The 282634-nt window shown below is 42.6% G+C and overlaps 6 protein-coding genes across 6 annotated transcripts; 3 read left to right on the top strand and 3 right to left on the bottom strand.

Moving 5' to 3' along the window:
- Positions 1–48913: 48913 nt before the first annotated feature.
- Positions 48914–197400, top strand: SLO2 (slowpoke 2). The gene is made up of 26 exons (XM_089594490.1): positions 48914–49288; positions 146610–146689; positions 149066–149165; positions 150252–150450; positions 161421–161495; positions 163894–163977; positions 164230–164324; positions 170885–171068; positions 173279–173443; positions 173527–173747; positions 174229–174426; positions 174541–174767; positions 174844–175500; positions 178313–178480; positions 178918–179071; positions 181729–181737; positions 184377–184482; positions 184691–184818; positions 184929–185180; positions 185551–185722; positions 190111–190296; positions 190843–190974; positions 192014–192135; positions 192421–192475; positions 195420–195946; positions 196019–197400. The coding sequence occupies exons 1-26, from the start codon at positions 48921–48923 to the stop codon at positions 196419–196421; spliced, it is 5067 nt and encodes a 1688-aa protein (XP_089450616.1). The 5' UTR covers positions 48914–48920; the 3' UTR covers positions 196422–197400.
- Positions 181928–183524, bottom strand: LOC149375997 (solute carrier family 2, facilitated glucose transporter member 7-like). The gene is made up of 5 exons (XM_089598551.1): positions 183378–183524; positions 182971–183252; positions 182463–182903; positions 182050–182391; positions 181928–181933 (listed from the first exon to the last, which is right to left on the bottom strand). Exons 1-5 carry the CDS (start codon positions 183519–183521, stop codon positions 181928–181930), a joined length of 1215 nt encoding a protein of 404 aa, XP_089454677.1. The 5' UTR covers positions 183522–183524.
- Positions 197401–200134: 2734 nt separating the features above from the next.
- Positions 200135–226281, bottom strand: LOC106644405 (uncharacterized). The gene is made up of 9 exons (XM_089596087.1): positions 226028–226281; positions 209035–209295; positions 208214–208279; positions 204709–204886; positions 202868–203005; positions 202626–202777; positions 202157–202550; positions 201817–202006; positions 200135–201576 (listed from the first exon to the last, which is right to left on the bottom strand). Exons 1-9 carry the CDS (start codon positions 226033–226035, stop codon positions 201398–201400), a joined length of 1566 nt encoding a protein of 521 aa, XP_089452213.1. The 5' UTR covers positions 226036–226281; the 3' UTR covers positions 200135–201397.
- Positions 226282–233649: 7368 nt separating this feature from the next.
- On the top strand, positions 233650–235960 carry LOC106644378 (venom carboxylesterase-6-like). The gene is made up of 6 exons (XM_014359834.2): positions 233650–233863; positions 233928–234596; positions 234673–234838; positions 234927–235262; positions 235353–235479; positions 235552–235960. Exons 1-6 carry the CDS (start codon positions 233669–233671, stop codon positions 235718–235720), a joined length of 1662 nt encoding a protein of 553 aa, XP_014215320.2. The 5' UTR covers positions 233650–233668; the 3' UTR covers positions 235721–235960.
- Positions 235961–242276: 6316 nt separating this feature from the next.
- On the top strand, positions 242277–243286 carry LOC106644381 (protein LLP homolog). Its single transcript, XM_014359838.2, has 3 exons — positions 242277–242409; positions 242579–242750; positions 242846–243286. Exons 2-3 carry the CDS (start codon positions 242591–242593, stop codon positions 243124–243126), a joined length of 441 nt encoding a protein of 146 aa, XP_014215324.2. The 5' UTR covers positions 242277–242409; positions 242579–242590; the 3' UTR covers positions 243127–243286.
- Position 243287: 1 nt separating this feature from the next.
- Positions 243288–263879, bottom strand: slow (epidermal growth factor-like protein slowdown). The gene is made up of 11 exons (XM_089589119.1): positions 263855–263879; positions 262804–263160; positions 262274–262716; positions 249058–249114; positions 248010–248095; positions 247536–247631; positions 244423–244548; positions 244215–244307; positions 243834–243913; positions 243663–243770; positions 243288–243581 (listed from the first exon to the last, which is right to left on the bottom strand). Exons 2-11 carry the CDS (start codon positions 262954–262956, stop codon positions 243420–243422), a joined length of 1404 nt encoding a protein of 467 aa, XP_089445245.1. The 5' UTR covers positions 262957–263160; positions 263855–263879; the 3' UTR covers positions 243288–243419.
- Positions 263880–282634: the final 18755 nt, after the last annotated feature.

Below are 282634 nucleotides of genomic sequence, written 5' to 3'. Positions count from 1 at the left end.
AACATATTGGCAAAGTCGCGGAACGAGTCCCTTATTGGCAAGTGCACGAGTGTGTGCTTTATACAGAGAGGAAACAGACAGCTGCAACTTTATGTTGGAGGGCGGAAGCCGGAGCTTGACAGCGGCAGAGCTTTTACAGAGTAGGAGGTGGCTTCGGGCGAGTTGACGGGCGTGGTTGCAAAAAGTAAGTGGGTTGCATCGCGGCAGAAGAGATGACTCGCGCCCTAATAGATATGCACCCAAGGCGCCTTACCTAAACCAGGGAATGGGCATTTGGGTGCCATTCGCGATAGTTGGCTCCGATATGTACCTGCTGCCTTTTGTAAAATCATCGTTGGTTTATTTTTTATTTTTTGCAAGCTCTACGAAAGCTCGCGAGGGTTATCGGCTATTTTAATACCAACTAGTCGGACGCGAAGGCTGCCCGAATAATTGTCGTCGGATCAAATGAGGAACCGGTATATTTTTGAGAGTTAAGGTAAGCCGGAGTTGATTGGTCCTCGAAATAGTTGGACCTCCTGTGGCCCTGGATGACCGAAAAGCCAGGGGCATTTTGAAACTAGAGAAAAGTCACGCAAAGTCCGACAGCTCCTTTCACGTAACATGTCCATGGAAAAATACCTCCTCCGGCAGCTTCGAATTCTCCGAGGTGAATATCGTCCGATAGGCGTAGGCTGTCGAAATTCGCTCTCCTAAGTATCCACCCGCCGTGCAAGCGCCTCTCTCGGTTCGCTTACGTAAGCAGGCAGGTGGTGTGTCTGCACAACCTTTACCCACGAAAATTCGTGAAAATCAGACGACACGAGCCACCCACGACAGCGCCTCGACCATCAGCTGTTCGGGGATTACACGGGCGATGGGGCTGTGCAAGCGCTGACTAAAAATAAAAGCGCGCGTGCGCCTCTACGCGGTAAACAGCGCGGGATGGAAATGCACGCGTAGCTTCATCTTCATATGTGACTGTGCAGTCGAACGAGCAGCCAACTTTTTTTGTTTCCCTGAAAATTTTATGCATCGATATATACGATATATATATACACATACGCATGGTATAAACTACTTTCATTTTTTTGTTTTATTGGTCCATAAAAACAAAAAAAAAAAAAAAACGTTTTTCTTTGAAACGATCAAAGATGGAGGTGCTAGCCGAGGACTCTTTTTAATATTTGTTACTCCGCGTTACACAATGGCTCGCGCGTAGCGCTAAGCGTCCAATGACTTACGCAACGCCGCGAAACTTTTAAGTACAGGATGTATAAAAAGCTCGCGTTGGGCGCTTGGTATTTTTTTCCCTCCCCCCTCCTGGAAAGCTGATTAATTCGGGGCTCTCTTACGTGGGCTCGACGTGCCCTAGTCGAAATTTTCATGACGGTTTGTGTAATAGTCCAACTTGCGCGTCATTTTTCCGAGTGGAAATATTCGTCTTGGAGAATCTATATCTACCGCAGGAAGGTTTCCTCGGTTGAAGATCGCATTGGTATGCAAAGAGCAATCGCACAGCAATGATAGCCAGGCACCTCGGTGTATTTCAGATGCAAAACGCAAGAGGCGCGACACAATGAGAAACGCATCTGCCATTCACGACCACGTGTTGCGCACACATTCCAATCGAAGGGGAAGAGGATGCGCTAAACGAAGAGGGGAAAATCAATCCACGAGTTTTATGCGCGTGTTCTATTGTGCTGCACCGGGGACTGTTTCGAAATAATTGTTTTTATATGCGCATACTTTGTGCGGATGCGTCACGTGAGCGCGTGAGAAATAAATCTTTTTGTCGCTGCACGTAATGTGCGTATACACGGCTGCGCCTTGGTTTCGTTTTATTATATTTTAATTTAATTCTGCAGCCGGCAAGTACTTTCTGGCATTGGCATTATTGCTCATCTTTTGTCTTTATTGTTCATTGAGAGATACGACCTTTTTTCATTTATTCCCAAGGTGAGGGAATGAGACACATTTTTCATGCAACACCAAAATGTATCGTGAATCGGCGTCTATACATTAGTACTTAGAGGGTAAAAACAAAGCAAAAACGACTCGTTCGTGGTCGCATGAAAAACGTCGAGTCCCAACAAACGAACTCCACCTAATTGAAAAATTAATCAAGACATTACGCCAGACGGACCAAAACGTCACGAGAGACAACGAGGTACGAGGATATATGTAACGACTAGCAGCCCCCCGTCTCGGCTTCGCCCGAGACTTACTAAATAAAACACCGTAGTGTGTTGACACGTAATGTGAAACATTTTTAGTTAGAAAATTTTACACATATTCCCGATACATCTCAGAACAAAAATCTTCTTATTAAAAACATATTTTTTCGGAATCCATATAGTTTATTTGGTCAAATAATAAGGTGTACAAATTCAAAAAAATAATTATGCTGAAAAGTACCGTGCGTTCTTTATGTCATAAAATAATCGATGGCTATAAGAAGTTGTTGATTTGGTTTCTTCTGTGTAATTCACGAAAAGGGCTATTTTTTAAAGCTGTTAAGATTTAAAACCCCCAAAAAATTTATATTAAAAAAAAATTGTTTTTTCTCATATCTCACAATTTTATTACCAGAGCAACAAAGTCCTGGACCTTAAACCCAACATCTTTATTGCCACAAAAACACAAATACATTTTCTACTCATTAAAAAATCTGAAGTAGGATCTTTAAAGATTTCAGAGATTGCTGTGAGGGTACAATGAAAAGCTGATCTCTCACGTAATGGACTCTTAAGTTGACGATTTTGACGCTGCTGTTTCAATCTCGATAAATTTTCTGCGTCAGTTTCTTGACGCCTCAAATTGTATTCATTAGATACATTTGAAGTTTTCTTTCCAATATACCCTTTTGCGACTATTGGTATGCTTACGACTTTTATGGCCCCTAAAGGCTATTTTCAGTCAACTTTGTTAATTTTAATACATTTGTTGGCAAGGTAGTTCGACGTCCGATGGCCCTAAAAAAAAACGGTGAGCTTCTTAAGTTAACTCTTTTTTGACTGCAGTTAACAGCAATTGTGACTGCCTGGATACCTCAGGGTGATCTTCTCTGGCTTACTGTTAAAGACCCAGACTGATTGGGAGAAAAATTACAAAGTCCGAAGCTTTGGGGCTAGTTGTAGTGCTCTTTCCCAACGTCTCCCGGTATAACGTCAAAGACGTTGGTGTCTAAAGCACCTTTTTTATTTTGCAGATTTAGTTGTTTTGGTGATCTTAGATGGGGAGATTGGTTAGTGATACTTGTCCAGTGGAGGCTGTCCCGTTGGCTCAAGTTTTTTTTTCCTTTATAGCTGTTATAGGTTTGCCCAGCGCAGACCTTGGAGAGGATCAGTGATTCCTGGTTGAATGCTTAGAGTCGAGAGGGTAATATAGAGTCGTCGGTCACCGGGTTTCCCAGCCTTGCGAAGAACAACTCCGCAGGTGACGTCTGCCAGTAAATAGCTGACTTGGTTTAATAGTGCCCGTCTTTAGTTAATATAGTCTTTTAGTTGACGAATCGCTTCCGGAAATGGTTATAAAAACGTATTTGTTGGCAAGGTAGTTTACACTTAGGTGGCCCCTAAAAAGAACCGATGAAATTGATGGTTAAGTAGGGAACGTAAATACTTATAATGGCCCTAAAAAGCGCCAGTGGTGAAACTTCCAGGCTATTCTTTATTATTATTCCTGATGATGAAGAGCTGGCTACGGGTTGCTTGATTCTTACCCTGGGAGTCTCGATGTACGGAGACTGTGATGGAGGGAGGTACGCCGCTGACCAAAGAATATCTCGTCTCGGGTCGTTCCCCGGATAACCAACTGCTCAATTGCTCATCTTTAGACGGGAACATGTGGGTAAGCGCGTTGGGGACGCGACTACCAAGAAGGTAGCCGTTGTGGCTTCCCGTGCCCATCAGAGCTGTTTTTCCTTGCTTACATTTGTAGCCACAAATTCTTTAACTACACGAGGTGGGATGGTGGGACTGCCACCCAACTCTGAAGAGTTGGTGCAGATTGTGCTCTGGCTAGATATGTCTCCTGGTATTCTGGCAGAGACGGCATCGGTTGGAATTAATTTATTTTTCTTTGATCGCACTCGTCGAGATTCAGGGTGAAGGGACACTTGGGTTCCTTCCCCCTGAGAGAAGAGTGTCGTCCGTAACCGGGATACCCAGCTGCAGGACTATCACCAGCATTCTCTGAACAGCTTGATGAGCTGCCGAAGTTCGACTATACAGCTTACGACACGCTCCGGCCTATTATAACCACACTTATTTAATTATGTTGCAGGTAGCTTCGATTTTATGTCGACGCCACCTAGCGGATTTTACTGAACTAAAGTGAAAAGCTGGCGTATTTTTGCAAAACTTTGAGCTCATTTATTGCTATTGTTATTAAATTTTTTAAGATAAAAACTATACTAAAACCATCTAGGAAGTATCATGAATCAGTGTGCAAAATTTCAACAAAATCGGTTCAGTAGTTTTCGCGGTTAGCGATTACAACGGTTTTAGCGACTTTGCTTTATATATTAGTAAGAAGAGAGGGTTGGGCTTTATCGTCGCTAATTCAACGAGCCACTGTTCAGTAGTCTCTGGGCAAAAAAACCTCACGCACACGAGCAGAGCCAGAAGCCAAGATCTCAAGTCGACCCTTACGCGCAATTAGAGGGGCTCACATTGTACTCCAATGTACTATCGGAGCATCACCGAATCCCACGGGCGTTCCTTCCTCCTCTTCTTCTTCGCCTATAAGTATAAGTGTATATATTATGTATACATATATGTATGCTGGGCTAGAATAATATACTTACACTTTGCGTGCCAAAGACGCGCGTCTCAACCGAGCGCCAAAAATGCTCTAGATCTCGCGCACAATGCGCGTGTGGCCCATGAAATTGTGTATCACTTGTCCTCTCTCGATTCCGTCTGGCGCTTACGTAAACCCTCCCGGCGCGTTTGACGGCCGCGTTTTCGTCGACGCCTCGATTGGACCTCGCGTTACTTTGTTTGAATTCGTTTGCTCGGACCTTTTTCTCGATCCTTCGTGTGAGTGGGTGGGGTTTTTTTTTTTTTTTATTCTTGAAAGCGCGGTCCAAATGATTCTGGATCAAGATCTTCTTTCATTTTTTACTGCTGCGCTTCTTTGTCCAAGTACGATTATTCGATTCTTTGAAGTTTCATTGGCAAGAAAGACGATCCATTGATCCATTGGTTTAAAGTGTAGATAAGGGAAAAAACGTTTCTTTTTTTATCGTGTACCATCACTTTTCTTTGGAAAATGCCCTGCTAATATTTGCAAATTTCGTTAAACAGTTTAGTTTTTGAAAAAAAAAAATGATTGCTTATCGCTGCTTGTTTGCGAAGTATGCTTTTTCAAAGAAAAATGACGCACGCACGGTTACACGTTAAAAGTTCCAGCAGTACGCGCTAATACTTGCTCAAAAACTTATGTAAACCGCGATAATGAAATTTTTCGGTAAAAACGTACACCACGTCTCTTTTGGCAAAGTTTTCAAAAAAATTGTATTTCGCTGTAGTGGCCATACAATTCAATAAAATATATAAAAATAGCTTAAAAAAAAATTTAAAGCAAGTCCAGTTCTTTGAACGCACCGAGGAGCATATGAAAAAAAAAGGTGTCTCATTGTGTAACAGAGCATCAAGGCAACATAAATCACACTGAATTTTTAACTGCAAAGCTAATCCATCGAGCGAAGGTTTAGCGTAGTCATAAAAATCTAAGGGCCAAACAACTCCGAGATGGAAAATTCATTCAGAAGCCTGTTTATTCAATGGCCTTACCTTAAAAAGTGACTTGCGAGAATGATGCGACGACCATTTCATCCCAACTCGTTGTCGAAGGATTAAGTATAGTTTCTTATTAAATGACAATAAAGTAGATTAGGCACTGTACTACCTGTGACTTCGTGCCCTATCCCATGATTCGGCACCGTCAATTTTACATTGTCAAAATGTCCCATCATCATTCCTTTACTCTTCGAAAGTCCTCAATATTGTTTCCAACTATCGCTGCTTCGCCGTTGTTACCAAATCGAGTGCAATTTGAGAATCCCGATGTTTATTAAGCATATACGTCACTGCTGGTGATGCGCTCGTTGTCTCATTGACACAGCAGTGCGGGGCACATTGGATGCTGCTGCGGAGCAACGCGTTATGTCACTGGCCTCTTACGTGACGACACGCGGATGCTTCTTGCGCGCAAAGACATCGTCCGGGTCGTCTTTGCCGTGCTCTTTTGATTTACAATGATGCAACAAATGCAGCTGGTTGTTATTCCACTTTGCAGCGTCTCTCTCTCTTTTTTTTTTTTTTTTTTTTTCATCCAATGTTATGGTATTTTTAACGAAAAAAAAGTGAAATTACCAACCCGTCAAAAGGGATTTTGAAATTCCCCCCGGGCCATTTTACGTGCTGACAATTAGTACGATTTCAGGAAAGCGGCAACGCAGTTGTGCAAAGGAACACCGTGTGTCTACATCACTTATTATACCGAGTACCCGCATATATACGTGCCCAAGTATTTGCTTTATTCGAGAGTGGTCCGATTGAGTGTTTACTCGGTTTTCGTGTGCATACATTACAGTTGACGAATTTTTCGTTCATTGTAAAAGACACAGGTTTAATGTATGCGTACGTTGCGTGTAATTGTTCACCGGACAAAATCAATATTGCATAAGTATATAATATTACATGTGTTTACAATAAAGGTGCTTTGTCGAAGAAGCAAAGGTTTGTGTAATCGCTTTTGCGCTCACTAATGTATCTATAACGAAAGCTTGACAGTTTTATTGTGCATTTGTCGTGCACAGTCCTCCTAATAATAGAGAGACAGTGTAACGAGACGGGGCTGCAAAGTTACGAGAGTAAGTATACATAGCTCGAATCTTAAACGCATTGTAAATTCGCGTGCAAGGCAGTGCTCGTGTAGGTGTGACTTGTCCGTGGGATATAGTTTGATTTACGAAGCAAGCCGCGTGGGCTCTCACCGGAAGTCGCCGTACGCAATTTTGGAAGCTTTCACGGGTTGTTGCTCCGCAAAGGGGAAAATGCTTTTTTTTTTACCGGCAGGTCCATATAAACTTTTTCCAACACTCGTCCACGTCCTTGTGTGCATTCAAGTATATCAATGATGAAAAAAAACCGGTGTAACAGTAATAGATCCCCCAATCAACACCAACTACAAGTTTTTCTTCTTTTTTTTTTACCGATAGTACTAAAGAGTCTCCACACAATAGCAGCAATGGACACCGGGCGTACATCCAATGTCGGAGGGAGCATCCAGTGTAGGAAAGACCACCAGTTATAGTGTCACGCGAGAATTCGAAGAATGTCCTACTATCTCGGTTCCCGAGAATTCGCCGCATCCACTCCAAGGGGGAGGGGCTGGACAGGAAGTGCTGGAAAATCTCGACGACCCGCTGCTCGGGTGGCGGATAACTCGTGACTCGCGAGTGAGGGCGTGCGGGCATCCGAGATAAGTGTCAAGTGTTTGGTTACGCGAGACCGTATAGTAGATGGGTGTGCATTGTAACACTGCTTCTTGACCTGAAATAAAACGAGGCGCCGACGCAGCATTAGCAAATCTCAATCACGTTCGTCACCGTTGTCCCTCTCACCTCTTGAGATATATATATATTACATACCCGTACCGTGTGATACGGTGAGGTTGGCCCAGAGTCGTCCTGTGACGTAAGCTCCGCCGAGTTACGTCTGTACGTACTTTGGTACTGTACCTGTATATTATATAGGGTGTTTGTCCGCAACTGAGGTATACGTGTGACGTTGCTGGCTACGACGATGTGTCGCACGTGATCTCGAGTCTTGGTGCTTCTGTGTATAGACCTATCGACCGTATTGACGAGCGTAGTTAATTTTTTTTCTCCCTTTCGTGGGTAAGGGTCCAGCAGTGAAATAACGTAAGTAAAAAAAAAACTTTTTTATTTTAACAGCATACGGTAGAAAAATAATTTTTGCGAATCGTTAAGTGAGGAGATTTTGATGGTGATTGAGTAAAACCGATCCGAAACTTCTGTACTTGCAAAAAGGTATCAATATCTCGGATCTGCAATCAGTGACTTTTTGGCTGTACTGCAAACTACAATATGCCCGTGATACCGTACGCACGTGGGTCCATACGGTTACAGGCCAACACGTGCTACAGAGATATTGTACTCGCATCCGGTTTTCCCGACACACACACACATGTATATATACATATGCGCAATCGCAACTCCACGCGATATACCTGCTCGCGTGTGGGTGCTTTTGTTTCTCCACGTTGTTCGGCGTATACCAAAAGAGCTTTACATATAATATGTAAAAAAGCGTCGTACTACGAGTTAAGTGCGGTGCATCATGAGCCAATAAACCTTTCATCGGTAATTTAACGAGACAAGTGAATGCCTTTTGAATTTCGTCGCCAAACGTTGTACGCAGTTACGCGACCATATAGGCACCCAGTCGGACGATATTGGAGCGGGAAAGAAGAAAAAAATCCTCCAAAGCTCTCGAATGACTTCTCTCTCTTTCTACATCCACTCGGCCATTTAGTAACCACAGTGGCCCAACACGCGAGAAGCACATACACACACAGTTTCTATCTCTCTTGCGAATGTGGCCAGATTGGACAGATTCCTGCACATACATATAGTACCCCATGGCAGTGGCCAGTGCCAGAGCTCCAACAACCAGCGGCAGTTCTGGAATTATTGCGAAAACACACAGTGCCAGAGAAAGAGCAAGAAATACACACACACACGTTACGCGCACTCGGTTAAATTGGATCGCGAGGCGGTACGTACATTGGGGAGGGAGGAGGGTATCAGAGGGTATACGTCTATGGGTTTGCGTAAGAGTCGTACGCGAAATCAAAAGAAAATCCCCCACAGATCTTTGAGGCTTTCGTCGCTTCCCCCTATGTCACTTTTTTTGACATGCAACTCTTTGGATTGCCGTTGGAGTTGGATGTAGGGGCCACCTCGTTTTGCTGCTACTTCATTAAAAGTGACAAACAGCCACATGTGCAACAACATACGAACTTTGGGATGGATGACCCATTTGCTTGTGGCGAGTGATTTTGTCAAGTAAATCATACGACTTTCATAATAAGTCATTTAAATTTTCAAGGAGTATATATAACGTAATATCTGTACTGCCTCGGGTACATTACGTTTTTTAATGATCGTTAGTATGGTGTACAAGAAAAACGTGATCCCAAATCGTTCCGTAACTCTTAAATCTTTTACCCGACGATTGCGCGAGCTACGTTTCTCTAAAATTCGAAATCGAGTGACGCAACCTTTTTTTTCCCCAAAACTACTTACCGATTTCTCAAAAACTCGGGCAAACGGCTGTCCGATCGCTATGGAAATCCAAACGAAAGAAGGAAAAAAAAGTTAAATAATCTCGAGCTAAATATACATACGAAAAATTGGAAAAACAGTTAAACTTGAAACAGCCGTGATTACATATATATCTCGCAAGGCATACCATAAAATCGGGCAGCCAGTAAAAAAAACCAAAGGAAAGAGCGAGCGGGGCTGTGAGGTCACAGCTATTACGCGGACGACGTAACGCGCAGGTACACAAGTATACGTATATATATAGATAGCGTGAGATAATTATTATCTAATACGACGTTGCATAAATCACGTAATATCGAGCACAGCGTGTATATATGTAGTGTCTGTAGGCGCACGCACCGAATTTACAAGGGATTCCGCAAATATATCCCACGGACGAGCTTTTGTCGAGATAATCTGTGGAAAAAAAGTGGTGTCACGCGATAGGACAACGAAACGAAAAAAGAAATCTATATAAAAGCGCAGTCGCGTTCCTCGAGTCCCGCGAGAACGGCACAAAAAAAAAAGTCGAGAAGGAGCGTAGAGTGTGCCACACAGTTGCCAACGGCGGCGGCGTCGTTGGGGCGATTATGTAACGCGAATCAGGTCACGGCCAGGCCGAAAAGCCAGCGCGCCTCACTCGACCCTCCTGCGCGATATATAGATAATATATATGTTTGTACCTACACCACCTTTTCTTTTCTCCGATGTGTATTAACTCCCTTATTTTTTACCATTACTTTGTATCATCGGTATCAGGTACTTTCGACGCGTCTATATAAAGGTACAGGTATACGTACAGGAGGCGTTACGTTGACACGCTGCCGAGCCTACTCGAACCTTTACTTGTCGAGGCGCCTATATGGTGTATGGGTGTGGTGCTGGAAAAACTCAATTGCGACCATACGCAATTATTTTTGGGCAAATGTGTATAGGTGTACAGATGTGTATAGGGAATTTTGGGAGTCTCGCGTTGATTTATCAACGGTACAAAGGATTCAAGTTTGCAGGTCACGAGAGATGCCGTGTGAAAGAGCAAGACCTTTTTTTGTCCACGTCGTTCCATTGTGTTTCGAGGCCGAAAGGTATATGTATTGTATACCATTGGGTGAGGTAACGAGGCAAACAGACTCTGTTTCACTTTAACGAGTAAGGGTAGGAGTTTTTTTTGTAGGGCGAGGATAATTAGGTCTCGATGTTTTGTAAGCTTGATTATCCGACCGCGTTACGGACATGTGAGTCCTTTTCAGGGACCACTTCTGTCGAGACTCAAAGAGTTGGATAAGTTGCCTTTACATACAAAAGGTGTAGAATAAAAAATTGACATTTAAAAGCTTAACAATAAAATTTTTTTTCTTGTATACTGATCACGCATTATCGTTGGTTTCGCTGTATTTGTACAGATTTACAGCGGTTTTAAGCTTCAGATTATTATCTGGTCAAAAATATTAAACGTTGGGAAGGGTCTGTGCGTTTTACGGGTTTCGCGTGGCACAGCCAATCAGGATGTTGTTAAATAACCGAGTTTTTCCTTTCACATTAAAATGTCGTGACCTTGTTTTTCGACTAAAGATAATCCAAGAGGATTGAAAGGAAATCCAAATTCATCACTCGGTTTTCAATCTAAAAACTCGACAAACCGACTTTTACGACCTGTAGTACAATAACCAGCGAGTCGAGCCACTCCAACCACCATTTCGCGTCGTCCTTTTACTCCAGCAGCGTGTACTTAAATTTTACGCGCTCAGTCCTAGGCTTACGTCAGGTATACGTGTATGTACGTACCCACCACTAAAAAATTAACCAGACGCGAGAGGATCTAGTTTTACAGGTACGTATACAGTTTTACGCGGTGCTTCGAGGCATTTCTCTGAAAGACCCTCGAGGAGGTATTAGGCGTTACGTGAGCAAGTAGGTACGACTACACAACTGTTCAAAATTAATAGGACGACGACGCGTAAGGTAGCCCTATTTACGCGCAGTTTACGCTTCCTTCGACAGCCTCTAACCGGATGTGTGTGTTCTCTCTCCCCATTGCGTGCACTGCACTTGTGTTCCCACCGGAATTACGCTCCCCTGATCCTCGAGTTTTTTTTTTTTTTTTTTTTTTTTATTTCGTCTTTGAACAAAGAAAAAAATGAAAAATTCATCATTTCATGATGAAATTTTTTAAACGTTTACAGGTATACTTACAGGTAATAATCTAGTAGCTGATTCGTCCCCTAATCACATCAGTGGATCTCTCTCTTTTGCATGTACATTTATACGCACTGATTTATGTATTCGCAGAGAACACGAAATATACCCGAAAGTAGCCCCAGCGCGCCTCCTCGTCCTTCTTCTGTTCTCTCGGGCTCAATTAATCTGTCTCCTCGAAATGTGAGTCAAGGTTATCGCCCACGGGGCATACGAGCAAAAGTCGTCGCCGGTTTTTTCTTTTTTTTTTTTTCTTCTGACAACTGTGTGTGGACATACAATACAGGTGCAGGTAATCCTTGAAACTTCCAAACCGTGCACCTGGTCGGTCCTTTTTCATTGCTAAATTGCGCGAGTCCCTCCGTTAAGGACATGTGTGTACAAAAAGCTCAATGTAATGGATACTTCACTATTAAATATTTACCTACCTCAAAAATATATAGGAAAAAAAATCGGCAACGATAGACCCTTGGATCCCGACGACCTCGATGTTTCGACCCTCCCTTCAGAAAAAAAAAGGAGAGACACTCTGGCGCTGAAAACCCGTGCTACAGCATAGACGCGAAATACAAGAGAAAGAGTGAGAGAGGCTGTACGGGCCCCTATTTCATAACTCGTCGGTCTGGCCGCGCGTCGTTGTGTGGAAACACGTAACCTTTCATGCGCATTTCCATTGTCGGTGTGAGACACGAACGAGTCGGTGACGAAACCCATATGTAAGTACGGCAGCTGCTCCTTCTCTCCATACGCCCTGTGTAGATAAATGTATATACATGCCGTGAATGTTACATCGTATCCATGTATATAGGCATTTTTGCGGTTAACCAATCCATCTACAATATAGTATACGTATATGTGTACTTAGGAGTCGGGCAGAGGTGGGTATTATGTATTTTATAATCCTTTTTTTTTTTCACTCTCTCGCGCTCTCTTTTGTAATCGTACGTGTACGTACTTTGTACCCACGTATATAGGTATACATATCACCTCTCTATTGGAATTTAAAATGGAAATACAAATCTATAAGGGTGCAAAAAAGGATGTCCCATGCGATGAGTCAAACGGCCCATGAGAGCTCGTATAAAGAGCCACAAATTAAAGAAATTACACGTTTCGTTGCACAATCGATTAGCGTTTTCCTACAGCTTCGTCATTTCTCGATATAATGTATACCCACACAGGGACGCTTTTTTGACGACAGCGCGTTTTTCATACAGCACGATGAGGTATTTTAATCTTCCACATGATCCTCTGATTTATTTCAAGAGAGGCCTCGATGACGAAGTCGCGCTCGTAAACACGACCGAAACACTGAATTTTCCCCATTTAATTACACGACGATCGGTAATGTATACGCCTAAATTGATTGCGTACACGCGTGAGTCTATTGTTCAGTCCCGAGGCAATTTAATGGCACTTTAGAAACGCTTTCCTTTGTAAGCTCGACAAGCCGTTGTTGCCGTTTTCACGTATCAAATGCATCGACTCGCGTGCATCCGAGATTTTTTTTTTTTTCTTCTTCCAAGTGTCACCGCGCGATCGACACCTCTGCACTTCCAATTGCGTAATTCGTTTCGTCGAAATAGTTATTTCGTCCAAGTTTTTTTTTCCCCTTTCCCTTCATGACACCCTACGCTTTTCGCATTGTGTGGGTTTCGAGAGTAGTTTTACCGGTTGTTACGTGGCGCGCGGCTATTTTTCTCCCATCCACACAATGCTCCGGGCACCGCTGTGGAAGTGGGGTGTGCGTTACATCGGCCCTGTAATTGCGTGACTAATCTTAAATTGGAAATTGGTGTAAATTTAATTAATCGCGGCCTCGAGAAGATATCGGGAGTATACGCGTAATGACATTAGGTAATATTTCTTTTTTTTTTTTTTTTTTTCCACGAAGAAAATTTTCGGACATAACGGCTTCATGAATATAACGATTAGCATGATCCAACCAAAATTTTGATTTTTCCCAAACTAACTTGTGGCATATTTCTCTCGGATCGACGACTCCTAATAATACGTGAAAAGATACTCGATGAAAAAACATCACCCAAGAGCTCTGCAGAGTTCCAAGGAATCGGTCTGGGCTTCAAGGATAAAAATATCCAGAGCCCTTATATGCACGGCCGTCCGCGTCCATCGCAGGTATATATATAGGTGTACACGATGTGCTTGTCTGCCACACTTTGACTTCCACCACCACCTATATAACGTATACACGTACACTCTCCTTACGTAACGCGAGGCCCCTCCTTTCCTCGTCCGACCGTGAATCTATCGATTCCTCCTTCCTCTCTGTATAATATGCGTGTACCCACACGCGTGTATCGTGTATACAAGAGCAATGGGAGAGGGCTATACGCTTTTACACAACGAGTGTCGCCATTTTTCCATCGCTTCCTCTCTTTTGTCCTTCGAGCGCGAACGAGCTCCCCTTCCCTCTCTCTCTTTTTGGTGCCCAATTTATCTGCTTCACGAATAAAATCGATCTTTCGTCTAGAGTTTTTTTTCTTCTTTTTTTTTTCATCTCCTTCGTTCGAATAATTGTCTTCTCGGAACGGGCAAAAAATCACGGACCTCCGCGATGCTCCGTCTAGGAAGTGGATAGAATTTTTCTTTTTTTTTTTTACCTTCAGCTTCCCGAGCAAATCGGTTACGTGAATTTTTCGGAGGTGATCTTAAAAAACGATGGTTTACGACCGATGCGTCTCACGATTGGTTGCTCTGCAGATTGTGGGGTATCGTTATTTTACAGTTACACGAGCGCGTAGCTCCACTTTATTAAATCATCGGTTTATCTGCGACGCGATTCCTGTCATGTGGTTTACTTACTCGAGCCTCGTTGAGATGTAACGTCGAAAAACAGTAAGAAAACTTGGCAAGTAAAAAATATTTTTTGCTCGTAAGTGGACAGTGTGTGGTAGCAACGATTAATTATGTCGAAAGTGTCCTTTTTCCCTCTCGAACCATCTTCGTACTGACAAGAACCGCGATGGAGACATTTTTTTTTTCTCAATTCAGCGGTAAAGCATAGCTCATTAAATTTAACACACAATTTCGTTGATAGAGACCATTACAAACTCGTCGATTGCGTAATTGAGATAATGTTCAGAGGGGAAAAAAAAAATTATTACGTTACACGCGTATAAAGTTGTGCGAGTATGATGTCATAAGCGTTTATGAAGTAACACGGCGGAGGCGAGTTCATCGAGAATATTGCGTGTTCCTAAAATTACCAAATGATTATTATGGGCACTGGTAATGTCTAGGCCAAAAAATTACCACCTGCGTACAATTTAAGAGACCAAAGTTATGTATGTCACGTTACGATAAAATATTTGGTGCACGACTGACTTGTTTTTACGCAATCAAAGATAAAGTTTACTCATACACGTTTAATGCAATAAATGAGATCAATCAGCATGAAAATTGCATCGGAGCCAAACAAGGTGGGGATTACTTTGAACTTTATCGATAAACAAATTGTGTGTGGGCAATGAAAAAAAAAAAAAAAAAAAAAAAAAAAATCGTAATTTCTGCCCAGAAAGTGCCATATCAGATTTTCTTAGCTGGGAACCAAAAAGTTGGCCAACTGCGTAAAAAAGTAAAGCTAGCTGTCATGATTCCGTCTCCCATGACGAGTTTGAGGTGGGCTTTATGTAAGTCCAATAGTGGGGGGGGGGAAGAGACTAGCTGGCGCACGATTTTTTGTATTGTTGCGCAAATGTGATCGTTAAAGACATCGGAATCGAGTTTGGGATAGTCTTAGGAGGATACTGTGAGGTAAGGCTTTGTAAATAATAGGTAGTAAATTTTTTTTTCTCGTTTCGAAAGTTTTTGCCCCAAAATTATTAACAAACCAACATAAAACGTGACTTTTTTAAAAATTATCCATGTCTACTTGTATACGTGATTGCTTTGCTTACCAATCCCTCTGGGCCCACGTATCTATAACATAATCTTAACAAAAAAAAACCAAAGATCCCTCTTTGGACGACCAACGAGGTAACTCGTAATCGTGGGAGTACACAGTTTTTAATTAATATTCCAGATTTTTCTACGAGAGGAGTTTATTTTTAAGTTTTCCTGTATGAATATACTTGTTTCATGGTTTTTGTAGAACATTCTTTGCTCTACTGTTTCTCTGCGACAAACAATCACATGAGCGCGACTAAAGTTACACAGCAAGGACTGGCATCAAAAACTATAAATACAATAACTATACAATATGTAAAAGTATCGGATCTCTCGGGTGGGACCCGATGCACGCGTGCATATTAGTTTTCGGATCAGAATTTTAGGACAATCGTCTTTTATCGTCATGTGCAATAATTAAGTAGATGAACGATTATTTTACGTTTCAATCATCTATTATAGTGAGAATGAAAAAGCGTCGATGTTGCGGTCACGTGTTCTTTATCGAAAAGTAAAATGTGCATTAGCCTTGTGGACGCTATTGCCAATGCGATTGAAAAAGAGAAGGGATCTCCGATAAAGAACGAGACTCGGGGACACTTGCAGCTCGACTTGCAGGGCATTATAGAGGCGAACGACGCGTGAGGCAACAACGACAGCAACGACCAAAAAGTGCAGCCAAAGTTGTCGTGCTCGGCAAATTATTATTTTCACGAGACGCGCACAGAGCCCGTGTAATCGTTACAACGGAGCGGCTGTCGTTACGTAACGACAATTATGATTATTATTTCGCAAATTTACGTCTCTATCTCTGGTGGGACGGGCTGGTTGCTGCATCGGTGTATATACATGTACCATCTTGCGACGTACGGGGGCGAAATATTTTTTACCGCAGTTCTTTGATTCTCCGGAGTTGTCAACTTACAGGAGAACAAACAAAAAAAAAAAAAAAAAAAAAAAAGGAGGTCACGGCACGTGTTTTCGGCTTCGCGAGGGCTATACCTTCCACGTAATTGGTCGTCTCTCGAGGTGTTGCTTTGCGCGCGTGTCTACACGACCCCTCTTGCACAATCTCCCGTAGCTATCCGTTATACATTACGACATAATGGTTCGGTTAGTTATGCTCACCTTTACGGCGTTAGGCGCCATAATATTTGCCTTTTTTTTTTTCTTTTTCCTTCTTCGGCTGCACTTTTTAATTTTGCCACGCATTATTATCATTTTTCCAAACAACGCGGTGCTATTATAAAAGGTTACGAAACGTACCTACCCATTGCGCTCTCCGCACCCGCTATTGCGATTTAATAATCGCGATCTTACGAGACCCCGGCATTTAGTTTCTCTTTTGTATATACTTTTGCAAAATCTCGCCTTCTCCCATCGGACTGGATCTATCCTAAATTGAAGTGTGCCACGCGCGTGGGTCGACCCGATCTGTATAAATCTTTGGTCCTTACACTGCGAAACAATTTTCATCGCCAGGGAAATTTATGATGATTTTTCTGCGACGCTGCACGCCCTTTTCCATCAGCTGTTTGACGCGGTAGTTGTAATCTTGGTGCAAAAGACAAGCACCGTTTCATATAATTATTGCTGATGTGATTTCCCATCGATGGATTCTTTGATTTTCTTAGTTTATCAATGTAGGGTCGCTTTGTACAGTTCAACACTTGTGAGTGAGCGCGCATTTTTTTTTTTGCCGAGTTTGCAACATTGATTGCAATTATGAGGTATTAATAATTAGTTTGAAAACGTATCGATTCTCACGGACTCGCTGATATGCTTATGTTAATTTGTCAATAAATATTTAATTACTTTTGCAACAAGTAACAATTTATTCACACAAACACGCGTCCGTTGGCTTGGAAGATTTCATCAGCAAAAACTGTAAGTAAATATTCCGTGGGTAGTACTTTTTGGTGCTCTCGTCGATTACTCGTAAGAAGTTTCGCAAGTGCATCAGCACGAACCAGATCTCAATGAATTATATGATCGGCAATGATTTATGCTGCACGCATATGCGTAGAAGCGCCAAAAAAAAAATCCGATGTTTTTCTACAAAGTTGTCCAATTGACACACTTTTTTCCCAAACGGTAAAGTCTCAATTTACGTAATGAAAGACGTAACAAGTGCAACATAATCGCCCCCGTGGTCAGAACCTTTACAGAACAGGCATAGCATCACGCGGTTACGATGGTAATGTGAAAAGAATCCCATTTTCGAAATTTTTGAAAATTAAAATTACATGGATGGAAAAACCCTTAACCTCCTGATCATTGAAAAACGACTGAAACCCGCAACGCGAGCTGATCGTCGGAACACTCTGTTTCAATCGGCATCACTTACGCAACACCATTTTTTCCCGCCGATGATACTTGCTCGCGGGAGTTGTGTAAGGTCTTGCCATATGTAATATAATCGCAACGAAAGGTTCCTCAGCGACGAATACAATATATCGTTGAAAAGTCGTTTGGCTCTTTTGGTATCCGCAATGAGGCGTAATGGACAGTCAATGGCTGTGTCACGTGTGTGCTCGCCTACTCGTATTATATACGTACAACGACGGAGTAATCTAATAATTGCTACTCAACGATATTGTTTACTATTCCAAGCACGTGTAATAAAATAACTGCAACCCTATCGTTGTTTGGTCTGCCCAAGTTGTCATCTCACCAAAAAAATTTATTACTTCGTGTGGAAAATGTGTGATCTCCCGTAAAGCTTTGAAAAATAATAACAATTTGTAAGTTGAAGCAAACTGTATGGTCCAATTTTTGAATGTTTTTTAAAGAAGAAAACGAAGAGAGACCACCAAAATATCAGAGAGCAAAATTAAAAGAGAAGATGAACCAATTTATGGAGATTTTGAAGAAGAAAAATCTCTCAAAGTTCCGCTTGATCGAGCAAAAATGTCATCCTTCATAAAAAAGCACTTCCGTTTACCCTTGAATTCGATTGAACGTTATTAATTACAAACTTTTTCGAGAGACAACGAAAGCCTAATGGTGCATGTAGAGCTTACTTAGTTTATCATTGTACTTTCTCCGACAGATCAACTCCATTCCCGATGTCTTTTGCTCCTTCGATAAGAAATTGTTACTTTTTTGTAAGCTTTGTAGAAATGTGCTTTTTCTCATTCGTCATATTGTTACTTGGTGCGTCCAAACGGTGATGGTAATGTACGCACGGCAAGAGTTGCACTTCAACCGAACGACGAGCAACGCAATCAGCGCCCTTGCATGATAATTTTTCTCTCGACTCCACGTCCGCTTGAGCGGAGGTCCGCGAAAACAGCTCCGAGGCAAAATCGGCGCTAAAAATAAGGAATTCGGATGAAATCGCTCGACGGATCGGGGCACGAAAAATCACGACGATCCGCCGACGTCGTGCGCATCAATCTCGCTAGTACAAAGCGCCGAGAGTTAAAGAGAACGCGTAATGAAGACAAGTTGGTTAGCCATCGCCAGCGCGGGTGACTCGAGGGGAAAAACGCGTCTGCCGGCTTGGCTGTCGCATTTACAGTAGAAGCTGTTGCACTTGCAACGTTTTATCCGCTTGTTCGTCAAGTTGCGTAAGTGCGATCGTCGCTAATAAGCCGCGGAACACTGTATGCGCTCCCTCTCTCTATCCATCCGTATAAATAGAACCGCCCAATGTGACCATGCGCATCGTGACTAAGATCAAGATCCAGGGGGTGAATTGCACACGATTTTACTACCGTACGTTTGGGTATATGATGGGCACGCTAGAAGATACCAAACGTCATTTCTCAGTCTATAAGTTTGGCAAATTATATCTATTCATACAGTTTCTCTTACCTTTAGGGTTGAGCTTAAATTGGCATGAAATCGTCAGACGTATCGCTCTTTCGACACGTCTCCGGTTTTCAGCTGCGGATCGGACAGTGCATGTTTCGTGGATGAAATTGGCGGCTTGCGCTGCGGATGGAAAGAACGCGATCGAGGAATTTGCAAGTGGTCACGTGCTGGAGTATATGTACTCGTGCAAGTGCGTGGAGACTGCATTCCAAGGAGCCAATTTGCTGTTTTAATGAAACATGAAAAATGTAAGGCTCATACCGGTGCCGAACGGATCGGCATCTCGAAAATTGTAGATTCATGGTCTACCTGCTCGATGAAAAGATATTCGAATACATGGGGATGACTTTCCTCTTTTCACGGTTCAATGTTTTTTTACGAAATGAATTTTACCATCATTTGCGAAGAGTCCTAATGTATTTTTGATAGACAAAAAAAAAACAGGTCCACGTGACAAGAATTTCAATATTTTAAACTCTTCTTACGTATATATACTTGGTCGATTAAGGTAATTGTTCCTGCAATGTGTTTTATAAATTGATAACGCCATGACAAAAGAAAAAAGGAAAAAACAGCATGTCATGTACTCTCATTGGAGTAGGTTGGAAGTCATCCGCAGTCACAGCCACGTGTCTTGTACACCTCGGAGTCAGTACCAGAATAACCGACCCATAGACCACAAACTCTGTTTCCAGGGGTATAATACACGTTCGAGCTCGTAAACGGCGAACGCGCGAGTTATACCATCGGAATACGGGTGCTATGTGGTTTCATGAAAAAAAAAATGAAAAAAAAGTTTTACGACCTAGCGATGTTCGTGGTGTAACGTCGAGAAATTTAGTTTCCTCTTTATGCGACACGTGGACTTACATAAGCCCGCGCACAACAATGCCTCCGAGGTATATACATGAATATTAAACGACAATTACATCTTCTTCTTCTCGGCTCCGCGTAGCACTCGCTAAAGGTCGGTAAATTTTGCTGAACATCATTCGGTAGCTGCACGCCGTTTGCGAGACATTTGTTGCCAAAAAGATATAAATAATAATCCATGCGAACAACCAAAGGAGTCTCGGCTCTGTTGAATGTCCTCGCCAAGTTCATTTTTAACGGAGACGAAGACGATGCGTAAGAGCATATAAATGCGTTACGTAAAATCGCGCCGAGAGCACGCGTTGGAGCGTTGGAGCATAAAACCGTGCGTTAGCTCCATCCAAGTGAGCTTCCGAACAATCAACGAATCTACGGGTGAACGGAAGATTGGGAAAAAACCCCAAACTATGGAGGAAAAAAAACAAAAATAAAGCTCAGTTGTTGCATTATCGAGTGGGTGAGTGTATTATTTTCGATGGAGCACCGCACGCGCACTGGTTACCCGGAGGTATGCAATACTTACTTCAAAGCTAAATAAGAGGCAAACGCGCGAGTCAGCCGAGCCGCGGTGGCCGATACGAAACAACGCAAATACCAGCCGCATAATAGGTATACACACGCGGGTACAGGCGACAAAGTGGTATAATACGGTTACACACAATGGCCGGCTGTACGGTCGTGAAAAATCGACTGCGTGAAAGGTACCCCGTATAGGTATGCGCCGCGTCTTACGCAACGCGTATTATATGCTACTTGTGGTGCAGTGTATATTTATATTTATGTACGTGTATATAGATTAGACGTGCACGTACACCCACGACTTGCATTATATGACGCGGATTCTCGTTCTTGGACGATGGTCCCTTTCTTCAGTGGCCATTTTAACTCCAACGATGCCAGTGCAGCAAATTATGTATATATAAGCGTGCCCACAGTAGTGAATGGCTAAGCTGTGCAGAGGTACTTTACGAATGAATGAACTCGTCGACGAGTTTTCGAGATAATCGACGAGAGAGGGAGTAACAGCTGAACGTCGATTCATGGATTGTAAAATTTACTTTTTTATCTCGCTCCCTCGTGGGCTCGATTACGGGGCGATTTGGCCACCCCCGAAAGTAATTAAAAACTGCCAGTACGGATGAGCGGAGCAATCCAAAATTTTCGATCAGAGTCCAAATAAATGTAATCTCAGTGATCCGGGATGTATACTTGTATCTAAAACCTGTCGAGCTTGCAACGACTGTACTTGCCTCGGCGAATCAATCGCCCGGCAGGCGTTGATATTATCCGCGCGCACTAGCGCGTGCCACGCATACTTGAACATCCCGTCTCCGTCGCTCGATCGTGCGTTGCATTGGTAAAAGGAGTACGCAAATATTAAGCTTCCGTTCGGCTAACGCGTGACGGGGATACGCGAAAACAGAATAACAAGCGCTTAAGCAGGAAGAGACGAATCCATTAGGCGTACATTGTTTTTGTTCGTGTATATACACCTACACCATCTTTGGGAAAGATGTGGTTAATGCGTCAAAGCGTTTTTTTTTATTTTTTTCTTTTTTTGCACACGGAAGAAGGTCGTCACGCTGCACGCTTATCCCGTATTGTAGTCCATGGAGGTTTATCGAGGCGACGAGGGTTTATTAATATACCTACTTGCGCGTGCACCTCAGCACTGCTCCGTGACTTTATATTTATGGGCAATAAACTTTTACGGAGCACCTCTTTTTAGCTTCCCCCAAGGCTGCGGAAGGAGCTTTTTTTTCCTACGTGTTTATTTATATACGATCGAGGGAAACAGGTGGACTCGACTGTGGCCGAAGTAGAGCGTTTTTAATGCTCCAAAAGAAATGAGCAACGCAACGCACTCGAGAAAATAACTCAAGCAAAATTTGAATCCGAGGGCAGCTTGCTGAAGGTGATAAGTTGGTTATTGTTCGGCTCTGCGAGAGTCGACGCGGATCGATTACGAAACGAGCCTACGTAAACGCGTAAGAGGTAAGACTCAATGACAGATTGCTATCTCGCGACGTATATTTTTACCTCCACATAGGTGTATGAATTACTTGTCGACGCGTCAACCAGTGCGTATAATATACCTACGCACGCGTGTATGTGAGATCCTATTGTTGGGATTTTTCTTTTCTTTCAATATGGTATGGACGTGCATTACAGAACTGCTTTCGCGAAATTCAAAATAGTCAAAGAAACTCTACGAGTGTCCATACGAAAAGTGTTTTCATTTCTTAGTGAAAATGTCAATCGTCATGTGTGATTTTGCTACAGTTTTGATGTATGAGATTTTCCTAGTACTTGGAGTGCAACGAGTGTTCATAAATACAATATATGTATACTTTTAACGAATCCAAAAACAATGTAATCGGATGAAAACGATGTTGTAATTCGAGCCCAGAGCAACGCATTACCCACCGCGTCACCGTAGCAAATTCGATCAGAAAAAAGTCGAATCCAAAGTTGCCAATAAGCAGCGTGACGCAATTCACCGGTGACATAATGTGTTACACCGCATTATCAGCGTCGCACTTTGTAATCGGTCGAACGAAAAAATGCGATAAGCCATTGAAGATTTTCGCACGTTTCACCTTCGAACGAAGTACGCGTATATAGGCATCTTTCCCGTAAGTTCCCGGTGATCAACGCGATACTTACGTATACCTCCTCGTTATCAAACTCCGGCTCATCCTGTCCGCATCCGAGATCCTTTGCGACCCCCCCTCCCCATATACATACATACATATACATGAGCGATCGTTTGTTATGTCGCCGTGCGCTGTATATTTATATTGGGAGGCTCACTCGCGACTCATTGCACAACACCTCCGAACAATAGATTACGGCTTGCGCTGCCGAAGGATACGTGCACACACATGCACATATACGTTAAAGAACGAAGGGATAAAAAGGGAAGGTGTATAATATAAGAGACGGGAGGGTTCGTATAGGCGCGCGACTGGTGGTGTACACGTATATATACGTATAAGAATATCGCAAACTCCCGGCTGCCGTAGTTCCACGCTTATGCAAGCGTTACATACATTTGGTTACATTATCAATGTGCACGTGTAAGTTAGAGTATACGTATGTGCTCCGTTACGTAAGGAAGATTGTGACGCGAGCCCCTCTCTCTGCTGGGCCCAAACGGAGCACGGGGAGGCTACTGGAGGAAAGGGGGAGGGGGAAATGTTATTGTATATTTAGCTAGTTGGCGCTTGCCAGCCGATTCGGTGTCCAGAGTCATGTAGATCATATATTTTTTTTCCCCTACAAAAGACAGTCAAGGGGGCAAAGAGAGCAAGTGCCCATCTCAGCTGCCCGAAAACGAGATGCGGAGGATTGCGCGATCGACGGCCGATGGTTCGAGCATAAATTGTCGGGCGAATCAGAGAATCTCGGAGCCCCCCGACCCTGGATGATTGACGCACGACTGCACGCTCTTTACAGCCTGTACGTGTACGTACGTAACCAAGGGTTTCGTTGTTCTTTTGAAACAAGAGGTGGAAAGGGGGGGGTTGATTATCGTGATTTGTTGCTCGTGATTTCTGAAGGGAGAAAGACGGCAGTTTCGCAAAACGAGAGGAGTCCCGCGAGGCGTTCAATTGGCCACGGAGGAGACTATACAAGAGAAACATTAATCACCGTTTTCTCGTGAAGCTCAATGCAGCGCGTCGGGATTCACCTTCGAGTAACGCGGTTGTGTTACAGCCAAAATTACTCGTTTTCACCCTCATTGGGAAAATTTGATAAAAAAAGCACGAGCTTTCGATCTTCCGAGCTTTCACTGCACGTAAAATCAATTGACGCCGTTGCAGTCGTTACGAAACTCTCCTTCCTTCCGTTGTTGCATTCTCCTACTTTGAGTACGCGGGGGCTCGATTTTTTTTTTTCTTCCTCCCTTGACGCGTCATCCGAGCTGAGGTAACGATCAGCTACATAGCTTTCTTAGTTGGCGGAAAGGTATCTCGTTTGCAAATGTTTATGGCTTTATTGTTATATGGTATGTTTTGTGTTTTGGAATTTTGAGGAGTAGAGCGAGGTTGACGAAGCGTTTTTCATTAAACGAACCGTTGTGTATGACTAACTACACGTACTCTCTCTGTTTCGTTCACAAAACGGTATGAAACGTTGATTCGACTCTACGGCACATGATACATTTTGTTATTGGGAAATTGAGTTGTAGCTTACAAATCAATACGATATATATTGTGTTTTCCAACGACAAAAAGTTAATACATGTCACGAAGCTCGACCGAAATTATTTTCAAACATCAACTTTTGAATCGCATGCAAGGAGAAACAAAAAGTTCCCTACAGCGTCAGCTAATAAACTTCAACGCGCATGCACACGTATATGTGTGCACGTATCGCAATAAATTTGTCATAAAAACTAATTGCCCTGCAGTGCGTCGAAGGATCAATAATTCATGTTTAATTCATGCAAACGTTTACCACATCGGCACACAATACAATATATGCATGCAAGGGTCGCGTGCTCGCTTTCAGTCGACTTGATTTCGACGCAAGCTCCGTAAAGCTCTTGTATCCGTGCATAAGCCCTGATTACTTCCACATGGCGTGAAAAAAAAAAAAAATAAATAAAAAATACCCAATTGCCATTTGTAATGACAAAAGTTTTTACGCGTGTAGCAGCGCTCGGTCGAGCGTGACGATACTTTCTACAACCCTTCGACGGTCTGTAGTAAACGAAGGTAATTTGAAAAATAAAAATTCATGCAGCGTTTGGTTGACTTTTTAAGAAAAGTGGAAGTCCGAAATGGATCACAATTGAAACGTCTTCATTCATCACAAAGGAGCAATTTACGAAAGGTGAAAATTCTGAAAGGACGTGCAGAGATACTAGCTTAGGTACATCTGTATACAACGAAGTATTAGGAATCCTAGATCTTCCACTAGTTAGAAATCTTACTCTGAACAAGATGACTCTGTTTCATGTGAAGCTGGTAAGTAAAATATTTTTAATTCGAAATTAAAATTTTTCTAACAATATAGACATCCACCCGGTGCACATATGTTGCTAGTGTCGAGGAGTGAAAAAAACAATGTTGCTCGTTCGCGTAAATATCTGGCAACAACAAAAATAAATGACAAACAGGATTATTTCAGTGTGAATAAAGGGTGTCAGAAAAAATGAGTTGTCATAGATGCATACGTGCGCGCTAATCGGTATGTAGTCTATCTCCTCCCGTTATAATGTGTGCCCTGCAATAATCGCGCAAGTTAGCACTCGAATCGCATGAATTATGTAATATCGCGGCGACGCTGGCGTGTGTCTCTCGCTTATGTAATAAAAAGCCATAGCGATTCCTCGTCGTCATCGCTGTTCCGGTGAGAATGAACAGCCCTTGACTGTTGAGGCCATCAAGTGGTAAGCAATGACATATCGTTGTGGCATAAACGGGGTTGATGAATCAGAGGATGAGTTAAAATAAAAATTTTGTAAATGTGAAAAGGATGAACAGAAAATCAGCGATACCGTTAAGAAATTTTAGTAGTATGTATGTAAGGGATGGAGAATATATTATACTTGAAATTCAAAGATTGAGAGAACAGAGGGAGGCAAACAGCTATAATGTTGTGGAATCAAAAGCGCTCGATGACGCTGAGCTGCTGACATCTAGAGGTGGGCGCCTCAGCCAGTCACGATTCGCTTTTCAGTTGGTACAATTGATATCTACAACTGTACGTGATCTCGACAAAGTTTACGGCTAAATTTGTTGACTTTTTTTTTGTAAAATTCATCTCTGAAGAGTATAAAAATGTCCAAATTTTTATTTTTCCAAAGAGCTTTTGACGAAACTTATCGAATTTTAAGTTGATTGGCAGTAAAGCTCCATAGATGGCGGGATTATGCCCTCCAGTGCCGCATAATTTTTAATTCGATCTTCTCTCCACCTTAGACAGTTTGCACGTAACAAGTGTTTACGTTCATTCTTTCAGAAGCTTGTTTATCATATAATGTTAATTTATCATTCCTTCCACTACGTTACTGCAAATAATAGATAAACTATTCAGATTTCGCTATTCATGCTTCGATTTTTGCCTCCAATATGTAGTTTAGTTCTCATAAATACCAATACTCAATAAAGTTCTATTCTAATTTTTTTTCCGATGCTACGATTTGTCTTTTTCTTTTATCCTTGTCATCCGTAATAGCTGACTCTGGTGAAAGTCTGATGAGCTTCCATAATTATCTGCCACGCACACCGCCATCTCACATCGTTTTAATGCGATCTAAAAGCTTGTACTCTTCTTACTTGAGTTTAGTAAAAGCGTATAATTTTTTAATTCTTCTTTCATCTAATAATGTTTCGTAGGGCAGTAAAATTTTTTAAATTAAATTTCAGTGCATTTATATATCTTAAGAATTTGAATATTTTATTCAAAAGTAATGGATATTTAATAATAATTTTTGATAAAACAAAATCAGGATTATAAGAAATATTTTTTAAAGAAATTTTTTACAGGTTACTATCGCGTGAAAACTATACCATATCCAAATGTTTGAGGAAATGATAGCAATATTTTACTCGAAGATAGTAACAGTAGGCTAATCGTATGTACATTTTAAACAAGATACTCCGTGTTCGTACTTTGGTAAATGATTTTTTTTTTTTTTTTTTTATAATTATTTATTAGATAATGTTTAGGTGTATTATATTTTTTCTAGAAATGGATATCGTCCATCTACAATGTTCATTTAGAAAATATTTTACAGGCCCTACCAATTGGATCGCTGGACAGTTTTAGAAGATAAAATAATAAGATTATAATAACGAGCAGACTGATGAATATCTTTTTACAAATGTTTGCAAAAATAGTTTTTAATAATTACTTATAAAATTAAAATATCAAACAAAAACGATTTTACTCTTTACAACTATCAAAGTTAAAAAGACGAAGAAACGTATTAAAGGTGAAATAATGTGGGTTAATCTTTAAGCTACCACTTGCATTTAAATTTTTGTGCAAAAAATAATTTTGAAAATAGATACAGCAACAAGACGAATAACTGAAAGTAATAATACATTTTTAAATCGAGAATGGCTGAATTACTGACTCACAACTTCTCGTTTTCTCAGAGAACCTGGATAATTTCTTGTGTTAGTTTTTTGATATGTTTCCTTTGATTAATTTTTAAATATTGAATCACAACTGAAATATCTCTTTTTTACAAAATAATATATTTAAACAAATGATACATCAAACAACTTAGCTTTACAATGTATTTATAATGAAAAATATGTGCCAAATCACCACAGCAAAATGAGAAAAAAATCTAACAATTGTTTACTTACGAGTGGGTTTGAAAAGGAAAGCATAAAAATAAGGTTATGAAGAAAGAATTATTACTGAAAGAGCATGTAAAACTTGTATATTTTGGAATAAAAACTCGTGGTCCTGTTTGATCAGGAAAAAAAGAAACGCGTAACCCAGGAGTATCCAACCTGGATGTTCGGCTGAGCCAAAGGCTCCGAATCCGGGCCGTCGCCCTTACGAAATGTGTAAGAACAAATACTCGTGAGAACTGATGTTCTATGAACTGTGAACTCGTGAACTCGTATTTTTTTTAATATTCTCGTCCCACCCGTTTTGCTGTGTCCGTCGTATCTTATTACCCTTTTTGCCTTGAAGAACTTGCTCACGGAGAAGTATGGCTGCGAAAAAAAACTAGCAAAGACAGGAAGAACAGCAGCAGGAAAGCGCCCACATCGATGGCAACTTCAAAAGCCGAAGAAAGGAGACGTTGGTGCTGCGCGCTTCTTGATGGTAGGTCAAGGAGTGAGTAGAAAAAATGCGTGAACTGAAGGTTACGGCAACTAGCGAAAAAAAAATGCAAACCGGTCAAGAAGACGGTGCGAGAAAAATTGTTTTTTCGCGTTGGCAAGGTGACGCTCGCACATTCGAGCAACAGCTGAAAATCTGCTGCCCTTTCTTCTTTTTTTCGAACGCTATCGGCTGATTCGATACCGATACCGTTGGATATCAGACTCTTTATATTTTTTCGTTAAATACGAAACAATGGCAGAGGTAATTTTTCTGAAATTACTAAATTAAATACAGCAATTACCATTCCTTTTGCAAGCAGTTTGTTGACTTTTGCATACGTGGATAAACGGATGCTCTCATTCAATCACTGCAACACTCAAATTGAGCCCCAGTGTTTCCACTACAAATCATCACATCAAATAAAACATACATCAGATGAGAACTTCAATATTCACCCCCTTTTCCACGAACTCTTTCTACAATTTATACTGTTCAAGTTTAATAAGCAAAAAGTTAGCTAGTCAAGGTTTCTGAAACAAAAAAAAAAAACTAAAAAAAATAAACAACACCCTCACTCGCTACAGCCAATGAAAATAAATGATTCCCACGGTGTTGGCTCTGACGGCTGGGAGTTGAAAAATATACGTCTGCGTACTTGAGGTTGAACATCCGAAATAGATGAAATTTTATTGACGTCAGAATTTTTTCAAAAGTGGATATTTTACCACTTTGAAATTCTTGAGAAGATATGTTGGAAATCAATGGTTGATGATATTCATGAACAACATCAAAGAAACTTACTTTGTAATGTAACACATATACTTGAAATGGTCGAAGTTAATTGCAAGTTGGCATATCTTGCAGTACTTTCACTTGATAAGTTAAAACTTTTGGATGGCATCAGCACGTGACCTGTCAAAAAATAAAACTACAAATTTGTCGTAAGCTCCTGACACAAAAAAATCCTGTTATAGCGCTTAATACTTATACTTATGTGTTATTTCGAGACGTGGCACATACGAATGATTGGCAAAGGTCCATTACATTAACCATCGTGTTCCCTGACGTACTCTCGGAAGGAACTTTCAACCATCTACTTATTTTGCTACAGAAAAACCTCCCTTGTCACAATTTCCATCTGTCAAACGTTTGTAGCAACACATTGCAAAAATTCTACCCTCTTTTCCTCGTATGGCCTTACTTCCCACACTCAAAGTTGGATGCAAGAGTTCTTGCCCTCGAAGTGGAAGAAAAAAACAAGGAAATGAAATGACTCTCACACACACGATAGCCGCAGCATCTCCGTAGAAAATTGATAGGCGCAGGGTAGGTCCGGCCCGTATAGGCGGGTTAGCTTGCTGCGTCACGAGGAAGCATCGGCCGTGGCGCGCCGGCTCGGCTTCCCGCGAGTGGAGGCTCGGGATATCGTCATTGAAACGCGAGACGCCGTGGGGCTCGCCTCGCGCCGTTGGAAGTTGCTGCTACGGGCGGGAAAAAGCTTGCGTACACTTGTCGTGGACGCGCTGTAATTTGTAACACGTGTACGCTCGTTTGTCGTCGGCCTAGATTTTCGGCTGTACTGGGGTAATTCGATTTTTCGAGTGACTTGTGAAGTGGCGGTGACTCGTTGACGTTAGCGGAGAGTGTGTGCCTTTTCTCTGGCTGACAGTGACACTGCTATACGTTCCGTGTTTCACTGTGTTTTTTGTATGTGATTTTTTCCTTTTTGTACGGTGATTTGTAGTGAATCGAGATGTAGTTTTAATGTGAAGCAGATATAGTATTCAAATTTGAATGAGCATTGTAAGCGTTGTGTCAAAAATTAGTTTCTTTTTTCTAATACCTGGTCTAAGGGATCAAAATACAGAATGACAATCGTTTACAGGATATGAAAATATTGTATAGGTAGTATGAAAAAAAACTTCAAGAAAGTTTTGTAGCTGGTTCAAGTTTCAACTGTTGCTCTGAGTTTATTTTTACAGTTTATTTTACGAAAAACTATTATCTGATATGCTAGACTATTCATATAGACTTATAAAACTTCAACAAATTAAATGTCTAAATTTAGATTTCATTATTGAGCGGATCGATGACTATTACGATTTGTGTTACAGATCGAATAATTTAAAAATTATAGTTTTCGTGTTAGTTACAAAAAACATTGAAAAATAATCGCCATCATTGCATAATTCAATTTCTGACTTTTTTAATAATTTTAAAATAATTTAAAAAGCCACATCAATAATTATTTAAGCTTCAGACTTTCAATTTGCCTGCAATTGAACTTTAAAACTCAAATTTTTATTTGTTTACATTTCAATAAATTGATAAATATTATTAGTACGTATATCTAATAACAGTAGACATCCATTTTCTCGTTGGTATAATTTTTCCTAAAAATCCGGAGCACAATTATTCAACCAACGCTTTTCTTCCTTAACCCCAAAAATCAGAGTACACGGATACTTAGTACAATTAAAAAAATTCAAACGTCATTAACGTTTTTGGTTCAAAAAATAAATCGAAATCGGAAGGAACTAGAGAGAAACGAGCATTGGCCGGAATATTCGATGCCCCGAGAAATCGATACTCAGGTCAACCGAAACTTGTCCAATTAAGCAGCAGTGTAAAAAATTAATGTTTTGACAGGTCGTTGCTTCGTTCCCTGCAACTTTCCCTGAATACGTACAATTTTTTACTGCTTTATTTTTCAAAAGCTACACAATTTGGCCTAGACGAGCGAACTAAAAAAATTTCAGCCACGTGGGAATTCAAATTTTAATGCTCTAAAGGCGAACAGAATTGCTTGTTACCGAGGCAAGTGGTATTGTGTGAATACTCCACCGGGGATTCATTTAGAGATTTGCGACGTACTTTCTACTGAATAGCGACGCTGAGGGGATTGTATGCACAAAAGTTTACACAGCTGCACTTTGATTGCTTCCTTTGAGCTTTTTTAATCATAAAATTTTTCACGAAATCGTCAAAAAATTGTTATTTCATGGATGTTTGTATATTTTTTTCAAGTGCCATGAAGAAATCAATAGGCATTTAAAGACTGAAATATTAATGTACCTTATTTCTGAACTTGAAAACAGATCAATACTGTCGATGTTAGTTGGCTTGAAAAATGGCATATCATGTTTGTGACATTTGTTTTCTACTTTAAATATGCCTTGATTTCCGTTTGCCGAATGAAAATCTATTTCCATGTAATAATTTATGATGCTCTTGAGTCTTTGTGGTCAAGTACGTTACAAAGTAACTACAATGCAAATGTTTCAATAGTACATGCGAGTACAACTGGAAGTTTAGTGCACTGCTCAATCGATCAATGCAACCATTCGAAGTTTCATTTTTTATTTCATGTTGAGCTCGACTGCAGTTGTTTCGATTTTCTCCGATTGTTAATTTGAAGGAAATTTTAAATACCTTAATTCGAAAAATGTGAAATAAAATTTTATTCTATAAAAATTACTAGGAGTTATTCAAGTAAAATCCAGGATTTTTTTTTATTTTTTAGTAATGAATACAATATTAATTTGCACTAAAGCTCAATAGTACACTGTACAAATTCTTAGTTGAACAGTTGACTGTTAATAAAGTTCACAGAAAACTACTCAAAGTTTTTCACTTGTCTTTCATTGAAAAGAAATTTATAATAAAATTTCTTAATAACACTTGATTTAAAAAAAAAAAAGAAAAAAAAAAAATAATAAAAACTGATGAAGACTAACTTTTCATCTGCATTGAGAATACAAAAAAAAACTTTTGCAGTTATAAGTTTGTTTGATTAAAAATGAAATGGTTTGAAGTATATAATATATCCTGATGTTTTATTGAGCAACATTATTCAATACCACTATCTTACAACTTTGATCCATCACTTTTTCAAAACTTAAAAATAACTTGATTCCAAACTTTGAGTCCCGCTTTCCTCCAGCAGAATCTCGATTGAAATTAAAAAGAAAAAAACTTCAAACCATGAATAGAGTAAGAAAGTGCTGCCTTGATTTTACTTGGAAATTTTAGGCTTGCCAAGAGAGAAGGAGAGAGAGAGAGAGTGCAAAAGACCAGAGTACAATATTCTCTGAAAGCACCTTAGCAGTCTCGTCTTTTGCCCGCGTGTATGTAGATTCTTCCTACTTTCATTGTTATCCCTCACGCTGTCTCGAAGATATCGAGCATCAAGCAATGACACGTGTATTTTATTATTCTCAAAGTATAACTTCTAAATGGTCCTCATAATAATATTACTCGAATATTGTTTAACTTTTCATTCATATTAATTAGCTGACGTGTCTTGTAATGACCATTGCCTCAGTCAAAATAACAGTATTGGATGTTGTTGTGATGGAGCAGTTTAAATTTTGTACTAATAAAATTCAAAAGATATAAACCCATTAATGCTAGAAAAAGCTCGAACTTGAACATAGAGTAGGTGACATTTTCATAATGCTGAGTATACATTTTTACTCTCTTTTTGCCAACCTGCTCTTTTTTTCCGTACACTACGCACGAAAAAGCTCGTCCTCATTTCACATTTAATTGCTCACCTAATTAAATTGTACGAAATTTTTCCTTGATGAAACACGCGTCACTTTTCTCTTATAATATTAGAGCTGTTTTCCTGCATTCACTGAAAAAACTAATTAAATTAAATTAAAAAAAATAAAAAATAAAAAAGAAGTAAGTGGGTGTTAAACAATTTGTTAACTTCCAAAGCTTTGCGTGAACTTTGGTTATCGCAGGCACCGCTTCTAGGCAAAATGAAAAATTCAGACGAAATACTTGTTTCACTTTGACAAGCCAAAATTAAGCTCCCCATGTATAGCGCACACGCTTCGTATTAAATATGAAAAGCCAGACAAAGATATTGTTCTCCAGACGTAGTTCCGTGAGTTGAAAGCTCGCGTAGTCGAATGCTTTTTTTTTGTTTTTTATATTTGGGCGCACTCACTGGCCCGTGTATCACTCGCTGTACAGTCGTAGGTCGTACTTTTCGTTAACCCAAATGTCCTCTTACGCGAGGGGCTGCATTTTTTAATGGCACCCATGCCCCCACTCGTGCCACTCCTGGAAATCATAATCGTGCCCCTGTTCTGGATTTATCCGGGAAAGCTCGCGCACAATGCACCCACTCCCTTGCTGTTTCCTCTCGATGGAGTTGTGCAAGAGACGGGACTCACGTGCCCGTGTCACGTTTTTATCTCATTTGCCGACAATTCGTTGATACATGCAGCTCTTCGGGTGCCCCTTCGTACGATTTTTTTTTGTGACGAGACATCAATGCTGCCAAGGTACTTTTTTGTTGTAAAATTAAAACTTCTGCTCATCGATGATGAAAAGCACTATGCACCGGTCAATAATCCTTGCCACACAAATGGACAATCGAAGGACTCGACTGCTCGAGTCGAACCAAACTTTTATCTCTGCACCGCAGCCAACTTTATACGATTCACCGTCATTTCTTCCTAACTTTGAATTTTTCAAACAACCAACTTTCAGCTCTGCCTACTCGCCCCAATAGTTCTCTCAGCGGGTTTAGCGCTGAAAAATTTAAAAAGCCTTTCCCTCCCTCTTACTCCCTTTCGTCGGGTTCTTCCGTGCTGTCGAGCATCGGCACTGCGGCAACTTATCCAATCCAGTGGTAAGGGCAAAGCTTGGGTGACGAGGAGTCGCGGGGTACTGACACGAATCCGCATGTACTTATGATGCACGTGAGGCGCTCGTTAGGGACTAAACTCCAGAGATGGTTAGATGCCTGCAGTGGAATTTTGGAGCCAGAGAGAAATTTCACGACGGCGATGGTTCATTTTTTTTTCTTTTTTTCTGTAGACCTAAAATAAATTTCTTGCGTGAATTATCACGTTGAAAAGGATAAGTTTCGTGTAAAAGGTTTTTTTAACTTTCGGAAGCGCCTGCGATTTGTGGATAATTATAATTTGGTTTTCGCCAAAAATCCTAAAGCTCGAATCGTCAAGTCGACCATGTATGGTAGACAGCGCCTCCAAAGTTTTACATATTTTGGTCCGTGTGTGCAAACTAATTTCGCGTTTGGATAGCCTATTACGATCAAAATTACTTTCTGCTGTTGACAGCTAGTACCAGCATGGATTCCATTTCATTTGTTTAATATTCTACGCATCGATTTTCTGTGCACTTTCGGTGAAACTGTATTCTTTTAGTATTTTTCTTTTTCCTTTTTTTTTTTTTTTCAACTGTAGCGGTATATAGATGGCGTGGTAATGTAATATAAAACCAGAAAGAGGTTCTCGATTCCCTGCTTTGCTCTTTTCATCTAGAAGTCTTTTTATTTACTGTTTTCAAATGCCTTTTTTTTCCAAGTAACCACAGAATTTCATCGACACTGCAAAAACACAATAATTATTCGTTTCCCAGGGTGTACTGAAAAAAAATGACCAAGCCCATACTGCATTTATTTCCACGAACTACAAGAGCGAGACACAATCAACGTAAATAAACATTTTATACAAGCGTATACTGCCTATAATGTTTGATAACGTATTTGCCAAGAAAACTTTTACGCGCGCAGTGCGCTGTGAAAACAGAACGTGAAATTAAAAAAAAAAATAAAAGGAAAGACTTAGCAATTAAAATAAACAACAGCAACGTGAAAAGAAACCAAATGTGACCTCAAAAAAGGGGTCGACTAAGGTATCGTGCGGCAGCAGCGGATTCACCACAAGCACGGTCGGAGATATCAATAAGTCGGACGGCAGCGCGACGGATTGATCGAGTCAGGAAGTCCAGCATCATCATGAACGAGCCGGAGCCGTGCTTGTCTATGATGCTACCGCCGAGGTATCGTCTACGAGACCTCATCCTTGGAGACTACGCTTTCAACGACGACGGCGAGAGGTAAGGCTATACCTGTATGGATTCAATCCATTCCCCTCTATACTATCTTTATAGTTTGACCCCGTACGTTGGCTCGCACCATACTACCATACTACCCATGCTGCCAGTGATGTTTTGTTTACAGAGCCTCGAGCTGCAATATTATATTCTTCCTTGGGGTTTAATCTCTAGGCAGAAGCGAATCGAGCTTTTTCGTTTATTACCGAAAGACGTCGTAATTTCAATCGTGACAATGTGTACGAGTCATATAGACATAGATATTCCACCGGAATTTATTAAAATTAACTTTTAAAATAGGTGCAGAAATGTTTCTTCCATAAAGCACAAAGAAATAATTATAAGGGATAACTTAAAGGAGATGACGCTTCACATTATCTGGATTGGATTGAAAAATAAAACTTGACTACCACATAATATGTGCTTCATTTATTTTAAACTATACTTTTTTTGATTAATGCGTGAGAATAATGTTGAAATAATAGTACAGAAAAAATTGTTTATCAAAATTTAGATTAAATTGTATCAAATCATCCATTTTACAATAGTTCCGTTTTATCAACTTCACTACATCGGCTGATATAAATCGGGTGTAAGGAGAGTTGAGTTTGAAGATCTACCTTCCGATTTGATAAAATTTTTTTTCCCAATAATTATAGCAATTAAAATGAACCCAGAAGAAAATACACTTTTCATACCTTTGTTGTACTGTACTTTTCACTTTTAATCTTGAATAATGTTCTTTGCCGTAACGGCATGTGGAATTCGGTCGTTCTTCACGTTCGCACTCGACAGGCCATCGACGCGGTCGTAGCGCAATTTTTTCCTCATAAACGCGAGTGGAGGGCGCGAAGCCGAAATACGGTCAATAAATCTTTCGAAGAATACATACGGAGCTGCTTATTGTACGTCATAAATACCGATGATTTGTGTTTGGGTCATTTGGTATTATATCCAAGTAATTGATGTTTTTATTGCCTCCTCGATAGTCATGAGAAAAATTATCGTTTTTAATCTTCCAGAGAAGTGGATCAACTCTGGGTGTATTCCAAAGGTGAAAAACAAGTTTATCCTATTTAATTATTTTTCCAATGTATGGTCCATCGAAAAAAATTTATCTAAATAAAAAATTGCGTTAGGAGTAACAGTGAAGTCAATACTTCATTTTCATAATTCCTACAGTGGAAATTATCTCGCGTCATTAACTCTGTCTAAATACCAAACGGTTTGACAACAATAGCCGGATAATTACTTTTCTTCCACTCCATTTGCCGGAATCGCAATAAATAAGAAGTCAGTTTAACGAGGAGCTGAAGAAACCTCGTCGTAATGCGCGAACGAGTCGGATTTTCTCCCCAAAGAAAGAGACAAACCCGCAAATATAGAGATGATTTTCATTCCAATGGTTCAATGAAGGCTTCAATTCGTCCGCAGACCGCAGACGTATAATCTCTCACGAAGTCTACTCACGACGGCAAGTGTCGATCGATAGGCCTCCTTCTCATCCATTCCTCCCCCCCCCTCTCTTGGAAGTGGCGGAGTATTGAACTGATAAAAATGTCTGCTATAGAGATACTCTATGCAATATTGTTTTGTCAGTTTTGTTTTTAAAAATAGACGATGCCGTCCAGAAATCAAACGATTTTTTTTTTTAGTTTCAACAAAATGTACTTACAAAAGTGATAGTTAATGAAGTATTTGATATCTGCAACATTTTTTAAAAAGTGCAAGAATATAGTGTGCTACGTCGATTAGAAATTAATGTGTGGCTCAACTAGAAATAAAGGACTGAAATTTCGATCTTGTTAATGTTGCAAGATTTTTTAATACTATTATTCAATTAATTTTACGCTTTCATTTGGATAAATTTTTCACCCTCGTACTGAAAATTTGTGAAATTTCAAAATTCTCTTTGAAAGTGCAATCCGCTTGATATTTTTTAAAGATTAATTTAAATATTTTTTAATGAAGTTTTCTCCTTTTTTTATTCGTTTGTAGGATGTGTCTTTTAAATAACCTTTTTTTTTATGCTCGATTTTATCACAGATATTTTATGTGTATAATTTACATTGTTAAATAAAATACAACTAGTCTTACCACTTATTTTTTCAACCATTTCCCGAAATAAGCTATTTTTGTTACATTAGTTTTCTTATACCATTTCCGCTTCAATTTTTTGCGTCCAAATCCTCCCCTTTAACTACGGAAGTCCACTTTGTTTGAGCCTTCTATTTGTATGAGTTTCTTTCTTTCCTTTTCTTCCTCTTTTTATTCTTTTGTTCAGTCAAAAAAAATTTTTCCTCGGCTTAATAGTTGATTTGATAAAAAAATCTTCATTACCCTCAAAATTTTCGTTTTTGTTTTAGACTAGAGGTGCTCCTTATAGTTTGGTACAAAGGCTACTTCAAAGATGATTGTAGCCTTTGTTTTCTCATGGTCAAATGTACAATTTTATCTAGAAGTGACTTCAGGAACTTCTGCTAATGACTGATTTGATTCCTCCATCGCCGCATTGAATAATCCTTATAATTCGCTAATTAAATCTCAGGGGTCAAACATTAACTTGTTGATACATGAATTTGCAGTTTTCTTGATGATAATCCATAATACAACACGACTAGTAGAGTAAAACTTGGGTAGTGATACTAATTTCCTATTCATGTTTAACTTTATGATTATACAGTGTGAAACTACGAATTGACACAGTTGGTTTACAACCGAGATGCAAAATGCTTTTCCGCACACACAGGCCCAAGTAATATTTATCCTTCATCACTTATTTCTTTGGATGGGCTCTATTTTCGTCTACCTTGTTCTCCCGTGTAAGCATCACTCCCACGTCTCCCGGCAAAAACGAATAAATTCCATTCAAGGAGGCTTCGCTTTTTGCGTTTGCAGCGCCGTCCACTTACATCCAGCTTTATCCTCGAGATATAATCCCTTCGGTTACTTTTACCGAGTGGAAATTTCCAGCTCTGAAATCATTGTATAGTAGTAAGCTGAGAAAAGATAAGGAAACAATAAATAGCTCTTGTTACGAAACAAATTCAGTTTTGTTTTTTCCATATTCGTACCAGATAAATCTTTGAAAATATTACAAATAAATCACGAAGCTCTCGAAATAGTTTATGGTCTATTTTTTCGTGTAACAATAACTATCACAGACTTTGGTTCTGCATCATTTTTTGGAAACAAGATATCTTTCTTCTTTTGGAGCGATATTTTTACGTACAACGTCTTTCTGGATGTTTCGTCGACTTGGTCGTTTCCAAATAATTCACGTGTCAGCTTTTCTCTTGAGGCGTTTCCCCCTGCTATCCCGAGGCGGCTTTGTCATTGACGAGCTGAATGGCTTGATTTTCTAGCATCCAAGTGGCCACTCGGCATCGCACTACTTTCGTTCCTTCTTTTCGTTTCCTCTCAGCAAAAAACCATAGAGTTTACCCAAGAATTTTCCAAGTGAGCAAAAAGGACACATCACGAATCGTGTCATCTTTCTGGAGGGGAAATTGTGAGCATAGAGGGTAAATCAACTCACGTCTTGGACTTTTTAAAGTTGCTGTAAACACGTGCAGAGATTCAAAGTTACGAAAGCATCACCTTTAAAGACCAGCTTAGCTGGTTTGAGAAAGAAGTGAGGGTAGATAGCACAAAGCCTAGACATTTTGTTTTGTCAGTCTTTTTTGGGATTATTCCCGAAACAATGTATCAAAATTATTTATGGAATTCCATTTGACAACATAGCAATATTGGATTAAATAACGTAAATTCCATAGTGATAAAAATATGGAAGTAAAACTCGACTGGCAATAAGAAATTAACAGAACGTTGTTAAAAAATCGATTAACCCAGCCTTTGATTGCGGTTCAGTTAATTAAAGTGTCATATGCTGCAAACGACAGGCATTTAACGTTTCCTTACATTTCACTAAATTTTGATTTTTTTAGTTTGCGAAATATCAAGTTGAAAATTTGTCGCTGGTAATTTGTTCCAAAACTATTTTAATCTCGTGTAATTGATCAATAACGAGGAGATAAACTTGTAACATGTGATGCAATATACGGAATAAAAACTTAAAGTCACTTAAAATCGCCGTATGAGATTCATCGCACTTTAAAGGGCCTTAATTTTCAAAGGGAAATGAATATTTAGCTTGTTATGATGGAATTCGAAATTTAAGTGAATTTCCATTCATACTTTCAGACTTTTATAAATTCCAATTCCTCTTATCCTAAATAAGTAAAAATTTCACTTACCTTATCAATGATTGCAAATTTCTCTACAACATTAGTAAAACGAACAGAATTTACTTTTTTTATGGAAGGACAATAAAGTTTGGCTTTTTCATGATTAGCAGTGACGCACTCGAGTAAAACTTTCTTCTGTACGATTTGTATACCGAGCACGAAAAGAAGCAGCCATTGGATGTAATTGAACGTAATCTTCCTGATGACGAAAAATGTTATCCTAGAGTCCATTAGAACCCGACCAGGATTGGAGAAAATTGTTTTTCAAGATCCACGCAACGGCAGTTTCCTCAATCTAGGAACCACCACAACGTTTCACCGTTTATTTCTCAAAAACTTTTCATCGAATAGTATGAATTAATGTAACGTTTTTTTTTTCATTAAATCTAATGTTAAATTATTTCAAGTACACTGGCAATGAAAAAGCGCCTAAGGACAGTGGTGGCAATAAACTCTTTCAATCACATCAAGTCACAATTAATTAAAAAACAATCGAGCTGGCGCTCGCATAGAGCTGTCGTAATGGAGGTTTCATGTCACATCAGGTCGGCCATGCCAATTACTAGTCGAGAAGGAGGAGGAGAGCTTTTGACCCAGAGAGCTGGAGGGTGCGCTTCTCGTATGCATCCCACCCATACGTACGAGCCTCTCACGCGGAACGCACGAGTTTGGATACGCTGGGCTATTGGTTCTGCTGCTGCTAATGTCGCCCCATTAATGTTGACTCATCGTCGCGGCTGCAGCTATATGAACCCCAACACACCATCTCGTAAAGCTCACGCGGGTGCTTCTGTTGTCTCGATTTATTGATTACAGGGAGATTTTGGAGAATAAAGTGTCGATGACTCGATGTATCGGGTAAGTCACGCTAATGGGGTTCTCCGATCGATGAACGAGTCACGTCTACTTCTGAGTGTTGCTACGAGTAAAGAGGTAGAGAGGTTCCATTGGCGATGTGTTCATAAGCTGTAATGACGCGTATAAAATGGAAACGAGGGAAGATAAAAAAAATTGGATTCGTATACAAGCAAATATCACGGGAGCACGGCTGGGCTGGATGAGTTTTGATTTCAAGTCACGTAACAGTGTCGGTGACTTTTATTTTTCTTCGTTTCTCGTGAGCGAAAATTTCACCACACAAATTCGCGTAAATGACCATACCAGGTGTTGCGAATGCAGTTTAGTAGAATCACAAACATTGTCCATTAACCACAAGGCAATTTCAATATATTTTATGAAAAAATCAATCTGAAAATCTTGAGGAGTTGGTGTTTGTAGCATCACAACAGGATTGTGTGTTTTTTCAATTGGATTTTTTTATTAACGCAAAAAAAGAGTAAAACGGGGTATTCACAGAAAACAGTGGTTTGTTAGCTGCAATGCAGTGCCTTCTTTGATACCTACTATTTTTAAACAATTGTCTCTTTTCTCTTGTCTTGAAGGAAAAAAGTCTGATTCTACAGAGAAATGTATGATACTCAAAAAGATTTTAAATTACTTTTTGTGTGTCTACCTCAAAACTCGAATGTTTTTCAAAAAACAATATATTATTTATAAAAGTAATAATTTAAGTTTCATTTGATAAATGTAAGGTTACTATTTCAACTTCTTTGGTTTCGAATTTACGTACACACTGTGGTGAATTGATATTTTTGAGATTCCGTACAGGATCGGTTTAAACCCATAAGTATTTTTTTAAGTAGAAATACCCGAGTTTAGTCAGACAGAGTAAAAATCTTTCCAGTTGAAAAAAAATAGCCTAAAAGTACTACATTTCGTGACTTTGTAATATTTTACCACCACATTTTTTTAATTAAAAGAGTAACGAATCACCTAGGCTTAATCCGATAATCCGATGAAATTAGAGCAGTGCACGGCGAGAGGAAATAGCGCGAGTGAAAATTTCCGAGTTTGGTCATCCACCCGAGCGCCCCGCTCACTTGTTAGCAGCAGCACCCAGCCTTGCCAGACAGCACGTACAGGCGACAAACCTCTCGAGTTTTCCGCTTAAAATTCTTCACAGAGCTGGACGTCATGTGCCACACAAGCTCGGACGACTCCAGGTTCGACCGGGTTCTCGCTTCCCTTCTTTTCGCTGTTTTTTCAAGAGTCACCCTGTGGCACACACTTGACATGAATAATATCGAGCGACTTTTCTATTTTTGTGTACGCGTCCTATCCTTTTCTCGCTCTTTACTGCACACCATGGCCGGAGTTGTCTTTGCCTCGTGTGAACAGAGAGGGCGCGAGAACGTAACTTACATCGATACAAGAGAAATATGACAATGGAGATAAATACATTAACTTTTATTTGCCAATCTGTAGGGAGCTTATAATTATCATGAATTGTGAAGCTCTTTGACAGCTACTGATCAAAGGGTGAAACTGTTCTTTCTTTAAATTTACCACTGGTTATGTGCGTCTTGGTCTCAGCACTGAGCTAATTAACTTTTACAAATCGTTTAAGGACTTTTTGGTCTCACTGCGAAAATTTTTTTATTGCTGCTCTAATTCTGCGGTGGAAAAACGTGCCCGTATTTCTTTTATACATTATAAAACAAGCTCGGGTGTCCGCTTCCAGTTGTTCTAGAATTTCCGGATTCCCTGGCAGTTGCTCTGGAAATTGCTGCGTATGCAATGTCTCATGTTTCCTCCCTCGAGATTCAAAATAGCTTAGATGCTTTGAACAAAAATATTTTTACACCCCACTAAAAATAACAGTGAAAGTAGTAGTCTCGAGATTTAATTTTTTAATCGACGGAATCAAAGTTAGTAGAAGAAGCCGATTATGGTCAGACCTTACATAATCCATCATGCAGTAATTGTAAAAAAAGTTACTAGCCATAAAAGTTTTTACCAATTTTTTTTGCGTTGCCGTTTTCACAAGGAAACTCTCACAGTCTCGTTGATATGAGATCCATTAAAAAGTTTGTAATTTTTTTTATCGATGGTAAGTTTTTTCCCGACAACTGTGACAAGATTTTCTTACCTTGTAACCTTCACTGCCGATACTTTTAGTAACCTGAAATGAATATCAGCGTACAGAAAATCAACGCTGATAGTAAGTATTTCTTATTCAATACGAAAGAGAATAATAGTTGTTGGCTAACCCAACGAAAAAGTTGTTTTATTCTACATCAAAACTTCACACCAAACCGTTCAATCACCTATTATTCGTGCTCACTGATCCTGTGCCCGAAAATTCTTCCCCTTGAACTTCAAAGGCACCGGGAGTCGGAAAAAAAAAAAAAAAAAAATTTATAGTAGCAGGCATAACACCAGTCTCACCCTCCGTCCTCGTATCTCGAAAAAAAATAAGCAGGAAATAGGAAGCATGAATGCTCCTACCCTCACGAGCACTCCATCGTTGCTCGCACGAACGTGAGATGATGTACGAGCGCGTCGTCTAAATTTCGTTCAGCCCACCTTGAGAGTATTTTGATTACAGAGATCGATTGGAGGGCAAACAAGACGAATGCGCACCAGATGCAAGCTGGAGATTAGAATATTCGATCGCTCGGTGGCTGTTAATAATTTACGATCCCACGCTAGTATCGATCCCTTCCCTGCGTACGCATTTCTTTACTCACCTTTGGTGGAAAAACAAAAAAATCATCCCTATTTCCTCGAGACACCCCCAACGAGTTTTTTCGTCGATTCTCGTTTCATCGATTTCGAAATTGACTCGCGCCCAACGTTTTGGGTTTCATACCCGAAACAACGCACCGCTTGGGCTATCGATCCTCGCGTCACGCCTGCGGGGCGGATTTTTTCAAAACGACCGGCTCGTCTGTCTCGTCAAAAGTTATTCGAGGAAATAAATTTCTTGCCGCTCGTTGCAACTTCCACGGCGCATCCGAGGGGAAAAAAATTTTATCCATACACTGGTGCTTGGGATCGAGAATTTTTTTCCTGTATTTGACGAAGCGCTGACGAAATGTTTAGTCGGGTGAACTCAAAACTTTGCTCCGATCGCGTGGATGAAAGTATTCACGGATTTTTAGAGCCAAAGAATGAAAAAAAAAAAAAAAAAAAAAAACCGATTGAGAGGTGTAAAACCCTCAACGATGTATCAAAATCATCCATTCGAACAGCACTGAATCTCGAGACGTTTTACGGACTGTAAATACTCCTTTTCTCGTAAATGATGTTACCTAAAAAAAAAAAAAATAATAATAAAAAAAAAGACTCCTCGCATCGAAGATTGAACCTCCAGATCGGCTGTTTGCTCATTTCGAGAGCTCATTAAATTGTGCGACAGACACGGCACCAACGTTATGATCATTATCGCTTCAAATTTACGAGGGGTCCAGGGAGGGGGTGGTGCAAATGGAAAAGGGCCTCCTCACCTCTCTCGGGGGAAAGTCTCGGGCAAGTCGCTACAGGCAGGCTCGATCGGAAATTTAAATATTCATTTGTCAGCCGAGCTTGTAGTGGACTGTTTGTTGTCACTGTCAAACGATTCTCGCATTTCGCGTCTTCGGAGATCTATTTTGATGTCTCCGTCTTGTCTTTGTTTCTCTGCTACTGGCTGTAAAATCTCCGTAGCATTGGGTAACTGAAATGGGAACAAAGGCTTGCAGCTGGAATCGCTTTACATGAATTTCCATCGGGGCGGGGTACTCTTGGGCAGGTGAGGGGATCTCTCTAGCATGACTCGTGAACACGATTGGATTATTCCGTAATGCTGGAAAATCGGATGCTTATTTTTAGAAATGGAGCAGTGCGTGACACGCATTATGCATATTCAAGGGGCATAATTCGAGAGACACTGACATTGTCATTGTAACGAACGCGTTGCATATACCGTTTTTTGGTTTTTCGGCCTTATGAAATATGAACAAGGCTATTATAAAAAAAAAAAAAAGTTACTCCGATAGATTTTGACGTACAATAATGCTTCGTTTGTTTGAAGCGATTTCGTGCATGATGTAACGTTAATATTCAAACAGCCTCTGACTTTCGCTCACTTTCCAAAGTGCACTCGTAAGTTTTTCATGATCACTTTAAAAAAACCAGTAAAAAAGTTTTTTCAAAGGATCATCCCTTGAGCTCCCAGCAGTACTTACAGAGAACAATACAATTTGCAAAAGAGTCGTGCAAGCGCAGAAAAGTGCCAGTTAATTAATCTCCGTCTCTCAGAGAGCATCTACCCATACACACACCTATAACGGGCTAACAGAGGAAAGCTCGTAGAGACGGAGAAGAAAAAAAAATGCATATGTACGAAGCTTTTCGAAGGGCCTCTTTCCCAAAATCTCGGGCTATTCTCTCGGAGCGGGGGACATACGAGCTTTTTCAGGTCAAGAGCTTGCAGATCGATGACACCTCTCACCCACCCATCGAGACCTCGATCTGCCCTACCGACTGCCAATTTCTTGCCAGCACTTTACCCTACACCTCGTTTCGGTAGCAAATTGTTGGCTGCCACGCCGTAGGAGCGCGCATCGGTTGCTCCGTGTGCCACCCCTTCAACTTTGTAAGAGCAATACCGTCAGATATCTGAGGAATGTAGGCAGGATGGACCCGAGCGTGCAGCTTGCACCGTGAAGATCGTATACCATCACAAGACGTTACGAGGAAAATGCGATCCGTCCGAGCGAAATTCGAGGAATTTTTTTCATACCGATGTTAAGGTGGACCATTGCACCCTTCTCGACCACCCACGAGATTCTCATTCGCTAGGCCGACAGTGCGGTTTGATTAGCTGTATAAAATTCACGGGCCACCGAATACGTCGAGCGTGTACGTTTCATTCTCGTAATTCGAGTCTGCAGAATTTCTCTTTTGACAACGCAGAACCAAATTTTCCCTTGGAAATGCTGCACAAACATTCTTTTTTTTCCGAGTCCCCGAAATATTCCATCCGCGTCTATGCCCCCGGATTTCTCGCTCCACCGGCTACACGAGCCAGCCAGTGTTTTTCCTCGTATTGAAAATCGAACTCTGCCGAGTCAAAGTAGTGGTCCATCCCACGCACGGTTTCCATGCAACAAAAACGGAGACCTTTCTCTCGCATCGTTGGCCGAGCTTGGCTCCTTTCCCGGACGGTGCGATGAGGTTGCCGAGCCAAATCAATTGGTGGAACGGCTTTTTTCCGTGCAGAGGCGAATTAGTCGGGTAGAGTAGACACTAAGTGATATTTTGCCTTTCCTGTGAACTAGTCGGGCTTTTGCGGTGATTTAGCCGACGATCGAGGCGTGTTGCGCCAATATGATCGATTTACATGTTCTTTCGATTTTTTTTGGCATATTCTGTCACGAGCACGGATCTATGGAAAATGTTTTATACACTCCAAAAGATTTCATGGGCAATTGTTTATCGTGATGAGATGAAATTGCACAAGCTTCAATCGTGTAAACGCACAATTTTCCCTATAAAATCAACAGACCAAACACATTGATTTTTGATGGACGGTTGGAGTTTAATTTCATCTGAAATCCAATCGCCGAATGAACTTTGAGCGAGTGACAATTATTTTGCAATTGTGATTAATTAATTCATGTGACCAGTCCTAATCCCAATCACAGGCAATCAGCCACCAACACTCGATCACTTCTCCCAAATCCAGCCAAGTGACTCGGCAAAGCTTAAAAATAAGCCAAAGCGTATACGCACCACAGAGACATATACGCCGCGTAAGCATCATCGTGTACGCGCCAACGACCTTGCACCCGAGCACGTGACGCAGCCGCGAAATTTGAGTTACCCGCGCAGGCGCTCTCCCCCGCGTACAATCGATGCCCAGCTGCTCTGCCCCCGAGGCGGTACCGTTCACGCGAGCAACTTACACACCCCCTCTGGACGCACTTTCTGTATTAATGTCACGTAAAAATCAACGATCACTCAACAACTTCAACGAGCTCCTGCGAGCTAGGCAACATGATTCGGCACAGCCACTTGATGGCCCTGCATTCCGTGCGCAAGCTCGCTCTCGCCCCGTTTTCTCGAGCTTTTTGGGTTTTGGGCATACGCACGCACGAATGCAACGAGGGAGGGAAGCAGTAGCACACCTGTGAAAATTTTCTCACCGTCTAGGACGACGGATGACTCGATTAAAGAAAAAAAAAAACAAAAACCGGTACAGCAGCCTCGGTAGCATCCCTAGCTGACGCAGTGTCGCCTTGACGGCAGAAACGGCAGAGCATACACAGTATATATATATATATATATAATATTGGGTCGCGTGTACAAAGCGAAAGCGCGCGCACGTTGCGCCTTTCTCCCTCTCTTTCGAGTCGCAACGGTGTGCACACGCAGAGTGTGTACAGTGATAGTGTACGTAGACAAGGCCGTCGTTAAAGAGATGGGGCTCGTGGAGCCGAGTGGAAGGGAAGGCCGAAGCTCTGCCGCAGTGGAGCGAGCAAGGGAGCTACCCTTCCCCTCCCCCTACCCTTCTGGTTTTTCCGGCAGTGTCAAACACACACGGATCTCTGCAACGCGTGTAGCGTAGTGTTTCTCGCGCTACTTGCCAACCGACCGTCCCCCGATCGGAGCCTCTTTGAGTTTTGCGCTCCGCGGTGCAGAGATCCGAAGTCACAAGACATGGATGACTCGAGTGCGAAGGTATGAGTCTCCGTGTCGTCTGTGGATCGTGCTTTCAATTTGTGTTGGTTTGAAAAATAATTCTCGTGTTTTGGGTGTTATCGGCAATCACGTCAAGTACAGCCGAGTGCGTCGAGTCTTTCTCGATCCATTTGAAAATGGCTGGTGGACACAATTGCCTACACGTGACGATTAAACAAAATATCGATGACTTGAAATAGAGGAGCGACAACTTTTTTTTTTTTGGTTTTTTTCTTCATCGCTGAAGAACGTGCAGCTCCAATGTAAAATCTCTCGTTGGAAACCAAAGTTGTTAACACACGGGGATCGTTAAAAAAAAAAAAAAAAAAAAAAAAGGTGGCAGGGGCAATTATAGCAGAGCCCATGTGGTCACGCGAGTCGTTGAGCGAGCAATGCATGCTGCGGAGTTGCTGGTGTTCCATCGGAGAACGGTACGACGTTTTATTATTCATGCGCCCTACGTGCCCCGGCCGAGGGAGAAAGTATTACGAAAGAGCGAGCTTTTAGCCGGACGAGCGGTGGTTATACCATAATACCCCGGGGTAAGCTGGAATTTGCCGTGCTTTCAATCCTTACCCCCCTTCGTACCGATTGCGTTTCAAGGAAATAATTTACTTGCCACCTGCCATTTATTTTGATGGCGTACTAAAATCGTTGCAAAGAACAACAGCGAGGGTGGAATAAAAGGGCGCGAACGCAACGCCCACCCCGCGCTAACCTTGACCTCCATTGGATCGTGTTCCTTTCTCTCCTCCAGGTTGTGGAATTTCACTACGCGGCAAAGGGAGCTCGCTGTGTTACAATTTCCATTCGTACTTGCGTGAGCGGCGCATCGGACGGAAAAATTTCGCCAATCACCATAAATTACCGTACCTTGGAGAGCCTTCTCGTACGCTTGGAGTCTTGAGGCTCACGCGATCCTGATGCAATGATTCACCGGATTGGGGAGAAGGAGGTAACGGCGACGAGAGGAAGGACGGTAATAACAATTTGGCTGGCAACTAATTGAATTGCCCGTTGAGCCTATATATGTATACGTGCCGAGTTCGCCCGCGAGAGGAGTCGTGGTTGATTGCTCGAGCCTATACTGGCTGATGGCCAACTCCATTGAATTTTTCATTCAGAAATCAAGGAAGGGACGAAATAATTGCCAGCGGTATTTAACGAGGGGGGATCGTTACAACTGCCAAGGACCATGGGTGCTTATCGGGTCCATACTTATTTCGACGCTACAGCAGCACAAAGAAGGAAGAAGAAAATAGGGTAGTGGTGGCGAAGGAGGTGGTTGTAGTTGTGTCGGTGAGCAGCGCACGAGGAGCGCCGTTGGCCTTGAGGCGAATCGATGCTCGGCACTATACTGGCACGGCACAGTGGCACAGTACCGCACAGACCAGCAGGAGCAGTAGCGGTGGAGCCCATGCAGTCGTCTGCCTGTGCGCACTCACGCTACTTCCCTTCTTTGAGAGCGAGAGTGAGAGGGGGGAGGGAAGGGGTTCGTATACACACACGTTTTATTCTCGTGTCCCAAAACACAGCAGTTAGGCGCTGACCAACGGTCACCGAGTGCTTCCTTTTTTTTATCGTCATTGTTGTTGAACGTTTAATTTTCGTTTCATTGAGCTTTGGCTGAGCTTGTAAACTCCGGTACCCTTTATATTATCTACAGGGTACGGAAACAGTGACAGTGCGTCGTATGATGCAAACGTTTGACCTCATTGCGTAAGATGTGACAAGTGCCAAGGTGTTCGTTGGGTACAGTGTCGATCGAGTGTTTTTCGTAGGTAGACACAACTGAAACAAAGTGCTGCTCGGCACTAAGCTAGCATATGCTACCGGGAGAGTAATCAAAGTGGCAGCACCACCAAATTTCCCCCCTCGTTGGATCCAGAGGAATCACAAAAGTTCGGATCGTGGGGTGTATTTGGGTCAGGTGCAGGCGTTAAAGTTCAAAGTGGCGTGAGCAAGCTTGGAGATGGAAAAATCCCTGGAATCGCCAAAGACTCCCCATCATCAGTAGCATGCCTCTTCGGTCGCACAGAACAGCGCAGAGCGCGGCCAGGATGAGTCCCGGCTTGGTGCGCTCGGTTAGAAATCGGCGCGACGCCAAGCCACAGCAAGACGACGAACTGTATGGATGATCGCAGGATTATTGGGGCCCAGCCAGTCCTACGGCCGCCACCATAGGTCCCACGAGCTGCGAGCAGGGGCAGGTGGCGGCCGACTCGTCGCCTCGGGACGCCGATGGTGGACGCAGGGGCTCGGGTGGCTCGAGCGAGCCCCTCCTCGACATGGCTGGCCGCGAGAACTCTTGGAGCGAGTACGAGGCCCTCAACGCCCTGGGCTCGGCTGCCGTTAGTCCAGGCTCGACGCCACCCAACCAGCACCCCCAAGCCGACAGCGACCCAGTGCTCACTGCCAACAGCACCAACAACCACCAGCAGCCGGCCGAGGCGACTTACAGCGAGTTGACTGGCAGCACGCACAAGGTACACTCGGCTTCGGCGCCGAGGGTCTACTTTCACGCGGAGAATCTGGCCTCGACGAGGCGCAGGAGTAGCTGCAGGGTCTTTGGGCCCCAGGCGTCCTACAGGAGGAGGAGCAGGAGCATGAGCGCCTGGAGCGACCTGTCGCGATCGTCCATCAGGTTCGACGAGAGGTGAGACTCTTTTTTATTTTTTTTTTTGTTACTTTTTATTTTATCTCTGTCTCGTATGATTGACATTGTGAAAGATTGCAAGCCAAAAGATGAAAATTTCCACCCCATCGATTCGCTTGGAACAGCTCGAGTTCAACGAACAAAAGTATCATTTGCGATCCATCCAATATCCATGAAAAATTTCCGCCAGTGGTTTTAATCAACTAAAACGCATCATCAGTATGGATACTAAAAATATCTTAAACACGTGGCCTTGCCTCTGACGCCACGTAACAAAAATACATTTCTGCACAAGCCATCGATTTAAAATTCAATATCGCAAAAGGATCGCACGGGAAAGATTCTCAGAGTTTCCGTGTGAGCTAACCGAGGGACATCGATTTGCCTACTGTAGTCCAAGCAACAGACACATCGGATTTACGCGTGGTTATCGCTGATCGTGGAAAATAGACTGCTTACTCTGAAATCCTTGGAATCAAAAATCCGGGGAACGCTTACCGGTGCGGTATCTCCTCGTTTTTAATAAACACGCGCTCTGCTGAGTCGCTTGTTCTCACTGCGTCCCCATTCTCTTGTAAGCCACAGAGCATCAAAGTTGCACCCAAAGTTTGCCAGGTTTTCTTGCTTGCGCAAGGGACATTCGTGACTCCGAATTATATGCACGCGTCTTTCCCCTCTTTCAGTTTTAGTCATCGAAATTTGGGGTATAGAATTTTTATCAAAAAGGCACGAATCGCGTTTGAAGGACTTATCGAGATTATACCTCGTCTTTAATGGCTTTATGCACGTCTTGGTGAATCTACCAACAACGCGAGACTTGAGTACTTATGATGAGTGAAAGCACAAATTGTCAGATATAAACAATGCTCCCGTGTAATCCGACCTCTAAACCATTGTTTGATAAAAGACTGATCCTCCCCCAAAGACTCTTGTCACGTTCTACTCAATCCAATCATCTACCTGTCAACTTTATTTCTTAAACTAATTTTTTTTTCTTTTTTTTTTTGTAAAAAGCAGATACATCTGTCATCGCAATATGTTCACCTTGATACGTTTACCATCACGAAAATTTCTCGTCCAAGCTTACGCAGTAATATCGTATGTCAATGTTTTAGGGACAAGAACAGATAGTAAGTATTTTCATGTACAAAAAAACTGCTCTCATTCGTCGATATTTTTCCTTTCCCATTGCTCACTGCTATGAGGGGCTCCATCAATGAGAGGCATCGGTCTGTAGATGGCTGATATCATCCTCGATTTTTCTCCACCTTCCATTTCCCCTCTATATTTTATATGATGATTTTATGATTGAGTTTTGTTTTTGTTGGTTGGATTTTTCCTTAAATAAACAAAAGTGCATCACAAGGGAGAGAACTTGCTTAGCATTACAGTGGTACTCTTTCCGTTTCCAATATATTATTATATTATCTCTGCTTCTGGTTAAACTCTCGCAGATCCCCGAGTTGTGTTCATTCTTTTCCCCCCTCATACATTATTCCATGCCCAAAGTGAAGTAACCTTCGATTGTTTTGAAAGCAAGCACGCTAAGTCTATTTCGCAGCTGGGAATAAACGGGAACGCAAAAGGTACCTCTATTATTTGTAACCTTAACTGAAGAAAAAATTACACGGTTGATCAGTGCGTGTGAGAATTACGTGATAAACTTATTGTTTTCGACTCATGCGTGGAGAAAAACACGGTATAGCTTGGAATTTAATTTAATTCTTATTCTAGTTATGACTAAAATCTTTTAAATTCGCTTCAATTGAAACGGCAAAGTGTACGTAATTTTATATCAAAAAAGTTAAAGTGAGAAATTTATTGAAGAAATCGGTTGTATCGTTCAATTTGAGAAAACCAAAATTGAGAAACCAAAAAATTCCCGTTTAAAAAATTTTTTTTTTCACAGCTGAATTTTACGACTAGCTGTGAAATGGACTTTTTTTAGGCCACGACTTTCTCGTTTCCCAGCCCGAGGCTCTTTGTTTTATGACACTTGCGCGAACTTCAACGTGAAACATACCTAAACACACAATTGAGAGTATAGAACCACGAAAAGCCCTGCAGTACTGCTTCACACTTTGAAGATGAAACTTTAGCTAGAAAAGCGTCGAAATACCCTGTATGTATAGTTAATCTCCACAGTTGAACTTTCTAACTTCTTGGTAAGTCATAGTTCAAGAAATGATTCGAGAAACTCCAACTCCTTCTGTTCTTTCCCCTCATTTTATCCCTGTCTGCAAACGAGATTTTAGATCACTTTGATCGATGCTGTACTTAAATTGAAATTAAGATTTCACAGCTGTTAGGAGCACAAGCTATACTTGTAGTTGTGTATATATATATACTTACAAACTGTAGCTCAGAGAGTAAGTCTATAATCATGTGAACTCTAAAACTAGATTTTAAAAATCTTGTGAATAATTTACTACATTATTAGAAACGTATGTTTGTATACACATATCTATCGTATAAAATTAAATGCAGGTGTGCTTCCAACGTTTAGTGCGATTGAATTAATTAAATACCATTACTAAATTTGATGTATACTAACATTACTTTTCTTATTGCTTCCTCTTTTATTTGGAGAGACAACCTTTATAAAACATTTTACTTAATCATAGCTTGTTGAAAGGGTACCCATGGAATGATAAATCAAACAGTCTCTTGAAAATCCATTGCTTTCACATTTAAAAAAAACGTACGTATCTTAAAAAAGTAATTGTTGAATTAGTTTCGCGTTAAAAATAAATAGAAAATACCTTAAGAGTTTTTGTTGTAAATATTGGAGACTATTCTCACAAGAAATATTTTCCCTCAAAAATACTCCTTTATAAAGTTTCGAGACCTCGACTCTCTACGAACACAACAAATATCACGTTTTCCATTGGAAAATACATGGAAATAAAGCGTTTAAGCTTAAAATGAGTATTAAAAAAAAAAAAAACTCAGTCAACAAGTATCTTTTCCATTTTTATTGCTCTTTGCCATACTCACTTATATCTGTATATAAGTAACAAATGTTACTTGCTAAATCATCACCATATGGATATTCTACGTACACTGTAACAATGAAAAACCTTGACGTCATTTTTAATATCAAATATTCAGTCACGGAGATTCATAACATACAATGCATCCATTGATAAGCAAGGAATAATTTTCAACACTTTTTCCTCGCTAAATTAAAAAAAAAAAAAAAATAAATAAATTAATAAACAGCCTTCCTCAAATGCTCATCAAGCACGCGTGTCGAGTAACAAAACGACCCCTCGGCTCGCACTTTGTTTGACACGGGAGGTAAAAAAGGGAACTTTGTCTCCACAGCTCGCAATTACCTTACATGTTTAAAGTGCCCATGCGCAGAGTATCCCGGGGCCACAGAAATTTTCAACCCACAAAGTACTTACGTCCTCGGAGCGCTGCAAGGGTACCCGCACCCTTTTTTTATGTGTGACGTCACACACGGAAGAGCGTCGCATCGTGGCTGCGCACATCTAAAATTCAAGGTTTACGTGGGCTGACACGTATGCAATACGTACACACAGATAGAGCGAATCGAGGACCTGCATAGTTCTCGGTGAGCATAAAAGCCTACTTCGCCATTGAGAGCAAACGACCTTTCACTTTCATCTGATTCCTTCCTATTTTTTTTTCTTTTTTTTTTCGCAAATGAGCGATAATTTCTCACAACGTTCGTACGGAACTTTCGTGCAAAAAAAGAAGTATAGATAGGCACAACAGCAATGACTATGGTACTATGACACCAAAATGAGCGACGGCTGTTTTCATCTCTTCATTTTGTGCTGAGATATTGTGTCAGGTGTACCGAGATTTGTACTTTTCTGCTCACCTACTCTCGTTTTCAATCTTCCTTTTCTTTTCTTTTGTTCTTTTTGAAGCAAAGGCGAAATCATGATATTGAAAATGGTCACTACGTATCAGAGCCATTAACATAATTGTTTCAGATGATGTAGGATGGATCATCCTATCTTAGGCTCGGTTTATTTTACACGGGAACTTTTTACTGTCAAGCTTTTTTTTGTCATCGTAAATTATTTTCATGAATTTAAAACCACTACTTTCATTGGCTCTGAAAACCCTTGTTTAAACCACAGAAATATTGAATCTCAATTTCATTGACACAATTTACTTTTCACGAACTAAATAAAAAATAGGTAAAATTACTTTACTTTTAATTTTATGTGAGAAAACTACGTTCAAGTGAACGAAATCGTTGACCGCATTACACCAAACGAAATGGTATTGAGAGTTTTTCGCGATTCACCGACCAATCCGAGTAGTGGTTGAAATTCCATTTCACTTTGCCCACTTTAACCAAACCAGAGAAGAAAAAGAGTAATTTATTGGAAGAGTTATATAGCCCGGCATGCATATTCTCAGAAACAGTATGTTTTTTAAAACTTTTTAATGAACTTTTGGAAATTTTTTTATTTTATTCACTTAATACATTACTGAAAAAAAAATTCATTACATCAAATAACTTGTGTAATCGGAGCCCTATCAATTCACTGTATACATTTATTTTTCAGGTTTAAACGTGACACAATCATACAGTATGTAATTTAATTAAAATTGCATTAAAAATTCCAATTGAAGGCTAAGAAATGTTATGAGTACAGATTATTTGGGGGGATTTTTACTTTAATTTATACAACTATTTCCAATTAATTTTCAAAAGTCAGCTAAACACACCATGTAATCGATGTCAACCAAAAAAAAAAAAAAAAAGGGTTTAGGTGGGTTGAAATTTTATCATAACAATTATCAAATGACCTACACTTTTTTGAACATTATTTTAATGTATTAAATCATATTCTATGCTGTATATTTTTATTCCGAACTTCCCTTGCATGAGTGCGGTATTTTCTCAAAATACATTACAAGTAGAACAAGTAAACGTATAGTCAGCCAAAAGATCTCATCGAAATATTTCACAATACGTTGCCTAATGAAAATAATATTACTATTTTGCTATACTTTATCTTGCTGAGTGTCCATGTACTGTCAGATAAGATTGAAAAAGTTCTTGCACCCAAGAATAATGGAGAAACTCGCAGAATCTTGAAGCACAGTACATTCATTTTACGGAAGATGTTATATTGTTATAAAAAGAGTTAAGTTAGAACTGTAAGTCTTCATTGTAAAAAAATTACTTGAAATGATGACAAAATGTCTTTTGCTGAGGTAAAACCCAAAACGGACGAAGAATGAAAAACGCAAAAATCTCATTAACAAGATCCATCATTGCTCAACACTGGAAGGACTCGGTGAAAACAACAGAGTAATTAAGCTGAGACTCCTCAAAGCTCACATTTGTCTCGCTCGATATGAAAAAAAAAAAAAAAAGTTTCAGCCATAAGCTACAACGGTCTCGAGTCCCTGCACCTCGTTTTGTTGATCCCACGCGCTATATCGCAAGACAAACCGCACGTACGCTCGTGCGCTTACACAGAGTACGCTCCGCGAATTCGAAAGCGAGCAGAGCGAGTACTACTGTCATTGCTCGGCTTACGCGTGCACTTTTTTTTGAACTAAAACCATAAGATAGCGGTAATCGAGTGCGCGATAGAGGATAATTTATATTGGAAGGACGGCCTTTGCTGCACGCCTGCGTAAATATTGAACAAGAGGTTTTCGAGCGTAATTGCCTTTTTTTTCATGCACACAAGTCTGCGTGTTTAGTCTTGAAATTATTATACCTGTTTACATGCAGGTGTTATTTTACATGGAATCATATTGGCAAAGTAGCTATTTTAACTGTGATAATTTTGGTTGCTAAACACCTTACATTTGGCCCATAAAAACCTTTTGAAGATGAAAAAAAATTCCGTGGCTTGAATTTTGTGTTTACCCTCTTCCATGCATAAATATTCTAGAAAATATTTTGAATTGAATCCACGGTAGATAAGATTTAATTACATTACCTACTTATCTTACGCTCTCAGCGCGTTTTTTTCAAATTTTTAAGAGCTTATCTTTGGTAAATATTACAGGAAGTGTATTAAAATTCATTTATGCTAAATTTTTAAAGATGAATGAAAATAACTATCATAAAATATAAAGGTGACATCTTTCATATATACATATAAAGCAAGTGTTCATTATATCTAAAAATATAGTTTTTCATCGTTACGTGCATCTTTATAAAAATTGACCCCATTTGAGGCACTGCAGTATGTCTCCTGATCCATGCGCAGACTCACGCAGATGCGACTCCCCAAAGTTGAGTTTGTTTTATTTGGCCACCCCTCGGATTTACATAAGCACACGTTGCATGTTGACGAGATTTTTTGTTGACTTTTTCCAAAGTTGACGTATGCCAAGTGATATTATTGCACGATTTCATCTACATAATCTGCAATAATCTGCCACTATGAACTTTTAGTACATTGAAAAAAATACCTTTTTTCTTATTTAGTGTAAAAATTAGAAATAAAATTTATTTGTATGAATAGTGGAACAGTGCTCTATATGGTATACATTTTTTATCAATCACACGGTCAATTTTCTATGATTGAAATTTTATGCCCCAACAAATGGCTTATAATCTATTTGCAATCCAATTACTGACTATTGTTCTCGTTGTTACTCACAGATTTTGTTTATTATTCTGCAATGGACAAGCTATCTTCATTACCAGCTGTATCACAAATGATCTTGCATCTTTGTCGTCAGTAATAAATCCACTATTAAAATGCTGCACATTATTAATAGTAATGAGTAATAATGGATTGCGAGTCTGGTCATTCCTTTTTAAACAGTTGTTAAGAATTCGTTTATTAGCACTAGTAGTATTTATTGATAATAGTGATAAAAGCAGTTGGATTAATAAACTATAAAAGTGTATAAAAGTAAATGCATTAGTTCTTCCGAAATATGACGTTTATATTGAAACCATTTATGAAAAAAAAAAAAAAACTGTAAAAGAAGTCTTATTAAAGAGGAACGAGAAGCTCATTTCAGCTCTTCCTCTTTAAAATTTTTGAAAATTTAATTTATAAAAAGCTTGAATGTTTTCTCTTATAAAACGGATTAGTTGATGAAATCCCTCGTGCGAAAAAATTTGTATACCCAAACATATTGATGAGAAACGCAGTTTGACGTTCTCGTGAATTTGTTTTCTTCATCCCGATATGCATCTCTGAGCGCACCTCTGGAAAATCCTATCTACTCGAACAAGAGTACAAAGTCATGGAAACCAATCCCTCCAAGAAAAAGAACTTCCACTTTTTTTGTATTTGTATACTGTTGAAATAATATTTTTCACCAATCCTTTACAAAATTTTTTGTTCTGTTTTATGTTTCAGGTAAGTTCAGAAGGATCTAAAGTTGGGATGGCAAAACTATTTTTCGCACCAATGCGTAAGTAGACGAAAAAATAATTTTTCCCCCCTGTGTCTAAGTCACACGGTGCTAAGAAAGAGGTACCAGAGTCGCATCAGGTTGAATAACGATGTCTCCCAAATGTTGTTTCCAACGGGGATCAATTTACACGCAACCCGACTTACCCCTACTGATACGGCATAATGTACTGGTAAACCCAGCAAGCTCGCGTGGGTAAAAGAGAGAGAGGGTAGATCGATTAATCCATCTTTAAATGGGTCAGAGGGCGAGAATGAGATACACGCTGTAGGGCATGTATATATAAAGAGTATACGTGAGTACGGCTATGCGTCAGCGTACCGTAGCGTAACGCCTATAGCTGTTAGCATGTACAATATTTATAACAGTGCTACTACTGTTTGATATTGAAGTACCGCAAGTTAGCCGTAGGCCGGCTCTTTTCAGGGATTATACGTGGGTACACTCGTGCATATTAAAGGAGAATTTCGGGTTACATTTAGTTACTCTGTTTTAATACATGCAGTGCGATGCTTAGTTAATGACTTGTACACGCTGTAAAAGATGAATTTAGGGTGTATGATGAATTTCAACCCAAGATTGAGCTGTGCTGTTTAAGGTTATTTATGTAGTGCAAGTATGAAGAGTCAGCACGTATATGGTGAAAAAAAGTGAACTATTTTATGCTATTACCATTGCCCCTCAGCCGAGAACTTGAAAAAGTGTTAATTAAATCTACATTTTGCACTACAAAGCCTAGATAACACCTTTATGTCCGCAAAGCTGAGGTGATACTACGCTCATGGAATAGTATCGTATTACTCCTAAATGACAATGTTATCAGAGTAAATATTAAAAAATGATTGAATCATAATTTACATGGTAATAATTTAAAATTAATTAAAAATTATTCAAATCTTTTTGATTTTCTAGAGCGAGCTTTATCGATAATTATTTGCGTACATTTTCAGTGAAGCATAGTACGAAGTGTAATATATTCACTTGTAGAACACATGTTGCGAAAACACTCCAGTGTGTGTAAAATTACTTACTTTAAAATAGTTCGTACTTTTTTTTTTTTTTTTTAATTTACTGAAGCTTAAAACTTAAAATGAAAACCTTATCGTATGCATGATTCAAAATATAATCGAATTTACGGGACACGTGTACTGCAATATCTCACTGTATCATCTCTGCCAATATTGTATAATCACACAAGTCCCCAAAGCTTATACTTCGATATCGCAATAAGGTAAAGTATGAAATGACTATTTGTTCATGTAGAAAGACTTGGATAATATGTTACGTTTGTTTGAATACCATGCGTTAAAAACTTTATTTTTCCACATTTTCTCAAGTTTAATGTTTGAAGAGTTATTTTCTTTTGAGTTTTTAAGTTCTAAATTTTCCGAAGCAACACGAGGAGCTATAAACAAAGTTAGGTAAGCCGAAGGCTGAAGGAAAAGTCCCGCGGGTCATTTTTCAAGACGATAATTCGGAGCTCGGCAGCGGCCTCATCGCGTCAAGTTGTCAGGCACAACGCAAATACAAACTTGACAGCAGAAGCAGTTGATAAAAATCATAAGACATCCCGAAACCAACTAACTCGGAAGAAAAGAGCAAACAAGTCGAACGAGGTAAAAAAAAAACTGTCGGAAATCCCAAGCGCCTCACTACCGGCGTGCTTAGAAGGGGATGGAGGTTGAGCTCACAAAAAGGGCCACGTACACTTTCGGAGTTCCTCTTCCTTCCATTCTGGCGGCCGAAAGAGAGAGGATTTCGTGGCAGCAACTCGTTTTTCATTCTCTTTCGACCGGCCATTCTCTCCCACGACCCACATTTCGGTCTCGGTCCGCAGATAATTTGGAAATCGCTACGCCAGGAGGCCGAAAACGTGTACTCGGGCGGAATACAAACTCTAGCCACCCGACGTACACCACTTTCATCGATTTCCCCTCCAAGGGGGAAAAAGTATCGGTGCAGCGTGCGCTCGCCACTTGCGATTCTGACGTCCACCTCATTTGTTTTTTTCAGCGCTTCCGTTAGCTGTGCGAAATTAGTTGCCCAGCGGGCTTTCTTCTTCACGTAAATGGAACCCACGGATGAGGTCGTTTCGGTTGAATTTAAAAAAACTGCAAATTCCCAGTTGGAAGTGAGCGTAATCGATAGCCAGCGAAATTGAAGGGATTGCATTAAATGAAACTGACTATCGAGGAGATGAAAATCACCGCAGCTGGTGTAAATAAAAATAGGTAATAAGCGCTACTACAATTACAAAGTCTATTTTTAGTTGGATTGCACGAAGAATTCATCTTTTTTATAAAAAATGATTATGCGCAATAAAAAAAAAAAAGTTGGTTTGTTACAAGAGGCAAACTACGTCGATAAATTATGTAAACATCTGGGGTATAAAATAACACAGAGAAATTAAGGGTGTATTCTGTGAATGAGCTTCAAGTGGATTAGAGGTTTGAGATAAATAATAACTTCAATTGACTGCTAGAGTCTGAAAGGTTTCCGTTGAAGGATATTTCTCGTGCAAAAGCTGAGATGGGAAAGAAAGAGAGAGAGGAAAAAAAGGCGAGGAAAAGCACTTTGAACGACAAGAGCGGGAAACATGCAACTTTTTTTTCTGCTTAACCATTTCCTTTTACTTCGAGTGTTATGACTAAGAAGGAGATAAAGAAAACTTCAGGCTTTTCTTTGGCGACCTTAATCGGCTTTCGTGACCAGATTTCAGATTAGGTTGAATAAGAGGCATGGGGATATCATGTTGTTGGCTAAACTAACAGAGCATAATAATTCTTTACAAAGACTTTTTCTTCAGTGTTGTATTATCATTGTATTTTCAAATAAGATGTTGACAAGTGAATGAAAAACAGTCAGAAATACCCAAGCACAAATTATACATTTTGTAATGTATTGATCGTAAGGTATGCATCAGTACTTTCAAGATGTCAATATTTATATCAATAAATACACATTTCTCATGTAAGCCAAGCAACAGCTAAGGTAAAAAAATAATGTTGAATCAAAATTGAGAGATTTTTCTAAAAGTGTCTTCCTTTCAATTTAACTTTTTCAAATTAAAAACCAGTTACACTTTTGAAACAAGACCTTGAATTTTATAAGCCACTCAGTAACGACTCCTCATTCATATACACAGACCTGCACGCTTGCAAACTTTGAAACTTGCCACAAGAGTTAACTTTCGCGCGCTTCCAGCACCGATACTGTAAGACACCGAGGAATACAGATGAATTTTCAGCTGCCCCATGTTTCCGTCAAGGTAAGGAAAATGAATATTTTTCACACGCACGGCATAGTTGATGGATGAGCCCGAATGACTAAAATAACGAACGCTCCATTGTTGTCGCGTGCAAAAAATGGAAAAGTGGAAGAAAAAAGCACGATCTACAACGTGATTGGTTATTATTAGAGTCAAAGAGCGTCTGATGGGTTTTTTTCTCATTTGCGTTGACATGAGCGAAGACTTGTCTCAATTAGAGCGCGTGTGTCCAAGACAATGTTTTTCCTCGATGCTCGTACCACCTGCGTGGTGTACACAAAGTTCTTGTCGACAAACTCTCCTGTGTCGCCACCGCCACTGGGGATGATATTGCATTATGCATTACATTATCGTATCTTGTTGCACAGCGATGAAGTGTATTAAGGGACCCTTTGGATGTAAAACGGAGAACCACAGGTGTTTATAAGTGTGACATTGCAAAGGAAACTTTAAGATAATTCTTTTTCCATCACATTTTGTTTTTTTATAGATTTTCCCATTATGCTTAAACGGTAGTACAAGTTGTCCGCTTGATTGGGCTAAATCATACAGAATAAGATATGCAAGCTTTACCAAGAATGAGTGTACATTATAAATTCCACCTAAATAAAGGTGTAACAAATCAAATGTATCATTTAAACTTTTTAATTTATTCATGATAAGTTTTAAGCATCCACTAATACTTTTTTTGGTGTGACTAATCTATGTGACTATCTTATGTTTTTTCTGATAAAAAAAGTAACCATACATAGGATTGATGGTCTATTTTTGTGAAGAAAAAATTTTACATCCAAAATGAGTGCAGTCAAAGTACCAATTATCATTTGGAAAATTGATTCTATGTGTAATTAATATTGAATTTAAATTTAAATGATACAGTCAGACTCATGATCGAAAGGAGGATAATACAAAGAGTATTCAGAAACAACAAAAAAAATCATTTCTTCCCACCACAGAAAAAATTGTGCAATGAGTTTTTCCTTATCGTTTGTTCTAAGGACAGAATCTATGTTTGATATTTATTATGTGTAATACATCAATATTACCAGTCAACGGAAATAAAAATTATTTTATAAATTTTAATCTGTGCCACGTGTGAAAAAAGTATTTTTTTCCCTCCATGTCAGATAAATTGGTTGAGATCTATGTTCAAAAGAGTAGCATTTTGCATGAATTAAGCCGCTTGTTAAAGTTTATAAATAACTCGCTTACACTTTTAATAGGTCTCAACAAGTGAATATGCTCCCTTAAGGTAAAATCGATATTTGTATACACATCATCAGTCAAAGTCTGCAAAGCATAGACACCCCATCCCCGTAAATTCTTGTATGTAAGAAAATACACACCGATTAATCTTGAGTGCAACAAGCTCAGCTAAGTTTTTCACATACCCTTTTACCTCAAACGATCGGCAACAGAGTTTTCTGCCGCGGCTTGCGACACACACTTCGCGATAAAAGTTCTCTACTCCCATTCTCTACTTGACCGACCGTGAGGGGCGACTCGACGGAGAAGTCTTGCTGAAAAGCTTCTCAGCTTGCGCTACAGATGCTGGTTTGACAATTCAAGAATTGTCAGCCCTATGTTAACAGGTACTGCGTCAGTGAATTTTTTTTTTTTTTTTTTTTTTTTTTTTAATTGAAAATCTGCAGTCAGTTTTTTTTCAATCTAGGACTTGATACGAACCAAGAGTGTTTTTTATTTTTTTTCTATGATTTTACAGTTTTACAATGACTTTGTTCAAAGCTATAAGAGTCACTCCAACAGTAAATAGTTAATTTTAAAAACAGTTCCATATGAATGTATACCTACATGTAGATGATTTCATTAGTTTAATTTTTGCCTCAAGTTTGGTAATACTAAGCTTTGGCTCGCATCAACTCCAGTCCGTCTAAGCTCAGCACTAAAAGCACAGCGCAGCTCAGCTGCATTTAAAAACCGGAACGAGCGACAGCGAGGAGATTACAAAAATCCCGCTCACTCTTACTCCGTGCCTAAAAGAGACTGAGGAAAAAAAAGTCTCCCGGATAAGAGTAGTCGAGTAAAGTCACTATACAGGGGAAGTCATTACGCTGATATTTTAGAACCGAAAAAAGAAAAACCAAGGGGACTTTTTCGCAAAGCTGGAGGGAATCCCTCGCTCTTTCGGCTCTCATCATTTTGAAAGCTCGAATTTTCATTAGCCCAGCGCATGACGACTTGGGGAAATGCGAGTGCCAGTCTTCCTTCAGTGGAGGCAAGTAAATGCGTACTTCCGACGGAAACTGTAATCCTTGTGATTCATGATATGGAAATAGCTTTTTTAATACTGTAAATTTAAAGTGATGACAGTTTTATTTTTCTTCTTAGGAGTTATGAATTAATTGTGACACAAGTTTTTTCCAAAGAAAAAAAAGGTGTATTAATTTTCAGTAGAAAAGGTCGAGTATGGTCAGGCGTTGCATCGAAGTAATTTAAAATTTTCGATTGTTGCTTGAACTAATGACAAAATAAAATTTTGTACAATAATTACTTAATAATTGAGTGAGATATATAACAAAATTTATTATTAGTTGTAATTTCTCAATGGCTAAACAATTTAAAAAGATTTTCAACAAACTTTTATTAATATGTTTTTTTTGTGTCTACGGCTAGTGTCTCGAAGTGAGTTCAGCTGCTAGCCTTGACTGGTCGAAAATTGAAAAAAATTGTTTCTTTAACGGTAGAGGTCATCAGTTTTTTTCTACATCAATGTCGCTAGAATGTTTTTTTTCTTGTGCTGTTTATGTTTCAAGCCAACAAAGTTTATCGTCTCCATTCATTAGGTCTTAATCACTCATCAGAGGCTTGGCAGGCCAAGTACGATAAGTCGCATGAAGTAATTGATGAAGAAATACGATGCTAAAAAATTTCTGCTCTCGAGATCCAAGCCCAAAATTAAGACACCGCCAAATGTAGAAAGTCAACAGTAAAAAAAGTAGACGGGACAAAAAAGTGATACTAACTCGATAAGTAAAAAGTTAGAAGGTATAAAAAAAAAAAGGCAGAGTGAACTTAATTTTTGACAGATTCAGTTGGCGAGGAGTGGAAAATTACCCTTCCCACTTTTTAATTGGCTTTTCGCTATTAGACACACGCGTCACGTTAGCTAATTGTGGGGGTAGTTTATAGGAAGAAAACGCTGCTGAAAAAAGTAACTTCATGTTTAATAGCAGTCCATGTCCTGTACTATAATTTTACCAAACGACACAAAATCTTATTATTGCTCCTTTCATTTTAAGTTTACGATAAATCAATTTTCGTCATCACATTAAAGTCATGCAAACTTGTAGTTTCGTGCTCGTCTAAGTGCTCCCGTTCTCGTGTACCTAATGGAAAATATTTAGTTTATTTCGACAAGCTTCAAGGTGTAGAAGCCACAATGATTCCATTTTAACTGATGCTTTAATACAAATGGAAAATATAGCTCCTAAACAGTACTTTTTCAGAGTTTCGTTTGTAATTATTTATTTCAAAGAAGACAATTTTTGACCTTAAAAAATGTACCAACTAATAATAATTTACGAACAGCTGCAAGGGTATCTAGAGCTGCTGGGCATACCAGCTGCGAAAAAAAGTATAATCTGTTATCTGTTATAAAGCTATTATTGTTATCTGTCCCCCGAAATTGCAGAAAATGAGTATTATCAGAATCGTAGCCATAAAAAAAGCACAGGGCAAATAATTTCATCCCGCTAGCGGGTGTAAAAAGAGAGAAGAATTGTGTCTCACGGGGATGGCAGCAAACACAATTTAGGGGTGAAAAAAATGCATCTCGTGCGTGCAGCGAATTTCATGGAATAAAAAAGTGCTCACTCTACAGTGATATGCAATCACAACGTACCTATGAATGCAAGGTTTTAGAAAACATTTCACTTTGTTAGCTCGCCTCTAATATTGCGAAGATATTGCATTAATTTTAATTATTTTACCGCCAAATACATAACATTTTTATTTTTGATTATTAATTTGTTGTTTAACACATTTGTATCAATACTAGATTTAGTCAAGGAAATCATGATGCATATTCCATAAATATTCTAACAATTGAAACTATCATTCATTAATACAAATCCTATGCAACGTAAAATGTAACTAATGCATTATTTTTTTCAACTGCTTATTACTTTTTTAATTCTAATTTAATATAAAAAAAAAATACAAAGGGCATAAACGTGCAATGTAATCACGAGCACAATTCACTGTTTGCAATCTAGACGCGGCATAATTTTCCAGCCACGCCGGTCTATTACCGAGCGTAGACATGTATATCACCGCAGAGAATAGAAGCTGCACAAAGCTCCTTCGTCTCAATCCTTCCGTCGTTGAATTGTTTACTGGGATCTCTCCTTTCGCTTGATTCTCACCCCCTCGCATCGGCGCAACAATGTTATTTCTGACCCCATTCGTCTCTCGCCGTTTAATTTATGACGTGCTGGATCCCGAAACAGATCTCTCGTCGGAGTTGGCACGATTTAATGAACGATTGAAAGGGATTAGAACTCGGTGTCTCTCTGCGTCGTCGCGAATCGAATTTGCGTTATTTGGGCTGTTTGTCGTTCCACTTGATTATTGCACGCCACTGGAATCCGGTTCGAAGTTAGGGCACGTGCCGAATGCAAGGTCTTACTGTTTATGAATATTCACGGCTTCGTCGACTTGGCAGCTGAATAATGACGTTCTCTCGCGTGCACTGATTTTTTCTTCTTTTTCCGGAGGAGATGCGGGACGGGATTTTTCTAGGGAGATGAAAAATCCCGCACCGCCTCAAAATATTGAGATAAACGAAAGCGTCGACCAAAAAATCAGTAACCTTATGTGTGGAACATAAACAATTGTGAAGAAACAGTGAATCCAACATCCGATGACCCATCAATTCTAACCGTGCAAAAATGTCTCATCCACGCATCCTTGGCCAATATCATCGCCTTCGTATACGCGCTCTGTCGATAGAATTTCCAATCCATCAGTTCCTTATCCACTGTGCCACCGCCTGAAAACGGACCCACCAGACCGCAACCACCAACGCAGCCTGCATTTGCGGTAGCAGCTCTATAATCCAGAGAGCCAGCCGAGAAATTCGACGCATCTTCGGTGAAATTGTCGCCTTCCGGAATAACTTAAATCGACCTTTGCCGTCACCCATTCGAGCCCAGCCCACGTATAGCCTGAGCGGTCCTTTGTGTCCCTCTGAAACAGTAGTAGTAGCTCCAGGAGCTGTGGTTGTATTAGGGGGACACAGTCCAAGGTGCTCGATTGTCATCAAATCGAACATGCCCGGCTTAGTCCGCGCTTCGACTTACACATATTGATTTGCGCTCGCGCACGCGCTCGCGTGACTCCGTTTGCATATCTGTCTGTCAAGTTTATCTGTTGTTTGTACTCGTGTAACGTGTGTAGGCTCCGTTTGATATCCAACTATAGTCTTATCGATGAAACAAGCGACGAGGGAGAGGTACAGTGTCGCGTGGTTTCGGCTTGGTGATGGGCTCGACTTTTCATCTTGTTTGACGCCTATCGCGTACTCGAGTGACAAATTACCGCTATGAGAGCACGGCTCTGCGAGTCAGATTCTTTTTTTTTTTTGGCTCGGCGCGAGGTGATGATCGATTTTATGATGATTCTCAATGGTTATCAAAGTACAATTCGTACTACAAAGTGGTGCTATCGGTTTTGAATTTTCGTCACAGAGTTGGTCCAATTATTTTTGAACCGAAAAATTACAAAGCCTCGGTCTACCCTGATTTGTTCAGTTTCGTTGAATATCGTGTATTACGTGTTTGCAACAACAAAACTTTCTCCTCTTTTCGTAAATTTGAGCTAGTTGTCAAACAATTATTAAATCCCAGCCAGACACCTGCCATTCGTAATCTAATAGAATAGCACAGTAATGCTACTAAATTCGTGCAACTCGACGTACAAATTCGAGCCAAAATTTGATTTTAACTTGATGAATAAATTTAAAAAAAAATGAAATAAAACTGTATTACAGTTAAAAAAATTCTTGTAGTTAAGGGTAAAAAGGATCATTTCACTAGTTATTTATCTTTAGAAAACAGCACATCATTAGAATTTTCAATTAGTCACGAATTTGAATAGTCAATGAAACAGCGATGTCCTCGAAATGAAGTGAAGTGAGATTTTTGCCGGAGCTAAAAATAGAGAATATAATTAATTGGTGCCTGTAAAGTGAACTTTTTTTTTAATACAAGTGACTCTTATTTATTTTTTTCAATTTCCAATAATTTTTAATGATGGTTCTTCGATTTGGTTTTTTTTATTTCTTTTTTTACTGTTGGAAATCATTTTATTCCACATCATTTATATTTAAAGAGGTCATTAATTTTTAATGCTCGTAAAAGAGAGAATTTTCAGGTAATGAAGTTTCTGCATTTGTGATCCGTCGAAACGTATAAAATGTACATAACCAAACGAATAAATTTAAATCTTTTTTCACAATCATTAAAAATAATGACTCCAAAAGTTGCGCAATAATAAAACATAGTTATGTCAGCTGGAAAAGTTTAGTCGATATAGATCCACATCCTGTAGCAGCTTTTTTCTGAAGTTGAAGGAATTGCAGTTTTGAAGACATCCACTGTTATTACAATGATTAGTGAAGACACTCATTCGAGGTATGCAAATAAAATCGAAGTAAAACACACGAATGAGATTAAACTGTGTTTCCAGTCTGAATAGCTCAACTTTTTCCACTTTTTGTAGCTGTTTTTTTCGTTACGATTACGAACAAAAATTTCTCTAGTGCTACAGTAAATATTTTTCGTGCTTTTCATGCTACGCTCTTTTGAACTTCACAGCACACGAAATAAAATGGACAGCAAAACATTCTATATGCCGTACGATTATCTCTTCACGGACCACTAATTTTACATTCACGTTTTCACGTTTGCGCTGTAACGTTAACTTTTTTCTCTTTTGCGTCATCAAATAATTTTGGAAAAAGACTGTTTTACGTTTATAAAAGCCCGCAACTCTGTCACTGAAACATCGAAACGAAAGTACAGTGATACACCTCACTTGAAATGTTTGCAGGTATTCAAACTGAGATTATGTACAGCAAATCCTCAACTACTAGCTGGCGCGCTTATCAGAATCAACTTAACGAGGAGTTGAAGTTAGCAAACTGAACTAACATTGAAAGTTATGCAGCAATCGCGTTAATCACGCACGAACTGACTTACAATCGTTCGTTGACAGGCAAACTCTCCGAGCCAAGCGAAACTCGAGTAAAAAATTACAAACACGTATCGTCGTCGCGTACGTTCGGGAGGATGAAAAAAAAAAAAAAAAAAAAAAGAGTTAATAGCGCGCGACAGATTGCGGCCTCGTGCGTTGATCTGCACTGCAGGTAAACGTGACGTCGGAGTAAATTTAGGACCAGCGCTTTTAACGAAACACCTACCACCACATGAAAACGAAACGGAGGGGAAGAAAGGGGCGAATGGGTCGGAAGGCTCGTGGCGCCGAAACGTCCGTACCGATAGCCCTGCACCACAGCCCTCAACCTACATACCCAAGTTTCGCGAGCTATTAACCACGAGACGAGATTGATCCTCGAGCAAGAGCCGTGACGAGGTAAAAAATAAAAAAAAAAAAAGCTCTGGCTCGTGCTCGCTCGCGTGACACATTTACATACGGGCACACGCGGTCACGTGGGCAGGGGTGGAAAAGTCAAGCGGCCACTCGTAGGAGACTCGGGGGGGTAGGCTCGTGTGCAACAAGGGTTGGCCAGCTCCTCGGACGGAAGGAAAGGGAAAGCAGCTACGGCGAGGTACCTGTGTAGGTATGTACCGAAGGAGGAAAGCGCGCGCCCCTGCTGGAGAGAGTGAAAGAGGGGCAGGCAGAGCGTGAGAGAATCACGCAGCCAGGAGTCGGGCGCGCCAGTGGCGAAAGCAGTCGCCTCCGAGCTGTCGGCCCGTCGACGTGCCGTTACCGCTGTACGCTGTAATATTGCTGCTGCTGCTGTTGTTGTTGTGTACCAGGGACAAGGGAGGAGGGGGAGGGGGAGGGTGGTGTGAATGAGCATATTTTCTTCATCACTGCCAGTCGGATCGGCTGGGACTGTCGAGCGTACATTTCTTATTCTTGTTTTTCTTCCTCTGGAGGGGACAGTTGACAGGCGGAAAGTTGACCGGTACGGCGATTGTGACTCGTGTTTTAGGGGAGCAGACCGGTTGGTGCGCTGCTTCGGAATCGGCATGAATCGAGCTGGTATTCGAGGTAGATTGACCGCCATTGGATGATAATAAAGTCACGATACGTGTCACGTGTAACTAAGGTGTTTTTTTTTTTTCTCTCTGATTTCAGTAATTTTCACGTTATGTGGTTGATTCAAGCTTTGCTTCATTAAAAATTTTCAATAGGTATATAACTTTGAAAAAAGCTTTTTATAAACAAATATGTAATTAGCATCGTGTACGATGAGTTGAAACCTAAGAGCTTCAAGGGAGCTTTGGTCATTCGATCGCGTTAATGAAGAATCATAGAAAAATATATACCTACAGGCACGCGGTCGGTGGTAAAACAATTCAATAGACCGAATGTCGTTTTTAAAGACACGTTTTTTCCGAGACACGTTGATCAATTCGAATAAACATCGTCTAGAGCTCGAAACGCGACGTTGGCAATGTCATCGAGAGATCATGAAAAATTCATCAAATTCCAAAACTCACGTCGTCCACTAACCACCAATACCAAATTCATCCCCAAGTTTATCATTATCGTAACGATTTCACGGAAAAAGTGGTACGCGCTAATAACACCCGGGTATGAAGCCGAGCCAACGATATTGTCCCACCGTGCAATTACCGTGTTTGCCATAGACGCGTACGCCAAAGCGCGTAAATATTAAACGCGCGTGATATACGCGTGGATCAGCAAATGGGCCCAGCTCGATTCCTTCCATAGCCCTCTTGGTTAACGTCTTCGGTGTCTACCCTCCAAGAAGAAGAAAAATCAAAACAAGAAGTCTCTCTTTGTCCACTTTTTCCATCTTTCTACCCAGAGGGGGGAAAAAAACTCTTCTTCCTCCGGTAGATGTAACGCGTTCCCAAGAGTTGGATCCCACAGACGTCAAAACCAATTCCCGTGACGCCCATACAGCCACCCCGACACATCAGTTCCATTCCCAAGTCGAACCGGTCAATATACAACCTGCGGTATACATACATGTAGTTACCATCGAAGAAAAGTAGGGCTTCTGCATCGTAACTGCTTACTAACACCAAGTACCTACGCGTGTTATTGCAGCCGGTCGTCACAGGGGAGGCACACGTAAGCTCATGTATTGTGGTATATCTACGTGATACATATACGACCGAGGAGGCGGGTAATTTCAAATCCGCATTTGGCGCACGCGCTGCGCCTCGAGCCGCTAAGACGTGTATACTCTCACTTGGCACCTATATCATCCAGCCGGCTGTTTTTCGTACGTATGTACATGACGTGTACGGGTGCACCCTCGGATATCTCGGTCGCGATAATCAGTACACACGGGAACGCCTCGCGACGAGCCCACCGAGATAAGGTGGGACTTGCATGTGGTGATGTATCATCGTGGGGGGCTCTGTTTTGTTTATTTTGCCGCGTGACGTTAAAAAAGCTGGGCTGAAAAAGCAGGAAAAGTTTTATCGCGCCCGGAACGGATGGTTCCCCGTGATTATTTTCCTATCGGCCTGTTTTACGCGGGAACGAAAGTGTGATCGAGCACGAAAGTCGAGTGGAATAATATTTGGAATTCCAGAGGGTATTTTCGTATCACGGATTTTTGGCTGTATGGGGGGAGTGGTGGAGGTGTACTGGGTATCGTTATGAGATGCTGTACAAACGAATTATCGGGAGATAATCGGCTCAACGCGGTGCTCGACTCGATCGGTGGGTCCTCGAAAGAAGGAGGAAGAGGATGACCGAGTAAGACGACAGACCCTTTCTTTTTATGTATCATAAGACTTGTAGTGTTTTGCTTTCCTACCCGTTTTTACGAGTTTTTTTTTCTAATCCTAAAACTTATTTAATAGTTAGCCAAAAGTTTACCATGTCCAATTTTTTCTTACCATTCCAAAACCTGTACAAAAAAATCAGAAAGATGGAAAAAATGGATGAAAGGGAAAGAGAGCGAGCGAGAGATATCGAAAAGCCCGGAATACATTCTCAGATTTAATTGGACGATGCATATTTATTTGAGATTTTGTGCAGGCCAAGCCAGAGCTCGTTACAGGCGATCGACTGAAGTATCTATGAAACAATAAATCGAAGAAAGAAAACGAAAAAAACTCGAAGCAACCCAAGGCTGGCGCTCTTGAAACAAAAAAAAAAGTTGTAAGCCACAAGTGCAAGCTCCTGCCATCTTGGATTTCGTCGCGCAAGCTTGCGACCGGTACCTCGTGTTACTTCAAATGTAGCCGGTACACGAGGAACAGCGACAATCGATGGCCATGGAAAAAAACTTGGGCACCCGATTGGTTTTCCAGTACATCTAACTAGACAGGATCAATATTTTCAATCGCCAAGCTACGCGAGAAAGACCAATCGGAAACGTCCATATGACTGAGCTCGTGTTTCGTCGATGAATACTCTCGACAGTTACAAAAGATGCTGCACAGCTTATGAACGAGTGAAGAAACGAAAAATTTCGCACAGTCAAAGACGTGTAACTGCCAAATGTTATGTTCGATGTGATGTTTTAGATTAGTATGAATCCATGTCTAAATAAATCGGCCAAATACAAATGTGATGTCGTACCTGTGTAACTTGTGTAACTTAGCGAAAAAGAATTTGCGTGACGGACGTATATACGTGCGATAGCCTTGACGATCGTGCACCCAAAGAAGAGTACACCGAATTAATTTTAGCGTAGCTTCACACAGTTTTTTCGTACATGAAGCGAAAGTTAAGACAAAACTGTAGCACCTTAGAGTAAGAATCGCCGTTTTTTGTACAACCTTAGACCATATCGTAGAGTAAGAAGAAGCAGATAATTTATACAACTAGTTATTTAGACGAACAAGAATTCTGTAGCCTAAAGGTATATTCGTACGATTTTACGTACAAGTAGGGCAAAAAGATTATTACCGATGTATTCCTACGCGCGTCAAGCTTCAAAGAGACAACAAGTGAGCGGAGAGGATCCTACGGTATTAATTAACACGTGTACGAGAGTCGTCGTGGTGTAACAAGTGTGCGTTCGACGCGAGCCGATTTCACGAGTACAAGTGAGTGCAATCAACGATCACAGCGTCCATGTCGTAAGGTAACTTTTCTCTTAATTAACATTTTTTCTCACAACTTACAATGTGTCTTGCTGTGGTATACTGTGCATTAACACGAATTTTTCATAATTTTACTCTCTCAGTTTTTATCAAGTTACATTAATTGCATAACAATTTCTCAAACGTTTCATACGAAATCGTTGCAAATAAATACGGTAATCGACGACTCGTAAAGTTTGTATACTTTGAAATCAAAATCATAAAAAAAATCAAATTATAGCTCAGGAGGTTCGAAAAAATTCACTGGAAAGAAATAACGAGCAACAACAATGTCTTCCTCCTCGGGAGTAGAGAATAACTAATTGGAGCGCTGAAAAATATAGCGTTCCCCGACATTGACGTAAACATGCACACTCACGTACACCTACCGAAATTGACACGTGCTCGCGAATATCTCACTCAGCCGTAGACGGACGCGGTGATTGCTTGGCATTTTCCTTTGAAGCTCCAAATTTCCGGCCCAAGATGGCCAGAGCTTGCGAAAAAGCTCGGTCTCACGTCCGAGCCAAGGTCAGGAGCGCTCGAACTGGAGCAAAAGTCGTTAGCGAGGCTTCGCTTTCGTTCGGAAAATCATTCCAGATGATTACCCAACGGTAATTGACGATGGAAAGGGACCATAGGGTCGAAGGGAGGGTGTATGAATGTGTGTGTGTTTTTTTTTTTTTTTAGATAACGAAGCTTTCGAGTACACCGAACAAGAACACGTCACTTTGTACGTGCGTAATTCACTGTGCTATTCTTTTGAGCAAACTTTCCAACGAGGGGCTTGTAGCCACGGGTTTTCATTTAATTAGTCTTGCTTGATTATCGGACTGCCAATCATTTGTTTGGCTCGTGAGTCACAGGCGCGTTTCATGAGGTGGGGGATCCATTTTAAATCTCGAGGTCGAATAATGTACACCTTTTTACGATGACTAACAATAATCTTATAATTTTTGCTATATGCTGAAGCTAACCATGTCGTCATGAAAGTCCTGGTATTTTTTTTTTTTTTTTTTTTTTTAAATTCTAAGTAGTAATATTTACAGGAAAAGAAAATAAAAAGAAAAGAGCAAGTCCCGGGGCCACGAGGGGCTTATTTGATGTAAATTATGGGAGCCACGTAACAACTACTATGCGTCCTGACCTCCTTTTTCATGCAGCTGCTCTCTTGCACGCTGGTCACTTTTTCCGCTTCCCCGTTCTTCTCCTCTGTTGCCTTTTTTATGCAACAGCCCATGAACGATAGGAGACTTTACCATTTTTTGATTCCAACTTTTTTTCACTATCTTTTTCTCCTCAAAGTATGAAGCATCACTAAAAAATTATCACCATTAATAGCTATGACTCGTACAAAGCCGTTTTTTCAATGGCTCAGATTGCGATATTTTTGACGAAAAACGTTTGGAAGCAATCGAATTAGTAGTATATCACTGTAGACTGTATTGGTTAAATGATAAAGCGACAGCGTGTTGAGATATCACATGATGGTCAAATCCCGATCTCCAGACTTGTGTGGTGGTGTACACGATGTATCAGAAATGACTTAAAAAAACAAATAAGATAAATATTCAGCAGTCTCCAGTAAGTATTTTTTTTACGAAGGCATAAGTATTTTAGTCACTTAAAAGAGTAGCAATTAATATAATTTTTGATACAGCTTACACATGGCAAGTTTTCAAAAAATATGATAATTTCATAGCAGGGTCTTTCTAAATTATAAATGTTATACATCAATGTTATCTAAATTATAAATGTTAGACAATGTTGACAACGTTAGGAACTGCGCACTAATCAGTTTCTTCGATAAAATTATTTTAAGAACGTACTTCTACATCTAATCAAACGCATCAGTTTCTACTTCTATTTTCATAGTTGAAAAATAATACAGGATGTTTAGATCCAGTAAACATAACTGGGATTTTTAAGTCGCACACGTTAAATATTCAAAATGTTATTATTTTCAATATGATCTAGTACATCCAATTTGCCTCGTTAGTAATAATGTATTGTTTGTCTCACAAAAAAACGTTTTAAAAATCATGTATACACAAAAAAACGAAATTTTTGCTGCTACTGATCCTGCTATTATTTCACTCGTAAATTTTCTTGGAACAAAAAATGGAAATTATCTCGCAAATCAATCGAAAGTGCTCTTTAAAAGTTTCAATCAGAGCTCTGGAAAGGTAAAAAATCTCGATTAGACGGAAAGTTTGCAGCAACTTGAGTTAGTTCGTAACCACGTGAGGATATAGACGAAAATCTCATAATCCATGAAATCGAAGATCATCCGTATCTCCCGATGCCATTTTGTGGCAAATTTTTTTTTCATCAACCAATTTTTCTCAATCTTCTTCGGAGATAAAAATAAACGACGCGCCATAAGCCAAATCAAGCCGAAGGATAAATATCTCAGCAGTACCAACTATAAATACCACACCAAAAGCCTCTGTTATTTCCAATTTAGTCCCCCTTCATCTCCCCGTTTTTCGGAGACTTCGACGTGTATATACAGAGTACGGAGCTGCACGAGGCTGGAATTCCAACGAAGCTTTTCGCCGCGTGGCATAAGAATTCCAACGTGGAACAAACGCACGTGCGCTCAAACTGCAGACACGGGCACATAAACAACGGAACGCGCGCAAATTCGGCGTTTTACGTCACTCGTAGAATACACGGACCAACTGGGTCAGTGCAAAATCGGATACAGGCGCTCACACCCACACACGCGAGTACACAACAGCTCGCAACGTCTCCGTTGGGTAAAGGGGAAGAATAAGGGAGGAAGAAAGATCCCCTGCTGCATAGATGATGCGAGGGACAATGGATTCTCGATATTATTAGCCGGAGAGGCTTAATCCAGCTACTGCGTCACTTCTCTGTTCGTCTCTATACCTCTGTCGTTGCTGACCCTGGCGAATTATTCAGATTAAGCACGGCTGACGGGAGGCAAGCTCGCTGCCCTATCGATTCAAGAGCTTTTCGCAGTTTTATCCCCGTCCTGCGTTTGAATGGGAAACAAAAATGTTCTTTATAAAACGTTCGGGGTGGCTGCTATCTTGGAAAACGGCTATATGCGCTTATAATTGGTTTTGCAAGACAATGGAGTTTAGTTGGGGCAACGTACATGTGTGTATCTAGATACGCTCATCCTTGGAGATGTGAGACAACGTTGCGCGACAAAGACCCGCCAAGAGTCACCCTCCGTACCAACTTTCCCTAACTGAAACAAGATTTTGGCTAATCTTTGGCACGCTGCCTCGCCCGTGTAAGCGTGCCGTTTGTCAATCTCACGGGCAACTTTCTGGCCTGACGGGACATGACAAATTATCGAAGCGAAGCATGAAATTAGTAGCTCGTAACAATACTTGGATAGATCATCTGTTTCAGGTGATTGTGACTCGAATAGTTTGCATTAGAATTGACAACGATTACCTACATGATCCGGATTGCGTTCGCTGAAGCAAAACCCGTATTTTAACGGACTCACTTGGTCCAATAATGAAGTTTTAGCCTATACCTACTCGATCTCACAGAGGTGCTCATGGTGTAAACATTTTCTTCAGTTATGAAATTTCTCAAAACGATGAACTAAAAAAAAACCTACTTCTCTATATACAAATCCATATCTCATGCAGAGTCTCAACGAGCCGATGTACTCAACTCTTCGTCTTCCTCTGCAAAAAGGATCAAGAAAGCAAGGCACAGAGCGGTAAAAGCAGGGGCGTCGAGACGAGCTCAACAGGTGAAGGTGGTAGGAATAAGTAAGCTCAAAAGCGCCGATAAATCATCGGGAGCTTTCAACTCGCGGTGGGATTATGCGAAGCTATGCGCGCTTATTTCGCACTACCCATTTCGCTTCCACGAAGTACCTCGAGCACTTGTTGACTTCTTGAAAATTTCGATACTCATTTGCCAGGACATAGATTTGATTTTATCGGATCACTCCCCGAAGAGCAGATGGATGATTTTCCATTAACTGCGAAAACACGATAATAATAGCGTATACGCACGCGTTCCAATGAGCGAAGGAACGTGTTATGGTCTGTGCGTAAACACACGAGCATTGAATAACTTGGGTGATTAATTTAATGCATCGCGACAGTCCTTTGGCGTAAGCTCTACATTATACGTGCCATGCCAATGTCGCACAATATTGTGTAACACTCGTATTACAATATTGCGTCTACTCTGCTTCTCCTCCCTTTTTTACAATACAATATAGCTCTTAGTCTAATAAATACATTGTATGCGTCTTACCCTCCCACTTTATTAGTTGGTGCGGCAACGATTGTAGCAGACTTATTAAATTGTTTGCTGATTTTTTTTTTTTTCTTTGATAAAAGATTGTTAATTTTTTTTTTAATATTATAATACGGAGATTTGTATACGTATATGAATTTCTGTGGATTATCATTAACACTTGGTGTATTTCCAGACGCGTCTACGTTTCTCCGATTAGCTTTATCCTCAGCCTTATCGGAAGGAGGATTCACTGATTCCCCAAACAAGATAAAAAAAGAAAACAGGACAGAAATACACCAGAATCTTCTTCCCCATGAATAGTCGATTAGCCATGTATGAGAGCCATCAAACGCACCGCGCCCTGTACTATAGAAGGCCGTGAAAGAGAGTCGGCATCAGTGCACGCAAATAGAGTCGTCGCAAATCAGCCAGATACGCTTTCTCATTACCCCTAGTGTATCCCATCAATTTCTCCCGCGGAAAGGGGGACGCGAAGGAGTGTCGGAGCAAATTTCCTCGATCGGTGGAACGAGCCACGGCTCCGTCTGTCCCGCCTCTCTGTCTCTGGGGGATTGTCACGTGTATGTAGGGTATCCTTACGCGCTTTTTTTTTCTCGTCTCATCTTCGACTCCTTCTGTCACGTATGTATTCGACATAGGGGGGGAGTACGAGGATCTTTTGCCGTTTGATCAATTGGTGTTTGAACAGAGCTTGTGTGTCCTATCCACGCATGGATGATGAAAATCTTTGCTCACTGTCTCGTAGAAGATAATTGGTCTTTTACCATTTTTCGACAAAGTATTCTATGATTCTCACCATTACCGTCACATAAAAAATAATCATACTAATATTCCTATCAAGATTTTCATACTCCAAAATTACATAAATAAGCTCTCATGAAGACGTTTTAAAAGGATCACGCGTGATATTTTCTCCGGTGATCGTCCGATCAGTAGAAACAGCCAAGTTCAGTAAGACGTCAAATGTTTGTTTACCCTGCTTTAATCGCATCATCTCCCCAACTCACAGCCTCTTTTAATCATCATCGCTGGTTTATCTCTTCTTTTTTTTGCTTACCATCTGTTTCTTTATTATTATTGTGATGAAGGAATACGTGCAGATGACACGACCAACGTGGTGCGTAAGAACGAGAAGGGGAAGAAAAAACCGAGGGGGAAAAATAAAGGCAGCATCACCAGACTCGCACGCGACAATCCAAATTGAAACAGATCGCTTGCTCTGTTTGTTCGATCTAATTGGCTCGTACCTCCCTTTGCCGGAGCTTTTCTTGATTCGTAGGGATTTGTGTGAGCCTCTGGAACGGCATCGCGCTGCGTATCATGTGAGAAGTATCAAGAAGCCTCGGTGCGGTTTGCTTTTATTTTTGGATTTTTTCTTCGCAAACATTTTGATTGAAAATCTTTTAATATTTACCCTTCAATTCTCGAAAATCTGATACAAGCAAGAAATCCTTTACATTTTTGTCATCACACGCTTTAAATCATGATATAGGTCACTTGCGAAGCATCTTATGGATCACGTGTACAATGGAACGAAAATAGAGATTACTGCGTACTCTTGGAAAAAATAAGAAATTGGTATTAAAAGACCTTTTTGAGCTGACAAATGTCCTCCACTCCCGATAAAATGTCTACAGCGAAACCTATACTCTTTCATCGAAGCCATGCATTAGGAAAATGAAAAACGGGATGATACCTTTTCGGCAGCGCTCTCTGAATAAGCTGAGATTGGGAGGAATTCTAAAGCTGTGCAAAATCAAAGGACGCAAATACCCATTCCTCGTGGCTTTTTGTATCATCAATCAGTCACATTTACAATCAAATTTAGTTGATGCTTTCACTTTTTCAACAAAAACCGCCCATTGTGCACTCACAAGAGTAACACGTGTACACGTGTTCTTAATATTGCGGCAATGCAGTGCGAGCTACACTTGATCCATTAGTGTAAGCAGCAATCTCGATGAAAATAATAGTATACGTGTAATTAGATCCTCGTGGCGCACGGCCTGTTTACCTATCGAATTTAATTTTGATACCATCTGGGAGTGCAGCTGCCATGGCTGCTGGTGCAACTGTAACGTAATCTCATTGCGTTTGAGGGCGCTTATACTACAGTAATAGTCCGCCATTGTACTCACTAATTGGACGAGAGACGTCCCCGAATAGCGTCGAGGTCACGAACATGTGTGCCGATTCGGTGGGTTATCGGTCTTTGATTACTGTTGTTATTTTTGTTCCACTGATTAGACCATGTCAAAAATGACGGTCCTATCATTTCAGCGATAAGCTTTGTTGTGTAATTCATTACGTGTAACGTGCAGGGTATTTTTGGATTTAATTAGGGCTCGGCTGTTGCCATTAGCTTACGTAATTTGTGAAAAGAAATGTTCCTCGCGTCCACTCAATATTTTTGTACGACTAATTTGAGAAGTGACTAGAAATGCTCTTTTAACTTCAAATCGATGGACTAATTTGAAATTCCATGCACACACTCTTTGCCGAGTAGATCCTCGGTATGACAGAACGCATCTCGTTATCCCTGTTACACGAGCCCTTTGAATTGCTAACCTATGGCAAACACTGCATTGAGTCCTGCTGACAAAGGGTTCTATAGGGTGACATTTAGCCTCCAACCCCTCCTGGCTGAGTGCTATCTCTACGGGGGGTCTGTTTCTGGAAGGACGTAAATTACTTTTTTTTCCTCTTCGCATTCTAAAAGCCTGTGAATCATTGGTCGAGGGTATAATCAAACTTTCTGGGTAGTACTGCTCTACATGAAAGCTTTATGTTTTTACCAGAGTAAAAAGTGCAATGTGTGCGTCGTTTGGTTCTGTGTATACTTCATAAAGTTTCAAAACTGATTCAAAGAATTTAGCTTTAATTTTGTGAACGATTTTGTTTTCATACTTGAATCTGATGGCTTAAAATAGGGGAAATCGTATCAAACAGAAACAATTTTCAACGCTTTTATGTTAGGAAGCTTTGAAGAAAAACCTTTTTTTTCACTATACCTTCGGTAATTGAAGTTTTGGGCAAGGGTAAGAAAGAAAACTTTTCGAACTCATTAAAATATAATTTGTACGCTTCTTGTAGAAAAATTTAAAAAACCAAAGATCAAAAAAAAAAAAATATCAGAACAATTGGATGAAATTGAATTCTTTAACAAAGTGTTGGGCATTAGTTTGTTTACAAAAAAGTAGTTGCTTGTTTTAGTTTATTCTAGTTCATGTGAGGAAAGGAAAAAGTCGCTGCCTTGTTTTTCTTTCAAGTTTACATTTGATTGATGTTGTCGGTATTTCAACCAACAAAGTTTTAAGAAACTTTTTCTAGCTCGTGTTGGAAAGATTTTTTTTTAAAGCACATTCGTGACACCAATAATTTATTACGATTGGAGGAACAATCGATTTACAAGCAATAAGTGGAATGTTTGTGTTTGCAAAAAACGTGAAAGAGTACGTTCGACGGAATAACAGAGACATAAAGGTATACTCATGAAATATTTATGATTATTCAGTTACCCTGTGTTGTACCTATATACTTGCTTCTAGAGCCTCACTTTATGAAGTTGCGTCATTTTTCAAGCTGTATTTGAGAATAAGAAAAAAAAAAAAAAAAAAAAAAAAAAAGAAGAAGAAAACAAAATTGAGAAACATATGGACACAAACATAACGATGAAAAATGCGTGAGGGGTCTTAAATTGAAAAAATGATGGAGTAGCCACTCTTCAATCTTGGTACCTTAAAGGTCCCGTCGAGCATTTCGTAAACAAAATGTGCATATATTTCCATGAAGTTTCTGAAAGGTAAAAAAACAACGAACTCCCTTGACTTTGCTCGATAAAGTGTGAGCTCAAAAACATCGTATCAGTAATTTTTTCCACTTATTTTTCATTGTACAATTCCTGAAAGTTGATGCATTCTGAATATTCTGATACAACAAGAGTCAAACAACGACATAAACAATACTTTCCTTTTTGTGGACGGTGACTTGCAATAAAATAAACTGCCAAAGCACTTGCCACCCTTATACCAACTGCATCACAGTCTTTTATCATCAGAATATTAATTGGTATTTGTTTATCGATCACTTCTTTAAAAAGACCATTTATCATTGGCGAATGTTCTGCATAATCTTGTAAGTTAGCTTTTTTTGGCAAACCTTGCAAAGGTTGATTACCATGAAAATTCCCCCGTAATCCCACCGTCGTTATGAGCTCGAACCTTTCCAAGAAATCTCATTACCAAAGGATTAAAAAACGCCCAAGTGTTAAATACTTTAATCTTAAAAAAGCGTGACTACCCAAAATAATTAATTGCAATGATATCCTTACACAAATGAATAACAAAAAAAAAAAAATATGGCTCTGGAAGGGACAAGGAAAGATGTTTGGGGAATGGTAAATATAAGTCAGAGCATCGAGGGTTGATATAATCATGAGAAAAGTAGATGGGAAACCAAGTACTCCGCGTAATGAATGTCTTTCGTAAATTGGATTCCAAGGTGTATGGCCCGAGCAACAATTCCAGAAAGATTAAATCCCTTTAATCCTCGTCTCTTCTGCTCTTTAATATTTCATTGATCGTATAAAAAAAAGTCAAGAGCGAACCATTAAATTTGTGCTTTTCAAGCTTGGACTTCTATAAAAACAGAGTAGTAAACAATTTCATTGGCGTTAAAAACAATTATTCCTAATAAACGTTAAAAGTCTGAAAAGCTCTGTCCAACTGGACTGTAATCAGCCGCAAGCAGCTTCCAATGACATTTTCTTTCCAACTCTCGGTTAATTGAAGTTGTTACTTGATTTTCTCTGAGGCGTAAAATCCAACTTGCCACTCCCTGAATGAAAATCCAAACTTTTGCTTTAAATTCTGGATTAAACGTAACTTTTGCTCAAAAAAAAAATGGACAAAAGAGTTGGACCGAGCTTAGAATTTAAGGGATTCTTACATCTGTCTTTAACGACTTGCAATTAGAAAAGTTGTTAGGGGTTCTCAAACCGAGCCTCCCTCGAGGCGTTAATTAAGGCAGCTACCCCGAGAATGTCTCCAGTGGTCTTATTGTTCTCGTAAAACAGGGGCACTCTGTGCAAGCTCTCCAAGCTGGATGCATAAAACGCCGAATACTCCAAAGTGGAAATACCGCACACATTTTTGACCATCATCCTCGACTGATTTGCAAATTATATGACTGACAAGTCCTCTGTAATAGTATCCAATCACTCGGTAACTGCGTGCACGTGTGCCAGTGGCTCTTGTTTCTCTCGATATACAGTATGATCACACGAGCTCGTCCCTATTTCTTTGACAACGTTATTGAATCAAATTTCCTCTTGCTTCTCCGTAGCCGAGAATCACATTATACCCATATGGGCAACATCGTAAAAGTATAGCTGTGGGAGCGAAAGTACAGGTAAAAGGACGGGAGCCCACACGCTGATCTGTAATTTTATACGTGTGGTTTTTTTTTTCGGTACATGCTCTATCATTATTGTTCGTTATTTTGGCATTGTTGCAATTTAGTTATCCCGGAAAATTTTTCTCCGTACGCACTGATTTAGTTACCTTTTTAAAAAATCGATAAAACACAAAAGTGCAAGGGATGTTCCATTAAATAATACACGGAGCTAAAGTTGGACGAAACAAAAAAGCACGATTGCTCCTTCACTTTGTGCACTGATGAGCTTTAAAGCTCGGCTCGCCGAACGAAATATTTCACTGCGTACTCGGGCAGGCATTTCAAGAGCTACGGATCAAACCTGATACATCAGATTTTTTTTCTTTTTCTCATCAAACTGCATGTAATGCATATTGGGATTCCTTGTCCTGGGAATCAGAGCTTTTAAGCTGAAAGTTGCTGATACTCGACTTTTCTCCCGGATGGACTAAAAAAAATCAATTAACATCAACTTTGCACCAACTTTCCGAGGGAATTCCGCAAAAGTGTCGAGTGGAAACAAGTTTGCGCTCCGAACCCACACTAAAACCCGACTGTCGTCGCTAGAGTTTCAGGACAACTCGACACTTGTAGGGAAACAAGATGCGATTCCAATACGGTTTGCTGCGATATGACTCGGTTGTAATTGAAATCGGCCGCGCATCTCCGGGGCAACTTGACGCCCTGGAGGGGATCGATAGTTGGAGCGTCAACTGCTCACCCGAAGAGTTCCGTAATTCATAGGCTTTGCATTTTATAAGCGGCTCGACTTACTCCCTTTTCCCCCGTCGAGAGCCGTAAATCGACAAAGTTGACGCGAGAAGAGTCGGATTTCCGATATTTTAATTACGCGATGGGAGACGCGATGTGAAAAAAGGACGGACCCCGAGATCAGTTCGGATGCAGTGATTTGTATAATGCGCTGGTGATTTCCCTCGACATCGAAGTTTAATTTTCTCATTCAAATAGGCTCGGAGAGAGGCTGCCTCGAGGTGATTACCTATCAATTAATGCAAAACCGATTTTCTCACCGTCACGAGTTACACTTGCGAGTAGGTGTTTTTCCGGTGCTGTAAAACCGAATATTTTTCTTTCCCTTGTTCACATATAGCCATTGGCTGCCACGACGCAACGAGACGTATACCTCGTGCGCAACGAGAAAGAAAACCATCTTCGTCGACCCTCTCCCGGTAAAAAACTTTTCGTTTGTACGTATATCTGATGTCCCCTTTGCTGTCGCCAAAAAACAAAGAGAGGGAGATTCACGTCTATTACTCCCCGTGGACAAACACATGCAGCCTGATGAATCGGAATCCATCGAGTGTCGAGCGTCAGTAGCACCAGCAAACGGCCAATTACCCGGGGTCGCTTTGAGGTGGTAGAGCAAACGATGCTGCTACCCTGTGTACACGCACGGAGTAATTATCACCGGGTTTTGCTGACAGTTGGCTCGCAACTTGGAAATCTCGACTCGAGGATCATACGTACGACGGATAAATAAGATTATTCCGCTGCGATCTGTTGGTTGCAGGGCTTATAAAGTATATGTATAGTGGCAAATTAAACATTTGGAAGGGAACGTTTAGATCCGAGGGATCACGGAGTTTGCTTCGTTTGCGTTTCTCGACATTTTGTATTGCCGATAATATAGTCGTGCTCATAAACACGCAGTGACTTTTGTCACCGCGAACGGGTTGGGTGTACGTATAATATATAGAAGGAAGATTATACGTTAACTGCATTGTGCCCTTACCGGGGGACTGTGACACGATTTAATTCCACTTTTGATACACCATTCGTTACGCTCTTTTTTTTTTTTTTATTTGTCAATGCTCGTTTAAAGTTTTAACTCTGATTAACGTCGATGGCGATTTTTTCTTGTTCGTTTCTCCTAGCCATGCAGAAAACATATTTTCCGGGAAATGCGACAACGCGAGTTGCGCAACTTTTTAACGAAACAAATGGAGTATACAAGAGTTTGAAAACTCCGTGGGTGCAATCAAACTGAGCCGGGAGCGAGATTTCGAAAACTTTTTTTACGCGACGATACGCGCCTACTGGTTCTTTAACCGAAACTCATCATAATGAATCTCGTTTTGTTCCCCCTTCTTGTGCAAGAACTTGAATTAAATTTCACGGAGACGGGCTCCTCCTCCTTCTGTTTCATTTTCCTATTATCTTTTCAATATAATAATAACCGTATACTTTTCGCCACTTTATCGTGATCTAATACGTCTGCAACTTCATAAGATGAAATGGAAAAGCGTCGGATGTCATTTGAAAGGAGGCGACGAGAGCAATATTGCGATGTTTCTTCTTTCACGTTTTTTTTTTTTTTTCCTACTCCCTACTTCTCGAGATATACGTAGATCGCTCGATTCGATACGAGGGCCATTGAAGTGTCGAACGCAAGACGCAAGCGAAACGAATTTATGATTTTTTTTCCATCAACAGCAGAGATAACTGTGGGATAAAGTACTCACTTGACCGATCTGTTTTTAATTTCAATTTGACGCTGATTAAGCAATAAATGTAAAAACACAAGTGTGCACAACACAGTTTACCACAGCAGTGCAACATAATATAAACAATGTCATTTGACTATAATTACGATTTCTCATGTACTTTCCAGCACTTTCGATATCCACACTCGAGGACCAAGCTCGCACATCAATGCCTTTGATGTAAAATTATAGCCGTCAAACTGGATGATTGCGTGCACGGACCAATTACGAGGAAAAAGGGCGTTTGGCGGTGGTATATGCCTAATAACGCGACAGGAATACCTGAGGTGGTCTAAAAACGTGTTCGGCTCGCGTGCATGGGAATCGGACGGAGGACCAGTCAACTGTACCACTTTTCGTAAACAAGGGGCCATTATTTAGAGAGAAAGAAAGAGAAAACAAAGAAAAAGTCGTGCAACTGCACAAAAAGAAAGAAAAAAAAAAAAAAAAAAAAAAAACCACAGTCAATTATATTGCCCAGGGATATTTTATAGAAATTTATTTAGAGTCGCACTCGTAGCCGAGTTTCGTTTTTTACGAGTATACACCTGTAGGATATCGCTTCGACCGAGAGGGGAGCAGACACCAAGCGAAGCCAATATAGCCACAGAAGAAAAAGAGAAAAAAGTTGGGACGGGCTGTCCTCGCTCGTGCATCCAATGTCTTTCGTGCATGACTAGAGTGCCAAAAAGTGGAGGGGCCGACGGTACCATTGCGGAAATAACGCAGCCGAGGGAAGCAGGACGTAAGAAGGGAGCGTGACTGCGGAGCGCACGGGTACGCGCCAAGGCTTCAGGTACTGGTGACCGATGTTTTTCCTTCTGCAAGGGATGATATACGTGTTATGTACCTACGTGTTGCACGTCCTGTTTGTGCTACTGGTGTAAGTCGACTTTATCTTTCTCTCGGTCGTGCGCGTACACTCACATTTTTATCCTCTCTTATTCTCCAAGCATGGGGGCCTTGCTCGTACGTTTATTTAAACGATGTGCTCCATTTTCAATGTTCAAGTATATATATTAGATTAAATCGCACGATCCATATCGCACCAAAAGCCCATCCTCGAAATCACTTGCTTGTTCCTTTTTTCGTCCCTACCATCTGTTCATCATCACCACCTCGCACAGTAGGTGTTGGAAGACAATCACAGCTCCGAATCCATGGGGGCAAACTTCTCTCTATCTCAATCGGAGCAAAACAACTTGCGCCAGACCGCGTGTCCCCTCGACTCCAGTACCGGCGAGTTTCCGTAGCCGCGGCTTTACGCGGTTCTCCCACGCCACTTTCCTCGCGCGGTTTTCCAAGTTCGAAATCTGTCAGCTGGGCATTAATCACCAGTTCTATGGTGCACGAGTCGGTCGCCAAAGGGGGAAACTGACGGTTTACAAGGTGATTAATCGTTAACGGATTAATTATCGAGTATCAAAGTTGGATGATCCTGGCTGTTGGTACTCGGTTCGCGAATTTTTTAACCAGCTCGTGTCGCGGCTGATTATTTACGGTAATTAGCTTCGTGCTTTACATTTTTTATTTCGTACTATTTTGTAATTTTTAATTTAAAAAAGACACTTTTGTGTAATATGTAAACTGTGACGTTCGGGATGAGCAATCAACAAATTTTTCTCTTCACGTTTATTACTATTATCATTTTTTGGCTTCGACAATAAATGCACTTATAATAATTTCAAATATTTCGTGGAGTCAAGCTGTAATGGACCAGCTGGTGAAGCATGTGATTTCTTGTTGGTGTTAACACTAAGATGTGTTCGAGTCATATCGTCCATCACAGAGGTAACGCGAATGAACGTGAAAGCACAGCAACGCTAGTATGATTGATAAAGTAAATATCGATTGATAATAAAAAACTAAAGTGTATTCTGTTTTTTTTTTTATTTACTTTTTATTATAAAAACAAAAATGTACATAGGTAAGTACATCTTTATCTGGCTAGGAGGCTTAATTTTTATCACCCAACGGATTATATGGTCGAGACCCAATTCTCAAAAGCAAATGCGATCGTTATCTTCGAGTGGCTTCTTATAAAACCGAGGAGATAAGACGGGGGGTGGAGGGAGGGATTCCGACGGTCGTGCGGTTCGCTTATTGCGTCGCGACTAACGCGGGGAAATTTGTTTTTCCAAGCCCACGTGGGTTGTACGGCGTCACGAACGTGCTTTTTTTTCTTTCCCCCACCGGTAATAGAAACCATACGTACGCCGGGTTAGCTTAATGGACCAGTGGCTCTCCGAAAGCTCATCTGTTTGAAGATCCCGTTGTGACGTTTCCATACGAATTCGCATTTTCACCCGGCTGAATTCTAAAATACCACGGAAATTACGGTGGCTCTCTCTTCTCTCTCTTTCTGCCGTGCTGTTTTTTTTTTTTTTTTTTTTTTTTTTTTATCCCTGCGCTTTGGGGAAATGAAATTCGCCTCGTACATCGGATTTTAAACGGAGGTGCGATCCAGGACTGTTATTGTGGGGTGATATCGTTCTTTGGAATTGAGAGTGAAGGGAAATATTCTCGCCATGCTTTCGGGACACTTATTTTTATTATTTTTTTTTTTTTCATGACGAGATACGTGGTTTCATTCATACTTCATTTGGCAACGTTTGCTCGTACATGTCCAGACTCTGCATGCATTTAAAGACATTTCAAGCTTCTCGGCATACACATTTCTACAATACGCTCGAAACAAACGCGACTTATCAGGTACATCGGAGGAGCCGTATATTTTTATTGCCGATGGTACACATCTGAGAGGAAAACATGCAGGGCTATGATACGATACGAGCGAGGAAAGAGAGTTTACACATGAGTGAGCGGTGATGTTGGGTGCGATGCAGGGCTCGAAAGCCAAGAGAAGAAATGAAAACAAATTTAACGCTAAAAAGTCGTGTGTTGAGGATGTTTTTGTGCTACGTGGCCTTGTAGTTAAACGGTGTTCGATAAAAAGTCTGCCACGAAAATCTCTATGGACGTCAGTTTGTGCTCACGAGTATCGTATTATGGAAATTATTGGGATCACCTTATCTTGGGTGTTGTAAAAGAAAATTTCATTTTTTAAAATAAAAAAAAAAAAAACATAAAATAAATGAAGCTTATTCGAATGAAAAAAAAAATGTTTCATCTGAGTTAGCTTTTTTAATTTCTACACTAAGCTATTTCGATGTATATGGAGCAGTGAAAAAGTTAGACTAACTTTCCGCAAATACCTCCACAGCACTAGGACGAATGAAACTTTGATGGTTTAAGTGCGATTTGACTTTTCCACCTACACATATCCGTGTGCATCTATCCCAAGTGTTCTTCTCGAGGGTGCGAAAAGCGCATACAGAGAATCTAGTCAAATATTTACCAAAGGCATCAAAGATTCAGTGGACGATGCAGCCACTGTCTCGATTACAAATACCAGATACCAGAGTTCAGACATGAGTTTACAAGTAGAATACCGACCTTTGTACTTTTGGATGGGATTTTAATGGATATTTTTTTTGGAAAATCAATGTGGATCACTCAAGAAAACATTAATCAATCAAAGTACATAACGTACATAAACGTCCAACGGTTCCTTTATCAAAATCGTAATTCTCGTCCCGAAGGCTCGAGCCATTTATTTCGAGTTCCTCCGTTTATTGACTCCAAAATCGAAAACTTGTTTGACAAAAAGTCATTCGAGTGACAGAAGGGCAGCTTCGAATCCTTACACTCGTTCTGTTTCTTTTGAAACGTCGATTTTTCGTTGCCTTTTACACCGCGGTCGGTGCTCTTTTCGGCAAGGCAAGTGCACGACAGAAAGATTAACGATCCTTTTTTGACACCGTGTGTATATAAAAAGCTCATGCCAAAATTTAAAAAAAGTTGCAAGTGTCGATAGTGTCTGTTTGCTAGAGCTTTTCGGGGCCGATGATGGATGGAAAGACTAGAAGTGGTGATATTTCAGCCATCGATCAGAGTTTTTAGGGATGAATACTTGGCGTATACTATGTTTGTCCTTTTTCTTCGCAACTTATAATCCTGGTACACCAAAATTGATTGTTTCCTCAAATAATTCCGATTTTTACAAACAACGCCATGGTTGTTTGAAACTTTTCGATTGGATGGAAAATCTTTGCATCCAACGACACGCATCATTTTTATCCTTCAGTCTCAAGAACCGGAGAACTTCGTGGCATCCACGCCGAGATATCCGGACTCGGTTCAACGAGACTCCGACAAATGAAAGAGCCCTGAGAAACTAACGAAGCCACGACGGGAGTGAGCTAAATTGCTCGGTCAGCGAGTGTTTGATAGCCGGCAAAAATTTCAATTAAAAATGGCAACTCTACCTGCTTCGCTCTCTCCTTTTCCCGCTGGATGCTTACTCTTTCACAGTTATTTTCGCGAACCTCTTTCTGTGCAAAATTTCACGTTTTTAAGGTAGCACGAATGAGCGCACTTGTGGCTTTGTGAATTGAAAATTCGTAGTTGTAAAATATAGAATTATGAATAAACTTCACAATGTCAATTATTATTGCTTTCAGCACAATTACAATCTGAGCTAGTAAGGCTCGTTATTTATTCCGCGTGACCAAAAAAACTATGTCTAAACTCTCAGTTCCATTCCTCTGATTTTCAAGCGTGCAAAGCTATGTCATTATTTGGCAAAAGCACACCCAAAAACCGCAAAGTAAATGAGGTGGTTCGATAAAGCCCGTGCCTTTCTTTCTTCGACTCCCGAATCCACCCCGAATGAGGGTAGTATACAACCACCCCAGATTCGGGAATTCCGAGGTGTTTTTGTCGCTCCTTTTTTTTCTCTCGTTACTTCACGAGGTGGAGTTATTTCGGGGGGTACCACCCAAAGCAAATGGCGAGAGCTTGACGATAAAAAAACTTTCGTATCTGTTGTGTCTGCGATCGCGTATCTGTACGTCTCCCGAGGTATCCTAATCCGTCGTTTCGCCCCGCCCCTCCCTTTTTGCGCACATCCAAATAGAAAAAGAAAATAAAAAGCAAAAAGGGCCGTGCTCGGGATCGAGGAGCCTTTAAGCAGCTTCGCACAGACAGGTCTATTTGCCAGCTGTTACTTTCTCCCTTTTACTCCGTGCAAATTTGTTTTGATGTTTTTCCGACGAGTCGATTTTTCTACCTCCCTACGCGAGTGGAATGAAAAAAAACCTCCAAACGGAATAAATCTAGAGTTTTATTTTGGAGAATTTGCTCTAATCGCAATCAAGAGAGCGCGATTTGATAGAAAAAAAAAAAAAATTGAGTCACCTGCTTACACGCAAAGAAAATTATCTTCTGCAAAACCAGACGCCCATGATCCATAGGCACGCTTATCGCTCCAATCCAATTAGGAAGCCTCAACCAAACTATAATGGAGAAAGAGAAATAGCTCGATTGTTAGTATCTCGCTGATACGTATACAATGTGGCGGCATCGTGGTAAGTCTGCCACGGGTGAAGTCACATCCGATACCCTTACCACATCAAGACGCGAGCAAACGAAAATAAATCGAGGAATAACGATCCGTCGAGCGCCACCCACCTTCTCCTCCTTCAGCCACGGATCTCGGTCGAAATTAACTTTTCGCTGTTACTCACCGAAGACGGCAGCTGTTTCTCGGCGAAAGGAAAATATACCGACGGTGTCCTGGATTTCTTCGGTCGCTCTCTCACGTAAATCTCATTTTTACATCGAGCGGTGAAAAGCATCAGCTGATTCGGGGAAGTAAAAAGTTCGTCATTGCCACGCCTGACTAAAAATTGAGCTACTCTCCTTGCGACGGCAACCAGTGTTTTTTTCTCTTTCAGTTCTTATCTGTTTTTATTATTATTTATAGGTTTTCTAAGATCTGGTGCTTCAAAAATAACATCTTCTGGACTGCTCGAGCTACTTTCAGTAATAATCTTCAAAAAAAGAGCTGATGCATCATCCCGTTTGTTCTGTACCGTCCATTCGAGAAAAATAAGGCAAAAGAGCGGTGCAGCAATCGCCTTACGAGGCCAGCACAGGTGAATAAAGAAAAAGCCATCACCAGCCAGCCGGTGGACAGTGAAACAATAAAAAAAAAAAAAAAAAGAGAGTGCCGTCAGTCCCGCGAGAGATCGAGCGGCCGAGATGACTCCTCCCGTTTATGAAGTTAGGGAGCGCAACGGGAAACAGCTGCGGTTTAGACTCCATCCCTTCTGCTTTTTCCCTCCCGATGTATATCTCGGCCAGGGCACCCTCGGGATCATCGTAGACTCTTGCTGAGGCTTTTCTTTCTTTTTACGTCTCCTTCTTCATTTTCTTCGCACGATTCTACAGAACGTCGACCTCCTTCTCCTCCTCTTCCTCGTTTCTCGTCCGCACACGCGTATTTGTCGTTGCGTCGCACTTGACACAAGTATTTTTTTAGGCGATTCTTGACCAAAAGCTTCATTCTCGACGTCTCTTTTGACGAAAGTCATTTAAGTATTGATTTCCTAAATAATACGTTTCATTTTAGTTCATTTGCTTCAAACGAAGCTTATAAGCTTGTTGTAAAAATTTTTATGGCATATCATTTACGTGTGGGATCCTCCGTAAATTTAAATGCTTTTTTATGTGCATTGCAGTTTGGTTTTATTACTCGTAAAATAATGTCATCGAGTAGAGTCCGTTTAGTAAATTGAGAAAAAGAGATTGAATTATTGCGTGAATATGGTAATTTATCATAAACGATCGTAATAAAAGCTAATTTTCCGATAATTCTCGATGCAATGAAAACCGAAGAAGGCCTTGGAATCGGAAAATTTTTCTTCCCCGCGATTACAAAAGCACTCGAATCAAGAAGCCGCTTTGGAATGTACTACTTCCAATTTTCCTCGTAAAATCATTATTCCCCGTTCACGAAGAGAAAAAATAAAAAATAAAATTGGTAGAAGGGAAATCCTGACTGGCGAACCGCAAAAACTTTCAATTATGCTTTGATTTCCTTGGAAGGAGCTCCCTGGACGCAAGATGCATAACCCGTTGTTGCGCAACGCAAACTACAGGGGCACTTCTAGGGGTTGCTGCCCGTGTTTGCGTAACAGCAACAATACATCCGAGGCATAAAGTTGAGAAGAGCTCCAGCCTCGATTGAGATATATTCAAGAGCGACCCAGTTTCCTCCAAAACTCGAAGAAATTTTCTTTCTCTTTTTCCCAGCGATTCGTTTATCTTTGCATTCATTTTCGTGGCACGTGTTACGTCCTCTCGACTTTGGATGCAGGTGAATTCTTACAAAATTTTTCATCCACAAGTTTTTTTTTTTTCAATTTTTATTTTTAATTCAATTGAAATCTCACCCATGGATAGGGGAATTACTTCAAATAAAAGCTCTAGATATCATGCGGGGGTTACGAGATGTCAAAATAAATCCTGCGTATGCACGTATTGTATTTTTTGCCCGACAGTTGATGCGTTGGGGAATCGATATTTGATGTATCAGGTTTTTGCGCGTACTTTTTTTCTTCATTGTCGATTACGCGTGTAAAGCGAGTTTTGTTGGTCAATAATACGAAAGCCATCCATCAAATATAAGTCCGATGTTTTAAATATTTTTAGACTTTATAAAGCAGGTTTTGTCACCGCAAATAATGCGTATTCTATTATTTTATTAAAAGCTAACGACTCAAGATTTTCTTATCTTTGTATACTGTTTCTTATAGCCTTGTATCGAGGCGAGGCGCTCATTAATTGACTACCTTGATTTCTCAATGTAAATCCATTAGCCACCAGATTACTGAAGAAACGCAACAAATCAGAAGAACCCTCGATTGCACTTTAAGGTAATAAAACATTTATCGCACCCCAACACTGTACCAATACTTTTTCTCTGATGGAACTCTGATTCACTTTGGCTCATCAAGTTAGAAAATCAAAATTTCCAATGATTCACAGCTTCTGGGTACAACAATTGAAAAAGGAAATGTTCATCCACCCAAGGACGCCTCGAAATTCACCCAAAACATGAAAGAAAGCGTCCAATTGCGTTTTCTCCTTCTGCGTGAAATAAATTTCCCCTTCAAGCCAAACGAATGCGTGAAACGTAAGGTTCCTCGAGCCCCAAGCGGTACAAGAAACAAAGAAACAGACGCTAAATTCCCAGGTGATTGAAAAATCGCGACGTACACTTCCCGGAAATTCCCCTGGCCAACCTTCCCGCAAACACGCACACACGCCAAGGTGAGAAAAGCTGCCAACGATAAATCAAACACCGGGAGGTGGGGCAATTAAGTACCGCCAGCCGGATTTCCAAGCTACCACGCACGCCGGACAGAGAGAATGCCAGAAGATGCGAGCGCACAAGGAGGTCACTCCCTCACCCACACGAACGGAGTCGGCAAATTTAATCACCCGCTCGTAGGATGGGGCAGCCGCTGCTTGCATAATGACTCGTCCTTCGGAGTCGCGCTGTCACCTTCGTAGAGGCGCCCTGGAGCGCGAGAAAAGGATCTCGGGAGTTTTGACTTTATCGTGCATCCGCGTCACGTTTCCCTGGAAGATTTCCAAGCGATATGGCATTGATTTCTTTTGCCGCCACTCATTGCCTGAAATCATCCCGTTCGAGAAGCTGAAGGGAGCAAACGTCGGAATCAACAAGTACTCTGTGATATCAAATTACGCTCATCCCCAGGTCCTTTGAGGAGTGTAGCTGCTGTTACGGAGTCGACTCGCAAATCTAGACCACAGTGGGGCGCCTCAGCTGAAACGAATACTCTCGACCTCGTTTGCGGTCGCATCTTCTCTTTCGCTCGACACCCTTACCGGATCAATCGATGAGCTAGCTCCACTGGCGTATGTTGGTAATACAACACACGGATCGCTCCCCTTGCCGCTTCTGGTGGGCACGTATAGGATATCATCGACAAGAAGTGTACGTATATCGCCACGTAAGTACCGTACACTATCAAGGTCGGATATTCATCATTTTCGATTCGAGATATCATGTATTTGACAACTCGTGGACAATGGAGCCTGAGAGATAAACATCCAGTAGATGCAGCCCCTTCCAATATGGAGTTTGGGCGCAGCGAGCTTTGAATCTCCCATCCGTGGTATAGCAACCAGTTTGAGTACGTATTGTCCGCTCGATGACATACAGCTCACCTCGTCGCGGATAGTCGAGCACACGTGACTCTTCTGCAGGGTCGTATCGCGTATTTGAGGAACACGAGCGAGTGGCGTGTATCAGGTAGCAAGTACTCGACTGCGTGTCTCGGTGAGTATGCAAATTTTGTCGTGCAAGGATCAAGGGACATGGGGCAAACGTGCTTCGGCCTTTCAAGGCAGGATGTGTGGGTGGAAGCCCGGAAGAGTGAGTGGCTAACGAACGGGATTATGCGGGATACTTCCCACTGGCTTTTCCGGTCCTACATTGAAACTCGGCTTGCGCAGACGACTGGGTTTTAATTAACTCTCAAAAATGCCTCCTCCTCCCTCTTGGCTTTCGAGGAGGCCAAAGTTGCTCGTGCACGTGTGCTTTGTGCGTCAACGGAGCTTGTTACGTTAGTGGCGGGGACAATGAAAATGACGGAAAAATAATCGATATCAAAACCGGTTGCTGCAAGGTTGCTCCAATAGAGGGGGATTAAATATTTCTGCCGGGCATGATTTTTTCATCCACGCAGTAGTACAGTTCCGATTTAGTCAGCCGTAGCGCTCGTCCCAACAATTAACTGTCTGATTATTTAGAGGGAAGGCAGGTCGATGTCCTTTCAATTATCTTTATTTAGCTCTTCTTCTTTTTTTTCACAAACTAGCTGAGGGTCAATTTAATTATTTTAAAAAACCAACCACGATTCACTCTCTTTTTTTGCCAAGTATCTCTTGAAAAAAGGACACAGCAGTCCTCGACAAACGCAGATAAAGCCCTTGGGTTAAAAACGTGGGCACGCAGGTGCCATCGGTCAATATTGTGTTGCACGATACCAGTCCATACCCACATGTGTCCCTGGCCCGCGTTATGAATCTCCCGTATTAATACCTGCCCCGTTTGGGTGCGCCTATAATACACGCAACTCGCAACGATTTCTCCAACCGTCACGCGGCGATGGTTGTGAAATATCGCGCTCACGCTAGCCCTTGGATCGATTTTAATTCCACCGCGTTCCCCCGACAAACGCCATCCAATGATTCAAGAATGACGGAGCTCTCATTGACCCGCTTCGTCGAAACGACATGGGCCAACGTGATCCCTGCGCACGTGGCACCTTGAAAATCCAGCGCTCGCTGGGATGGTTGGATTTCCAAAGCAGCACCAATCGAGATGGAAAAGTTCAATTAAACGCCGAGCAAAAGAAAGAGGAGGAACAACCGCTGGCGATCGATCAAAGCGTGGCTGGCTTTTTTAATCTCGCTTCCTCCAGATTAATCCTTGATCACCCTTTCTCCCGAAGCAGCTCCAATCGCAGATTCAAATTCGTAGAGGTAATTGGCTACTCGGTTTATTCATCAACGACAATACTGGACCAACAATGGCCCTGCGTTGCCCGAACTTTACTAAAACATGGCCCACCTACAACCCCGAGAGGGACGCGCAGTGCAGGGTCTGCGAGTCGTAAATTTTTGCACGTACATCGAGACAGACAGAGATATCCTTCATTAATTATTCGCCAATAAACTCCTCGTCGGATATTTCATTCCACGACACTTTATTCCCAGCATTATTGAGCACACAGAGTGCGTACACGAGTAATTGTTGAGGAATGCCCGCACGAAACGCTTCCACTCGTTAAATATACGTACCGCACGAATTTATGTATGTGTTATTCATGCGCGCGTTAGCTTGGCCTGTTTCCTCTTTCTCCGTTTTGACATGTGCCGTTAACTCAAGCACGCGGAATGTGCTGAAATGGTAATTATTAAGAGACCACCCCTGAGTTCACGGCGTATGTACATATACCCACGATGGACTAAATTTTAATTACTGTTTGGAACTGCCGCGTGCGTTGCTCGTGTGTTCGGCGCGTGCGGCTCGTCTTCATAAAATTGTCCCAGCCCTTGTGTTTGCTTGGCAAATAATTTTGTCGTGATTACGGGATAAACATCGCGTTGTCATATCGGTTGTTACGACGTTTTTTTCAAGACTCTTGTTCTCGACTCTGCGAGGGTGAAATCTCGAATGTCTTTGGCGATCAAATCACCGTGCGACGTGATTTATGCAAATGTAGGGAGCACAAAATTGTTTCGCAGCACGTGAAAACACTGAGCTTCAGATTACACTGTAAAGCGTAAGATATGAATCACCGACGCGTACCTACTTCTTGGAACGTGGATGAAAAATATATTAAATTAAACGAGTTCCGCCAAAGGACCGTCTACTTTTCCCTTTTTCAGATGAAAGTCGAGGAGAGCTGTTTTTTTTTGTTTCTTTTGAAAAAATAAAATAACTAAATTACTTTACGTCACATTGGAGTAGTTTTTACTCGCGCAAACATTCGTTTCGCGTAAATGCATACATTGCACAAAATAAAAAAAAATAAAAAATGTTCAATCGACCGTGAGAGATTGCAAAAGCTCAAAAATACGCGTAAACGTACATACGTTGGCAGACGGACTTCACGCCGCTACTCACGTGCTGTAACAGTCACGCTCCTCCGAAGTAAATTCAATTCCGAGGGCTAATTTGCGGCCACGCGCGCCAGCCCTGGTGTAAATATTGCAGGCTGTAGTTGCCCGATGCAGGAATACACGTACCTGCCTACCGTTTGATACCGTATATATGCTCGACCGCGTGTCCGAGTCTGCTCGTCTCACCGCCGCAAATGTTGGCCTACTTTTTCGGTACCATGAACCTGGTTATTAATTAACCCTTGGCGCATCGGTCATATTTTCATCCACGTGGAAAATTTTTTTCGTTTAAAAATATCGATTTTCATAAGGCGCAGTGGGAATTAATTGAATTATTCTACTGGTTTTAAAATTTTTTTATTTAATAAAAGTTAACAAAAAAAATAAAATGGGTTATTGTCGTGAAATACCACACACCCGAAGAGTTCCAATCACAGAAATGTATTATTATCAAAGTGCATGGTACAGGTGTACAATACCCATCCATAATGTTCCTGCATGACAGTATGTATAATCTTAAGCGCAAGTACTTGAGCTCAGCATGTCAGCTTTGCAATGTACAATGTGCAAAAAAAAAAAAAAAAAAAAAAAACAGAAAAGCAAAACAAAGGAAAAAAAATATATTCAAGTCGAGTGATGGATGGGTCGTGCGTGTGTGTTGTCGTGCAGAGATGTCGGTGTTCTTCTTCCGGCTGCACAACCTGCGCCGGCAGGCCGAAGAGGCGCGCAAGAAGCGCGATCGTCGTAGCGGCCAGTCGGTCCAGCGCGGCCAGAGCTGCGGGGACGAGCCCCAACCAACCGCGGGCTCAATGCAAAGCTGCGACCGCGTGCACCGGGGCCCGAGCAAGCTCTTCGAGCGGGCGCCCTTGCAGCCCAGCGACTCGCTCGACGAGATTGCCCTACAGATACCAAGGTAATCGTCCTCATCATCCTTATCATTTTTTTTTTTTTTCTATTTTTTTTATCGTTGTCAATTTTTTCTTTTTTTTTTTTTTTTTTTTTTTTTTTTTAATATTTTGTCAATTCGTGGGTATTACAAATTGGCTCTTTTGGGCATTCCCAAAGAGCTTTTTTCATTTTTTAGTTGAATTATTTATATCTCTTTGTACTCGTCGCAGTTACATCAGTGGGAATTACCCTTCACATTGATTTTTGTTGAATTTTGGCTTTTGGTTCGTATAAAGCTCGAAATTGAATTTTTCATGAGGATTATCTCTCACGTCATGCAAAATGGTCAAAAGGAAGTCAATTTAACAATTGTGTAAGCGGTGCTATGAATACGCATCATATTAATTCTCATCTCCTGTAATTTTTAATAAAAAAGCTACTTTTTAGTACTTTTGCAAAAAAACCTCGTAAAATTAATGGGTTTATCCAAGCACTTTACCTTGCAAGTGGTCGAGCAAATTGGAGCAGCTACTTTCCTTGGACCATTACACCTGTTACCTTACGTCATAATATCGGTCTAATGAGCTCATCTGGGAGGAACAAACTTCTTGCACTTATACAAAAATATGAATAGAAATACAAATGACTTTTTTCTTTACGGTAGAAAATATCAAAGAAAAATCAAACATACTAAACTTACATTTTATAAAGTGAGCTTACTGACTATGAGAAAAAAAAAACTTTGTTGTAATTGATCAAGACAAGTTTCTATCTAAGGAAAGTATGAATACTGTTTTAATTGAGCAATTTTCCCTCTTAGCGTCTGCCATTACTCGAATATCTCTTTAAAGAAAGTCTTTAAAGAAAAAGCTAATGCCCTCATTTAGGTTGAAGTGCGTCCAGTTAATTGTTTATTAAAAATCTCAAGCCCTACTGTTACTAAGCTCTAATTTTGTAGTGCCAGTGAACCTGAGTTGCTCGAGCTGCAGCAATCATCTATGACTACCTATATGCCCATATGCTTGTTTGACTTAACTAATACCTACCGTTATTTTTTAATTTTCCTTTCAACGGATTGCTTTTGATTTTAGACCAAAAAAAAAAAAAAAAAGAAAAATAATCAGCTAACCGGCACTCTTCTTTGAGTATCTCATATGGCTGGATTTAGCCGACCACTGATATTTTTTTAGGTCACCGTCAGATAGATTTTTTTAGAGTTAAATTAAAACTATTTCGTCACCACTACAGATTCTATTGAAGGACAGTCGAATTCAGCTCACCGCCCTCCCATCTCTGCGATGGTTTTTATTTTATTTTATTTTATTTTTTAAATAGTACGAGGAGGGATGGTATTGGTAGTTCACTCAATATTGCAGTGGCTGTACCCGTAGCCATTTTTTAACTTACCGTTTGCATTTTACGATGGATTATCTTTAAATATCTCATTTGTGATGATTTATTACAACGTATTTATTGATACACTTGGTTAAGGCAGACAATAACATTTACAGTGAAAGTATCTAAAAACACCACCTATTATAAAACGGAGTTGGTAAATTAACCAATTTCGAAGACGTATTGAAACACCTGTAAATTTCTGTTTGCGTATTGAAAAACAAGCCACATCATCTAATTTTGTACATGATCAAGTTGTTTGATCAACATCAACGGAATGACAATTAAAGTGCGTGATAGCTGTTTCACGTGAGTATTACGCTACTTTCGTATTGTGGGCGCGCACCCCAGCGTGGACTAAATTATACACCCTGGCCATACTTGCACACGGCAAATGTAACCGTCAACCGAGCCACCCCTTCTCGGAGCACTTGCGCTCCTCGGCGTTCCAGCGACGCGATCAATTACAGTTTGGAAGAAAGCGTCATCACGGTTTCTTGCGACATTAGAAGTTTCCTCCGTCATTCGTGGTGCGGGGGGGTTAACGATGTTCGAAAGAAGATACCCGCTAATTAGTCCCAGGGACAGAAACAGGTGGATGTGCGGCCGCTACGAATGAAAATACCTGATAAGCCGAGCTTAAATACAGCCTCTCCTTGTGTTTGTCGTTTTACTCGCCCCCTCGTGTTTGCACTCTCCCTCTCTTCTCCCCCCGTTTTTCCCATGGCTCTGTTTGTATTTGTTACTCCAAAGAGTCGGGGAAAACGTTTGCTCGATCAATAAGACCCAATGGTCCCCTTGAATTTACTGTTGGACGGCTCCCGTACGAAGATGGGTTTTAAATGAATGAAAGAAAATTTTGACGCAAAGTTTTGGACAACAACGAAACTAGCTCTAATTTAGTTTGAAATCTCGCTCTATGGGCTTCGGCTCTCAGAGTTGGCTTGTAAAACTTTAAGTGCTCGCTGTTTAATGTGGGATTTATGTTTATCTTGGAATCAAGAACGAGAAGTAAAGAAAAATATTTCTGTCCACGTGTACCAACGAGAGAGTTTACGGCATAAAAGTTTTTAGCTTTGCTCGACAGTTTACAGCTGTTTGCAAGTTGGTTTCCCTTTTTTTTTTTCGGGGGGTCGCTCGATGATCTTAATAATTCAGATTAGGCTGACGCAGGTAGTAGGACGGTGGTTTTTCGAATTAAACGTATCCACTTGCACGTGAGATTTGGTGCATGGATAGGGTACTTTTTTATTTTTCGTGCGTGCTGGTGATTGCTGATTAGAAGAGGATGTATGTTTATACCTGGTTCAAAAAAAAAACTATTTAATACGTATTGTATGCATTACAATGAATTTTCTTGCACGTCATTTCAGTTCAAGTAAAAAAAATTTGGACAGCCTTTGAAATTTTCAAAATGAACGATTTTTAACTTTTAGAAAAATAAACTTTATCCTTATGTTGTTGTTTTTTCTGTCGTAAACTGTGTAAAATAATATGGACAAAAACACGTTTATATAAAAAATTAAACGTGATACAAGCTGATGATTAATTTTTGCACAACATGCCCACAGTAAGTTTAAAGCTGGATTTTTTGGGTAAAAATAATACTTCAATTGAATAAACTATTGGAGTTTTAAGTCACGTTTCGTTTGAGAAACGTCATTTAGGTACATCCAATAACATATATTTTTTGAAGTATTATTTTTACTTAAAAATCCAGCACTGAGCTAACAAAGTTTCTAAAGATTTATTTAATGAAAATTGGCCAAATTAGGCCAATTTTAGTAAATTGACACTAACTTTGTTACTCGAATGATTTTTCAACTTGACAAATGTGATTTTGAAGATCTGAGTAACCTGTCTCTTAGTTGTTGAGATAAATAACTTAACATCTCATACAGACAAGTAGGCACTAATAATCTAAGTAAAAAAAATAACATTCTCAATGTCAGAGATTGGAGAGCAAAAGTCTACTAAAAACAAACGATATCATCAACTATATACACCATCACCAGGATAAAATATTTTATTCAAGATTTTATAAAAATAAGTAAAAAATGATACTCACGTATATTCGGTGAACCGATTCATCTGTACTACTCTTCTCGGGGTGGCCGACCAAACCACCGAAGCCAAGCGTCACTACCCATCCGTCCATCATCCAACGAGGCCCCACCCTCGCTCTCTCTTCCATCCTGTAAGCCATTCGTGTACGATGTTATATATGTACATGGAAAAAAAAGTAGCGTGAGCAGGTCAGTCGTTTCCGCGTTATGATACCATCCCCGAGGTGAGGGACAGTTTATCGAGTCTCACGGCAGTCCAAGGAGGGAAGTGTACGATCTTAGCCGTTGTTTTCGCGATAAATTGAGCGAGCCTTGGTATTTATTAAAAAAAAAAAAAAAAAAAAAAAAAAAGACGCGAGCACTTTATCTTGACTTTCCATATTCTTTTTAAAAAAGGTTCCTCAACTCTTTTTACTTTCTCAAAAGGTCGTTTATCTCAGTATTAGCAATAGTAACGCATCGTTGAAAAAGCCGTACTCGCATTTTCAAAACAATCCAGTACAGTTCCATTAACAAAAAAAAACTTCCTGGAAACATTGTTTCCTCCACACTTTGTCCCTCGACCCTACAGAAAAAAAAAAGAAAAAGAAAAAAAAGAAAGATTCTCGAGTTCCGCGTCTATTGTGCAAATTCTTTTCTCCCCGAACTCAATGTTTGCTCTGAAAATCGATCACAGCGTGCCGTGTGCTATTGACGTTTTATAAATATACAAGCTGTCGAGCGTCGAAAAAGCACACCAAGCCGGAGACAAAAGCAGAAAATAGCCCGGACGAAAGTGTACACTCCCATCCAAAAGGAGGAACGGAAACCGTACACGCTAGCCCGAAAACATGTGACGCTAAATGAACAATTAACTCAACGTGTCCGGTAACAAAGGAGCTCTGAACTGTATTTAGTTTTATTTTTTTCAATAAAATTAACGAAAGCCTATAAATTCAGTTGATTCCATCCAAATTACCAGCCCCTGAAAGGAGGCCCTAGTCATAGCTAATGGTAACAACGTCACTCACCTTATCCGGAAAAATAATCGCTCTTTTCCACTCGCTCGAGCGGTACATCGGCACCGATTGCCCTCACATATCGACAACGATTGATAACACCCTCATAACTGCATGACCTGCACACAACGCGCAACCCTCGAAGCTCTCTCATGTGCACGGGGGACGCGATAAAAGCTCGTGTGGAAGTGAAGGGGGGGGGATCGGTACTCGAGACAAGAGATATCCAGCTGTACGGAATATTAATTCGCCAATCAACGGATCGGTGGGGGGAAGTTCGAGAGATATTTAAATATCGAATCTCCCTTGCCTGCACCGCCTGCGGGCTCAGTTATTAATATACGCTCCGATTGAGCGAGTGATCGATCCATCAAACTCCTCCTTTCCTCCAGATGATATGATCGATTTCTGAATATGTGCGAAATAAAATTATCCATCGTCACCTTGATCGATTTGTTTGTTTATTTCAGTACTCTGGTATTGAAGCGTAGGTCGTTGGGGCCCAAAAGAACAATATGATGCTCAACGTGAAACTTCCACTCGAAGCCCTAGGCGAATGACTAGCACCACGGCAACGAAGCTTGATCGGCATGATCCCTCGAAAATTCAGAACACAAAGAGAGAAACATCAAGGGCTGACAGAGGCAAGAGCACCATCTCTTGGAGTTTCATCGATGGGGGGAGGAAAGGAACACTCGAGCGTAGGGACTTTGCTGACGCTTATCGCTAATCAAAATTAACGTCTTTCCTTTTGTTTATTTGTTTATTTTTCTTCGCTCCTCCCGAGCAATGTGTCTCTATCACAGCGCTGGTCATTTGTTTTCGTTTTCAACAGCTTGTGGGAGCTCCAGATTTTTTTTAATGCCCCAATTTAGTGGAGAGCAAGAGGGGTACAAAACAGTATTTTTCAAGAGTAAGGGGGAGTAATGATGAAGGAGATACACGTGGTGGGAGGCTCTGAGTGATACGGAAGACTCGATGGCTGTGGAACCTATTGTTGTAAGGTACCATTCAAGGGGGTGTCCATTTGTTTTTGCATGAATGCATCTAGTTGCGATTTGGTTTGATTGAGCTTTCACTCGCTTACGAGTGGCAGCTCTGTAATTTTCAAAACGGTTACATTTGCTTGTAATTCCCAAATGGCCTTGGCTTGATTGTTGATTGTTTTCAAAGCTGTAAATGTTGCCAGACAACGATCGTTGATTTCATGGATTGTCGTTAAAAATATACTTCTTAGCAGCTTCAGAATTCACAATCAGATGGTTACGAAAAAAACAAAAGTTAGTACCATCATCGAGTGCCATAAAGCAGTTTTGGGCTTTTTTCGCTGCACCGAACCTTAGATGATGATAAATAGCGCCATTACTCTTGGCTATCTTATCTGGCCCGAGCCCTCTTCTTCAGACTGATGGGAGAACTTGATCGCAATAAATTGGCAGTTCTAGGATACCCCGAGCCCATAAAATCTTTCGAAAGGGAGGGTCCATAAGCTTTACGACAGTTTTTCCATCTTTCGGTGAAGACCGTAGCTCATTGCCTGCGTACGTTTATATATCTTTTGTTTTTCGAACGAAACTTTGATTAGATTGATTTATCGCTGGGGCAGTAAAATAGTTAGGTGTTATAACAAGTGTTTCGGTTAACTGCGTACGCCAAAGCGAGCACCATCAACACAACTCTCGTCGTCTCATGAGAAATTCGTACTTGAGCTGCAATGAAAATAAAAGATTGCACGATAAAAACGTAAATTCGGAAAAAACGATATCAATGTGATTTTTTTTCCGTTTCTCAACAGGTAGAAAAATGTGAAACTCCATAACGCAGCTTCGTGTTTACGAGATGCAACGCCTGGGGTGGCAACGAAAGTAAAAACTTGGAAAATTTCCAAAACATCCGTTTCCTGTTTTACGAGTAAAACGCGTTTCCGGCATATACGCTTGGGTCCCAGAAAAGTAAATCACGGAGACGAAACTTTCGAATTTTCATCCTTTTTCCGCTTCTCGCCTCAGCTCTCGCATGAAACCAAAGTTTCAATCGCTTTTCCGAATTAGCTGAGGCTTAAGCGGAAATTCAACGCGATTGGAAATCCGCTCACTAGGTTGAGGTTTTTTTTTTCAGAGTATAAAGAAGACCGAAAACGCTAGGGACTCTTTTGGCTCTTGCACCCAATTCGCAACAGTCCCATCAGGTCGTCGAAAATTGCACTTCATTCAAGAGCGCCTTTGATTTTTAACCCTTCCAGCTGTGGAACGTATCTCTTTCATTTGAATGGTCGAGTGAGGGCAAACTTCATTTAACAGCTTCTGCACCCGGTTTGTCGAAAGACGGGCTGTGTCAAGCGAGATTCGTTGAAAAAAAAAAAAAAACGTTATACAGCATGAAAAATTCATCAGTAGTTGTGTGCATCATGAACCAATATTATTTTTATTCGTCACGAACAGAAACTAATTTTTTTTTTTTTTTTTTTTTTATCGCATTAAATAATAATCATACAACGTTTATACATAAAGTAAACCCTTCTACTATACAATTACTCGTGCATTGGAGCGCTCGAAAGTATTCATTTTCATGAGCGAGAAATTTTTTACGTCGCTTTTATCTTTCCTCTGCAGTCACAACTGAGGATACGGGAATAAAACACGACTACCTAGTCATTAACTGTAATCTCGAAAATCCATAGCACACACTACGCTCATAATGACCTTAATATATCTATTTAGCTTTATTTTTGTAGAAACTAATGTACTATTGATAGCGAAACGCTGAAAAAATGCCATTTCCTACCCCAAGCTTGCATATCTTCCGACTTTTCTCATTTAAAAAATGGTACTGTGTCAAAACTCGTAAGTATTGAAAAAAAAAAAAAAAAAAAAAAAAAAAAAAAAGAATCATACCGCGTTCCACAAGTTTCCTCATTAGATCCAATAAAAAAATCATACCTCAAAATTTTCCCTCCCATCGACATTGATCATAAAACTCATATTTCCATCGGAATTTCTGCCACTCGATATTTCCGTTTGGCCAATCCGTCCGAGCACGTACCCATGTTCCCCCCACCCCTCGATTACACAGGTGTACTGGTGCTGCTCAATCAGTATATATATCATTGGCAGGTCTCGGTAAGCACGCACAAGTGGCCAGCTGTTTACGTAGGGAACTGTAGCGTGGAGCAGCACGACAAGCGAGAAAGACACAGAGAGCAGCAGTAGCGCGGTAGGTAAGCCGTAGGAATGCGTGGTTCCGGCAGGCAGGGGGCGCCGGCGTTGAGAGCTCGCCCTCTCGCTCGCGCCCCCGTTCCACCCGATGTGAACTAAGTCCCCTCTCACTTGGTTCGCCCACAGCGAAAGCTCGCGCGTGGAAGTTTCTCGTGTGTATACACACATACAGGAGTGGGTGGCAGGCGCAACATCCTTCCTTCGCGCCGTCACTGACCCACTTATCTTTCTCTATCTCTTTGACGCTGACGCTCTGATTTATTGGATTCGACGTTTCGATGGCCCTTTGTTCCGCCAATGCGGAGACAAGTTGGTTTTTTCTTGTTATTGTTCGAGAGCTCGATGCCAGGTGTCGGAATCTCTTCAACGCTGTTCACAATCTTTTTTTAAACAATTCCATACAATCTTTACTTTTTACCTCAATCCTTATTTTTCAACAGCAAGCCATTTCCAAGGATGCAGTACACATCCTGTGTAGATGCCTTTGTTTTCGTTCCTTCAACCGTATTATTTCGTAATTTTACGGCCCCTTTGATTTTTCATCTCTATTACTGTCCATCAAACTTTTATTAAAGAAGCTCTCATGCATACGAATCACGCGAATAACCTTCGATGCGCATAAAAGCCCATGCATCCCTTTTTTTTACGATCAATAAAAAATCAGTAGTAACAGTCGATTTTAGTCAGACGGAGCCCACAGACGCGGTGGACCAGATTTTTTGCTCACGGACTGTGCTGTGAACCGTGCGATTTGAGAAAAACGAGTACCAAAGAAGTACAAACGCCTTTGCATTGGGATAGAATTTAATCTCATCCGACGCATCACGAGGCGCTGCCATACCCCCCGTTTCTATTTAATCAGACGCAAAAAATAAAACTCTCATCGGTTCCATTTACGCTGCAAGTTATTTTTTTTTTTTTATTTCGAAGACGTCCCAACATCCACGAGCCACATCGGCAATCTCACTTTCCGTCGCCATTCGCGGATAAGTAGCCAATGACGACGCCAGAGCGAGGCGCCACGTTTACCCGGCTCTATAATTCCGTCGCCCCGAGTTACAGCGCTCGAGACGGCGAAGAGCCGCGAAAGACAAGGAAAAAGGAGAACACGAGCATAGAAAGAAAATCTTCAAGCACCTTCGTCGTGGCTAATGCAGTGGAAGCAAACTCTCAACGATATTACCCTCAATTCCCGGATCCGTGCGTCTATGCGCTTGTCCTCTTCCGGCTACTGTACTCGGTTTATTGGCAGACCCATAACTAGCCGGCTTGTCGGTCGCTGAATTATTGCTTTCAGCGTCAATGCAGGCCACTTCCCGCGAGCTCGCGCACACGTATTACGCGGATGGATGGCACTAATGAACGGTAGGATGAGCTTCGAGTGCCGCACGGGCTCGCGCGTTTCCGTGGACTCGAGCTGTAATTTCATTTGGCAGCTATGCGCCCTGTACTCGCTCTACAGCTTTTGCGTCTCTTGATTTCACGGTGTAACGTGCACACAGATTTTTGACAGCTCGAGTGAATTTTTCGGTACAACGACGAGGCTTGGCAAAAATTGAGTTTCGCGTAAACTGATTAACTCTCGATGGACTTGTGTGCTCTTTTTTTTTTTTTTTTTTTTTTTTTTTTTTATTCGTTGAAAATGCATATTGCATCAATTCAGTGAATGGGTATTTCTTTATTTTTTTTATCAGTCCTTTTCCTAAACGTGAAAGGAAAACTGTAGACTGAATAATACAGTCGCACGATGCCTTTTGAGTAAACCTTTGCGAAATGAGAAACACGGCAAAAGTCTCCCTCTGGAGCAGTTAGCGGGTGAATTGTATCGTGCCAGCAGTACGACAGAGAAGTGAAATCGTGCAAAAGTTCGAGGAGTACGAGCTTCCTCCGATAGTTATAATTTGAAACAAAGCCCGACCATCTTATCTATAATCTTTTCGTGCGAAATGACGAAGTAAATAACAAGATAATTGCAGCGCTACGACGAATACAACGGAGAAACGCAAAGGACGATTTATTTTGATACCGTCTCGAGAAGCGCCTGCGTGGCAACGGAACGAAAAAAAATAAAAACCCCGTCGCGCTCTCTCCGGTCATTAGCGACAGTGTCGTCGCCGACGTGAAAACACCAGTGCTTATACATTTAAGGACGCCGGGGTGAAAAAAAGAAAGGGTGAAGACGTCGCTGAGCGTAAAAAGCCAGGCGGGCGGGTCACGGCCCCGGGAAAAATCCGATTACCGGCTTCGGTCGTTGCTTGTTATGCTCAAAGTATCTTTGTCAAACGTCACGAGCGAATTTTTTTTTCTTCATATTTATATTTTGTTTTTTATTTCACCCGCTCGTTCGCGCTCCGCTTGTCTCTCTCTCTCTCTCTTTGCTTCCCTTTTCGCGCCGTGCGACGATGACAACAGCCGATGGCGCACGTGCAAGTGATTCCGGTACTTTTACGCCCACCTGTCTCCACCCAGCACCCAAGTGACGTCTCTGCCCAAGATCAATTCCATCGAACATTTTTATCAAAACAACTCCAACACTCGGGGAAGACTTAAAAATTGTACAGGCCATTTTCTCTGAGTGGCACTTGGTACGAACCCCCCGTTCCCCTGCCGCCAAACCTAGGGACGCTGGAATTAAAAAGTCAAGTGCACGACGGGACATCTCAGGAATCTCGAGACTCCGACTGCCGCCATGACTCTCAAGTGGAAACAGTCGAGTTCAGTCAGACCGTCCCGAAGACGAAGTGAATCGCCGGCACCGCGCTTCGAGAAACTGACACAGCGTTTCCAATTTTTCTTTTCTCTTGTTACCCACCGAGCTATACCCAGCCAGTCTACTTAAGAGCTCCATCCTCTTATACACGCCATCCCCGATTAAGTCGTCGCCCCCCCCCCCGTGGTGTACTTGTACGTGCACGTACAGCCGGGGAAGAAGACAAAGTTTCCGTCGCTGCTGGTATTACAATCGATAATTCGAGAGGATGCAGCTACACCGGCTCCGTTATCCACCACTACTACTGCTACATCTCCTCTTGGATCCTCTCGATTGTGCTAATTTCTGATCACTCTCTTTGGTAAAAGTAGACGGAATCCGGGCTAAGGGCCTCCTCTCCTCGGCTACCGAACTCCTCGACCATCATTAGCGAGTGGTCCTAGCTTGCACTGCTTTGTTAGGGTAATAGGTCTACGACCCGTTTCACCAGAGGCCGGCTGATCTCACCCTTTGATAACTCAACTGTCTTGATTAAAAAATGAGTGATGGAAGAGAAATACGTGTGCCACGTTCTTGGCTGGTTTTTCAGCACCACAGATTATCGCACGTCGCTTTGAACTGAACATTGTTTTTTGTGTTTTTAAGGTATTACATTTTTTATTTTTTTGTCTACTTTTATACAACTGTCGAGGCAATAAACTTGACCAACTGTTTTGTTTCCACACAGAGTTCACGATGTAGATCGGTCGGTATGGACCACCATCTTGATTATCATAGCATTTTTTCTTCAAATCTACAAACGTAGTTTTATTTGATACTTTTAGAATATTACATGTTATTGGCCCCTCCTAAGGTTACGTGATTCCAAGTAAAAGCTGCTTGAATGTATAATCTTATTTTGTTTACAACTGAAACTAATAAAATGTCATTTGTGGAAAAAATTTGGCACCTGTTGCTATGGATATAACACATTGTAGTTTACACTCGGCAGACTTTAAACTTTCTAAAATATATTTAACAGCCAATGTACCACATTATTATTAAGAAAAAAAAAAATCTTAGAACATGTCCATCCAGCAGTGAGCGTCACAATTACTCTTTCCCATGGAGCCACCGTATGTCCCATCGATCGGCCGCCCGAGCGCTTAATTACCCCATTCCCAGATGCTCAACGTGTCTTTGGCGAAGTACACCTTTGATAAATTGCGTTTAGCTCGGGTCGGAGCCTCGACGCTCGCCCGGATGATAAATGTGTCCATACAAAGTATCCGCAGTTAATTATTGGGACATTAAATATGAAAGATTGCCATTTGGAAAAGCCTCATCTCTAATGAGAATCTGTGGCCCGGTTTCCCACCTACTCTGTATGGCTGCTGGTGTTTAAAGCTTATATTCATTGTTGTACTAGAAAAAAATAAAAAAAAAAAAAAACCTCATCATCAAGATTCCATCGCACGAGCGCGTCATGTAAAGTAATCTCGCACGTGACGTTCTATGTGCGCAAGGACCGACAGGATCCAAAGGAGCAACAGCATAGTGTCAGCAAAACAAACACGTCCGGTCCATTGTACGCTCGTCGCCACTCGACCGAAAGTAAGACGCGTGCATTGCACTGCATTTACATCCATGTTACATCGTTCGCATTCGAGTCGCGCTTCCTCGACTACCTCTGTCGCACTGCTGGAATTTTATATACATCCTCGCAACAATTTTCACGCGAAAGAGTCCCTAAAAGGTGGAAAAATAGAATAATCAACGGAGTAGGAAGCAACGGGACCGATTGAATGTTATCAGCGCCAGTGGACTCTTTCGCTCGTTATCACAGTCCCTTCGTCTGCTTTGCGATTAATATTCATTCGCTCGCAGCTCCGGTATGGACAGCATTTGCCGAGTGTACACGCTGTACGGAAGCGCGCTTCGCCAGAGCCCGTTGTTTGAACATGACTGGCCGATACAGACCCTCTCTCTCCCATCAGAGCCGGTATTTTAGGTGTATGCAGTGTGTAGTCGTCAAAGTTCGCTGAGCGCCAGAGTCGGTGCGTCGATAAGGAATTTCGTTGTTGGGGCACGGTGGTACTACCTCCCTCCGTAGCGATTGATCAGTTTGTGATGAATAGGTGGCCCGAACTGTGTCAATAGAGCGTGACGTGTGAGCTCTGACTCGGTACCCACTGTTGTTGGTTGTCGTCGTCGTTGCTTTGCCTTGAAGTTATTTTTGACGATAACAGTATTTTGGTCAAATCGGCCATACCAAATATAGGGATTCAGGAATCAGTGGTACAAACAATCGAGTCTCAAGTCGATAATTTAAGATGTTCAAATGAACAGACGAGTTGACGTACTCGCTAAATAAATGTACATGAAAGAAAAAAGAAAGAGACCCAATGATTTCGAGCGTAGAGTAAATACAGTGGGTCGAGCGGGGGCATGAAGGGCAATCGAGCTAATCCGATAAAAAGTGTGGAGATGAGAGCTGAAAACCCCCGAGCGTCGTACGCGGGCATCGAAATCCGGCAAACCACGAGCAGCAAGACGACCGTTCTCGTGCGCACACGAATATCGTTGAAACGTAGCACCGTACACGAAGAAAATGAGGAAGAAAAATACAAGGGCTCTCGACGTACGCGTGATTCTCGCAAATGTTTGCTCTGCCCCGATGCCCCGAGGCATATGTGTGCGTGTAATATTTGTTCACGCGCGTGCGTGGGTCGTTTTATTGTTGCACCGACGCGAGAAATATCGCGCTGGACGTCCGTACGTGTGTGCTCCGGGGTATCGATTTTCCCGTGTGTTTTCAGGTGTGTAATGGCCAGAAAGGATGGCTTCAAGTTTTACCCTCGGAATACCTGGTCCCAAAAGCCTTCGACGCTCTCACGCCTTCTCAAATGTCTTTTTGATGGCTCGACGTTAAACTTGTCGCAACTTTTTTCCCCCTTTCTTTCGAATTGAAATTCAATCGATATATTTCGCTGTGGATCGACAGCAATTGGAAATTCATACGTGTACATAAAAAACCTTGATTTTTGATATCAACAAGAAAGGAAAAAACCCATATTGGCCTCGAATCTGGGCAAAGAAACCGCAACACGTGGGCTTAATAAGAAGATGATATTAAAAAACTGCCGGGCTTGGAAAAGTAATAAGACGCTCGTAAAAAGTGCGTCCCTGAGAAAAAAAAATTACTGCTCTTCAATATCCCCTTACGGTCATCGAAGGAAGGGGGCTGGTGTGGGGAGAATAGGTAGCTGTAATTGAAAATCGATGCTCTCGGTGGCCGGGCAGTGGCTTAGCCGTGGGTGCATAATGCAGAGTCTGGCTTTCACGTGGATATACGGGAAAGAAATTACCGAAGGTAGGGGAGGTGGAGACAAAAAGTGGACCAGCTCCACGCGCGTATGAATACGCAAAGGGTTTGTTCGGACCGTGGATTGCTCGTAAACTTTTCATCCTAATCTCACGTGCGCTTCTGCGCGCACACCTTTTGCCGCGAGCAAATAAGCCAGTGCTTTCGAATTCAGTCATTCCGGGTTTGCTCTGTTTTTTCAAGCGCAGCCGTCCACCTTCCGCTAATTCACTTAATGCGGTGCCTTTGCAGGATGAGGGGACCTTTTTGTCCCGAAGCGTTAAAGTTTGTTCGGGGGGTGGGTCGGAAACAGCTTGACGTTGTACGGAAAACCGTGCGGGCTTTAATTATAACTATTGCCAAGCCTGTCTGACTTAACAAGGTCGATTTAAATAATTTTAGGGCTTTAATGGTGCAAACTATAAAATGTAAATCTAAATCACTGGCTTGGGCATAATTTATTTCATAGCAAACAAGGAATCGTTTGAAATATTTCATTCGCGCTTTTGTTGAATTTATCATAAATTGCGAGTATTTCTCGAAAGAGTCGTTGGAAAAATAATCATGAATACGTGATGTGCAAAAAGTCGAGTAAAAACATCGTGCGGTGGGACTCCGTACTCGTAACCACTGAACCGCAACCGCATTTTAAACACGTTAGAAACCAACGAACGTGGACAGGTGCAAAAAAAGTCGGTGGAAAAAAAATTCCGGAATACTCGGACGGGAAAAGGATAACCCAAGGACGAAGCTACCACTGCAAAGGAATTAAAAGAGCAAATATTTAATGTTTCAACGAAATTTTTCATATTCAGCGATGGCTAATCAACTTTTGCGACCTTTCCTTCGGGGCTGAGGCAAAAGTTATACAGAAAAACCGAAACCGAAGCTCCGGTGGCTGAAAATAAACGAGTGGTCTGAGATTTCTTGGCAAAAGGAATACTACGATGAGAAGTGGCTGAAGAAGAAGAAGAAAAATTAGACCCTAAGAGTTGTACAAACTTTTGGTTGATCGTCCAAAGATTGGGCCATCGTTACGATAATTACGTGCACTTGTACTGCAATGTCTATTTTTTCTCCTTTTTTTTTGACAAGTGAGGGGAGGGGTGAGAAAAAAAAAGAATTTGTTTTATCGGCAAAGTCTTGCCAAGTTAAACAAATTCGAGAGCAAGTGCTCCTTTTGTACACGCGACGAGTGTACTTCTGAGGTGTCTTGACTCTCGTGGGAAGGATCTTGTGAATTTTCCGAATTAAAAACTTTCCAAGGGCCCGGAAAAAAATAGCACACCCGACTGTCAGAAATGCCAAGTGTCGGATAGACCCTTCGTCTCCTTCCACTGATTGGTTGGATCCTTTTTATTTCGGGTTGGTTAATGTTGAATTGTTTATGATTTTATTCGAAAAATTTTCTGAACCATTCAATCCAAGAGAGATTTAAAAAGACGTCATTTTGTTCTCATATATTGGTATTCAGCTGTAGAATTTTCAACATTATCCTTCAAACGAGTGAACCGTACAATCGAGCGTGAAGAAAAATTTTAGTGAAATAGTCCAAAAAAGACGCAAAGAGTAACGTTGCTCAGCTCCTTTGTGTCAAGCGGAGTGCATTCACCATTAAAAATCTCGACAAACGGTGGGTGGTACACAACAAATATCATCGCCAGTACTGACTCGTTCAGTGTCCCCACGAATCCTTTATAACGAAGGGCGCGCCGAACGACAGTTTACGACCAGTGAAACCTCGCGATCGAAACGCAGCGATAGAAAAAAAAGGGTGGAACAGCTCTGGTACCTCGTAAAGCGTAGATCGAAATTTCGGGATATCGCACGCTCGAGCGTCTCTCGTGCGCGTACGCCTCCGTACGCGATTGCTTTTGCTCTTTGTGCGCTTTTCCCTTTTATGTATACGTGCGTACTCACGGACACGGTTAGAGGGAGGGAGCAAATATAAAGTTTCGAGAAAGGAGGGAAAAAAAAAAAAAATAAACAAGTGAGGGAAAAAGGGGAGAAAAATAGATTTGGCGCTGAATTGTACACTTGTGTGTTTGTGTACGTACAGTTTTTTTCCTCGGCCGCACGTCACTGTTTGTTGCTGCAGCTATGCTGCAGTGAGATTCTAAATATTCCAGCTATTTGGTTTTTCTTCTCTTTTAACCGTCAGAGGGTGAAAAACTACTTTCACGTGTTAAACAAAATACTTGAAGCTGCCAATTGAAATCATTTGAAATGGACTTTGTTGTACAGAACCTCCACTTTATCGGGGCAAATGCAATTGCCCTAAAAAAGTTTTTTATAGAATAAGAGTGTATCTGGGTTTTCGTCGAGAATTCTTGCAATCTCAATTTTTCACGGCATTAGATATCGTTTCCAAAGTGTAGGCAAAATGTTTGCAACTCGAGTTAATATTTCAGGGAAAATTACTCGAGACAACCTTATTCCACACTTTCCACAAAAAAAGAAAAAAAAGAAAAAAAAGAAAAGTGCAACTCTGTAGTTTCCAGCTGCACAAGTAAGATCCTACCTTTGCTTTCACAGGCATCTTTTCTCACCCGCTCGTTATACCCACCCCACACACGACATGAAAATACCATTGTGGCGTTGTTCCACGTATTCATAACGATCAATTAGCCACGTGAAGCCGCGCACGTAATCGTTACGTAATTTTCGGTCACGCAACCCCTCCCGTTCTCCATCCCCTGCTACAGTTGTGCACTAATCCAAGTACCACTCGACAAAGTTCTCGGCTTATTACAACGGAACCAATGAGATTTGTACCGTGAAACACTCCCCGACTTCGTTGGCCTTTTTTTTTGCATTTGCCATCCTGCGCTCATTTTCCCAGCTGAAACTTTGTCCGGTCTTAATCGCGCGGCCACTGCCATTTGTTTTCTTCGGAATGGTAATTGCACCGCTCGCTAAGTGGGCTCAATTTTCCTTCCCGTACAGAAAAAATAATCAAACTTCTCGTCCGATGAGCCCCACTGGTATTAACGTTGCCTGAGCTAGATTCGCGGAAAATCTGAGACACAATATTTATTCCCCTATCACATCCGTAAACTTGATTCGTCTAGTTGTGCTCCAGTCGATCGGAAAATTTCAACCCATGCACCTTCGTAATTAACGTTAAACTTGATATGCCACGCTGACTTGATGTAACACGGGAGTCATTAGGCGGCAGGACAAGACTTACAAGAACTAAAACTCGAGAGTCGGTGGAGCAAACTTTGGAGCAAGCCCGCGTATCGACGAATCTCGTTTACCCGCGGGACTGCTCTCAGCCTTTGCACACAGCCATACGTCACGTGTAAAAAGACGGAAGAGTCCTTGGAAAATTGCACCGATTCATCAGCCAGAGATATATGAATTAAAACCCGCAGCCATCGCGTATACCTGTACCCCGTTCGTGTACACGGGCACTCCTTTGCTCCCGGAAAAGCTCTCCCATCATTCGGGACAAATATTTATTTACTCCCCACCCCGAGCCCGGCTGGCAGCTCTTTATTTACCTCGAACACGTACCCCGAGCTACCTTATATATTATCCAGTTTAGAAAGCGCCTGTCCGACACTGCGCTCCCCCTCGCAAGGGTCTCTACCTGGGAGGAGAGTGTGGCCGGTCGAGTCTTCCCTCGCTCGCAAGAGCCACTGCGATTTATTATTTTTCATCAAGACTGCGCTGTTTGTGCACACGCGCAGGGAAAAAGGCACTATTTCTCGCGCGTTTGTTTTCTGCTGCGGCTTTTTTTTTTTCTCCCCCTCCCAGTGGTGCATCCGTCGTTGTGGCACATATAATCCCAGTAGATACAATCTTAATGGAATAAGCTCGAGACGCGGGGGCTGTGAAGTGTGGTAATTTGATGTCGGTCTGGTGTTTTTTTTTTTTTTTTTCTCGCTATTGGATTTTGTCGCTGAATAATCAGTGAGTCTCAAGAGAGAGCCGGCAAAGTAATGAATCGCGATTCCCATACAGATGGGTTTGTCAGCGCTTTAAAAAAAAATGTCACCCAAGTTTTTCCCCCTTTAACCGAAGTTTTTGTCAAAAAACGTCCTTTGAGCTTGAACGAGCTTTCTTCACAAACCTTATTTACGTGGAAGCTAAAGCCATTAAAGAAAAATAATTAATAAATAAAAAATACTCTTCGTCGTCGATGAGTTGACGGTATTTTTTAAAACCTCATTTGCAAAGCACACACATACACACCGTGACCTCACCCCACATACATTTTCATAAATCACCAACGCAAAAACCATTAAACGTGCAAAAAAACAAAGTTAGTGGCCTGCACATTCAACGACAACAATGCAGATGAGGTGAGATTGATGGAAGTGCCGGAGTGCACGCGTCTCACGACTTGGCAATGAGAATACACGTAGCTGCCCGATAGGCGATCTGTACGCTATATACATACTGGCCGGATGACAATGTAAATTTCGTTACTGAGATCGAGAGAGGAGATAATCATCGAGTTTTGCTCTCGGTACTCCTGCTAATAACTTAATTGAAACGACACGGAAAATAAAGGGATAATTTATGGAATTTGTCACCATTGAGTTGATTAAAGAATTTCATTGCGGTTGCGCGAGACGAAAATATCTCTCCACTTTTGTGTATTGATCTAAGTGAAAGTAATTTCCAACCAATCAATTTAATCATACCCAATAAAAAGCAACATCATCCCAATTACTCTCTTTTAACGAATTTTTTGATGCGCGAAACCGCGACTCGACGCCAACTCCGTTTAACGCAGCAACGCCTCACACACGTAGTTTTATTTATTTTCAAATTTGTTGAATATTCTGTCGAAACTGCTTTCACAGGTATCAATCGGTTAAAGCGATTAAAGCACCGATTGCCAAACGAGCTCGAAAATCATTTTCCAACGTAACAGTCCTCACCTTACAAACAGCCGAGAGTTAATCGAACCGAGAGCGCAAAAACACGCTCGGCCAATTAAATTTTCTGACCGAATGGACAAGTAGACATTATTATTCCTGGGCTCCGACAAAAGAGGGGTGGGGGGTGTCGAACTCAATTATCATCCGTGCCGGCGGCTTAGCGTGAAAATTGGCTGTGGCGCGCGAGCCTCTCGAGCACATGAGCCGCCGAAAACAATATTCAAGCCGTGGGCCCGCGCGCCAGAGGAAACTTTTGCACCCACTCGGAATAATTCATTTCGCGCGTATGCCACTCGGATTTCAGGGGAGTCCGAAAGTTTGTCCGATTAAAATTACACTTTCATTGAACGCGGAGCCCCTTTCGCGGTGTAGCATCGCTAATGCACGGAAATCTCGCCGCCGTGCGTTTGTTTTTCCCCTCGGGGCGCGTGTTTCTCTTTTTGGAATTAAAAAGAGGAACGAGCACACCTGCGTTGCCGAAACAACAGCAAAGCTACCTGGTGCGTTATTGTGTTCGGAGTGGAAATTATTTTGGGGCGTGCCAACGCATGACCGCGCGTTCGATCCAAGTGATAAACTTGCCCGACTAGCTTTCGCCCGGATGAATTTGTTAATTGAATTCGAAGGGTCTTCGCTGTTTGAGAGCTTTCTACCCGGGTTGGGGGATTTTACTCGGTTGACAAGGCTACCCTTTTCGGTCTACAAAGTGGAGCAATTTCATTTCGAGGCGATTGGCTCACTTTTTTCAGACTGTTTCGTTTGTTTGAGAAAACAAAATTAATTTTTTTTTCACAAAAGAACAGACTCGTGAAATTAACAACCAACGCAATGGATCAACCAAAAATTAATAGAAAGAAAAATACACATTGAGGCAGCCGAGGGCTTCGAATTGCGATTTCAAGTAGTACGAGTCAGGCTATGGGCAGACGTGCGTCTGCGCTACAAGTGTTGAGCGGATGGTTACAAAATTACATGAAAGAGCTCGCAGCAGTACCATTCGAGTAGGTAAATCAAATTTTTACCTAGAGTCTTGATTTCCCCACAATTTCGCAAAGAGCAGGGTCTTTATTATCTCGGGGGTGCAATACCTGTCCGCCTCTGAAATAAGTAAAACGCAGTCTAGAGACATGTGCAGGCACGTGAAAGACCAGGGAAAGGATAAGAATAAAAAAGCGAAGCCACGCTAGGACAGGGAGAAATATAAAAACGAAAGTAAAGCAGGGCCGAGTTTGGTCCGGTGACGAAGAAAAAAGAGGATGGCAAAGTGATCAGAGGGAAGTGCTTGAAAATTACGGAGAAAGCCAGCAACAGTGGTGTAGGGGGGGGGGGTGGATCATTTTTATTCGCGCACAGCACGCGCCACGGCTCATATCCAAAGGCTAACGGCGACGATTTTCGTGGTTTGCCCCCCTACCCCGAAGGACTTGCCTCCCGAGTGCGCGCGCACACCACCCCGTCCCTCAGCGATACAGCTCCGGTTGAGGCTGCCACCGCCAGTCGGCGCCGAGTGCCTCCCTCGGTCCGAGTGCCACCCAGAGCCGTTCGCATATGTATATACGTGTGGGCTCCTCGTGGAGCGCGCGCAAATGAAACTAGCAACGTTCGGCCAAAGTAGCGCGCGCCAGTCGTCCCGAGCCGCGGCGTCCGATGAGGACGCGAGTGCCGTAGCCTCCGCAGCGACGATAGAGCTCCCGCGCGATCGCGTCGCCACCCTGTCCATCACCCTCGGCATGACATTTCTCAAGCGCAAGTGCAGGTGCCTCGAACAGCCGAGAGTGACCCGGGGATCGCCCACCAGCCGCCGGCGCGTCTCATTCTCTTGAGGCTACCACCACCACCGCCGTCGTCGTCGTATCGTTTCTCCCGTTCATTTGTTTGCCATTTTTTTTCCCCATCGCCGCTACAAATTTCATCTTTGACAGCGGCTGAATCGGCAAAGCGCGACTGTATCAAAAGGAGGTTTCAAGTCGTGTGGCTGTCGTGTCCTCGTTCGGTGCACATTGTTCCTCGATGAAAATGAAAAAAAGTATAATTTAAAGTAGAAAAGAACGAGAGCCTCCCTACGAATTGGTAATGTGAAACAAGAGCCATTTTCTGCCAATCGGTGTTTGGGGGCCCAAATTGACAATCAAGAGGGATCAACGTGAACAATAGTAGAGGTGACAGAGTTGGCGCGAGGTAATATGAGTAACCCGCGACGCGGCCAGCGAGGAGGGAGTTTCGAAAAAGTGCGCGCCGCGCTTGGCCGTCCGAGTGGTGACCGCACCGCTCCGCCGCTCACGGGCTCCGGCGCGCGAGCCCTGCGAGCCAAGACGTAGTACCCACCAAAACACCGACCTCGTCACCACTGCGGAGTTCTTTTTTTCATCCTTTATCCTTTTCTTTTTTTTTCTTTTTTTTTTGTTTTTTGTTTTGTTTTTTCATCGCAACTATCGAAGCCGGTGATCCACGCACACGCTGGAGCAAAGAAGTTGCCCCCAACTGTACTCCCACGGAGGCCGAAAGTTCCAACGTCAGAGCGAATGGACGAAAAGTTGTTGCGAAGCGAATAACGGACGGAGGAGCGAGTTAAACAGACAGGCGGACCAGTGGGAGCTTGAATTGTTTATTTGAGCGGCGCAAGGAGGAAGTGGCGGTGGGAATCGATGAGGAGATATCCTCCTGTACTCAACGTCCAGTTGCTTTTTCGCCGTGGCAGGCGCGACAGTCGAGCCCTGCCTGTCGGGAGGAAAAGTACGTAGCTTCACCCGCTGGCTGGATTTTTTTTTTTTTTCACGCGTCTCCTTACGCAAAAGTAACGAAAGTAAAGTGTGCGTGAACGGTTTGAAACATTTTGGCTTTTTTAAAAAAAAGTAAAAAAAAAAAAAAAATAAAGATCACATGGATCCTTGGCTGTAGGGTTGACGCAGGTGGAGGAAAAAAGACAAAAGTTGGAGGGTAAAAATCAGAGACAAGCAGAGCTGCTGGTGCAATGGGTGGAAACGGAGAGGAGCAGCGGTGAAAAAAAAGATATTTGACGTCGATATTTGGCTCTCGCACCTGCGGATGTTCGACGTTGATGTGACGTTAGCAAAGGGAGCCGAGAGCTTTAGACCGGAGCTGAAAAGGGAAAAAGGAAGACACGTACCGGGTAGACAGACGTGTCCTATCTGACTTTGAATAGCGCCCGCCTTTTTTTTTCATCTCTCGCCTCTGCCGGGAACAAGTGGAGGAGATAGAGAGGCTCGAGGAGAGGAATCACTTGTGTCTGTTATTTATTTACTTGTTTTTTGTGTCTCCACTCGTGTTTTTTGTACACGTATGTATGAGTTTGGAGCGAAAATGCGAAAACGACCGTATTGCGTGTGTATGCAGTTTACATATAGTTACTAGATTTAACGAGTGACGAGAGGGGAGAAAAAAATAGTATTAAACAAAAGAGGAAAAAAAAATTCAAGTGGGAGAACAAGAGTATATAATAAAACAAGCAACGCTTACACGCTGGTTGGCGGGTCCAAAAACGTAGAATATGTTAATACTACAACTACAACTATTACTAGTGCTATAAGCCAACGACGTCTGCTCTCGATTTTGTACGGGAGCGATCGATCGTTACCGCGTAGATGATAAAATAGAATAAATAAACATACCTGCGCTCTCTGAAAGTAAAACGGCGACAAGATTCAAGTTTACGGAAATCCAGTCTACGGTGCACGGCAATCGTTCAAATTATTGGTTTTGGGGCAAAGAAAAATCACAGTGGAACGGAAAACAGTGAGTGATACATATACGAATTGGCAAAGTAATAAGGAAATCTGTACATTTGGAATAGTGGTTTGTCGCTGGTTAAAATTTAGAGAGTACTTACTGCATATATAAATATACCTTGGCGGTCCAATTGTACAACCATCGAACGAAAAAAAAAAAAAAAAAAAAAAAAAAGTAGAAAATAATATTCGTATAAGAAATCACACAAAAAACAAAATATACCAAGAGGTCCAATTTTTTGTCTGTCAATTTGTCGTTACATCGAGGAGAATTTTTTTATTTTTCCCCTATCTGTGCGGTCCAAGATACAGTGTCTTAGATCCTTGTATCGAAACTTACGAATTTCCGCGTACTCGCGCACCTCGAACAATAACTGTGTTCCGTACAACAAGCCGATAAGCGAAAAAAAGGGGGTCGCGAGTGCGTATATTTTTATGAAAAACAGAAAACGTTGAACAAGAGAAAATCGAGACATGGTGAGGCGGGAAATCGGCCGCTGGATGATAATCACGCGCAGCGCGGCCGATCCCTGACTGAGCTGACGCTGGCGCCGCCGCAGCCTACCAGCGATGGCGTCGTCCAGTCGCTACAGCAGCTACAACTGTCTCACCAGCTGGGACAGCTACGATCGCATTCCAAGGTACGTACACCCATACATATATGTATATACATAGGCACACTACAACAGTGGCTGATATCGTTTGCTCGCACAAAGGCCGACTCCCTCCCTGTCAGCGGCTGCTGCGCCGCGATTAATTACACTCGAGGATCGCCGTCCTCTCCGCGGGTGTGTAATACACGCACAGCCGTACGGCCTAACATCCCCTCGGCCGCTCCTTGCGCCAATTCTAATCGGCATACCCTCCACTCGTCTGACACTTCGGCGCGTAGCCCTACACCGCTTCTCGGTTTAATTAAATCCTTTGCCATTTCTCTCGACAATCGATAGACAATAAACGACACCGCACCACACGCTCCATCCTTAAATCTTTCATACGCTCAGCTGAACGATAACATTCAAGTGTCACGAGCAATACCTAAATCTCCCCCCCCCCCCCACCGATCCGTCCCGATCGTTTGGAGCCCACTCGGCAATTACATCGGACCTTGGCGGGTCTCGTCTCATCGCTCGAGCGAAAAGAGGCGAGGAAGTCTATCGTGGTACTGGAGTGGGCGAGACATGCGAGCGAAAAAAAAGATGGGACGAAAAGGTACTCGCGAATCATCAGATGACCTGTCCATAGCTTCTAGTTCTCGCGTGGTGACCTTACAGGTCCTTAGCATACGCCGCGTGGTCAGGTAGAGTCCTGTTTTCGTTGGTTTCGCCTGACTTTTTTCCACTCCAGAGACAGTGGAGTGTGCGTTTTATAATACATTTATGCAGCGAGTAACACAAATTACCTAGGGTATATCGTGCGAAACAAATCGCGTGCGCTCTATACAGTCGGGGGATCTCTTTTGTTACATGAGAAGGCGTGGGGGTGATAATTTTCGCCCTTACGTGCCGACGACCAACTAAATCGATCCCCTTTTTCATCATACGTGTACTTGGGTATATCCGCGCGTACTCCGTCAGTGTTGAAAGTAGGCGACTGACGCCGAGATTTATGGTCAAAGTTGGCTCCGCGCCATAATTTATAATCTCTCCAAGTGAGCGCGAGATCGTGACTCTTCCCGATTGATCGATGCTTTCAATTATACGTTGATGCTTCGCTGGACGAACTATACTTTGTTTACTCCCTGTATTATACTCACCTCAACCTCACCCGTTGTATTAAATCCCACTGGATTTGTTTAGGCAATCAAACGGATCACCGACAACGACAACATTAAAAGACACTCAAAAGCCAGCCCAAAGCCTCGAATAACCGAGAGTTTGCAAACGAATAATCCGAGCTCGATTTCATCGCTGCGAAGACGTATTACGCACTCCACCAAACTCGAGTGCCATACCGGTCAAAACGAATCGCTATAATCCCCTCTCACGCGCTGCGATGAAATAAAGAGCTCGCCCGAATTCCCGAAACAATGATCATCGTCCTCATCGTCCTCCTCCTCTCCCGCGCAGTCCCTTTGGACAATGGTAACAGTAGCTTCACCGATCATCCACCAATAATCGAGGTAGTGCAGCCCTGCTCGTCATTACGCGACTACTGTACATGTTCAAAGGGATCTAACGCAAATGAGAAGCGGGAGGAGAGGGAGCGCGTAGTTTGGGCGATGCACGCGCGATCGGTCAATTCCCCGCTGCGATTATTGTTTGTACCCTGGCGACTAGGGCTGCGGTTTCTATTGTATCCTGGCGTGCTCTCCGCAGGTTTTGGCGATTATTGCGTTTGGTCACGATTGCCACTTTTGGCGATGTCGCTCATCAGCGACGGGGACAAACCTGCGGGGGTTGTTTTTACGTTATTGGCAAAAGGGGTAAATCAGCGAGGAATGTTATGTCTGACGAGCCACCCGTTAGAGCTGACTCTGCGAACGGTGTACATGTAATTTATACGTTTTCTCACTCGAGAAGTCCTTGAATTTCAACGAGTTGGTTGGCTCGCGTTTCGTTGCATAATTTTATGAACTACTCGCACGATTTGTGCCCTGATACTTTACAGCACCGTATAGTTAATAATTACGCACCGGGAAAAAAGGAAAAATTTATGTCAGGTCAAGTAATTTTTTTATTTCCACGTGAACTTCATCGGAGTCTGTGTACTGCAGGGATAAAGTTGTTGGTCACATATGTCCTAATGTTTCGTCACGACAATTGAGTTTTGAAAAGTAAGTCCGAAAGGCAACAAGTTACTGGTGTCGCGCGATACACCGAAAGCCCGTGACCAAACAAGCGAGAATTTCTCCGTTAGCTGCTGTAACTATACCTTAATAGAAACAGCGACGGCGACGGCTCTGCTGGGCCGAGTTGCCGTCTTCGTGAACTTGGGACTAGTGCCAAAACGTAAGAAACACTTTCAACTATGTTACGCGCAGAGACGGACAAAGAGGGAGAGGCGGAACTACGATTACCGATCTCGACTACTCCATTGTTCGGCCTCGACCTTATGGACTCGACTCTATTTGTAAATCACCGAGATCCTCGTTGGTTTGTAGCGTGGACTTTCGAGCGAATGAATGAAACAAATAAAGAATAACGCGTTTAGCCGGGAAAATTATACCCTCGTGGGATTTCTTTTTTAGACACAAGTGGCGGGATCGGCCCGAAACAAGTATGAATAATGATTAGACAAATCATAAATACGATTCCGCAAAAGCTCGAGCCCTGGATGTTGTGTACAACAAGACCACATACGCACGTCGGCCCAAGGAAGAAAAAAAGATCCCCCAGCAAGAGGGGGCGAGAAGCTGGTCTCGGTTCCAGGGGGATTCGGCACTGATTATACCCCCGGCTTCTCGCGATACTGCTCTCTTCCATCTTGCCGCGAACGCGCATGAAAGACGATCCGAGGCGGAGAAAAAAAAATTTCATTATACCGGGAGCTCTCCGGTAAAGCGCGTCTGGAATCCCGTGCCACTACTACTGCGCCATATACACACGGCGTACAGCTGTGCTCTTTGTCGCGAATGAAATCTCAAGAGCAGAGTCCACATACGTGCACGCGCGTGGGTGAAAGGAGACGTTGGTATGTACGGGAAATTAGAGAGCGAGGAATCGGTCGTGACTCGGGAGAGTAATCGCCGAGGATTTGTCGGGCGGATCTTGGGTCTGATACGCCGCGCACTACTACGTTGGCAGCTCTTGGATTATACGTATAATGGAGCGAGATCGTCCGATTAATTATTGAGTGGATTTGTTGGCTGCCACTGCCGCTGATGCTTCGTCTTCCGATGGGGAAATGGGTTTCCCGGGTGCTGGTACAGTGCGATTAAAATTTGACGCGTTCGATGGACGGACAAAGTGTATGGATGATCGATGGAAATTCCGTGGTGGTTTGTTTGTTATTTTTTTCCCACCATTTCGGGAAGAATACGTTTTTTCACTCAATTTTCTGGAAGCGCGGTAGTTGCGCCATTCCTGAGAAGGATTAAAATAAAGTGCCGTTAATAAACTCTAATCATCCTCTTCTTCGCGTTAACGGGATAATATAAACGACTCTTTGATAATCCTCGTTGCGCTTACTTAGAAAGGAAAATGATTGTGCGCACAATTTTCTTTTGGAACATGGTATCATGGCTGGGTGCGATTTTCGTCATTTATCCTGGAAAAACAGCAAAAGTCCCCCGATGACAAAAATCCAAAAGAGATTCGGTGCAAAGAATAAGCCAACAAGTCCCCTCGTTCTTACTCGTTCTGGGAGCGAGAGGCTTACTACGGGCAATTTCAAGAAACGCAATATCCAAGCCGTGGCCCAAATCAAATCATCCGACTTGACTCGAAGCGAGATAACCCGAGAGAGAGAGGGAGAAACGGAATAAGCACCGGAGGGCGACGTTTTGCGCCGTATTAAATCGTCCGAGTCTCTCCGTGCTCGCGTCACTGGAGCCGAAACCCAAGAGACGTCCGATGCACGTGCATACCCACACTCGGGGGGCGAAGAAACTGGAGAGGCGTGAATTAGTTATGACGTGCGAATTAAAATCCAAGCCGAGCGAGGATTTGACAGACAGACTTTTGGGGCTGGTTGCTCTGAAATATTCAGTCCCGACCGGGTCAGGCTTAGTTATGCGCGACTGGTGTGTACCTACCCCGAAATACCACTTGGGCGTAGGTAACGGGTGGGACGTAAGTTTGTTTAAAATGAAAAAAAAAAAAAATAATAATAATTACTTGTATTAAAAGTGCTTTAGAATGATATAGTAAGTAAAAAAAAAAAAAATTCTCTTTCTGTTCCAGGTGAGTCGATAAGTATCCATTAACGTTATCAATACAACATCGCACGTAAGTTTCACCACGAATAACGTATGTTACATGTACACCTACCATTAAAATAACAACAAAACCCTGCCACGTGAGTTGAATAAATCATTATTATGCGGAGTGCACGCGGCACTGTTACGTCCAGTCACGCTGAATATATCTTGTCCGAGGGAGAAGCAAAGTCACCTCCATGACTGTATAGGAGCAGAAAACGTTGACCCAATAAAAGCTAGGGTAAAATTCGATGGGCACGATCGATCGGAAATAACAAGTTTACGAGATCGATATCGAGGTCTGACGTCTCTATTTATACGTACACAGGTATACACGTAACGTGCAGTCAGTGACGAGGCATAAAAAGTCTCGTGGATGTACCCCGGTTAGCCCTGCACGTAAATTATAATACGACCGACAGAGACGAGCTCCATGCCAACGTCTCCTTGCGAGTGTATACGTGCGAGCTTATTAGAAATTACGTACCTCAAGACTTTCGTAAGCCGACAGCTACCGGGAGCGCGGTTTTTGCAGAGCGTGGGCTTATATGTGCGTATGTAGGCTTCGGTTGTTACTAATGTACATGATTGAACTTTAATGAGGATCCCTCCGCACGGAGGGAAAAGTGTTTTTATCAGATGACGGGCGATTTTACGCTCGTGCAGCTCGATGTGGAATAATATAATTTAACGACGAGCCTCCGATACGGGGGTTTTGGCTCGTGGAATTGTATAAACCGCGCGTTTTACGAAAATGGATCGAAGTGTGCCTCATTAACAATAAAACAAAGGGCCAAGGGAATCGTGAAAATTGAATTGATTTTCATCGGTGCAAGTTAATGTTTTCAAATCAAAAGAAAGCCACCAGAGAACAGAAAAATTATTGATTAGTTGAACGCGGAAAGTATTAAAATGTAAATGGAAAGCCGAGCGTGGTATATTCATCGAGGGGTTGAAATGAAATAAAGTGTTGTGTAATTGTTCAATTTGTTGGAAATGGCAGCAACAACAAAAAAAAATACAATCACGGGGTGAGAGCTTGTAATGAAACGCAGTGGAAAACAAAGGGGTCGAAGTCGGGAAAATTTAGTGAAAAAACAATGCCTCGATCGAGTCGATTAAAACGTGGACTGCGACGTTGGCTGCATCGTTTTCCAATTCAGTGGTCGATAACTCCAATGAGTTTACAAACGAGACGGCCGCTTGGTAGTCGTCGTGTTGTTTTACGAAAAATTCAATGCTTCCCATCCCTGACAACATTGTTGAATCGAATTTTAATTGCACTGCGCGAGAATTTCGGACCGATCAAAGCCCACAGTGGATTTACCACTGATCAATTAAAAATCCCAAGATCTTCCGGGACCGTTTGGGTATCCTAACGAATTATAGTTTACCGTGCCATCTCTCTACCGTAAACTCGCGTCCAATAAATACTCAAAACTCGGGCTTGGAGTCCGTGAGGCAACCAACAACTAGTTAAAAAGCCACTCAGTCCCGTGCGACGTTGACGCAGCTCGACGCGGCCCCCCCGTGTACCTGAAAGTACACCCATACGCGTATGTACAATATACGCACGAGAGCCCCTGCCTCTCCCAAATCCACCGCAAATACTAATCTGAGTTTTGCCGGGACTGCACGAGAGGAGGCGGGATGGATGCGGAGCTTTGTTTCATCTTGGGGCTCTTGCGTGCGCGCACCAAAGAGGCCGGAAGTGGGGTAGGGGACTCTCTTATAACCCAAGGAGCGGAAACTTTCTCGACAACGGCGACGACGGCGCTGGAGCAAAAGAGAACGAAGAGCGGGGGAGGTGAAGTCGATGGCTTGTTGTCTCGTGTGGCTCTCGCGTGGGAATGACGCTAAAATTTCCTGAAGCCACCCCCGCACGAAGTTGCCCCCTAGGAAGGAGCGCGCCAGGCTCTTTAAGCTCGTCTCCAAACTCACTCTGACTCGTGTCGCGCTCACCAAACGCGGCACTGGCGTGAGCTTTTAATTTTTCCCTCTCCTTGTGGAAACTTGGGCCGAGGCGTGTTCAACTAGCCGTGGAAAAAACTCGCGATTGGCGTGCGGTGGGTAATCTCGACAGCCTACCGTACACGCTGGAATAAAATAAGATACAAAGAGATACAACCTTGTGGACGGGAGGGGTGTGCATGGAGCGGGTCGGCTTCGACTGACCGAGCGCAAAAGGCCGAAATCGGTGGGCCGAGGAGAGAAAATTCGGACAAAGGAGTGTGCCAAAAACAAAAAAAACAAAAAAAATCACTCGATTCCCCGTACCCTCGTAACTGTAAAGCCACCCTACCGTTCGATACCCACCCCTCTCTTGTTACTGCTGCAGTCGGGTGTGTACACGTTGTTATTTCAACCTCGCGTTGCCGTTACTCTGGCTTTCTTAGTGTTTCCTCTCACCTCTTTCTTTTTTCTCTCTCTCTCGACTCCTCCAGCGCGCGAAAGCCCTATTTATTTTTCACACCACTCCCCTCCGTCAAGCGCGTCCATCCCTCCCATTGTCATTTGTTTTTCCTCTCGAAAAACCTCACGCGCTATACGTTTTACTCCGGCCGACGTTGCTTGCCCACTGTAACCTTATCCCCTGTTATCCGTCTCGAATCTGCTTATACACGCCTCATTTCCCTTCCACGGTGCTTGTTCTTTCTCGTTTGTTTCATCCGCTGGTTTTGTTTGGCCGTTTCTCCCGTTACGCGAAAACAATCATCAAGTTAGCTCTTGTACGTGCGCGTAAAATTTTCTCCATTTCGCTTGTTATTTGCTACTAGATATCTTGAAACGTGTTTGTTTCAATGAAAAACAGTAAAGGTGAGATCTTTCATCTTCACGTATACACGGAGAAAAAGGTAGTAATGACGCCATTTGGGTCTACGAGCGAGTGGCCCACCAATCAAACTGTGCGTACCCTTCATTTGTTACATTCCCATCTCTCCAGCCCCGAGTCTACCCTCCTCGGTCCTCGATGTGTCCCCAGTGCTTTTTTCACGTTCCCTCGCACTTCCGTGCCCCGTGGCTCATTTTTTATTTTTTATTTTGCACGCTCTTTCATTTGCTCCTTCGCTCGGGTTCTTTCTTTCACTTCCCCCGTCCGCCCGTTGGCCGCACGTCCTAATCGAAATGCCCTGTTCCGGTCAACGTCACACATCTGCACCGAAATCCGATCCATCCTCCCTTTCACTTCCCAGGACCCCAAGTTGAGCAAAAGCTCATTCCTGAGGCAAAGTAGGACTTCCTGCTCTTCCTCTCTCGTTTTCACGTTAATGAAACTCGCCCATGGCGCACTCAGAAGTGCCAGGTATCCTCCCCCTCCAGTGTGGCAAATTAGATTGGAAAAAAAGATAGGTTACTACGGGCTCGGAAACACGTTTGGCCTGCAACTCGTGTTGAGCGTGGATATTTTGATTTTCGTTTCAAACAGGTTGGAGTGTATCGTTTCTTTCAAAGTACTTGCTTTAATTTTACTTCCCTGCTATGAAAAAGTATTCCATTTTCATCTCAAAAAATACCACTTTAACGCGTGTTTTAAATAAGTATAAATTTTAACGCTATTGACTGTAAATGTGTGTGTTTGGTGATCCAAAAAATGCTTCTGAATAAATGTAACTTTACTTTTTTTTTTTTTTTTACAATCCTGCGGTATTTAATCACTCGGAATCATTATCAGCGTCGTTTAACAATGTCCCTATACGCATCGATGGACGAGAAAAACAGGCAGCATCATCAAGAGACGGATGACGGACATACCCCGGACCTCTCGCTCGGCACGTGATTGACACCCAATTCTGCGTGTGCTTACGAGCAATTTCCCTAGTATTTAATTCCCTGATTTTATTGCCAACGCTTCCACTAGCCGAGCAAATGACTGACGGGCACTCCCCCGTGCGATTAAATAACGCCAAACAACATAACGACCCGCATCCCGACTCGATTACCCGGGGCTCAAACTGAAATGGAAAACCACCGAAAAATCCGCGAGCTCGAAACTTTCCTGGCATATACCTAACAATCGAACCGGCACCCGCTTTCCAGACAAGTACGGTAACAACCCCCGAAAAAACTCGATTCCCTCGTAGGAAGCGCCTGAGGCTTGCCCCCAAAAAAAAACCCCCCCCCAAACCAAAAAAGGGGGGTTGGAACACGAAAAGAGAGCTCGTGCACAGAGTGCAGCCAAGCAACTCCTAGTCGAATGATCGAATCAGCTCGGCACTGCCATCGCTTTTCCTCTCCTTTCTATTATGCTCCCGCTCCTTCCCCGTATCGGCCAATAGCGAACGAGCTTGAGCACAGTAGTTATATACACACGTACACCTATTCTCTCGATCTGGATCTCGTTTTAACGAGCTCGGCTCGCCAGCAATTAAGCTCCCCCGTCCACCTGCTCGTATACGCGACGATTTCGGTATGCGTGTACATATGCACACACACACACGAGAGTCGAACAAAGAGAAAGGGGCCCGTGTGCGCGTGCGAGTTTTCAATCTCTCGCGAGAGGCAATCCGCCAATTACGTTGATCGACGTCTGTGTATACTCAATGCCGTCGGGCCGTCGCTTGGGTGTACTCCACCCCCTTAGAGTGCACGTGACAATGAATCACACAACAGCGCGCTTTCTTCTTCCCAACCACCCCCTGCGCCCCGATGCTTTGGATTTTAAATTTTTTCCGGGACTCGGCCTCGCGTCGGCCTTTGTTACGTCATTGCCGACGTTTCGAGGGAACAACCTCTGCCAAAGTAGCTGTAAGCTTCTTTCCCTTCCGAGTAATGAAAGCGGGGTGTATGCAGCAACAATGGAGCTGACAATGGCGGCTATTGGTCCTTGGAAGACGGGGGACAGGTGCCAGACTTGTCGCTCAGCTTCCATCCTCCCTCTCTCTCTGACCTATTGAACCTGCTTGCGTTAACTTCTACCCTCCCATCGGGTGATAGAATGAAGGGGCGCGTCCCTAGCAATTATTTCTTTTTGCTTTCTCAAAATTGTGCCAATCGCCTTTTTCCCTTACGACGATGTTCGCTTGGAAAAATCCGCGATACGTGTGTGTGTGTGTGACGAGAATGTTTTATTACCACTGGCCGGGACGAAAATATCGGAGCATCGGGTTCTGTTCGAGTCAAAGTAGCTGAGTCCCGATGTGTATTTTACTGAGGGGTCACTTATTCCGCTGGGGAAACGAAGTTTGACTCGTTAGAACGGAGGGGAGTGGGTTGGGTATATTCGAGTACCCTTCGAGGTACGGTAACGAACTCGAAAATCGCCGGGTGACGATAACCTCGTTTGAACTGCGATTTAGCTGGTAGATCGAGCCCTCGGGCGCTCTTACTGGCATTCTGGGTCGATGTTTGTACCCCGTTTTGGAAGGTGAAAGCCTTTTCGGAGATTTTTTTGAGATGTTTCCGGTCAATGTGGAAGGATGTTTATTCTCGCAGTTTTTTTTAAGGTTATTTGAGTTTCGATTAATTTTTCTTTCGAGTGTTCATTGGATCTCGGGGATGAGCAGTTTTTTAATTAGAAAATATGAAGTTATTACATTTCTCGGGAAAATTCTGCTACTACTATCTTAGGTGTCGTGACAAGAGCGGAAATTACTTACGGTCTGGGTAGCCCGGAATGAGTGTACGAAAAAAAAGAAGGGAGGAAAAACACGATACTCAAGGTAATTAACAAATATTAAAAAAAAAAAAAAAAAAGTCCTGCTTTTTAATTACAAAATAGTTTTTCTTTCCAGCCTTTAATTAAAGTCGATGCGAGTACGGTCAGGGAGAAATTTTATACGCTCTCATTTGCCATTTGATTGACTCGGGTGTAACATCGTTACCGGGAGCTTCGTCGGGATAAAAGAGAGCATTGTTTTCTTTCCACCCTACGGATAGGAGAGCTCGTTTTTTTTCGGGACACGCGCGTCACCAGAGTGAGATAATTAACACGAGAATTGGGTACCCTGCTGTGCTCACCTCATTGTTTTTGACTTTCTAATTATCAACTGGATTCCAAACAACCACGGGCTGCTGGTGGAGTTCGATTCGTGACGTTGAATTTTTTTATTTTCCTCAGTGCAGTTTTTCTGGCTAAAAGAACAGAGGGATGGGTGTTCAAAAATTATGGAGACACGTGTCGATGAAAAATGCATGATGATTCAAATGAGTGTGCACTTTTTTATACACCTGCAAAGTTTATCGATCATGCGACGCGCGAGGAATGTGCCTGTTTGATGTCGACACTCTGTAAATGTCAAGTGTTTTTGTTTATGAATTTTTTTACCTTTTTCCTTCCCGTTTGATTTCTGCATCGGTCTCGCTTTTCCTATTCTCCACTTTTTTCCACGAAAACTTTGAAAATCGATATGGTTGGATGCATACTTTAGACCCCTGAATTTTATCTACTCGCTCAGCTAAAGAAAAAACTTGGTCAGCGAAAACTTTTTTTTTCTTATTTTTCTTTCCATAAACTGTTATGTAGGAAATGATTTTTGTTTAAAATGATGTAAAAAGTGTGTGTTTGATTTAGTATTACAAAAAAAGAGATTTCTTAACGCATACGTATTTTGATGAAATCAGTAGTAATAATAAATTTTTGGTTGGCCTGGAATTATTTTCAAGGCCTATTTTATTGGGTAATATTTCTATCTATAAGAAAATAATAAATACTTCATGATATACATTTCCTGACATAATATACACTTCCTGATATTAAATAAAGTCATATAGCGTAAGTCTAAAAAAATCCAAAAACCTTATTTCCATTTGTACTTTGCACAATCAGTGGTATTGGTAAATTTCTGAACCCATTTCCTATTTTTGTCATTGAATCAGTAGTCATAGTCAATTTTTGGTCAGACAATACACGAAGCTCTTGCTCTGTTGCTTTATATAAATTATATACTACTCGATGATAGCTCATGTACTGTGTACAAAACTTAAAATCTTTTTTTATTGTGGAATTAGTAGTAATGATCGATTTTCGTCAGACATAGTTTAATAATCGGATCCCAACCAAATCATTAAACTCTCTCAGTCTGCTAATTTCCAGACATGGTAAATGATATTTTTCAAAGTCAGAAATGATGAGAAGAAATATGTTCTGCCTTAGAAAACGTGTTTGAAAAAAATGAGTAGTCCAACAAAAAATTGAGCCGTTTTTCAGCCCTCTGTATACTTTTCGGACGAGCAAAGGATTCGAGAGTTTATGATATACATTCAAGTAAATGGTTCTTGAAAAAAAGCTGTTTGCTTCAAACGAAAAAGTGTGAAGAACGAATAGAAATTTTTCACACTCATCTTCCTTTTTTTAACGATACCAGAGATCTCGCCAACTTTCTTGTCGAGTATTTTGATCTTTTTTTGTATTTGCATACCACTCAGGAAAATGTATGTATTTTATAAAGCTGCAAAACAAGTAAAACTTGGATACTCCAATGCGGTTTTATTTTCTATTTCTGAAAACAAGCTTCACCGTGATTATAAGGATAAAAATTATACTAAAAATTAATTCAAAGACAATTAGGTACTCGCAAAAAATCACCGATGAAAACCAATTATTTTGCGGTGCTGGAGCAAATAAAAAAAGACACTTAATTTGCAGTCGAAGGAAGAAAAGATATTACTCCATTTTCGCAACTGCTTAAAACAAAGCGTCCAAAAATTCAATTTTCCCGTGCAGAGCGCATAATTTTTTTCCGCCCCTTTCCCCCAATCCCCAAACTGAGCTCAACTCTTTCTTTTGGTCCCTCTTTTCCCACCCATATTCAGACGAAAGACCTTGGGGATTCCAAGTGCCTCGAGAGGAAGAAAAGGAGAGGACATTGAAAGCTGTGTATACCTGCACGCTCATCCCGGAGCAGCATCGCACTCGATCTCCGGAACGGCCGGGTGGAAAAAAAAAAAAAAAATAGAGTACACACACAAACACGCGTGGGAGAGATTCTCGAGAGGGTCATAGCGCGCGAGCGAAGCTGTACGAGCTCGAGGTGTTATAGCGCCGCTGTAAAGAAAGCTGGGCTCGCATAAAGAAACTCGGCGTCATCCTCCCTTTTCACCTCGCAAGAGCCGCCTCCCCACTCCTCTTGTCGTCTTTTCCACCTCATCCAATCGAATCATCACACCCGCGGGAAATAACTTTCGGACGCTCGCTGCACTGTGCTGCTGCTTGCGAGCAGCCGGAAAAATCGCGTGGCTTTCAGTACTCCGACGATTAGTCGCAAGATTTTTTTTTTTTTTTTTTTTTGTGGCTAAAGGGTGTAATTTTTCTCGTGGCGTGTGTATCCTTTCTCTGGTGTTGCCAAGCGAGTGGCTTTTGTCGTATTTTTTGGACCAAAAAATCATCGCTAGGAACCTCGCTTCGTGCAGACGCAGGTAGAGGCCATGCGAATAAAAAAAAAGTTTATTGAGAAAATGTTTACTCTTGCATGAAACGAGCAGTATTGTTCTTTCGTTGTTGCGTCCAAATATGTTCTTTTGTTTGAAAATGCAACTGCACACGTACTTTATACGGTCCCAATAATTCATGCTGTGCTTAAATTAACGTGTGATATTCGTGAAAATGAAAGCATCTGCTTCCTCATTAATACTTTACGAGGGTATAATTATTTCATCGCTCAGCTGTAATGCCGTAATCATGAAAATACCCTGCAATTGCTCTGCTGAATGTAATTTCATTTAGTTTGTCGAGTTAAATTAGACGCCAAGTCTTCAGATCCCACCACCGGAGAAATGTTACGTTCACAGCCAACTTTTTTGTTCGTCATTGGTTTGTCGGGTGTTTCTGATTTTCTACTCGAGTGTTATTGCAATCATTCCCAAATCAATCATCTCCGTAATAACAGCAGAGCCGAAAGCTCGAGAGCCAAATTACCTGATTTGCTCTCAAAATCCCATTAGCGGATATCTGATAGAAATTCAATCCACCACCACGTTTGAATGCTTAAAATACTGTCATGAATCAATACCACTTTTGCCAGGCGCTAATTTCTCGTAAACATGTACATTAATTTACGTTAATCGAAAACACGAATCCTAAAAATCGATAAAAATGTAAGTGCCACATCAAAGATGTTATTGCTCGTCTTTTATTTAGCTACGCGTTATTTATAAGCACACTAGCTTAAAGGTGACGGCGAAGAGTGTGTAGATTGACGAAGAGCTCCAGTTCTCTCTATCTCGAGCGAGAAAAGTTCCTCGCGTGCCTCTGACGTCTGACGACTAAATCTTTCACCCTCCTCCCTCGGAGCTTCTTCCAAGTGCCTCGAGTGCACACTCTCTCTTTCTCTCTCATTCACCTCCTCTTTTTACCGCTGCACCACCTTACTTTTATCTTTTTTTCTCCCCCATCCTTATTCTGGCTCTTCGACTTTATCTCGGTGCAAGCCAATGCCCTGCAATACTTCAAAAGACCTCATTGTGCATTTTACATTTTCCTACCCTGTGCAGTTCGGAACGCGAGGCGCCGCCGAGTCTCGAGACTCGTTCTCTCATCCCAACGCGCGTACGAAAATACACAATCCTTGATCTCCACTCGTCATTTGTGTATACCATTTAACGGGGGGGAGGAGAAGTAAATGCAAAGCAGTGCGATTCGGCATAATTTTTTCATTCGGCTGTTGTCGCTCGCCCTCTTTTTTTACTCAAAGATCCGTGTGTTTATCTGCACAGGAGCGTGATGTAAAAAGAAAAAAAAAAAAAAGAAAAACCGAGTCGCTCGCCTCTCGAGGATCTTCCTGCTCTGTTTTTAGCGAGGGAGCGACTTTTTTCCGGATTTTTCGTCCGAGAAAAAAGAAACACAGACTGATGCGCACTAATACGAAGTAAATGAGCAGTCTTTGCAAATAGAGTGAAATTTTCTCTTCTCTGCTTTTGACGGTAATGATGAAAGGAACAATTTACGCTCGCAGGATGAGCTTTGGGAATGAAAATTTGCGATGAACCAAAATTCGACCACCACTGAAATCGTATACCGCTGCCGCACGATCGAGCTAATGTCTCTGTCGCCACGGCGATCTATCAATGATGACTGATCTATTGACCCCCTACCACTACACGCATCCTCGAGCGCAAACACCAGCCAATGGTATCAATAACATTGCAAATACCGCAAAAGAGCAAATGGCCAAAGAAAGATAGTACGCGTTTCGATTAAAACACACGGTATAGGCGATACAGAGCTATTATACCCCCTGGTAATTCGACCAGAAACATTCCTATTTCCTCGGTCGGAGTACACGCACGTGGCCGTGAAAAACAAAGGAACAAAACCAAACGAAAGCTAGAAAGAGGTAGGGAAAAAAAAGCTCTATTATCGAGCATCAATAGACGCGTGTGTACAAACAGATAGAGACGAGGGGGTGGGTGGGGGAAAAAGGTACTCGAGCAGCTTTTCACGTGCGCAACAACAGGACGATAGTAGAAAAGAGGGGGGGGGGTGTTCACGTGCCAGTGCTGCCGACAGATAATTACGCGAGCTTACACGGGAGGCCCTTTCTCCACCTACTCTGCTGTGCTCTTTTCGTTGCCGAGAAAATTCGCGGTTACGCAATAACGTCGGGCGCACGGGAATTGTAAAAGCTCTGGCAGCTGTTTGCGCAATCGACGCCGGGGTTCTTGCGCCCTGGCAGGTTATTATAATTTTGACGGCACGATGGGCTTATTTTTACATTATTTGGCATCCAAAAAAACGGTTTTAATGTACAGGAAAACAGTTGCTTGATGAAGGCTATACATTCAGTTTCCTTTACAGATACATTGCGAATGAAAAAAAATTGCAATTTGTCATACGTCATGTTTCGTATCGACATATTCCATGCTGAAGTCACAAACGAGTGGCAATCTATGGAACGATTTATTAATCTACTTACCCTAATAAAAACACCCATTAGCGATTAAAATCTGCAGTATCTGCAGATGTACCTCGTAGTTTTAGAACAACGCGATTATTAATACGATGTCCCCTCGGCGCACCAACTCGATGTACCAAGTTGCACTTGTGGACTTTTTAATAAACTCGGTGGCGCTGCCGAATAAAATATTCAGCCTCGGTCGAGCCGCGAAAAAAGGAAAAAAAAAAAAAAGAGGGGGCACGAGAACAATTCTAATTGTCGCGAATATTGCGCCGGAAAACTTTACCTTCGCAATCTTTCCGCGCATTCCGGAAAAACGAAGGGGGGTAAAAATAAACATTTTCCGCGCGAGCATCGGGGGGGTCCGAAGAAAAACGATCCACCTACAGCGCAAGAGCCCCGTCGTTGGCTGGGCAGCGCTCGCATTACTCCCCCCCGACTGGGGAACGAGGCACCTAAATCTAGAGCTCGGGCAGACTGGCCTGTTTATTCTCGCCTCTCTTAATTTGCCGGCTACGTCCGCGCGCGCATAAATTCCTCGCGCGCGGCCCGTGAAATGGCCTAGACCATCGTAGAGTATAGTGGTAAGGCACTGGTACAGCGATTTGCGGCCGGGGCTCGCTTTCCGAGGTGCAGACACGTACCGGGCAGGAGACGATGCTGCTCGTACCGCCACTACAAGTACTCCGTGACACTGACGCTGTTGTATTATAATGACTCCGGCTGTGCCGCTGCTGTTGCTCCGCATGAGCGTGGATACGCATGCTGGGGCGAGGTGAAACCAGAAATGGCAACGGATGGACGATCGTGTGCGCGGGAGCTTGTTTCCCGGGGCCCGGTGTCATTAAAAATAATAACGAGACCAACGTTGGGTATACTCCTCTGGCCCGATGACGCTCCAATGATAATTTCGAGGAATACTCACCGGCAGATTGATAGCTACCGAGACAACTTTGCGTTCTCGTGTCGTGTGTAGCCGTAGGTTAATTATACGCCATGCGTGCAAATATTTATTCGAAACTAATGACTTATTTTCACACAAATCTCTACTGGCATTGGGATTATTCAACGGGCGAGTGAATGTGATCGAGGTTCAATGTACATTAATTATTCGAATTATTTGGTTATCTGATCAGGTTTGAAGCCGTTGCTATAACACTATTGATGCTTCCAATACAATAAGCGTCTACGTATTTTTATTTTTTTGCATTAATCATTGAAAAAAATTTGTAAGGTTATCAATAAAAGATAACATTTTATCGTATTCGTTTGATTTGCTTGATTTACATTTAAGTCATACTGAGCTCAATCTATGAAAAATATATGTACGATGGTTTACGTGTTGTGAAAACAACAATGGAACTGGACTGTAAAAACAAATATATGGATAAATGAAAACAAAATTTTTTGAATATAGCAAGTGAGTGATGGTGTGGCATTTATTTGTAGAAAAAATGAACCAAAAATAAAAAAGAAGCAGAGAGGAAAGGAAGAAAAAAGTAAAATAGGAAGGCTCGCGAAAAGTCTCGGCTGTTGTTAAATGGGGTGAAAAATCGTGGGATTCCTTTGGTTAATACTCGTTTTCTTGCCTTGTAGTTGTACTCTTCATTTTTTTTTTTTTTATGTGTGTGTGTAGCAGAGAAAACTCTAAAGTTGCAGGAATTTGTTTTTATGGACACTCGTTTACTTTTATTTCTTCAAGCGGCACAAACTTAAAATAAAAAACCGGCCTGTAAAACAAAGACATAATTAATATACGTAGTAAAACGTTGTTTCCAGAAAGTTTTGATGTTTCAACAGAATATTTGTACAAAATAAAAGAAATTATTTAAATCACTCAAGGGTAATTTGAATCGATTCAAATAATAAACGCATTAAAAAAATTGATTTATATCGTATAAGACACATTTCACATTTAATTTCATGACGAACGATGCTATGAACCATGTCCAACGTAATGTTACATTGTTAAATCGAAGGATGTATTTAATAAAATGAAATATACTGCCATTAGGAAAAAATTATCAAAGTACTTTCGATTTGAAAAATTACTATAATCAGTAGAAAAAGTCGTGATTAGTCAGACGACGCTTGATACCACTTTATGCTTAACAATATTACACATTAAAACAAAGTATATTGTTTGTGAAATATAAGATACTTAAGTAAACAACCGACACAAAAATTTCTTCATTTTGAAAACTTTTGTAATAAGTAGAACAAGTCTTGTTTAGTCAGCCGAGGCCTCAACTCACGTAAATATCACAGAACATAGTTTTATTTGAAAGTGTACGTAAAAATCTTGTGTACATTATTTATATAATCAAACATCGAAAGGGTTCTCTGTTTACGAACTTTCACGTCAAAGTGACCTACTTTATAAACACAAACGCAGTAATTATCTCATTGGGGACGAACAAATTATAGCTTGCGGGCACGCGAGTATCATGTGACACGAAGAAGCTACCTGGAATCGTGTATGGTTATTTTAATGCGCCATCGATCTACGTATCACTGCACATTTTAAATGAGCTGATACTTATAGGCCATTGTTAGCTTAACAATTTAATTGATTTTTCGTTCGATACGACGGCGCAATCGCCTATACAGCCAAATACAACAAAAGCCGTAAAAAACACGTCGAAATCACCTATTCTGGAAAGTAATAAAGAACAACGTACCTTCACCCAACACGTAGAATCCGAGTCCGAATAAAACTTTCTCTATTGAGACAAAAATTTGAGAAACGACACCCACACGAGCAACAAAACTTACCTTCTCACGTTTTAGCGATGACTTCGTACTGCCTGGAATAGTTCGTATTTTTTATTGTCAACTCCGATCACTAGCGTCATTCACTTAAAAACTTTGAAATTGGACGATCTTTGCCCACACAAAGTTGAAAAAACAAAAAACAAAAAAAAAAAAAAAAAACAAAAAAGAACGCGAGCTGGGCCTGCACTTGCGTGCGATTAACGAGCTTTCCAAGAGCCCGAGCCTCAAGTTTCTCCTGTGTCTAGGGCAGTTTTCTTGCCCCTTGTCCCTTTACAGCCGTAAAGCGGTCAGTCGCAACGTCGGCACCGCTGGCCTGTTTCAACCTATCGATTTTCCCTCTATTGTCGCGCTTGTCTCTTTTCCATGTATAGAACGAGAAAGGGGTGTACAGTCGACGTATGGCAACGTAAATTGTTTCCGGCAATGGCTGGAAATACCGCCAGGCAAATGTCCGCCGCTATCGAGGGTAGTTAAATTAAATATATGTGCTTGCTCTGTTGAAGTCGGAAATTAAATTGGTTTTAATTGCTTCTTCGTTTCTCGGAAACGTGGTTGTTAAAAAAAATTGTCGTTGTACTTCTTGACAACTCAAGTTGGCAATGATCTATTAAAAAACAAACAAGATAAAAATCCCTCGAATGGTAAACGTTTAACAAGCTACCCCGGGTAAAAGTGGCTGTTTCCTTACAAGCAGAGTCTGCACAAGTTGCTCGACAGAGCAGCTGATAACGAGGTGGCTGTAGCGCTCTTTTTCTAGCTGACTGATTTCCTCGAGATTTCTCGGAGTCGAGCTTAGCAACGAGACTCCCCTTTACCGGGTAAATGGAGTGCGCAACAAGTTCCCTCTTTCTCTTTGGCTGCTGGCGTGGGCAAACGTAGGGGCGTTCGCCGTAACCGATAATTTCGGACTGAGCTAAAGCCACTTGAGGCATACGAAAGCTTTTAGCGTTGTCATGTGTGAAAGTTGATAAGTTTTTTTTTTTTAAATGCCACCTCCTTGAATCAAGTAATCTCGGGTAAATTTTTATTTTTTTCACTTTCAACCTCTACAACCGCCCTGAAGTAGTTGACTGATAAAATTAAAGTTTGGTATCTCAAAACATCCTTTGTGCCGCAATGAACGGACTGGAAGCTCGCGACGTACGTTTACGCGTACAAAGTTGAATTTAATTTCAGTAAGACGATAAGAACTTCCGCACTTGCTTTATTAAAATTCTCCAACCTCCGATGGAGTATCTTAATTAATTCCGTCTCATTCCCCCTTCGCTTTGTAGACCTCCTTTACGGAAAGAGATAAAGTGGGTAGCAAAAAGGTAAGACGTCCCTCCCCCCTAAAAGAAGCGAAAAACAGCTGGGAGCTCCTAAAGACAGCTTGACCATTGAAAGTTATAATTAGCGCACTCTGAAAAAGCGAAATCAAAGGTATACTCGGCAATTCATCTGGGAGGCTCTTTTCACGCAATATTTGCAGGCGCATCCGCGGAATCCAAGCCGAAGACGGGAATAATGTTTGCACTGTCAAAATGAAGAGCCACGGATCGTCGACATACGCGCGAGCCCTCGGTTGTTGAGATGTGTCTCGCGATTGTTTCCTGAGAGTCTCTCCCAAAGTCAAGGAAAACGTAAGGCGAGAGTTTCACTGTCGCTTGACAGACGCTGGGGCTCCCTTCTCCCTTGAGGAGGGAATGTATATACCGCAAACACAGAATGGGTGCTCGAACGTCTTCGAGATTTCGTTTCGCTCTCTATTTCCATGGAGTGTCAAATTCACAAAGTTGGGGTAACTGATAAAGACTCTCGCGCAAAGGGTAACAGGGACAAAAGGCTTTGTTTTATCAAGTGTAGTAAAGCTGCGATTTTATAGTTTGGATATTGGGTGGAAACGCTTTTTTTCATACGTGGTATAAGATGAAAACAAATACTTTATGGAAAACTAATTACTCGTAAAACCACCGAAAATTGATAAAAGTTAAATGAATGCAAGGTTGAACTGTTAAAAAACCCCACAGACTACTGTAGTATCGGTCCTTTTTTCCCGTTGTCCCATTCGGTTTTATGATTTCGGTCAATACTGGCCGCGCCATGGAATGACCTTTTAGCTCGCACGTTACGTATGAAACATGTGTGACACGATACCACGATCCGCTTTCATCGCAAATGATTGTTTTTTTAAAACGTTTTCAATGGCTTTTACGGAACATTGATGAGCTAGTCAATTTCTTTTGTTCGTGTCGAAAATTTGTTTCCACAAACACAAACCCGAGAAAGAAATGGTCGTTATATTTCACTTGGGCTATATACTAAAATATGTTTGACGCGTACGCGTATTATCCTTCCTCAAATCACTAGCGAATCTCAATAAACCCAAAGCGGAGCGTTATGTATCTGTAAAGTTTACCATCACACGTACACGCAGTGCGTGCACGAAACGAGCATTTGTACTTAAATTTTCATAACCGATACTGAATTTGCATTTTGTAATTTCGTTCGAAAAACACACGAGCAGTGGGTAAGTAATTTTACCAAATCGAGCCTCGATTAACCAGCCTTTTTTACCGTAATGATGTTCAACCGTGAATTATTTATTCCCGTTCAGCGAAAAAAACCACACGCACCCAAGGCCAATCTCGTTGCACGCCAGAGTCAGCGGAAAGTTAAAAAGCTCGTTTTGTGACCCTCTTTTTTCCACCTCGGTTCCTACGAAATACCTCATGCAGAGCCTCGGATCCCGCTGATTATGGAATAAAAAAATCGGGGTTTATTTTTCGGAGCACAAAGAGTAGACCCCCCACCCAAAAAAAATTCAGGGGGTCCTGAACTCCGGAGGGAGTTGCTTACCAGGAGTACCTGCGTCACGCAATGGGGAGAGAAGAGGGCCGATGCGGCTCATCAGGCCGATTACAGCGTCTGTCTTGGTCCAAGCGAGACTGCAGCGATGCCGACAACCGGTTGACAGGTTAAACAGGGAGAGTGAAGGTGTGGGGGGAAGCTGGCAGTTGCATTATTCATGGTCCAGCGTATGGAGACGATGCACCGGATCTCCGGTGTTATGTGCAAACAGCTGGTGGAATCCGTCCCTGTCCTGCGCGTCCTTCCATCCATCTCCCCCCGGGAGGATAACCAGTTTATAGGATCGGCCCTGAGGGTTGGACCTACCTAGGGGGATTGATTTATTAATCCGTTTGATTAGTTGCAGAGCCCGTCTTCAGCGCGTGCTTGGGGAGTCGCAGAGGCTAGCGCTCAAAAATTCCGTCACGTTTGTCACGGTAGAAAATTTGACGGTATTTACCTCGTGAGAGCGGAAGAATGTTGACTCGGGTGGATTGGCTGGAGATTCGTGAATTTTACTCGAGGTCGCCGGTAATAAGCGCGATTAAGCGAATCGACGCACGAGTTTGTTTTTCATGGATGAACTTGGCTGGATTTTCCAGGGGATAATGGAATAGAGATGGAGGGTCTTTCTACTCTGGGGAAATTCGAGAAAAAGGCCAATTCGCGTCGGATGCACCAGCACGGAAGAGAGCGTGTGTGCATTCAGAGGATTTCAAGTAGTACGACTCGAGATTGAGTCAGACAAACGCTTGGCTTACCGCTCTAGGCAATCGTGCTCTGTGGGATGTGTTGTTTTTTTTTTTTTTTTTATAACTGGTGGAAGTTTATTTAGATGTATTTCAGTGAACGTCGGGTTTATTCACTCCTCGTGAAAGCATCGATATCGATCGTCTAGACGAATTTAATTGAACGTACATTACGCCAAGCGTGTAGGACGAATTGCCATTAAACAGCACGATTATTCCGATTGCGACAGTTGTTAGCCCCTTTTACCGGCATCATACTTTCTATCAAATGTTTTATCGGGGTACATTATCACGGTAAAGTGGCGATAAACAAATAAAACAGTGCAAATAATAGTTAGGTAGATTTTTACCGATTTTTCGAAGATACAATCAGAGCGTGTTATTGATGTTGTTTCAAAGATGACAGACCAAACGCAAACAAAATAATCGAATGTGCGTTGAGCGGCCTGTCTGGTTTGGAAAAGATTTTTATTGGCGAATTACTCCTCACGGGTGTTAATAATAAAATAAAACTACGATTAAGTTTATTTCCAACAATTCGGCACTCTTGGAAGGAAAACAATCATTGGGTTGGAAGGACAGGTGGAGGTCGATCGAATAGCAGTCGTGGACCGTTAAAAAGACAAAAATACGAAAGGGAGAAGGAGAAAGGGGGGTAAGCAGTGGGTGGAAGTGGTGTACGGACGCTGAGGGATGCGGCGAGGTGGTGGCGATCGATTAATCAGAGCAAAATGGAGGAGACTCCTCCTTTCTCTCTCTCGCTCTCGTCCATCATTCCTTCGCCATACACACTCGTACAAGTGGTGCACGTATACTGACGGACATTGGTGCCAACTCTACCATTCAAGGGTATACAGACTGGTGCGGCTCTTGATTCTCTTAGCCCTCACGACAGCGCAGACATTCCATTATCATCGACTTGAATCGATGACCTTATCGGGACCAGCCAGCGATCATTCAAATCACGCCAGACGTTGGACCTCTCTCGTGACGTGCTGCATTCACGTTGGAAAGCCTTCAATCGGGTATGACACGTTCGATCATAAATTTTTTTTTTTTTTTTTTTTTTTTTTTTTTTCGGTAAAACAACCCGTAATTTGAAAAGTGAGAGCGGCTCACCTGGATTGGACTGGACTTTGGGAACGAGATGTCCTTTCAGTACAATTTTTTTTTGTTCGTCACTCTCATCCGTGCGGGTAGTTTGTTTCAACTTTTCGAGAGTAGAGATGGGTTTACGTCCACCAGGTAATATGAATAGAAAAGTGTTTGATACAGTAACTACCACTACTTATTCGATGAAAAAAAAAAAAAAAAATACAAAATACATAGCATGAATGTAACGAATGAAAGGCAAAAACGAAAAATCGATCTTCCCCGAGCGTTTTAACCATATAAATGAATTAACGAGACCGGAAAAAGTTTTTCAACCACTCAATCCGAGGAATATTTTTAAACGAGCTTTACCGAAAGTTACATTAATTTTTTTCCCTCAAACTTTCGTCAGTTCCATTTCACTTTTTCCTGGCGTACAACAAAGTCACGTGTCCAAACAAGCGTCAAAAGGACCAAAGAGGAAGACAGATGGATGGGGGAAAAAAAAAAAAACAAAAAAAAAAGTTTCATTCCCCGAAGTTTGAAATTGCATTAAACTTTAAATCGAGAAAAATTGTATTGCCATTTCTTACGCGAGTCGAGGGAGGGAGAGTTTGACGTACGGGCATGTGGTATTCTGAACATCAGCGCAAAAATGGAGGTACAAGTGCATTTAAATGGAAAGCTATTATATGACGACGGGCTTACGGTGACGCTTGCATGAAAAAACAGGCAAATTGGAAGGATTTGGCGCAAAACGAGCTTTTGAACCCAAAAAGGGCAGAATTTTTCGTTTGTAATTTCTGCGAGACAGTTTGCGTGGTTGCGACTTGAAAATGACAGAACTTATATTACCTGCCTCACCACGTGATGAGTTTACGTTAAAAAATGCTGGTGGTTACGAGACACGTTGGGGAACTTGTGTTTTTCACGTACTATTGAAGAATTTTTGCAACTTTAAAAAGTTTGTCCAAGACACATTTCGATTCAGTCCCAACTCTTGCACAGATCAACAAATCCTTTTCCCGAACGCATCGACGAACAAACGCACAAGCGCTCGCTAATTACAAAAGTTTCAAAAAGTCGATGCCCAGTTTACACCCACCAAATTATATGGTATCATCGATATTCCAAAGTTGCCGACTAATTAGAGAGAAGACGAACTTTCACTTCCACTCCGTCTCGTAGCCCAGAGAAACAATAACCCGCGCAAGAAAGTGCGCATATTTACCATCACTTTGGATCTATTTTTCAAACATTCAATTGTGGACCCAGAACGCAATTATAATCGAGCGCTAAGAGGACAAAAAGTACGGGAGAAAAAAAAAGGCACACGGCCAATGGGTCATTCATTTTATCGCGGGAAACAACATGTCGGGCGAGCGTGCGCTGGTGAAAAGGGCAGCCGAGAGAGATCCCGGCAAATCCGGTCACGTAGTCACGGTTGAAGGGAGAGAAAACCATCCGGCGACCGGATAAGTGAAACTCCTGGACTGCTGTTTATCCATTTGTGAAAAACACCGCGGTTTAATATTACAGTTTTGGAACAAAAAAAAAAAAAAAAAAAAAAAAGTTATAAACAAATTTTCGAGAGTGAGCTTACGCCGTCGATTCGTTATTTTGATGAATAGGCGAGTTAGAAAAAACCGCACCCCTCGACTTTCAAATCCCGTTAGCGACGCGAGCAATTGACGCGAAAAGCGCGGGGGTAACGAGGCCGGATCGTAAATTCCCATTTCCACGAGGAAACGTTGCAACCCAATTTCGGACCAGCTCCAGAGTCCAAACGCATGGAACGGCCGGATATCATCGTCGACGGAGAAAAAAAAAAAATAAAAAAATAAAAAAGAAAAAAGAAAAAAAAGGCAAACACAAGCGCACTCGTACACAGCAAGAAAGGTGAGAACCGGACAAATGGACGGGGAGACACCTCCCGCCGGTGGGCGCGCATATCTGTCCAAGCGCGGGGATCGATTAATCTTTCAAGAGCCGCTCTCCTGCCACGAGCGCTTCCCTTCCTCGGTCGAAGGCCTCGGGAAGCTTCTTTCGCTCGATTGATCCACCCCCGGTGGGAGATTAATTGTCGTACACCTGGACGAGCGCTAGGATATATATGTCCCGTTGCCGGCCTTCGGGGAATTGTTAAACTGTCGGTCGGAAGAGAGGCGGGAGGTGGGGCCGCGAGAGATGCCAGAGGCAGTGTATACGCAGACCAGGGAAAGAGAGAGAATGGAGAGGCAAGAAATAACGGCTGCCAAGAAGTACAGCTAGCGCAGGTTCTTGCATCCCCGTGTAGTGTGGCTTCGCGCGGTTTTGTCGTACCTGCAGCTCTATTGGGCCCATTATTTTGTTACTCGGCTGCTTTTGATTGATTAATACATCAGTGGATAACATTAGCCAAGTGGTAGCTTTTTGCAGCCATTGTTCGTAAACGGGCGGGGAATGACTTGCCCCTTTGGCTTGAAAATATCCAATCAAGTAGTAGAGCCCTATGAATAGTCAGACGTATATATATTTTTATTTATTTATTTTTTTTTTGACGCGTGAAATCTAGAGAAAAAAATCCCAGTTTCTTTGAAAACGTGGCTGTACGGAAGAGAGAGAGCGGGTGTAGGGATGCACGTAGGAAAATCCCTTATCCCAGCCTTGAATAGAAATACACAGAGTAACTGCTCCCAGGCACATAGTCACACAGAGCCCCCGGTACAACGCTTCGCCCCCGATATTTGAATTTCCAGCGATTTCTCTCGAGGTAGGAACTTTCTGCTCGGCCACCTATCGCACGAACGGTGCCAGCAACGTATCGGCACTCCGTGGGTGTAAAAGCTATCCTCGTTTCGATGCTCTGCCACTAAAGGATTTTTACGATTCACGGTACGGCCGAGCTCGCCCATAAATCTCAAATCTGTCTTTTTCCCCGATGAATCTGGCGCATCTCCCTGAAAAAGATGTGTGCCGAAAGGTCTCGAATTGTCGCGATTAGCAGTATAGAATTAGGGAAAACAAAAAGATTTATTTTATGGCATTGAGGACACATCAACGCGCCTCAAAGTTTTCGAGACATTTTTGAACAATATTTATTCCATCGGAAGACACGAAAAATCTTTCAAACGGTGGTAGCGCGAGCCCGGAAATACACGTGGCGATCAATCGGTTTCAGTGACCAGCCACTTTTGCGACTCTTTTCGCGCGTGCGACCTACACTGCCCGTGTACCCCTAACGGGCTATTTCTCGCGCACGCAGCCCCGCTTATCGTCGTCTCTCATCGTAATTACTCTGTTTCATTTACCGCTCGGTTCCTCCCCTTCCTGTGCGTTTCATTAATATTCCCATCCCTGTATCAGCCGTGTGTACGTAGGCGCACGCGCTTAAAAAACTATTACTTTACCCCACGCCAGCGAGACACAAACGGGTGATTAATGGGCTTCCTCCTCGCGTGTGTCTAATGAATCGGATGTTCGAGACGGAAAAAACCAACTGAACGTGCTCTCGACGCGCTCGAGTTAATCAAAAGGGTAAGTATACGTGCACACCGGATGGATAATCGACGCGTTCGTAATTACACGTGAGAAATCCATGGTCTAGCCCAGGGCGATGTTGTTATCGATATGCCAGTGAGTAACAAGCACTCGCTCGTCGTTGTCCCAAATAAACGTACCCGAAACTCGGAAAATGACAAGGAGAGGCCATCCATGGCGATGGTCAGCGATTCATCACTCGACGCTTGACATCCTTTTCTCGCGTGTACAGTCGTCGTCGTCGTCTATTTTTAGTCGCTCGTCGATATTACGGGTCGTTTGTGTGACGTCAGGCAAACGCCGGCGAATTGTCCAACGACTTATGTGCTCCGACCAATCGAGCCTTTCCGCCGGTGGGCGACGTACGCGAAAAATTGTGGCCGTGGACATGCACTTGGGTTCGCGAAATCTGATTTTCAGGATGGCCATTTGTCAAGTTTCAATGCGGAGGGTCCATTTTTCGGGGGAAGGGGCTACTTGAGCTGAAATTGATGATATTGTAAGTACAAAAAGCAGTAAGAGTACAGTTTTTGAGACATTTGGGAACAACAATTTATGGAAATGGAATCTTGCATTAAGTAACAAGTAGCGTAACACGACCGACAAATTAAACGGAACTTTGGGAAAACACACGGGTATTAGTTACAGGTGCCGAAGCAAAATCGATATCCCCTTTTTTTCCGGCCCGCGTGAAATAATGGCGCTCCCAAGCGAGACAGAGAGACTGCCTGGCACGGGAGTCGAACGGCTCCTCTTTGAGGTCAAAATCTCTTTTATTCCACTCGAGCTCCTCCGGGACGCGGAACAGCTACGAAGACAATTCCAATATTTTCAATTCAAAGTGCCCTGCTTCTTCCGCTCCTTTTGCTCTTTTCCCCCCTCAGTCGGCGTGCAGACACCAAAAGCACGCGCGCCTTCGGGCTTATCGGAAGCGTAGCTCCGTCGCACTGTCCTCGCACTGTGTATCTCCGTACACGTATGTAAGCAAGCAAATCCACGTGGTTCCGATACTCGAGAAAGTCATATGCATGAGATCCTACTCCCACCCTCTTAAAAGCTTTTTTCCGGGACAGCCAAATGGAGCTGCTGAAACAGAGCTGCCTTCCTTTTTCGGCCTTTCGCGAGGCTTTCCGAGTCTCTCCCACCCCCACACGGAGAGTACATCTGGCCTTTTGTATAATCGATGAGTGTGCGTATACGAAATCTTTGGAAAGTTTTCCCGAGCAAGGATTATAACAGCCCGCACGTTTCACTCGTCCGTAGAATACACTGGAGCTGACAAATCGACAAAGTGTGTTTGCTGGAGAAACTTTTGACTAGACAAATCGCCGGTGCTTATTAATTTTTACAGGGAGGACCCCTTTTTAGTTTGAAAACACGTGATACTCAACGTGAAATACTAAACGCGTAGTGATTACACATGCCTTTGAATGAAATAAACTCGTTGAGAATGTACTGAAAGGTGCGTTCGTTATATACTTGAGCCTTCATTCAGGTCTTTAAAAAGCTGTGTAATTCCATACATGCTTGATTTTAGCGATAAAGAGAGAGATTATTTAGGATTACAGAAAAAAAGGAGGGTTGAAAGGAGCAAGCCAATTACCATTTGAGAGAAATGAATTTGAAAAAAAAAATGAAAAAAAAAAATCACACTCACATGTACCGCAGATTACAGGTGCATCCTTCTGCTTTCTGTTTCAGAGTCCGGGTCGAGTACTACGTGAACGAAAACACATTCAAGGAACGGCTTCAGCTCTACTTCATCAAGAACCAACGCTCGAGTAAGTTAATTATCTTCAAGCACAAACTTCTCCACCAACTCCCACGCCCTTCCTCACTTCCCAACCACGTGTATTCATCAATTCGGGCTCGACTTTCTTTTCCAATTTGAACGAACTTTGTGTTATCCTTGAATTTTGACTGAAAATTATGAAAAACCTGCCCCGCCTCCCCAAGAGCTTTAAACCAGAGAAAAGAGCGTAAGCAATCATGTTAAACGACACAGATTTAATTTTGATTCGGTGGTAGCTCCATTGTGTTAAAATATCGTATTTACCAGTGACCCATGACATAACTCGAGTTTTAAAATTACTCAACTAACGCCAACTCAAACCTATTTATCAACTTTGGTGGCTGCACGAGTCGACTGTATCCGGGTGGTAAAATTTTTGAAGTAAAGCATCACACGTATGTACTTGGTCGTTCTCTTCGATATAGTTTTTGCCCTCTCTCGAAACCGAGTATCCCGAATAATTTTCCACAAAACAACGTAACCCCTGGCGCGCCTCCACTGTAACCTGATCTCCTCTGGAGACGGCTTTCATCTCGTGTAGTGCATGTACCTACTTTCTGAGACCGTACTCTGCAATTCTTCTCAGATAACAATTTTCCCTTATAAATCCATATACGTACGTGCAAATAATCGTGCGTGGGTATTTATGGTACGCGAGTCCACTGATCCACGCGATTATCGAGCTTTTCTAACCATCCACGTCGATCGCGGCTGTGCGGTATACGAGCGTGAGTAAAAAGGGGAAAAAAAAAGAAAAGGCGTTGACGATGGGCCACGCGGCGCACGTACACTCGCTATGGGGTACTAAAAATCGCGGGGATGAAACACTTGGCTCCTCGATCTGACACCGCTACTTGGTTTATTGGAGTCGAGGGTGCTCCCACGTGTGCTGGACGCTAAAGACGAGCTCAAGTGCGGCTGTTTGGGTTTTAGATCTCTCGCTCTTTGGTTTATTATTTTTAAAACTTTGAACGCTCGTAAAAATAAAAATACTCCTGGTTGAATAAACGATTCGGGAAGACGGACTTTGTTTTGGGTACCCGTACGGGTTTTTTTTTTTTTTTTTTTTTCACAAGGACGCAGGAGAAATACGGCACCGCTGTAAATCTAGACTCTGCGGGGTCTTACGCGGGAAAGCCTCGCTGCCGTGAAATTCATCTTGCCTCGCACACATTTGCCCGCACTTTATTCCTTGGCGTTGCAGCCACGCCGGCCAAATTTTTTTGCTCACCCCCCTCCCGTATAACGTCCTATTTGCCGGATTTAAGTTAAGCCAGACCGGTAGGCCTGTATACCGTGAACGAGACGAACGAGATGGAAGGAGACAATAAATCGCAATTAGAAAATTTGGCCCATTGCCTGCTGGTTGGTCATTGCTTCGAGCTTTTAAAGCTTTTGTTGCTGTTGTCAAATCAAGTGCGAATGGTTAATTGTGCCTTGTTCGCTGCTCCGTTTGCCATCGGATTACCGTTAATTGTACTGGGAAGTGGCGTGAGACGAATTAATACATGTAACGAGTTCGTTTTGCGTGTACTACTCGAATGAATTTTACATAAGACGTGAATAATGTCAAACGAAGTAAATGCACTTGATTTGATTGATTTTCGACTAGTTTCGCGTGTAGCAAGAAAAAAAAAAAGAGTCTCAATTGGTGCCTCGTGCGAAAAATGTGGGGATAACAAAGAGAAAACGAATACGCTCCGTTCGAGGGATGAATCCCGCCGCGTCCCAAGCAACGCAGGCGCGTAATCAGTTGTAATCAACGCCGAGCTCCCGTTGGTTTTGCATAACAAGCGATCGAGTCCTCAAAACCGATCGCCCGTCAGCGGCAGGGCAGTGGTGGCAACAACAGCATCAGCCGAAGAAACGCAAGCATTTCAAAGCCCCCGCCCGTAACGCTTCGAATGACCGGAACAATGCCGCGCCTCTCCGCCGGAGCACCTGCGCCCGTCTGGTGTGCTCAACATGCCGTGAACGGCTCCATATACCTCGGCAAAGTGAAATTCGCTCGGTGTGTGGGTGCGCTTCAACGCAGCCCTTGGCGGACAGCCCTCCTTTGTGTCGGATCGCCGAAACCATGTCCCTGCGTACGCTCTTGCGTCCGGTAAACATTTGCCAACTGGACGTTTTCGGTTGGGCTGTGTGTGGGTGCGCGGGTTGTATTACGTCGGGGCGGACGATGATGATTTTGTACGTGCGTATACGCGCGTAATAGAGAGAATATGGCCCTTTGTCGGTCGAGAAAAGCGAGAGTTGAGAGGAGTAAGTTGCCGCCGATTTCAAGCAATCCTCCTTCTCTCTTCGATTGCCAAATATATTCGTGTATAATGTTCTGAATTTTTTCTTTTTTGTTTGCCCTTTGCAGGTCTCAGGATACGCTTGGCCAATCTATTTTTCAAGCTGCTGACATGCTTCCTGTACATATTTCGCGTGGTGACCGACAGCGACCCTACGTTTGCCGCTTGGTGAGATGATTTATTTATTCATTTCATCAACACATAAACATATACGTCAAATGCTCATCCAATTTACGCGCCGTGGGTGGATTTTGTGTACCAAAACTTGCTCGACTCGTAAAGCAAAAGGGTAAAAAAAAGGATTATCGATCTCCGTGTGCCGTTGGGCAAACTGCTCCCTTCGTCAGGATATATAAGCAGACGCTCGGATGTCTTGCCACATTTTTTTTTTTTTTTTCCCTACGCCTAGTCCGTTGCCGTGATACCAAAAATGCGTATCAGGGAAAAGCGACGTCGCTATTATACGTACACGTGTGCAGTTGAAACGCGGGTTATTTTTCAAGCTGAATTTTGTAGCAGAAACACGGAGATATCATGGCGCTTATCTATTATAAGTTTGCTGAAACTGTGTTTTTCGAGTTTACGGATTTTGTTACTTTTATTTTGAATTCAGTAGTATTCAATATACGTAATTGAATTATTAATAATTATTGTCGTGTAAAAAATTTAAGCGCTTAAAGGAATTACCTCAGTAAACGTATAACGACTTTGTTGACGAGTTTCTTGACGAAAACATAAAAAAGGGAAACATTACACTGGAGCCAAAATAATTGATTTAACAATCGTATGAAGAATCAGAAAAGCTTAATCGAAAGTATTTAAAAAATCGAATGGAGTCGGAGATCCAGTAACTTTAACTTGTCAAAAGAAAGGACGCGAAAGTACTGAATTGATTTCCTGTAAAAGTGTGCAATCCCGTTTCTTCATTAATTTGAGTCCATGCGATCTAATTAAATGGCAACAAAAATGAGGACGACAAACGGAAAAAAAGAGCAGCGGAGCAAAAGGGCGTGAAATTACCTCTCGGGTTAATGGAAGCAGTAGGACCAAAAAAAAAATATGGGAGGCAGGAGAGAAAAGTCTGCGTCCCTGCTTCGAAGAAAGAAAACGCAATCTCCGCGTGCGCGTTGTGTGCGAGCCGCAACAGCAGAGCATTTGATACCGCGTACGGAGGCTAAGAAGGTGGAGCTCGGCTTAGCTGGGTTTTGGGTGATAGAGAGAGAGAAAAAAAAAAAAAAAAAAAATCTATTGCAGTTACGGGTGCACGCCCGGGAACAAGACGGAGTTCCTGCTTTCGCAAAACCTCACGGAGGAAGAATTCCAGGAGCACCCGACCATCAATTGGGACGCGATACTTTGGGTGCGGCGGCCCTTCGAGCTATGGATCATACAGGTCATTCTTGCCATCGTCTCACTCACCGAGGCTCTACTTCTCGCCTACCTCGGATACAAGGTACGCGCAGGACTCGATTGGATATACCTCTTCTTTTTTATTTTGTAGTTTTCTTTATCACTGTGATCTTGTGTGTGTACAATACATACTGGTTTGGCTACATGTGATCTGTGTCATTTATTTTTGCATCAATCTCGATGGTTGTCATGTCGATCAGTAGTTAGAAGCCAACTACCGTGAGTGCCAGTGGTTTTTTCATTTTTCGTTTTTAGCTGTTTTTACCAGAGAGAAAAAAGTGTAAAGTCTTCTATTTTTACAGTTGAAACAGTTTTATCAAAAGCACAGGGTGATCTGTACAATTTTGGAATCGAAATATTACACGTTAAAACATATCCAGAGCAAATAAATTCCAAGATAACCGAAAACAATTGTAGAAATACCAACTATTCGGTTTTCGCATAAATCCAGCCATTCGTGTTTGATTAGTTCTATTTTTATGAATTTTTAAATGAAAAGGGGTCTTTCCATCACCGACATTCATTAAAACGTTCGTACGCCAAATTGAAAAAAAAGAAAAAAAAAAAAAAAAAAACCATTTCCAAGAGCCATTCGACTACAGAAGAATCGACTTGATTGACATGTGCTCCCTTTCACCATACACCCGTGGGCACACACACACGCGCGCGCGCGCGATACGTTTTTATTTCCAAACTTTGGGAGGGCTAAAAAAAGCACATTCTCGTAACGTGTCAAATCCAAAGCTCTTCGTTTTTTGGGTGTGCCTTGGGCGGAGTAATAATTAAAATCGCGTGCTTCGTTGAAAAAAAAGAGGGATGAGCCACGGCAGTGGCGGGGTCGTAAAAAAGAGTGCGTTTCTCGTTCGGTGGACGAAAACCGCGCTTTTCCAATAAACCGCGCTCTGCATCGACTACAAACCTTTTTTTTCTTTCTTTTTTTATGAACCATAAAAAAAATTTCGTCCCGAACGATGCCGCTGCAGTGGTCCTGCCATGTACAAGGACGTCTATATCCTCCCGCGTTAACCCCCGACATTTCTGACGTTCCATTGTTCCGCGAGATGCCACGCTGCACCGCCTAATCGGCAATAAAAATCCCCACCCGCGTCACCTCGACCGAAATTGCCCACTTTGCGCATTTAAAATTGCACTCGCAATACCTTTATCGCCAAAGGGAACAGCTCGACGACGTCGCGTAGGTGTTGCTTTCCAACCCCAGGCGAGATACGTGCCTTACGGTGGGTCGTAGTCCAGGTATTGCCAGGGAGACAATTTCAAGGGAGCTTATCTTGGCCCGAAATCTTGCATGGAATTGCCAGCGATGCTCCAAAATTTCGTGGAAACAAAACTTCTGTTTTTCTTGAGAAAAAACAAAAAAACATTACCCATGTGCACCGACAATCACAAAAGTATACATTCTCAATCTGTTTCCCAGAGCCCGCAAGACGTAAAAAAATCAAAAGTTTGAAAAAAAATTAATGGATCCCTCGTCCGTGGGGCATTGCCAGCCCGAGGAGAGTATCCGATGAATTTAATATAACTTTTTTTATTATTCCCTGAAAACTCGGTCGCGGACGCGTAAACCTTATTAAATTCAGCCTCGCGCGCTCCCCGGCGCTTCATGTATACCAACTAGATAAGACTCCGTCGTTTCGGGTGATTTCAGCGCCCACCTCCAGCGCGTATCGCAAATAACTCCTCGGGAGAGCTCTTTGCTAAGTACGCGAGCGTCATTTTACATTCGCCCTTCGTCATTTGATAAAGTTACGAAAGGGGCGAAAACTGCGCGCTCACCGGTTGCCTTGGCGTTTTTTTTTTTTTTTTTTTTTTTTTCCCTCTTTTTTCAAGAGAATGCGGGCAAGCTGTTGGGTACGAGTGTGCGAGAAAAATGCGATTCAGCATCCGAACGGCGACAGTTTGGTGGAGCTTTCATTGTGTGTTGGACTTGTCATCCACTGTCGGGTGACGCGTGATCGAGTGGTACTTTTCCTTCGTTTCGTTTTCTCTGACAAAGTTTCGATGAGAATATCGTTCGTGCCAAGAAAGTATTTCAGTTGTGCGGGTATCCCATTTTAAGAAAATTGTTTTTTTTTTTTTTTTTTTTAAGTGAAGTAACGATTCAAGTATACGCAGCGGCTTTGTGACACAACTAATTTAACTTCACTCGTGATGATGAGCCATTTTTTGGGTTAAAAAAAAAAAAAAACGTATTATGTATCCTCGTAAGAGTTTGTACCTAGTATAAAGCATTTTAATAATCAGTACTGAAATAATGTGAATTTCAAAATGTCATGTATACTAGAAATTCCTATAGTGATGGAAACTTTTACAGAGCCCATTAAATGATTAAAAATACGAACAATTATATCGTTGTCAGAGAAAACATTATATGTTCCGTTGATTAGTCAAATACCTTGAAAGAGCTCGTGAAAACAGAAAACCACGATAAGAATATCGGAAAAGCGTCCGAGTTCCCGCGTCACCTTCGACCACCCAATAAATCATCCATCAACTCGAAGATTCGAGTCAACTTCCTCCAAAGCGGCAAAAAAGGTAAAAATCAACAAAATGAGTACAAACAATCGGCCCATCCATCAAACGGCACACTGCATCCCCTCTACCAATGTGAGCTACACCGGCGATCCGAGCTGTCGCTTAGCCGGCATAAATTGGCCCTAAATCACGCAGCCGGTGGTCCTCCCTTGATTAGCGGATGGCGTGCGCGCACAAGCTAAGCCACCTGCGGCTCCCAACGTCTACGGCGCGAGCCAGAGATCGCGTGGCTCCTCCGACGCGAATTGAAAGTTTGACTCATCCGCACGACGGGGCGCTCTTGAATGCCCCGCTAATCACGGGGAGCCGCGCTAACCGAGTGCCACCCGTAACGCACAATCTCCGTCCCAAACGCACTTTGGTAGCTTGTACATCGTCGCATCGGTCAAAGAAAGCCGGGGAGAGTCGAAAATTAGAGCGAACTCGCGAAACGTAACGAACGTCACTCGGCGAGAAAACCGATATAGCGACGCGGGCTCGCTCCGTATCGATGAAAACCTCTCGCAAAGTCACCCTTTTCCTTGAATAACAAATTTATACCCGAGAGATGCCCCGCTCGATTTGTTGGCGCTTCGAATCAAGTTACCTGCAGTTGCACCCTATACGTCTCTGCGCGTACATTTGCTTTTCTGTTACCGGAAGAAGAAGTCGTCGTCTCCACTTTTGTTGGCTTCTTGCTTTTCGTCCCTCTTGCTCGAGCCTCGGAATTCCGTTGCGATCGGGGGAGGGAATCAATTTTTTCGCCGAGTCAACTCGATAAGCTCGTACACAGCCGCGGTACGAGAAGAAAACCTCGTTAATGGGGCGAAGGGGGCAAAAGGAGGTGAAGCCGATGTATTTTCATTTCGGTGGCGCGGCGAGGGTCTGTCTCCGCGAATTTAATTATCCGGCAGTCACTGGCTCCTGTTCGTCCCATTGGAGCGTGAAGTTCTGCCCCGAGAGACGAGGAGGAACCCAAGCGTTTGGAAATAACAAACGAAACGCAATCATACCTCACGATCATATTTACAGTGTCGCTGTTTCGTGCAAAAAAAAAAAAAACATAAAGGAGCACGAGGAAGGGAAATGGCGCACACACAACCGAGGGGGTAAAAATGGAGCTTCGCCGAGGGAGCAATCCCCGGGTATATATATATATATATATATATATATATATATATATATATATATACTTTTACCCGGAAACGTGGAATTGACGGGCGACAGCGCGAGATTTCGGTCCGCTCTCTTTGAGACTCCGAGGTCTCGAATTACTGCTCTCCCATTCCCTCCGTGCGGATATAAAAGGGCGAAAGGGAAAAACCGTGGCACCCATTGCGCTCGATAGCTCGCTCGAGGGAACAAAGCTTGATGGATCTTGTGTCGCGACACACGTGCCCTCATTCGTCGCCAAACGCGAAACCGCGTCGTTTAGTTGGGTTTGGCAAAACAACCCCAGCCCTCTTGCATGTTGCGTATGGATGAAGTAACCGTCCTCCCGATGAAACCAACAATCACGATCTCGACAGCGCTCCGAGGTAAGAGAAACAAGCTAATCGGCTCGCAACACGATCCCGTGCACGGAAGCTCCAATCTCGAGTTCTAATGACACGCCCGGGCTGTCTTTCTCTCGCTCTGCCACCGATCCGAGGGGATCGTGCCCCTCCCCCCCCAGACTAATCGTCTCTTCTCTACCATTACGCGCGTGTACGTGTGTGCCGCGTACAACATGCCAATGGAGATGCACTCGGGCGTGCGGTGAATCTCCTTTGGGACTCTGTAGCGTCACTTGTAGACGGGATTTCCGGTGCTTGCACTGTACGATTGAGTGGAAAGTCGAGTGGAGGTAACTAGGTGGGCTCGATTCGTGACGCCTACTTGCTTCCGGGAAAAAAAACGGCCCCTGTGGCTTTGCTAACCTGTTGGGAGAGGAACATGTCTGACTATAATCGACCGATACTACTTGGGATGAGAGTTTAATTTCATAATTTAGCAGCTATGTAAAATCAAAAGTATTCAAAAAAAAATTTTTTATAGAGCATGAAAGATTTAACCGAGTCCACGCACCGGCGTCGTAAATCTTCCTGTTATTTTATTAATAGGGAGGCAAATACATGCAAATCTCGTTCGTTTTACGTGTTTCGCGAGCACCGAAAGAACGTTTATACGCCACGCTTAAAAGCACAACCGCCGTTCCAAAGTGATTATGCGGAGTCGCGTAAAAAAAGAGAGGCGCCACTCGAAGCTCAGGGGGGGGGCAGGTTATTTACGGGGGGCTCGTTTAACTACTTTTCCCAGTGCGGTTTCAGCAGCAGCAGCCACATGGTACAGCTTGGGAATTAAAACTGGCGTGTCATCCGACTCGGCGCATATTCAATGTGAGTATTAATAACCGAAAGGAGTGTGGGGTAACAATTAATACTGTAATCGCCGGAGATGAAATTTGACGTGAAATTCGCTTATTCTTCAGTTACACACATGCGTGCTCTGTCATTTAATTTAAAAAAGCACTATTCTCATTGTTCTATTGGTGCAAAGTTTAAAATTGATTCCGCGGGAAAGAGCTTTTTTGATCTGAAAATTGTCTAACTAGCTGTTAGTCGATCAACACCTTTAATCTGCACATAGCTCGTCCTGAGAGCTGCTGTACCGCTGAATTTGGGCAACTTGCGAAGTTTAGTTTCAAACGCGTAACCTCACGAAGCGACGTAAAATCGAAAACAGAAGCTCGCCGTACGCTTACACCCACCCCCGTTGAACGAGATGTTCCATCGAGATTTGCGATGCTTGTTTTGATGGCACTCGGATTGACTCTAATGCGCTCTCTTTTCGATTTGGTGATTTCTCTCGACTTTTATGCATGTAAATCCTCTCTGCTTGCTCGGTTTCGAAACTTCCTCCGAGCGCAAAGGAACGGCTGCTTACTTTTCCGACTTTGGCACAGAGTCGCGTAAGTGCGCGTGATCGAGCAAACGCAATCTCAAAGCAAACAGCGATATGTAAGGCAAACTTTATTCCCTGATTTTACTCGTCCTGCACCTACTCTCATTTAAAAAATAATCAAAGTTCTTTGGTATTTATTCAGCTTTATGAATCTGGCAGGGATAACAATACCTCGGTCCAGGACAAAGTTCGGCGTCTAAGGAGCGCCTCGCAAGATTGCAGTTCAAATTGAATATGGCCCCTCAAAGCGAGCCAGGCTCGTCCGCCGCCTTTGGCATATTAGGTATTATTGTTATCAGTGACGCGTCGCGCGGATGCTTGAAAAACTCATTCCCCCGGTCTCTCCCTCTCAAGGTTGTATTTTTTTTTTTTTTTTTTTTTTTTAGATCCGCGAGAAATCAGAAGTACGTAAATATATATATATACGAGAGCGATTTTTCCCTCTGTGCCGGTAGTTTTTGCTCACTGCCAGATGCAGCACGCAGAAGAGATCTTTTTTTTTCATTTCGCGGAGCTAATAGCTCTCCCTCGTTTCCTCCGCTTTGAGAGAACGCTTCTTTTGACTATTTGGTCTGGTTGCCGTTTCGGCGCGGAGTATTAAAAATAAAGAAACGTAAAACGATTTCATAAAAGTACGAGTGGAAACATCGCGCGGAATCCGGCATCGAGCCACCACCTCCTTGAAAAGGAGAATCCCGTCCCAATGCCTCATCCGTAGCGAATCTAAAAAGCGACCCGCCGCGCAAAGTAAGTCCCTCCGGTAAACTCGTCCACTCGCTCCATAGCCCGAGATTACGACATTTCGTGGCTGTACGTTACACACCCGACGAGGAAATCCTTAAAACCGCGTGTACATTTTGTACGGCATCCTTCGGCTCTTTCGCGTGTGTATACATTGACGCCGACGGAACTCTCGAGGTTTGAGCTCTTGCGCTATTTATGTGCTCTTTGGAAAGTTTTAGCCGGTACAACTTGGACCCCTCGGCCTTTTGCTCGCGCGTAAACTCTCGGTTGGGGGTCTTGAGAGCGCCTCGCGTGCATTGAGCCTTAGTTTATGTGGAGCTGCGTCGACGCTTGATTAAAAAGAATAAAGTACTCGCACGAGGGGACTCCCTCGACTCCCAGCGAGAAAGCGTTTGGTCCGCGGGGGGGTTATTAACTTACTCCAGTGCAACTATGATCGGCTCGAGGTGATTTCTTTCCCTCTACTCAATGCAGTTTCATAAGTACAAAAGCAGCTTCGTAGCGCGGCTGAAAAAGAGAATCGTCCGAAATAATGAAACGGGTAAATATTTTAACACCGAGGCTCTGTGTAGTTACCAAACTCGAAAATTATACATCGATCCGTTTGGCCTGCTGCCTTCGATTACAGCTGAAACTTGATTTTGTCGAAACTTATTGAACAAATTATTAATGTAATCACGCGGCTAGGCGATTCTTTCTGTACGTCAATACTCATTGAAACTGATCATCTTCCAGTTTCACAGCTGCTAATTACCATTGTAATTTTATTTTTTTATTAAAAAAAAAAAAAAAAAAAAAAAAAAAATTAAAGAAAATCTTGAAAAATACGTACTTTGCTTAAGCTGCCGTCCATTAGGCCCTCCAGAGTACAGGGCGCGCACGGCAGTTCTGTACGACTGGCGGATGCTGATTCGATGATAAAAATAAGATTCACCCACCGTGCACTCCGCGTGGCTCACATCCCAGAAAACGAGATCTGCTCCGCTCCGTTAAGCTCTTTCTGCCCCCCTCCTCCTCCAGCTCGAGTAATGCAAGTAGTCAAACTTGCCGGCTGTATACCCATATACACGCGCACACCGAGTACATATAATGCAAAGGAGTAATATCGTTCATGGATGCATTAGCGTCACCCCTCCCCAGCCGACCCGCCCCATTCCACGGTCTGCCGTACCACGGCGCTCGAGCGAGTGTATAGAGTAACACAAGTGGGCCCCAATTATCGGAGCCACGTGCACGCGTCGAGGGTCTTGACGTGCTCCGACTTCTTTACGACAGCGCGTAAAAGGGACTCGTGATTTTCTTTGGGTTATTCGCGCCCTTCCTTCGATTTTCTCGCGCGAAATCTCGCATATTAAGGAGCCAGCTTTCATTACAGTCTCTCACAACTACTGTTTGCCTTTGCGAGAAGAATCAGCTTTTTTCCCCTTTTTTTTCGTTACGCAATACCAGCTGGAGACTTTTCATCGCTTCGGGACAATAAAACAAAAACAAAAAAAAATTTCTGGTACACGAGCATCGACGGCAGAGAGTTCGTGTTTTACTTTAAACGCGAACAAGAGCCGGAGCTCCTTCGACACCGGCGGACTTTAGTATCCCCATTTAAATAACAATGGAGCGAGAACTCGCGGCTGCTTTCGCGAAAATTTTAATAACGGGATTTTAAATTTTGCGCCCAACGCGCACTTTACCCCCGAGTGCTGTAGCAGCTTTTTACAAGCGCACTCGTGCGTCGATTATTCGATGCGGTCCAAGGTTTTCCTTAAAGCCACCAATCTTCCTTTTTCCTGTTGTGTGCCGTCATTTTTTGTAATTTGTCAGGATCAATCTACGTAAGCTGATTTTTCCTCTGTTAGATAATTAAAAATATCCTTATTTTTAATGAAAACTGGGAGATTTTCATTGCTCGCACCTCCGGTCTTAAAAATTGAACTAATTTTCTACGTAACGTTTCATCGCAACATGTAGTAATTTGATAATCTCCGTTTTTTCATCATTATCATTAGCGAATGAAATTTCATCAAGACTAGCTCTCCCAGCCTCATTAACGAGTTCTCTTGAAACAATTATAAAAAAAAAGTCACAATACAAGAGAAAAAAAATCTCTGCTGCAGCTGAAAAATGACGGGCACTTGGAAGGAAAAAAGAAAACATTTGGTAATCAGTTCACGAGAAGCGCGGGACTTTTGATAATTTTTTACCCCTTGCTAAGCGCGCCACTCCAAATGAAGAAGATGAAAATTAAGGCCGGTAATTAAAAAGATCTCCATCGTACGCGTTGCCTCTGACACACTGGCCGTGCGTCTGAGTGTTTATTTAACGTCAAGAGAGAAGCCACCCGTCACGGGGCGTCGAGAGAGTCGTTAACTAAATTAGATTTCAGCCCCGCGTCTCCACGGATTATGCAACCCCAAAAAATTTAGATTTTGGACGAGTACGATACTACTGAACCATGGAGACACTGTTTGGGGCCGTTTTTGAAAGTAACTTTTTTATTCCTTGTCTTACGACTCACACGAATCACACGTACTGCGAATCGCTGCTGTTCTTGAATACGTAGATTACATCTTTAAAAGTTTCTACTGCTAGGTGCGATCAGTGATTTGGTCTGTGGATGATTGTAATAGTGCTCCATCGCTCTACCAAGTAATTCGGTCGTTTTGGTAGTAGAAAATGCGAGTAATGGCATATTTCAGTAGTACAAGTCAGTATTCGGTCAGACGCCGATTTTTTTTGTTTTCGAAAAGAAATAGAAAATCGTGCTTCTTCGCGTTCACGAAATTCGAGCAAACAGCTGAATGAAGACTGATGTTTTCGCGCGTAGGAACGGGGTTATTTGCTTCGTGGAGCGGCAAAAGAGCGCTCGAGAGGCGAGTGTGTGCATCGCTTTTGCGCTGTCAGCAAATATCAGCTAAAATTTTTTGTCCCTCCAGAAAAAGAATGACCGAGGGCGGGAGATAAATCACAATTTTTCCTTCAAACGTTTCCCCTTCCATTTCTATACGGCCGCTTGTTTGTACTTTTCACCCGAGCGTGAACATGTAATCACGTTTGGGAGTATCTGCGTGTGAAAAGGCAACGCGTGTACCGTCGGAAAAACCATGGGGTCGGAAGAAAAGGTAGTCGGTGGGACTTGGAATTTTGGGAGCTCGAGCGAAAATTCCGATCACCCGACGCGCCAATAATCCAAATCAAAACATCCCTGGCGAGTTTGTCGTTGTTTGTTGTAGCCCAAATAATCCTCGACCCTAAAACATTCTTCAAAACCACAAGCTCCCACCACCTCCCACCCAAAAAAAAAGCGACAAATCACTGGCTACAACGCAACAAACAATAACTCCAACAATTTCACAGTAAGCCACGCGCGGCGTGACACGCGTATCTCCGAGGGTCCAAGCGCGAAGCAATAAAATTGAATTTCCCAAGGGCCATTTTACATCGAAGCGCTCCCTCCCACCGGATACTCTTCTCCCTCGACGTCAGTATCCAAACACACGCCCCACGAAGCAAGAGCACACGCGTTCATGGATCCCGTGGAAAGAGAGGCTACGTTCACTTGCCTAAAAGAGGGTGGACCGGCGTTTACGGCCTTTCCAGGCTCGTCGCCTGTCACTGGCTCAGTGGTACTGTCATTGTTGTTCTTGCAGTCTTATACGTCTCCCGATGCCCCGCACTCCCCTCACACAACTCCCGTAAGCACAGCAAAATGCTTCGAACGTGCCTCGCACGTATCCCGAGGAGTCCAAGAGTCCAATAAAACCAAAGACCCCGCGTCGTCTCGGAGGATCATTCGCAAGTCGTCCGATGGTAAGCCGGATCTTCATTTCAACGAGCTAATCCGCCCACCAGCCGATTTATTAAGGAAAAACAGGAATCGTTAATAACATTTCCCATTTCAACGGCCCCCCATAAATCATCCCTCACATACACGTATGCTTTACCCAAAGGGGAGTTTAATACACTCCGTAGGAGTCGATGCTCACGCAGCCCTTTCACTTTGCCCTTGCCTCCCTGAAATACACACGCGTGCTCTCACCGAGCGATAAGAAACACGGAGGCACGTCGGTTCATCTTTTTTAATTAGCACGAGTGCGGTAATTAGTCCCGAGCTCATAGGCGAGCACTGTTTCAAAAAAAAAAAAAAAAAAAAAAAAAGGGTGAAAAAGGGAGGAGGCGAGCGAGAAAATATTATGAAGTTGGCCGAGTTAATGGAATTCCGCGCGCTCCTCTTGGCATCGTGGAATTATGCGCGCCGAAACTTGGCTCGAGGAGCGACTTTCTCCCCGTGTTGCGTGCCGTACAACGCTATACGTGTGCAGTACGGCTTCGGTGCCTCGTAGGAGTATACGTTTACTCCCGAACGATGTTCAGTTAACTGACTTCTTGTGCTGTGCTGTACTGGGTGATGCCTGATTGATTGCTGCCAATTAATCGTTGGAATTCATTTGCCCAAGGTTAATGTCACAGGGTAGTGACAAGATCGTGGTACAAACACCGATGTACGAGAAACCATTTTTCTTGTGTAACATGTATAAATCGCGTTAAAACCTTAGGGAACAATTGGTAGATTTCCATGGATTGACAATAAAAAATAAAAAAAGGAGAAAAAGACACGTAAATCTCTGGCACTCATTGGTTATTCGTACACCTCTACATTTAGTCGTGCGAACGAGCTTTTGTAGCGAGTAGCTTTATGACGTAGTGGTTGGGACGCTGCACGTTTACGCCCCGAAAATTGTTATGCACGATGTGGCCCGCGTCGCTGGATATGTTGACCTGTCTATTTAATGTCCGCAGGGCAACATCTGGCAGCAACTCCTGTCCTTTCACTTCATCCTCGAGTTGGCCAACACGATACCATTCACCTTCACGGTAAGTTTGCTCCGTCATAAACTGTTAATATTATTATCATCATCTGCACAGGTACCTTTGCAGTGTAACTGCATTTGTACGCAAGCGTCTATTGTGCACGACCGGCAACCGGAAAAGGCTATCGGTGGGGCCGGAGGGGGAAGGGGGTAGCCAAACATGCGTCAACGGGGACACAATCGCTATACAAGTCGAATGTAGACCCAGGGACAAACACACATCGATTAGATCGAGAGCCTGCGGACATCACCTCGTTACATTTCGCAGCAGTGGTGGCAGTAGCCCCGCGAGGCTTTATACCGCTTGATGGCCGACTTTGTTCCGGCCCCGGCGCGGATAGATGGAGTGACAGAAATGCGGTTTGCGCATATGACGGCTCGCGGTCGGTGATCGCGTGGACCCGACGACCGAAATTGCCGAACGAAATCTCGTTCCACCCCCCCACCCCTTGGGATGAATTGGAGCTCTCTCTCTCTCGCTACTGGGGTTTTCTTGACCCTGGTTTCGGGAGCTCGTTAGCTGTGGAAATTGAAATTCATCGCGGGTGGGGGATTTTTGTTTCTGTTTCAAAACGAGCGTCAAGCGCGGCATACGGTGCGAGTCCGAGAGAGCATTTACAGATGCGGTAGCCGGATTACGAGAATCCTGGAGCGATATCTGCAGGCATCGGTCAACGGAACGCTTACCAGCTAGCTCGATTAATCCACCCTTGTGGTGAAAAATGGCCAATTTATTCGACGAGTAATGAACAAAAGATAGACCCATATGTCTTTTTTTTTTTTTTTTTTTTTTTTTTTAATAAAGAAAAAAACGTCATAGTAACGAACAATCGAATTACTATCTCGTCAAACAAACGCATTCAGTAGTATATAATAGGTAGTACACGTGAAATGACTCGGGTGCAAAAGTATCGGTTTTTTTTTTAATAACTTTTTAATACCTCTACGCGCGGGACGAAATTTCAGGGTGGCCAAAGTGATTCCGAGGCTGTGTTAATGTCAAAAAGTTATTCCATGCGTATGAAAAAGACTGTGCGCAAATCATGCCACCCGTCGAAGCGCAAACTCCTACCCATATCGGCTACTGTCATTTTTTTTTTTTTTTTTTTTCGCTAATGCAGCTCGATTCGTTATTGGAATTTTCATTCGAACGCTCATCACAAGTAAACATCCCTCGGGCGTGAGTACATAACGCCACGGTGGGCCAAACGGGGTCAAACGGTGCCTTTCGAAAATCATTTGTCTTTTGTGTAATTTCATGGATATTAATAACAAAAAATGTATTATACACGCACGTCCACGATGAAAGGAAATTGATGGCTCGAGAGACTGGAGCAATCAATCTTCGTCAGGATTAAGTTCACACGAGAAACTTTGATGAAAAGAAAGAACAGGGAAATAAAAAAATAAAAAAAAATAAAAAAAACACGTGGTGAATTATAAATGTCCCGTCTAATGGCTCGTGAAAGTCGTGCATGGCTGGGTCGAAGTGGCTCGAGAAATGATCCCCGCTTATAAATTACCGCGTCGTTGGTATCAAGGACACGAGTCTCACGTTTCAATTTAAAGTACTGGATTCTTTCCTCAATGCAACTAGCACCAATGACACCACGTACATGAATCAACCACCAATAATTTTTTTCATCCCTCATCAACAACCCCCCCCCTGTGTTTATCGACCGCGAGATATCGAACCGTACACCCGAGCGCGACCAGCCGTGCAGTGCGAACGAACGCATTACTTGCCCTTTGAGAGAGCGCGGAGCATCCCCGGTCGACGATTACACGCACGGATGTTTGGCTTGGCGATGGATGCGTGTGCAGTGCAAGCATTAGGCACACCTCGTTTGCCGCGTGAGCCGCGCATTAACAGCCGGTCGCTGACTAATCGCGTACACGGGGGTGTTTTCCGTGTAGTTTGTCGCGTTTGGTGGATGCCCGAATCACCCGCCAATACCGGCGAGAAAGAGTATACATACGAGTGTTTGTTTCGGTGTTTTTTTTTTTTGTTTTTTTCACGTTGTTGCATCAATCGACTTCCGAACTACGGTATAAGGTACCGCCAAACTCGATATCGTATCGCGATCTAATTTCAGCTCCGCGCCCCAATTTATTATTCAATCGCAATCGGTGTACTCGAGATAGCTGCACTCGTTAAAGAAGCATCGCTTGTCGGTATGCGCTTGAAAAACGCCCGGTGGTATTGTCCATACCCTGTTTACTGTTATCGGCGCGTGTGCGTTTTCAAAGATAATCCGGCCCTTTTCACGGGAGACGCGAATTTCTCGGATTGCACGACGAGCTCTCCTTTTCGCGCTCGAGAAGGGGGAAAAAAAGAAGGCAAAGAAGAAAAGGAGGAGAAAGCGGAGGGTGTGTATACTAAAGCGCCCGTCATTTTTCAGCTTCTGTACCCGCCCTCGAGAAACCTTTTCATACCGGTTTTCCTCAACTGCTGGCTGGCGAAGCACTCCCTGGAGAACATGTTCGTAAGTACCGTCACGTACCTCTCACCATGTGTGTGTGTGTGTGTGTATACACGGAGCCTCACGATGTCCTCCCCTGCCTACATGTATACAGCTCCGTGCACTATCTCCCTCTCACGCCGACAAACCACCTTTCATCCCGACACTCTCCCGCATGACGAACGATCGCCCCCCCCCCCATGGAATAACTGCAACAGCAGCTATTCCTCTCTGTTTTTGCGTTTAATGCTCCGTGTCGTGTTTTATCTCTTTCAGAACGACCTGCACCGAGCCATGCAAAAGTCCCAGTCGGCTCTGAGCCAGCAGCTGATGATACTCAGCGCCACCCTCCTCTGTCTCGTCTTCACAAGGTGAGTTGGTGTTTTTTTTTTTTTTTTTTCTTTCCTTAGTCATCTTTGTTCCCCAAAGAACATTTTACGACTTTTACAATGTACGATGAACCTGCATGTGGATCGATAGTTTGGAGGATCCCGAGAACGGGTATTTATAGATACCATGGCGTCGGGTTTATCACTCAAAGCTTCTCCCAATATCAACCCCTGACACCTATACGCCGGTCTATTTTCGAGTTCGACAATAGACACACAACCGAACCCCGTCACTCGGGGCCTCTACCAACTGTCGTATTAAATCCAAGCTGAAGGACAGCTTGCGCTGGGTGCGTCTGATGCGCCGAGGCTGTAAAATCGGGCGCCTCGAGGGAGAAAGACGGATAAGATCCCGAATATACGACGGTGGGGGGGGGGGCATGAAAAGCCTCTCTCTTGTTGTATAAGCCCCGACCGCAACTCCAGCTCGGCAAACTCTATTACAATAATCCCGAAAGAGCTCGACGGCTAACTGATGTCAAAATTCCTCCCGTATGTACTGTATAGGTACGTACGAGCGCCGCAGTTGACGTGCAGGAGCTAACGAAGCTAATGTAACTAACGAGTTAGAGGGACCCTGGAATTTGCGGAATCAGCGGGTCGTTCAAAGTCACCGGTGAATAACACACGCACACACGCACATTCACGCCACTTTGTTGTTACAAATGACGAATCGATGCCTCATTACCGACCCACTTGGGTTAATGCGTTTGATTGCGCGCCCGTGAAACAAACGGCCCCCAAGCTTTTTGAGGGCCCTTTGAACAATCCGCCAAGTTGGTCACTCTCGATTTCCAACGAAAATCTAGCTGGTAACTGTCATTAGTGATCTACGTGTACTTGTATTTTTTTCCGCTGTTTCCCGGTTACCCGCTCAAGTCAAGCTCACCAACGCAGTCCCAGTTTTCAGGGCGAGCGCAATATCTCATCCACGTTACAGAAAGTATAGTTACATTTGGGACTAAAATCGGTTATTGGATTATTTCACCATTCAAAGTTTTGGTGGTAAAGTGTTTGTATGCCAAGTCTTGATTTGTCCTTTGCTGTATTCTTGCCCTCCCCGTTATTACGGTCAGCTGTGAAATTATTTACAGAGCTTGTTACGCGAGGGCACTTGCGTGCTTATAAATTGATCATTTATTGGTATACTTACTTGTCTAAAGCGCACCGACCACGTACAAACGATTTCACGGGTATTAATCACGAGGCAGTAATACATGTAGCCGGCTGTACATGCATATTAATTTGGGAATGGATTTTTACTTGCCCGGAAAAGGATGGAGTTTTTCATTTCTGATGCATAAACGGAGAGTGGGGCCAATAGTTTTCATCGACCCGATTCAACGTACTATTTTTTTGTTACGTATAAATGTTCAGTTTGGAACCAGAGCTACAATCACATTCATACGGGTATTCATCGTGGATGCACGAGCAATAAGTTGGATGAAAAAAACCTCGACTCGCTTTTTGAGAGAAGGAGCAGCGGGTATTATTTGGCAGATGAACCGAGGGAAAAGTATGAAGGAACGTAGGTGGCAAAAATTTTAGGGACAAAAAATTGCTCCGAGCAGATGATGCCACCTCTCCCTTTTTTTTCCTATCCACCGTCGCGGTGATAAGGTTTTCTTCACTCGCACTTTTATGTCTCTGTACCACGGGTATACGTGCACACGTACATGGACGAGAGTTGATGTTACACGTCGCATCGATTCCCAGCCGCGCCCACGTCCTACGCTCTCGATCTTGACAAACGACGTCTCTTTCTTGCGAGCGATCCTCGAAAAGCTCCGAGCATCCACGTCGAGGGCAAATCGAATTGTTTTTGCGGTCAAGCCCTTTCAGCTCGCGCTTCGCTCTTCTCCTGCTACTGATTATTATTCCGAAAATCGTTTCCACCCCTTCCATACATCGAAGCTTTCGCGTGTTCTTACTAAATAAAAAAAAAAAATAAAAAAAACCCCAAGTACAAAATAAGGTTGACTTCTTTTTTCAGGGCATTTCAAATAAAGTGTGGGAAATGTTTCAAAAGCGACCTATTAAGCTCATAGCGTGTTTTTTACCCCCATCCCCTCGCAAGCGACGTCAAAGGGAGCACCAGTCGAAACGTCCTTCACCCCCGAAATCCACGTAATCCAATTTTCGTTCGTCCAATCATGTGCAGCAAGCCTCTCGAGCGAAGCTTTCCTCCGAGAAGAAGAAGGAGGAGGCAAAAGCTTGCCCCCGAACGCACAGAGGCATTTCCGCTCGTAGTTCGCGAGGGAGCCGACCCGGAGGGGGTAAAGCTCGCGAATATTTTAACGCAACTATCGCCGGACGACTACAGAGACGACGGACCGATCGTCGAGCGCACACAGACCAACCCCGAAGTTTGCGCACGGAATTGCCGGACCGAGTGTGCACATCTCCCCATGGGCTCTCAAACTTTGGATGTTGGTTTTTTTTTTTTTTTTTTTTTTTTTTTCTAAAGTGGGGTTGTTTAAACAGCTCTTGGCGATAGTTTTTATTAATATTTGGCGTCATCGGCCTCAGAGGCAAACCCCGAGGAAGAAAAGCCCCAGATGTCTGACGAACAGGTATAAGCGAAGCCTCAAGCCCTCGTCGACGGAGCTATTAGCTTTGGCAGGCTTTCAAAGGCTCGAGAGCTCGTTTGGCTAAACTTCCGTATCACGGGCGCGAGTATCGCGAGAAACTTGTTATCCCAACGCACGAGCCATTTCGAAATCTCGTGCGACCCAAAATAAGCGGCAGTTATTACGGTACTGATGTTCCCGTGGTATAAAGTGAAAACTCACCCCTGTACCCCCGGATTTTAAGACGCTAAAAATGGTCAACATTCGTCGAGTAATAATTAATTGTAGCCCGTGTATACAGCGAGGTAGGTACCCCAAAGTTTCTTGGGGGGTGTTTCGCCGATTGCGAGCAAACTGCCTTTGCTCCGAGAGCTCGTCCACCGGAAACTTGATGCTTCCTTTGGCCTGTGCGCGAGTACCTCCCTTTCGTACGCAAGGCCAACTTTGAGGCTGGACACCCGATCCGGGGACCGACGACGGAACACTTAGCCTTGGGGGGGGTATACCTACTCTCCCTCTTGTTGCTTCGTTGTTGCTCGCTACGAGGAAATCGCGTTGCGAACTCTCGAACATATTCATTAGCGGCTATTGGTACGGGCTCTCTGCTCGTATCGTATAGTATCCCCTTTGTCGTGTATGGAAAAGAGCGTCGGGGCTTTGGTTCGACTAGCCACGCGTGCTGTTGGAAAGAAAACCAGTCCACGGCTACACAATACGTATATCGTTACGACGGAGAAGCTATGTTTTTAATTGCCCCTAAAGTAAATTCGCGTGCGGGCAGTTGGGAAGCAAAAAAAAAGAAAAAAGGAAAAAATGAGTACACGCGCGCGTACCTTATTTATGCACAAGCGTCGAATAGTCCGAAGGGGCGGAGGGATGAGTCGACCCCGGGGGGGGGGGGAGAGCAAGGGACTCGGATCGGACTACTTTTTTTTTCCTGTAACCACATACTGTACGTACAGGTATATAGAAAAACAACAGACACCCTCGTACACGTTCATCGATCGTCGCGATTTATTATTTACCGTCGTGGCACACACGTGAGTATATACGTGTATAGTTGGTATATGTATCGCTACGCGCACACGCCATCACGGCGACTCGGCGTATAATAAGCGAGTCCTTGACTTCTTAGAATAGAGGATATTGGGTGATGCGAGAGATCGAGGGAGCTAGAAAGTTTAATGGGTCACATGTATGGGCGCAAAGGGGGAGACACGACTCTGTCTTATGTCCACGCGTATCTCTAGCGTCGCTGTTTGGGTGTATAATCGAAGAGGGGCACAGCAGTAGCGGCGGCTATTGTGTTACGACTTGTTGTTGGCTCGAAACTTCTCTCTCTCTCTCTCTCTCTCTTTCTATCTGATTAGGGGGTCCCAGTGGCTGGGGTTTCGTGGTTGGGCTCTCGATGTACACGTGTACCCTTAATTAGTTGTTTGATGAAATTTCGATGCCGCGGTTATCATTGCTCGAGTGAGTTGCCGCAGCTCCGAGTTTGGGACGGCTCACGAAATTGATCGGAAGTGGGGTAAATAAGTGACCGCAAATTAAGTGTTACTATCTCTCTCTCTCCTCTGATCCAATAACAAGTTTCATTAGCCGCTTGTTGACTCTGGGACGCAAGTTCGTCTACCTACAAAGTTGTTTTTTTTTTTTGCTATTCGAGTCAATGAAAAATAAAATGAATAAATTGCCAAGTACCCTATGCAGTAACGCGCGTTCGGGAAGTGCTTGCGACGTCTCATCTTTTCACCCGTTCCTCGATCGATGCATATCTCTATGTGTTTGTGTACTTGCGTGAAACAACACGAATACTCATACCCTCAGCCGATCAATCAAGCGCGACTCGGGGGGGGAAAAAAGTAATCGATTTCCTTTGAGCGTAGAAAGGGATCGGAGATTTCCGCGTCTCCGTTCCGTCTTTCGTCGCTAGGGACAGGGGTATAATGGTAATAATCTTCGCGCCAGATTAATTTATGATCGGTTTTTCCTCCCGAGTCCAAGTGGCGTTTGAATAAATCATCGAGCTCATGAATATTGATAAAACGAGCCGGTGGGTGCATCTCTCCCGGTGCACTGTTGTACGCCTGGGACGTCTTGATGGAGCTGTACCGTAAAACAGAGCCGACGCGAGAGGTGTACGCAGGGATTGAGTATCGATCGCATTTTTTTTCAATATACATTCGTTTGAGGATCGATCGCGTTGAAAAAAAAAAAAAAAAAAAAAAAAATTATGAAAATTCATCGAAAATCGTTATCCGATCCCGTTTTTCTGCTGGGATGCTCGGCACTCTTCCGGTCGGCTGATTAAAAGTAATAAGCCGCAAAAGTGCGATTTTCGCGTATACAACCCTCCCTCGGGAAGGACAATGGTGGGGATGCACACAAAGGACTTTGCGTCATTGTGCTTCGAGAGCTCAGCGATAAAACAAAAGATTATGGTGAATGTGTACGCGCTGTGACACAAATATAAATATGAGTGTACGCGGGCACGTGTATTCAAGCGGTTTTCATTGTCTGTGCTCTGTGTGCCGTGAGAAAAAAAAATAAAATCCTGAATCACCTCGTTATAGGGACGAAAACATCGCCCAACCGCGTCCGAATGGAAATACATGCAGTCCCATCTTGCGATCGGTAACTAAATGCGGAAATTCACGCGCACTTCTGACGGGAGCAACACAACTCTCATCTGAGTAATTCACAGGCGTTTTGGCAAGCATCCCTGCATGGCATCACCATCGCGTTTGGAGTCGACAAACGAGACCTACCGGGACTGCTGTAACGTTACGCGTGTATACCTACCCCCGTATATGTATATACAAATCCGAGCGTTTAGCGCTCGCGGCTCTAATTAATGCGCACCTCCTCGTTACAACGCTCGGCCGTTCTTTTTCTCCCGATGAATATTCAAGCTCTCCTCAGCTCTTTTTTTCCGGACACGCAGGGACTTTTCGTCGCGTACTCGATCGAGGTTTTTTTTTTTTTTTTTTTTTCTTCAACCGCCCTCGAACGAACCAAAGATTCGTTTCGTCAAAACTTTTTTGCACCACCCAACAAGCCGAAACGGATGATTCGCTTTTGCGAGAGAATATAATATATACATAGCGGCGAGCTACGGCCCAAGGGGAACGTTAATGTAGCGCCAAGTGTATACGCAAAGAAGTGTAACTATGAACTCGGGGAAGAACGACTATCCGGAGGCGGTACACAAACACACCGTCCGAGCTGGAAAACGGGGCCGCATGCATAATTAAAGCGCAACTTTTGTAAATGCTCCCTTCAGCGTGCGCCGGCCGGGCAGCATGGTGGTCTTTGGTATGTCTTCGAGGGGGGGGGGGTAGGATGCGGGCGCTGCGTCCTTGCTGAGAGCGAATTTTTGCAACTTGGGCTCTTGATGAGGTATTTTCGCGGTAAAGTTATTTTTGACGATAGAGAATTGCGCTTTACGAAGTTTTATACTCACACTCTGAGAAGTCTTTGGTAGAGGTGATGAAGGGAACATATTTGGCTACGCGATTTTGTGAGATGGTCAAAAGTTTACCAAAAAAAAAAAAAAAATACGTGGATTTAGGGTGCAAACATTGACGATTCTTGGGTAATCAACGGTAGGGTTTATCGAGAATTTAACGATAGTTGTTTGCAATTTAAGTGCACGCTAATCTTGAACGTTTTGGATCTGCTATAATCCTTTGCAAATTTTTCACAAAATAATACGGAGACACGTACAGTAAGTAAATTCACACGTACATCCCTCATCTTCGCCAGTCGTAAAAACAAGGGAATAAAGAAATAATAATTGAAGAAGCGCAAAGTGACACGTTATTACAGACGTGGTGGGCTTGCGAGTGATATCTGATTAAAAACATAAAAACGCGCATCACGCCGAGATTCAGTCTCCCCGGGATATAGATGCAAACGGAATGAAAATCAACCCCCACGTGGATATGTATGTTTATTCGTGTCTGTTTGCAGCGTCTGCGGCATCCAGCACTTTCAGCGAGCGGGCCACCGTCACCTCAATCTCTTCCAGAGCACGTACTACGTCGTCGTGACTTTCTCCACCGTCGGCTACGGTGACTTTGTGCCCGACATCTGGCCCTCCCAACTCTACATGGTCATCATGATCTGCGTCGCCCTCATCGTCCTGCCGACACAGGTGAGTCATCTGAGTCTCTGAATAGAGTAATCGTTATATAATTCTTAATGTTACAAATGAAACTGTAAAGCAGTGTGGAAAAAAAAATTAGCAACACGGTTTGTTCCACCCGCTCGAGCAACAGTAAGCTTTTACGTGCAAATGACCCAAAGTTTAATTCAGAGACTCCGCGTACTCATAATGTTTTCGTTTGATATTAATTAACGGGAAATAATTCAATCATCCGAGTGGCTTCGCTTCGAATGAATATTGATTATGCGTTTAGCATAACGAACACTGCCCGCAAGTAATTCGAGAGTTTATTAAGCACTGATTTTAATGAGCTTTGTTAATTGGCACTGTGATGCGCAGGCAATCCTGTGATTAATACACGTCATCGAGTCATTTGCATCGGTTGAATAAAACATCCATCGAGTATTAAATAATAATTTTGTCAACGAGTCCTTCGTTTCCAGGGCGTGATACGTGATGATTGTTCCTCAAAGTCGTTCTTTGATAAAACTAATAATAAAAGAAGAAAAAAAATTTGAGTTCAAAAAACGTAGTCAGCATCGATGGGGCCATTATTCCCGGAAAGGCGGCGATAACAATCGAAGGCCCACGTATAAACCGAGCCGTAGATAACAAAGTTCATCCGCAGACCGTCAACTTCAATTATCACCCGAGCACCTTTTACGAGGTCATTAATTCACGCTTGCGCGGCCAGCACTAATTGTTCGCCAGAATGAGGTTCCCCCCCCCTTCCGGACTCTTCTTCTTCGTCCTCTAAGACGTCCTTTTTCCGACTCTTTATCTACGTTTTATGGATTTTTTATGCTCTTACCTAAGCCCCGCAGAATCCGTAGAAAGGGCCGCCTTTTACTTCATCAAGTTGAGGCGCCGGGTATTCGGATTCCCATTTTTGAAAAATTGTCTAGCTTCGGAAAACGACGACGAGCCCTTTTTTTCGCGCTGTTTGTCCAGCACACGGACTCAATTTCATCGCTTCTTTTCTTGCTCTGTTCCGCAACGACAAATGTACTTTGAATCCTTGAAAAAAAGCAAAGAAAAAACTTGTTTGTTGTAAAAAAAAAAGCTTGGAATCTATAAACTCCCTTATTCACCAAGGAACCACCTATTGTCTTTAAAAACAAAAACCAATCAAAGTGACACGCCATCGATCGATGAGTTACCGATGAGATACGACCCAAAAATTGGCTCAAATAAAAGTGCCATTCTCCTTAACCAGCGCCCAAACATCGAAAAGTCAGCCAACGGAACAGGCATTTGCAATATATACCTCTCGCAGCAGGACTCGTACGATCAACCTTCACACGCCGAATTCAATCTCCGACATAATTAATCGGATCCAGCGCTCGATGCGTCAAACCCACCACTCCACCGTCCCGTATCGTACCACTGCACGTACAGAAAATCGTCACGGCGTGCGAGATAATACAGCTCACTTGTTGCTGCCCGCGCGTTAGCTTGACGAATGGCTGACGGGTCCTCCTCCCTCCAAATTGGCATGAGGAATGACAGGCTCCGATTGTCAACGCGAATGTTTTGGGTTCCTCGGGTGAGAGGGCACGGGGATTGATCGTTTTAATGAATACTGACCGGAGCGAGTGCGAGAACTGTGATTTTAAGCTTATCGAGGAAGCTGTGCTCTTCGTCCGCGCGATGGTAGATACGCGTTTGCGCTTTATTTATGGCACGGGGGACCTCGCGGGACGTTAATTGAATTTTGCGTGTGGCGGTGACAAAGAGTAAAAATCATTGGGTTGAATGTGGCGTAACGCGGGTAATATTGTACGTCGAAAAACGCATCAGTTTCCAGACATTGGGGACCGCGTGGTATTGATTTGAATTTCGTTGATTCGGGGCTATTGAATTTGCTCACAGGAGCGGAGAATTGAGTTTTTTTTTTTTTCTTTTTCTTTTTTCTTTTTTGTCGCACAAAAGAGGAGCGCAACTGTGATCAAAGCGCGTTTTATTCCCGAACGCGGCTTCGAGCTGAAAATCAATGTTTTTATTATCACTCCCGATTGGAAAATTATCTCCCATCTCTCGGTCGATGTCCGTATGAAAAACTGCCGTACCCTTTGCCTCCCTTTTCACTGTACTCTGCCTGTCCATCGGGGAAAAAAAGAGGAGGGGGGACCAAAACACAAGTTGGGACGAGTTTTGAAAATTTAAGCAACTCGCGTAAATTTTTTTTCCCCCCATAGTTTGAGCAGCTCGCGTTCACGTGGATGGAAAGGCAAAAGCTCGGCGGCAGCTACTCGTCGCACCGGGCGCAGAGCGAGAAACACGTCGTTGTCTGCAGTACGACCCTCCAGGCGGACACGATCATGGATTTTCTCAACGAATTCTACGCGCATCCACTACTCCAGGTGAGTGTGTGTCCCACGTAATCACACCTTGCGCGTTTTTCCTTCCTCTTGAAACTTTAATGGATGAAAACACAAACTACCAGGACTACTACGTGGTGCTGCTGTCGCCGATGGAGCTCGACACGACGATGCGGATGATACTGCAGGTGCCCATCTGGGCGCAGAGGGTCATCTACATCCAGGGCTCGTGTCTCAAAGACGGAGACTTGGCACGCGCGCGGATGAACGAGGCCGAGGCGTGCTTTGTACTTGCCGCCCGGAACTACGCGGACAAATCGGCAGCCGACGAACATGCAGTACTCAGGCGAGCATTCCGAGTCATGTAGATTAGTTAGATGGTTTAGCTGATTGGCTTTGCTCGAATTGAATTATCCGTCCATCAGATATGAAGAAAAAAAAACTTTAAGAAATCGATCAAAGTTAACATTTTTATCAATCACTTTCCACGCGTTGGCCCACCTCATCGCTTTTCTCACCATTGCATAGCCAGATAAATCCTCTTCTGTATGTACACGGTCACTGAACGGAGCGGAGGAAAATGTGTGGTCCACTGAGATAAGGTGCTATGTATCACATAGTAACAAGGTGGAGCGCAGCTTCCGTTTGCTCGCTTCGGGGCGGATTTATTGCGATTGTTGGGACGCGCTCGGGCGCGTGATGCATTTTTAAAATATTGTTTTCCTGCATCTGCTTGCTTGCTTTCTTTGCATTACAAATCTCAATCTTTATTTATTATTTTTTTTTTTTCATGCTTTTATTTTGGTTAAAAAAAAAAATGGGTGCAGATCTTGGGCAGTGAAAGACTTTGCTCCGGGCGTGCCACAGTACGTGCAGATCTTTCGACCAGAGAACAAGTTGCACGTCAAGTTCGCCGAACACGTGGTGTGCGAGGACGAGTTCAAGTACGCCCTGCTGGCTAACAACTGCACATGCCCTGGCGCCTCGACTCTCGTTACTCTACTGCTGCACACTTCACGGGGACAGTGAGTGTTTCTCTCCCTCTGCATTTTTTTTTTTTTTTTTTTTTTTTTTTTTTTTTTTTTTTTTTTTTTTTTTTTTTTTTTTCTGGGCAGATTAACTTAAAGGTGAGTACACAGGGAGGGCCAGCAGTCGCAGGAGGAGTGGCACAGACTGTACGGCAAGTGCTCGGGCAACGAGATCTACCACATAATCCTTGGGGACTCGCGCTTTTTTGGCGAGTACGAGGGCAAATCCTTCACCTACGCGTCCTTTCACAGCCACAGAAAATACGGGGTTGCCCTCGTCGCGGTCAGACCCGCCGAGCTGCCAGAGTTCTACGAGGACACCATTCTGCTCAACCCAGGTAGTTTATACGGTGAAATAAATGGACGATGAGGTAACGGAAAAATAAAAAAAAAATAAAAATGAAATACCACCAGGACCGAGACACATCATGAAGAAGACGGATACGTGCTACTACATGAGCATAACGAAGGAGGAGAACTCGGCCTTCGTGGTGGCGAACCACACGGTGAACAACGTGGCGAGTGACTCGACGCAGGTGGTGATCGACAAGCCAGACATGGCCGCGATGATGGCGGCGGCGGCGGCAGCTGCAGCAGCGACGACCACGACTCCGGGAACGACGACGACCTTGACTACCGCGACGTCGCTGACGACGGGCTGCGCCAATGGTACTACCGCCACGGCTAGCGCGCCGAGCTTGAACATAATTACGGCTACGGACGAGGATGACGATGATGATGATGATGATGTCAATGGTGTCGATGTCAATGACAATGACGATGATGATGATGATGGTGGCGGCAGTTGCCGGCGAAAGTTGGGCCCGGGGGCCGCCGACGACGACGACAAGTCGACGACGGCTCTGTCAGCCGCTGCTGGTGACGAGCTAACGACCGGTACTCCTGCCCGCGACAAACGGGCCAAACTGCCACGACCACCACCACCACCACCACCACTATTAATACAAACGACACCCCGACCACCACCCCCCCAGGTTATCTTGCAGGTCCCCCCTAGCACGCCCACACCACTCCAACACCACAATCTACTGCTCGCATCCGATGTTCACCGTGAGTGTCGCATGATCGCTTGTTCTTTCTTTCTCGATCGCTTTTTTTTTTTTTTTTTTTGCTTTCCGATCTTACAGTAGACCTAGTACTTTTTTGCATTCTCTAATTTTTGCAATTTAATTTTTTTGTTATTTCTTGTAGAGTAGATATTGGTGATCAGTAGAGAGTTTAGCTTTTGAATTGTTAAAGTATGTAAACTATTCATTATATTAGCTCTGAATTGAATAACATTTAGTATTTGACAAATAGTTTCAACCGTTTTTTCAAATTTTGTGACTGACGTAAGTCGATGATTACCACTGATTCAACAATGGACAATAGGTTCTTAAAATTCTATTCCACACACATGTACTTAATAAAAATGTTATAAATACGAATAGTATGTTTATTTTTACAAAAAGAATCATTTTAATATACAGCGTAAAAAGAACAGTTTGTCTGACCAAAATCGACCATTACTACTGAATACGTGGTGAAAAATAAGTTTCTGATTTTTTTTTTTTTTTTCATGTTCAAGCCAAAATTAAGTAATGTCTTAGTTTCATGCAAAGCTGTATAAGGAGAAAATTTTATTAAACGTTTCATAAAAAAATAGTTTTATCTGAAAAAACCGACTGTTACTACTGATTTCAACATGGGATGTAGGTTTTGATTTTTATTCCGTACACGCTGCGTAAAACGTTTGTGAGTATAAATTAACACTGATTTTAATGCCTTTAAAAACAATTTTAGTTAAATATTGAGTATAAAAATTTTTTGGCTGACGAAAATTTGACTTGTACTACTGATTTTACGATCAAAAAGAAAATTTTGGTGGCTTTCACGAAATAATTTAAAATGCTATCAAGGTGTACATTAACTTTTTGTGCAAAAACCTTTCTCCAAGACATTATAAAAGTATTAATTATGTAATTACTGTGTAGTTAATTTTCTGCAACCGGTTTACACAAGAAAAAGATGATTTAATATTTTACAACTAATTTGTAGAACCAGCGACCTGTACTTTTTACGCATCGTGATAACGTTAGACTATATACAGAAAAAAAAGCTCCTAAAAGAAAAGTAACGCAAAAAAGCTTGTAATACTGGCATGTTTAACTATTCAGCATGGCTTATAGCTCCTTATTCGCTCATTTCAAGTATTAGGTTGTACATTTGTATCAAGGCCTAAGTCAAATCAAGTGCTAACTCTTTCTTTGACCGAGGCGTTGACATATGGTTTTGAATGCCCTACATTTTACACAAAATATATGAAAAAAAAATTAAAGATAATCTAACGAAAATTACCTAGTTGACAACATCATACATGTACGAATATAATAGAAAATTACTGTTTTCCCGATAAAAAAACATTGGTTTTCCACTCACACGATTTCTCTAGTATTTAAATCTATTTCCCCTTGCAAACGATGAAATTTGCAAGCGACGCACACACACAGAGAGTATTGTGGGCAAATAAAATAAAAAAAATACCCTCAATAATGGCCAAACAAATTTCCAACTGATGGTCGAACATGACAAATCCATTTCCCCGTGACATAATCAAATCGTGGGAGTGCAATATCTACAATCACGAGTCGCGCGCGCACTCGAGAGCAGAAGCGGATTTTGGTGCATTTATACGAGCAAGCCTCCCCAGAGGAAAAGAGAAACAGGAATGCAAGGTAGTAAAATGACTGACAACGAATAACACCGTACTTTTGTGTGTGTGTGTGTGTGTGTGTGGAAAAGTACGTGGGAGATGTGCGACACTGGTAATTTCTGGGGGACGCGTAATGCCGATGTTCTCTCGGAGACGCGGGTGCCTCTCTAACTTCTTGTACATACATGCACGCTCGCACACATTTGTTTCTACAGCTACTATTAACGTTCAAAAGTGACTTACCTACTGCCTGTATGTGTGTGTGTGTCGTAGAGAGTTGGTCCCTCGATGTACTTGCCTCCGTTGCAAAGACTCGAAATTCTCTTCTCGTCGTTAAATACACGCACGCACGCCTTATTCGCACCTTTATGCTCACGACCCGCACTCATTTCCGGTTTATTAACTCTTTCTTCGTAATATGTACTCGAGATAATGATAAAACTTGCCTTTCTTTCTTTTTCTTTTTTTAAAAAGCTCGTACACGCGTGAGGCGCTTTAGTCAAATTTTTCTTCCTTATTTATTTTTTAAAAGCTGCTCCTTAGCTGATATTGATGTTGGTATACGTGTGCTTCCATTTCCTCTGTACAAACGGATAACCCTTGAAACATACGGTGACCTGGTTAGTTTAAACTTTTGAAGAAAGAATCTTTCTGATGATAAATTGTCAATGGTATCAATGACCCTTTGTAGTATACCTTTTATAACAATAGTAACATGTGTACCTACGTGGCAAACTGTTCATCATCAGTGAGGTAAACACACGCAAATACATGCAGCAATTTTATCACACAAATATTTCAAAGCAACATTTTGTACGCAAAATTCTCACGATCGTATGAGCCACATTAACTTATAGATTTAAACTTTGTAATTTCGTAGAACTATATCTGTTGCAATTAATATATTTTCAACTAACCGTAACGAGCCGTTGCACCATCTTGAAATGGAAAATGTAACGCTTGTTACGAATATCATGCAATTTTTTTACAAAATTATTGTTGCGTTGTTGAAACAAAAAAAAAATCTATCTCTATCCTTCTTAAAAGTGACGTTAGCGTAGAGACAGAAGAAACGTGGAAAAGCAACAAATTTAAAAAGGGTAGACGTAGAGTTGAGTAGTGCTCCGGGTACACCCTAAATTCACGCAACGCCGAATTTTTGCGCTACAGCGACTTATCTCGATCCCGGAGGACTGAGCGACTCAAGGCAGTGCTTGAAGGAGCGAAGCTCGTCGCCGCAGCACCAGCTGCCGATGACTGGAAATCAGCTCGGGGTCCCACAGTCGCACGAACCGAACCCTAATCTCCTCAGTCCCGAGACTGCCGCGCAGATGGGAGGTAAGCCAATGTTTAATTTGTTCGTGACCGATGCACACATACTTTTGTCACAACAAGACTTGGATATTCTTGGAAATATATTGACAACCAAACACTATTCGTACTTTGATGCCTGAGAACAAAACGGCTGTGTTATTTCAGACGAGCCAATTTTTCACTTTTCAGAAGAGCAAAGTGTCACCACCTTGCATTAATATTCCATATACTTATTATCTTCTTCAGCTTAAAAAAAAATAAAACAAGAGGCTACGTATACTCTTGAAGTCGTTGAAAAAAGACTTTTCATCGAGAGTTTCGATAATGCGGCCTCTCTAAATAAAACACCCCTTTTTTTCATCCCAGGCATCGATACGTATATCATTTTTTTACTTTTATAGAACGGGGAGGGGGGAGAAAGAAAAATTCTCACTGGAGCTCGTATGAAAATTAATCCACAGGTTCGACCCGAAGACCGAGCATCCTGCCAGTACCGGACATGATGAACTCGACGCTAACACTGCCGTGCCAAGAGTCGCTGGACAGGGAGGGTGACGAGTCCGAGGATGAGATGGAGGACGACGTGCCTTGGCGATCGCCCAGCGAAAAGATAGCGTGAGTACCCGCACACTGTATACCTGTAACTACGGAAAGCATCGCACCACCATCGTTGCCGATAAGCGACGAGTACTTGCTGCCATTACCCCCTTCACCCCCCCCCCCATATTTCCGACGTCCATATCTCTCCCTCTGCTCGCTCTCATATATGTATACGCGGGACTACAAGTGCGCTCAAGTATATATTGTATGTATACACACGTACGTGCACAGTCGAGGAGGAACGAAGCTGCATTTTACGAGTATCGCTCGGATTACTCGCTCCGTTGGTCCACCCGCTCGCACCGCTTGGCCCAACTCGCGTCAAGTTTCAATCTCCTCCTTCGCTGTTTACGTCCCATCCGTCCATCCATCGACTTTTCTCGACTCTTGCACCGGGTTACCTATTTTTGTTTGTTTTCAACGCTACTTACTGTCATAATCATCTGGGTAGTCGTTCAAATAGTACCAATTCATCGATAATCAATCATCCGTATTTCAACGAGCGATCAATCGATGGGCATCAAACGCAGTAGGTAAATACTTGGATGAAAAACTCATCGTATTTCACGCGTGTATAGCATCTCTTTGCAGGTCAAAGCGTCTTTGGAGGAAGGGAGAGAGAAAGCACCGCTTGATTTTAAATAAATTAATTTTCGTGCCCGGCTATTCGGCTCTTCGAGCTAAAGCCGCGCAAAAAAGGGCTGAAAAATAAATTTAACGCTGCCAGCGTTGCTCGACGCCGTGCCGCTCCTTTCGGGGTCCGAAAATGAATTTTCAAGCCAATTTCCAGCGTAAGTGCACGTGAAAGGTAGGAATTATAAAGACTCGTTCGTCCGTAACGTGATTTGCGCACGCGAGGATCCTCGCTTCATCTAATCAATATATAGCCCGCGTGCAGTCTTTTAAGAGAGAGAGTGCCAATGCGTGCGACGCAAAGCAAAGTATACCGCCCCCAGTGAATTTTATCACCGAATCTAAAATGTTGTGGCCAAACAACCCTTGAATCATTCATACTCGAGCACCACCCGTCCGTAATCCACAAGGTGCACAGCTAAGCGTAATCCGTAAATGTATAAATTCAGCCTTGGGTGGGCTTAGGGTGACGTTCAAGGGAGACTTACCAAGCGTAAATCGTCATCATCATCATCATCATCATCATCATAGCCAGTGTCACACAAGATCGTCGTTATCTTAGCATCGTCTTGTAGGTGATACATATATGTGTACCTAGGCACGCAAACGCTGTTACCTCCACCGTATCTCTCTCTCTCTCTCTCTCTGGGGCATAGCACGCGCGTGCACTTTGCGTATGTGCGACGGCGAGGGCATATCGCGCCACTTTGGGAGGGCGATAAAATTTTTCAGAGTGTCGGGATTCCGAACGGAGTTGGTGTAATATAACACGGGATCGGTTTGCTCGGCACCTCACGCCCGGGCTCTTATAATTTTACGAGCCAGCGCGAAACTGCATGTCGAGGGAGGATATAACAAATACGCGTATATAGGTATATAGCCTCTACAGGTGCCTCTCACACTATTCGGGTAATGCATCATCCATACATCACGTGCGCGGAGATTTTTTCTCGTCCTCCTCCCCATTCACCTATACCCCGAAGCACATTGTTGCCTGTGTGTAGTACCTATCTATATATGATTCGTGTATATATGATTATATGCGAGCACAAATGTTATACATATTTTTATACATCGGAATGTCATCCACGTAGCGTGTAGATATATACATTATTATTTTGTCACCGAGTACCTATACTGCATCACTTGATCATTTTGTCGCACTTGTGTTGTGTTTATCATTATTATACATACTACATGTGTATACATTAGTACGAAAAGCTTGACATAGTTAGGAACCATTTAATGTCGTAAATTGCATTTTGATCTTCATTTATTATGTACATCCTGATCTGGCGATTCTGTGTTTTAATTTTATTAAATTTACTTTTAAAAACGTCTCGTCATGAATATACGATACACTGCAGGGTTACAATTTTTTCTGAATAAAATATCGAGAATATCCTTGAATCGATTTACGTGTTTTACATGTTTTTGTCACTAATAAATGAAGTATATGACCATCGTCTATTATTAAAGCACTTTCTGTGAACTTTTTATTTTAAACTAGAATATTTAAAATTCGATACAACGACTGTAGCTGTTGAATACATTTTAAACGTTTATAAATAGTAGTTCCTTTTTAATTATCATGATAATTCAATAATACTAATCTGTTCATCGTTACAGTTTCAAACATAATTTCTTGAAATTTAAAGAATCAATGAAAGCTGCACAAATAATGAAATTTGATCTCACTAAATTTCATTATCTCATTTAAAATAAAATACATGGGCATTTATTGGCACACAATCGCATCCAAATCACACAAAACGTCAAAGCACGTCACACATTTTGTACATCTATATATATGTTCATAGCAAATATTTAAATGCACTCGAAAATGAAATATAATTAAATTCCATACAACCTGTGTTGAAAAAAAAAAAAAAAAAAAAAAAAAAAAAATATGTATAGAAAAAATTATTACTTGGAGTTTTTGATGTCTTCCTTATATATATATTTGCATCGTCTTTGTGCACTTCTCGTCCTCTCGCCGCACGTCGTCTGCGTACGTACATGTACGTCCCTGCTCGCAGCTTCAAAGGGTGAGTTTATCACGCATTTATTGTTTTTTCTTACTTGTGCCTTTTGAAGGTGAAACCCTGCCTGTTTGTCTGATGCACTGCCTGTGGGTATATTTCAACACTTGCACGCCTCTACGGAGAGAAACTGCACGTACTTTTTGCCGTTTTGCGACGCTTTGAGTATATTATATACTATACACGGTCCCAGGCGTTAGACCTAAAAATAACAAAAAAAACACTTGCTTCCTGAAAATTTTTCTCGCAATCCACAAAAAAAAAAAAAAAAAAAAAAAAAAAAAAAAAAAAAAAAAAAAAAAGATCGCCCATACTCACCGTGACGATATTGAGCAAATCGTTCTGTATGCGCAACAAGCTCTTGCCCCTGGTCTCGGGCAGCAGAACGATGGCAATGGGCAGCCCGACCGATCCAAAAATCGTGAACAGCGCAAACGCCTCGCACGAACTGACGTACCCGTCGAGCGTCTCATACGACCTCTGCATGAAAAAAGCCACGAGATACAGCAGGGACATGCACACGGCTATGGCCGCGGTCTTGGTCTGGCACGGGAATATCTCGCCCGTGACGATCGGCAGCACCGGTATCACGCCCAGCGCGTACACCGCGTAGTAAAAGCACAGCACGGCCATCGGGTAAACTCGGTGCTTGAGCTCCAGCTGCATCACAAGACAACTTACCCCGTTCACTTGATGTATAAAAAAAGGAAAAATCGACTCGTATACTCAACCGTGCCGGCGTCGCAGATCCTCCGGTCCACCATACTGTAGACAGCTAGCAGCAAACAACACAGGCCGGACGACACGGTAGCGAAGACGAGCAGGGGCTTCCGGCCGAATCGCTCGATCATGAGTATACAGCACACCACCGAGACGACGTTTATGAAGGACATGGCGAGTTTACCCGTCCTCGGGTACAGGGTCTCGAAGATGCTCTCCGTGTAGTCGTTGATCGCGTAAGAGCCGAGCATCTGGCCGACGCACAGCAGGGGTATCGACGCCAGAGTGACGGTGCGCAGGCTCTTGGGGCACAGGGACTCATGGAGCAGCTGCCCCGGCTGTTTGGAGACGCTCGAGTTGAAGAAGCCCTCCATCGCCCGGTACTCCTCGTCGACGTCCAGCACAGAGCGGCGGTCGCGCAGGCTTTTCAAGGACAACTTGGCCTCGAGGACCTGCAGTCGGGAGAGGGGATTACCACGTAGAGGTGGGGTCAGGGGCATGGGGAACTCTCTTACGTACCGTGCCCTGCTGGAAGAGGTACATGGGCGACTCGATCATACAGAAGCGGATGGTAGCGAGGAAGAGCAACGGCGTGGCTACCTGCGCCCCGAGGATCCAGCTGATCTCGAAGAGGTGGCTGGCGAGGTTGAAGGCGAACAGCCCGAGGTAGCACGAGAGGAACACCGCCGCCCCGACAATACCCCGGCTCTCGGCAGACGATATCTCGGGCACGTAGAGCACTGCCGTGGCGAAGAACAGCCCCACGCCGAAGCCCGCCACTGCAGCCGCGGACGCGACCATCTGGGGGGAGGGGTGTGAGCGACCGAGGGCACACCGTTGCCCCAAGTGGAGCTTACGCGTTGCTCGAAGCTGTACTTGGATCAACGGTGTGCCACGGGGCAGATAAAGGAAAGGAAACTCCTTACGGTCCTGTCGAGTCCGGAAGACGTGAGCATGATCCAGAAGGCAAAAACAATGCCGGCCGACAGATAGAAGGAGACGCGTCGGCCCCAGACGTCGGTCACAAATATCGAGGCTAGACTGCCAACGCTAGCCCCGGCGTTGATCATCGACTCGACCCACGACTGGCTCAAGCTGCTGCTGCTGGTGGTGGTGGTGTCGAGGTACAAGTACGCAAAGGAGGGTCCGGGCCAGCTCATCGCCAGGCCCATACACAGCGCGCCCAAGTTCACTGCGAGCAGACAAGATTCGACGGATGTGTGTTATACTCTTACACGTATGCTAATCCGAGGCATTCGCTCGACGCTTCTCGCTCCGGATAATTGAAATTTCGAGTCTCGAGAATACATAATATGCTAATGGAATCGTCGAGTTCGATTGCTTGGTGGTGTATGGATTTTCACGAAAAGCAAAGACAATGTTTTTATGTACACGCAACGACAACTCACGTGAGCCAACGGTGCCGTAAAACCGCCTGTGCTTCCTGATGTGTTCAATGAACTTCATTCTGGCCGAACGTTTGATGTCGCACGCGTTGTTTTTGCATGCTATTGTCGTTCCTTTGACTGCCTCTCGGCTAATACGGGCACTGCTGGTGTGCGAGTGCCTCGCGCGACTTTGACGTTCACGGACACAACAGCGCGCCGTTCGAGTGCGTCAAACCGATAAAGATAATCGCAAACTAATTTGCCTTCGGCTCGACGCATATTCGTATAGGCGTGTGTGTCCATGTGTTGCTTATACTCGGGGAAAAATGGCTGCTTTTCGACGGACTTTTTAGAATTTTTTGGAAAATAAGAAAGTATGTGGTCCATCGATGACGAAAAGTTCAATCGTGCCAAAGCAAAACAAAAACAAGCTCGCTGGTGAAGCTCAAATGGTCCAAAAGAAAAAAAAAAAAAAAAAAAAAAAAAAAGGAAAGGAAATTATAATAGAGTGACGCTTGCGTGTAAACGTTGTTGCAGGATCGTCAAGGGGTTCCCGCCAGTCTCGCCGTTCATCGGTGTCTCGCCGACCCTGTGCTACCTCCTCAAAGAGAAGAAGCCGCTCTGCTGCTTGCAGCTCGCACAGGTATAGGTGCATACAGTATACCACTCCCCTTCCATTTTCTCCTTTTTTTTTTCGCCGCCTTTGTTTTTCGGCTACAGTTCCGTAACGAGATTTCCACTCCCTTTCATCTTTCGTTTCACCCCTTCCCCCACCCCCTGCTCTCTCATCGGCCTACTTTGCGCCTTTGGCGCGCACACGTGTGAAGTATCCTTTGTTTCGGTGTACACAGGTCTGCGAGCACTGCAGCTACAGGAACGCCAAGGAATACAATTGGCAGAACAAAACGATCATACTGGCTGCGGACTACGCGAGCAATGGCATTTACAATTTCATCATACCCCTCAGGGCCCACTTCAGGTGAGTTGAGGAGTTTTCTTTTATTTTTAAGAAAGAAAAAAAGGTTCGAGCGTACGCCAAAGGGGTGAATCAAAAGAGCCCCTCTAAAAGCATCCTTCCGTGCCCAACAGATCGAAAACCTCGTTGAACCCCATAATCCTACTGCTGGAGAGGCGTCCTGAAATCGCCTTTCTCGACGCCATCTCGTACTTCCCGCTCGTCTACTGGATGCTGGGCTCGATAGATTGCCTCGACGACCTGTTACGCGCCGGCATCACCCTGGCCGAGAACGTCGTCGTCGTCAACAAAGAACTGAGCAACTCGGCCGAGGAGGACACCCTCGCGGACTGCAACACCATCGTCGCCGTACAGACCATGTTTAAGTGAGCATACCCTTTACACCACCCTCGTATACACGCACCGCTGTACACCTGAATCACTCGCACGATTTACGAATACACCCACGTATACGTACCTTGTAGCAAGCGGTGAAGAAACGTCAAGCTGGACTGTGAAATAATCATTATAATACAACCACCATTCGCTTGTTGTATCAATGATTTTTGAGTATACGTACATCGCACTCAACTCTTCCACCTTTGCTTGAACATTGGGGGAAGTAACTTGCACTTCTTTTCAGCCACACAACAGAAACAACATAAAATGCACGAATTATTGTCAACATGGAAATGACGTGTATGTGTGGTTTAAAAAAAAAAAAAAAAAAATTAATTTTATCTTGTCGTTGCACAGATTCTTTCCCAGCATAAAGAGCATAACAGAACTGTCCCAGTCGAGCAACATGCGCTTCATGCAGTTCCGTGCGCATGACAAGTATGCCTTACACCTCAGCAAAATGGAAAAGGTACTCCTCAGTACTACTCCCGGTGACAGCTACCCCGCTGAGCCTGCGTTGGGCTCCTCGGTAACATTTACAATCACTCACTCTGATCTCTGATATCTATATTTTCTTATATATATATATATATAATGTTTTATATTTATAACAATAGATACGAGAAAAATAAACTAATATTTGTTACTCTGAAAAAAGTAGAGTTTATTTAATAATTATTATACAATATTTACAATATTTACAGCGTAATTTTACCTGAAAAAAGTAGAGGAACGAAAATATAAGTCTATTATCTCTATCGTATTTTATATTTTACACTGAAGACTGTAATTTTATATTTCACTTGCTTCTTGATCCTTATTTGTTCGCACTACCTTTCTCTCTGAGTTTATATCTGTTACTACTCCTTTTCCTCTCTCTTCTCTATTGTTTCACTTCTTACCTTCAATATCCTTACCCCCTCTATCAATCACCTATCAAAGGACACGCTTTATTTGTATTTAAAGAGAGTATACTTTCTTTACATCTCCCCCCCTCCGTATTAGCCGAAAATTGGAACATCTCATTGCATTTTGTTTTATTTACATTTCTTTCTCACTAAAATCGTCGTCATTTAGTTCCATATTCATTGGAACCAATTTTGTTATGTGAAATAAATCTGGTTTTCTATTTTTTTCTGTTTTTATTTGATATATAGACTCTGAAATTTTACTCTTGTTTTATCTTTATTCTTAAACCAACATTTTTCTTCAGGATGGAATCTGTTGGATTTTCCTATTTTCTCACATATTTGACACGGTTTTTTTTCTTCATTTTTATGTTTATAATTGTATCTATTATCATTTTTCTTGCTTATAATTTTTTTGTTCAAACTTTCATGTTTTCTTATTTCATTTATTAATATTGTTGAATCTACACATTCTTCTTTATCTAATTTATTTCTTATCCATTCTGGCAGACCCATTACTATCAACGCTATTATTGTCTTTTTTCCCATGTTTGGGTCCACATTTATTAATAATCTTTCTTTTTTTATCGCATATTCTGTTAATGAACCTTCATAATATTTATAGGACAATGCATATATAGATGAATTCCAACTTCTATCTGCAAAAGTTTTTAGAAATTTTTCTTTCCATTCTTGCCAGTTATTATTTATTTTTAATTCTGTTTGTGCTGTATAATGCCAGTCCATGCAGGCTTTATCTAAAAATAATCTTAAAATTTCAATTTTTGTATTATCTTCAATAATTTCAAATCTTTCACATTCTTTTTCAAATGTATTCATCCATTGAGTTATATTCGTCTGTTTTTCATTAAATTTTTCTAAAATAAATTTTTCTGATATATTTTTTAAGTTCAGCTTGCTATTATCTTTTTGTTTGTTTGTTAATAATTGTTCTATCAAGTTGTTTATGTCTACAGGATTTTCTATTATTTTTTTTTCTTTTTCAATTTCGTTTAAATATACATTCTTAAATTGAAAATTTCCTATTTCATCTATATATACTTTTGCTAACTCATCATCTAATCCTATCCATAACTTTTGTTGTGTACCCCTTTTAGCGTTACTTTTAAATTTAATAAATACCTCTGTTTTCTTGACTTCTGTGTGATTGTCTATATTTTGATATTGCCGTGGTATAGCATACTGTATTCCTTTTTCCGTTTCGATGAAGGTTATATTTGTTATGTTTGTTTTGCTATCACTCGGTGAGGAAACAACTTCAAAATTAAATCTTAATTTTGGCATTTTTGTTATCTTGAGACAATATTTTCGTTCTATAATGTTTTATATTTATAACAATAGATACGAGAAAAATAAACTAATATTTGTTACTCTGAAAAAAGTAGAGTTTATTTAATAATTATTATACAATATTTACAATATTTACAGCGTAATTTTACCTGAAAAAAGTAGAGGAACGAAAATATAAGTCTATTATCTCTATCGTATTTTATATTTTACACTGAAGACTGTAATTTTATATTTCACTTGCTTCTTGATCCTTATTTGTTCGCACTACCTTTCTCTCTGAGTTTATATCTGTTACTACTCCTTTTCCTCTCTCTTCTCTATTGTTTCACTTCTTACCTTCAATATCCTTACCCCCTCTATCAATCACCTATCAAAGGACACGCTTTATTTGTATTTAAAGAGAGTATACTTTCTTTACATATATATATATATATATATATATATATATATATATATATATATTATATTGTATTGTAATTATGGATATATCTATATAATCATTACTGCCTGATCGACATTTCTAAAAAAATCCGTCTCACGATTATGATGTGTCGATTGGATCAATTTAATATATAGCTCTACTCCCGTCTTCGCTTTTTTAACTTTATTGTCTTTTTTTTTCCCTCAATTTTTGTCTTATTTTCCATAACCTTCTCATATAACGAAGGTTAGTATTCTTCATTAGTATAGAAAATAGAAATTGTGACAACTGCACTATATTTTTTCACCACTTTGCTAATGATTTCGCTCTATATATATATTTTTTTTTTTTTCATTCATAAAAATTGCTTTTAAATTGTAATGGTATTTTTACATTTTTAGTAATGCTTTGAAAAAAATATATTATGAAATAGTAACTATTTAATCCAATTATATAACATTTAATTGCGTGAACAATAGTTTCTATTTTTGTTCTGACGAATGTCCGTGATTCAATTCGCTAAAAAAAAAAAGTGGCTCATTTTCGAAGAGAAAAAATATCGGCCGAAGCTTAAAAGTCACGAGCCATGGAAGTTTCCTAAAAGCTCGAAGCGCAACTCCCGCACCACCGATAAACCGAATTGAAATAGCTGATGGCACGCCTGCAGCGTCACCCGTCCCAAAAAAATATTTGGTTGTAAAATTTGTCTCGGTTGTACCCATAAAAAAAGACCCAGGCATCGGCGGAGAATGAAAAAAAAAAAAAAAAAATGAAAAAGCACAGGGAAAGGGTTTACGAGTCATCGAAAAAGCAGCTATCTCGCTCGTGTATGTGTGCGTACAGGCACGTGGGTACGCGGGGGCAGGGCTCGAATTCCACTTTATCTAAAGTGCTCCTTCGGCCCTGCACTTTGGCCAGCGCTTATCGACTTTGCGAATAACTTCTTTTACGCAGCCGTAAAACGTTCCTTGCCATCCGCGTCTTCGCCGTCGTCTTCTGTCTTCCTCTTCATCGTTTGACGTCGTTGTCTGCAGAAAAATGCCACCTTCATGGCAGGGAACGTCGAGGCTGCGATACCATTACGCACGTGCTTTTATTTTTCTCGGCGCAATAGTTTTTTTTTTTTTTTTTTTACGCTTAATAGTTCTTATGATGTAACACTTGAAATGTTCATTACTAATTTTTTTATTCTTTTTTTCCAACTAATTGTCTGCTTTAACGATCAAATATTGCTCATGTGAAACAAGTTTTAGGAGTATTATTTTTTCTCTACATGTGATTAGACAACATTTTAAGTGAAGATGGGACAAAAGCTATCTGTAATTGCCTACCGAGCTGTAGAAGTATCTTAGACATTAACTAAATGATTTGCTTGATGAATTATCTTTTGTCATTTCAGGCATGAATATATTGAACAAAAAATATTTTTTCTGATGCATACGTTTTAAAAATTCTTTTCCGAATAATTTGCCATATCTGTGTCACTATGTTTTTTGTTTAGTGATTGAAAATGAAAGTAGGAAATTGTCAAAAAAAAAAAAACTCAAGTCATCTTGTTGATTTTGGGTGTTGCCAAAAAACAATTTTGACAATTTTTGCAATTTTATCAAACAAAAGTACCTATTAAAGTTATCGTCAGTATTATATTTTTGTGATTCATCATGCCTCGAAAGTGTTTATGACTTGCCTGCTAACTTTTTGATTTTTAGTAATTAGATGATATGCACAAAATTTTTTGTACATGTGTGTACACTTTGTTTTCATAGATGAGACCAAGCATTTTAGAGAAGAGCATGGCAAAATTACATTAGAGAATATGAAAATTTGCTAACATTTTTCTTACAAACACAAATAATACAAAACAACAAAAGCCATTATATTTATTTTAGATACAATGTATATACTGGACAATGCTGAGAAAAAAAAAGTCCAAATACGTAGCTAATAACCCTTTTAAATGCTATTTATTTGGAAAGAAAAAAAAAAATATTTAATTTTTTTTTTAATTTGGTAAAGTGTGTACCGGTGGGCCCAACGCATGTGCTTGTACATCTTAGGTTTGTAAAATGAGTGATTTTTCGTAGCAACCAAAACAATACAAGACATACAAACTCTCTTGTTTTTGTGTGAACCTAAAATTCCTTCAATTAAAACATATCTAAGGCACATTCCTAGTATCGGATAATTAGTTAGACAATGATAAAAAAAGAAAGAAAAAAAAAGATCCAAACTAACGATCTCGAATGTCTTTGCTTTTGTCTTTTCTCCTCCAACCAGCGAGAAAAGGAACGAGGCTCGCACATATCGTACATGTTCCGACTGCCCTTCGCCGCGGGCAGTGTATTCAGCGCTTCGATGCTAGACACGCTGCTCTACCAAGCCTTCGTCAAGGACTACGTGATAACTTTCGTGAGACTCCTCCTGGGAGTTGACCAAGCGCCGGGCTCCGGATTCCTCACTTCGGTTCGTATACCTATATAATCATGTTTCCTCTTTCCTGCTGTTATTCTCAACTTTATTTTCTTTTTTTTTTTTTTTTGCTCTATCTCTAATCCGTTTTACCTGACAAAAAAAAATTTATCTTTTTTTTTTTTTATTCCCTTGCGTCAAACCTAATTATTGCTCGAGGTAATTGGTCCGGTTATAACCGACTTATATTCTACTCGATCTTTCGATCAGATTTTTTTTTTTCCATTCCCAATACCATTAGCTGATTTATTGAATTTAAAAGAATTTCAAGGCTTTAAAAAGAACGAAATTACCTCGAAAGGAGAATTAAGAGTTTCTATAATCTGATCAATTAAAGTGTCCGCTCGGAGAGCTACGGGCGGGTGTAAAAATATAATAGAGTAAGTTTTCAAACGAATATAAAAGTGAGCAAAAAAAAAAAAAAGAAAAAGAAAAAACAAATAAACAAATAGAAAACGTAGAGGAAGAACGCGGAGATTGGAGTTCTGAAATAGCGCTCCGATTGACTGGTTGGCTGTCTCTCTGCTCTGGTTGTTGTAGATGAAGATAACCAAGGAAGACATGTGGATAAGGACTTACGGTCGACTGTACCAGAAGTTGTGCTCGACTACCTGCGAAATTCCTATCGGTATTTACAGGACGCAGGACACGTCCATAGTCGAAACCTCGCACGTAAGTGTTTTCGCATATCATGCATATTTACATGGACCAAATGTTGTACACATAGCCACGCCAACACGTACACCCACACACGTACGCATCCGGTTAAACTACGGTGTGTACTATACATATATATATTTTGTCTAACTTATACCGTAGTGTGTATATATCAGCCCCTCGTCCTTCCTGCGGCTCTGATATACATATATTTCAAAGGGAAGAGCTTCGGTAATAGAGAGAAAGAGGGGGTGAGAAACTATACACGTACACGCGGTTGTTTCCTAGTCGTGTGATATGAGTTTAGCGCATGATTGTGCTCTTTCTTTGTCTCTGTTACTTTCTCGTCCTGATACAACTTGTTGCCAGACTCTATATACTGTTATGTATTATTACTGTTCAACACTGTCACTACAATTTATTATACAATACTTACTCTTGTTACTTGACACGATTACACGAATAATAACTAGCTAAACTTATCGTATCCCTTTTTCATGATGTTGATGAATGATAGCTCGAATCTATTTTTTTTTTTTTTCTTGCTACTCTTCTACATAGAGATGATATATAACATTGATATTTTGCCAAGTTGACTGCTCTATGGAATTGTATCGAGGGATCGATTGAAAATTTCAAAAATCTCTTCATTTCGAGCAGTCAACTTTATAATGTATGATTATCTATATATTAGAGGCACGCATCTTGCTGCGAGAAATGTTATCTATTTTTACAATCCACAAAGTAACCATATTTGCTCGTCTCTGCATCGTGTTAGAAGTACCTATTTTTTAAGTTGAGTATTACAATGAAGATAAGAAAATCTCTCACGGGCCCATCCTCCGAAATCATGACTTTGACAATCGATATTAATACATAGTGTGATTCACGAATGAAGTGAAACTTCAAAGAGAATCCCTTCGTACTATGGAAGTCCGAAAAAAAAAAAAAATAATATTATTAACAAGGGAGCCACAGACAGAAATCATTGCGCATCAAAACGGCAGTAAGTGTAAACAGAGCTGTGCTTGTTTTGGTTTTTTCTTCTCGACAGGGTGATTCGGACGCGGAGAGCGACACCGGGGTCGGCGTGTCGTACAAGATACGCAACTCGACTGCCGCGTCCTGCTTAGCAAATTGCACCAACCGCGACAAAGGCGCCTCAGCTGTGAGTACGCCCCGACTGGATCCACAACCCTCCGTATACTCTACCCTCCCCCGTCGTCCCTCGAACCCCCTCCCCCTCATCTCCTGATGTACCTACGCCGAGCATCATTATTATACTATTATTACTTCTTTGTCTTTTATTAACTACACTTTGTCATCTTAAACATTTTTATCATGATTATTATTATTATTATTACATTACTTACGATTAATTATTTGGCTCTTTCAAATTATTACGATGTATTACTGAAGGAAATTTATTTTTTTTTTTTATCTTTTCTCTCTTTACCTCTGCATCCAGCACAACTACTACTACTCTGTGGATCGCTGCGATCGGCTCTCTTTCTCCGTACTTGAATTTTTTATTACCATTATTTACTGCTTCTTGTACAAAATGCGTGACATGTGGTGTTGTTTTTGTTGTTGTTGTTGTTGTTGTTGTTGTTGTTGTTATTGTTGATGTGTATATATATATTTACATGCTTTATCTTTTTTTTTTCTTGCTCAAATTTTTCTCACAGCCCCGCACTTTCGTCCGACATTTTTCTCTTTTATACCTTTACCGCGGCATAAACAGAAGTATACACTTTCGGAGGGATCGACGTTTTCAGTATGCCATAAAACTTTGAGAGCCGGATCTTTTTTTAAACCGATGTTAATTTTATTTTCACGTTTATACATGTCGAATCACGGTAAACTGTATAACCAGACCTACGTTATGTTACTGCGTTGTACCGTCACATCGAATTTTAATAACAAGGAATACCACAGAGTCTCAACTGTCACAAATTAAGTGCGAAACAATTTAAGTATAGAAACTTTTTCTCTTGACCAATATAATGATAAAAAAAAGTTCGGATGAGCAATCAATTGATCGCACGTAAAGTCAGAAATCCCGTGATCCCACGAATATCAATATTTTCGAAAATCAAAACAATACTTTTGCGATTCCATGTTTCGTTGATGTTTGTTACAAATTCCTTCAACAGAGTATCGAATAGCAATGAACGACCGCAAGCACCGGGCAGTAAAATTCACAAATATACCGTAAATCACGTCCACGTATGGACCAGCAAACCACCCCGACTGGATATATCTCGTTTACGAGCACTACGCTAAAGGCCAGATTAATAATGTACCTTGACGATCAGTTGTAAAGCCATGCCTCGGTCCCTTTGTTCAAATAAAATACATCTGTTTGATACGATGCAATCATACGATTTCTGTATTGAATATCAAATAAATCAATCAATCAATCAATAAAATCACCAGGTACTTATACTCACTATGATCAATAAATCCAGATTAACTGTCGATGGCGCAAATGTGAGAACATCAGCGCCGTAGCGCGAGTATTATGCAGTATACCAGAAGAGAACAATCAGCCCTCAATCCTCTCGCCCAAGCGATTTCCCGATATTTTTCCCATTTCCCGGAGCAGGTCCACGCGCACTCCGAGTTTATCCGTCTCTCCTCCTTCAAATTTTGACTACCACCCACCCATCTTCTGTACCTTTTGTCCGCTTCTTTTGTCCCTCCGTTCGACACTGGCGCTCGCCGTGTATGCTCTAAACGAGAAAAAGGACGCGGACGCCTCCGTCCGAAAAAGTACCAAAGGAAGAGACAGTGACGGTGGCTACAGTGGATGAAAGGAAAAAAAAAAAAAAAAAAAAAAAAATAGCGGTGGGCTCGCAGCCACCCTCCGTTTGCGTAACTAGGGTTTTTCCTTCCTCGCACGCTCGAGTTTGTGTATAGGTGTAACTTGCACGCACGTCAACCTGCATGATGTGCTTCCACGGCACGTACTCATGTTTTCTCCATCGGAGCATAGCTTGAGTTTGAGTGTCTGTGCATGCGGGTGTCTGTATTATCTTCCCATTGATGGTATCAGTGTGGCAGATTCAAGCTCTTAGTGTGGAGGCTGCTGCTTCCAAGGTTTGCTCCTCCTCGGGTGTGACTCGGAAGAATCGATGAGTAACTGTACACGAAGGGCATTCATTTTGCCGAGGAGTGGAAAAAATTATGAGTTAGTACACAAAGCAAGTGTCTCATGACTAAACAAAGATATTAAGGTTCGGGAGACCTCGGCTGTGATTGAGAATGTGGTACATAGAAACAGAAAAATACCTGTCGAATCGATGACTTAAATAATATCGCTACAGTCAAAAGTTGTGAATAATTTTAGTATCTCAACTAACATGGAATCAATGATTTTTTGCACCACATACTCTTGAAATAACTATAAATTTTGTTGTGAATGATGATTTTCCAAATCATATTCAGAGACACGTGATAAATAAACTCATTTTTCCTAGTGAAACGAAATGTAATAAGATACGGTTGGTGTGAGTATCATGGGAACTTGGTGTGAAAAAATGTTTGTTGTAGCCACACATTCATTGGTTTAACAAGAGTGGCACTCGCATTCCATACACCAGGTTCCTCCAATATTTGTTTAGTCTTTTTTGTATCGAGGATAATACGAACCGCAGACATTTTTCATACATTTTACAATGACTGTTTACCAAGTATTTTAAAAGAAAATTTTACTCCATTTACAACTGAACTTGATTCTATAGTGTAACTTTTTAAACAACACCCTACCATTACATAGAACTTTTTGTGTTAGTTGTATACGTTCGAGTAAAAAATTCACTCACTCGAGTACTGTATATTACAATGTAGGTGCACAAACGGTGTATACGCAATATTACAATAAAGGTATTGATGCAAAAAACACACAACGATCAACCGAGTCATGCACGATTATTTATTGCTTCACTATTTACTTTCGGACACTAGTAGTGGTGTGCGGTAGAGATCGCTCGATCGCTCGTCTTACCAAATTTGACTGTTTCTACTTCAATGGAACTTCATTTCCATTCGACAATCAGGGATGTAAAAAATGAAATTAATTCAAATTGAATGTAAAAAAACCACTGTTCAAACCACGCAGTTGGTAATACGCTCGTCAAACGTTCCTCTACCGCATGTACATATATATATATGTATATGAGGAAATGCACAAAAAATATTATCCCATTTTTGTGCCCCATTTTAATAAAAAAAATTTTTTTAATTTTTTTTGAGGCACACCCTTGAAACCGGGCTCATTTTACTCTTAGTATCAAACGGGGGACAAAAACGGGATAATATTTTTTGTGGATTTCCTCATATACCAATGAGAAAATACAAAAGTTAATGACAAATACCATCCAACAAAAATATTGTCCACCAGCAATAAAGAAAAAAACCCTTGTCTTTATTCTGCCCTCGGTCGCTCACCACTCCAGTACTCGGTGAATCTAGGCGACGAGGCGCGCGACAACCACTCCCAGCAGATCGAACGCGCCGAGATCGCGAACCTCGTGCGCTCCCGCATGGAGTCTCTGAACTTGCCCACCGCCGACTACGACGACGTCTCGGAGAAGCGCAACAGCCTGTCCTACGTGATAATAAACCCCTCGTGCGACCTGAAGCTCGAGGAGGGTGACATCGTCTACCTGGTGCGGCCCTCGCCCTTCTCCGCCCAAAAAACCTTCGAGCGGCACAACTCGCGCCGCAAGAGCAACATCAGCTTCTGCTCGGCCCAACTGCCCAGCCAGCTCAACTCGGCCATCATCTCCGCGGCGGGCGGCTGTCTCCCCGGCAGCAGGCGGGGCTCGGGCATCAGCATCTCCAGGGCACCCCCGCTCAGCACCACCAAGTCCAACTCGCTCTCGCTCCCCGACAGCCCGACCATCACCGGAAACTTCCGGGGCAGGTCCAACTCGTTGCGCATCGTCGACGACTTGCTCCTCAGGCGCAGCAACTCCCTCAGGTATACCGCACCACCCCCGCCCCCACCAGTTGGGGTGTAATCCAATTACACCGATATGTGTTTTACTTGCAGACAGGGCCTCAGCGTGAACTCGCGGCGCAAGAGCAGCCTGGAGGACATCGGACTGGGGGCGCTGTCGCACCCGATGAACCACAACCCGATCAAGATAGCGCTGAACGGCTCGATCGGGCTCGAGGTTACGCCACCGGAGGAGGGTGGCTCCCAGGGGGGTAGCAGTGCAAGCAACACTGGTATCCTCGGAGACATTGGGCTACCGTCGATGTCGGCGTTGGGGCCTGGCCTGTCGTCGCCGGTTCTGGGTTCTGGGCTGGGCGGCTCGATGGGTGGCCTCTACGATTCGGCGCCGGCCTATCCTGGCAGCCAGTCCGGTATGGGACACAGCTCGCAGCAACAGCACCACCAGCAGAGCGGACCGACCCAGGACCCGCAGCACATACAGGGAACGATCGTATGATACCAATTTATGTGGGGACGCGGTATATCCAAGGTAGTGCGAAACAAGTGGCTGTAGGCGTGCCCCACGTGCTTTAGGACTCCTGTATCCACTCGTAGGTGGATACACGGCTCTTTTGGTCTGTTGTTATTTGTGTTCCTTTTACCTCCTCCCCCACTTTATTAACATCTTTTTTGATTTTCATTCGTTTTCCTTTTCAACTTTTGTTTCCGTATACTAGTGTACAGTTGAGGCAAAGAGTGGTGGAGTGTTGATTTTCCGTCTGGGCTCGAGGAGGACGACGAAAATCCACTCGGGACTCTTTGCGCCACAGTTCTTCATGAGTAAAAAATTTGGCACTGGGCCACTTGGATAAACTAATTTAGTGGTTTTGATTAGTTGTATTTAGTGCGTTAAACAAAGAAAAAAAAAAAAAAAAAACAATAACTGTTTGAGGTTGTGGTTGAAGTGCAACTTCGAAGGCAAACAAACTTTGCTCGTATGTTTATTCACCGCGAAAAAATATACAATCCGACAACGATGACCCCCCATTGTGTCGCGTCTACGTATTATATTCTCTATTTACAGGTACTTACTGCATTGTAATTGAAATTTACAAAAAAAAAAAACAAAAAAAAAAACCATAAATATAAAATCTTGAGCGACTCTGAGTGCCCTTTTGAAAAATGACTATTACGATGTACGATAAATAAATAAATAAATATATATATATCTGATTGTCGATAATTTTGTACTAGAGGAAATATATATATATACATACATATAAATGAAAGAAAAAAAAATATATGTATAAGTATGACAAAACAAGCGAATGAAAGAGAAGTTGACCATAAAATTCATATCACGCGAGCGTCGTGCTAGAATTTAAGTTGTAAGCGCAAACTTGTAGTGTAAAAGCGATATCGTACATATATACATAGTTACACTTGTAGATGCAATTCATATAAATTGTTGTAAGTTCTCAATGGATATGGAACACTTTATTTGATTTAAGAGGTACATATTAGGTATTATCACGTGTAGAATTGTTTTTCAAGTTTTGTAGACATTTTCGATCGCCTCCAATTATTATTTAATATCACGTAAAGAACATAAAGTAAGACGTTTTATTATTTTGGGGTGAAATAAATATTAAAGGGACCTTGAGCGAATGTAATCATAATGTATGTAAGTATAAATTCGGTGTATGAATAAGAAATGAAGTATAATTGATGTGATAATTACTTATCATAGTACCGAACGGAACACATGTAAAATTCATTTGTGTTATGTATTAAAATAATTACTTGAAACAAATGGAATGGAAATGTCTCTCAAATAATTCAACGAAGTAATTTTTGATCTAATGAAAGAAAATTTCTGTGATTTGAAAAAAATATTTTCATTGCGTGTCGTCAAATAAGTGTAAAAAATTTTATAGAGCAAAATTACAAATAACAAAAGTATCAATCTATTTAAAAAATAACTTTTATAAATATACGTTGAAACTGTAATACAAATTTATTTTGACAATCTCTTTTATTTTATTTTCAATGTAAGAGTGACTATTTTATTCTTAATAAATATCTCAAAGTATTAAAAAAAAAAAAAAAAAAATTTACACTGAAAAGCTAATTAGAAATAGTTATGAATATTAAATTCTACAACGTCGAATTTTTGTACTTGTACCTATCGGTTTAATTCACGTAAAGTTTGGCAGAATTTCATTTATTTATTAACCATATAAAAGATGCAATTTATTATTCCTTTATAAAAAATTATATGCATGAATATATTTTGAAGTGAGGGATTGTACTACCAATCACGGCAGTTTTCTCTAATAAAAAATTTTTCATTCAAAATTATTTGGCACTCAATAAGTAAATAAGACATTACAAGTATTTAGTAGTCAAGTTAAAAGGGTATATAAAAATTTTCAACTATCGCCTGAAATATCGTCATAGGCTCAGCGTTAAATATAAATAGCGAGTTAAGTGTGAATTCATAAATACAGTTTAAAAGATATATACGGTCTGTAAATAGACAAAGCTAGTGAGGTATTTTTTTGGAATGAAAATTTTCTATACGCATCATCGTCGAAAGATCATAAAAATATACAATCATTTGCTGAATTTTCGGCATGTGTCATGGTTCAAAATATAAATTATTTATGATTTCATTGTCGAATGATTCAATTTTTTAAAACAGTATTTCATTTTATGACCACACTGTTAACTATGTTCACTTATAGTAAGTACTCCACTTAAAAGTTACTGTATCACTATGTATTATTACATTTTAGAGGATATTTTAATGATCGTTAAAACTGTTTATTAGAAGTATTTACATAAATTATCCGGCGTACTTTTAATAGTTTACCAATGTCGTTGTAAAAATTAAATTTGTTTGACTAGAAAAATTTTAAAATGTGCCCTTTGATGATATCTAATGAGAAGTCGATAAGTCCGAATGACATCACTTTCTGCAGATTTTCGTAATAAAACCTTTAAAAGTTTCTACGTAGGATAAATTTTAAAAGCATTTGATCAATAAGATTTAGAAAATTTTTTCATCATAAATGGATTAGAAACAAGACGTTGCTTAGTGTTTTAAAAAATGTCACATGAATTATATCAAATAATTAAATAGCAAAACTATTAACAAATTAACTATGCAAAGACACATGCAACTACTACAAATTGGAGGAAAATTTCATCAATAATATAATCGTGGTATTAAAAACGATCTGATTAAACATTTTTTTGTACACATTTTAAAATAATGAAACAAAAATGAAAAATAATTATTTTTTATACGAAATTCAAAGGTTGCGCATACATACGTCTCTAAATGAAAATACTGCATTAAAGGATAGGAAGGAAATTTTTTCTATCTAAAGCAGTAACATTAGTCTTTGAAAAAAAAAAAAAAAAAAAAAAAAAAAGAGGAAGAGTATATTAGTATAATACATAATATATATAGATAATCTGCGTACATTAAGTAGGGACGCGAAAAAGCGTAAGACCAATTATTTCTTGTCGCTAATAATGTTTAGTTTGATCGATTTTCATGTGGCAATTGGTATAGAAAATATGTAATTTTATTAATCGATTTTTCGTACGAAAATTTCACATCTGGAAAGTAATATTCTTGCACAAGTGTGTGAAAACATTGCCGACAAAGCCTTCTATTTTCATTTCTATAAACGATAGTCATGAATAATAACATAACTTACCTCTCGTGCAATGCAAATGCGCTAAAATCACGAAAACATTTTTTTCTTTGATTGTATAATCTTAGATTGTAAGACCTATTCAAAAACATTTCATCAACTAGGACCATACCAAACATGAATGATACGGGAAAAAAAAAAACAAAATAAAAAAGTCGGGATAAATGATTGAATTATGTTACGAGAAACAAAAATTATAAGCGGTTGTATGTAATGTAATATAACAAAAGAAATTATGAATTGTGTAAACTATATTGAGTGTGCAGCGCTGCGGTACATCCTTGTTCGCATGCATACTGAATAAAATTTATTATAAATAAATTATTATGAACCGAGCAACTTTTTACCCATAAGTACCTTTTTTCGAAAGTTCCTACAGTACCTTCATCTCAAAATAAATGGTGCTTCAAGGGCCAAATGAATAATTCATGTAATGGTTATTTGATTTATGTAAACAATTATTTTATTTTAAGTATTAAATACATAATTACGTCAACGTAAATCGAGGACCGATTGGATACACATATCCATAAATTTATTGCTCTCTTTATCATAATAAAATATCAACTACTGATCTAAACCTCAGTGATCTCACTCATTTAAATTATTTTTTTTTGTTTTTTTTTTTTTTTTTTTTTTTTTTCGTATACTTTACAGCGTCACGCTTGCGTACTGGATCGCCGTGCGGAATGTACGTTAACTTTGTTTTCTTTTTATTTCACACAACGCGTGTTCAACCACGCTCCTGCCATCGTATTTACAAAATACGCATTTTATTGTTAACAACTAAATATCTAAGAAAAACATTTTGCAATATCGCAAAAGCTCTTTCTCTCTTTTTTTTCTATCTATGTATATAGTAGGGTTCGGTGAAAAGGTTGAAATTACAATGATTTGGCGCGACTGTCCTTTATTCTGCCTTAAATTGAATGATAATGCATAGAAAAGAAAAAAAACACTGCGGCTCATTCTCGTAAATGCAGTAGTTTGCCATCAGTCGAAAGTAGATCTTTAATTATTTTTAACTTGATTTACGCGTTTGATAAAGTTGATAACTGTCGTATATAACAAATCGTAGTATATGCTTGATTGTATACAACACACGTAAATATTTAAAAGAATAATAACGGAAATAATAAACTCAACTTTTGTGCGTTACTCGTTATGTATCACTATCATAATACGCCAAAAAATATTATTATACCAACGAGAATAGCAAAAGAAATCGTCCACTTCAAAAGTATCAAAAGCCTAATTTACCAAGTACGTGTGTGTATATGTATACTTATACATTCGAAACAGTCAATAAATCTTCATCATCCGTAAATATGAATAAACAAAAAGAAAACGATAGAATAATTTGGTGGATTTAAGTGTTCGTTGAAGAACATAAGAAAAAACTGGCTTACAAGGTACTTTTCGGTAATAACCGCATATAGTATATATTAGGACAGTGTAAGGGCATGCAGAAGTGCTGCATGCGTTGGGAGGGAACATTCGATTTTTATCCATCATACACATATAGTATGTATATTTTAATAAATTATATGAATAAATGTTTGTCGTCGATAATGCAGTGCGCTGGATCCGCAGGACGTGTTTTCCTAGTTTATCGAGGCTCGGACGGACAGGGTTGACTAGTTACCGGCGCCGCAGCGTTACCAAAAAGAGCAGCCTTGGCTTTATCAGCAGCAGCGGAAACACCGGCGGATGAGGGCGACCGGGACGACGACAGCGGCGTTGCCGGTGTCGTCGTGCGCGTCGGTCAAGACGACGAGGACGCCGAGGTGCTCGATTTCACCGGCCTCGGCACGTTCTCCGTGAACCGGCCGACTATGTTGCCACGTGGGTAGTAACAGGCCACCACGACGCAGCTGCCGTCCCTCTTGGCCATACCGATTCCCATTTCCTTGGTGCTCCGCCAGACAATCTGCGTGAAGTGACCTGGATTTGCGGGGACTATCTATTAGTTTGACTACTGTTTCTTGACGAATTGGGTTATTGCGAGCACATGGGGTGAAAAAAAATAATAAATAAACGTGCAAAAGATAACCAAACGAAATTGCATATAATCGAAGAATAAATGAAAAAAATAAAAAATAAAACGAACAAATAAACGTGAATGATGACCAAATTGCATTGGCATCGGGCAATCGATGTTTGTACCAACGATCTAGCACGTACATGTGTTGAGAACCTTGGGCTCGACCCCGAACTTGTGGTCCTTTTTCTCCGAGTACCACTTCGAGATGACCTCGCGGGGTGAGACGACGAATTTCGCATCCGAGCACTGCATCGAATATATGTTCTCCCCGTACGGCGACGACGACTGGGGTATCAGCTTGTTGGTGTTCATCAGCGTGCAAGCCCATTCCTGCGAGCAAAAGAAACGATGTTTCCTTAAAAACTGCAACTTTGAGACAGCCATCATTGAGACTGCATAAACCGGTCGAAGCCACAAAGGTACCACTGGAACGTATACCGATACCGATACCAGAAAAAGAAGAGAAAAAAGGAAACTCACCTTGGCCGAGTCGCAGAGATCGGCGCTGAGCTTGAGCTCGGGCACCTGGTGCCGCCTGCGGTACTCGTTGTGTATCCTGAGAGCCTCCTCCTGCCAGGCGCGCTCGTCGAGGATCTTGGCCGAGTCGGGTGAGCTCTTGCCGGGCTGGGGCGACGACGAGGCCGAGGAGCTCGAGGTCTGATCGCTGCAGCAGGGTGACAGCACGTTTTCGCTGAAACTCCCCAAAAAGTTGCCCGCCGGGTTGTAATTCACGACTACGTAGACCTCGCCGTTCCGGTTGCGGGCCATGCCAACGCCCAGCTCGATACTGTCGCGCCAGACGACCTGCGTAAAGTGGCCGGTCTTCAGGGTCGTCGGCTCCTTGCCGTACACGTGCTGCGTCTCCTCGGCGTACCTGACAGCGGGAGAGGGTACCACGTCACGAGTTTTCATTGTGCCATCCAATACTTACTAGTTACAAGGGACTCACCACTCGTTGACTGGCTCGTCGCCGGTTACCACGGTCTTGGGGTTCGAGCTCCACATGCAGTAGAGGTTCTCGCCGTACTCGATGTTCGCCCGGTGCTCGAGTCTGCCCCTCGTCGCCAGCACGTTCGCCCACTCCTGGCTGGCCTTGCACAACTGCGAGCCAACGAAACAAGGATCCATCAACAAACACGTATATAATGTACATGGAAATTGGACCAGTTGGGATCAATGGGGCGATTTTACCTGCTTGCTGAGCCGCAGGGGCGGGACGCCGTGGCGGGATCGGTAAATGTTGTGCATGTCGAGGCAGGCGTGGATAAACTCCGTCGACGCCCCCGGTCTGCGCACGGATGGCTTGTTACGTGGTTCAGTCTTGGTTATCTACGACACACGTGGAAAAGTTGTCTTTTACCACCTTTGCGCTTTTTTTCCACTTTCATTCTAACCTACGCAATTAATGCTCGGCACTGATTTCCCTCGCTCCGATAATTGCAAATATTCGCGATTTCGGAAACAATTTTGGAAAACAATGGTCCAACAGTGTCAGAATCGCCGATGCTAGCTGGTATCGCGTACAAGCGAAAAGCCAAAGAGAAGAAGAAGAGGAGAAGGAGGAGGAGGAGGAGGGTAAGGAGGAAGAGGCAGGCCTACGTAAACGTGAGCGATAAATAAAACTGACCGGTCCCATAAATTTCCCATATCATCGCCTCCCGGTGAAATCTTCATCTACATGGTGCGTAGGTACACGGCAGCAACCGACTAGGGTATAATATCTTATAGGGCGTGTGTACTTATAACACACACATCGGCGCCCGGTGAAAATCGACGATCGCATTGTGCTTACTTCCGCTCGTAAACAACGACCTGAACATCGCTGAGGTGTATACGTAAATGTGTATGCTTTTCTCCTACGGCTCATTGATAGAGTGCACGGTTCCAAGTTTCATTCTCTAGGATAAGGTAAAAGAAAGAGCGTACTTAATCGTCGATAGTTACAAAATACATTGGTGTGGCAAAATCAACGCTCGCGGCAAATTAATAACAAATGAGCGAAACATCTTTTTCTCAAAGAAAATCGTAATGAGATGCAATTAGAATTTAATGCAAATCAAGACTGGTATGTCTCATATTGATGCAAAGATATAAAAAAACACGCCAACAACTCTTGGGACATTTTACACGAGGAAAGCATTCGTATAATCGTAACATCAGCCACACACTCCTGGATTTACGGGTCCGCTCGATATTCCAGAGTTTATCACAGCGAAAAAGTTTACTTTCATCCACAATCTCCCAAAGAACGAGGGAAAAAAAGGGTCCCGCTCATACAGCGGCAAAACGAAAAACCCTCCCCACGGAAAAAGCGCGCCACGCTCGTGCGAGACAAATCATCTCTCTCTCTCTTTGCAGCGAATAAACTCGTATCCCGCGTTTCGAGCGAAATGGCCTGCAGTACAGAAGTAACGAGCCCATTACGAATCGTCTCGCTTTTTAACTCGACCGTCATACCGAGTAGAATTTGTTGTTGTTTTTTTCTTTCTTAGAACGGAATATACTCACCCATTTGCTCGCGGTATACATGGGGCGCCTCGTTAAGTCTGACTTTTCGTTGCGCTCTCATTTGACGCGTGTTCTTTTTCTTTTTTTTTCGTCCGGACAAGATGATCACGCGAGATGGATTATCATCATTGCCTACGAAGCCCAGAATCTGATCAGAATCAAGATCTTTGTGTTTTATTCCGATAGCGGATTTTTTTTTTTTTTTTTTTTTTGAAGGAACACCGTTGCCATGACTAATGTACAACCTTGTAACTTTTTCAAGCACCTCAGGCATCGATTACGAAATTTATTCAATAGATCGGATATTTATCGCGTTTCTCGTGTAATAGAAAGTGCATCGCTCTTATAAGTATTTCACTCTCTATGGTGTATCTCAAAGTTGGCAGACATCGTTGTCAATTAGAGCTAATTGTTGGAAACACGATACTTGGCTGCATTTAATTTTGGCGTTTCTCCTCGAGACGAGGGAGACCAGTGGAAGAAAACATTACACACTAAATCGTTGTCATGATGGTGGCACGTACCTGTGAGGAAGAGTACTTGGCAGAGTCTGGTGAGGCCGAGGAGGACCTGGCGCTGCTGCAGGACATGCCATCGCTGCCCAAGCTACTGTGAAAGCTGCCGTGGTAGGACGACAGGGGCCCCGGAGAGGCCGGAGATGCCGTCAACGGTGATTTGGACCTCACCGAGTCAGTTCTCGACCTGCGAACGCACAGTTGCATGTATACTATCAATCGTGCCAAGGGATATTTGCATCTAGAGCACTATTTTGCGGACTATAGGCCGTTAAAATATAAAGATATGGTAATTCATTAATAAAAGGGAAGCCAGACATCGCAAATGAACACATTTATGAGAAGCATAGAGTCGCCTATTCTAGTGGCATACACGTGACTGCGTATAAGGACCAAATGAGCTAGGTTATTGCGTGTAAGTGTATACCTACGTGTATCTATTGAAGCAATGACATATCATACATCCGATGGAGTTTCGACTACTCCACGAGTTTGTCACTTTTATCCTTTTCAAATCTACGTTGCTAAAAACAATTCCGATCTCCAAAGGATGAAGAAGAAAATAAAAAAAAGCATGTACTTTCCTCAACGTCGAGTGTACCTGTATACGGGCGAGCAAGGAGTAAATAAATTCGTTTCCCGTCGTCGCGCAAGGAAAGAAAAGTCGCGTTGACATCGAGTGTTGTTTTTCCTCCTCCGATAGGTAAAACGTCACTCAAGCGTGGGCACATAATGCAGAGTATACAGTCGACGACACCGACGGCTATTAGAGGGAGAGCAGAGCACCGTTGCCGGGAGCGACAGTTGTATGCCAGTGCTTCCGATTTCGCGCCGATTAGCCGAGCGGTACACTTTTGAATGTCTGCCAGAAGCGGACTTGCGAAAGTTTTCGCGTCCCGTCGATTTGGAGGGAGAAAGAAAAATTAGATTTAACCGATCGAACGGTGTACAACGTAGTCCACCCATTTTGTACGTGCACTCTTACCATGGATGACCATCGTATTTTTTTTTTTTTCAGTTTGGAAAAGCACGTGTACAACGCAATTACTCGGGAGTAATTAACGGGATAAGAGGAGCCGAATCGCGTCGAAAAGTGTGACGAAAACCACATACGAGCTCTGATGCTCATATTACAGTTTGATTACACTGTGTTCTCGATAGAGCACGTGCACGCTTAGGTGTCCTGTTGATCTTTTTTTTTTCTTTTCCATTGATAAACCTACTGATATACATACACACCGTGTATAGGTGTACCGCTAAATGAGGTCCCACTCCGAGGGAATTTTTTCCAAATGACGAGGTGATCAATCAAATGTTTGAGACCTTGAGCCACGAGTGCTCTACAGTTATTAAGATTTTTCCACAATTTGATTACACAGACGGCGAATCCTTTCAAAAGAGCCATTACGGTGCTGCACGGCAGATCGGTACGGAAAAACATAAACCGGTTGGATAAAGTCATAAAACAAGGAAATCGCGAAATTGTGCTATTTTACCTGCATCAAAGAAAAGAAAGAAAAGTTGCATAGGTAGTTGTTGTTGTTGTTCTGACCGTCAATCCTGACCTGCATCTATGTACAATGTGCACACCACGAGAGAGGAACACGTAAGCACCGTCGCTTGCGAAGGGGTCGCCCGCATCTGTTCCACAAAGTGTGAAGTCTTCACCTTCCCTCTTCGCATGTATAACCAGGTGCGGGTCTCGAGTTCACGTACACACGAATGGGAGGTATCATCGCGTGCGGTGCGGTAGTTGCGTTACGTAATCCTTTGAACGGAGTAACTCGCGTGTATGTGTATATATATGCACGATACGGCAACAATGTCAATGTCAGGAGAGGAGAAGGAAGTAACGTGTCAGAAAGGGACCATCACATAACGAGGGAACGTATGGATTCCCAGGGTAGGAGGTTTGATAATGCAAGAAAGCCGATTTTGCACTGCAGGTCATACCGTAATCGATCTTATGTATGCGCTGTACATAGGTATATGCAAGGAAATGTGCATGTATACCAGCTGTTACACCGATAAAGCATATATACCCAGTTATACCTACGAGTCGATACAGTTGCAGCGTTTAAGTGAACGAGGGATGTACATTCGTATACACGTGTGAGCACTCTAATTCAAGATATTACACATCATTGATTTCATTTTGATATATGTGTACTCGCGTACGAGTAAATTGAAATTACTTTTTGTCTTTTTCTTTCAAATCGTTGATTCATTAATAAATAAAGTGACGTTATGGATGTCGAGGCTTATTTATGAATACTCATTCTCAACGAGTCGGTTATATTTTTCGCTTCGTCCATTGGCAAATTAAGGTTTTTATTTCGGATGCAAATAATTTTGAAAGTAGATCCGACAGTCTGACCAACGACGTAGCGAGAAATAAAAAAAAAAAAACAAATTGCTGGATCATCGCACTGTGCACAGTAATTAAAGCCGTACCGTATCGACAAAACTTTACAGAGAGCAGTTGGTCTAGAAAAAAAAAAAAAAAAAAAAAAAAAGTTATAGGAAAGGCACAAATAGAAAAAAAAGCAATTCAGCCGGTCATCATTGAGCGCAAGTAGACTAGATCCCAATTTGTTACCCTCTCACTCTCTCTTCCTCTATAACGCTGTTATATACCACTGCCGTTCTTTCACTTCTGGTCTCTTCGTCTAGCCAGCAACTCGAGAGCCGTTCAATGCGACACGACAACGTCACGGGAGAGTCGAAAACGCGAAAGTGTTGCCAAGCCCAAAATCAGCAACCGCAGCTCTTGATAAACTCGTGACTCTTCTTTCTTCCGCAAGTCTTCCGTCTCTTTTTTTTCACGCAAACTAAGCAAGTAGGTACAGGCATAAAGAGAAAAGAGAGTGTTGGGCCCGAAAGTCTGTTGACTCGCGGATTTAGCCTCCTTTGGCTCGAATACAATTGGAGGGAGTCTCGAGACTCGCGCACCCATACCTCGTTACTCCTATCTGACGAATTTACAATCATTCCGGGCGAGTCTTTGTTCTTCAACGCACGGCTCATTGTTAAGATTCGATTAAAAGCTGAGTATGATGAAAGGACAAGATTCTCCAATCTACGTAAAAAAGTTTATAGAAGCCAGCAGCATAATACATGAAGAAGCAATAAAAAAAAGTGTCAACTGGAAAAGGGTAAAGTGCAAGGAGTATAAAATTAAGGATAAGCGAGCGATCATTCATAGTCGTTTTGCACGAGATGAGTGTAGCACCGTAAACTTTGAATGACCCCTTGTACAGATGTATTAATCACACTTTGCCCGGATTGTGTCACGTAAATATGTATATGTATATATGTATCACCGCAATGTTGGTATTATTATACACTAGGCCGACTAAAGAAAAAAGAGTAAATATATAAAAATGAGCATTGAATGAAAGTGAGTGTTTCAGTGTATATTTGTATACGTGTAATGTGTAGAATGTCTGTATGGAACATGTGTTGTATTTTGGCGCATCTGTCTGTTTGAACGTATAGGTGCATGTAAAAGTACCTGTCGGGCGAGACTTGGTCGACGAAGGCGACGACTTTTTTTTTCGTCCCGTTGAGCAAAGGCTTACTACAAGGGGAACGATATTGTCTGTGTATTTCAACTATCAGAATATACAAAATATGTTGATTTTTTTTTTTTTTTTTTTTTTTTTTTTTTTTTTAATTGCAAGATGTACAACTACTTTATATTTTTGTGCCGAAAGTGAGAAATGATCGTACGTTTGTATTTCTTGTCTCCTCGGCAGAACCGAGCTGCATATGCTTTCAAAGTTTCACCGTCACCGGATTCGCACGTTGCGTGACACGAGTTATTGTAATTCCAACCAAATTGGGAAAGACCACGGTTTATTTTTAGACTTGCACAAACAACAGGAGCTAGGAAATTTTTCAACAATTCCACCTCGAAACTTGTTTATCATCTCATACTCTACTTCGACAGATAGCCCGTTATCTCAACATTTGGCTATACATTGAAACTTCAAATGACTTTAATCGACTTTAATATCACGGACTGACGTTAATGTTGGTAGTAATGGCGTATCCAGCTCCATTAACTGAGTCAGCGTCCGATTTACAAGTGTGTGTGCGCGTTAAAAAAAAGTGTTTTCCACAGCCAAGCGGCTCTCAGTGGACATAGAAAGAAAAACCAACGGTCTATCGCGCACACCCGGCCGTAATTAGGACTTCCACTCGGTGACCAAGAAAACAAAAAATAACAACGCCGACCATTCCTCCGAAGAAAGGGAGAACAGCGGCGTCTACGTATGTATACATGTATACACTGTCAGAGTACAATGGAAGGGGGAGGCCAACAGCACTCACCTGTTGGACTTGGGCGTGACGATGTCCCTCGTTTCCGAGGTGTACTTCCTCTCGGCGCGACCGCCGTTGAACAACTCCACGGTCTCTCTGGTGACGGTCTCGAGGACCGGGTCGCCACCGCGCCTGCCTTTGCTGAACGTCCTCTGGTCCGTCTTGCGGACCATTACGACCCTCGACAGTGGCTGGTTGAACTCGTGGCCGTGCATCGTCGGTGGTATCATCGCCAGCGACTGCGACAACGGGCCACCCACTCGTGGCGACCTGCAACAATCCAACGGGAGAGCAAACATTTAGATTTTTCTCAACAATTTTTAACGATGCTTTTTGGGGGGGAAAAAAAAACCACCTCTGTCCTCGCCTTGCCCAATCGGTGGACTCGAGGTGAGTTGTTTAATTACCGTGACTGCGACAAAGGAGACGGTGAATTTGTACAAAATTACACGTTTCATACGTCTCTGGACTCATACCAAGAGAAATAATATACTCTAATGGACGCATTTTTTTTTTACATAAATAAGTCACATGTGTGCACAATAATATTCCACGCTCGGCGAATCCCCGGCAATTTTTGTATGCAGTATATGGCTCAGTCCCAGGGGGCAACAAGGGAAAAATGTATTCGACTCGCTCGGCAAGGAAGCGGAAACAACAGCCGGGCTCGTTTAATATAAACAACGCGCGCTGCATCCAAAGTAATTGCAGCTCCTAATTAATTTCGCCAACGAGCCGGTCCCACCATACACACACGCTTGCCGATCTCGTACATCGCAGCGCGTTGCGTAATACGTGTAAAGGGTAAGTGATGCCCTGATGCGTGCTCGTGAAAAGTGAGCGTTTATTATTTTATCGGCCGGGCCTTGTCTCTAAATTCGCTTAATATACAACGCATAGCTGTCATTTCGTATATGTTTACCGTATAGCCGTGTGTATTTCGCGGGTACCAGTGTTTTCAAATATATGCGCGATCGAAGCTTTACATTCGACTGTGTATTTGTATCCCCATGCGATCGTTGAATTGGTAATACACACGCGGGTATCAAGTCAGGTATAGCTTAAAATACCTATGCATATTTTGGAGTTCAAGGAGGGGGGGAACAATGCCCCGGCTACAGTCGCTTTCTGCACGTACGCGTATACAGGTATATTAAAATATGAAGACAAGCCCTCCTGCTGAAAGAGTTTTCTCTGGTTTCTTAATTGTAACGCTATACATTACCGATTCCGTGAGAAATCGCAAGATACTTGTATGTAGGTACGTATGGAAAGAGTTTTGGGTGTGTATTTTAACGTTATTTTTTAAAAACTGCCAACCCTGTCGCAGGTAAATCAATAAAAATATTTATAAACTCCCATGACGCGTTGCCCAATGCATCAGATATTTCATAAAGAGCGATAGAAAATCGTCTCTTCTCTCGACATCGGTACAGGTAGTATAGTCCGAAAACTGTTGGTATAGGGTACTTACTCGACGAACCAACTCTCTCCCTCCATCAGCTATAGCCGGTTCTCTCGATAACGTGTACAACAATAGAGCACACCCGCAGCTCACAACTCACTCGCTTCACGCCCAATACGAGCCCGTACCATAACGTGTACCTCCTCCCTTCGACTCGACAACCGCAACAGGGGCCCTATATCTACTTTACCGCACGCACAGGCCGCGCACACCGTAACGATACCGATCGTTCAAAAAAAAAAAAAAATATTTTGCCATGCAAGAAGCCAACAGAATTCACTCTTCCTTCCGAGCGTCAGTCGGTGTATTATACCGTCGAATAGGTATATACTTACGCGCTCCGGCCGAGCTCGCGGCATAAACTGAGGCATCCCGGGCCCATTGCTGTACAGTATATACGCACCCGACTGTATAATATATACTTTGCAGGCCAGCTGGTGCGGCTCCAACTGCCCTGCTGTATACATATATACATGTTAGGGGCCCCCTCGCCGCGTACACGCTTGCAAAAGAGCAAGTGTTGGTTATAGGAGGCACTGCACGCATACACACACACAACAAGAAAGGAAGGAAAGAAAAAGAGAGAAAGAGAGAGAAAAAGGACGCTCGCTCTCCTTCTACGTTTTCTCGTAGCTCCTTCGTCTTTCTTCGTCTGTCGGCATATATACACACGCAGACCCGACCAATTAGCCGTTATATACCGGCGTGCCTCGCGAGCGAAAAGTCTCTCTCTACGGATATACCCACACGTAAGTACACGGCAAAAGGCAGAGACAGAGAGAGAGAGAGGAGCGAATGCCCTCTTTGCCGCTTCTTTTTTTTACTTTTATTCTCCTCCTCTTTCTCTTATCGCGAAGGCGCGACACGCCCCGCGAGCGTCCCACTACCCCGTCGTCGTCGCGTGAATCAGCTTCTCTCTCTGGATCTTCATCCTCGTGGGAGAGCGCAAAGAGCGAGGAAAGGATGAGTAAGCCAAAGGCATGTGGGTATACTCGAGCAGCTCGAAAGATGTTCGTGTCTTCCTTTTTTTTTCACCCTCCTCGCCCTGGATTTTTCTCATTTTGCACTCCATGTAATGCATATCGTGAGATTTTCTTCGTGAATATAATAATCATAATAAGCATAGCTGTATAGTTCGAGGGAGGGTTTCGGAAAAATATTAACTTTATTCCTCACGGTAACAAAGGCTCTTGCACATTTATTATCTCGCGATTGATTGACGGACTCTTTGTGTACATAACGTACAAGTGTATGTAGGTGTGGTGGTTGAATATTGTTTTTTTAATTTTTCCTCCGCAGTGGATCATTCGCTGTGATGGTTGATGACTTTTTTTCTTAACAAAAGTAGAGACGGGCAAGCGAGCAACGACCAGCCAATTATTAAATCAGATCGCAAACTCGGCCTCATACAACATTGCGTATAGCCGTCGGCATCCCTTGACGTCAAAATCTTGCAGACCAGACGTCTGCGGCGCACAATGGACCGATACGATGAGAAAACGAGATTCCAGCGAGTACCACTACTCACTGTTGTATAGAAAAGGGTGTACTGTATATGGATGCACGTGTACATGAATAGTCAATGTATCCATCTCCATACCGCGATAAAGGATTCGTCATCATTAATGTGTATACTATAAACTAGACAAGAGAGTTATACATTTGCCCTTTAATTTAGCGTAAGTTATGTATCAAAGTTGAATGATCGCCACTCTTACATATTTATGTACATGCTAGATGATTTTCCGTACTTTTTTTTCCTCTTTCGTAATTCTCAAGCTCAAATTGTACACCATTTGTGCTTTTTTATGCCAAGTTTACAGTTAAGCTTCGTATCTGAAACGCAAAACTAAGGAGAGATTTCGGGATTTATTCGTTGAAATCGGTATCTCCCGCCAAACCCCTCGACCTGAAATACTTGTGGAGCGCATCGGTTATTCTAACCGATAGTCTTTTTTTTCAATTTAACGATAAAATCTATTTATCGGTTGATAAAGATAAAATTTACCGCCTCGCAAGCTTATATATATCTAATTTACCGATACTCGAGTTCATAAATATAGGTATACGTTTAATGAGTGTACGCTCGAGAGAGAGTGCGCCGTCACTATAAAACGATTCGAAATATTTCCAATAGGTGTTGATAGCAAACAAACATCCCGTATCGGTATTTATAAGGTTACTTTTTTTTCTCCATTTGAACTAGGGGGAAGTACGCAGAAATGAGAAAAAAAGGCCTCTAAATTCCACCCAAGAGAGCGTAATTGAGATTATCTCTTGGTGCACATGTACACGTATATATACGTATAGCTAAAGTACGTGCACATTAATTGACGCTCACCTCCGCTTCCGGCATTCCCTTCTATATATAAACCATATTACCCCACCGCGGTAGCTAAAAGAGTAGTACATACAATAAGGTGCGACACAGTAAGTACCACCTATATACATATACCTGTGATGTACGAGGGAACGAAGAAACTATGGTCTGCGGACAGCAGCGAAAATACTTGGAGGCGAGCCTCGAGAGAAAATAATGGTACACCTAATAACAAAGCAAGCGAGCGGGGGGGGGGGAAGAGAGAAGGTGGCGATGGTATACGGCCGGTCGTTCGAAGACGAGGTACCGCTACTCGGGGCTGACCGGAATCACTGCTCTGGAACTGCAGCTCCGCGGAGAACGAAGGAAAAAAGAAATAAAAACTCACCCAAGAGGCCGGTAATGGGTATATCATTGTACGGTGCGTGTGTATATTCATACCGCGGCCGTCACTATACTTGCTCTGACCCGGTGGTGCATGGGTATCGCTTAGCGATTAGGAGAGGCGAAGCGAGGTGCCGATCTTCGGGACGAAAACACGCGTTCCTCGCTTGCCAAGGCTGCACTTATTCTTATATATGCGAGCGAGCCTGGTACACCTGGGTGGTAAGTATGCGGTCAAGGTTTTATTCGGTATCGTGGATCGAGTTCACCTGTATGCATCTAATTACCTACTGCTTGTTTTTTTTTTTTTTTCTCTTTTTGCTCAATCGCGAACTTGGGTCTTTTTGATTTTGGCACCGATTTTGTTGATCTATTTGAGGAAAGCTAGGCTGCTTATATGCAGACGTGACTGGTCTCCTCTTTGCGGAACGAGGAGCAGCTACTTTCTCTCATGAAACTCTCGTATAACATAATACCTATATATACATATGCAAGAAAGCAGCGCATCGTCGAGCACGGTAATTTTCAAATTCAAACTTTTGCGCGATCGCTATTTCAATGCTCCTTTGATGTTCGTGCTCGTGTGTTATTGAAATATAATGGACGTTTACCACCAACGAACGAGTTTCAATGTATACAAGACATTAAGTTGCAGGAGCATCGCAAAAGTTATTAATTCTCCTAATCCGAGCTGATTTGCATCGAAAGGATCGAGCCTGAAAAAATTGCACGTCCGATGAAAATTTCACGCTCGTGGATTCATTTCCTGTCGAATGCGCTGCAAAGCGTATACCCACAACCATCATTACGAGCATACATGAAGGCAGTACACCTCTCCCCGTACAATTTATATTCCAACCCATGGTTGTAGTACCTATAATAAAGATGCATCAGTTCGAGTAGGTACGTCGCAAATGTATAGCGTAAGAAATACGAGAGCAGCGCAAAAATCAATTCCCGACCGATCGTGAAAGAAATTGGTGATAAATTTTGCCACGTTACTCCCCACTATGTGCGGCGCACCTTCTTAAAATCAATTTATCAGTCAGCAGGAATCAATTGGTTAGAGCAACCACATCCTTTCCGAGACCCTCAAAGCGATTACTTTCGTTCTCGGCGGCGCTGCTCTTGTGAGAACAACTGCTCGTTCGATCGGGTCTACTTTATTTTTTGAGGGGGAAAAAAAAGACAAGTGAAACTTTAAATTTACGTCCCCCAAGCTTATGGAAACGCGACATGGTAAATAGTGTGCATACGTGCACTTGAATGGAAACCGGTTAACTAAGCGATGTAAAGGAGGCGTTGCTCGCGCACGTGTGCCCCTCTGCGATACACTTGGATTCCCACACGTGCCGCACAATAGAGTTCCATTGAAAGTTAAGATTCGATGCACCTGTTGAGGGGGAAAAATAAAGAAAGAATTACATAAAGATGAAAAAGCTGTTTGAATTGTGACTAAATTGCAGTAAGTACAATGCATTACCTTTACAAAGGTTTGTCGAAGATTTTGATACGTAACTGTGCAAAGATAAGCGACTAGTCCAAACCAAAGTAATCTCAACCTGTTTAATCACGGAAAAAATTCTTCCTCACGAAAATCGAGCCCAACAGGGAATGACGCAACCTTCCACGACTCCGGTGTCGCGTCCATGGTTTGCCGATTTTTTTTTTTTCCAACTCATACGCCACGTATCTTCGTTTCAGATCGCAAGGCTATCTTCGTAGAGAAAACAAGAAGAAAAAAAAAGCCGCGAGGGCCAACTTTTTACGTAAGCGTAACTTTTTGCGAGCGCACGCTCGGATCGTAACTCTGCGGTTATCGCGAAACGCGTGTTAATTTACGGAAAGCAAAACCATTCACTCGGTGTGGGTACAAAAGAGTGCAATTAACGTTACGGCACGTAGGTACACTATACTACGAATTTTTTGCTTCGATAAGAAACAGTCTCGAAAAATATCGAGATCCATCACAAAATAAAGGAGTAAATAAAATCTGTTCACATATGTGTGCACGTGCACCTTCTCCGTATTCACCGTAATGTATTTCATTGCTCAACGATATATGCACGGCGAGCTCACGAAGAAGAAAGATCTTTGCACAATCATCACCTGCACTCGCATAAGTACTCGCTTCCTCTAACTTTTCCCTGAGCGCATTGCTACCACTGCACTATACGTATTGTATACATGTACGCTTGTTTTCCCTTGCCGGTGCGCTCACCACCTAATCTGGGTCATAAAATTATACGCACCGGCGTATCGAGCGCTCGATCGATCACAGAGAACTGGACGAAGTAAGTGACATTCGCGAGAGAGCTACATGTGCACCACTTACTATGAAGTACAAGAGTTACGTTGGCACATGGTGCATGTCTCATGGCTGACCTCCCTGGGGGTCAAATGAAAATATTTATATGGACGCACGTGACCAGAGCACCCACAAGTGTATATACACATACCGACGACCCGAGCGATCGTGCCGAGAAGTTTGTTTGTTTGCTTATGCATGGTTTTACAAAGCAAATTTATTTTACTGTCACCTTATGTGTTTACGGACAAAACACGCGGAGCGTATACCTTTCACTGTGCAAATATATATATATACGAACGGCGAGGTGAAACATTTTTAAGGTCACCTACCTATGTATGCAAGACAATGAGAGAGAGAGAGAGATTAGCTATAAGACACGCACTTGAGTTTGTTTTCCAAACAGGTAGGTATATGTACAATACGGTATCTGTACACCCAACTCTCTCTCGCTTGACCTTTTGTACACGGAGATTACAAGAGATACGTGTATATTTGCGTAAGGCCGAGAATAGCTGCGACAGCTCTTACGTAACCCGTTATCGAGTCACGTTGCGAAGCGATCGTCAGCGGAGGAGTCGTGTACCTATAGCTTGCGTTTCTTTGCTTGGCAGCTTTGACGCCCCCACGCGACAGGTGTACGAGCTCGTGAATCAAGCCGAATGAAGGAGGGTGCAGTTTGGCTGGAAATTAATTTGACACCACCCCCCGAATCTCAACGTCTTACCGATCGCCTGGACAAAAAAAGGATATACTTATGGCCGGGTTATCAAAACGTATCGTAAAAATCCACTTACCGATTTGTATCTCCCGTAGACGCGATTTGTGTGCCCCAACAGTTTGCAAAGTATAATCGCTTCGCTCCGTATGTAAATTGAAGCACTATATGTGGACGCGATCTCGTTCGAGGTGTACATGTCCACACGGCAGATAAATGGCCCGCGAAGCGTGAGTGACACGGGGTCTCTAGGGGCACGCGAGAGAGTGCCATTGTGAGATATTCTGTACCGAGTACGGCGTTGTGTGTGCACATTCACGCGTCCATTTACAATTACGCGAGGGACATTTTTTTTTTTTTTTTTTTAAGGAAAACGAGTTCCTTTTCGTACCGAGAGAGTGTCGTATATGTAGAGCACCGATGGGTGATTAATTTCGACATCGAGTGAGTAGGTACTGCGTAGCTAGTAGGGACGATCGAAAATGTTTTTCCCCTGGCATGAAATTCGGATTGTCCTTTGGTTACCACCGTAGATTGCAAAAATTCATTGAAACGTCACTTTCTACTTTTAAATTGGTTCGTGCAACTCGGAGCGTGTTTTCCGCCAAAGCCCATGTAGGGTATACAGCTGTCGAAGGGAACGCTCTCGAGCTACGGGAGTCAATAACCTACTCCCGAGAAAATCTACAATACTGGTACTCTCCGTAGAACTTTTCTCCTACAAACACCACTGTACCGTGTAATTATATGCACGACTCAACAAAGATGTACTTACAGCCAACAGAATGTTATACAGTGTACAAGGGCACATTGTTCAGCAAAGTAGTTGCGTACCACTGTGCGTAACGAGAGTGAACGAGAACGCAAAAACTCATACGATTACGTACCGAAACGATCGATGCGTCGGTTAAGGGATACTCCATGAAAGACTCGATGATACATTGTATTGTATGATATTAATACGTACGCGAACGGAGATGTCAGCGAGGCATATATATCTGTTCCGCTTCGAGGAAGAAGAAGATGCCAGGGTGTCGTATGAATCGGCAAAAACCAGGCATTGAAAAAAAAAAATATGTATATATATGTCAGAGCACGTGTACCATTCACGTGCACAATGAGTAATGAGTAATGAGTAATGACGGGTAATTAGCCCATGGCTGTGAAATGACTTGCGCAAGTAGGTCCACGAAGCCTGATGCTGACACTCTCTCTCTCTCTCTCTCTCCATTGTCTGTTGATTCGTTTTTTTTTCTTTTGTCGCAAACTTTTTCGAGTAAAACAACTTTAGTGAGGGACACTTTGCGACTTGGCTTTAAAGAATTTTAGGTACGACCACTCTGCAGGAGTACCATTAGTTTTTGAGACAGAAAAAACATGCTAGTCAAATCTTTTTGTGTAATCTGACTTGACTTGTGATTAGAGAAGTTTTGTCAAAAGTAAAAAAAAAGTGCCAAGTTTTTAAATACAGAACTCCAAAAGAGAAACGTGCACGGTACTTTCACTACGATCTCACTAATTGTCTCTATGATGTTAAAGAGACACTTACACTTGGCAGAAACAGAAGAAACACCTTGTATCTGAGGACAGAAATAAGTAAAGTAACAAACTCTCTTGATAATATTAGTAGTAACATTATTACTTTGAAATGAAGTTGATCCTTTTTTTTGTTGTGCAAACACCAAAATTTGTAGAGCAGCATTTTTTTCGTACGCTAAATGTCCAACCTGTTACGAGAATCTGGCGAAAAGTAATGGAATTAAGCCACGACAACGTGTGATGAATCAGTAGAAGGTTTTAATTGATTGCTACGAAATTTAATAAGCTACATTTATACTGCACAGTGTCTACTTGTATATCCTGGGCTCTAAATCACTTTGGTGGCTCTTTCGTCTGTCAGAGCCATCACAGACACGTGTACGAGTGTCTCATCAAATCATCGTGGGCATTTCATCTTTTACGTGCACGTGTGACAGAAAGGGCACGCTCCACGTGTGCATGGACACTGTATGCTCGACATCAAAAAATGCTGATACCTTATGACTATATAAAAATATATTTTCCATAAACTATTTAGACAAAAAACCAAACATCGCGTCTATCCCCGATGTATATATATGAACCCAAAAATAGCCCCTATCCCTCGGTCAGCGCTGCAGCATCCATTCTTTTTTTCAATTAAACGAGCACTTTCAGCTTCAATTGAGCAAACGTCACGCGCAAGCTCCGCCCAAGGAAAGTGGAAAGGCTAAAGTTTCGAAAATAAGTCCCTAAAGTGGCCTGAGGTCGCACCTATCCGCCCATCGCCTCTCTCTCTCTCTCTCTTTCACGCGTGAAACTTGATAATCTCAGCCAAGAGATGCCACAGGGCTCTAACGAGCTGCTGCTCGGCGTGTGACTCCCGTAACGCACTCGTCGTTAAAATTCCGTCTCGGCTGAAAAACAGGAGGCGAGATGTACATCGTCCCGCGTGCATTGGACTGCCCACGTGCCATTAGGTCGGTAGCAGCTACCGTTGCTGCTGCATCAATTTCGTTATTATTGTTATTATGATGATGATGAGTATTGCACGCACGCGATTGGGAGCGTCTCGTGCGGCAAGAGGCGGAGGAGGGGACCTGCCGGCAGCGGATGCAACTGCCTCGTCAAGGCTCCCGGTCGTCTATATTTAACGGGGGCAGGGGGCTCTGTTATTGTTACGTGAGTGCACGTCAAGTTCACGGCACTCGATGAAGGACAAGTTTTAGTGATGGCTTGGCTGAAGAAAGACATCTCTTCGTCTCCTCTCGTTGTTTGAAAAAACGTTGACAGAGTCGTCGAAAAAAAAAAACTAGTAGAACCAGACGATTTTGGGCAGACACGTTATTTTGTTTCACTGCACACGGAGCGTTGATTCGATGCAGTTTATGGAAGTATAAAAAGGAAATCAATTAATGGAGAGCACGTGTAACATACTTTACTTGGTTACGGGCAAACGAGTGCTCTCCCACGCGTGCGTGCTAAAGTTCCTCGACGATCTTTTTCGTTTGTTACTTGGAGTACAAATACCTGGCTTTTTTTCACCATCCCGAAACGGCGCAGGAATTGAGTGGATAATCGTGTTTTGCGCCAACATGCAGGATGAATAATAGCACTGCAAGCGCTCGTTAAAGGAGTACTTCTAATGTACGCATGCACTGGTGTTTGCCTTCCAACGTTTTTAGGAGCTTGACTTGCTCAAATATCGCTTCTCACGTGACGTTATGCATTACGTGCACTTTTGTTTGGATCCACTTTTTTTTTCGCTCTTCGATTGCGTAAATTGTACAAGTATATACATTGCTCAACAACAGAGGGGTCTCGCGTCGTCCCATTGTTCGATAGGCATCTTGACTCGTTTGTGGGATGCGCCGAGCGGAAATTCGCGGTCGCGCCGATCGCCGATCTGTATCGAAAAACCAGCCGTCGAGACGGAAAGTGAGCAGTGCTCCGCGACTCGACGGCGTCCCGTAAATTATATACACCCGTGGCGCGCGTCTCCTTCCACGAAGTTAACCGCGCGTCGAAGTTGTTGCTCCTTTACCCGCTTCCCCGTTTGCACGTGATGTATACATACATACACGCAACACGTGCGAATGCGAGAGATGAAGAGGCCGCCTCCGCGAGCTAATTACGCGACTGTGTCTAATTGCATATACGTCTCCTTTTCGGCGTCTCGTGCAATTGTAACTCGCGTGGAGGAAACGATTTCGGCTCCGCGTGGCGTATACGTGAGACACGGTTAGCTCGCGCTATGCGTTACGTCGCTGATTTACGAGTGCTGCTTGGGCTTGTACGTGCACGAATTTCGCCGTTTATAATTGACGCCTGATTGTTCCTCAAGCGTATGTCTCGAGATCTTGCAGATGGCAATCGCCTTATCGCGAAAAGGATCCAGCGAGCGATCGATCGGTATCTTTCCTTTTTTTTTCTCAAAATTTTCTACATCCCAACTTTTTCCTCCCGTACAAGGCTCGATACATCCGAGGCAATCATGGCAATCTACGGGACTCCAAAAATCCAAGCGCCTCAACAATGAAATTGCAGGGGGTAAATAAAACAGAGGCGCGGGGTTTTTCCTATCTAAAATGGCATATCTCGCTGTATTGAAGCGGAGAGGGAGGCAGGTCGTGAGCGGATGCTGGAAAATAATCGATTAGCAGCCGCTCGATCGATCGATCAAGACGCAAATAGAACTCTATGAGTCGCGAGGAGGGAGGTATTTGTTACCCCCCCCTTTTTTTTAACAGGTTCATGGCCATGGGTAGCAGATCGATTTTCATGAATTATTGATACTGTAGAGTTAATTGGTAAACTCGACTCTTTTTTGCTCGATTACCTAGTTTCCTCAATTATAGCTCCCGGTGCGTGGGTACGTTTTGTTGGCACGCATGGTCATACGCGATGCTTGGTAAAAATTCTTATAATCGTAACTTTGTACTGTTTCTCGAAAGCCAAGGTAAGAGAGTGTTAATTTATGCCCATTGATATTCACGGTCTCACGGAGCAACGTCACATCCTGCTATTGTGAAGACTTATTCGATCGAGCTGTGATTGCGGTGCATCGAAAAATTTCAACCCAAACGAGAAGGATTTATACAATGCAAAACTCTACTCGTGTGCTGGTATAGTTTGGAATAAGCAACTCTCGCGAGGTATAATTTCACTTTGGCCGAAAAACACGAAAATCGCGTTCGCGCGAAACAGAGGCTCGATGGATGCATTGCGTAACACAAATTGCCCCGTACTCTCGTCAGCGTCCACAGTACACTACTCGTTTTTCAGCAAAACGACTGCCAGTCTTTTGTATAGCAGTATATAGCTACAATTAACACACGGGTGTTTTTTTTTAATTTTTCGTTGAGTTATCAGCTCTTTGCACGATTTTTTTTATATTCGAGAGATGACCATGATTACCTCAAACAATTTTAATTTGTTGAAAAATGTCAACACTGTGATACAGAGGTGCAGTATCGCGTGGTGTATCAAAACATGGTAATCCAACGTACGGTAATACGTATACACTCGGAAAGTATCAATTTTCATTACAACGTCGTCAATACACTTTCTAAGCGCGTAAACGCAACACCAGCCCGCGCAGCTCGATCTTCGGATCAAGGCCTCGTAACACACATATTATACATACAAGCCCATGGCGCAAACAACGAGACGATTTTCCCGAGAGTCCCCGATGAACGTAAATAGTGTACCATTAGTTCGCACCTACTTCTCGGAAACCCGTACCCCCCATTAAATTGTTTTGCATCATGGTACAATGTACCCGTCGGCCAAGCAACAAGTTTCCATCTTGAAAAAGAAAAAAAAGTATGTAGTCATAACCGCATGCTTAGCTCGCGTTTGAGCTCTATCTCGTTGGCGTATATGTTCCAAGGCAGAGCGAGGCAGAGTAGATATCACGGGAGTATCTCCAGCCGAGAGGGAAAGGGAAAATGCCCAGCCTCGCGCATTAGCGTCTTACTCCCTTCCCCCCCCCTTTTTTTTCCTCGAGATGCACCATAGCACACGAGCGAGCGTGGGACTGGAGCGAACGTGCCTCGCTCAACAAAAGCCGGCCGGCACGTATACAATATTACCATGCCTATAGATATTTATATATATACGTAAGGGGATTTTAAATTATCTCGGGCAACGATTACACGTAATGCCGTTTTGCAACTTTTTGCAGTCTTTGAGTACAAGTTTTCGGCTCGAAATCCAAGAAGACAATCGTCCTTTGCATCGAGTCGATTGAAAAATAATCTATTTTTTTTTTTCTTTTAATATCTGTCAAAGCAAACGAATCATCGAAACTGTCCTACTTTTGTATATGTCGCATGCGCACACTCCTCTCTCGCACTCGTGACGGTATATTCCCAAGAGTGCCGATTTTTTCCCAACCGCGTTTGCCCACGTTTGCAGAGCGTACGTATAACACACGTATACTTACAATATGGATCTTTTGTTTGAGAGTTGCGCAACTGCGCGCAACGCGTGTACGAGCCGCCAGAGCGCAAAGGCAAACTAACTTTTAACGCGCTTTACCGAAGCGAGATATCGCGGCTTTTTTTTTTACGATGTTTAAAGTACGGTGTACGAGCGCCACGGGGACTCGTGAAATTGAAATGGGCGCAGGAACATTGAAAAACGAGGAAAAAGATGAGAGAGAGAGAGAGAGAGAGAGAGAAACGTCATCTTGCACGCGAGGGGATCGCAAAGTGGGCTGCGAGAGGAAGCTGTATATACGTTAGGTACACGCGGGAGCAAAAAGAAGGAGGAGGAGGAGAAAGAGCCGCGAAAGTGACGGGCGGAAGGAAACTTTTTGCTTTTTTTTTTCCGCGGCGCCGAGGGAGATGTGTGTGTTATGTTTTCCAAACGGAGATGCGGTCGCGCGGTAATGGCAACAATAAACGTGTCTTTGGAACGCTCGATAGAATCGGCAATAAAATATAGGGCACGCACTCGCGGCATTGACGCGAAATGCCATTATAACGCCTCGGGAAATAAAGTTCGAAATGAAAGTTGTGTGTACATAGGTAGTGGAATGTAGGTAGGTGTACACGCGTACACGAAAGATTTTCGTCGGGTATAATACCTGCAGCGTGCTTGCGCAACCTCATAGAAAGCGCGAGAAGCGTGTACTTGATTTTTTTTCAAGATCCTTATCAGCTCTAAATGTGATGTCGGGGAGTTCATTAGAGGATGGCTTCGAGGTATCGCTGGCACAGAGACGTGTACACGAGTTACGTAACGCGGGTATATAATATATGTGTACTCGTACCCTATGAATTTTCATTATATTCTATCCATCGGCCGTGAGGTTGCTTTATCGTTACTCGTCGAGGTCTACCTCATTAAACAAAAAAACAAAAAAAAAACAAAAAAAAGAAAGAAAGAAAATAGCAAACGATTCACTTTTGCCCAAATAAAAGTACAATGCTCGCTCATCCTCTATATTTTCCGAAAGCCAATGTGCTCTCCACAGGTTAATCTGCTCTAATTCTGATCGTCTACGAAATGGCTCACCTGATGGAGTAAGACTTTCCCGGATGTTTGGTGGCCATTGTACTTTTTGTTGATAAAGCAGTCAGCCAATAACAAGTGCGGTGGCGTGACTTGGATCGGTTTCCTCCCTCGTTGCCCGCGTCTCTTTGCTTCCCCGTACCATCACGTTACATTCCGGTAGCTTCGCATCCACCCCTAGCTCTTGCGCGTGTGTATATACACGTATATGTACGAGTGACGACGAGCACTTTCTGTGCGGATGTAGTGGTGCCGACGACAGCATCCTTTTGCCGGGGGAGAGTTGGAGTGTATACTAATCTACTCGAGCACGAATGCGGAGAAAAGCCGCGCGACGGTGATCGTTCCCCCATCCCCAGCGTTCCCAACGATCGGTACAGGAGGCACAGGACCCGAGATTTATGGACGGAAAGGTTTTCGATTGTATATGGCTACTGCTCTTTTGTCAAACTAGTTTTATCGTGAGCTATGCTTGGTATTTTTCTGCTACTCGACACAATTATTAGCTCGGCCATATTTTTGTTTTGTTTTTTTCTCCTTTTTTCACGCATACCGAATAGCAAATGTAACAACAAAGAAACCGCGGGACGACAAACAATATACGTGGGTATTTTCACAGCTAGGCCCAAAGAACAACAAACGCATCACTGCTCGCACTTGCTAAACAGTCCAAACGAGCAAATGGGGATTATTAATAACCGGACCGAGATAGTAATTTAACTTTGAAAGGAGAAAAAAGTCAATAGCCTGTCGATGATCGATAGCCTACGGCTCGTTGCGAAACCTGCCGGGAGCAGTTGAACTCCAAGAAATTGTTCTTGTTTACTTGGCCGTTGTACCTGTCGCAGTGTAACAAGCCCACGTGTACTCGGCCCGAAAGTACAAACGGAGCAGCGATGACGGGAAAATTCTCCACTCCCGCGCACCCGGCCTATATTTCGTGCACAGCCCTGAAAATCGATAGACCGCACGCAGCATCTTCCTCTCTTTCTCGGCAACTGTACCTTCCGGGCGAGCATCGCACTCTCCGGTGTACATGTAATTTTGATCCCCGGAAGCACCGGCCCCATCGTGAAGGATATCCTCGTGCTAGTTGTATAGATGCAATGGCGGCCAGTGGACCAACCTTTCTTTTTCCCCCGTTTCGTTCGGTGGGGAAAGAGCGACATATATTCTGTCGAGGAGACAGCCCTCTCGGGAGACGGACGGGCTGCTGCGCACGGCTGTCACTTTCCTCGGGCACGCGCAGCACAACACGTGCGTACACATTATACCTATACTCGCTCGCGCTCCCGGAACGAAGGTTCTCGAGGGAGTTGTACTTGCACCTCTTGGGTTTTATTAGCCCCGCCGTGCGCGCATTTCCTCTATCTATGCTTGGTATAGGGTTTTGCACTCGAGTGCCGTCCTTGTCGTTGGTTTTCCTATGACCACGCGTACATTCAACTTGCCGCCGTGCACGCATAACAATCTACCCGCACATATTTGCTTCGGTTTTCTTAATTTTTCGTCGGCTGTCGTGGTGCAGTTGGTATATATCGTGGAATCCCCCGTCCCAAGTGGGTTTCGCATCTCGATAAAATATGGAAATCGCTTGAGGGGAGGAAAGAAAGTAAAGTGTCCCCATTGATTTGACGAAAGAGAATTTAAAAAAAAATCATAGTTTCTATGAGTTCTGTTTCACTGATTTTTTTTATCACCGCTGGGAAAACATGTGTACATGTATTTTTTTATACGCTTCTAATTCAATTAACTCGTCATAAATCGTCGATCCGTATCTTGTTCCACGTGTACGTTTATTACTGTGCTAGTTTTAGGAAAATCCGAATGTTGCCGTTTGAAACATTTCTTCCCATGAAAATAATATACTTTATCATGGTTTTTTGCTTCGTTTAACATATTTCCCTTAAATATCAACTCGTCGACCCACGACCAAACAAATTTTAGAATGGAAGATGAAAAACACTGAAAAATTCAGAAAAGACGTTTCTACATAACGAATAAAAATATTAAAAAAAAAAAAAAAAAAAGAGAGAGCTGGACTTTTTTAGAAACTCCTCCACCGCTTTGAAAAAGCTCGGACCCACGAGTTTCGAGCAGCATCACAACAGGGAGTAGTTCAAGCGCCACTAACACATCGAACGTGTTACCTCGGATCATTCCAATACCACGACGGGGTCACATTAAACAACGCAGGGTGTCAATGGCGCAAAAACCCCATAGTATAAGTACGTATAGGATGAAGAAAGAAAAGGAAAAGGAAAAAAAGTTACACATCTTTTAAAGCCACCGCGTCAAGTAGTGACAGTAGGGAGAAAACGCGCACGCATACACGAGACTAATATCATTAAAAGGAGTTATCGAGCCGGGGCGCAGTTTTTTCGGGGTCACGTTGCACCTCCAATCAAGGCCGTTACATTACAACGCACACTCGCATCCGCTTATACTTCACCAGGTGTATTATAATACTTTGCTGGGTATAGCTGGTACAGTGCTTTTGCATCAAGCTGCGTGTGTATACCTAGCCCTACGTGCGCGTCATCGATTTTTCACCTCCACCCCCGAGCCACGAGCCACCCCCTCCTCTTGCTACGACAACCCCCAACCCCCTGCGGTATATTACGCGTTGGTGGTAAAAGTAAATTATTTCCTCGTTTAAAAAGCAACAAACAAGAAATCAATGGACATCGGGCTGACAACACATACTCGAAATACTTGGGCCGAAGGACAAAAAAAAAGGAGAACGGAAAGTACTTGTACAAGTCGCACCTCATCATGTTTCCTTGCAGTCGGTGATGACGGTCTCTTCCTCGAAGGCTCCCGGAACACCGTGCACAGGGTCCTCAGGAAGATCCCATTCGCGTACAACCGAGCGAGTACAGCTTGGGCATCCGAACAATCACACCCACGACACGAGGCGAACTTTGCAAGTTGTCCGTAGTTATATCACGAGCCAGCTGGGATTTACACTCGCGAGCGTAGGCACAACGGAGGAGGCGGCTGCCGTTGGACACCCGACGCCGACAACATCCCGGGCTGGAATGACGACAGCAGCAGCAGCAGCAGCGGCCGGGAGAGCACGGCCAGGCAGCGCTCGCGCGCGCGCAATACCGGCTCTCCTCCACTCCTTCAGCCATGCATTCCGTATACTCACAGGGTGGCAGTGGTGTACCTACCTACACACACGATGCAACACCCCAGTGTGTGTATAACGTGGCCGAGGGGTCGTTATTCGCTAACTCACCCTCCGTCCTCGCCGAGTCCATCCGATCTCTCCCCCTATATCTTCCATCCCTCCCACAACCCTCGATATTATGCATGCGACGCGGGCGAGGCGATATATTAGCCGCACGCGTGGAATTTCTTTTGTTCATCCCGTGACACCGTGCAGCTATGGGTGGTACACGTACGGATTCGCCCCCGTCTGTCCCTCCCCGATTGCCGATGATTTCGCGCTTCATCGCCATGTGTATGAGAGCTTTTTTTTTTTCTCTTTCCCTTCCTGCACCGCGGAGGTTCTTGAACTCTTCTAGATCGGAGTTTTGTGCGGTTGTACTTCGGAAAACGGCTATTTGCGTGGTGGAACGCGTTGAAAATGGGAAGCGACCTCTGACCTGGATCTTTTGGAAATACGCGCGGGTCCCAAACCGGAGCTTCCGAGTAATCCATGGAAGTGCCAAGAACTGCTTAGGCAACCGGTGCGAGTCTGAAACGCGGGTGTACGACCACACCGTGCAATTATTAACGTTAGAGTTAATTGAGCGCGAGGCGGACGCTTTCGGTGCTTCTTAAAATAATGCACGGTGTACACGCGCGCTCTTATCGTTGCAGACTCGGGCTGGGTGTACACCATCGCTTTTGTACAGCACTCTTTTTTTTTGTTCAGCTAGAAATAGGTGGATGTGCTAAAACTCCGCCATCCGTATAAAATGGGCTATTCTTCTCGCAGGGAAAAACCAATCGATCGTCCCGAGATTTGCGGATGTGAAATGGGGTATATAAGTATGCATCGTACGAGGTGCCGCAGTCTTGGCGCACCCCGTTTTTGATCGTCAATTTCGATCAAAGATATTACACTTGTGCGCACCCAGAGAGGTAAGGAAAAATTATACTTATGGGTAGTGATGGATCGCAATTGCTCGTGAAATTAAATTCTTCATTTTCCTGGAGGAAGAAAACGTTTAACAAAACCGTACGCGAGAGATGTTGGCTTCTTCAACCACACGCGGCAATAACACTTGCGATAAAAACGATCGTCAGCTAATTCAGATAAGATATACATACAGCTCCATCGCGATGAGCGCACACGCCAACGCGGTAATAAAATTTTCTCGGCAAGTGTGCGTATGCTCGTGCTATTTGCATACCGTCGCGTGATTACGCGTGTAACGATCTCGAATTTATTCATTGTTTCAACAGATGCCCGTGCGAGAAGTAAAAAAACCAAGGAAAAATAATCGTACCTGGCCATTGTGCCGAAATTTTTTCACCACCCAACAAAGAACCTCGAAAGGTGCTCTATTCCCGTCACTTTAAGCTCTTGAGCTGCCACAAAGTCGATCGGTAACACGCACTCACACACGCATCATTCAAGATAAAACGTATCACTTGGCCGACTAATCGTGAGCGCCACTTGTCCCTAAGCTTGGCAATAAAACACTGAAATCATGGCACATACATATACGAGCCAAACTAGACGTTATACAATGCACGAGCAACATAGTTGGAGTAGAAAACATGAGCCATCGGCGACGTGTTCCCGAGATTCCGCGCGATAAGCTCCCTCTCTTTCTCTCCCTCGCGTGAAAATAGCGCGACTCGTCGTCGCGCTCAGCGCCTCTCCTTATTCTCTGCCGCGACTTTTGACTGCACCGCCGCTTGTATTCAATGCGCGTGGGGACACGTTATTGCGAACACGGTGTTTTGCTACCACCTTCTTTTTATCTTTCGTGCCTTTCTTTATTTTTTTTTTTTCAATCACATACATTTTGAACCACGGAGTGATTTTTCTCGTACCACCCGAGGAGACCTACTTTACGACCTATTCCAGCCCAACGCGCGGAGCTCTTTAATCACCGGCGGGTTGCCGCCCACGCGTGTTCAATCAAGCCGCGCTGCAAACTATTTCATCACAGCTTCCCCGCCCATATCCGTGATGTTGTTTCGATCGATGTACCAAGGGAGGGAGAGTGGAGAGGATGGAAGGCATCACCGAGGCGGAGTTGATTGAATCTGTCTTGCGGGCTGATGAGGAGGCTGCCTCTGGGGGGCTCGTCCATTGTCTCGTATTATCGATGATCGTCGTATCCTGTACAGCACATATGGTTATCCGACAAGTAGAGCTCGAAGGGAGAAAAAGAAAATATGGACCAAGCTAGAACTGGCCAAAACGCGCATCATCAAAACAACGGGCCCATCCGGCAAACTTACCGATCCATGGCCATTACTTGTGTACCGATCGGCACTTCTCCCGAGCAGCTCTCGTTGGCCGAAAGGAGCTTTGGGCGCATTCCCCGTTAATTGCCGTGGCAGAGTGCAGGGAGTGCCTGGCACAAAGACACGAGAGGAGGAGCCCGAAACAGTTGGGGTGAGAAAGCGCGGTTGACATACCTCGCGCTCCAGACGCGTAAATCGCTCGGCGGCTCTCGCGTGCTCTTCCGCGGACGTATATACATGTATGTGCATGGGTATACGTGCGCGGGAGATAAATATAGAGGCGCGTCGACGCTGGCCCGGGGTATAATGTATAATGTGCGTCTCACGCTCGTTCTCTGGACTTCTTCCTCCTCGTCGTGGTCGCTTGGATGAACTTCCTTTCCGTGACTCTAGCGTGAGTCTGTTTGTTTTGCTCACCGACAAAACAGTTTTCACGGGGATCACGTCTTTGCGTTTCACCTGCTCTGTCGCGTTTTTTTTTTTTTTTCATAAGGGCACCAGGTGGTAGGATGTCCTTAATGGATCGAAAAACGACAGCCGAGCAGCGGACGGAAGCTCAGTCGGGCGGAAAGAGGATTGTTTTTCGGGTTACTCTTAAACAGGTCGTGTGTTTTTTCTTTTTTTTTTTTTTTTTTTTAATTGTCTCGGACACGGTACAAAGTTTACAAGGTGCTGTTGCATGTAGAGTCAAAAAGTATTTTTCTTTAAGCTGCTTTAGATTTCAATGTTCAACTGTGAAGGAATCTGGTTTCTCAGCACCTGGATTTCTATGTCCCATAAATAGGGGTGAAAATTAATTCGGGTAGCTGGTAAAATTAATTTCTCCAGAATCTGCACACGTAGAGGAGATTCACGAAACTTGAGTGTTTATTGGTAAGGAGTAGAAAATTAATGAAGAATCATGCTTTTGCATAAAAAAAATACAAACTGTATGGATTATTAGTCGGCGGTGATGCTGGCAGTAGTGGCTGGGAGAAAAATATTATTATTACTCGGGAGATGTGGCGATTGGATGTAACTGAAAATTCATAAAATTGAAGATTTGTGGGAGAATTAAGCTTGACTCCCAACATCATTCGGTGAAAGCGATCTTGATGAAAGAAACACACGTTTTTCGAGTATTAAAATAATATCTAATTGAAACGATCTGCCTTTGGGAATGCAAATAGGGAGCAATACCATCGAGGATTTCGGTATCTGAAAGCTGGTAACCTACATCGTTGCTTGATTTGTTTGATTGTTTTTTTTTTTTTTTTTTTTTTTTTTCGTTTATACCGCAATCATTATAGATTTAATCACTTTTGAGGAATTCACACGCTTTCATATCTTTAATAGCGATCAATTTTTCGTAGATTCCTTCGCTGTTTAATACAAATTTTATGCAAAATAATATCCAAACACGTAAAATCCGATTTTGCGCTACCTATCACGTCTTTTCTTCATAAAACAGCGCATAAACAGAATACCTGATCGAAGAAAACCAAGTACGGTAAACTTATGGAGGCTACACATAAAAAATCACATAGTCTCCGTGCAAGCACACGTTTGTATACTTTGTACTTTCGAATCGTGCGCCAGCGCACCTGCAAATGGCCAGACGAATAAAACGTACACGAATAAATCAAAGCTTTACGGTGTATATAATGGTAAGAAATTTCCATTGTATATCGACCGTGTATATACTCTTGAATAAAAGTAACTCTCACGTGCCCACAGCTGTGACGTCGCGGCGAGTAGAAAACACACTCATACGAGAGATCCTCGATGAGAAGGGGGAGAGAAAAAAGTGTCTCTTTATCGACAGCAACATGTGGTGCTATAATCCAACGTATTTACGGGTCTCCCCAATCAATGCCCTGACGATGTACGATAAAATCGCATACCAACTTTGCTTTTGCGTGATTCTAGATAGACGTGCAGACAAGAGTTCACAACTCGCGGAAGAAGAGCTCGCTGATGCGACAAATGAGATCGGGCTACCGAGATGGCTCGACAAAGCGGAGAAAGGAAATTTAGCAAAGATAAAAATTGTATAATGCTCTTTCAAGAGGGTATATATGTATAATTTTACACAAGTAGGTACTGCGCTTAGCTTTTGGTCCACGCACCTAGTATGGGGTCATCGCGTGTATACAACTCGAAAGGTTTCCAGTGCTTAGCCCCGTGCGCTGTAATCCTGAACAAACATATATAAAGGATAAATGCAACCTTCTCTCTCTCTCTCTCTTTCCTGGTGTGCCTTTTGCTTGCCCTGTAGCTACGACTCTTTCTCTTTGCACACGTATTTATACTTACTAAGCCCGAGAATATTTCTGTGAGCCGCGCGATGCTGTGTTCCATGCATCGGCTGTGTACCGTATACTCGTATACGTATGGGTATGCACGTATTGCGCAACCGTACATGATATAACGATTTTAGCAGCGGCCGTACGGGACCGTTTGATTTTGTATGAGCGTAAGTACAATATATACACGGATAAATGAGCTATTTGAGGAATCTGAGAGCACGCTAAACTTTTGAGTATATATACATCCGAGCATTCGTACATTGTGCCGGCTTTGCATGGATTATATGTGCCTGATTTTGCTGGCTGCACATTGTTTAATGAGCCATTGTGACGTGTGTTTCGTTGTATACGTATACCCTGTGCGCTGAAGGTTTGTCTACGGGTACTGGATGCATCGATCGCGCGGGCGAGCGTTTGTATATATATATATATATATATATATATATATATATATATATATATATATATATATATATATATATGGTACGCGAGGGTGTGCGGGGATTGTGTAATTTTCGAGATAACCTGACGGTATGAAATCGGTAGTGGTATCTTCCAAGACCATATTATATTGTAGATGTGCGTAAGGGAAGCATGAGAATTGTTGCCAAAACATAGAGCGAGTGGTTTGGATGGCAGAGAGGATCGAAACTTCAATGAGGAAAAAGGCTCGGTAAAACCTTGGCCATAGATGGCCACGAAACCACACCCTGCAGCTACCATCAGTCGAACCCTAAACTCCAATCAAACAAAGATCATTTATCCACCCTTCCAAAAAAAAAAAAAAAAGGAGATCGAACAATCAAACAGCCAAATCACTCCTCTTGTGCGTGGAACGCGCGTCCCAGGTATAATAATCCACCGAGTAATTTTAAAATCCACGTGTAGAGGCCCAACCCAAATCTGCGTCCATCACTTACACCTCGACAGCAGAAAAAAAAAGGCACGCTCATCCGTAAATGTACATTGGAAGCATCACGTATCACACCAGAGAAAGCATTAGAACATGATATACCGCGTAGGCGTCCCTGACTCCTATAGTTTAACACAGCCAACCCTTTTTTTTCCCAATGTATACGCTCTAAGGTCAGGCCTGACCTATTCCTAAAGAACGACGGGGCTGAATTCACTGCAGAGCTTTGCCACACCCACGATTAGCGTGGTGCTTCCGTATATCACAGTCCATACCGCGGTCCCCTCGCTTCGGCACAGTCATCACATCATATTTATAAGCCGCGTAAACCTATCGCCACTCCAATGCGCAAACCATCTGTATTATATACATACACGCGTGCGTGTGGGTGCTTTTACATGCAGCAGATTTGCTTTCTTCCGGCATGCACGCGTGTAAGTTATTGCGGAGGTATCGGTCGATGGGATTCGAGAGAGAGGTATATATATTTATATCGTTTATCCACGTGGCGCAACTTTGGCCATTGGATTTTATTTCCGAGTTTCGTGCTTCGAGTCGGTCACGTGCGTAAAACACACTCGTTCGCTCCACACACCTGCGCCCAAAACTAATCCTCTCAAAGCGACGCGCTGCGGCAAAAAGTTTACCACCTACGACGAGAGTAATGCGGCAAACCTGTAATGAACGGCCTCCGCTCAAGCAACTCTCTTTCTGCATCGAAACGAATTTACACGTTTTCGATCTGATATACGGGCAGCTCAACGCTAAGCGGCGCCTCTGGTGATGATCATCATCATCCCTTTTCTCTCTCCCATTACACTTGCATGTACATACAATGCATATATATGGACACAGGCGTTATCGCTCGGAAAGTAAAACTCACAGCCACGCCCATTTTGGGATGCACATATACATAAACGCTCGTTTCCGAATCGGTCACGAGAAAACCTTCGCCTCACCGAAAGAAGGCGCGCGCTGAAAAAGGGCTCTTATCTAGCTGCCGGGGAAATAAAGTATAATTGTAGCCCAAGAACTAGAGGGGGTAGGGGGAGCGCTGTTGTTGAGCCGCGAGGAAAGCAGTGGAGATCGGCTACGTATACCAGGTTGGGATAAAAGTTTCGGCGTGACCTGCTTTACGCATACGAGAACCGCGTATAATGAGGCAGCGCAGCCGTGACCTTACGTGAGCTGATACCCGATACGCGGCTATACGTTGCTGTTGTTGTTGTTGCTGCTTCAGATTTAGCGGGGAAAATTTAAAACGAAAGTTTTTGCCTAGCCCGCGCCGTTTTGCCTTTCACCTTTCAGATCGAAACCTTTCCCCGACCTTTTGCCGACCTTTTGCCGACAATCTCAATGTCGTTTGCGTCAATAATTACATTGTATGTACTTTTGTAGCATCTGCAGTGCACTTTGGTTAAACTTGGGGAAACGGAAAAACAGCTGTATAAAAATATCACCCATTACCGATTATTTGTTGTCTCATTCGAGGGTCGGAGTAACAGCACTGCGTTTATTGTTGATGAATTCTCGTTTGTCTCTGTTTATCCGCCTTCGTCTTCGCGACGATCCATCAAAGTATGTTATTACGAGTGTCAGTTTGGATTCCCTAACCAAAGTATTATCGGCTGCTGCGTCATGTACAGTAATACATGCGAGATAATAATATAATACTTGCTTGCAGTGAAAAAAAAAAAAAAAAAAATGTTGTTATCGCAGTTTGCGACGCATCACACGCGAGTGCAGCTGCTTTATTGAGCATACCCACGCGAAATGTTGGCACGTATCGTTCTATTGTTACTTTTTGGTTTCGGGAGTGCGACTTTTTCCGCGGCCGCTCGTCCATTTGTTCAAACTCATCTTGGGGGCATCGTGGGTTACCACAAGGTATCTTTCGGCGGACGCAGGTACGACGCGTACGAAGGTATACCCTACGCGCTACCACCAATTGGAGAGAGACGATTCCAGGTGAGTACATAATTTTGTCCGCGTATACATCCCGTGCATCTAAAACACACACAACCGGCCGTAGCCACCCGAACCGGTCCGAAAATGGATGGGCAATCTGACGGCAACGAAATCGCCGAGTCCCTGCATTCAATACCACCACGGGCACTTGAACTACCGAGTCCTCGGCACCGAGGACTGCCTCTACTTGAGCGTTTACGTGCCAACCGAGATAAATGGCAGTCACCCACTACCGGTCATATTCACCATCCACGGAGGGGCATTTCAGTTCGGCTCGGCGCTCGCGGGTGCGAGATTCCTCATGGATAGGGACGTCATAGTCGTGGGGATAAACTACAGGCTCGGGCCCTTTGGCTTCCTGAGCACGGAGGATGACGGGGTCGTGCCCGGCAACATGGGGCTCAAGGACCAGAGCGCGGCTCTACGCTGGACCTCGGAAAACATCCGCCACTTTGGCGGCGACCCCGAGAGGATCACTTTGATCGGTAACAGCGCGGGCGGGGCCAGTGTCCACTTTCACTACTTGTCGCCGATGAGCAGGGGGTTGTTCCGGAATGGCTTATCGTTCAGCGGTACGGGCTTCGGACCGGGAAAGCATTACGAGAACTCGAAGGACAAGGCCCGAAAATTGGCGGCTGCTTTGGGCTGCCCCACGGAAAGCACGCGGGAGGCGATCGAGTGCTTGAGGTACAGACCGTCACGGACGATATCGGAAGCGACAAAAAACTTCATGGTAAGAGTTGTTTGTTGATCGCATTTTGCATTGACGGGACTGAGCGTATACATATATATCTGGTGTTCCTCGAAAGCCATGGCTGTACAATCCGTTCACCCCCTTCGGACCAGTCATCGAGGCAGTCGGCGATGAGCCGTTCATGAATCGCTCGGCAGCGGAGATCATCGACAGTGGAGACGTGGCCGATTTGCTCTGGATTACCGGTGTCGTTAGCGAAGATGGGCTTTATCCGATTGCGGGTAATTACTCGTTATCTGACGGGCTCTCGGATTGATTTTTATCGTTTGTTTGCGTATTTTGTTGTTTATTCTCATTTATTCCTCCGAGAATTCATCAACGACGAAGATCTACTTGCCGATTTGGATAAAAACTGGAAAACCATAGCTCCACATCTTTTGGACTTTAACTATACCGTACCCTTGGATGAGCACGCAAGTGTTGCTAGAAGCATTAGAAGTCACTATTTCGGTACAAAACCAATCGACAGGAGAACGACAAAGGAATTGATAGCCATGACGGGTGATAGGCTGTACGCGGTTGATGGCGAAAAAGCGGCGAAAGCCCAAGCCAAAGTGAATAAAAGTCCGGTGCTCTTTTGGTACTACAGCTATCGAGCTCTGACAAGTGCGAGCGACCTTTTGAGCGACACCATGGATAATTACGGTACTTTTTTCGTTTCCAATTGAAAAACAATTAAAATTATACACATTTGACTGATTGTACATACGCTTCGTAAACTATGATTTTATCTAGGTGTTTCCCACAGCGACGACATTGGTATGGTATTTGAGAACAATTTCATGTACCCACCGATGAATGCCAGAGACCGTGCGATGCAAATTAAATTGATCGATCTCGTTGTCTCTGTGGCGGAGAGAGGGTGAGCCATTTTTTTTTCGAACCTAGTATGGGGTAGCAAAGAAACCAATTTTTTTTTTAAATTTTATTTTAGGTATCCCGATTTGAATCTCGACTTTGAGTGGGAAAGAGTCGACCCGAGCAAAGAAGAGCTCGATTACCTCCACATCGCAGGTCCCGAAGTTATTAAGATGGAGAGCAAAGCCAATATGGGCCAGAAACACTTTTGGTCAACTATCGACTTCGACGAGAATAAATTGTGAGATTGTGAAAAAAAAATTTACACCATTTGTTTTTTTTATAAAATTGATTTTTCCATTTGTGTATACTAATCTAATGATCTTAAGTAATTATTGTGATTTGGCGTTAAATTTATCACGTAAAAAAAAATCTGTAAATAAAGTTGATATAGGTTTTGAATAAAACTTTTTAAAGTCCACGTACTTTGACCAGTTCTCCGTGGCTGGAAGGTGTGAATTAAAAATAAATCCAACACAAGCTTCGTCGTAGCCGATTTCTTAAAATATACAGCCCTTAAAAACCGTCTGCGTTCTCCGCTGAAAATTCAAAATAGCAAAACGTGCTTTTATCGCCTGTACTGGATTTTCCTTCGAAGGAACCCAACGCCACTCGCCCGTTTTGCATTTCCCCGTATTCCCACCAGGCAACCACCTAATATTATTCTTGATATTACTCTGCGGCCACTTTAGGCGACGCACTGAGCATCACGACGGATAATTGCTGTACTCACTTCACATATTTTTACAACAAACCAATTGTGTGAAATTAAAATTGTTTTAATGTACGAAAAGCCGCCGGGAGCTCAGGAGTGATAAATCAAACGGTCAAAATGCCATCGTATATTAAAAAGGCCCCTGTTGAGAAAAATCCACGCCCACACCTCAGAGTAACCGGTTGGGGCGATAAATTGCGAGCTCGGAATAAAAAAATGAATCACAGATTTTCCAACGAAACCAATTGTAATCAACAACAATAATGATAACGAAGCGAGTGCGTGCGTTATACGTTGTGTGTATTTTTTCACAGTTGCGGCGAGTCGAATCGTTAACCATGTAATTAAACCTGGTTAGGTGAGCGGAACTGTGAGCGCATACTCACGTGCCATCACAGCGAGAGAGTCCGGAGTATAAGTAAGCCTATCATCGCATATTAAGTTTACTTTCTAGCGGAGCACTCGAAACGCGACCCCAATGTGAAATGGCCCCTCTTCATGGATTACGCGCAAACTCAAACCGTCCGCCATTAATATCTATACACAAGCAGCAATTGCTTCTTTTTTTTTTTTTTTTTTTTTTTTTCTTCTTTTTTTTTCTTGCACTCTTGCAAAACCTACGAATCATCGTCAAGGTCGACGCATGCACTTTTTCACCCCACGTGTGAGGTATCGTATTAAAAATCTATACGTGTGTATATTCTCTTCGGTTCTGGTGTGCCACACGGAGCACTAACCACGTCAGCCGATAGATCAGACTTTTCCGGTGCAAACGGTCGTGACATTAATACCACTTCGGCGGTGTGAAAACAGTGTCAGCCGAATTAGCGTCGCCAGGCGGACTCTCTATACCGTATGCAGTACAGCTTGCCAGCTTGTGTACGTATACGCTGTATTTTATCGCAAGGACGGAAGTTTCCTATACATACCCGAGAGTCTCTAATTCCGTTGCCACTTGTGTGTTGTTCATTTATATGTCAGTGGCAGTACTATACTATCACTTTGCACTTGCGTGGGGTATACACCTACTTCTCAAATTTGATAATCCGATATCACTCTCAGATCGAGTTGATCGCTACGTAAGGGTTACGTATATGTGTATATTTTTTGTCCCATCGTGTGTAATCGAGTATACTGCGTTGCTCAATAGGAAATTTATAATATCCATCACGTACGCGCACGACACGCAGCAACCTACTGCGCTCATAATTTGGACGATTTTTGTCACTCGCGAGCTGGTCCATGGAAAACCAGTTTGGTATAATTATTACTCAAACGGCTAGGCCCGTAAATTTTCATTACACATACCGTTGCTTCTGATACTCTCTTATCGTCTTGGCGAAATCTGCGTTACAGCGTGATCGATGTGTTTCTTGCGGTCAAGTTTCACGATTGACCGGCAACAGGCATGTACAGTGACGGGTGAACTTCTTATTGAGGATCTTTTGCTTTGCCACATTTGTACTTCAAAGGTGTATATAATTAAACTTTCACTTATCCTCGACTCGATAACTGTACATTTTTTTTTTTTTTTTTTTGTTACAACACATTCACGATATTTCATGTTACACGCACGAATTGTATTGGTATTCAACAGCAGGTGACTGCTTAGCTTGCCTTTTTAAAAAATGTCGCAGGAGGTACAATCTACGAGATCTCAAAAAGCCCATCCAATAATAACGACCAAATGAATATTCATGACAAAACCGGCGTTGGCACTCGTGACTTACTGACCGAAACTAATAGACGCGCGGTTGGATGGAAACGCCAAGCGGATGATACGGATTACACGTGAGCCACGAGGCGATTAAAATACCTCCTCTCGGGGCAGAGTAAATTGCACCTCCACCGATAATCCGGTAGCAGGACGGAGATTTTCTCCACCCGAGGTGCACTGATGGGACCCGAGCTGTATACGGGAAAAAAAAGGAAGGGTGAGTGTATATAACGTGCGCACTAGCACGGATAAGTGCAGACTCTTGCTTTCTTCTCTGTGCGCCTGTATACCTCGCGTGCCTGTAACTCGAGGCGACGTGGTGGTCGAAACCGGTTCCCCTCGTTCTCACGAGTACCTCCTCGGGGACTTTATTCTGGTCATTAGAGCTCTGTGTTTCCGCAAACTGGCGAGTCGCCACGACGACCGCTTCACCCCAAGGAGTCGTCGCGACCGCAAACGCCGCCTCTTCGCTTGGCTATTTATTTTTTCCTTCCCCGTAGCACGTGGAACCACCAAGACCGACTAAATTAGGCTGGTTATACATGTAGGCTCTTTTGCCATTAATGCGCGGAATCGTATATATTTTCTTACCCATCGAATAACGTGTCGATAACATTTCTCATTCACCTGTTGGAGGAGACAGGCGTGTGATGGAACAAATCGCTCGTCCGAGGCATCCGATGTGCGAGAGAGAAAATTACATCCGCGCACGCCCGAAAGGCCCCTTTGGACGATTCAATCGATCGCCCCGCGTTATTTTCGTCTCGGGGTACGCGCGCCGGCTTGATTTATCGCCCATTGTTCGCCCAATTGTTATACCGTCGCGGTTCGATCGTGATGGCCATAAACAATGTCCGATGAAAAAAAAAGGTCGGGCGTGTAATTTTTTTAATTAAGAGGCCCATTTTTCCCTTTGCCCGGGTAATACGCTCGCTTACCGAAACTACCGCGCGATTTATGGTGTATACGGCTCCTCGGTGCACCCCTCGCGCGCTCTCGCCCATAACTAGACCATAACGGAGTGCGAGAATCGTAAACGTCTCTCAAACGCTCGGGAGATCTTTGAGGCAAGAGAGCGTGTTTGAAGTTTCGGTCTCTCTTTTTTTTTTTTTTTTTTTTTTTTATTCACTCCCCGTCTCTTTGAACGGTAATTTCCTTCCTGTGCTTCCTGTAATGTGTATTTTTAGAAGGGACTCTGCGGATGCGCTTGGTTATTATTACGATCGAGAAAATCAAGACATCATCGATCGAGTGTAGTGTTTTTCATGAGCTGTAAAGTAGGAAAAAAAGAAAAAAAAAAGAATTACACAATTCTAAAAAAAGTCCCCTCGCTCCTATCTAGATCGAATGAAATTCACTCTTTATATACTGTGAGTACGAATATACCTTAACGGTATCCCAGGGATATTTTTAAAAAAGCCCACGCAAAACCTTCGATTGTTCGCGCAAAAACGAGTATACATATATATGTAGGTAATAACTTGTGTATCGAGCCGCTGCATCTTTTCCGCGTTGCGAAACAATTGCAGCCACTCACCTGAACAAACGATCCAGTTAACTGTAACCACCTTATGATATTCTGCAGGCGATATCAGCACTCGCGCTGCCGGTCTCTCTCTTTCGCGGGCGAATCACGCGACAATCCATAACATTTTTTTTTCTTCCTTGGACAAAAATAAAGTCAAAGACGCGGTGTGTATTTATACGCTCGATTGACTTTTTTTTCGACTCGATCACTCTGCACTGGTCAGCCGTCGACTGCCGGTTGTATCACCTGCTCGAGGTGTGGGCTCGTTTTTCGAGGTGCCAATTTTTTTTGTTCCCCGCCTTCCGGTCCTAGTGAAAGTGCACGCCCGAGACCGGAAACCCGTGGCGCGGCCTTTCAATTTCAGGAGACGGCTTGAAATATTTTTTTCGCTCCTCGACGAGGTCTCCATCTATATGTGTACAAGTACTTGCTCAGCGATTTTTTTTTGCGTTTTGCGCTTGACACGATAAATAACGGAGTACTTGCTTGTGGAGTTTATTGAATGTATATATTTTTTTTTTTATCACTATCTTGCAGGACTTGGTTTTTTTCTTTTTTCATTGACTTATCGGTCCTTGCGTGGTAAACGGAATTTGATTTCTGCTTGGAAATGATTCTTTTTTTGATTTTATGAAATCAATCAACTTTACGTTGTATTAAAGTGACGCCCTTCATATGGGGTATTTATAAAATTAAATTGAAAAAAAAAAAAATGATTCCAGAGCTACGCAAAAGTTGTCTTGCGATTACATCAGTTATTTGCTGATATAAAAGGTCTCATTTGAACGTTACAGAATCTCGTTAATCAGCTTGGCAAATATTATTTAGAGGAACGAGCTAGAGGCAAGAGGCATATCAAAGAGATATATATATATATATAAGTACGGCTTATCGCCTCGTGCAAATACCGTCAACTGTTATTATTTTTTTTCGTGTATACGCCGCAAACGAGATAATAATCCAACATTCCTTTGTGGAGTCTTTTATTTATTCTCTTGAGAGTACGAGAGATTTGTCGCTGATTAAAATATGCATCGCAAAAAAACGAGTTAAAAGGCGTTTATTATTCCAGATGCAAAAAAGCGTATTCGGGAAACAACGAAACGCTCTTTGCACACGCTTGCGTCATCTTCAAAAATGAACAATTGCATTTCAATCTACTTCGTGGAGAGAAGAAAAAAAAAACAATAGTATACATGCATCGCACGAGCCTTCGTTTCGCCTGTTTTCTTTTCTACGTATTGTTTCACGTAATTTTGCCTGTGTATACATATACATTTATACGTACAACCACTCACACGTAACACTCCGTAATCTAGCTTGATTGGCTCTCCCATGGAAGGCTAAATTTTTTTCCTCTGCTACTCGAGGCTCTTGCTCTCTGCCAAGTTTTCGCGTAAACGAGGTAAATTATCACTCTCACTCCCGGCTCACTTTTTTCCCCTCAAATTCAAGGGATTTTTCATGATTTTTCTTAATTGTACGTAACAAAAGAAAAAAAAAAAGATTTAATAAACAAAAGCCTTCTTTTGTACAAACGTTTTAGCGCTTCCCGGGACAAAAAAATAGTGCCGAGCAAGATAGGGGGAAAAAGAAAGAAGAAAAAAAAACGCGCTAACAACAAGAACAGAGCCTCTGCAGTATATAGGTGCTACTGTACGCGCTCACGTTCCGCTTTGGGCTTATTACCACCTCTTGGCGAGACCATTATACAGCCTCGGGGGCCCGTTCGTTTGCTCGCGTATTGCACATATGCAAATATATATAGCTTGTACGCGACACATGAACGATTTTGCCGACATAACGGAATCGAATAACAAACGACGTATTATTTTACTGACAACGCGCTGATTTATTATCATTGCCATTTTAACTTTTTTTATTATTTTTGTTACTTCTCTCTTTTTAACGCTGCACTTAACGATTTTGTCACGCATATTTTATACTAGCATATATTTCCTTACGTTGGTACTGTATTTGCGTTTACTGGTTGAAAAAGATAAAATTGTAATTGTAAAGCGTAAAACAAAAATAATCAAGTTATTCGTACACATACCACGTTAAAATGGAAAATCCATGGCACACTTTTTCTTCTTTCCCAAACGTATTCCTATCGCTCTCGGCTCGAGCTGCATGTTGCTGTTGTTGAAATTTTTCTTCGTTAATTTTTCACGCCACATGAATTTAACATCCAATCTCCGCTGAGTATATCTGATCAAACGTTTATCAGTAAAAACTCGGTTAATTAATTTGTAGTGGAATACAATTACCAAGTAATTGAGTAAAAAGTCTTGGTTTTAATTAAGAGAAAACTCAGCAGTTAAAGATTTACTCTCGGGAACACGTACACACATAAGGTACTGCAATTAATCGTATATTATCAGTAAAGTATACATACCTTGCCGTCAATTAAGTTTGTTGTTATCCATAGGAATTTAATAAAGTACCTAAGACATAATTAAAAGAATTTTATGGATATGCATCTCACGATACGTCAGCCACTGGCACATGAATAATAAAATAAACAAGATACTAACCGCATGTAAAATTGCTTCAGAGATGAATCTGTTGTATTTATTATTGATTTAAATTATTTATCAGAGGACTAATTTGACCATTGGTGTAAAAGATTTAGAAACTACATTTTTTTCAAATTTTTCTCAGCTAAAAAAAAATTTATCTTCTGTAGGTATACAAGCTATCTGAATAATCAACACATGGTATTTGAAATTCGTGCGCTGTGCGAGTGCTCAGGTGATCTCATGTTGATAATGCAGGTCTCTTTAAAGTGTTTCCGACATCTGGCGCCACCTCAGCCGTTTTGTCTTCTGCAACGATTTCCGCAACACACTGCAATCGGGTGCCAAAAAGAGGGAAGTAAACACGTGTGTTGTGGTATACCGATTGTTCTTTTGGGTTAAAAAAGTTTCTTGGTTGTTTATTGTGACTCGTACACTCTTATTTACTCAAAAAGGTGAGTTTTCTCTAATATTATCCTTGGATTAATTAGAATCGTGCTTATATAATTAAGTTGAAGCATCGTGTAGGTTATATTTTGAGACCAACGTGCAATGTTTGTTCCCGTTGAAATTCAAACTTGTTTTTCTATGGACAGTCAAATAACAAATACATTACATTTGCAGACTCATTACAAGATGGCAAAGTCACTAAGGAGTAAGTGGCGAAGGAAATGCAGAGCAGTCAAAAGGGTGAGGTACGGAGAGAAAGAATTGGCCAGGCTTAAGAAAACATTGGGAATTGATGAGAATGCGTCTAAAGATGTGGAAATGTCCGATATCCAAGAAATCGCCACAGGTAAATAGTGTAGCTTGAACAATTTTAAAACCAACTTGCTCTTCTACAATGAGGTTGTAGAGATACAAATTCCAGAACAAATTTTATCTTTTCAGTTACAAATGCTCAAGCCATTAAGGAGAGTAAGAATAAAAAAGTTGTACAAGGAAATATGGAAGATGAGGAAATGGACGATGGAACTGCAAAGGTTTACAGTAAAAAAACCATGAAAGACCAGTATGGAAACTATCCAGTTTGGATAAACCGCAGGAAACTGATGAAACACAAAAAAGGCAGAGCAAAGACAAAGAAAGGAACCGTACAGAGGGACAAGAAAGTTGCAAAGAAACAAAAAAAAAGGCGTACGAAGGGAAAAGAGAAAATCGAGCAGGCGTAATTTGTAGATTGTAAAACGACTTTTTATTAATAAAATATGGAAAATTTTCCATTGATAAAAAATGTATTTTATTACAATGGGTAATCGTATTATTAAATGTATTTTAATTATACTACGTTTGTAGTAAAATACAAGAAAATAAATGCATCTTGGCAGTGACAATGGCGTTGTTTCAACAACATTTGCATCATATTTTATGAAATATGTATATCTTTTTCACAATTCATCGATCGCATCTTTTGTTCGTATGACGAAAATACTTATTTCTATAGCAACATCACTATAATCTAAATTTAACTAATGTAGGTACTTCCATATATACCAGTTCTACATCGCAATCTTAGTCGGTTTTCAAGATCAATCACTCTGTTGCTCAAGTGTTGAATTTTCCTCGTCTCGAACTCATACAATTTGATTTTGTTTCGCAAATCGTAGAGTTCTTGCTGCATCGCTTGCTGTAGAACAAAAATAAAACAGTTTAATAAGTTCGTTTGACCAAAGTTACTTTTTTTTACTGGTCAACTCTTAAGTATTACCATATTTTGAATACTCCTTCGGATTTCATTAACACTATCGATGGCTGAGGCTATCCTGGCGGTAATTTCACTAGTATCCATCTCCTTTTTCTTCCCCTTGGCAAATTGCTGTAACATTTTATTTTATTTTTGAGGTAAAAACAACAAAAGCTGCAATAATTCATCGCCTACCTTTTCTAGCTTGACAAGTCTCCTGAGCAGCTCCTCGTAACTGCTCTCCTCCACTTCTTCGGCAACCTCGTTCTCCGTATCTGCCCAACAAAAAGATCACCAATTATAGCTCAGCTGAATATTGTGTGGTGTATAAGAGAAAAATAAACTAGGCTGTTAGGGAAGGCAGAGATAAACAAATAGCGGAAAGAAAATAGAGTAATCGAGCACGAATATAGCAGAGGGAAAAAAATACAGGGATTACGAAAAACAGGGAGTGATGTATCGAGATCATAATATTTCGCGGCTCTCCCGCTCCACATGCTTCGTGTCGCGAGGGACTTAAAGATAGAACCTCTGGAATGCGAATTCGCGGGAGGAATAACATAATAATATACCAACCGCGCAGTATCGGCCGTTTCGTGGTCGTCGTTGTTGTTTCCTCCTCGAAATCCTCCTCCAAGTCTCGCGCCTCCAGTGCCGTGCCGTCGCTATCTGCGAACAAACGTGTGTTATCGTCATTTTCGTTTTTCATTGAAATAAATAATTAAATAAAAGTGGTGTTCAAAGTAACATGGGTGTAAAGAGATCGTGACAATTAAATGGATACCATTCTTTCGACACGAGTGGCGATCGGGTTGCAATTCGAACCCACTTCTGCAGTAACACTCGTAGCTGCCAGGTACGTTTCTACAGGTCTGGTCGCATGGTTTTTCAGTTACGCACTCGTCCACGTCTGTAATGTGAAAAAATAAAACAAAAAATAAAAAACAGAGCTCATACACACAGGCGTATTGTGCACAGCGATTGAATTTCCCCGAGTCCCTATACGCGACGAATGTACGTACACAGCACTTCTCGAAAATACAACCCGTGTGAGCGCAACAAAGTATACGAGCGTTCCAACGGGATCGGTTTCTCCTCTCTTGGTACAACTCCACGCGGCTTTATCGCAATATGTTATATGTTACGCAAAGTGGAAGGAAGGAAAGAACAATTTCTTCCGATCCTCGTCAAAAGAACGAATACCAGGCACGGCTGTCGATAATTGATCGTTTGTTCGTGCTCTCGTAAAACTTACCGATCAATCGGACCTGTAAGAAAAAAAAAAAAAAAAAAAACCGAGCGCACAATCAGTAGCCAAATCGATCGATTGCACCCACGCTTGGCAAGACGATCCTCTACAAGTATATATAATATACATCGGTAACCTTCAGCTCGAGCCGTTCCTCGATATCAGCTCAGACACGAGCCGAAACGTGCTCACTCTGTGCAATCGAATTAAGCTATCTTGTTCCGCGCACATATAGTTCTCATTTCTCTTTTCCCTCGTATAGTTTTTGCCGACGAGCGATTTATTCTCTGCCCGACGCGAATCAATGGGCCGTGAATTTTGTCGAACGAGCACACGTGTTCCATACAAAGGAAGATTAATTAAACTACATCATCCCGAGCCATGTAAAGCCGAGCTATGAATTTTTCACAGCTCAACGTGTTGTATCGTCAATTTGTTGTTTTATCGGGTATCCGCTAATAAGCCGTTTTTTTTTTTTTTTTTTTTTTCTTCTTTATCAGGAAAAAAATACTGATTATAATACCCTTGTAGGTGTACTGTGCTGTTTGGTGCACGTGTACCTGCACGAAAGGATATTATTTATAGTCGAAAACGCGGAAAAACAAGGAGATCGATAAGTGTACAGAAGAGAGAGGGGTAAAGTAAACGCGGACGTCACGGGCTGTGTGTGTACTTAGCTTCGCGTAAAGGACAGATAGGACGAGGTGAGGAAAGGGGGGAAGGGGGAGAATCGATGAGCAAAGGCAAAATATAGTGACAATGCGAGCGAGGAGTCGGCTGATTTAATTAATGCTCCTGAAAGAGATGAGATGGGCTAGTGCTCGTCGTTGTGACGCACGAGAGGACGAGCGTGTGTGTACATTTGATCATCCGGTAAATTTGTCGGAACACTCTTTAGTCCCCCCGACGCGGGAGATCGCGTATTTGGCTAACAAATGGGATGGTCCACGAATAATTATTTTACTCGGTTTAATTTTGTCCCCCAGGGGTTGGTGCCATTGTATGTATTTTTCTTTTCAACTTTTTGTGTTTCAATTATCAGCGTTCACGTGTTATTCCCATGTACACACATATTTTTTCCTGCTGATGTACCAATTATAACGTCGGAATGTAAAACTTTGTCGGCCGCAATTGCTTCGCGATATTACGTATCGCGCGTAAAGTAATTACTTTATTTGTTTCTCTCGTCTGCGATCGAGTCGCGAGATTCGAGACATTCCGAACGAGCGAGCGTTAATCACAACTACGGCGAGCGTGTGGGGCAAACGCGTGTGTACAGTGGACGTTTGTAATGACGTTCCCGCGGTACATCGGAAAAGGTGCCAAATCTCAAATATTCCAGAGTAGCGACAATGCGAATCCATCACAGCGATGCGTCAACAAATTACGACCGCGAAACCGAAGCGTTCGACGCATACGTAAACAATGAACCCTCCGCGTGTGGCTGATGTACGGTGCATCGGTGCCAGTTGCAGCAGCCCCGAGCTGTAATTCATGAGCCCCTGATCTCAGGTATAGGTGTGTATAAGTGATGGGCGTCCTCCTTCCGCTCGGAGAGGGACCGGAGGAAACGCGTAGCACATGCGGGGGTGCAGCAACCATCAATCCCTCGAAAACCGTGTCGTGCTCTGGAATCGCTCATGAATGGCTCTCGGTCGGAGATTAATTGATCCACACTCTCCCTCTGTGCGCCAATAATTTCACGTATAGCGGGTGTAAGGTCGGGAGGCAAGAATCGAATTAGAAGCTCAGGGAGAGATTTTCGTGTTTACGAGGCGGAGGGACCAAAGCGCGGATAATTAGGTCGGGGCTCGGAGTATATATATATACATGGAGTGACTTTCGGTGCTGCTATTGGTCCCGTAAACTTCATTATGAATTTGTTATGCGCCGAGACTGTATAGGCTGCCCACAGAGGCGAATCTCGGTAGGCGTACATTATGACGTGCATAGGTGGGAGCTTCGGCCCGAATATCTATCGGTTAGAGAAAAGCGAAAATACAACACAAATTTGCGCTTAACGGTTGAACGACCTCGTGTAGATAGAAATTCTATTTTTTTTTCCCGAGTACGATTCGTCATCGAAATTCCGAAATGACGTACAGCGGTGATGTAGGTTAAATATATAATATCTATGAATATTACTTTTCGGGATTTTGACCCATGGGAAACAATGACAAACCGTACTCGAAAAAATAATAATTCGGTTTTTATACTTAACCGATGACCTCTGAATTTTGTTCAATTTGAAAATTTAATTTTTCTTACAAAAGACAGCCACCCATTTCTTTTCTTTGCATCCAAAGCCTGTAAGTGAGTATCTAGGTATCGATAATTTCCTTTACCGGGAGGTTTCGAGAGCTTTTTTCCCTAGAAAATCTCTATCCGGATCCTTCGGCATGAGAGGCTATTCCTCGACTCAATAAAATGGCCCCTATCGAAATAACGGCTCGTTGGGGATCAAAAATGCACGATGCTGCTTCTTCCGCCTTTGGTTCGTCTCCTCGCTCGCTTTTTCAAGCTCGATGGAAAATATTTACTCGGCTGCTGCTGTACTGCCGATCGCTCGATACGACTGTACGCGGCTCAAGGAAAAATCGGTAGTTTACCTATACGTACTTTCCGTACACTGTGTAATGTATGCTTACCCGTTTGGCAGTAGATGCCGGAGTATCCCTTGGGACAGGTGCATTTGCCGGGTGCCGAGCAGACTCCGCCGTTCTGGCAGGGTAGCGAACACACAGCTGGAACACACAATTTTTCACAGTTAAAACTGGCATAACGTCACAATATAAGAGTGGAAGCTCGTTTGTGCCAAATTGTTTTGGCAAACGTGCGTTTTCTTTATTTTTTCACTGCTACGTATGACGTTTGACGTTTGTCGTTGAGATCGTAATCGGTAAGAATCTCCTGTCGAAAAAAAAAAACTTAATCGAAAGCTTTTCAATAGGAATTATTTTTTGCTTTTTTTCAATTTCTACCGCGATTATAATAAAGAAAAAAGAAAAAACAAAACAATTCAAATCCATTGACTGGAAATTGTTCAATCTACTGATTGCTTATCGATACGTATAGGGTGCAATCCAAGCGAGAAAACCCAAAGAGAGAAGCGTCTTACTCACGTTTGTTGCAGCCGAAGCTCAATCGCGTGACCTGCATCCAGCCGGGGCAACAGAGGAATCCGGACGGCAGATCCGCGTAGACCAGCCTGCACATAGATCAAAGAGAGACCTTTTAATGGTGGTACGCGACTCTTACCACCCCCACCCCCCCCCACGTACTTAATCACTATTACGTTATGCTGTTGGTGTATATATACACGTGGATGGCTTTTAAAGCGAGAGGGACGAATTACATGTGTTATGTATACCTGGTTGATCGATAGGACGGGCTCGCGAGAGTGCTCGTAATCTTATATCCAGCATCGAGCGTACGAATTATTTTTTTTAAGGGTTATACAGTGTGTGTGTGTGTGTATGTGTGTGGGTGACACACGAGCCCCGCGGCTTTCGAGTTTTTCAAACTCACGAGGGAGCCCCCGTACGTGCGTCAATGTTTAGCGTGCACTCGGAAGATGATTAATGGCCAGCTGTTTTGCTTTCAATAGGCTTATACAGTGCTATTTCATATCGTTAGTTTTTTTTTTTTTTTTTTTTTTTTTTTCAGGTGAAAGGTACACAGTTTTGCTTTGATGAGCAAAAATGTAGGTTTTCCATAGACTTGGTCACATTGTTCGGGATCGAAGGAGCGATCGGGCGTCAAAATTAATTTCGGTGCTAATGGCTTTCTGTGTCGAGGTATCGCGTCTCGCTCTCTATATACGATGCAATAACTACATATATACATATATCTTTGCGGTGCTGAAAGCTCTTACGCGAAAATTCATTATCCGGAGTCTTTTACCTGTCGTACATGTATGCTCGAAGCAATTTCACGCTCATTAAGTATTCGTGTATACTGCTATCTTGATACCTGATTTTGTAAATGAATGAATGTGAAATAAAAAATTACCGAGATAATTTTGTACATAGCTTTTTCTACAGTGCTTTGTGCAATGCAACGTCAATCACGCGGTTGAGCTTTTTTTCTTCTTTTAAATTAAACGTTAGAGGATTTAATTCACTCGAGCCGTGATTGTTGATTCATGGTAAGATTTTGAGAAACTCTCACCTGGCTTGCCGGCTCCTGTGATGTGCCAGAGAGGAAGTCGCGGAGCACACTCTCCTCCTGTGAAAACAGAATGTACATTAAATTAAATCAATTTCCAAGCTGATCCAGCCGCAAACTAGTCATCCTAGAACTGTATATATACAGCGAATTAACGCACATCGAGAGTAGGAGCGATAAAATTGGCAATACGGAGGCAGAAGCTGAGAGAGAGAAAGAGCAATAGTGCAAAGCTCTTCCTCGTTTGCTCGCTCAAGGGCTTTGAACGTGTGATTATATATACGTTTGCTATGTCTCTTTCTCGCGCGTATGAAAAATAGTCATCGAGCAATGCCGATCTCGCAAGGAGAAAATATAAGCCGTGGGGCAGGTGAAAATTAAACCAGCAAGGCCGTGAGCTGGTATCTGTATGTGTGCGTGAGCTTAAGAGCGTGTAGGTGAACGGTACGAATATTTGTGCGCCCAGGGGCTCGAGGAAGCGATACGGGAAAGCCGGGAATGAACGTTATTTATCGCTGTATCGCAAAAAAAAGTAAATTTTTTGTTGCCTCTTTTTTTTTTCCCTCCAACGGAGCTCTGTACATAGTATGTCGAAGAGAGAGACACCTCTATTTCCGGTCGGCTTTTCGTTTTATCCAAATTATTATCAGAGAAAGACTTTGCACGTCATACTTTTGAAAAGGTAAGACAAAAATAAAGCTACGAAAATTCCAATGAATCATCTACCGTTAATTTGTCGTGGGTCTCGAACTCCACTCGTGACGAGCTTTGGAAATAAAAACGTAAATCCCCAAGAAGTACGGCCAATCTCATAACGCCCAAAACTCGCCCTCCAAGGCCAGCGATTAGATCGCGCCCCCCCCCCCAAGTACTGGCTGATTAGCGACATCGAGAGAGAGAGAAACCCTCGGGTGATTAACAATGATTGCTCGGGGGAGATATCGCGGCAGCAGCGTATTATAGGTATAACCATACAGGTGGCGATCGTCATTCATAGCGAACCAACATCCGGGAAACAATTACAAACAGGTGTATGTGTATATGTGTGAGATTTCGGTGCCACGCAACGCAGGAAGGAAAAGTCCATTGTATGCGTGTGCGGTTCAATTTGTGGGGGGTACAGAGCGTACGCGCGACGTTGATTGTATCGGGAGCTTGCGGTGTATTGGATACCGGGCCATCGCTCACACTCTTGCTCTACCACGAGGGTGTGGTGTATAGGAAGCTTCCATCGTTGGGTCAGGGTTGGAGCTCCAATTTGTTGTTTCCCTGTTCCTCCTTTGACTCGTCACCGAGATCGCTGACTCTTTTGAGATTCACGATTACGGGAGGAGAAGAATATTATTTGGCGTGTACATTGTTGTACACTCGTGGAACGCGCGGGGGAGGCCGAGCTTGCGGCTCGCGTGTGTACGCGATTGCGTTTCAAAAGCACCGCAAAACTATTATGCACCGATGGGCAGCCCCGAAAATTTAATCAACGAGCCGAGCAGTTTCTCCGAACAATGTAAAAGGACGACCGCCGGTAATGCGGATCTAGCAAACTGTACGACGCGCTCCCGCGGTGTGAGCCGAGTGCTGTGCGGGAACGAAGCTTTAGAGTAGCGCAAACCTCGGCTAAAGCGACCGCAGCGTGTATACATACGCGTACAACAGTACTCATCTCGAGAAGGGATTATTGTTATTACACGCGGCCACCCTCGAGTTATTTACGAGTTGTTAACGCCACTTGTACTATTTGAGGATGCTCGTTTGATTTTGGTCGTTGCATGCAAGGAAAACGGAGAAAGAGAGGATCTGAAAAATAATATGTAGAACTGTTGTACTCGCAAAAAGTGATTTAGACAAAGTTCCATAGGTGTAGCAGAGTTACGTGTAACTTTCGCAGCCTACTGTTTTAATGAAAGCTGGTGCAGTCGTAGCTTGGGGCACGAAATCAGCATCAAAAACAAGGAAAACTTGCAACCAGTACATAATATGTAGATGCCATTGTGAAGACATATTCAGTCGTGTGCTGTACATAAATTTAAAAAAAAAAAATGCTTTTCTCGATAAGCTCGAACGATTGCATGAGTTTTATTATCTTCCACATGCACAGCGCATGAAAATGTGCCGCGTAAGGGCCAATAGAAGATTTCACTAGCCACAAAGTGTAGAGGATATCTGAGTAACTTTAATTTACGGCCCAAGCTTGGCGTGTTTGGTGCGTTGATTTGAAAATCCTTAGTATCAATATTCTATACATAGGGTCTCGTTTTCTGTATGATAGGCGCTCGCAAGAGCAGTCAAAGAGCGAGACAAAAAAAAATACCGTAAGAATGATTATCCTGCCTCCGAAGGCCAAAGCGATACTGTTTTAGTCGAGTGTTGTGAGGAAAGCTGTGCAGGGTGATATGCTTGCTATGGGATGCAATTAGATATATGTACTGTGAGGCGCCGCTTCAATAAAACACGATACTTTTTGCTCTTTGGTTTGCGTAGCTTTTCCTCTTCGTGTACTCCTTTTTCATTATACATGAGAAAGTGTTGCAGCTTTGACTATTTCCAAGGCGTGATCGCTTTTTTTCATATTAATTTGTGTTACGCGTACGGGGGGGGGGTAACCTTCGTCATAATAGCTAAAAAATCTCAAACGACAAAACTACTCAGTGTCAATCTTTTTACTGTTTCAGCAATAATTTTTTTTGTTTAGAACAATAATTTTTATAGCAAGTACAGTGATTTTTAATGTTTGTAAAGTAGATTATAGACTATTTTACTATACAGTAATTAAATGGTACAAATTAATTTGCTAAAAGTAAAAAGATCCTAACTGCTGAATGACACCTGATTACTATTCCAGAACAGTGATTTTATTTTTTTCTCTTAGTGAATCGCTTACTTATAAAACTCGAGAAAAATTTGGCGTGCAACAAATGAAGTGTGCCCACGTGTGTAAATTTATTTCATACCTAAAAACTCTGTTATAGACACCGATTTTTTCAAAATTTTCATCCACTCTTCCAAGCTTGACCACTTTTTTGATCGTTACCCTCTACCGATTTGTATCTCTTGTCTCGTGCATTCATAATGGCTTACCATTACTGCTGGCCAAACGTGTCGAAACACCGTTATTTTAACCAAAACTGAATTTACTTTCTGATCCTCCTATTAAAAAAGAGAAAAATTGTCGCGTAATCTCGTAATCCCCGATATCTAAGAAGCAGACAAGGTAATTCGTTTTCTCTCTGTGTAAACACACACTAGCTCACCGTAGCTTACCTTACAAATAATCAGGCGAATCAAATCCAATAGATCTTTATCGTCAAACAACTGCGGCAACTGCTACATTGACAATGCCGGACTTGATGATTTTATGATTAAAAAAAATATCGCTGGCAAAACTTTGACCGTAGCCACGGTGTAGTGCATACGCGTGCGTTGTCAATTGCCTTGCGTAAGCCACGATAAATTTTCTCACGGGCATATAGACATTCATCTCGACGAGCCCCCCTGACGTTTATCGATCGCTAAAAAATCCATCCATTTTATTTTTTTCTTTCAATTTCAATTTCAGCAAATAGAGAGCTTTTTCTTGGAGACGCGACGAAAATCGATTGTTAGCGGTAGAATGCGGGATCGCTAATTAATCGAGGAGGAATCCAGTACCTCGCGGGTCTTAAATCAATTCCATGGCCACGCACAATGGGTGCAGTGATGCGATAACATCTATTTTCTCTCGCCTCCTCCTCCTCCCCTTTTTTTTCCTTTGAGAGCTTTCCGAGGATTGAAATAAAATGTCATTTTTTTCTATCGCGCAAAATACATAGTCGAGCTTTTTTCCCCGCCACCGACCACTGACTAAGTTAGGGATTTTTAAATTAACGCTGGATGGAAGCAAAACGGTTTGTCGAACCTTTACAAAGATTTCGTAAGTCAATTTATTCACTTTTTTTGTTAAACAAATGGATGCTACACGTATACATATGAACTCACTAACGACGAAAGCAAGGATAGATGGTGAGGGAAAGAGTTTCGTTGTCTCAGTTACCAGTGCCCGAAACTAACGGATCATTTGTAGATCCATCACATCCAGAAACTACCGGTGAAACAGGAGTAAGCGATCCACCAATCATCCCTTCGAAAAGGAGTCGGGGCAAAAAAAAGGGAAAAAAGGCTTCGATCGAGGGTAGGTTGCACACGCGAGAGTGGGATTCCTCGCAGCTCTTTTCTTCGAGCGGTGAGCTAGATACGAGATTAAGCTACTCTGTTGGCGTCTACTGATATATTACCTCGTTTTCCAACTACATCGCGACCCTTGAAATATACTTGGTGACCAGAGTAGCTAGAATTGATTTACGAAGCTGGCTCGATTAGAACTTTTTTTTTTTCTCTGAAAATTAATTTTCTCTGCCTTTCATCCCTTTTTTTATGCTACTACTATTGTTTTCGTAAAGATAAGACGATCACGTGGTGCCTACATGTATACCTAATAATTAGTCACGAAAAAATTTGTAGTATCTACGCCTAAGGGTGTTATTTTCCACGTAGTTGATTGTAATGTTATATGTATAAGGAACTTGGATATTCATAGTATACACATTGGCCAATAAGCAACAATCGTAGCCGGTGTCTGTGGAAAATATTTATCGTCGACACTTTAAATCATACCAACGATGAAAAAACAAAGTTCTCGAGACCTAAGAAAGTGATGTTTCATCTTGAGTCTAAATATAGAACGCACGAGGTTCATGGGCAATATCTGCTTCTCTTCCTCTCTTTCTTGCCTCGAGCCACGCACATCGCGCACGAGTGTAATTTCCGCTCCTCTTCTTCCTTCTCGGCTTGGAAGACAGTCCCATCGCGCGAAACTTTCCTGGAGAAGCCAGCCCCTAGGGAGACTTGGCGCGCAAAGTGTCCAAATTATGAAATTACCATTGATGACGAGCCGCGGGCGAATGTGCAGAAGGAGCACAGAGTAAGATAACTACACCTCGCGATCTCTCACTCAGTTTTTATTTTTAATGAACACTCGTTCCTCCATCTTTTGTTTCTTTCTCTCAAAAAAAAAAAAAAAAAAAAAAAAAATATATCGCTCATTCCATACATCTAGGCAGTATTATCCTTCGATGTAGCGAAAATGGGCTTGCAAAGGGAAATAAAAGTTTATCAACCAGACAACACTTATTCCCTCCGTCTCTGGCTCATACTAAAAGCTAATCGACCTCGTATGTGAAATACAGCCATCCTATATGAACGCAAGTCACATACAGTGAGGAAGTAAAAAAAGCCATAACCACGCGCCGACAATGTGTACCATGTACATAAAATAGCACTGACCTTATATCCATAATATGTGTACTGTACTCGGATCGTGGACGATTGAGCAGCTACGAAAAAAATGTGATCTCTGTCTCCTTTAATTGCTCTCGGCGCAATTGAATTACCGCTGTATAAATCTCGCCTCCTGCATTTTTTTTCTCACTATCACCCGCATTTTTGCTTGAAACCACCAGTTTTACATTCGAGGCTTGTATTACCTGACACATCACGTTTGGAATTTATCGGGTATTGTGTGCGCATTTGCGGAAAATCGATGGAAACTTTGTGATATTGGGCACGTATTTGAACAAATTTTTTAATAAAAACGCGACCTCGTTATGATTACGAAAAAAAAAAAAGACATCGGAGCACCGAGTTTCATCGAATTCCTATATACGAGCGCATCCTGCTGCACTTATTTCGTACATGCGCCCGAGAGCCAGTGTATGAGTGTATACGTTTTTTTTTTTCCTTTTTCCAGTCGATCGAAGGTGAACCGGACGACGATGCTCGTTTGTGCTCCGAAAAATTCCCGTTGCAGCGTCCACGATGGCTGAAAATAAATACAAAAAAAAAAGAGGGAAGAACAAACCCGGCTTTATTATAACGCGGATATGGGACGTAGTGTAGACACATGTTTATGTGTACAGGCATACCTATCGGGCGAGCAAAACGTGACGCTTACGAGGTCAAATGTGAAGCGAGCTCGTTAAATCCACCACTGGCTGTGTGTATGGATACGTAACCCAAATGATCGTCCCTCCAGCTCGTCCCCACGCGTGCGATGGGAATTTTTCATTTTTACTCTCACGTGGAGCTTGAAATACACGTATGTATACATAAATGTGTGTACACGTTGATCATAAAGTAGCTTTTTTTTGCCCGAGCTCAACTGTGCGGGCAGTTTGTCACTTTTTTGCCGTATGATTTTGCAAAAAGGAGCAATTTGTTTAATGGACAGAAGTAAAACTCTCGGGTGTTAAATGACGCCAGAATTGATGACGTTATATACGGTTAATCACGCGAGGCATTATTTATCCGAGCTTTTTTTACCACTTTTATGTCAAACTGTTTCTTGGTGCGGAGATATAGGGGGTTTTGCAAAGAATGACAGCGTCTGGTGTCTATATTGTGGTCCTCAAGTACCGATCGAGGTCTACTTTTCAATGATTCACTTGAAGAATTTTTAACTGCAATTGACAACTTTTGAAAAATATCATGCTGTTAAGTAAATATCAACTCTATGACTTATACATCATACAAAAGTCTCGACTCCCGTATGACATTTATCAACGACTATCAAGTGGTCTCCTATGGAGTATAGCCTAAAAATATGTTATGCTATTTACCGCGACAATACTGCAGGTGTACAGAGAAACAGAAGTGGGGGGTAAAAAAAAGGAACGATCGAGCGTACAAAGCGTTTCCGATTGCAAAAGTCCCGAGCCCACGAGATGTATTCTAATGGAGTACCAGATTAGCAACAGCAATATAATAAGAACGTGCGAGAATTTTCCGTTCTCGCGTTTTATTATGATGCCATGCATGTATGTGTTGTACACTCACGACGTGTCGTTAAAAGGCTCGTCGTGATCTCCCCTCGCGGGAAACGAGCGTGTGTAGCCCAGTGCGCGTAGCGTCAACCGAAGGCCATTCCATAGCAACAACGGCGCTGATAGCAGGTACAATTTTTACTCCCTCCGTTTTCTCGCGAGGTTACGTATTACTGCAACAACTGTTTATTGGAGTGTACGCGTAAGTGTCGCGGGTTTACCGACATCGGAAAGAGCTGTCTCTGTATTTTCGTCGTTGCTGATAAAATTTATGTTTACATGGACATTTTCCAAGCACATTAACACCAGTGGACACCCTTACGTAAGCCAATCTCGGCTTTCTTTTTTTAAAGTTAATCATGTTTTTCTTTTCCTCAACCCGCAGGGGCAGAGTTTACAGTGTAGGGTGTAAATCTTTTACGTGTGCTCTTGTGTTTCAGCCGTTACGTTTTGTTCTCTCCGTTTATCGTCAAAACGTTCAAATTAATGACACGTGGAAAGCTGAAACGCGCGTTTGAAATTGCTTACGACTCCTCTGGCCGTAGTTTGTAAAAGTGGAAGCGCATTCCAGTTGCGAATACATTTTTTTTTTTTTTTTCATGCATTCGAGCTCACGCGTAAGTTGAGTGTTATACTGCGTTCAATTTGAATAAATCATAGACGCGAGCAGTAAGTCTTCATGGCGAGGAATATATCTTTCGATGTCGCAATTGCGAATTACAACAATTTACGCGATAATGTTGATTTGTTGTTTTGTTCGCGCGCAGTTTCACCCGAGGCTTCCGGAAATAATTGAGTACCAGAGCTACCACTTTTGGTACGAATTTTGTGTCCTAAAAAATGTAATCGTCGCGTAATTAGACACCACTTTGAGTATTTTTCTCCGCACGCGCGGACGTGTGATCTATTGTACGTTACGCAAGTCAAGTAGATAATGTGAGTGCTTGTTTTATTTAATGTACTGTAAGTGCAGTGTTGCTACCAGAGTTGAAATACTTTCCCCGTGATTTTTTGTAAAGTCTCGCGTCACATAACTGTGGAAAGCGTTTTTTTTCCCTAATTTAATACCTGAACGTCTGCGATAATAGCTTCGATAACTTAGGAAAAACATTATCTCTATGGAAAGTTCGTTTCAATCTCTCGCGTGTGACTCACGACTAGAGAATAATTTTTTACTTGATAAAACTTCTCATTAAAAATAAATTTTCGGTACATCGTGCAGTTTGAACAAGACAAAATATCCCGTTAGTGTTTTTCTGCTTCGTATTTTATCAATCTCTGTGCTGTTCATACCTTGTACCTGGTCTTCTGCAATATTTTGCTTTCAGCGCTGGAACGACTATTTCTGCCTCTCATTTTTCCTCTTGTATAATCCGACCATCTTTCAAGACCCCATTCCCTTGTCTACGGCTCCCTGCTTTTTGTTCCCTTCTTTTTTCGTTATAACTCCACAGTTTTTAGATCCTGCTATTTTCTTCTGCTCATTTTTCGAATTCCTTTTTTTTTCAATCCCAATTTCTTCTTTCAATCTCCATCTCGCTCATTGTTTAGCCCTCTCTGCAATTTTTTCATACCGAGCAGTTTCGATGAATGGAAGAAAAAACAACATCGAGCTCAAAGTAATCACAGTTCGAGGAACTCCTGAAGGTAATGTTCACGGATTGGACAAAAAAAATAAATTCCGCCCAACACAAAAGAGGCTGAACTCGGCGATTTTCCTATCGCATTTTTGTGAAATACCATCGCTAGCTGCGAGAGGGATTTTCCGGAATATGCAAATAGGCCAGAGAGGGAATGCAGAGGCTTTTACTTTTGAAATTCCACATGCACCAAATCCATTATTCGTTCTGCGTAGTAACGAATCGGTCTTCCCCCAAGCGGCTTTCAGAGTATAATTGAAATTTTCAGCATTACTGTGACCGAAGCAGGAGTGTTTCCCTTTATCCTTTTTTTTTTTTTTTTTTTTTTTTTTTTGTATTTTCGATCATTGCTAGAATCTGCGGGATTAGGCTTCATCGTTTTGTATGAGTTATAATACACGAGGGATTGAAAAGTACAGTTTTGTAAAATCAAATGGTCTACCGTAATTGTACGAAAATTTCCCATACATATTTCTTTTGTGATTCTTTGGCGGGACGTCTTACCATATAGAGCTGTTTCTACTTAACACTATGGATCTGAAAAATCAGCCATAGAAGCATCGTTCGATTATCAATTAGTATTCAGAACATGATATCTAATAGTTTTGTGAAATCAAATGGTCTACCAGCGTAATTGTAAGAAAATTTCCCATACGTATTTCTTTTGTGATTCTTCGTCGGGACGTCTTACCATATCGAGCTGTTTCTACTTAACACTATTGAATCTGAAAAATCAGCCATAGAAGCATCGTTCGATTATCAATTAGTATTCAAAACACGGTATCTAATCATTAAGCCAAAATTTTATCGCCAAAATATTCCGTAGAAGGTGTACATTAGGCAAATCCAGGAGCTAAAGAGCCTCTCACTGCGGAAAAAATTCTCATTCGCCCTAACGAAACAGTAAGTGCAGTTTCTACAAAAACCGCAAAAACATCGAATAACCTGCACAGGTAATGTTATGATCCAAAACTCCTAATATTTATGCATGTAAACACGCGTACGTAGATGATATCTTGCATCTCGCGAGAGACATACTCTGCATGCAAATGACGCGTTTAAACCCCGGAGATGAAGGAAAAAAATCTCATGCTCCTACCATCGAAAGAAAGAAAATGACGCTCCAAAGTGAGGAAGCCAGCAAAATATCCTGCCATCGGAATCCTGTACGATAATCAAATATTCTTCCATACACCGGGACACAATGCTCGCTTCAATAAGGACTCAGACACTAGCAGGGGCGTAAACTCGTCGGCTCAATTTGTTACTCTGCAGCGAGAGCTCTCAGATACGTATAGGTGCTCCTCGAGAGAGATACTAAATGGTGTCGTCTTTCTCCACGACTGAGGTGAAGCGAAGCTAGGAGCAGCTTTGCGCCTGTGTCTCTCGGCTTACTACTTACTCCTCCTCCTCCTCCTTCCCCATTGATATTATCCGAGTCTTTGTGAGCCGCTGGAGGAGTCGCAAAGTGCGCGCCTCGGCTGTTTGCAGTAGTGTACCAAGAGGAGCACCTCGGCGTGGTCCATTAACGTCGAGGGGACGCGGATGTGTACACATCCGTACGCCGTAAAACATCCCTTTGTCTCTATGTTTGGTACGTGCGAGTACTTTATAGGTGACAACGACAACACGTGTGATCACTTACTACCACTCTTGGCACGTCGTTCTGTGATTTGTGGGATACTAAAGTTACGTTGGTGTTGTCGTTGTGGTACAAAAATTATTTCACAAAGAAATACATAGGTACAACTGTAGGGGTCGATGTCATTTTTTGAATTTCTTTATGGAAAAAAAAAAAAAAAAACAGGGCACAGCGCCAAAACGAAGCTCAAACTCACTTGACCCCTTGAAAGCTCGGAAGCACGTGTTTTTTTTTCTCGTTTCCCTTCGTTTTTACAGCGGTGAATGAGACACTTGCAACGAGCTTTTGTTTTGCCCGATTTAATTGTACGGATTGCGCGGTAGAGTGGCTGAAAAATTGTTGTCGTTTCCTCACGTTTTTGTATCGCTGAGAAATGAAACGAAACTTTATCTCGAGAAATGAAAAAAAAAGAATTCACGAGGTCCACCTGCACGCGACGACACTCGACCGAGCGTGTGTCTATTCATCATCGTTTTCTCGACGTTTTTCAACTCTTGTGTGCGGCTACGTGTGCAGGGGTCCGAGGATCAACATTCCAGCTGTTTTCGAGGCGAATTTATGGCGCCACTCGTAAAGTAAAGTTTATACCGGTAATACGTCAGAAGACAACTACTACGGTGAAATTTAAGGTGCAATAAAAGTTTTTGCTATTACCAAACTGATTTTTTTTTTGTTTTTTTTTATTAAAACTCTTTTACTACCAAAGATTGGATTTGAGAAAATTCATGTTTTGGCTTCATGTGCTCCTACCGAGTACACGTATATATACAGGACGGAGAAAAAAGAAGGAAGAAAGTAATATTCGCGTACACCGATTACAAGGAGTACGTTTCAAGAGGCAGAGTTGGATGAAATGTTGCCATTATTATTTGCTCTGCGTCAAATGAGCATAAGCGCTTGCAGAAGACGTTTTTCATTTCCCTTCATTCGCGACGACTATCGGACCTTTTAATCCCAATGATCTCACCGCGCAGCAGTACATTCGTTAGATGAATCTTTGATATTATATACGTATTCTGGGTATACTGCAAGGCAATAAAGGAAAATTTTGCCACAAGTCGGGTAAAAATGTTTGTCATCCGTATTGCTCTGCAGAGATACATATTCCTGTATACAAAGACAGTAACGCCCAATGATTTACGACTATTATTAAAATTCTCGTTTTATGCCACCGTAAATCTGTTAATTCAAAACATTCATATATACATTCATACGGTACCGTATACATAATATTGGCAGGGATTGCATTACGCATTTATTGCTCTCCAAACCCGATAGCCATTAAAAAGCTACCACCACGGGTATACCGCATATATATATATATATATATATATATATATATATATATATAACTAATGTTAAATTTCAAGCCCGAGAGGCACACGGAAAATTGGGCGTTAAATAATAAGGCTCCATCGGCTAAATTAAAACGTCTAAAATGTACGTGCGATTATATACTTTTACTCTCTCTCTCTCTCTCTCCCATCCTATAATGTAGGTACGTCCTGTTTCTTATTTTCCATCAAATTCCAACAAATCACGATCCCCCCGCACGAAGACACGTGTCTATATTACTATTTACAGGCAGACACGCGCACCGGAGAGATAACGTTTAACGGCACACAAATAGCCACCACCCGCTGCTCGCTTGGTTTATATATAGCGCCCATTACGCCATCGTGTCCATATATATATATATTATATGTATATACCCATAGCGCCGTGCTTTCGTAATATCGCCTCGCAACAATAATATTGAGCTGACGTGCGCTGGCCATCAATTATTATGACTCGCTAGTTTACGTGTACACGGGTGTGTGTATGTGTGTGTGTGTACCTCTTTGCGAGGGAAAAAATCATGCCCCGTCTAAAAGGACTCTTTAGATTGCCAGGAAAACCGATCGATCGGCTCGACGGTTGTACACACACGGAGTGTACGCGTTGTCCGGATCACACCGCAGCTGTGCTCTTGAAAGTGGTAAATTTACGGATCGGTTTTGCGCTGAGCGAAAAATGTTTCATTTTTCTTGTTGGTGGTAGAGGATTAAAAAGACATATCAACCACACCGGTAGAGGTATATACTGCGTAAACTTTGGGCTTACATCGAAGCACAGTAGGTTTTGCCGATTTTCAACGTTCAGCTGTGGTACGAATATACATATAGGTCATGCTCGTCGATTCTAACAGAGGTAACTCTATCTGAGAGAGAGAGAGGAGAGCAGAGCTTTGAAATCGCGCATTCGGTGTGTAATGTATCTAATCGGTAACACGAGAGCCCTCGATTTTTAACGTGTTCTCACGAAGGAGGGAGAAGGGCGGGAGGAGGGATAACCGCATTGCACTCTGGACCGATCAATTATTCAGTGGGACTGAGCATAGCCACCGTTGGCTCTAATTAACTTCGAATACCTGTTCTTTCCTTCCCGAGGATTTTACTCGGCCTTGGATTTTTGTTTTTTTTTCTACATTGGGAGTCCTCGTTATTTCCTGGATCAAAAGTACGACGCACCATAGTGACGGTGGCGCACAGCGTACCCAAATAAATATATACGCAAGGGCGCGATGTGCTCCTATATCGCTCAATCCTCAGCTAAAGCCCTTCCCGATTTCTTTCAAGAGCCGCCTGTGCTTTGTTGTACAACCGCGGCTCTGAATAAAGTTAGATCGATTATTACAAAATTGCCGTAAAGTGCGCGAGACCGGTTATCTCCGCGAATGCACCGTCGCCCGCGATGGATCTTTTCAATCGAATCGCTTATTATTGAGAAATGAGCCGATACGAGCTCTCGGGCGGGAGTTAAGGTACACGATCGTTTGCTCTTACGAGCTCGCTTGCGCATGTAGCGTTGCTCGATCGGCTAATAAATTGCGCCCCCCCCCTTTTTTTATCTTTGCTCGTACTAGCTTGGCACACGACTCGCGAACACCATTGTCGTATACGAACTAGCGGCTGCACTTATATCATTAAAAAACACGCACCAGTAGAAACAGTCGAGTATGGATAGGACACGTGTTTTTTTTTTCTCCACCGCTCAATTAAAAATCGACGAGTACATGTACAGCTACGTCGAGCATCACTCACCCGGGATGGTACTTGCTGTAGACGCTCGTAGTCGTGGTAACCACGTTCGGGTAGATCGGCCCGAGGTTCTGCTGCTGCGGCCGAACGTGCTGGGCATCGGGACGCACCACGGAGCTGTAAGCCACGCTTCTGCTCGCGCTCGGCTCCAAAGCTAGAGCACTGGAGCGCTGGTACCCCAGTGGCCTCACTCCGTTCCTCGACGTGGTGCTCGCTGGAGTTGTAGACCTCGTTGTCGTCGTTCTCCCAGGTAGGGACGGAAAGCTAAATCTCGAGGGTGGTATCGTGAGAGCGGCCGGTGTCGTAGACGAGTAACGCACGAGGTTACGGAAGCCGATCAGCGGGTCCCGGCGCAACGATGACTCGTGGTTGTGTCGGCCGTGCGGGTACTGGACCCCGTGCGCGTTGTGCCGCCCCGACGATGTCCAGCTAGGAGAATTCGGATACTGTGGAAGGACCAAACGATTCTAGTGCTCCGAGTGATAATTTCCATTCGTTTGATGGGTTACAAAGTGACGACAAGACGCGCTTACCCTGTGGTGGCCGTGGTGATGTGGAGGCGCTCGATGCAGATGGCTTGGGTGGTCGTTGGGATAACTCGCGGGGGTTGTATCGTTACCACGAATGTCCCGAGCGAGGAGCGTCGCGACCAATAGCACGAGGACATAGCTACGATACGGAGCCATGCCCCTTAGATTTCGGCCTCCTCTTCGGTGTTACCGTACGTACGGCTCTGTACTTTTTTTTCTTTCGGTCCACACGATTCCTCGTTTACTCGTGCACGCCTCTCGCCACTGTCACATGATCCATGGCTTCTTCGCGGCCCTCCCCCCTCGCCCACGTCGCTCTTTATCACTCCGCGGGGTGTCGTTGACCCGATGTGTGTTTACCTTTCGAGAATTATATTGGTTGTACCTTCCTCTTCTTCGTTTTCTTTTGTTTCTTCCTCCTCTCGCGAAAAACTGGCTATTTCATCCTTTTTCGGATGCTGTGTGTTACAAAACGCTAATCGCGATTCAACGAGCCAGCGCCGACGGTGTGGACGTACTTATCGCGAGAGTGAATTAATTGGCGCGAACAATATAAAAAAAGAAAAATGAAAACGAAAATCGGCTTACCGGTGTACGATTCGTACGGGTATACGCGATGCCACTCTGCTGTAAAAGTTTGCCCGTGCTGATAATCGTTTCGGCGTAAGTATCGTTGGCCATGGATCGCGAACGCGCTATGTATTCTCTCGAGAGGTAAACACAGATCGTTATAAATTTTTCTCGACAAATGGGAAATATCCCCACTGAACAAACCAAACACGAAATTATTGTTACACGCGTACTACCGCACACACCACTGGCACTTTGCGTTTATTCGGCTCGCGATGGGTATACGTAGGTACAACAGGAGCACTGCACGCGAGTCGAAAGGGGGAAGCCGACGCTCGCTCTCTCGGGCAACAACACACAAGGTGGAATCCTCGCGGTTGCCGCGTGTATTATATTTATAGGTACCGCGCACACACGAGAAGAGAACCTACAGGAGGGAGTATAATACATGGAGGAAAGAGAGAAGAGCGTAAGTGGGCACTACTGGCGCTGATGCTGCTGGTGGCCAGCGCGCGTACGCCTGCACTAAGTGCAGCCAGCCTGCCGTAGCCTACGGTCTCCTCTCGTGGACGTGCACGGAGGAGGAGGAGGAGAGAGCAACGACAAGGAGGAGGTTGGTGCTCCACCACGTGTTTGAGCTGCTTACCCGACGATCTTTTCTCTCTCGCGTAACTACTCCCCTCTTTCTCCCTCCCCTGGCACGGTCCCTCTGTTTTTGTTCCCCCTGTGCACTCCTCTTCTTCTTCTTTCTCTCCTCGCCCTCTGCAGCTCTCATCTTTCTCCTCCTTTTCATGCATCCTCGCGTCGTCGTTGTCCTCTCCTCGTTGTGGTCGGCATCGCGGGAATTTTCTGCCGTGTTTCTTTCCCAAGGACAATCAAACTAGATCCAACCTCTTTGAGAGCCCATGCACGGGAGTACCTGCACGTAGATATGTGCGCGATGAGTAAAAGAGGTATTTCAATGAGAGTGGCCTATCGACTATATACTTTTTTTTTTTTTAGTACTCAGCTGATTACTGGATAATAAACACTCGATTGTTGTGCGGATGCGACCGAGGGGTGGAATGATCCTTCCGATATCTCTTTTTCTCGTATTGCTAGTTCGGAGCTCTGTGCAGGCAGTCGCGCTCGGAGACATCGAGTGCCCATTTTCCGCTTCGACCGCACTTTTCCGCCGATACCTCCGGTCTTGCGAATCGTTATTTATTATCGGCACGAGTATGCACGAGCACCTTACTTTTTTTTTTCTTCCTACGAATGGAACTCGAGACGAAATGAATTATACATTATTCCGAGAGACATTACTGTACCTTACAGGTATACCTGTAAATCGACTATTCAAATCCGCGATCGATGAAAAAAAGAAAATGCGTTCTCGAGCTACCGGTACGTGCTTTATTTTATCATTTTCTTGCATTTCAATTTCTACCGATCAACTAAATTACTCAGCAACCCGTTAAACGCATGATTATGCGCGTTGGCCGTTCAATCGATTGAAAATTAATATTAATTTTTTTTTTTTTTTTTTTTTTTTACTTCCCACTCACGTGTGCAAGCGTACGGGACTCGAGCGAGAGAGTATACCCTCGTGGACGTACACGAGTCGTGCTTCATTAACTTCAGTTGCGTAACACTTGATAAAACGAAAGTTCATTAACGTAAGAGTTTGATCGCTAGAGAATAAAAATACAAGCAGAGTACCCGATAAATCAAAGCCCTGACAGCAGAATGATCGAAGAGCGTGCGTTTACAAATTCCACGTCGTTTTGAATGCATGCATACATACATCTGCAGTCTGCTCGTCAAACGTCAGCAATACGGATTATCGCTCTTTTTTTTCTTTGAAAATCCATATAATGACACTACAAGTCGTCAATTACAGCAACAACGCTATTACTAAAGTACTCTTGTGGTATTTTCATTGAGATTTCGAATACAAACCCATGTTTGAGTATGACCTTACTGAAACTCTTAAGTGTATAGGTATACTTCATTCGTTTGTGATGGGTGCAGAGTGTCAAAATATGATGAGTCAAATGGTAAATATAGGTATACAGAATAACATCAGTGTAGTCCTCACATTAGCTCCGTATTAGTAATTAATTATGAGTCATCATTCCAGACATTATGTCAACGAGATAAACTGGACGTACGTGGAAAATCCTTGAATTGGCAGAAATCCTGTCCAAAAAATTTAATCAATTAATCGAACAATGCGTACATCCTCCATAACCCACAGATAGACTCAAAATTCTGCGTTCCTTTCTGTAGCCACACAGAGACACAACGATCGGCTTATCGGCTAATCCCGGGCCTTTGGAGGGTGGCCATTCGTTATACTCCCGATAAATTTATATTTATACACCTATTCGCCCGAATTACCTCCCAGCCAACTCTCACTCGCTCCTATGTACGTACATCCTCGATTATGGTGTAGTACAATCTCGCGTTAAACACGACAGGACAATGCATCCTACTCGTCGGCGAGTACAGTATAACAATGCCCTCTCCCTCTCTTTTTTTCTGTTTTTTTTTTTTTTTCTTTTCTCAGTGATAACAGCTGCTGCTGACTCTCGCTCTCTTTCTCTCTCCTCCGTTTTCTCGGTCTTTTTTCTATTCTACGCTCGTACGTACGCAAAATGCAGTCGATGGCCGCAGGGCTACTTTTGGCACGCCGACTCAGCCGCGCTCCGAGGAATGATCCCGAGCTTGGCCATGTGAATGTTTGTCAAATAACAAGAAGATTGATGTGCGCGCTCTAATGAGGATATCGATTTGGCATTGTTCATAAAACACGAGCGAGGTTTACTCGTGCAATGGTCCTTTGTTCTTCTGGTACAGTTGGCAGCGATGATTTTGCACGTTTTTCCTCTTTTTTATTTTTTCTGCAAATAACAAGCATTCTTTTGTCCTGCCAACGAGAAAAGTGTGTACTCCATTGTAGGAAGGATCAATCCGTTCGCTCATTGATACAATGGATTACAGTCCTTTATCAAGAACAGGAGGGCAGAGACAAGAGGACGACAGACGATAAAAAATACACCCCATACAATGCAAATTAAAGATTCGTATCCCTTGGCAAAGTGGCAGTAGTAGCTTTGTCCTTAGGCTCTATCTGTACCCATATGTGTCATGACAGGCGTATGAAAAATTGAACGTAAGACCGGTATAGAGAGTAGAACAGAGCCAGTTATACTGCGGTGCAACCATCGGTTCAAAGAAACGGGCTTATTAATCATGCGGTCGATGCATACACAAGTACAGTGGTATCGAATCATCTGAATAATTTTTTTTTTTTTTTTCCAAACAAATACCATTCACCGAATCTGATGTAGCCTGCACGCACCAATCAACTTAAAAGCATTTGTCATCGAAACTCAAATTGCTTAAAATTCGTTTTTCGACGTTATTTTACCGTTTGGCGAACTCGATTTTTTGTTTGCAATAACGGACTAAATTTTCAATAGCAGATGAATAATATATATTATTTCCGCTCGCATTTCCTGTAGTAAGCAGAGCCTCATGCTCTCCCATCGAAGCTGCTCCTATAGGCTGATTCACTCGGAAGGATTCCAATCCTGCTTGTCAGCGTCCACACCCTGACGTACATATAAATGCCTATGTACACTATTCACACCTGTATACATATTTTGCACAGTTCTTGGTAGCTCGCGAACCAGTTGGCGTAGTCAGCGAGGCAAATCCCTTTCAGCGATATGTTATACGGGTTCACCGGGCCTTGTCTCTTTTTTTCACGGTCATCGGCTATTTTATTATACATCCACGGCGGACTTCCTTTGTTCTCTGCCTCTGACGTAAGGTTTTTTCTGTCGCGTAGCTTTGTATCGGTCAATTAGAACATTGGGCCAAAAGTGTATAAATAGAAACGTTTCTAAATTGTCCTTTGGTCTATTTTCCCGCTGGTTAAATTGATGGTGATTTTTTTTTTTTTAATGCACAAAAGTAAAGGTGTCGGTATTGAATATGTAAGCAGGTAACCAGACTAATGAGTTTCGAATTGAATTTTATTTCGTAGCTTGGACGTCATCAAGATATGTAAGGCAAAAAAAAGTACGCGCTCACTCTCTCCCTAAATTCCTCGTACAGAGTATAAAGAGTTGAATTTTTTAATCGGCTGTCGCCAACTAAACCACGCGCTTTTGGAAGCTCAAGCACACGATACCCGTAGACACACCGAGACCCACGTATAAGGCTTCCCTTCCACACGCGCATGGGGAGGGAGGGGCCCGGTTCTCCGTGCTCCTGTACGTACCAGTCGTCGCCCACGCGAGCGGATAATCGCTCGCAGCCGCAGAAATCCGCTTAAGCGTCCCTTCCTCTCTTTGTTATCTCTACACCTCTCCTCGACGAACGATTTTTTTTTGTTCATTTCCCTTCCCCCATTCCCAACTATGCTTACGTGTGCACGGACTCGATGCTATACTACTCTCTCATTTTTTAATTTCAACTAGGAAACGCACCCACGGTATACAAAACGCACGAGGATGAGGTTTCCTCTTTTTTTTCCTTCGTTTTTCAAAAAAGAGTAGAGCAGCAGCGTTGGTTAGATGGAAGCTCTGATTAATGGCCCTCCCTGTGCCCTGTGAATGAGTTGTGGCATTTTTCGATATTACGTTAGTCATGCCTCGATGCGCTGACTCACACGAGGCACGGAGCAAAGTTTGGGGAGAAGCTCACCGCAGTATGTGTATATCGCCAATGGCCGCATACATCAACGCGCCCCCGTTGTTCTTTTTTATCGCGGTGAATTATCTGTATACGTTTCCTCTCGAGCCACTCGATGAATCATCGAGCCAAAGTCTACCGGTCTTCCGATCAACGGGCTCCAAAGTCACCAAAGGAAACCCCATGCTATATGCACACAGGCGAAGAAGAAAAAAAATCCCATCCGGTTCAACTGATACCGTGTTTATTTTTTTCTCTGCAAAGCTCGGTACAGATCCTTAAATACCCGTTTCATCCGCCACTCCCTTTGTCAGGCGGGTTTTTATTTTCTCGTTGCTGCGCTCCGCTCATTTTCCTCCTCCTCCTCCCGTCCCGGCCCTAGTTCTCTTCAAACCCGCACTCTTCTTTGGGCTGCGTTCAGCACGACCACCCCAGCTCTTTTGCGCGTTCATTTTTTCCTTCTCCTACTCCTCTTCTCTCGCTCCGTCGTACGCCCGGGCTTTTTCCGGGTAGTGCTCGACTGGGCGCGCTTTTCATTGTCTCTTTTAATGGAACGCGGGGCCAGGTGCACCTTTTGTCCGGGTAATGCTTATTTATCGGAAATACCTAAGTGTTTGCTCGTTCTGCAAATTGAATTTTCTTTCGATTAATTGTACATGGGAGATAGTCCATACCGGAAAACCTGCAAACGACTAGACAACCAAAAGGAAATTGGTGATCCCACGATGTTTTGGATGAGGCGAAAAATTGTCAATACATTTGGTTTTTTCAGACCTAGGTATTGTTCGATTGGTCAAGTCCATGCTCGTCTCCTACCGGGTTCCATGGCTGAATGACTGAATGACCATATGATTTACTCGCTCGGAGCAAGCGAGTATCGAGAAAAAGCCATTAAATCGACTCCAAGTTGTACACCACGCGCGGTTTCACGGAAAGTTTCATTCCTCTCTCTCTCTCACTCTCTTTTGCAATGGTACAAAAGCTTATACGAGCGCCTCAAATTCAAAGGAACAAATGGGACATTATTCTCGCCACGGTCTCGGGTGTTAAAAGCAATCCAAGTGCGCACACGCTCCCGCTGTAATGCCTACGTATTATCGCAGCTTCGTTTGCACATGGTTGCAGGGTACTCCGAATAATCCATACAAAAGCTGACAATGGAGGACCTTTCTGAAGCTTCGGAGGCGAATAAACGTACACTCATTTTCCCGACAAAAAAATTCGTAACTACCATAAATTGCTTAGGCATGCCGGTAAAAAAAATACAGGGTTTAAAAGACCATTTGGAGAGCAGACAAGTGCGGGGCAACCGCCAGCCCTTTTGTCTTCATTGAAGTCTCGCAAGGCTGACTCGGCTGTACCTAAAACACGGGGTCGCATTAGCATACAAACGGACACGCTCTCGCTTACTAGGTACGTACATACGTAATAGCATGTATGTATATACGGTAGATGGTGCAGGTTGTCGGTTACAAAACGAGTGCAAGCCGCACGGGGAGATATAGGGGAGCGAGAGTTATCGTGGCGGGGGTGCAGCGGTGTGTGTGTGCATATATATATATAGACAGAGGGCACGGTAAGGTGGCCTCTTCAAGGACGCGCTGCACCGCGCCAGTGTCTCGTTATCGATCAAACTTGGCCGCCACTTCCTTACACTTCCGCTGCCGGGTCACGGGCTACCTCTGGGCTACCTGCGCGCACCCTGCACGTCTGCGGCCTTAACCGTCGAAATTATCGCGTGGCTTGTCCATTGCATGGTAGCGTGCTCGCGGTGTGCCTCTTGCGATATATTTCACGATACGTATCCTTTTTAGGGGGAGAGATTTTTTTTTTTTTTTTTTTTTTGTACAGGGTCTCGCGAGCTCGGACACGTGGATTTTCGTCTATTAACTTTGGACTGGTTTCTTGATTATTTTTATGCGTTTGATGCCATGACCAAGAGAAAAGGTGCAAACGCATCGCGTTTAAAAGTGAACAATCAACACCTCTCGAACAAAACTAGTGCGTCAACAGCGACGTTGGCTATCCAAAAACATCGGAATAGACGAGCAGTTATAAAGTTAACGATGGAAAGTTAAACAGCGGCAACCAAAACCACTGAAACTTCAAGACTAGGCCACCCCTGGGAAATTCACCGCACACCGCTCGATGGGTTTTCCTGTTGTAGATGTACCCGGTACATTGTTATTCCAACCAACCGTGGGGAGGGGGGCATTTCGGGAGAGGGAAACCTCCATTGTCGAGAGCAAAAGCATTGTCCGGACAGCGGCCCGATTCCACGACAGCAGCCCCGTACCATTGTGCGTGATGGCACCCTTGCGGTGTCATGCTCCGTGGTTTGTCCGCACTGTTTCGTTCGTGCATTTGTCGCAACATCACTCGACAAGAGATATCAGAAATGATACACGTTTGTATAGCTCTCGTTTTCACCCATTGAAACTTGCATGAGCAGATATTGCCTCTGACACATCTCAGCTGAATTGATTTTTTAACATTGTCTAATGACTCATTTTTGTTGAAATAACAGCAAGTTGGCCGAGTTTTTTGTTTTTCACGTGACTAGAAATTGCAAATACCAAGCCTCAAACTCCACGTGACAATACCGAGCTCAATGCCCTCGCCAGAGACACAAAGTGCATGTTCGCGTCTTTGGATCGTTCGAATGAAAAAGAAAAAACTCGCTCTCACGTGGGTATGATGTCTTTCGCTCTGCGTGCGCCCACGTGCATCGATAATCTTTTTCTCTCGACTCACGTGCGCACATAACTTCTCCATCCGCGTGTTCCCGGGGACCCATTGTTCCGTCCGACGCCGTTTTTCGGCCAGTGCACCTATACAGCCGTAAACGCGTTGCTTATCCCCTCCCAACCCCATGTGCTGGATCATTCAATTCTTCTTTCGAGTGTTGTACGGGATTTCGAAAGCCCGTGAGAGCTGTGGGAAACGGACTCGTGCGTATTTATCACTACATGTATGTCGTCTCGTGTACTTATCACCGACAAACAGCTTGTCCTATTACAAAACGCCACACCGGATGCGCACACCTGATTCTCACAAAAAAAAAAAAAAAAAAAAAAAAAAGAAATTTACTCAACGCAGGACATCTCCATCCGCACTCGCCAAAATTGTGTACGAGTAGACCAAGTCCGCCAAGTTGGTTTGCGGCAGATTTTTAGGACTTGCATATGCTGACCCGTAAGTATACAACGCCAACAAAAGAGGCCGGTGTCCGCGTCGAGTTGCGCCGAGAGCGTGAGAAAGCAAACAGGAAGGCGAAAATACAGGAAACGAGCGTATATATAATATACGGAATCCAATTTCTGTCCTTCTCTAAATGGCTGTTTTCGCTTATTCGTGCAAAAGGTCACAGCCGTGCATTGTTTATTGTCTTGGCCTCCATTTTGCACTGGCACTATCGAAAATCACTCGGTGAGCCCAAAGGTGCTTTTTCGTGAATCACTTTCTCTTACGACTGTACGCGGCAGACTTTCCGTGTCCTAATATGCATCCAAATAGCTTTGACTCGCTACACGAGAGGAAAAAAAGAAAAAAGAAAAAGCGACGCATCCATGCGGATCGAAGCATCATCGGGGGACTGTCGTAAAAGTTCCGATAAAAGCCTCCTCGAGAAAAGTACCTCACATTACTCGGAGCCCTTTGTCCCGCACGTAGCCGATGAATCTTTCCGTACTTGCGTAGGCGCGTATAAAACGCATCGATAAACGTACACGCAAGAGCGAGCGAGGGAAGGTACGTGCCCCCCCACGTAGCAGAGAAATAATTTATCGCAACAACTCCCGCCCCTTTTATACCCACGTACGAGTTTGTGCATAGACTTTATTTTTCGTTTTTGCTGGAATATAAAGGGAGCACGGCACAAGAGAGAGGAGGATTCAATTACCCGCATCTGGAGTCAGCGCTTTTCGAAGGTCGTTCGCTCTATCGCGGCGGACTCGCCGATGCAAGAGAGCAGCGTCGCGTTTGAATTGTAAAATTGCTTCGGTGACAAACGTCGCTCTCCCGAAGATTGGACATCGGTGCTGGTTTGTTTTTCATTTGCACATTGGCAATTTTCTCGCCAAATAAGAGAACCGACATTTTTCCTGAGCTTTCAGTTGGTACTGGTCTGACTACTCGAGCACATTTTTCTACGATTCCACGGCCGAATCGATAAAAAAATTAAGCTGCATAAGTAAATGTCCTCAAAGTGAATCAGGAGCGAAATAAAAAAAATAAAAAGTAAAAGTCGTGAGCTTTCGCTGTTGCACCCCGGCACTACATCGCACTCCCTCCCCCGCGAGTTAATGATGAAACAGCTGAACGATGGCAGCAGCGAAACTCAGTGTATGTGTACAACGCTAGCACGTGTAATCTACCTATGTTATGCACGCGTGGGTGTCGGGCACACTGCGCCCATAGAGAGGCGGAGAGGTATACACACGCGATATCGCAAGGCTGATTCTGGACCGCATTGCGGACTTCTCTCCCGTTCCAAGGTCGGCTCGCCTCGCGCGCGGCCCCCTCCTTCTCTCACTCGCGTGTGTTGCTCCCTAACGTACAAAGTACGTGGCGACACGCGTCTCTCCTTTTTCCATTTCTTTCGTGCATACGCGCTGGTATTGCCATCCTCTTCTCTGCTCGATGATCCTACATACAGAAGGGAGGACAACTCAACCAAATCCTTTAAGGGGTAGTTGGTGGAGGTGCAAGATTTTTTGAACCCCGATGGGGTGTCTTTACTTTTCGTGCTCCTCCGCCCGAATTTGGCACCCCTCTTTGTCACATAGCCTTCGTTTGTGCTCCAACTTTACGTGCACCGACAAAAAATTCACAAGTGCGAATGTAGTTTTTTTTTTTTTTTTTTTTTTTTTTTTGAACTGTAAAACGTAATCTTGGATCTATTTCGATGTTTCATCGAAGTGGATGTTTTTAAGGGAAAAATAAGCCAAACAAACAAAAGAGTGGCCAAGCAAAACAAATATATGTATAAATCTCTTTCTCATGCACATCTCGACGCGTATATACAGCACGTGAAGCAAGCTTGCGTCAGCAGTTGCGACAACACCGCGAAATTCCCGATTTTGATAAGCCAAACATATATATGTATGTATAGATTCAGTAAGAAATGAAAAAAAAAGCACCACCTGCACGTGTATCTGTCGAGAGCAGTCCCATGTCGTATTTTTAAGACACGCGGAAGAAATCTCCGATCGGCAGGTGTTCACATGATTCGACGTCTTAAATACTCGGTTGGAGTGAGATCCGGGCACCATCGGCCCTCGAGATGATAAATCAAGGAGCCACTGCCGTGCAACGCCACCGACACTTTTCCCTCGCGATTTAATCTCGGCCCATTGTGAAAGAGCTGCCTTGCTGATTCGCGACGACGACAGTCTCGTTGGTTAAAAGTATACCTATACACACTCACTCGTGTTAATGTGCCCATGTGTGCGCACAAGTAGGTATATATGTAGCTACCGTGCGAGTACAGCGAGATACTCCGTTGTTGGTGTAAACACACGTGATTTCGAAACTATATGAGAATAGCAGAGCGAGCACATAATACCTTACACTTCATTGGGAGAAATATAAGACAAGCGAGCGAGGCGCATATTGTTATCATGGCACTCACTGGCACACTCCGTACTGTTATTGTTATTAAGTGATGTATAGGTATACAGGTATACGTAGAGGATGACGATCGATCGTGAGCCGGCAGTGCTCGCGTGTGTGTTTGCGTTTGGTGCAAGCAAGCAAAAGAAAGGAGAATAATCAAACAAGGGACGAGAGTATAACATTGTTGTACGTATACATGTGTATGTATGTACACCTACTACACCTCTGTACAAATGCCAAGAGTGTGTGTGTACGTGTATGGTAATGACGCCAATTATTGAATCGAAGAACCGAGAGTGTGGAGACCAGCCATATAACGCCGTGATTAATTAATTTGAGGATAATGCAATTATGATAATGAAAGAGCGCGTGCGGAGAGGGACGATTGAAAAATCGTCACGTGCCTACATATAAGTGTACGTATGTGTAATTAATTTAACGCTGATTATTTTTCTCGATTCGAGTGTACTGATCAGTTGGCGTATGGGAGACCCAATGCATGTTTAAACGCTTAGGAAATTTTCACGTCAGTGTAACGAAATATCGGTAAACTGATGATTGTCGAAGGCATGAGCAAATTTTCGTAAGCGATGTGAAAATGAATGCATATTCGCCGAGTCTGATCTTGTTTACCCCGCGCACTCATATTGGTGAGTCCCAATTTAAAAATCTCACGCATAATCTTCTGTATTTTTATACGTACCACTTTTCTGTTCGATCCGAAAGTTTGCCCTCTCAGCGTGTACAAGAAGGTGTATCTAAGTTGCATAACTAATTCGAAGCACGTACCTTCGGCTACGTCTATATCCTGATCCACAGGTAAGAGTTAACGTCGCAGCGTGTGAATCGTAAAACTCGTTACGAGCAGCCCCCCTCCCTCCCCTCCTATTTGCGTATATTGTGAAAACTGCTTCCGCAAGGGAAAGCTGTAAATCGGATCCGCGTGCCCACACATGAATATATTATATAGCGGGACCGTGTCGGGAGTAGCAACATTCGAAATAACGACATGGGAATGCCTCACCGCTTTTTTCCGTTGGAATACATTCACGGATCAATTGTCGATGCAAAAGTGACATACTTTTCTACAATATAGAAAAAAATGTTTTTTAAATCGATTTACGCCGCACACTGCTCAATCATTGATCCACCTGTTTCCTTCAAGTAAACACCTCATTTGTTTTCCTTAGCCCGTACAACCATGGCATAAAAGGCACAAAAAAAAAAAAAAAAAAAAAAAAAAAAAAAAAAAAAAAAAAAAAAAAACTATACTATCACGAGCCAGCACTGCTGGGTGAAAAGTAAACTATGAATCCTAGTTTGCAATATACGCGCACGTATAGATATCCAAGGAGAAAATCGGTACTATACTTAAGACGAGAGACGTCGGCTCCTCCTCTTCTTCCTCCACCGTTTCGGCATCCCTATCTCCCTTCCGCTCCCTTTGTGCAAAAATTACCTCATCCATGAGCGCTTTGTCCTCCCCTCTGCAGTCCGTATAGATACAGCTCGCAATCAGTCGGCGACTAATTATTCCGTCCATGCTCGTTTTGCGCCCACCCATTCAAATATATATATATACGCTTAACGCTCGAGCTGTATATGCATAATGTACCCAGAGTACATACGGTAGCTGATGAAAAAGAGTGTTCCCTCCGATGGATGTACATTGGTGCACTCCATCGTGATGAGACAGGAGTTGTATAGGAAAGAAAAAAAACAAAAAAACAAAAAAAAAACACATACGTGCTTCTGATTCCCGGCACGATGAGCCATGTGTAATTGTTTCCTCGAGTCTCGTAATTAATTTCTATCAATGTTGCAGCCAGTTTGACCTCGTGCTCGGGTTTCCTTTCGTATTTCATACGTATACAGTGCTTACTCGTTTCCCCCGCAAATAAGAGAGAGTCGGCATATCACGCATCTAAGCTGTGGCCTCTCCGCTGTCATCCCTTGCATTATATTGCAGGATACAAAAGCAGCAGAGATGTCGAGGATGCTATGTATATGGATATGGCCGCACGAGTCAGCCGGAGAGTGATTAATTGACATTATTTTCCATCCTTGCGCGCCGGTGGAAGATGAGAATGAAATCACCGATCGACGCAAATTGAAATACCGCATACCTTAATGTACGTGTACATAAATACATATATCATCATAGTGATCACGCGATGATTAACCCTCCGTTGGTGGGAGTTTGTGTGAATTTTGTCCTGGTACGCGCAGCCCTATATACGTATACAAAAGAAAGCAACCGTTGTTCGTACCATTTTGCGTGAAAAACTCGACAGCTCGGGCACGCAAAGCCTCGTGCAATCTATATTGAAATTCTCAACGCGGCGACGACGGCACCTGCAAGCACAGTGGGTGCGTTTTTCCATACTAAACGTATTCATCACGAGTGTGTGTGTGTGTGTGTGTGTGACGCGGAATGTAAGAAAAACAGTAAGGATAACGTAAGCTTGTTTGAAGGCGCACGTCACCGAGGACGATACCTCGTATGGGTGTCGATCCCGTCCAACGAGGGGAAACACTGGAAAATCCTCGGACGCGCTCGCAAGCTTCGACGAGCCCGTCCTGCACCCGAGAATTGAATCCGCGATGTCAGCAGCCGCGCAGCTTATCAAAGCCATCTCTAATTGTAATTCCGTGGCGGAGAGATGATTTTTTTCCTGTTTCCCGAAGGACATACCCTCGAGCCATATTTTTTCGGAGTAACTTGCCGAGGAACGTTTTCCCGGGGAGATCGAAAGATTGGGAATGAAGCAGGAGGACAGGTCCCAACGTGCCTCTTGTGATGACGGGGCGCTGATCTCTTGCTATACAGTACTACAGGTCTAGAAGTTTCGTGCAAAAATTCACCACTACGGCTGGTGGACGGGGCCATTTGGTTATCGGCTCCGATGCACAAGCCCCGTTAATCTTCCTCCGTGCTGTTTTTCGGTCGGCCAAATCGGCAGTTTCCTACGCCACGCACGCACGCCTCGAACTGTAAATTTATTCCTAGCCAAGCTCTCGCCCAGGAATTACTTGCACCTTCCCCCTTGGTTTATCTCCTCTCGCTTTTCCAATTATTGCTCGGCTCTGTGCGTCCCTACGCACGTGCTTCATCGCGTATAATTACATCATCTCCCGATAAATTGTTTGGGGGGAAGAGAAAAAGTATAGAGGAACCCGTGCCTTTCGAGCATGTATAAGCGTATGTGTGTATAAAAAAGACGTACTCCATCCGAGGGAAGGTCCGAATGACGCACCAGCAGATAGTCATCGACACCGAACGGGATCCACGAGCTTGGGAAATCTCTGTGCGAACATTTCTGTGTGCGCGTATACGCCAGTTGCCGATGCAGCCTTGGAATCGAGAGATACGCGATCGATAGTCCGTGCACGCGGAGATACGTATCTTTTTCTTCATTCCACGCGAAGGAAAAGGGTATACTTGCGGCAGAAAAGAGATGTACCTCGGGTCTTCCTCGCTCGGTCGGGTGGCCGTGTCGCGCGAGATTTATATTTTTTTCCTCGTACCGGTGCCAGACTCGCGCGAGCGTCGCGAGAAATATTGCATATTATTATCTACAAAGACAAGCTGCGATGCTGATTGTTTATTGCCTCTTGGGTTTGGATCTTTTGTGTACCGGCGAGGCGCTAATCAGCGAGGAATGTGGACATATTCGTTGGGCGAACAATGCCTCCAATTGAAGCCGTGCGTGCCAATGATAGGGTAAGGGGTAGTTGAATGCTTCGATCCATTAAGAATTAAATAGACAAACTTTTTCACTTACGTGGTACGATAAATATATTACTATCAAATCTATATACGTATTTACGTTGATGATTTAGAAAAATCAAAAAATTGTTCGACTTATCGACTGGTTCAATTTTTTACACTCGTAAAAATAAAGGCGCCAACGTTGAACAGTCGTGCATGTAATAAAAGCTCTCGATTGGGAGCGAAAAAACTACTCTAGCAGTTAACGCAGGGTACAAAAGTGAAAGCTCGTGAATAAATTCAACTGCACTCTCGTAAAAATTGTGCTCAACTTTTCCGACCACTACCATGGATAATTCCTACATCAACACTCAGCGTAAAAATCACCCAACTCGTGTGTGCCACGAAAACGAGTCATGACCTTTTTAAAAAAAGTGACGATCCATTTATACATACATGCGATTCCAAAAAATACGTCACCATTTTTCTCGTACAATGTATTGTAACCACGATTTTTCCATCCCGAGTGTCGGCAACGGTAGCAGGTCGAGGGGTGCGAGGTGGAGCAAAGCAAAATTGAAAAATCGAGGACGCTGATATACGCTTCTTACGCTCGTGGCGTCAAATTGAATGACACACACGATTTGTATAAGCACATACACATACACTTTTGGTTACCCTATACAGTATATGCAAAATGCGTCAGAGAAAATTTACGAGCTTTTCATGAGTGTACCGATTTCACGACTCGGAGGGATTTTATTTTTCGTTGCAGGATCACGTTCACCTACAAATGGGCGTATCAACTATGTATCTGTACGTGATCACAGGCTCGAGTCCAGTGCAATTTGCCGGCCGAGCGATCATACGGCACTACTAGCCGGCTACCGTGTCTGATGCAGGCGAAAAAAAAAATTTACAAGACGCAGTCATAGGTACTACGTAAACTCGGTGCACCAACGCGTTACGGTGGAAAATTGTCTTCTGGCCGTCGCGTGAGGCTCTTCGTGACTTCATGTACTGAAATTCTTTCTCGTAAAGCTTAGCTTTGATGTCTGAAAGTATAAAGAGCGAGAAAATGATATTTGCGATAATTTTCTAAGCAAACAATAAAGTATAATCCAAAAAAATTTGGTGTTTATTATAAGATGAATATTTTGCATGCCACGTGAAAGTTGTCCTTTTAGTTTAAGCTTTTTTAAAATAACTCGGAATCCCAAATTAATCGTGATTCATTGTTATCTACTTTTTTTCTGATGCAACATGATGTTCTTGATACATACTCTTTCATTCAAGTTTAATTTTGCGTATAATTTATGTGGTTGTCAACGACTCCACGCATAATACCAGCCAAATTGTTTTTCAAACGTAAGATCACGTAAAAGCACAGCAGTTATCATAAATATGAAAACGATAAAATCCTCACGAATCAAGAGAGGCAAAGTTTACGACAGAAATTGGCAGCCCTTACCAAAAAAAATCCTTTCCTCAGCACATGTACATACAGGTACCATCTACGGCTGTATACAAAGTTCTTTGCATAGCACGTAGACTTGAAAAATACAACAAAAAAAAAGTGTAATACTTTCAAGTAATTTTTTCCTTCGCAGGATTACAACACATTCTTGACGATGGCCTTTAATAGATAACGCCAAACATTATCATCAGAAGGATCAATTTTTCCATAAAAACTCTGGTTAATTTATAAACAAGTAGGAACGCTGTTATCCAAAAGAAAAAAGGGGTTTCGGTTGAATAAATTTTCTTAAATGACTCCAAGCTCGGTTATTTTTAACTTAATTAGAGCGCTCTTGCCAAGATGCTCTCCACGAATGTAAGAAGCATTCGAATGTAGCAGTTTTTTTGCATGTCTGTGTTTTACTGGTAGGGCAAACGAACAATTTTAAATTTAAAATCAGAGCTATTTCGCGGGAGATATTACGAGGTCCGCGAAATAAAAGTCGACAAGTGGAATTTTTGATGGCACGCTCGGATGTTATCGGGAACCACTAAAAAAAAAGGCCTCTCACTGCGAGCCATTATAGTTTTTATCAAAAACCCTGATCGTTTCATTTACATCTCTATCACAGGGCAGTTTCGAATCTTTTTTTTTTTCTTCATTTGAAAGAAATACAAAATCATTGAATAATAGTTTCCAGGGAAAATAAGAGTTTACATTCATTTACGGGGTCATACAGCAAGCTCACAGTCATTCCTTCCTTTATAGGTAATTTCACGAGGGCGTGGATAGAAAAAAAGAGGCTTTCGCAGAGAACTCGATTTTATTGCACATGTATACATCAAAAATATTAATTGTGTCACGCGTTCGTGAGGTTTGAGAATACAATCCATAGAACAACATAAGCATTTACGAAAATTCGTTAAAGTAACCATATCGATGCACTGTATTACGTCCAACTTTAACGATATGGTGAAAAAAGTTACAATAATATAACGAAATGGTTCAAGTGAGGTTGGGAAACGTTGGCACTTATCAACTGCACACCTAAGTAAAAGATCTATGGTGCCAGCTAAATTCGAGCTCTTACCTTGGGTTATCGAGGAGAGGGAATAGGTGTACCTTTGTGTACAATTTTTTCATAAAAAAAAAGCTACGATGACCGGTCCAACCCTCTTATTCTAAATTAAGCGTACAGTAGTACCATTATCCTTATTTATTTAACACAATTTTCGTAAAATACAGCTTTGGCCTTTTTAGTTTCAAAAAAAAAAAAAAAAGCAATTAGTCATAACAACCCTCAACGCAATAAATATATCTCCTCTCGAGAAAGGTACCATACGACAAAAGGGAGGCTACCGAAAACGTCCTTATCGCTGCAGCACAGACAGTAAGTAGGTACGCACACGCAACACAATTATACAGCAGTGAAGCGCCTCGAGACACAGGCCCCACGCCTTTTTTTCCCTACCTTATCGCATTCAATCGCACAGACGCACACCAATCCTCCCTGTCGTTCAGCCTTTTTGTCCCGTCTCCGCTTCTGTAAACTATCGCTGTCACGTGAAGAAAAAAGAAAAAGAAAACAGGCTTTCCCTTTTCCCAGCCACCACGAAGAAAAGCATCAAAGTATCAAACGAACTTTTCAAAGCCGGTCGGGGGCAAACACACACACACTGGCTGCAGGCGAAAGAGACAACGCCCCGGCGTCATTCACGAGCTTCTTCCCCGCCGGTGTCCGTGATTTTTTTTCCCCTGCACGTGCTACTGTTTCGAAAAATTCATGCTCCGGACGTGAGCGCAGAGAGAGAGAGAGATATGTGCTTTTATCATTCACACAGCTGTATACCACGCGCCACGAGCACTTTTGCCCCCCCCCCTCTACCCCGATGCAACGACAATGCATTCCTATGCGCGTACATTTGCGGAACGTGCAAAATAACGACGAGCGTGTACGTAGTGCCCGTGGAAATAGGGGGAAACGCAACGCGCACGAAACGCTCGTTAATTAGGAAACCGGTGGAGGGTGGCTGTTTTTGACGTGCACTTCACTGCTGAAGTTTTAATGAGGGCGGGTATATATGTACACACAGACCGGCGTTTGTGACCATCGCTGGATATATATATTATATGCCCGTACGAGAGTAAACTTATTTTCGTCATCCCCTTTGTACGCAGTATAGCGATAAAAATCACCGATGGTTTGTACAGCACTCGTCCAAGTCCCTTTACGCGTTTTCAAGCATCAACCATCTCTTTGAATGAAAAAAAAAAAAAAAAAAAAAAAAAAACAAAAAAAATATCGTGTACCCGAGCTCCGTTTTTCTTTCCCCCTCGCATCAGGTGCAATCGAGAAGGCCATAAATATACACATCGTATCGTGGAGTTCTCGGTGATACTAATATTTTCCGCGCGGACATCCAACACCGGCGTTGCATCGGTTGCACAATCGCGCAGATTTCCCGAGCCCCGCTCTGCAGATAAAAGAGCGCGTACATGTATACATATGCACGCGAGAAAGAAATGTCGCAACTTGACCGTGCACGTGTGATTACCTTATGCATTCGCGATTCCGAGAAGAATTTTCACACTCGTGCACCTACAACAAAGATACGCTTACAATCGGATCGGTAGCGCGTGATGGTGTCAATGTAGCGTTACGCTGGTAAACAATTAACGCACGTGCACGGCCTCGGTGTTATATTTTATTGTGGTGCACGATACGGGTAAAATAATACAAGAACGAAAACTCGGGAGATGGGAGTGAGATTACGAAGCGTACGTGTGTGCGCGGTGTACCTGCATCAGTCGGGACGGGGAGGGGGGGGGGGGTACGTTTTCCAGGCATCGATTTTCGAAATGGGTTAATTGCCGGAGCGACGCGCTCGTGTTCCTTTATACTTTATACATCACTTACGTGCAGTGTGTGTGTATATACAATGTACGCGTACGAGCGGTACACCTTGGACAAAAGTTAAGTGCCTATATAAATGAAGACGCGGTTGTATGGCTGCGACGTTTTCCAAACTCCCGGTTCATTGCAAAGATTCATCGTTACACAGCTCTTACGTGTTGCATTGCTCCTCGTCCCGATTCTCCATTCGACTTGTTAATCCTCTATAATTGCAATTGAGTAAGCAAATTATGTACCGAGTCGATCTTTCGCGAAGGTTCCCCAATGATTGTTCCATTTATGGGGTATGTATACTTTTAACGAGAGTAAGATCTTGCGGGGAGTTTGTGCAACAACATCCGTTTAATGTCGGGCCGTGTGGTGCGGAATAGAAATATTAAAGCTCAGCGTGTGCTGGAAGAAAAAAAAAATTGATCCTCCTAAAGTGCCTGAGTGCCGTTACCGCGACGTACACTGCGATCGGGCCCAACGAGTCATCCTGCGAGAAACTCTAGCAACTACCCACAAAAAACCATCAATTGCCGTGCCTTTCAGGGGACGAGGGGAGTAAAAAAAAAAGTGGAAATCCAAACGGAGCTCTTCAGAGTTCAATCATCAATCAAACGAGCAAGCGTATACCTATTCGTACAGAGCAGGAGCGCCATTCATAAACGGGAGCACATCTCCGAGCTGAGGGAGGGAGGGGTGGCGCATGCATTCACGAAACCTTTAAATCCCTGCGGTGGCAAAAGAGGAGTAGGGGCCGACCTCTACTCGTGTATACGCGTACACACACACACAAAGACGCGCTCGCTTGCATCATAGGTATATACCCCGGTGCTTTCAATCGCGTGGTAGCTATATTTCACCAGTGTGTGTGTGCGTGTGTGTGTCATCT

Source organism: Copidosoma floridanum, unplaced genomic scaffold, assembly GCF_036245765.1.
Source record: "Copidosoma floridanum isolate Cflo_tuat_1 unplaced genomic scaffold, Cflo_Japanese_pri ptg000001l, whole genome shotgun sequence".
NCBI classification, from domain to species: Eukaryota; Metazoa; Arthropoda; class Insecta; order Hymenoptera; family Encyrtidae; genus Copidosoma; species Copidosoma floridanum.
Note: the sequence above shows the minus strand (reverse complement) of the source record. Positions and strands in the feature narration are given on the sequence as shown.

What these genes read in the sequence shown, in the direction of transcription:
- SLO2 (XM_089594490.1), top strand. Translation starts at nt 48,921, where the DNA reads ATGGCTGGCCGCGAGAACTCTTGGAGCGAGTACGAGGCCCTCAACGCC. An exon ending in CACCATTCTGCTCAACCCAG is followed by an intron (nt 174,768 to 174,843) that starts GTAGTTTATACG and finishes AAATACCACCAG; the next exon opens with GACCGAGACACATCATGAAG. An exon ending in CCCCTCAGGGCCCACTTCAG is followed by an intron (nt 184,819 to 184,928) that starts GTGAGTTGAGGA and finishes CGTGCCCAACAG; the next exon opens with ATCGAAAACCTCGTTGAACC.
- LOC149375997 (XM_089598551.1), bottom strand. Translation starts at nt 183,521, where the DNA reads ATGATCAACGCCGGGGCTAGCGTTGGCAGTCTAGCCTCGATATTTGTG. An exon ending in CTTCCGGACTCGACAGGACC is followed by an intron (nt 183,253 to 183,377) that starts GTAAGGAGTTTC and finishes CCCTCCCCCCAG; the next exon opens with ATGGTCGCGTCCGCGGCTGC. An exon ending in ACCTCTTCCAGCAGGGCACG is followed by an intron (nt 182,904 to 182,970) that starts GTACGTAAGAGA and finishes TCCCGACTGCAG; the next exon opens with GTCCTCGAGGCCAAGTTGTC.
- LOC106644405 (XM_089596087.1), bottom strand. An exon ending in GACCAAGTCTCGCCCGACAG is followed by an intron (nt 204,887 to 208,213) that starts GTACTTTTACAT and finishes GTGCGTTCGCAG; the next exon opens with GTCGAGAACTGACTCGGTGA. An exon ending in ATCTCTGCGACTCGGCCAAG is followed by an intron (nt 202,007 to 202,156) that starts GTGAGTTTCCTT and finishes TTTTGCTCGCAG; the next exon opens with GAATGGGCTTGCACGCTGAT.
- LOC106644378 (XM_014359834.2), top strand. Translation starts at nt 233,669, where the DNA reads ATGTTGGCACGTATCGTTCTATTGTTACTTTTTGGTTTCGGGAGTGCG. An exon ending in AAGCGACAAAAAACTTCATG is followed by an intron (nt 234,597 to 234,672) that starts GTAAGAGTTGTT and finishes GTTCCTCGAAAG; the next exon opens with CCATGGCTGTACAATCCGTT. An exon ending in TGGGCTTTATCCGATTGCGG is followed by an intron (nt 234,839 to 234,926) that starts GTAATTACTCGT and finishes TATTCCTCCGAG; the next exon opens with AATTCATCAACGACGAAGAT.
- LOC106644381 (XM_014359838.2), top strand. Translation starts at nt 242,591, where the DNA reads ATGGCAAAGTCACTAAGGAGTAAGTGGCGAAGGAAATGCAGAGCAGTC. An exon ending in TATCCAAGAAATCGCCACAG is followed by an intron (nt 242,751 to 242,845) that starts GTAAATAGTGTA and finishes TTATCTTTTCAG; the next exon opens with TTACAAATGCTCAAGCCATT.
- slow (XM_089589119.1), bottom strand. Translation starts at nt 262,956, where the DNA reads ATGGCTCCGTATCGTAGCTATGTCCTCGTGCTATTGGTCGCGACGCTC. An exon ending in GAGCTTCGGCTGCAACAAAC is followed by an intron (nt 247,632 to 248,009) that starts GTGAGTAAGACG and finishes TGTGTGTTCCAG; the next exon opens with CTGTGTGTTCGCTACCCTGC. An exon ending in CGGCATCTACTGCCAAACGG is followed by an intron (nt 244,549 to 247,535) that starts GTAAGCATACAT and finishes TTCACATTACAG; the next exon opens with ACGTGGACGAGTGCGTAACT.